Source organism: Heterodontus francisci, chromosome 14 (assembly GCF_036365525.1).
Source record: "Heterodontus francisci isolate sHetFra1 chromosome 14, sHetFra1.hap1, whole genome shotgun sequence".
NCBI classification, from domain to species: Eukaryota; Metazoa; Chordata; class Chondrichthyes; order Heterodontiformes; family Heterodontidae; genus Heterodontus; species Heterodontus francisci.
The window spans coordinates 28,206,847-28,482,046 of NC_090384.1; the positions used below are offsets into that span (position 1 = coordinate 28,206,847).

The window sequence follows — 275,200 nt, forward strand, 5'->3', positions numbered from 1 at the left end:
CAGAGACTTGATAAACACACTGAGAGATCAGAGACTTGATAAACACACTGAGAGATCTGAGACTTGATAAACACACTGAGAGATCAGAGACTGGATAAACACACTGAGAGATCAGAGACTTGATAAACACACTGAGAGATCAGAGACTTGATAAACACACTGAGAGATCAGAGACTTGATAAACACACTGAGGGATCTGAGACTTGATAAACACACTGAGAGATCTGAGACTTGATAAACACACTGAGAGATCAGAGACTGGATAAACACACTGAGAGATCAGAGACTTGATAAACACACTGAGAGATCAGAGACTTGATAAACACACTGAGGGATCTGAGACTTGATAAACACACTGAGAGATCTGATACTTGATAAACACACTGAGAGATCAGAGACTTGATAAACACACTGAGAGATCAGAGATTGGATAAACACACTGAGAGATCAGAGACTTGATAAACACACTGAGAGATCTGAGACTTGATAAACACACTGAGAGATCAGAGATTGGATAAACACACTGAGAGATCAGAGACTTGATAAACACACTGAGAGATCAGAGACTTGATAAACACACTGAGAGATCAGAGATTGGATAAACACACTGAGAGATCAGAGACTTGATAAACACACTGAGAGATCAGAGATTGGATAAACACACTGAGAGATCAGAGACTTGATAAACACACTGAGAGATCTGAGACTTGATAAACACACTGAGAGATCAGAGATTGGATAAACACACTGAGAGATCAGAGACTTGATAAACACACTGAGAGATCAGAGATTGGATAAACACACTGAGAGATCAGAGACTGGATAAACACACTGAGAGATCAGAGACTGGATAAACACACTGAGAGATCAGAGACTTGATAAACAGACTGAGAGATCAGAGACTGGATAAACACACTGAGAGATCTGAGACTTGATAAACACACTGAGGGATCTGAGACTTGATAAACACACTGAGAGATCTGAGACTTGATAAACACACTGAGGGATCAGAGACTTGATAAACACACTGAGAGATCAGAGACTTGATAAACACACTGAGGGATCTGAGACTTGATAAACACACTGAGAGATCTGAGACTTGATAAACACACTGAGAGATCTGAGACTTGATAAACACACTGAGGGATCTGAGACTTGATAAACACACTGAGAGATCTGAGACTTGATAAACACACTGAGGGATCAGAGACTTGATAAACACACTGAGAGATCAGAGATTGGATAAACACACTGAGAGATCAGAGACTGGATAAACACACTGAGGGATCAGAGACTTGATAAACACACTGAGAGATCAGAGATTGGATAAACACACTGAGAGATCAGAGACTGGATAAACACACTGAGGGATCAGAGATTGGATAAACACACTGAGAGATCAGAGACTGGATAAACACACTGAGGGATCAGAGACTTGATAAACACACTGAGAGATCAGAGACTGGATAAACACACTGAGAGATCAGAGATTGGATAAACACACTGAGGGATCAGAGACTGGATAAACACACTGAGAGATCAGAGATTGGATAAACACACTGAGAGATCAGAGACTGGATAAACACACTGAGGGATCAGAGACTTGATAAACACACTGAGAGATCAGAGATTGGATAAACACACTGAGAGATCAGAGACTGGATAAACACACTGAGGGATCAGAGACTTGATAAACACACTGAGAGATCAGAGACTGGATAAACACACTGAGAGATCAGAGATTGGATAAACACACTGAGGGATCAGAGACTGGATAAACACACTGAGAGATCAGAGACTTGATAAACACACTGAGAGATCAGAGACTGGATAAACACACTGAGAGATCAGAGACTTGATAAACACACTGAGAGATCAGAGACTGGATAAACACACTGAGAGATCAGAGATTGGATAAACACACTGAGAGATCAGAGACTTGATAAACACACTGAGAGATCAGAGACTTGATAAACACACTGAGAGATCAGAGATTGGATAAACACACTGAGAGATCTGAGACTTGATAAACACACTGAGAGATCAGCGATAGCAGAGGGATAACTCTTCCCTTCCCAGAAAGGTCGTAGCAACTGAAAAATCGGCTCGGGTCCGGTCTTGTTCGGATCGGATCCGGGTCGGGTCCGGGTCAGGTTCGGTCTTGTTCGTGTCGGGTTCGGGTTTGGTTTGGGTCGGGTCCGTTTGGGTTTGGGTCGGATCGGGTCTGAGTCGGGTCTGCGTCGGGTTCAGGTCGGCTCTGGGTCGGGTCCGGGTCGGGTCCGGTCATGTTTGCGTCGGGTATGGGTCGGGTTCGGGTCAGGTCCGGTCTGGTCAGGTTTGGGTACTGTCGGGTTCGGGTCGGGTCGGGTTTGGGTCAGGTTCGGTCTTGTTCCGGTCGGGTCCGGGTCGGGTTCGGGTCGGGTCCGGGTCAGGTTCAATCTTGTTCGGGTCGGGTTCGGGTCGGGTTCAGATTGGGTCGGGTCGGGTCCGGGTCGGGGTCGGGTCGGTCCGGTCGGGTCCAGGTCGGGTTTGTTCGGGTCCAGTCGGGTTCGGGTCGGGTCCGGGTCGGGTCCGGGTCGGGTCTGGTCTTGTTCGGGTAGTGTTCGGGTCCGGTCCGGTCGGGTCCAGTCGGGCCTGGGTCGGGTCTGGTCTTGTTCGGATCTGGTTCGGGTCGGGTCCGGGTCGAGTTTGGGTCGGATCCGGGTCGGGTTCGGTCGATTTCCGGTCGGGTCCAGGTCTGGTCTGGGTCAGGTTCAGTCTTGTTCGGGTTGGGTCGGGTTCGGCTTTGGGTCGGGTCTGGGTCCGGTTGGGTTCATGTCAGGTCGGTTCTGGGTCGGGGTCAGGTTGGGTCCGGGTCGGGTTTGGGTCGGGTTCAGGTCGGGTTCGGGTCGGGTTCTGGTCGGGTCTGGGTCGGGTTCGGGTCAGGTCTGGGTCGGGTTCTGGGTCGGGTTTGGCTTCGACTTCGGGTCGGGTCTGGGTCAGGTTAGGGTTGGGTTCGGGTTGGGTTCGGGTCGGATTCGGGTCGGGTTCTGAGTCGGGTTCGGGTTCGGCTTCGGGTCGGGTCTGGGTCGGGTTCGGGTCAGGTCTGGGTCGGGTTCTGGGTCGGGTTCTGGTTCGGCTTCGGGTCGGGTCTGGTTCGGGTCGGGTTCGGGTCGGGTCTGGGTCAGGTCGGGTCTGGGTCAGGTCGGGTCTGGGTCGGGTTCGTGTCGGGTTCGGGTCGGGTCTGGGTCAGGTTTGGGTCGGGTCGGGTTCGGGTCAGGTCGGGTCTGGGTCGGGTTCAGGTCTGGGTTGGGTTCAGGTCGGGTTCGGCTTCGGGTCGGGTCTGGGTCGGGTTCGGGTCGGGTCTGGGTCTGGGTCAGGTCGGGTCTGGGTCAGGTCGGGTCTGGGTCAGGTTCGTGTCGGGTTCGGCTTCGGGTCGGGTCTGGGTCGGGTTCGGGTCGGGTTCGGGTCGGGTCTGGGTCAGATCGGGTCTGGGTCAGGTCGGGTCTGGGTCGGGTCTGGGTCAGGTTTGGGTCGGGTCGGGTTCGGGTCAGGTCGGGTCTGGGTCGGGTTCAGGTCTGGGTTGGGTTCAGGTCGGGTTCGGCTTCGGGTCGGGTCTGGGTCGGGTTTGGGTCGGGTTCGGGTCGGGTCTGGGTCTGGGTCAGGTCGGGTCTGGGTCAGGTCGGGTCTGGGTCAGGTTCGTGTCGGGTTCGGGTTCGGGTCGGGTCGGGTCTGGGTCGGGTTCGGGTCGGGTTCGGGTCGGGTCTGGGTCAGGTTTGGGTCAGGTTCGTGTCGGGTTCGGGTTCGGGTCGGGTCGGGTCTGGGTCGGGTTCGGGTCGGGTTCGGGTCGGGTCTGGGTCGGGTACGGGTCGGGTCGGGTTCGGCTTCGGGTCAGGTCTGGGTTGGGTTCAGGTCGGGTGTGGGTCGGGTTCGGGTCCGGTCGGGGTCGGGTTCGGGTCGGGTCTGGGTCGGGTTCAGGTCGGGTGTGGGTCGGGTTCGGGTCCGGTCGGGGTCGGGTTCGGGTCGGGTCTGGGTCGGGTTCGGGTCGTGTCTGGGTCGGGTTCGGGTTGGGTCGGGTTCGGCTTCAGGTCGGGTCTGGGTCGGGTTCAGGTCTGGGTTGGGTTCAGGTCGGGTTCGGCTTCGGGTCGGGTCTGGGTCGGGTTTGGGTCGGGTTCGGGTCGGGTCTGGGTCTGGGTCAGGTCGGGTCTGGGTCAGGTCGGGTCTGGGTCAGGTTCGTGTCGGGTTCGGGTTCGGGTCGGGTCGGGTCTGGGTCGGGTTCGGGTCGGGTTCGGGTCGGGTCTGGGTCAGGTTTGGGTCAGGTTCGTGTCGGGTTCGGGTTCGGGTCGGGTCGGGTCTGGGTCGGGTTCGGGTCGGGTTCGGGTCGGGTCTGGGTCGGGTACGGGTCGGGTCGGGTTCGGCTTCGGGTCAGGTCTGGGTCGGGTTCAGGTCGGGTGTGGTTCGGGTCCGGTCGGGGTCGAGTTCGGGTCGGGTCTGGGTCGGGTTCAGGTCGGGTGTGGGTCGGGTTCGGGTCCGGTCGGGGTCGGGTTCGGGTCGGGTCTGGGTCGGGTTCGGGTCGTGTCTGGGTCGGGTTCGGGTTGGGTCGGGTTCGGCTTCAGGTCGGGTCTGGGTCGGGTTCGGGTCGGGTCAGGTCGGGTCTGGGTCAGGTTCGTGTCGGGTTCGGGTCGGGTCGGGTCTGGGTCGGGTTCGGGTCGGGTTCGGGTCGGGTCTGGGTCAGGTTTGGGTCAGGTTTGTGTCGGGTTCGGGTTCGGGTCGGGTTGTGTCTGGGTCGGGTTCGGGTCAGGTTTGGGTCAGGTTTGTGTCAGGTTCTGGGTCGGGTTCGGGTCGGGTCTGGGTCGGCTTCGGGTCGGGTCGGGTTTGGGTCGGGTCGGGTTCGGGTCAGGTTCGGGTCGGGTCTGGGTCAAGTTCGGGTCGGGTTTGGGTCGGGTCTGGGTCAGGTCGGGTCTGGGTCAGGTCAGGTCTGGGTCGGCTTCGGGTCGGGTTCGGGTCGGGTCTGGTTCGGGTTCTGGGTCGGGTTCGGGTTCGGCTTCGGCTTCGGGTCGGGATCAGGTCGGGTTCGGGTCAGGTTCGGGTCGGGTTCGGGTCGGGTCTGGGTCGGGTTCGGATTCGGGTTCAGGTCGGGTTCGGTTCTGGGTCGGGTTCGGGTCCGGACTGGGTCGGGTTCGGGTCGGGTTCGGGTCGGGTCCGGGCCGGGATCGGGTTGGGTCCAGGTCGGGTCTGGGTCGGGTTAGGGTCGGGTTCGGGTCGGGGTCGGGTTCGGGTTCGGGTCGGGTCTGGGTCGGGTACGGGTCGGGTCGGGTTCGGCTTCGGGTCGGGTCTGGGTCGGGTTCAGGTCGGGTGTGGGTCGGGTTCGGGTCCGGTCGGGGTTGGGTTCGGGTCGGGTCTGGGTCGGGTTCGGGTCGTGTCTGGGTCGGGTTCGGGTTGGGTCGGGTTCGGCTTCAGGTCGGGTCTGGGTCGGGTTCGGGTCGGGTTTGGGTCGGGTCTGGGTCAGGGTCAGGTTCGGGTCCGGTCGGGTTCAGGTCGGGTCGGTTCTGGGTCGGGTTTGGGTCGGGTCTGGGTCGGGTTCGGGTCGGGTGCGGATCGGGTTCGGGTCGGGTTCGGGTCGTGTCTGGGTCGGGTCTGGGTCGGGTTCAGGTCGGGTTCGGGTCGGGTTCAGGTTGGGTCTGGGTCGGTTCAGGTCAGGTCTGGGTCGGGTTCTCGGTCGGGTTCGGCTTCGGCTTCGGGTCGGGTCTGGGTCGTGTTTGGGTCGGGTTCGGGTCGGGTCTGGGTCGGGTTCAGGTCGGGTTCGGGTCGGGTCTGGGTCGGGTTCGGGTCAGGTCTAGGTCGGGTTCTGGGTCGGGTTCGGCTTCGGGTCGGGTCTGGGTTGTATTCGGGTCGGGTATAGGTCAGGTTCGGGTCGGGTTTGGGTTCGGCTTCGGGTCGGGTCTGGGTCGGGTTCGGGTCAGGTCTGGGTCGGGTTCGGGTTCGGCTTCGGGTCGGGTCTGGGTCGGGTTCGGGTCGGGTCTGGGTCGGCTTCGGGTCAGGTCGGGTTCGGGTCGGGTCGGGTTCAGGTCAGGTTCGGGTCGGGTCTGGGTCAAGTTCGGGTCGGGTCGGGGTCGGGTCGGGTCTGGTTCAGGTCGGGTCTGGGTCAGGTCAGGTCTGGGTCGGGTTCGGGTCGGGTTCAGGTCGGGTCTGGGTCGGGTTCTGGGTCGGCTTCGGGTCGGGATCGGGTCGGGTTCGGTTCGGGGTCGGGTTCGGGTCCGGACTGGGTCGGGTTCAGGTCGGGTGTGGGTCGGGTTCGGGTCCGGTCGGGGTCGGGTTCGGGTCGGGTCTGGGTCGGGTTCGGGTCGTGTCTGGGTCGGGTTCGGGTTGGGTCGGGTTCGGCTTCAGGTCAGGTCTGGGTCGGGTTCGGGTCGGGTTTGGGTCGGGTCTGGGTCAGGTTCGGGTCGGGTCGGGTTCGGCTTCGGGTCTGGTCTGGGTCCGGTCGGGTTCAGGTCGGGTCGGTTCTGGGTCGGGTTTGGGTCGGGTCCGGGTCGGGTTCGGGTCGGGTGCGGATCGGGTTCGGGTCGGGTTCGGGTCGGGTCTGGGTCAGGTTCAGGTCGGGTTCGGGTCGGGTTCGGGTCGGGTCTGGGTCGGTTCAGATCAGGTCTGGGTCGGGTTCTGGGTCGGGTTCGGGTTCGGCTTCGGGTCGGGTCTGGGTCGTGTTCGGGTCGGGTTCGGGTAGGGTCTGGGTCTGGTTCAGGTCGGGTTCGGGTCGGGTTCGGGTCGGGTCTGGGTCGGGCTCGGGTCAGGTCTGGGTCGGGTTCTGGGTCGGGTTCGGCTTCGGGTCGGGTCTGGGTCGTGTTCAGGTCGGGTTCGGGTCGGGTTCGGGTCGGGTTCTGGGTCGGGTTCGGGTTCGGCTTCGGGTCGGGTCTGGGTCGTGTTCAGGTCGGGTTCGGGTCGGGTTCAGGTCGGGTTCTGGGTCGGGTTCGGCTTCGGCTTCGGGTCGGGTCTGGATCGTGTTCGGGTTCGGCTTCGGGTGGGTTCTGGTTCGGGTCGGCTTCGGGTCGGGTCTGGGTTGTGTTTGGGTCAGGTTCGGGTCGGTTCGGGTTCGGCTTCGGGTCGGTTCTGGGTCGGGTTTGGGTCGGGTCCGGGTCGGGTCTGGGTCGGGTTCGGGTCGGGTTCGGGTCGGGTTCATGTCGGGTTCGGGTCGGGTCTGGGTCGGGTTCTGGGTCGGGTTCGGGTTCGGCTTCGGGTCGGGTCTGGGTCGTGTTCGGGTCGGGTTCGGGTCGGGTTCTGGGTCGGGTTCGGGTTTGGCTTCGGTTCGGGTCTGGGTCGGGTTCGGGTTCGGCTTCGGCTTCGGGTCGGGCTCTGGGTCGGGTTCTGGGTCGGGTTCGGGATCGGCTTCGGAACGGGTCTGGGTTGGGTTCGGGTCGGGTCTGGGTCGGGTTCGGGTCAGGTCTGGGTCGGGTTCTGGGTCGGGTTCGGGTTCGGCTTCGGGTCGGGTCTGGGTCGGGTTCTGGGTCGGGTTCGGGTTCAGCTTCAGGTCGGGTTTGGGTCGGGTTCTGGGTCGGGTTCGGGTTCGGCTTCGGGTCGGGTCTGGGTCGGGTTCTGGGTCGGGTTCGGGTTCGGCTTCGGGTCGGGCTCTGGGTCGGGTTCTGGGTCGGGTTCGGGATCGGCTTCGGAACGGGTCTGGGTTGGGTTCAGGTCGGGTCTGGGTCGGGTTCGGGTCAGGTCTGGGTCGGGTTCTGGGTCGGGTTCGGGTTCGGCTTCGGGTCGGGTCTGGGTCGGGTTCTGGGTCGGGTTCGGGTTCAGCTTCAGGTCGGGTTTGGGTCGGGTCTGGGTCGGGTTCGGGTCAGGTCTGTGTTGGGTTCTGGGTCGGGTTCGGCTTAGGCTTCGGGTCGGGTCTGGGTCGGGTTCGGGTCGGGTCGGGTCTGGGTCGAGTTCGGGTCGGGTCAGGTTCGGTTCAGGTCGGGTCCGGGTCGGGTCCGGGTCAGGTTCGGGTCGGGTTCGGGTCGGGTCTGGGTCAGGTTCGGGTCAGGTTCAGTCTTGTTCGGGTTGGGTCGGGTTCGGCTTTGGGTCGGGTCTGGGTCCGGTCGGGTTCAGGTCGGGTCGGTTCTGGGTCGGGGTCGGGTCAGGTCCGGGTTGGGATTGGGTCGGGTTCGGGTCGGGTTCGGGTCGGGTTCTGGTCGGGTCTGGATCGGGTTCAGGTCAGGTCTGGGTCGGGTTCTGGGTCGGGTTCGGGTTCGACTTCGGGTCGGGTCTGGGTCAGGTTCGGGTCGGGTCTGGGTCGGGTTCGGGTTTGGCTTCAGGTCGGGTCTGGGTCGGGTTCGGGTTCGGCTTCGGGTCGGGTCTGGGTCGGGTTCGGGTCGGGTCTGGGTCGGGTTCGGGTTTGGCTTTGGGTCGGGTCTGGGTCGGGTTCGGGTTGGGTCTGGGTCGGGTTCGGGTCAGGTCTGGGTCGGGTTCGGGTCGGGTCTGGGTCGGGTTCGGGTTTGGCTTCGGGTCGGGTCTGGGTCGGGTTCGGGTCGGGTTCGGGTCGGATTCGGGTCGGGTTCTGGGTCGGGTTCAGCTTCAGGTCGGGTCTGGGTCGGGTTCGGGTTTGGCTTCGGGTCGGGTCTGGGTCGGGTTCGGGTCGGGTTCGGGTCGGATTCGGGTCAGGTCTGGGTCGGGTTCGGGTCGGGTCTGGGTCGGGTTCGGGTTTGGCTTCGGGTCGGGTTTGGGTCGGGTTCGGGTCGGGTTCGGGTCGGGTTCAGGTTCGGTTTCGGGTCGGGTCGGGTTCGGGTCGGATTCGGGTCGGGTTCTGGGTCGGGTTCGGCTTCGGCTTCGGCTTCGGGTCGGGTCTGGGTCGGTTTCGGCTTCGGGTCGGGTCTGGGTCAGGTTCGGGTCGGGTCTGGGTCAAGTTCGGGTCGGGTCGGGTTCGGTTCAGGTCTGGGTCAGGTCGGGTCTGGGTCAGGTCGGGTTCAAGTCGGGTTCGTGTCGGGTCTGGGTCGGGTTCGTGTCGGGTTCGGGTTGGGTCTGTGTCGGATTCGGGGCGGGTCTGGGTCGATTTGGGGTCGGGTCTGGGTCGTGTTCGTGTTCGGGTTCGGGTCGGGTCCAGGTCAAGTCCGGGTCAGATCCGGGTCAGGTCCGGGTCGGGTCCGGTCGAGTTAGGGTCGGGTCCGGTCGGTTCGGGTCGGGTCCAGTCAAGTTCGGGCTGGGTCCGGGTCGGGTCCGGGTCGGTTCCGGTCGAGTTCGGGTCGGGTCCGGGTCGGGTCCAGGTCGAGTCCGGGTCGTGTCTGGTTGGGTTCAGGTCGGGTCCGGGTCAGGTCCATGTCAGGTTCAAGTCGGGTCAAATTAATTTCCTGTCCAAAATAGTTATTCATTTTTGAGAGATAACATTAATTTTGAAGTATATGCTCATTGTGTAGAGCCACCAAAACATAACAGGATAAAATCACAGACAGTAATTGTGAAATAATAGAAATATCACTTTCTTCAGTATACACCTGAGAGACAGATCAGGTGGACATGATATTGGAAGATGAGATTAGAAGTTATATAAAATGCAAAATAAAAAGAGAAATATTAAGTAAGTTAATCCAACACAAAGAAGGTAAAGCTCCTGGTAAAGCTCACATATTCACATATCCACGCATTCACATATTCGCAGAAGAATCTAGGGAAGAGATGAACTGCAGACCAGTCAGCTTAACATCAGTGTTACCTGACCAATTACCGCCCCATCAGTCTACTCTCGATCATCAGCAAAGTGATGGAAGATGTGGCAACAGTTGCATTAAGCGGCACTTACTCAGCAATAAGGTGCTCACTGACGCTCAGTTTGGGTTCCACCAGGACCACTCAGCTCTTGACCTCATTACAGCCTTGGTCCAAACATGGAACTCAAGAAGTGAGCTGAGAATGACTGCCCTTGACTGAATCTTGCCTGGATGAATTCAGCTCCAACAACACTCCAGAAACTCAATGCCATCCAGGACAAAGCAGCCCACTTGATTGGCACCTCATGCAATACCTTCAACATTCACTCCCTCCACCACTGACGCAAATGGATTTAGGAGTATAAATACACAAATCACTAGTGAATAAGGTCATAGAATAAAACCAAAGAAAGTGCTTGGGTTTATTTCTTGAGGGATAGAATTGAAAGGTAGAGAAATTATGTGAACCTCTTACTGAACCTTAGATAGACCACACTGTAGTGCTGTACAGTTCTGGTCACTATATTATGAAAAGGATATAGAGGCACTGGAGAGGGTGCAAAAAAGATTTACAAGGATGATGCTGGAACTGGATGTCATACCTACCATACCAAGCAGCCAGGACACTCTTGGGGAGGCAGGGGGAGAGCCCCTCTACAGGGCAGCCTTTGGCTACACTGCATCCAGGCAGACAGGAAAAGCCTGTAGGCCTGTCCGGAGCACTGGCACGCCAGCCTGCCTCTGGGTGCCTGCCTCCAGGCAGTTGATCTGCCCCCTGTTGCACCAGAAAACTGGAGGCCGACTGGAAAATCCCAGTCAGCCTCCTTAATCCCTGCCTGCAAGGGTGTTAATCAGCCTAATTGCCTGCCCATCTAGTGGGGGCCTCCCCAGGACCCAAACTCACTTCAGCCAAAATGGCCGACGTCTGGAAGGGACCCAGGAAGCCACCACACCGGCTGGTCTCACAACCTTCAGGCCCCGTCCTCCTCCGGTCCCGATGTTGGAGGGACCCGAAAATTCAGCCCAGAATGTTGCCATGTGTGGGGAAGAGCAAAACTAGAGGCCGTCAATATAAGATAGAATGTAAGTACACAAGAAATAGGAGCAGGCATAGGCCACTTGGGCCTTCGAGACTGCTCCACCATTCAATAAGATCATGGCTGATCTTCTACCTCAATTCCGCCTTCCTGCACTATCCCCATATCCCTTAATTCCTTTAGTAGCCAAAAACCTATCTGTCTTCCACAGCTCTCTGGGGTAGAGAATTCGCAACCCTTCGAATGAAGTCATTTCTCCTCATCGCAGTCCCCTTTTTCTGGGACTGTGACCCCATGTTGTAGATTTCCCAGTCAAGGAAACATTTTCTCAGAATCTATCCTGTCAAGCCCCTTAAGAATCTTGAATGTTTCAATGAGAGACACTCTCATTCTTCGAAACTCGAGGGGATATAGGCCTCATCTACTCAATTTCTCCTCATAGGTCAATCAAGGAATCAAGTAGGAAATTTAGAAGAAACTTATTTTTTCAGAGAGTGCTGAGAACGTAGAACTCACTACCGAAGGGAGGAGTTGAGGCAAATAGTATAGATGCATTTAAGGGGAAGCTAGTTAAGCACATGAGGGAAAAGAGAATGGAGGAATATGCTTATTGAATTAGATGAGGAATGATGGGAGAAAGGTTGAGTGGAGCATCAATGCCAGTATAGACTCATTCAGCCAATTGGTCTGTTTCTGTTCTGTATATTCAATGTAATTTTATGTATAGATTAAATGACTTTTTTGATTGAGGAATGTCTGCTGATGTGGAATGAATTCTGAGTATTAAACAGGAATTGCTAAAGGAACTCAGAATTTCTTTATACTTAGGATCAGCCTTAACCAAAAATAAGTGCCTATTAGCTTGGGATCTGGGTGTCTTTGAGGCAATAAAGAGGGTAAGTCTGGAATTTTCTCAGAATGCTCCTGCTCTATCAGAAATGCAGTGGAAGCCCCACGGACATGCGTAAACACCATTTTTGCCACACTTCTAGCGGAAGATTCGGACAAACGCACTTTGATCCATGCTTCAAATAAGAGATCAGCATGCAATGAATAGTTCTCAGATCCTGAAGGTGAAGGGGAAGGACATCGACGAAATGCTGTGAACTACAGGAAAAAATAGTCTGACAAAGTCAGGAGAAAAGAGAATAAACAGATGGGAAAGAGGAAGAAAAGACCAAAGGTTGTGTTCCAAAGAAATTAGGACGGAAGAGAATTAAGGTGGAAGAGACAAAACTAAGCAGTGAGTAAATCAAGACGAGAATGTAGTGGTGCCAATTTCTTTGCAGTATGGTTACTGTAGGGTAGCATCATATGATAATTCTAGAAATGCTTATTTTTTACAACGTGCAATAGACCATGTAAATTATTTGTAAACATAGTTTTGACCTTGGAAGATGATAAATCTGTGATCCAAAGAAGTTAAATTGTTAATCAAAGTTTAATATGATGGTGTGGCATAGCAGGAGCAACTCTGAGGAAATTGGCAGCCTAAAGTTTTGTCTGTCAGTGCCAGTAGTCTATTTATGGGTTCCTTACTATAACCGACAGTCACTGTGATCTTGTGTGCTGATTTTGTATTATGCACTCTGAGCATGTGGACTGTATCTAAATTCCCAGGATTATCAGTACTGTTCAGTCAGCTTTGCTGATGGAATACATTTCTTTACATTCAAGCCATTTCTGATCAGTTGCTCTTCAAAATTATTTGAAAGAAGCTAGAGGAGCATTACAAAATCTTTACTGAAGTCAACTTTCTTGAGTGTTTTCTTTGTGGAAAGAGTGGAAACAAAGTCGATGAGAAGAGTAACAACAAGGAGCAAGGCTTTGTAGACAAGAAGTGTACAGAGATCTAAGAAGATATAGATACATAATCTGTGTATTTATCGACATATGTTCATGTGGGCTTATATATGTGTTTGCGTAGACTGTTGACTCTGATATCTCAACTAGGCAATTAGAACAAAGTTATTCTTCACAAATATGAAGTATATTAATCGCAAGTTGGAAATGCTATATTGTAGGTAATAAAATATCCATCATTGCTTGTGAAATATTTAAATTCAAACAGTAGAGGGCAGCAGACCTCACCTTAAGAGCAGGTTTGCATTGCTCTGCCAGGATTGCCGCTGGAATGGGAGTCCTGAAAGCATGGCAGTCATAAAGAGGGCAGTGCTCTGTCAAAATCCTTCCATTCAAGTTAGCAGTTCCTGTAGATGGGGAAAGGTCACTGACCTGAAACATTAACTCTGTTTCTCTTTCCACAGATGCTGCCTGACTTGCTCAGTGTTTGCCAGCATTTTCTCTTTTTATTTTTGATAGGCTGACAGTTATGTTGGTTTTGATATCACATTGTTGAATGAAATGAATGATTACCACAGTTACCAAGCGTCACTCGTCAGGGCTGTGTAGAGGGAGAGTGACGCCCACCCCACACGCACTTCTTATCGCACATTATTGAGCTTCTGATACATCTTTCCCCTATAATAAATAAAAGCAAAATACTGGAAATCTGAAATAAAAACAGAAAGTACTGGAAATACTCAACGGGTCTGGCGGCATCTGTGGAGAGAGAAACAGAGTTCACGTTTCAGGCATTTCATCAGAACAACTCTCCCCTGTGCGTGCTCGCTGACCCTCCAAGCACAGCTTCCCTTTTTCCTGCTGTCCCCAGCCACTGGTACTTTACTCATTGGGTTTGGATACTTAGCTCACTCGCTTCCTTAACTCACCCTGCAGCAGAGCCTTGTGCCCCTCTGATCTGCAGGTAAACATCATTTTAAATGAGATGTCTAACAATTAAAAAAAGTAGTGCATTGAAATGTAAAAGCAAGGGGAGGGGGTTTGCTTCGCACCACATTTAAAGAGCAAATCACTAGGGCTGAAAAAAGAAAGAGCTGGAAGTTCAAAAGCTGGGTTGAGTGAAGGGGCCAGGACTGAGGAGATGGCAACAGTAAGCTCAAATCTAGGGACTCCTTACATGTGACATTAAAATGGGAGTCAGAGTTTCTCAGGATGGGGAATGGCCATGGTGGTGAAACCGACTCTATTGAAGGCGAAAGATGGGGAACGGAAGAAAATATCACGTTGGAATCAGATAGCGACTGTTGATACCTGGTGACAGGTTATTGTCAGGAACACTGATTGGATGTAGCCAGTGTAACATCTGGATCCTCCTGGTCTTTACTAAAATTCCCAAATCTAATGTTCATTATGTCTTTTTCTGTTAGAAATGTAGCGATGTGAAAGAAAGGAGGAAATTGGGCTCAGACCACAAAGAAGGTTCCTTGGAGGCTGAAAGATGAGGCTATTTGTGACACACCTATGTAAGATAAGAAAATTATGAAATGAAAAAGAACATGTCTAGTGACAATGGCATTGTCAATAGTGCTTTCTAATGCTAAATACTAAGCTTAATCCTAACCCAAAGCCCTTGACATCAAGGCAGCATTTGCCCAAGTATGGCATCAAGGAGCCCTAGCAAAATTGAAGCCCACAGAAATCAGGGGGGAAACTGTCCACTGGTTGAGTCATACCTAGCACAAAGGAAGATAGTTGTGGTTGTTGGAGGTCAATCATCTCAGTCCCAGGATATCACTGCAGGAGTTCTTCAGGGTAGTGTCCTAGGCCCAACCATCTTCAGCTGCTTCACCTTCCCGCCAGCATAAAGTCAGAATCGGGGATGTTCGCTGATGATTGGACAATGTTCAGCACCATTCATGACTCCTCAGATACTGAAGCTGTCTGTGTCCATATGCAGCAAGAGCTGGATAACACCCAGGCTTGAGCTGATAAGTGGCAAGTAACATTTGCGCCACACAAGTACCAGGCAATGACCATCTCAAACAAGAGAGAATCTAATCATCTCCCCTTGACATTTAATGGCATTACCATCGCTGAATCCCCCAATATCAACATCCTGGAGGTCACTGTAGACCAGAAATGTAGCTGGACCAGCCATATAAATACTGTGGCTACAAAAGCAGGTCAGAAACTGGGAATTCTGAGGTGAGTAACTCACTTCCTGACTCCCCAAAGCCTGTCCATCATCTACAAGGCACAAGTCAAAAATGTGATGGAACATTCTCCACTTGCCTGGATGGGTGCAGCTCCAACCATACCAAAGAAACTCAACACCATCCAGGACAAAGCAGCCTGCTTGATTGGTACCTCATCCACCACCTGAAACATTCACTCCCTCCACCATCAATGCACAATGACAGCAGCGAGATTCACTAGTGTGGTTGGGAGGGTTTAAACTAAATTGACAGGGGGATATAGAAGTAGAAAAGAGAAATATGGTGCATAACATGAGAGTGTTAGACAGGACCAGAGAAGGGAGTAGTTCCGTATTAGATGGGAGCGGACTGAGATGGACTACGAGGAAAGCGAAGACAGGATTACAATGCATGTGAGTAAATGCACAAAGTGTGGTTAATAAGGTGGGTGAGCTACAAGCACAAATAGCAGTATGGGAATATGATGTGGTAGCAATAACAGAAACGTGGCTTAAAAAATGGCAAGGACTGGGTGCTTAATATACTAGGATATTGTGATGGCAATCACACTTGCCAAATGGAAACATATTTATTTTGCCATATGGGACACTGCTTGAAACTTTTTACAGGACATTGCAAATAACTTGGTTAAAAAAAGCAGAGCCGAGCGACTGAAAACATGGTTGCATATTTGCATTCTGAAAAGACCAGGACTAGCTGAGAGACATGAACGGCGAAACAATGAGAGTGCTCCTTGATTCAACAAACAAAGATTGGTCTACACAATAGTGGTGATCAACATCCTTTGACTGTGTAAGAGCCAGAACTCCATCCCCCTCCAAGTGTGTCTGGAAGGCTTTGAAATCCAACAACCCTCCCAGAAGTTGCTGTTTCAAACAAAGAGATTGTCACATGATACCTGCTGGCCAGACTGGGGCTTTTTTGAATTGTGCCACACAGAAAAAAAAAGACTGGAACTGGATTGGCAGAAGAAAAGTCCCTCTCTCTCTCCCTCTCCAGCAAAGTCCCAGGGGACTCACAGTGGCAGCTTAGACTTCCAGACTACAGACAAAGTCCCTCTTCAGCCTTCTGGCACCAGAGAAACAAGTCTGGAATTGTGCACTGGGTCCCAGCGAGAACTCCAAAACCTTAATGTCAATCAGGGACATTACATCAAGGACACAAAAGACAGTACCTGTTTTCCATTATTGCCAACTCTACTTCAACCCCCTCTCCACCAATTCATTCTTCCCCTCTGTATCTATTTGTGTGTGTGTGCCTCTCGAATGCATGTGAGTGGGGTTGTGTCGCATATTTCAGTAATTTTAACCAGGTTAGAGTGATAAGGCTAATAAACCTACATCGTTTGTGTTCAGTTCTGGTCGCCTCATCATAGGAAGGATGTGGAAGCTTTAGAGAGGGTGCAGAGGAGATTTACCAGGATGCTGCCTGGACTGGAGGGCATGTCCTACGAAGAAAGATTGAGGGAGCTAGGGCTTTTCTCATTGGAGTGAAGAAGGATGAGAGGTGACTTGATAGAGTGGTACAAGATGATGAGAGGCATAGATAGAGTGGATAGCCAGAGACTTTTTCCCAGGGTGGAAAGGGCTATCACCAGAGGGCATAATTTTAAGGTGATTGGAGGAAGGTTTCGGGGAGATGTCAGAGGTAGGTTCTTTACACAGAGAGTGGTGGGTGCGTAGAATGCGCTGCCAGCGGTGGTAGTCGAAGCAGATACATTAGGGACATTTAAGCGACTCTTGGATAGTTACATGGATGATAGTAGAATGAAGGGTAGGTAGTTAGTTTGATCTTAGAGTAGGTTAAAGGTTCGGCACAACATCGTGGGCCGAAAGGCCTGTACTGTGCTGTACTGTTCTATGTTCTATGTTCTTGTTTAAACCTAAGAAAACCTGTCTGATTGGTTCATTTGAAATTACAATTACAGTGCAGTGAGCAAGGCTTCACTGTGTTTTAAAAGATAAATCCTGTTATGGCCAAAACAGGAAAGGGGAAAGAGAGGAGCCTGAAACCCCTTCCTCACCTGGCAGTAACAATATAAAGTGATCAGAAAAGATAGAGAAGGAAAAAAAGGAGGAGGGGTGGCAATACTGATTAGGGAAGACATTGCAATGTTAGAAAGGGAGGATGTCCTTGAGGGGGCAAAGACAGAATCTTTTTTTTTATTCATTCATGGGATGTGGGCATCACTGGCTAGGCCAGTATTTATTGCCTATCCCTAATTGCCCTGGAGAAGATGGTGGTGAGCTGCCTTCTTGAACCGTTGCAGTCCATGTCGGGTAGGTACACCCACTGTGCTGTTAGGAAGGGAGGTCCAGGGGTTAGAGTTGAGAAGAAAAAAAGGTATGATCACACTACTAGGAGTATTCTATCAGCCTCAAAGAGTGAGGGAGAGATAGAGGAGCAAATCTGCAGGGAAATCAGTGAGATGTGAAAGAACTATAGAGTGGCGATACTGGGGGATTTTAATTACCCAAATGTCAAATGTGATAATGTTAGAGTAAAGGGAAAGGAGGGAGAGGAATTTCTGAAATGTGTTCAGGAGAACTTCCTTGATCTGTATGTTCTCGGCCCAACTAGAAAGGAGGCATTGCTGGATCTGGTGCTGGGAAATGAGGTGGGCCGAGTGGATCAAGTCAGGGAAAATTTAGTTAAGAGTGATCATCGTATTATAAGGTGTAGACCAGTAATGCAGAAAACCAAGGAATGAAATAAGATGCATCTAGATTGGAAGAGGGCTGATTTCAACGCAATGAGAGGGGATCTAGCCAGGGTAAAATGGAACCAAAGCCTCACAGGAAGAGCTGTATCGAAACAATGGGTTATCTTTAAGGAAGTGATGCTTCAGGTACAGGCAAGGTACATTCCAACAAGGCGAATGGTAAGGGAACCAAAAACAGGGCTCCTTGGATGACGAGGGAGATAGAGATAATGATGAAACAAAAAAAGAGGGCATATGATGAATGTCAGGTGGATTCTTCAAGTGAGAAGCAGGCCAAATACAATAAGTTGAGAGGGGAAGTGAAGAGGAAAATAAGACTGGAAAAGAGAGAATATGAGAATAGAATGGCAGTCAACGTAAAAGGAAACCCAAAAATCTTCTACCGGCATGTAAATAGTAAGGTGATAGTAAGAAGAGGAGTGCAACCTATTAGGGACAAAGAGGGTAATATATGCTTAGACGCTCAGGGAAAGGCTAATATACTTAATGAGCACTTTGTATCAGTGTTCACTAAGGAAGTGGAATCTGACAAAATATCAATAGAAGCAGAGAGAGTAGAGGCAATGGCGAGGGTAAAAATTGAGAGGGCGGAGGTACAGAAAGGCTGGCTATGCTTAGGGTAGATAAATCACCTGGTCCAGATGTCTTGCATCCCAGGTTGCTAAAGGAAGTGGGGATGGAGATAGCGGAAGGTCTTGCCATAATCTTCCAACCTTCCCTGGAAATGGGGGAGGTGCCAGAGGATTGGAGAGTGGCAAATGTGACACCCTTATTCAAGGATAGGTGTAAGGACAGTCCAAGCAAGTACAGGCCTGTTAGTTTAATATCAGTGGTGGGTAAGGTTTTAGGAACAATAATCAGGGAAAATATCAACAGGTACTTGGAGAAGCTTGAGTTAATTGAGGAAAGTCAGCAGGATTTGTAAAAGGCAGATCCTGTTTGATTCATCTAATTGAATGTTTTGATGGAGTAACAGAGAAGGTTGATGAAGGGAATGTGGTGGATGTTGTCTGTATGGATTTTAAGAAATCATTTAATAAGGTACCACATAAAAGGCTGGTTAACAAAATTGAGGCTCATGGAATAGGAGGGTCAGTGTCCAATTGGATAAAAACTTAGCTCAAGGACAGAAAACAGTGAGTTGCAGTAATTGCTTGTTTTTCAGACTGGAGGATGGTAGACTGTGGTTTTCCCCAAGGGTCAGTGCTCGGACCACTGCCTTTTTTGCTGTATATAAATGACTTGGATCTTGAAATACAGAGTAGAATCTCAAAATTTGCTGATGACACCAAACTTGGAGGTGAGGTAAACAGTAAGGATAATATGAACTGCCTGCAACAGGACACTGATAGGCTAACAGAATGGGCAGAGAGGTGGCAGATGGAATTCAATACTGACAAGTGTGAGGTGATGCATTTTGGCAGAAGGAATAGGGAGAGGCAATATATACTTAATGACACAGTTCTAAAGAGTGTGCAGGAACAGAAGGACCTAGGGGTGAATGTGCATCGATCTTTGAAGGTGGCAGGACATATTGAGAGAGTGGTTAGTAAAGCATTTGGGATCTTAGGCTTCATAAATAGAGGCATTGAGTACAAAAGCAGGGAAGTTATGCTGAACCTTTATATAGCTCTGGTTAGGCCCCAACTGGAGTATTGTGTCCAGTTCTGGTCTCCACACTTTAGGAAGGATGTGAGGGTCCTTGAGAGGGTGCAGAGGAGATTTACCAGAATGGTTCTAGGGATGAGGGATTTTAGCGACAAGGTTAGGTTGCAAAAGTTGGGTTTGTTCTCCTTAGAACAAAGGAGATTGAAGGGAAATTTAATGGAAGTGTGCAAGATTATGACAGGCTTAGATAGGTTAGACAAGAAAGAAGTGTTCCCATTAACTAATGGTACAAGGACTTGGGGACACAGAGTGAAGGTTTTGGCCAAGAGGTACAGGGGGAATATGAGGAAAAGCTTTGTTACACAGCGGGTGGTAATGATCTGGAACTCACTGCCCAGAAGGGTGGTGGAAGTGGAGACAATTAATGACTTCAAAAGGAAATTGTATGGCCACTTGAACAAAATACACTCGAAGGGGCTATGGGGATCGAGTGGGGGAGTGGGACTGACTGGATAGCTCCCTGAAGAGCTGGCATGGACTCGATGGGGTGAATAGCCTCCTTCTGTGCTGTAAATTACTCTATGGCTGGAATTTTAGGTTGGGTGGGAGACCTGCCCACCGGCCAAAAAGTAGGGGGCGAGCCGGCCTCCACTGGTCATAGGGAGCCACGCTGGAATTTTACGCTCCCTAGGCCCTTAACTGGCCTTGGGCGGGGCCTCCACCTATCTGAGGCAGAAAGTCCCACCTAATGGAGCTGCCACCCACCAGCAGGCTGGCAGCTCTCAGTTCCAGCAGCGCCACCGGGAGCAGTGGCCACTGCTGGGACTGCACCCAGCCAACGGCAGCAAGAGGGACGTTGACCCTGGAAGAAAGTTAAGTTTTTGGGGCCTCGCCGGGGACAGTCGGCTGGGCGCCAGCAAGGCAAGGGGTCGGTTGTGGGGGGATCTTTCTTTCAGTGGGGGCAGTTGGGGCTTCAGGGAGGCCCTCCGTGGGCACAGGGTGCCAGATCAGGAACATTTCCCCCTCCCCCAGCCCTCAAAAGGGCCGCCAGGTTTTACCTGGCAGTGTTCTGGGGGCCTGAGCTGACTGCCCGCCACTGGTAATATACCAGTGTACCAGTGATGGTGGGAGGAGGCCCTTATGTGGCAGTTAATTGGCCACTTAAGGGCCTTGATTGCTTTGGGGCAAGCGGGCCATTTCTCGCCACCGCCACCCCTCGTAAAGTTGCAGCGAGGGCAGGAAGGTGTTGGGAACGGCACCCCCCACCATCACCACTACCACCACCTCCTGCTCAATTTTACAGCCTACCACCAGCCTGCTCCTGTCCCATTCTCTACTGCCCAACCAAGCACTAGAACAATTTTCTCACCTCCACCTTTGATGCTCTGGTCCCATTAAAACAATTACCCTCTCTTACCCTGGCCAATCCCCCGGTATGGACTTCATCTCTGCTCCCTTCAGTCCAAGGGATGCAGAGTTGAACGGATATGGTGGACAACTGGTTTAACCATTCACCGCCAGACAATGGCTGGGACACATAAAACACTATCGGGTCCTGCTCTCATCTGCCAAAACTGCTCACTGTTCCAGGATCATCCTGGAATGCAAAAATAACCCCTGGCTTTTTTTCACTGCTAGTCGTCTTCTTAAACCCCTCACCCCTGTCTCCTCCACTCTCGCCTACAACATCAAATACAAGGAGCTCATGAACTCATTGCCACGAAAGTTGAGACCATCCAATCAGCTGCCTCTACCACTCCCTTCTACTAGCCCACCTGGCAAAACTTCCTCTAAGGTTCCCTTCTGCTCTAGCCCTGAACTCACTTCTTACTCTACTTTCTCTCTTATCTCCCCTCATGCCCTCTCTGTGCTTATCTTGTACATGAAACTTACTCCTGCTCTCTCTATTCCCATTAAACTGCTGACTACCCAGCTTCCCCTCCTGGTCCCCAGGTTAGCTGATATTGTTAATGGTTGTCTCTCCTCAGGTACTGTCCCCCTCCGCTCAAATCTGCCGCCATCACCCCTCAACTCAAAGAAAATGCTGGCCCCTCTGTCCTTGCAAATAACAGCTCCATCTCCAACCTCCCTAACCTCTCCAAAGTTCTTGAACCTGTTGTTGTTGTTACCCAAATTCATGCCCATCTTTCTGCCCCTGCTCTTATTGAAGTCACAAATTACATCCTACGTGATTGTGACCAAGGCAAACTATCTCTCCTCATCCTTCTCGACCAGTTTGCAGCCTTTGACACAGTTAACCACACCATCATTCTCCAAAGCCTCTCCTCCCTCTCCCAGCTGGGTGGGAATGCTCTCACTTGGTTCCATTCTTATCTATCCAGTTGTAGCCAGAGAATCATTTGCATTGGCTTCTCTTCCCACACCCACACTGTTACCCCTGGAATCTCCCAAGGATCTATCCTTGGCCCTGTCCTATTTCTCATCTACATGCTGCACCTTGGCCATATTTTCCAAAAACACATCAGGTTCCTTGTGTAATCCGGCAATACCATTTTTTAAATTCATTTTCTGGGATGTGGGTGTCGCTGGCTAGGCCTGTATTTATTGCCCATCCCTAATTGCCCTTGAACTGAGTGGCTTGCTAGGCCATTTCGAGGGCATGTAAGAGTCAATCACATTGCTGTGGGTCTGGAGTCACATGTAGGCCAGACCAGGTAAAGACAGCAGATTACCTTCCTTAAAGGACATTAGTGAACGCCTCCCTATCGACCTTGTCAAAAAAACTCAGTCAGGTTATTCCTGATCAGATTGTGTCCTTTCTATTGGGGACACCTTTCACATGTTTAATACATGTTCGAAGATGATGTAAAGATATTTCAAATTATGAAAGATAGGATGGGGTAGATAGAATCAGGCTGTTTCCAGTCAAGAGATACAAGATAGAAGAGAGTTAGAACAGTGAGGAAGAGAAGCTTTTTATACAGAGAGTAGTGAGGCAGTGGAATTCACTTCCAGCACTAGTGGTTAGGACACAAAGTTCTGTTGTGACAAGTGGTCCTCGTGTTTTCTCTAAGTTTCAGCTTGGTCGTTTTCTTCAAATGGAATTGCAGTTGTTCAAGCTAAGAGGTGCCAGGTATCAATGAGCGGCAGTAACAGTAAATAAAATCTAAATGTAAGCAAGTACCAAAACAATTTATCTTCATCTATTTCTACTTTAATTACTTTTGCTATACGTGCCCCGTGCCAAGTACCAGGTATCAGAACAGGCTCATTAGAGAAAGTAAGTTTGATACTCTGGTGTAGATAAATTTCCTCCCTCTAGGGGGCACTATATATCCATTTAACAGGGCAACCCAGTTTATATGAGATTAGCCTGAGGGTGAGAAGAGTCTGTACTTTGGGATTCTGTGGCATCATTGACACTGTTCTGAGGTTGGAGGTGGTGGAGGCGGAGTGATGGTGAAAGAATCAAGAGAGCTATCAATGGAGTAGATCGCCTTATGAAATCCTATTTAAAAATAACCTGTGTTTGCAAGAGCCCCAACTCTCGGCCTGTGGGAATTAATATACTGCTATGGTAACAGACCGGGAGTATCACATTACAGGAAGACAGAAAGAGGCTGTTGTCCAAATCTATTATACTGTTGTACGTTATAGGGTGAAATTGGTGTTGGGTGATAGCCCATCGGTCGCCTGTTTTATACACTGCCCAATTTTCTTTTCCATTGACTTCAATGGTGTAAAACAGAATGTCAAATTGCTGTTACCCGTTTTGCCCTGTTACCAAAACGAATTTCGCCTCTATAACTTGAGGATTTGGCCTCAGCACGGAGAGGTGCAAGAATTACTGTGCTTCGGTAGAGTCGAACGATTAAAGCAATAGGTGAAAAACTGCGGGCAAAAGCATGTGATTTTACACTGATCACTGGTGCTGGGAAGCATTTCGTAAATCTACTCTCAAGTGTCTTTGTTACATTCTGCTGCTCGCTTTGCTAGTCTGCTGCAACCTCATTGAAGTAAATGGTGGAAGTGTGAATGCACTGCCTTGACAATGCACAATCAGCTTAATGTCATGACATGTTAAGTACCATTTATTAATGCACCTCTGCAGCTTCCCAGTTATTATCTGAAGCCCACACTCAATATATAGCACCATTTAGAACCGGGAACTCATTGCATATGCCACTGTAATTGTTCTACAGGAGACCCCGCGATTCCACGTGAAAGATAGATGCTGTCAACATCTTGAAGGCAAGTTTGGACATATGACGGACGACTGGGGAAAATCTTCCCCTTCGGCTATATTAAACACAGCAAGCTCAGCTGAGCAAAGTAACATGGAGTTGCTGGAAATTTTGTATAGTCTGTAGTCATTATCTGTCTATACAAACAGGAATTTAGTAATGTATTGGAACCCCGGACATAAGGCCAGTTTTCCCTCTGTGAATCTCTTGAACTAAATAGATATGGGACAAAACTCGCAGTGAGTGAGCTCGATACTAAAGCCAGCTCTCATTAACACGTTGACAGAATGGCTGCTTAGCAACATACATTGCAATGCTTACTATTAGCATACAGTAATAAATACTGGAATGGAAGTGGAAATAGAAAACAGAGCCATGATTTATATGATAATAAAAGCAGAGAGTCCAGATGCTTTACAGAAGCCTAACTGAATCACTATGAATAGAGAGAATGAAAGGCAGACAAGGTGATTCAGGCAATATATTTTATTACAGAGTGAACCAATGAGATTGAAGTTGCAAGCATCTTATTAAATCAGTGATAGATCTGAAGAGGGACACCATTAATTAATGGGTAAGATGGCATAAGCAAATGTGTTCATGGGATCATCTATGGGAAAGGAACAATGGGCTCAGCATTGTCCTTTCACCTCTAGCACCAGGAGTCTGAATACAGACTGAACTAACAAGAACATTTGAAACTGATGGACAGGAGAAGACCCACAGTCTGTCTCCCACAGTTGGGATGCCTTGTGTATGACAAAGCATAAATTCCCCACCCACTCAGAGCCATGTAATTTCCTCAGAGAGGCAAAATAAGATTAAAAACACAGTGCAATTCAGATGAAAAGAACCTGGAAAACCTCTCTCTGACCCCCTCAGGCAATTGAAATTAGTCCAGGAGATCACGTTGGCCCTGAATTACATTTCAGGACATCTACCCCTCCTATGAGGGATGACTATCTCCCTGTGATGTCCAGAAAGGTCATACACAAAATGGGTTTAAGGTTATTTTTTTTTATTCATTCATGGGGTGTGGGCGTCGTTGGCCAGGCCAGCATTTATTGTCCATTCCTAATTGCCCTTGAGAAGATGGTGGTGAGCTGCCTTCTTGAACTGCTGCAGTCCATTTGGGGTAGGTACACCCACAGTGCTGTTAGGAAGGGAGTTCCAGGATTTTGACCCAGCAACAGTGAAGGAATGGTGATATAGTTCCAAGTCAGGATGGTGTGTGACTTGGAGAGGAACTTGCAGGTAGTGGTGTTCCCATGCATTTGCTGCACCTTGTAGATGGTACACACTGGTGCCACTGCATGTCAGTGGTTGAAGGAGTGAATGTTTGTGGATGGGATTAAATCAAGTGGACTGCTTTGTCCTGGATGGTGTTGAGCTTCTTGAGTGTTGTTGGAGCTGCACCCATCCAGGCAAGTGGAGAGTATTCCATCACACTCCGGACTTGTGCCTTGTAGATGGTGGACAGGCTTTGGGGAATCAGGAGGTGAGTTACTTGCCTCAGGATTCCTAGCCTCTGACCTGCTCTTGTAGCCATGGTATTTATATGGCTACTCCAGTTCAGTTTCTGGTCAATGGTAACCCCGAGGATGTTGATAGCAGGGGATTCAGTGATTGTAATGCCATTGAATGTCATGGGGAGATGGTTAGATTCTCTCTTGTTGGAGATGGTCATTGCCTGGTACTTGTGTGGCGCGAATGTTACTTGCCACTTATCAGCCCAAGCCTGGATATTGTCCAGGTCTTGCTGCATTTCTACACGGACTGCTTCAGCATCTGAGGAGTCGCGAATGGTGCTGAACATTCTGCAATCATCAGTGAACATCCCCACTTCTGACCTTATGACTGAAGGAAGGTCATTGATGAAGCAGCTGAAGATGGTTGTGCCTAGGACACTACCCTGAGGAACTCCTGCAGTAATGGCTGGAGCTCAGATGATTGACCTTCAACAACCACAACCATCTTCCTTTGCGCTCGGTATGACTCCAACCAGCGGAGAGTTTTCCCCCTGATTCCCACTGACCTCAGTTTTGCTCGGGCTCCTTGTTGCCATACTCGGTCAAATGCTGCCTTGATGTGAAGGGCAGTCAGTCTCACCTCACCTCTTGAGTTCAGCTCTTTTGTCCATATTTGAACTAAGGCTGTAATGAGGTCAGGAGCTGAGAGGCCCTGGCAGAGCCCAAACTGAGCGTCACTGAGCAGGTTATTGCTAAGCAAGTGCCGCTTGATAGCACTGTTGATGACACCTTCCATCACTTTTCTGATGATTGAGAGTAGACTGATGGGGTGGTAATTGTCTGGGTTGGACTTTTCCTGCTTTTCATGTACAGGACAGACCTGGGCAATTTTCCACATTGCTGGGTCGATGCCAGTGTTGTAGTTGTACTGGAACAGCTTGGCTAGGGACACGGCAAGTTCTGGAGCACAGGTCTTCATTACTATTGCCGGAATATTGTCAGGGACACAATATAGCCTTTGCAATATCCAGTGCCTTCAGTCGTTTCTTGATATCACGTGGAGTGAATCGACTTGGCTGAAGTCTGGCATCTGTGATGCTGGGGACTTCAGGAGGAGGCCGAGATGGATCATCAACTCGGCACTTCTGGCTGAAAATTGTTGCAAATACTTCAACCTTGTCTTTCGCACTGATGTGCTGGGCTTCCCCATCATTGAGGAAGGGGTTATTTGTGGAGCCACCTCCTCCAGTTAGTTGTTTAATTATCCATCACCATTCATGGCTTGATGTGGCAGGACTGCAGAGTTTAGATTTGATCTAATATAAAAGCAAAATACTGCGGATGCTGGAAATCTGAAATAAAAACAAGAAATGCTGGAAATACGCATCAGGTCTGGCAGCATCTATGGAGAGAGAAGCAGAGTTAACATTTCAGGTCAGTGGCCCTTCTTAGATCTGATCTGTTGGTTATGGGATCACTTAGCTCTATCGCATGCTGCTTATGCAGTTTGGCACACAAGTAGTCCTGTGTTGTAGCTTCACCAGGTTGACACCTCATTTTGAGGTATGCGTGATACTGCTCCTGGTATTCCCTCCTGCACTCTTCGTTGAACCAGGGTTGGTCTCCTGGCATGATGGTAATGGTAGAGTGGGGAATATGCCGGGCCATGAGGTTACAGATTGTGGTTGAGTACAGTTCTGCTGCTGCTGATGCCCCACAGTGCCTCATGGATGCCCAGTTTTGCATTGCTAGATCTGTTCGAAATCTATCCCATTTAGTACGGGGGTAGTGCCACACAACACGATGGAGGGTATCCTCAATGTGAAGGTGGGACTTTGTCTCAGCAAGGACTGTGCGGTGGTCACTCCTGCCAATACTTTCATGAACAGCTGCATCTGCGACAGGCAGATTGGTGAGGACGAGGTCAAGTATGTTTTTCCCTCGTGTTGGTTCCCCCACGACCTGCCGCAGACCCAGTCTAGCAGCCATGTCCTTTAGGACTCAGCCAGCTCGGTCAGTAGTGGTGCTACCGCTTGGTCTCCTGGTGATGGACATTGAAGTCCCCCACCCAGAGTGCATTCTGGTCCTTGCCACCCTCAGTGCTTCCTCCAAGTGGTGATCAACATGGAGGAGTACTGATTCATCAGCTGAGGGAGAGCAGTAGGTGGTAATCAGCAAGAGGTTTCCTTTTCCATGTTTGACCTGATGCCATGAGACTTCTTGGGGTCCAGAGTCGATGTTGAGGACTCCCAGGACAACTTCTTCCCAACTGTATACCACTGTGTCGCCACCTCTGCTGGGTTGGCCTGCTGGTGGGACAGGACATACCCTGGGATGGTGATGACAGTGCCTGGGACATTTTCTGTAAGGTATGACTCTGTGAGTATGACTGTGTCAGGCTGTTGCTTGACTAGTCTGTGGGACATCTCTCCCAACTTTGGCACAAGCCCCCAGATGTTCGTATGGAGGACTTTGCAGGATTGACAGGGCTGGGTTTGCCATTGTCGTTTCCGGTGCCTAGATCGATGCCGGGTGGTCTGTCCAGTTTCATTCTGTTCTATTGACGTCATAGCAGTTAGATACAACTGCCCATGTCCCCAGAGAAATACCCTGGGTTTCTGGGTTACTAGTCCAGTGACAATACCACTACGCCACTGCCTCTCCCAGAACTCAACCCAGTTCACAAAACAAAATAGCCAGTTTGGTAGCACCAATTAATTGCTCAGAGAAGCTGCAAGGATACCTGGTATGGGAAATGGAAAGGTTACACTGGAGAGAGGTATTAGGAATAGGCATTGTGCTGGAACAGTGTAGAGGGAGCTATAATCCACATTTAAAATATGCAATACTAGTTCTGAGAAAGGTAGAAGTTTTACACTGCAGTACCTGTTCTGGGAGAGCTTGTTCTGGGTTCCTTAAAGTTTCTCCTTAAAACTTAACTCTTTGACCAAGCTTTTGGTCATAATATCTTTTTTATGTGGCTCGATTTCAAATTTTTGTCCGAGAACACTCCTATGATATGCTTTGGAATGTTATACTAAGTTAAAGGCACTACATAAACGCACGTTGTGTTGTTGTTGGGAAAGTGTGGAGGGAGTGTTTTACACTGCAGTTCCTGTTCTGGGTAAGCTTGTTATGACAGTGTAGAAGGGGTTTTACACTGCAGTTCCTGTTCTGGGAGAGTTTGTTGGAGTAGTGTAGTGGGAGTTTTCCATGGTAGTACGAGTTCCTGAAGTGCTTGACAGTGGCATTAGGAAGAAAAAGCGAGAAAATTTTCCAACATCAAGAGTCACATCTTAATGAGCACAAAGTGCAAATTCCTCCCACACCCCAACAATTAATTGAAGAAATGAAGGACCTTAAAGGTTTGTAGAAAATGTGTGGTAAAAAGTAACTAAATTGCTTTGTCATTTCTTCCTCACTTTGACCCAGGACAGTGATACTGAATCTGCATATTCAAACTGTGAATAAAAATTCAATGATGTTAAATAAGACACTCCCAGCCACATGGTTCAACTCATCACTGTTGGCCTAAAGTAGTATTGTGTATGGAGGGGACAGTTTGGACAATCAGTGACATTTCCTGAGGGGCACAGAACTGAGGGAGGATATCTAACAGTACAAATACTAAGGGACTTAGACCACATCCAATCAGAAGGAAGACCCAGATGGGAGATTTGGACCAGCCATATAAATACTTTGGCAACAAGACCAGGAGAGGCTGGGAATTCTGCGGTGAGTAACTCACCTCCTGATTCCCCAAGCCTGCCCACAATCTACAAGGGACAAGTCAGGAGTGTGATGGAATATTCTCCACTTGCCTGGATGGGTGCAGCTCCAACAACACTCTAAAGCTCGACACCATCCAGAACAAAGTATCCCGCTTGATGGCGCTCCATCCACCACCTTAAACATTCACTCCCTCCACCACCAGCAGTGTGTACCATCAGAAGATGCACTGCAACAATTCGCCAAGCCTCCTTTGACAGCACCTTCCAAACCCACAGCCTCTACCACCTAGAAGGTCAAGGGAACTCCACCACCTTCAAGTTCCCCTCCAAATCACACACCATCCTTACTTGGAACTATATCATTATTGCTGAGTCAAAATTCTGGAACTCCCTTCCTAACAGCACTGTGGATATACCTACATCGCACAGGTAGAAGATCCGCCACGATCTAGTTAAGTGATGGAGCAGGCTCAAGGGGCTAAACGGCCTACTACTGCTCCTATTCCCTACGTTCCTATGCCCTGCATGTGTGGAGAGCATAATATATGCTGAAAGGAACCTAGCAAGTATTTTTATTATAACCACGGACAAATATGGAATTATAGCTCTTGTTCTAGCTTAACATATTTCTCAAATTCAAGGTCCCAACTATATACCATTTATTGAAATTCAGGGTGTCTGCCAGTTCAAAGCCAACTTTTGGGGGCAGAGGGGTTGGCATTCTGGTATTAGCACTGGTGATTTTTGCATGATAATGATAGGGTGCTAATAGATCTGAAGACATTTGATGGTTGATGTCCACAGTGGAAGATGGTTACCTCTTACGTGGGAATCTCTCAAGTAGAAGATGGTTTTTGACAGATCAGTCACACATTATGTTGTGTCCCTCAGGGGGCATTAGCATAGGCACCTGTTTGCATTAAATTTGGTTGGTCAGCGCTGAGACCAAAGAAAAGTTTGATTTATAAATACAGCAATTCCAGCATTTCTGCTTCTAGAGGCCACTGAATCCTGGGAGAGACCATTCATCTGGAAGAAAGACTGTGAAAGATTCACAGAGAAAAGGAGATTACAAGAGCAATACCTCGGCAAAGAACTTGGTGCTTCATTAAAAGATTCTCCAATCTCTGTGAACATCTACTGCAGATGTCTTGCAACTTATTGGACTTTGTAGGTTCTGCTGTTTTTGTTGGCCTTCCCATATCACACAGCATTAGTCACTCAGAGCAGCAAATGTCACTGGGATCAACCAGATTATTTTGGAAAGTTTCTGTATCTTCAGCCCATGTTTGGTATGAACATCTCTCCAGCCAACCATCTTCATCAGCTAGTGGACAATTTACAGCAAATGCCCAGACTGCACGGGAAACTTTAACATGCACCGAATGGATCTTTCCCTCCCCTTCTTTATTCCCTCTCTCTTCATCCTCTCTCTCATTTCCTCTAATGTTTCTCCTCCTATCTACTGCCCCCTTCTTCTCTACCATTATAATTTCTCCCTCCCTACAGAAAAAAACCACTCTCCTCATTGCATCATCATCTATCTAATTACAGATCAATTTTCCATATGACACAATAATCCCATAGGTAGGAAACTGTATTCTATTGTCACAAATCTCCTAGGCATTTTTCCTGAGGTGCATAAATGGAATTTTTGCCAATCTCCTGCTGAAGCATTGGCAGGTGGTTGGAAGAACTCTCAAGGAAATTCCCAGCTTATCTATCTATAATTAAGTAGTCTTGGTGAGTACACTGGAACTTTAAGGCTGTAAGAAAGATGTTTGCGCAGGAACCTATGATTTTTCCTCAGGATGGAAAAACTGGCAAGCTTTCTTTTGGTTCTTGTTGCGGTTTCAGCAATCCTCTGTGGGAACTGTTTCAAAAACACAAAGAACTCAACTCCCAGCAAGAAGCTAAGCATGTAGCCCATGAGTGGCTTCATGACACACCATGTCTGTGAAATAGAGGTCCATTGCATTCCACGAAGGAGGCCTTAAAAGGAGTGAATTATCAATGGTGATTTCCCCTCAGACTCACTTCCTGGAACAGTTGAGCACAGGCCAGTCCAACAGTGTCATACCACATAGGGTTTGAGTTGCACCACATGCTAAACCATCCATTCAGCACATCACTTTTGCTCAATCACACCCTCACCTCCACTTTTGATGCCCTGGTCCCCATTAAAACCATTATTCACTCACCCTGGGCATTTCCCCACTACGGTCCTACAAACCAAATGGTGAGATTTGAACTCATATCCTCTGGATTATTAATCTGGGATTCTGGAATTACTAGTTGAGTAACAGCCACGACACTACTGTACTAGCCATGGTTCAGTGATTGCACTCTTGCCTCTCACTTAAATGGTTATCGGTTTGAGCCCCACCAGCCACTTGAGGGCAAAATCTAGGCTGACACACCAGCGCAATACTGAGGGCTGCACTGAGGAATGTGCTGTCTTTCAGATGAGACATTAAACAAAGGCCCTGTCTGACCTTTCAGGTGGATGTAAAAGATTCTGTGGCACTATCTGAAGTTTGAAGAAGAGCAGTGGACTGCTCCTTGGTATCCTGACTAAAGCATATCCCTCAATCAACATTACTAAAACTGATTATCTGGTCACATTGCTGCTTGTGGTGCCTTGTTGTTTCCAATCTGCAACACTGGCTAACTACACTGCAGAAAGTACTTTGTTGCTTATGAAGTGTTTTGAGACATTCTGAGGTTGTGAAACAACAACTTATATTATATAGTGCCTTTAACATAAAAAAATGTCCCAAGGTGCTTCACAGGAGCATTATAAAACAAACTATGACACCGAGCCACAAAAGGAGATATTAGGTCAGATGACCAAAAGCTTGGTCAAAGAGGTAGGTTTTAAGGAGTGTCTTAAAGAAGGAAAGTGAGGTGGAGAGGTGCAGGGAGGGTATTCCAGAGCTTGGGGCCTAGACAACTGAAGGCATGGCCACCAATGATGGAGCAATTAAAATTGGAGATGCTCAGGAACTCAGAATTAGAGGCACGCAGATTATCTTGGAGGGCTGTGGGGCTGGAGAAGATTACAGAGATAGGGAGGGGTGAGGACATGGAGGGACTTGAAAACAAGGATGAGAATTCTAAAATCAAGACGATGCTTGACCGGGAGCCAATATAGGTCAGCGAGCACAGGGGTGATAGGGGAACGTCAAGACATGGGCAGCACAGTTTAGGATGATCTCAAATTTATAAAGAGTAGAATGTGGGAGACCAGCCAGGAGTGCCTTGGAATAGTCAAGTCTGGAGATAATGAAGGCATGAATAAGGGTTGCAGCAGATAAGCTGAGACCAGGCAAAGTCAGGTGATGTTACGGAGCTGGAAATAGGCGGTCTTAGTGATGGCACGAATATGAGGTCGGAAACTCATCTTGGGTCAAATGTGACACCAAGGTTGCAAACAGGCTGGCTTAATCTCAGACTGTTGCCAAGGAGAGGGATGGAGTCGGTAGCTAGGGAATGCAATTTTGGGCAGGAACTGAAGACAATTGCTTCAGTCTTCCCAATATTTAATTGGAGAGAAATTCTGCTCATCCAATACTGGATGTCGGATAAGCAGTCTGATAATTTAGCAACAGTGGAGGAGTCAAGAGAAGTGGTGGTGAGGTAGAGCTTAGGCACAATGTAAATTTCTTTCTGCATTCCAAAATGAACTTGGAGCAGTGTCATCCCCGCATCTAGTAGCAACAAATTGGTGTGAGTCCACTGCATGAAATTTATCCATAATTTGACATTGGCAATCTCACTGGCAACAGATAATTATGTGAGAGCTGGAAGTATCAGACTGGTACAATAGAAGGCCCTAGTCTGAGTGTGGGGTTAATGCACTTTGCTGGAATAGGAAATCAGGATCCTTACTCTGATCCAAACTGACCTGAGACTGCCTGACGCTGACAGTGGCTGTGGAAAAGGGTTTGCTGCTTCAGGGGAGGCGGTGGCGTAGTGGTATTGTCACTGGACTAGTAACCCAGAGACCCAGGGTATTGCTCTGGGGACATGGGTTCAAATCCCACCACAGCAGAAGGTGGAATTTGAATTCAATTAATAAAAATCTGGGATTAAAAGCTAGTCTAATGATGGCCATGAAACCATTGTTGATTGTTGTAAAAACCCATCTGGTTCACTAATGTCCTTTAGGGAAGGAAATCTGCTGTCCTTACCTGGTCTGGCTTACATGTGACTCCAGACCCACAGCAATGTGGTTGACTCTTACATGCCCTCTGAAATGTCCGAGCAAGCCACTCAGTTGTACCTAACCGCTATGAAGTCAATAAAAAGGAATGAAACCAGACGGACCACCCAGCATCGACCTAGGCACCGGAAACGACAACGGCAAACCAAGCCCTGTTGACCCTGCAAAGTCCTCCTTACTAACATCTGGGAGCTTGTGCCAAAGTTGGAGAGCTGTCCCACAGACTAGCCAAGCAACAGCCTGACATAGTCATACTCACAGAATCGTACCTTACAGACAATGTCCCAGACACTGCCATCACCATCCCTGGGTATGTCCTGTCCCACTGGCAGGACAGACCCACCAGAGGTGGTGACACAGTGGTATACAGTAGGGAGGGAGTTGCCCTGGGAGTCCTCAACATCGACTCTGGACTCCATGAAGTCTCATGGAATCAGATCAAACATGGACAAAGAAACCTCCTGCTGATTGCCAAGTACCGCCCTCCCTCAGCTGATGACTCAATACTCCTCCATGTTGAACAGCACTTGGAGGAAGCACTGAGGGTGGCAAGGGCACAAAATGTACTCTGGGTGAGGGACTTCAATGTCCATCGCCAAGAGTGGCTCGGTAGCACCACTACTGACCGAGCTGGCCGAGTCCTAAAGGACATAGCTGCTAGACTGGGTATGCGGCAGGTGGTGAGGGAACCAACAAGAGGGGAAAACATACTTGACCTCGTCCTCACCAATCTGCCTGCCGCAGATGCACTTGTCCATGACAGTATTGGTAGGAGTGACTACCGCACAGTCCTTGCGGCGAAGTCCCGCCATGGGAACACCACCACCTGCAGGTTCCCCTCCGAGTCACACACCATCCTGACTTGGAACTATATCGCTGTTCCTTCACTGTCGCTTGGTCAAAATCCTGGAACTCCCTGCCTAACAGCACTGTGAGTGTACCTACCCCAAATGGACTGCGGCGGTTCAAGAAGGCAGCTCACCACCACCTTCTCAAGGGCAATTAGGGATGGGCAATAAATGCTGGCCTAGCCAGTGACGCCCACATCCCATGAATGTATTAAAAAAAAGCTCTCCCATCTTTCCTGGCACCAAAAACAATGCGAATGGGCCCGGCAGAAAGTCAGTATGGAATGGGTTAACGGTGGAACCGGAGGACATCTGCTTTCTACTGGCACCTCCCACTCCCCCGCAGGTCAAACTGCAGTCTGCAGCTTGGAATTATCAACTTTTCATCAGAAGCAAAACAAGCCTGGGCACCCCAAAGCCGCCAGAACTCTTCCTGCTGTCTTTAACAGGGTGCGCCTTTAAACAATGTGTTGCTGGAATGAAGTTTATTCCTGGGTCTCCTCCAATATTACAAGGTGACCTGAGATGGCTCCTGTCTCTGGATGAGATTTATAGCTCCAATAATCTGTATATGTACAGCAAGAATTTGTACAAGTCAGTGAGCCCTCCCCATTTAAGAAACCACCCCTGAACTCTGTCTACGTGTAAGCATGTGAGCATACGAGTTTGTGCATCTGTTTGAGAGTGGGTGTGCATAAGTGTGTACGTATGTGTGAGTTTGTGTTGTGTGTATGACTGTGTGTATGTGGCTGTATGACTGTGTGTGACTTTGTATATGTGTGACTGTGCGTGTATGTGTATGTGGGACTGTATGAGTATGACTGTGTGCCTGTATGAGTGTGTGTACGTGTGAGTGTGCATGAGTATGACTGTGGGCATGTATGAGTGTGGATATGTGTGAATGTGTGTGTGTATGAGTGAGTGTGTGTGGTCCCGAGTCAGTTGCACTGTGGAATCTGCCCAAAGGCTTGTTTTTAAAATAAAGGGTGGGGGAAATGACATCTGAAATCAATAAAGTGTAAATAAAGCGAAGAAGCCGCCCGTCTCCAGCTTCTCCACTAACTATGAAGTGAATTGGCCTTTCGTCCCTTCCCATCTTGACTGGTTACAGGACTGATCACTGCTCCTTTTACAGTCTGCCGTCTGTTTAATGCAAAAAACCACCCAAAGAAGCCGTTCAAGAGGAACAGAGTTAGACCGCTTACAGGCGGCAATGAGAGGGAGCTCAGAGAGAGGGAGAGGGGTCAAGCCGCTCGGTGGGAGGAGGGAGAGGGAGTTAAGCTGTTCGGAGGGAGAGGGGGTTAAGCCACTTGGAGGGAGAGGGAGTTAAGCTGCTCGGGGGGGAGGAGGCAGAGGAATTACACTGCTTGGAGGGAGGGGCAGAGGGGGGTAAGCTGGTTGGAGGGAGGAGGCAGAAGGGGTTAAGCCACGGAGGGAGCACGGCTGCGGTGCGCCTGTTTAAAGCGAGCGCTTCATTGTGTCTGTGTCTGCCTCTGCTGAGTGCTGTAATCCCGGACCAGGGGAATGAGGCTTCTCTCCCCGCCGGCTCGCTGCTCTTTTAAAGGGAGCGGTCCCACCCTCTCTGATCACATGGTGACAGCTTAAAGCGGATAGAGAGCCCGGACAGAGAGTGAGAACAGGAGGGGATCGAGCCCGGACAGAGGGAGGGAGCAGGAGGGGATCGAGCCCGGACAGAGGGAGGGAGCAGGAGGGGATCGAGCCCGGACAGAGGGAGGGAGCAGGAGGGGATCGAGCCCGGACAGAGAGTGAGAGCAGGAGGGGATCGAGCCCGGACAGAGGGAGGGAGCAGGAGGGGATCGAGCCCGGACAGAGAGTGAGAGCAGGAGGGGATCGAGCCCGGACAGAGGGACGGAGCAGGAGGGGATCGAGCCCGGACAGAGAGTGAGAGCAGGAGGGGATCGAGCCCGGACAGAGAGTGAGAACAGGAGGGGATCGAGCCCGGACAGAGGGAGGGAGCAGGAGGGGATCGAGCCCGGACAGAGGGACGGAGCAGGAGGGGATCGAGCCCGGACAGAGGGAGGGAGCAGGAGGGGATCGAGCCCGGACAGAGGGAGGGAGCAGGAGGGGATCGAGCCCGGACAGAGAGTGAGAGCAGGAGGGGATCGAGCCCGGACAGAGGGAGGGAGCAGGAGGGGATCGAGCCCGGACAGAGAGTGAGAGCAGGAGGGGATCGAGCCCGGACAGAGGGAGGGAGCAGGAGGGGATCGAGCCCGGACAGAGAGTGAGAGCAGGAGGGGATCGAGCCCGGACAGAGGGAGGGAGCAGGAGGGGATCGAGCCCGGACAGAGGGACGGAGCAGGAGGGGATCGAGCCCGGACAGAGGGAGGGAGCAGGAGGGGATCGAGCCCGGACAGAGGGACGGAGCAGGAGGGGATCGAGCCCGGACAGAGAGTGAGAGCAGGAGGGGATCGAGCCCGGACAGAGGGAGGGAGCAGGAGGGGATCGAGCCCGGACAGAGGGACGGAGCAGGAGGGGATCGAGCCCGGACAGAGAGTGAGAGCAGGAGGGGATCGAGCCCGGACAGAGAGTGAGAGCAGGAGGGGATCGAGCCCGGACAGAGAGTGAGAGCAGGAGGGGATCGAGCCCGGACAGAGAGTGAGAGCAGGAGGGGATCGAGCCCGGACAGAGAGTGAGAGCAGGAGGGGATCGAGCCCGGACAGAGAGTGAGAGCAGGAGGGGATCGAGCCCGGACAGAGGGAGGGAGCAGGAGGGGATCGAGCCCGGACAGAGGGAGGGAGCAGGAGGGGATCGAGCCCGGACAGAGGGAGGGAGCAGGAGGGGATCGAGCCCGGACAGAGGGAGGGAGCAGGAGGGGATCGAGCCCGGACAGAGGGAGGGAGCAGGAGGGGATCGAGCCCGGACAGAGGGACAGAGCTGCTGTAAATCCTGCGGGAGGAGACCGAGGACCAGGCGCTGGGAGCGGGGACGAGCCGCTCTCTCTCTCTCTCTCTGTCTGTAGGTCGGACAGGACGATGCAGGAGGCTGGTGGCTGCCGGTCGGCCGGGAGCCCGAGGCTGGAAGATGTGCTGAGCTCCTGAGGGTTAACGACCCACCGAGGGACACACACACTGTCCAGGGAAGCCCCTTGGCCGGGATGAGGTTCCTGCTGGCCGCCCTGGCTCTGCTCTCTCTCCTGGGCTGCTCCTCGGAGAAGTCCCCGGGCGCCTCCTCCCCCTTTCCCTCACCCTCCCCATCCTCACCCTCATCCTCCTCCTCCTCTCGCTCACCCTCATCCTCCTCCTCCTCTCGCTCACCCTCATCCTCCTCCTCCTCTCGCTCACCCTCCTCTCCCCCGAGCAAAGTGAAAAGTTTCCGAACTCTGCTGGGTGTTTCGCTGGCCCCGGAGTTGGGGAGGAGAAGCGGTCTCCGGGCCAGCTCTCCTCCCCGGGCCAGCTCTCTAGCCCAGGCCGCCACCCTGCAACTGGCCGAGCTGCTGGACCACGCTGTGTTCTGGACTGATCGGCTGGATCGCTCTCCCTCCGCCCCATTTTCCGACCTGCACGTCAAGCGCTGGCAGCTGAAAGCGCGCTCCTCCCGCCTGGTGTCCTTGGAGAGAGGCTGCGGGAGGCTCTCCAACAGGCTGGCCAGCTTCTCGGATGGTAGCAGAGCCTGCCTCAGGTATGGCATCAACCCGGACCAGGTGCTGGGCGAGACCCTCTCTTTCTACCTGTCCAGGCTCCTGGGCATTCGCAACGTACCCGCCCTAGCGCTGTCCAGGGTCAACATCAACGCCGAGCAGTGGCTGAGGGTCAGACAGGATGTCCAAGGGTCGCAATGGGCGGACAAAGCCATCGTCAGCCTCACCGAGTGGATCAGTAACCTCACCGATGTGGTGACCCCTCCATCTCTCCGGACAGAACGAAGGAGGCTGCACCCCTTGCTGGAAGATCTGGGCAATGTGACAAGCCAGGAGGTCCTGGAGCTGGTGCAGTGGTCAGACCTTCTCCTTTTTGACTATCTGACTGCTAACTTTGACCGACTGGCCAGTAACCTCCTGAGCCTGCAGTGGGACCCCAGGGTAATGGAGAGGTCAACCAATAACCTCCACCGGACCGCCAAGGGGGCTCTGGTTTTCATTGACAATGAGGCGGGACTGGTCCATGGATACCAGGTGTTGCCCATGTGGGACCGGTACCACGAGTCGCTGCTGAAGACGCTGTGCATCTTCCGGAAGGAAACCGCCAGGAAAATCGCCGAGCTGCACAAGTCCCAAAATGCTGCCAGCCAGTTACTGGACCTATACAAGGCCAGTGAGCCCCTGGCTTCTCAAATGGGATTCTTGTCTGAGGAACACGCTGAGATGTTGCAGAGCAGGACTGACCGTTTGTATAAACATATACTGCAGTGTAAAGCTAAATATAGTAAATAAGTTTTAAAAGATTTTTTTTTTCTGTTTGGATTTCTTTCCACAGTTCCCCTGTTGAATTAACCCTCCATGTCCTTGGCTGCAGGGGAAGGGTGTTCTGACTCCTCTGTATGTTATTAACAAACAAACCACCAGGAGATGCCCTTGAGCAAAATGAGGATACTTCCTTGGGTAATTCTCTGCACCATTGATAACCTGTTGGCCTGGAGGTGTGGAACATGAATTTGAATATTGGTGAAAGCTGTGGTTGGAAGCTGTATGTTCAGCAGAGGCACCTGTGCTCTGGGTGTGGACTAGTTGGAATGGGCATGATGGACCAGAGACAAAATCAAGCTAAGAAGTGTAAAGAGATTCCTATTCAAACTCTGTGTATTTAGAAACAGCAATTCTTCTTGTAACGTATCTTTTCTGTTTTATATGCCTAATTGTAATATATTAGGAGTGAAATTCATTTTGGCAATAAAACTGGTGATACGTAAAACTGGCAAAAGCCAATCGGCCGCCAATTTTACACATTCACACCCAACTTGGGGTTGCCAATTTGCTATCGTCATCCAAGACACATTTAATTCTGATTTGTATATTTTAAACATGAACATATCCATGCTGCTCTGAGGCGTATCTAATCAAAACATGACTCCTTTTTCCTTTAGTTACTGCAATGCAGCTGCTTACCCGGCAGGTTCTACCTGGGCAGCTGGCATGGCAGCTGATCACCCGGGTGGGGTCAGTCCTGCAGGTCCCTTCATCCTTGTTCCAGCCTGTTTCAAACTGGCAGCTCAGACAGTGTTTATTCAATTTAAAACAAAATATTGTAGATTGTTGCAGATAGATTCATATAAGTAAGAACATGAGTAGGTCATTCATCTCCTCGAGCCTGTTTAGCTATTCAGTTAGATTAAGGCTGATCTATATCTTCATTCCATTTACCAGCCTTGGCTCCATGTCTTTTGATACCCTTACCTAATAAAAAATGTCAATCTTGGTATTGAAATTTTCCATTAATCCAGCCTTTTGGGGGAGGGTTTACTACCATCCTAAATTAAGTCAAATTTCATAAGGATGAAGCCATCCATCTATTAGAAAATGTGACTCCATATTTCAAGCCTGAGCAGATTGATTTTTCATCCCAATGCCTCAGTGTCCTCGAGTCTCCATTGGGATATTGGGTCATTGTACAGAAGTAGCACCACTAGTTCTAATCCCATTCATCGCCAATTATAGCCCCGTTTCTCTTTCTCAGTACTGACAGACAGGAAGTGATTCCTCTTGGCTTGGCTGTGGGAAGGAATTGCTATCATCTGGGTTATATTACAAAAGAAGGATGGTGTACCTGGCATGGTATATTAAAGTGTCACATATAAGGGAGCAATCTCACCAGCTCAGAGAAGTTTTCCCCGTCTCAGTTGTTCTGGTGGAATGGGACTGACAGTCTGGGACAGGTCTGTGTTCATCACCTGTTTTGATTCTTGATTATCAAATTACATTTTTTTGAAAAAACTAGCTGGCCAAGAAGGGATGGAAAAAAAAACAAAAATAAAATGGGAATTTAAAATGACAAAATGCATCTGCCTTCAAAGTCTTGCAACAGCTAGTGTATAAACAGATATTCTGAGCATTTCTTTGGGTTACTGAAAATCAAATACAACCAGAATGCAGACAATTCCTAGTTTGCAGAGTATAAGGATAGTGAGAATATCCTACCTTTCTGAATATTAACCAGGGTCTGTTTCAAACAGCATAGGTTCTGCCTATAACTGTGAGCAGGGTCTCTCTCAAACTGACTAGGTTCTATTTAAAAATGTGACCAAGAACTATCTAACACAGCCTAGTCCAAGTTTATCCAGAGAACCAACAACTGCCTGTTAAAAGGTTAGGTCCAGTTTATAAATGTCACCAGTTTGGGAGGCTTTTCCTAAATTAAAGGCAGTATATAAAAACAAGTGCGTTGGTAACCAGAGGTCAAGATTTAAAATAACTGGCAAAAGAAATATTGGGGAAATGAGAATTTTATTTCACAGATGGTTAAGATCTGGAAAGCACTACCTGAAAGGGTGGTGGAAGCAGATCCAAAGGAGCTTTCAAAAGGCAATTAGCCATGTACTGCAAGAGAACTAATTTGCATGGTTCTGGGGAAAAAGCTGGGGTGTAGAACTAAATTGGACAGATTTTTCTAAAAGGCTGAAAGGGTCCTTCTATGCTGCGTGATTCTATAATACAGGCTTAGTTTTGTTTCTCAACACGATTAGGGTCTGTCTGAAATTGTCTAGAGTGAAGTTATGCAGATGGTAAACATTCAAGCCTCTGTTATTACTGAAGATGCAATCCTAAACTCGTGACAGGTTCTTGTGATCTGTGAGTTTTGCTTAAATATCTTTGATATGCTCAGAGAAACGAACTGACTATGGAAAGTGGGGAAATATTTTTGTGTTTAGGATTTACTCAACCCTTGGAAACAATGATATTTTATATGATTGCATCAGAATCATCCGAGAAGGCAACTTGTAAATTTTTAAGTGGTTAACCCTTTGAGTTCAGATGTTGCAGTGCTTATTGCTCCAGACTTAAATAGCCTAAACTTAAAGCAAGATTTAGGATGTTACAACTGAAGCTTTTGGTTTCGAATGAACCACTGCAGCAGATAACTGCTACTTTGGAGCTTCAGAAGTGCAGTCTACTGATCTTCAGTGTAAAAATGGAGTTGTAACAATTTGGATAAAGTTACAGATAAACAGCACAGAAACAGGCCATTCGGCCCAACCAGTCAATTTTGAGCACATTTTTTTTTCAAAAAAAGTAAAGCATCTTGCTAGTCACTTTAGTCACAGCCTTTTTTTGTTGTACAGGGAGGGGTGATTGGTAGTGACCTGCCCAACCACACTCAATAACAGCATCACACTGCTGGATTATAGCCTTAGTATAAAAAGCCTTCCAATTGCAAGGGAGATTCCACCAGCTACGTGTAGCACCTGACTGTCGTGGCGCATGTTTTCTGTGGTGACATTCAAGACGGAGGGAGCTCCAAGGAAAGGGTTTTATTGTTGCCTGAAGCCATCTCTATTGTACAGTGATGCTGCTTCTTTAAGAAGACTGTACAAAGCATATCATTCAGAGGGAAAATAAGAGACATTTTAATAAGTTGATGGTTTATATATTTAAATAATTCAGCTATTTTAATTAAATCTGCCATTTCTACTAGTTAGACACCTGCAGTTGAGGATTAATGAGGCAGGAAAGCGACATATCTAAATGAAGAATGAGCTTTTGAAGAGAACAGGGGACCTTAATTTGCTATTTACTATTATGTATTGACTGTCAACCTTGAGGAGATATTTTCTGCTTCTCTTCATGTGCCATCCAATCCAGACTGTTAAACAGAAGGCACTATATGTATATTTGCTGGAGTTTCTCAATCAGCACTTGATTCAATGTTTTTTTGTTTTAAAATTGCTGTCAGAATCTACCTGAGAGGAGATGATTTGTGTAGCGTGTCCCTCCACTTAAGTGACGCCCATGAACAGCTCCACTCACAACCCTATGAAGTACAGTATCATCACCACACAAGATGAAGAATGACTGAGAGATATGTTTGCAGACAGCAATGACAAGTTTGTGGCAATGCAATGGACCAAAGTTCTCCATTAAATTTTACGCTCGCAAATTAGTTTCCATCAAAATCCATGCATATGTTTGGTTTGGGGGAAGGGGGTGCAGGTGGAAATGTGCATTTAAAATCTTCATTGTGGCACGAATCAATTGAAAGTGCAGTAAACTGTGTAACCTCATGGGCAATTAGGTTGCTAATTCACATGACAGCTGGTTAACTGCTTCACTCATAACAGTAATTTCTCACCTCTTTTTTTTAAAAGAAAGGTCAGGAAGCTTCTCAGCTAGAGAAATAGATAAATGAATTGCCCGTTGTGGTTCTAACCATACAGACAAGGAGTCTGTGGTTCAGTTCTTGATCTGTGCCGAGGGAACTGGACTCTGCCGAGCAGGACCAGTACAATTGGAAGTAGGAATGTCAACGAGGATTCCTAATTCTGATCACTCCCGCTGAGCTCAGGTTGAATTGGGGGCTTGGGCTGAGGAAAGGATGGAGCATTGCTGTGATGTTCCTGTGGAGGAAAAATCTACAAACATTCACTGCTGAGACTCATGTGAAGAATGTTCACGTCAGCATGTGACCGCTGCTGCTTCTCAACTTTGTGCGGGGGGGGGGGGGGAGTGCGCAAGAGTGGTGGGGTGGGGAGGTCTGAGGTTGCATTTAGGACCTCGATGCACAGCAATAGCTGATCTGTGATCATTTTGTCAGCTATTTTTATATTACCTATTGCAAGTCTACCTTTCCACAGCCGTACATGAGCAGATTAGACAGCAGACTAAGTGGTAAGATTAACTATCCTTGTCAAGTAAAATGTCGGGACCCTGACCTAAATCTTTGATGGCACTCGCACAAGTCTAATGCTGCTTCTGGTTAAACTATACCCCAGAATGTATCTGTCCCTTCTAGAGAGGCGGAATGGATAAGGGCAGAAAATATGGGAGGAGAAATGAATTGTGGAGGATGCTGTCATGTGTGCTTCACCTTTTAAAAACATCTCCTCCCCACCCCTCCAGACATACTGTCACATAAAAACAGGCCAAGATATAACTAGCTCTCTCCACAAATATGCATAGTGATCAGGAGAACAAAAATGTTTGCATTTTCCCTCTTGAAAAGGGTAAGGCCACACTGGGAGAAGAGAGGAAGTGAGGTTGGCTAGAAAGAATGCACTGGAATGATTATCTCGGCTATGTGTGAGCATCTGGATGGGACCTGGGGTTTCATGATGTTAGCGGAGTGTTGTCCACCATCCCCACCCCCACTCCAATTCAGAGCAGAGATGGGTGGTTAAGATCTAATGTAATAGTTTGAGTGTATCCATGCATCCTCCCTGTAATTACACACTGAGAGCAATGGTGGGAGGACAAAATTATAGAGCAGGTGAAAGAATATTGGCAGAGCACATATTGAGAATGACATACAATATAGAATTTACAGCACAAGAAACAGGACATTTGACCCAATTGGGCTATGACTGTGTTTATGCTTCACATATAATGTATATAAATGTATCATAATACATGTCTCCTTTATTCAGTTTACAGAGACACAACTGTCAGCTATTTGTAATATCCACGTATTTAAGAATGTGCACTGATGTGATATCATTTTGTAATGGATGCTTTTCTGTTGTAATTGATATGACTTGTACTTGAATCATGTTGAGCTTTTTTTTATTGAAAACCTCTCTGTTGTTAGTATTGTTTTACTGGCATGTCTTAAAGTGTGGATGGTCACTTTTTTTTAAAAAACTTTCATCTGATTGTGGGCCGAAGGGCCTGTACTGTGCTGTACTGTTCTATGTTCTGGAATGTCAGAGGCTGGTTTGTGTGCATGAAACCTCTGGAATCTCAGCTCATAAAAATAGTCAGATCCCAATCTGATCTGACTCCAGTATGACAAGGCATGAGTCAACAGCCTAGGGGTTTGTGTCTAGTGTATTTAACCATCTCCTGTAGAGTGGAGATCCATTTTTAATTTATTGGCCTCATCTACTAAGCTATTTAAAATTTGTATTATTTCTGTGATATATTTGCTCCTTGTCCCTCTGACCACCCCCAATCTGTCCCACCATCCTTCAGTTAATAGTGCAGTGCATGTTTGACCAACTCTGCCCCCAGTTGATTCATTGCTGAATAGGTGCCACTACAGTGCAAGACAGATCATGTGATGTGAAAGGCCTCATCAATCCAGTTCCTTGTCACAGCATCCACCACCTCTTGAATGATTCCCAGGTTTCTGCCTCTACACCCCTAACCAGAAGTCCAGTCCAAGTGTTCTTCACTACTTGGATGAGGAAGAACTTACTGACATCACCAGCATGAAACTGTGCTCTCTTGTCCTAGTGTCACAGTTTACCTAGGATTGGTGTTTTAGAATTACTTTTATCTATATCATTTTCTATCTTGCACGCTTCTGTAATGTGTCCTGAAGGTTTTTCTCAGGCTTCATGATCCAAACCTCCAGCACTAGGAATCAGACTTGGGGCTCTTCTCTGTGGGGCAGTCTTTGCTGACCTGGAGCTTTCTTAAGGTCTGGCCACAGGAGACCTGGATAAAACTGGCTCAACTGTCCCACCCCAGGGTTACTCCAGACTGCAACTGAAATTGTTATCCCACCTCGGGAGGATTTCCTGTTGTCACTGTGTGCCAGTTACATCATGAACATAATGGGAAGTTTTCTTCTGTTTGCTATTTCTGAACAAAAGCACTTTAAAGTAGCATGCTTATAATTTTACTGGAAGTAATGCTCAGATGTCACTATTACATGATGACTATTAAAAGTCCTCCTCCCATGGTTGAACAGCTGCCATTTCCATTTTGGAGTTTCCAGATCCTTTTGCATGTGCCTCATGTTTGATGATTTCCCCCTGTGTGTGGCTGAGATATTACATTGTTATCAGTCTATCCACATACCCAACAGCACTGAGTCTTTAATAGGGAGCATTTTTTACTTGACGTCTGTGGCAGAGTATAGCATTTATTTAAATATCAGCAGTGGACGTTTGATATCCAGTCCAAAAGTGACATTTCTTGTATTCTTCACAATTGTACAGCATCTCTCTCTAATGCACCTTAAGTTTTGTTAATATGTTTTCAAGGAGATCTGAATTATTGTTTGAAGATATTGGAGGCTTTTATCAGACTAAAGTAAGTCATGTATGAGAATAAAATAACAGGCCCATTTCTTTTGTCTTTCTTAACTCGTTGCCGTGATCTGACTTAAGGATACAGCAGTGGAGTTGACAGCTCTGCTGGAGGAAGGTTTGGAATGCATGAATGAACTGTTATATATTAGGCATGGGAAATAAATCCTGGCCTTGCCAGTGAAGCCCACATCCCATGAATGAATCAATAAAAAAGTTTAAAAACCCACACAGCAGGAAACAAGACACCTTCCCCATACTCCACACCCCCACTCCCAATCCCCACAAATCCTCTTATTAATGTCTAGTCACAGAGTAGCAGTAGAAAGAGGCTCAGGAGAATACTGCTTAGTGGTTTTTTTTAGATATTCATTCTCAGGATATCAACATCATTCACCAGACTGACCATTTGTTGCCTATGAGAAGCCTTCTTGAACCGCTATGGGTCATGTTTGGGATGGTGCATCACATAAGGGGAAGGAGGAATGGAAATGGGGAGCAAATCATGTAGGATAAGAAAAATGGAAGTGCTGACATCTGCCAGGACAGTGGTCAGGGGACTACTATTGGCCTCAGTGCCCTGGGTTAGGCGAGGGAATATTAGCCAGCAACCTCTTTATTGCTACTCAGTGACCTTGCTGGAAGTATAAGTGCTTCTATGTCAAGTCACTGCATCAGGTGTGACTGTAATGTCCTGTGGTTGAGTAGCCTGTTACTGCCCATTCCCAAGGCTCACAAATGAAGAAAGACTACTTGGATGAGATACTGAAGAAACCTTATGTCTCTGGAAATGTACCCAGATCAATGGCTTCAGAAGATGTGCAAACAATTGATGGGGGGTGGGGGGGGGGGGGAGGTGGGGAGGTGGTGGTGGTGGCGGCATGGTGGAGTGCAGAATGAAAGGGTGAGTGTATTATTGCAGGAGGTTTGTTAATGGGTTTGCTTAAAACAGGAAAAGGGTCACTTTTATCAATGTGAAGATGGGAATTTTATTCAGGAATCCCTGTTTACGGTACACCTGCATTATTGGGTGAATTAGTGTAATGTGCTTGTGGTGCTGTGTGTTCAATGGCTGCAAGAGTGTTGCTAAATGCTGGCCAAGGCACATGGAGCAGAAGGCAGTGCAAAAGGGACAGGAGCAGACTAGAAATGTGGTAGTTATAAGGAATTCAATATTTAGGGGGATAAATAGCTTCTTCTGCAGTCACAAATGAGAGTTCTGAAGGATTTGTTTCCTGGTGTTAGGAAAAGGGATATCTCAATGTGACTGGAAAGGAACCTCGAAAGGGAAGGGGAAGATTCAATTGTCATGGTCTATGTCGGGACAAACAACACAGGAAAAGATAGGCAGCAGGTTCTACTGGGGGTGTATCAGGAGCTAGGAGCTAAATTTAAAGGCAGGACCTATTTGGGTGAGGCATGTTGCTGATGACTTGTCTTACTAATACTTGGGAGGAAGTAATCATATAAAGAAAAGAAAGATTTGCATTTATGTAGCACCTTTCATGACCTCAGGATTTCTCAAAGCGTTTATAGCTAATGAAGTACTTTTGAAGTGTAATCACTGTTGTAATCTAGGAAAAGATAGAGAGAAGGTAAAGGGTAAGAGGCATTAAGAGTTCGAGGTGTAAAAGTCTGCTGTTTTCAGGAAAAACCTGTGGGATCCTCTTTGAAGGTAAGTTTTAAAGTTGCAGGCCTGTTAGCTTGTTGTCTTGCTCTTGCTAGGTTGCTGAAGTCTCCTGGCAGTCAACACTTCAGTTCAAAGATAGTGCTGGTATTTCTTAGTTCAATTTTCACAGGCGGAAGAGTTGTTCAAAAGGCACTCTCTTATTTCTCTACTGCAGTTGGTTTCCAACTCATCTCAGCAGGGTTCAACTGTCTTAGCTGGAATTGATCTCTCTCTCTCGCTCACAGACTTGTGCTGGAACTAAGGATGACTTTTGATGTTCTCTCTGTAGCTGGAAATCTTAGACTGATGGCTTAATGACTGATGACTCAAAGACTGATGATTCTCTTTGTTCTCCCAAAAGGTTACCTTTAAAGGCAAATTCACAAAGTGTTAGTTTCGCCCACGTGACTTTAGGCTTTAGGTTCCTGAGGGATTATATAATAGCTTTTGATCTCATCCCATTTTGATAAGATGAGGGATGTTCACACCTTATTGTAGGGATTGTAGATGGAAACGGAATGTCTGCTAATGCCTTTATTTTTGCTCACTCTGTGGATAGCTCTCTCCATGTGCAAATAGCTGTTTAATTTAAATGCAGACAGGTTAATGCATTTTAGTACTAGCAGACATGGGTGTGTATTTCAGTGCAGGAGAAGGTATGTGTCATGTGACCTTGCCCTCCATCTTGTTGAAGGCGAGTGTACCAGTCTTTTTAAATTGTTCCTTTTTTATATAAAAAAGTTCCAAAGAAAAAAATTTCTCCTCATTTCTGTCTTATATGGGCGAACCCTTATTTTTAAATAGTGACCCTTAGTTCTAGATTCTCCCACAAGAGGAAACATCCTTTCCACATCCACCCTGCCAAGACCCTTCAGAATCTTATATGTTTCAATCTAGTCACCTCTTACTCTTCTAAACTGCAGCGGATACAAAACTAGTCCAACCTTTCCTCATAGACAACCTGCTCATTCCAGTGTATTAGTCTAGTAAACCTTCTCTGAACTGCTTCCAATGCATTTACATCCTTCCTTAAATAAGGAGACTAGTAGTGTACACAGTACTCCAGATGTGGTCTCACCAATGCCCTGTATAACTGAAGCATAACCACCCTACCTTTGTATTCAATTCCCCTCACAATAAACAATAACATTCTATTAACTTTCCTAATTACTTGCTGAGCCTGCACACTAACCTTTTACGGCTCATGCACTAGGACACCCAGTTCCCTCTGCATCTCAGAGCTCTGTGGTCTCTCACCATTTATCCCTACTCACCGCTTCCTGTCCATTAACCAATCCTCCATCCATACTAGTATATTACCCCCAACTCCATAATCCCTTATTTTACGTATTAACCTTTTGTGTGGTACCTTATTGAATGTCTTTTGGAAATCCAAGTGTACTAAATCGAATGGCTCCTCATTATCTACCCTACTAGATACTTTCTCAAAAAACTCTAAGAAATTTGTCTACCACCATTTCCCTTTCGTAAAACCATGTTGATTCTGTCTGATCATACTCTGATTTTCTAAGTGCATTGCTAAGACTTCCTTAATAATAGATTCCAGCAATTTCCCAATAACTGGATAGGCTGGGGTTGTTCTCCTTGGAAAAGAGAAAGCTGAGGGGAGATTTGATTGAAATGTACAAAATAGTGAGGTGCCTGGATAGAGTGGATGTGAAGGGCCTATTTACTTTAGCAGAGAGGTAAGTGACTAGGGATCATAGATGTAGACTGGTTGGTAAAAGATTAGAGGGGAGATGAGGAAAATTATTTTTACCCAGAGGGTGGTGGGGTTCTGGAACTCATTACCTGAAACGGTAGTAGAGGCAGAAACCCTCAACTCATTTGAAAGGTGTCTGGATATGCACCTCAAGTGCCGTAACCTGCAGGGCAACGGACCAAATGCTGGAAGGTGGGATTAGGCTGGGTGGCTCGTTTTTCAGCCGGCGCATACACGATGGGCCAAGTGGCTTCTTTCTGTGCCATAAGCTTTCTATGATTCCATGATTCTATGACTGATGTCAGGTTAACTGGCCTCTAGTTCCCTGTTTTCTCTCTTGCTCCTTTTTTTGAATAACAGTATTACATTTGCTAACTTCCAATCTGCTGGGATCATTCTAGAATCAAGATAATTTTGGAAAATCATAACCAGTGCATGCACTATATCTGCATCTACCTCCTTTAGAACCCTAGGTTGTAGGCCATCTGGTCCTGGGGATTTGTCAGCTTTTGGTCCCTTAAGTTTCTTTAATACATTGGGGCGGCACAGTGGCGCAGTGGTTAGCACCGCAGCCTCACAGCTCCAGGAACCTGGGTTCGATTCTGGGTGCTGCCTGTGTGGAGTTTGCAAGTTCTCCCTGTGTCTGCGTGGGTTTCCTCCGGGTGCTCTGGTTTCCTCCCACATGCCAAAGACTTGCAGGTTGATAGGTTAATTGGCCATTATAAATTGCCCCTAGTATAGGTAGGTGGTAGGGAAATATATAGGGACAGGTGGGGATGTGATAGGAATATGGGATTAGTGTAGGATTAGTATGAATGGGTGGTTGATGGTCGGCACAGACTCGGTGGGCCGAAGGGCCTGTTTCAGTGCTGTATCTCTAAACTAAAAACTAAACTAAACTAAACATTTTCTCTGCTGATATTAATTACTTTAATTTCCTCACTGTTATTAGCCTTTGGTTACCCTCTATTTCTGGTATGTAATTTATGTCTTCTACCGTGAAGACAGACACAAAATATGTTAACACCATCTCTGACATCTCTTTGTTCCCCATTATAATTTCTCCTGTCTCTGCCTCTAAGGATCAATGTTTACTTATAGCTACTCTCCTTTTTATATACTTGTAAAAGTTCTTACAAACTGTTTACTCTCACATTTTGTTTTCCTTTTTATCAACCTTTTGGTCACCCATTGCTGATTTCTAAAACTCTTCCAATCCCTTGGCTTACTACTCTTCTTTGCAACATTATGAGCCTTTTCTTTTAATCTAATGCTATCTTTAACTTCCTTAGTAAGACACGGATGTATCCTTCTCGCTGAGTTTTTGTAAATGTGTTGGAAGCAGTTCAGAGAAGGTTTACTAGACTAACACCTGGAATGGGTGCACTGTCTTATGAGGAAAGATTGGACAGGCTAGGCTTGTATCTTCTGGAATTTAGAAGAGTAAGAGGTGAATTGATAGAAACATATAATGCATGGGAACCCCACTACCTGCAAGTTCCCCTCCAAGTCACACACCATCCTGACTTGGAACTATATCGCCGTTCCTTCATAATCGCTGGGTCAAAATCCTGGAACTCCCTTCCTAACAGCACTGTGGGTGTGTCTACCCCACATGGACTGCAGCGGTTCAAGAAGGCAGCTCACCACCACCTTTTCAAGGGCAATTAGGGATGGGCAATAAATGCTGGCCTAGCCAGCGACGCCTACATCCCATGAATGAATATGAAAAAAAGATCCTGAGGGGTCTTGACAGGGTGGATGTGGAAAGAATGTTTCCCCTTGTGGGAGCATCTAGAACTAGGGGTTACTGTTTAAAAATAAGGGGTCACCCATTTAAGTCAGAGATGAGGAGAAATTTTTTCTCTCAGAGGGTCGTGAGTCTTTGGAATTCTCTTCCTCAAAAGGTGGTGGAAGCAGAATCTTTGAATATTTTTAATGCAGAGGTAGATAGATTCTTGATAAGCAAGGGGGTGGAAGGTTATCGGGGGTAGGTGGAAATGTGGAGTAATCAGTTCAGCCATGTACTTATTGAATGGCGGAGCAGGCTCGAAGGGCCCAGTGGCCTACTCCTGCTCCTAATTCATATGTTCATATGTTTTTTTAACGGAATGGAATTTAGTTGAACATTTCAAATAATTTCTTTTAATGTTTTCCCCTTATTATTTAACACCATACATTTTAGTCTATTTACCCAATCTACCTGAGCCAGCTCTCCCCTCATACCTATGTAATTGGCTTTACTTAAGTTTATCCCTATTTGGTTCTACAATGTACTATTCTAAGACGTTATCATGAAACCATTCTACAAACCTTACTTCCAAACTACCTTTGCCAATTTGATTTGTCCAGTCTATATGAATATACATTGCCTTTGTTACAAGCTCCAATTATTTCTTGCTCAATTCTTAGTCCAATGTATAACTATTGTTTTAGACTTAAGCCTATCGTTCTCAAACTTAATATGGAATTCAATTATATTATGATTACTTTTTCCCAGAAGATCTTTTCCTATGAGATTACTAACTAACCACACCTCATTACAGAGTACTAGATCTAAAATAGCTTTATCCATACTTGGTTCCACAATGGATCATTCTAGGAAGTTGTCATGAAAGCATTCTATAAACTCATTTTCCAAGCTACTTTTGCCAATTTGATTGGTCCAGTCTATATGAAGATTAAAATCCCCCATGATATTGCATTGCCTTTGTTACAAGCTCCAATTATTTCTTGCTTAATCCGCTGTCCAATGATAACATTCTTTCTTACTACTGTGCTTATGCTATCCTTTAGTTTGAGGGCCACCCCTCCTCCCTTTCCATTCTGCCTGTGTTTTCGAAATGTTGTGCATCCTTGAATATTTATTTCCCAACCTTGATCACCTTGTAACATGTCTCTGTAATGACAATTATATCAAGCCCATTCATTTCTATTATTGCTGTTAGTTCACCAAGCTTTTTACGAATGTTTCATGCATTTTTCTTTTTTTAACCACTGTTCTTTGCATGGGCCTTTTTCGTTACTGCACTATTACTATTAAATTCTCTGTTCCTTCCTGTCCCAGTCTGCTTGTTTTTTTTAATCTAAATTGCTATCCTACTCTATTGCCTTGACTTTTCATTTTAAATTTCTAATTGTCACTTCATCTGACCCCTTCCCCACCACCACTTTTTAGTTTAAAGCTCTATCCTCAGCCCCAGCGATATGATTCGTGAGGACACTGATCCCAGCCAGCTTAAGTGCAGCCCATCCCAACAGAACAGTTCCCTCTTCCCCAGTACTGGTACCAGTGCCCCATGAATTGAAACTCCTTCTCACGCCACTCTTTGAGCCACATGTTGAATTCTAAAATCTGCTTGACTCTATGCCAATTGGTGCATGGCTCAAGTAACAATCCTGAGATTATTACCTTTGAGTTTCTGTGTTTTAATTTTGATTCTAACTCCTCAAACTCTTTCAACAGAACATCATTCCTTGTTCTATCCATGTGGTTGATTCCTACATGGAACACAGCAACTGGATCCTCCCCCTCCAATTCCAAGTTCTTCACCCACTGCAAGGAGATGCCTTTAACCCTGATTCTGGGAGGCAACAAAACCTTCAGAACTCTGGGTCCCAGTTGTGTAGAACAGTATCTCTCTTCCTGACTATACTGTCCCCTATCACTACCACATTCCATTTCACTCACCCCACTTGAATGGCTTCCTGCACCATGGTGCTATGGTCAGTTTTCCCATCCACCCTCCAGTCCTTGTTCCCTGTTGGTCAAAGTCAAGGGCTAAGGCTCCTCCATCACTACATCCTGGATCCCCATACTGCCTGATGCACAGCCATACCTTCCTGTCCCTGACCAACTCTAAAGTTCTACTTACCCTAAAGGGTATGACTGCCTCCCAAAACAAAGTGTCCAGGTAACTCACCCTGTCCCTGAGGCCCTGCAATGTCTGCAGTTCAGACCCTTGCTCAACAACTCTGAGCCAAAGCTGCTTGAGCAGCAAACACTTACTGCAGATACAATTGTCTAGGATTGGAGTGCTCTGCACAAACTCCCACATGTTGCAGTTATGGCACACCATCTGCTCTGCTCTGTCTAATGTTATTTATTTATTTGATTTGCTTATTTGACCAGGTGAGAAATGTGTCTAGGGGTCTTTTGCTCTCTTTACCTGGTCTTAGTGTAACAGAGTTTAATTTTAAACACATCGTGTTTTGAGCTCCCCTTTCTTGTGAATTCTTGTTCACAGTTTTCCAATTATAAGACAAAGGAACCAATTCACACAGGCTTTCTCAGGTTTAAAGAAGAAAGATGAAATTTTATTCAAACTTAAAATTTAAACTATTATGGTCCACACCTACGGATATGCAACACCCCCAAGCTAGCATGCACATGCGATACACGCATGCAGATAGGAACAGAAAAGAAAAGAAAATATAGTAGAGAGGGGTTTGAGACAGTTTCCGAAGAGTTTCTTGTTTATAGTGCTTCGAGTTCACTTGCTTGTAGGTAGTCTTGCTGTTCGTTGGGACCCAGTATTTTTAAACCTTGTTGATGTAGGGCTTTTCTCTCTTTAAGGTTCACGTGTCTTCACAAGATTCAATTCCCTGAGAGATGAGCAGGCAGACAGGAGAGGCTGTAATTCTTGCTTCAATTCTAGGAGAGATCTTTATTCCATGATTACATGGCTTTGTCTGTTCAAAATCCTTTGTTGGAAGTTCAAATTCTCTGCAACAGCAGAGTCATGTGACTAAAACTGGTCTGACCACTTCTTCTGTGTATTGGGGAAGCAACGACCAGGTCCCCATTGTTCCAACATTGATAGTACTAAGCAAATGTCCTTCCAGTCAGGGCTTGCAATTTTAAGTTTTAATGTTCATGTGGTGAAATAATGTGTGCCTCAGTCTTGGTAGATGGGGGGGGGGGGGGGTGGGCGGGAGCGGGGGTTTGCCTGACAGATTTTTAATTAGTTGCTAATTTCATAAAGTAATAGCAAGTTACAGTTTCCTAGCTTAAAGACAAAGGAAAAACACTCAACAGTTACTGGAGATTTAAAAAAAGAATAAAAAATAGCACCTCCTTGACTGCACTGAATTCCGAATTGCACCAAATTCCTGACATTAGTACTCTGTTTACAAAGCATTCTGTCCCCGGTCACTTTGTGCTCCACACTCTCCCTTGCCTCCTCCACCCACACCTCCAACATCAAGTGTGAGGATCTCATGGATTTCTTTGTCATGAAGAGTGGAACAATCCAGTCAGCTGCCTCTGCCACTTCCTTCCCTTCTCCTAGCCCACCGGGCTGAACCTCCTCTAAGGTTCCCTCTGCCCTAGCCCTGAACTTGCATTTTTCTTTCATTTCTTTCTGTCTTTCCTCATGCCCTCACTGAGCTCATCTTGTTCAAGCAACCCAGCTCCTGCTCTCTCGACCTTATTCCCACTAAACAGCTGATGTCCCAACTTTCTTTCCTAGTCCCCATGTTAGCTGATATTGTTAACAGTTTTCCCTCCTCAGGTATTGTCCCCTCTCCTTCAAATCTGCTGTCATTACCCACTCCTCAAAAAAAAACCCTTGACCACACCATCCGTGCAAACTATTGTCCCACCTCCAACCTCCCTTTCCCCTCCAAAGTCCTTAAATATGATGCCACCTCCCAAATCCATGCCGATCTTTCCCAAACTTCATGTTTGAATCCCTCCAGGCAGGTTTCCACCCCTGTTACAATACCAAAATGGCTTTTAGCAGACACACAAATGACATTCCAGGTGGCTGTAGCCAAGGTAAATTAGCCTTCCTCGTCATTCTTGACCTGTCTGCAGCATTTGATTTGGTTTACCACACCAACCTCTTCCAATGCCTCCCCTCCATCATCCAGCAGATTTCATTCTTATCTATCATAGTCAGAGTATCACCTGCAATGGTTTCTGTTACCTGTGGCGTTCCCCCCAGGATGTATCCTATTTCTAATTTACATGCTGCCCCTCAGCGACATCATCTGAAAATACTTTGAGCTAGTGATGAAGGAGATGGAGAACATATAAACTCCCATAGCTGGACTAGGCGACAGAAGGAATCCTGAATATAAAGGCTCCCAAAGCAGAGGCCTGAGGCAATGCTGAACATCGTGTCTCTTGCATTGCAACAGAGAGCAGAGGCAATGCTGAACATATATGCTCTAACAGTAGGAGCAGGTGACAGGAGCAGATAACAGAGGCAATAACAAACATATAGGCTCCTATAGCAGGGGAGAAAGGCAATGATGAACTACAGTCTTCCACAGCAGGAACAGGGAACAGGGGCATTGCTGAACATACTGGGGCTAAATTAGATAGCCCCAACTTTGTGCTGCTGCTCTTTCAAATGACATCTGTGTGTAGTCAGCACCAACCATACTGTTCCTTGGCTGTATGCATCAGCAGGAGGCCCAAAATCGTAACTTGCCAGCACAACTTAAAGCGAGCCTCCACTAATTAGTGCTAATTGCTTAAAGGGGAAGAGCAATGTAATTGGAGCAGGTGCTAGCAGTCGTGCAGGAAGTGAATCTGATCTGGGAAACAGTGAAGCATGGCACAACATGAGATTATGCAGGTTCCAAGGTTTTTGAGCACTGCACTGGAGGCCTAGGTTGAGGAGGTGGAAAGGAGCAGAGATATCCTGTATCCTCAGAGGGCCAGGAGGCCTTCCAGATACAGGCTTAAAAGGCAATAGGAGCAGATAGCTGTGGAGGTCAATGCCTGGAGTCCAACCTTGAGGATCTGGATGTAGTGCCACAAGAGTTCAATGACCTCACTTGAGTAGTCAAGGTCAGTGAATGCATCTTCACATGCCACTTCCTACCAACTGTACCATTCGCCTCAGAAACTGCTCAATTCACCACACTCCCATAACTCATCTACTAACAATCTCTATCAATCAGGGCTCATACATAAAATTCATGTTTCACCCTCACACACTTAGCTGCTGCAAGCCTCTCACCCACATCTCACACCTTGTACACACTTCCAGCTATTAAACCATGACAGTCACAACACCCAAACTGATTGCACTCAATGACACACTTCCCTCTCTCTTACAGAACAAAGTGACACACAACTGAAGGTAGCAGGAGCTAACCAGAGGCCGACAGGCACTCCTGCATGTCCTAATCCCATCGAGGAGACAGTGCTGGCCATTATTTGGATGCCCATTGTTGAGGCCATGGCCAGCAGTGGAGCTGAAGCCAGTGAAAATGACAGTATCCTCATACCTAATTCTCTTTTTCACATCCCACCACCCCTCATCCCACACTCTCTTCTGATTTATAAGTTGCAGATGGTCCAAGCACGCAGCCCTGACTTCCCCCTCTCCTCTCATCACAACCCTACCCTTGCACATTATACCTTTCAGATACTCAGGAACTGCAACCTGGTCAGGCAATGGAGGAACACCAAGAAGGGAGTGATGATAAGGGCATAGCGCTGACACGTGATTTCACTCTCACAGCCACCAACTCAGATATTGATACCGTGCATATCTTAGAGGATAGTTTAAAGATAGGACCAGCATGTGATGAGACACTGGGCACAAGTGGGCTGCAGCCAGGGCAGGGAGCAAGGAAAGCATTGGGGCCAGCTTGCCAGAGGACAAGGTTATATGTGGGTTCAGCTGCCGCCAACTCAGATAGGCATTTCAGTGGGGCAGCCTAAAGAAGGCTGCTGATGGAATGCACAACAAAATGCTTGATGCATTGGGATGCTTGCAGTCAATGTCAAGGAGCATGGAGGAGTCCAGCACCAACATGGCACAGTGCTTCAGAGAGAACTTGCAGCCCATCCTTTCCAACGTGGAAGTGGTGGCCAACTCTGTTCTCAGACTTATGGACCCAACCACGATGTTTCATGGAAGGAGCCAGGCACATAAAAGCTCATTGCCATGGTCACCTTCACAGCCATTGGTAATGCAGTCCTTGCCCTACTCTGAGGTTGCAGTTCCAATTAAGTATTGGGAAGATTGAAGCCATTGTTTTCAGTCCCCGCCATGAACTCTGCTCCCTCATCAACGACTCCATCCCTCTCCCTGGCAACTCTCTGAGGCTGAACCAGACTATTTGCAACCTCAGTGTATTTGACCCAGAGATGAGACTTCAACCACATATCCGCATCGTCACGAAGACTGCCTATTTCCACATCCATAAAATCACCCAACTCCACCCCTGCCTCAGCTCTTCGGCTGCTGAAACCCCCATTCATGCCTTTGTTACCTCTAGACTTGACTATTCTAATGCACACCTGGCTGGCCTCTCCTATTCTACCCTCTGTAAATTTGAGATCATCCAAAACATTGATGCCTATGTCCTAACTCACACCAAATCCTGTTCACTCATTACCCCTGTGCTCGCTCACCTACACTGGCTCCCAGTTTTGCAACGCCTCGATTTAAAAATTCTCATCCTTGTTTTCAAATCCCTTCATGGCTTTGCCCCTCCCTATCTCTGTAATCTTCTTCAGCCCCACAACCTGCCACGATATCTGTGCTCCTCCAATTCTGGCCTCTTGAGCATCCCCGATTTTATTCACCCTGCCATTGGTGGCTGTGGCTTTAGCTGCCTAGCCCTAAGCTCTGGAATTTCCTCCCTAAATCTTTCTGCCTCTCCACCTTTCAGACACTCCTTAAAACCTACCTGTTTGGTCAAGCTTTTGGTCATTTGCCCTAATATCTGCTTTTGGGACTCAGAGTCATATTTTGTTTTATAATGCCTAAGTGAAGTGCCTTAATATTTTATTATGTTAAAGGGGGCTATATAAATACAAAAGCAGATGCTGGAAATCTGAAACAAAAACAGAAATTGCTGGAAATACTCAGCAGGTCATACAGCATCGGTGGAGAGAGAAACAGAGTTAACATTTCAGATCTGTGTGACAAGTTGTTTTTGTTGTTGAGGTTGCAGCTGGTAGCAGATTTCAGTGAGGATGTCCTTACTGAAGAAGCACAGACATTTCATTCATTGTTCCTCACTGAGGTTCAAGTAGGAGGATTGCTCCCTGAACACCCTGGGCAGATAAGGCCTCCTGCTGAAAGCCCTTCTCTGCCTCCTCCTCCCTCTGTCAGCAGCTTGTCCTGCTCTGCGTGGCCTCTGTTCATTTTCCCAGTCATGCTGTATTCCAAAGGGAATGCCTACAAGTGCAACGATGTCTGGGAGCAACTGGCTTGTGCAGAAGCCTTGAAATCAGGAAAAATCCTTCAGCACCTTCCACCGCACTCCCTTTGACTTTTGCAATTTGGAGCAACTAGAAAAAGCATCAAACACTTGCAGAATTGTAGCAACAGCCAGAAGAAATCAACCAGCATGTAACTTGTAAGCACTTGATGGCCCTTTAAATAGCACTGGTGGAGTTCCGTCCACTGCAGTGTTCAGCTGTGTGAGGTTAAGAGAGGGCATTGTCTGGAGCATTGAGTGCCAAAATGGCACTGCTGACATCAAATCAGTGCTGAACACTGAGTGGCATCATGATCTTCCTGCTCTGTATAATTCTGGAGGCCATTCACTAGGCGTGTGTGCTAACATGCTCACCAATATGGTGCAATTCACTGCAAAAGTATGTATGTGCAGCACAGTGGTCATTTTGGAGTTCTAAGCATGAATCAGCCCAATATCTCACCCACTGTCTCTCACATAAGAATAGAGGGTATAGGCAATGCTGATCATACAGGCTCCCACAGCAGAGAAAGAGGACAGAGGAAATGCTAGAGTGTAGTCACTGTTGTAATGTGGGGAAAAACAACAGCCAAATTTTTCACAGCAAAGTCCCACAAATAGCAGTGAGATAAATGACCAAATAGTCATTTTTTTATTGGTGATGTTAATTGAGTGATAAATATTGGCCAGAACACTGGGAAAAGCTCCCAGTTCTTCTTCGAATCATACTATGGGATCTTTTTTATGTCCACCTGAGAGGACGGATGGGGTCTTGGTTTACCATCTCATCCTGGAAATGGGACCTCCAACAGTGTTGCAATCTCTCAGTAGTGCACTGGAGTGTCATCCTGGATTATGTGCGAAAGTCTCTAGAATGGGGCGTGAACCCACAACCCTCTGACTCAGAGGCAAGAGTGCTACCCATTGAGTTTTGGCTGGTACAGCTATTATGGCCTGGTAAATAGATAACAGAAAGATCTGGGGCTGCTGTCAGAACACAGCCTCTAATTGCAATATAAATGCAACTCCACAGGTTCTGGAGCTGGCTCTCAAATCACCTCTAGTTCCTTGGGTGCACTTGAAAACTGAGCAAGTAATGAAGGAGATGCTGAACATATAGGCTCCGACAGCAGGAGCAAGGAACAGAGGCAATTCTGAACATATGGCGGGGGTGGGGGGTTATCTTGTCCAATAAATGAAAACAGGAGATAATTGAGTGCAGCGGTAATTAGGCACACTTGTTTTAAAGTCTGGATTTAGCACACAATTTAGTTCCTAATTGTTGATAACCATAATTTGAACTTGCCTGGATGTGCTAAAGCAGAAACTTGAAGGTTTTGCATTCAGGCACTGATTAGATGCCATTTTTGTGGAGCAGTATATGTGGGCTCCACACAGCCACTTCCATTGATGATGTGGAGTGCTCTGACCTACACACAGCAGCAGGTTTCAGGAATGGCTCAGGAGCTGAGTGAGAGGATGTACAGGCTCTCCAACATGGCACTGGAGGTCTAGGAGGTCCTCTAGAGGAGGAGGGATGTCCTGGACTCGCAGGAGGGAAGAAGTCCACCTCTCCCTCCTGCCCCTCACTGCTGCAGCAGCTGGTGCTGCTCTGCTGGGCTTCATCCCCTCCTCCCATTCATCCTGCAGACCGAGTGTGACACCTAGAAAGAAGACAATGACAAAGCACTCCCTTTCTCCTGGTGACTGCTATAAGGTGTCCAATAAGATAGAGTAGCCCAGCACTCACTCTTCTTGATAGTGTTAGTGAAGTCCCAGCAAGTCTTTCAATGTGTTTCAAAAGTCCTGTTCAAATCTCCAACAACAAGTGAACAGTAAAAGGCAATATACCTTTCAGTAGCACTCAAAATCCTCAGCAATGACTTATTTACTCCCAATCAGCTGGTTATTGTTAAGGTACAGTCATGCACCTTCATTATTGTGCACAAAGCAGGTATTTTAAGTGGCTATCAGGTCAGCCGTTCCTAGCGCAAGTTTCACCTCCATTACCAAGATGATGTCCAGCAGTAAAAGTGGGTTAAACCTGGTATTTCAGCTTAAAATACCATCTTGGCCATCTCAGAGGCTCTTTATCACCTACAGTATAGGGAAAAATTGTCTCCATACCTTCCCATAGCAAGGGACAAAGGCAAAGCTGAACCTATAGATCCCCAGAGAAAGAACAGGGGACAGAGGCATTGCTCAACATATAACCTCCCACAGCAAGGGACGAAGGCAATGCTGAATATACAGGCTCCCACAGCAGGAGCAGGGGATAGGGGCAATGCTGAACATCGAGGCTCCCACAGCAGGAGCAGGGGATAGGGGCAATGCTGAACATCGAGGCTCCCACAGCAGGAGCAGGGGATAGGGGCAATGCTGAACATCGAGGCTCCCACAGCAGGAGCAGGGGATAGGGGCAATGCTGAACATCGAGGCTTCCACAGCAAGAGCAGGGAACAGGCATAGATCTGTTAGTATCTGCTACTATTCAAGGTAACCACTGGAATTATAAACAGTTTCACACAAGAGCTCCAGCAAAGACAATAACCTCTGAGGAAACATCACTTCAATGGATGCTGAGGAACACAGTTACACACGAAGCACAAGAAAGAATCCATACAACACGTCACTCCAACTGTAACAGATACAGATACGGTTTTCTTTTATTTTGATGTCAATATGGCACTGTCTATTTATCAAATTAAATGCAGAATAGTAAGAAAATAGAGAGCAATATCATTTTTATTTTCAAGGCAAAGAAAAAAAAGACTTGGGTCTATGCAAGAATTGATGAGAAGACATTGGGAAGCTGCTGACATATTGGCATTGAAATCAGTCTTATTGGAGAAGATGCTGAGGGCAAGCACCAGAAGAATTAACCCTCCACTGAGTGCTCTCTGCACTTGTACAGCTCCAGATTGGTGTGTCGCAGTGCATCATCTTTCTCTTCATCCCCAACTGGGCATTTGTTTCTTGCAGCTCAGCCTCATCGAGCATGTGCCTCCTTTTAATGCTGTGCAGCAAGGAGCATACCTCCATTATTGTACGAAATCACTCCATGTTCATACTACAAGTCACCCCACTTGAGTAGTCAAGAGATTGGAAATATTGCTTCAATGCAACATGTTCCAGCAGGCAACCATTTCTGCCATACAAATGTTCATTACTGTAAGTCTTTTCTATAGTAGTATATAGGTTTGGCACAGCTGGTATCAGCTATATCTGCCAGGAGTAAATCCTGTGAGCATGTTTCCCCTTCAAACAGTATGGAATGCTGAGGTTATGTGCATAATGAGTATTGCCCAGCTATCTGTGTGGAGCTATATAAATGCAAGTTGTTGTTGTAAACACACCTTAGGTTGCACATCAAAATACAGGATGCATTGGAGAGCCAGTCTTTCACAAACACACATGTGTATACACACACACACCGTCCAGAGACATGGTTCACTAGATCAAAACAGAATGAGATCCCTTGAAGGAGATAATTTTGCTCCACTTTGTTATGAAATCAGTTTACAGGACCACTTCACACCGATGCTAAACTTGTAATGTAAATGGACCCTATAGGTAAGCTGATGAATGGTGAAAGAGAACTTAAGTTACCTGCTTGGTGCAATGATGTGTTGCATACTGTGCGATCCATATAAAGCTTCTTCTACTCTGGTGATGTCTGAAGTTCAGCTCAATCCGGACTGGGCAGGTTCAGAAAGATAAGTTAGAATTAATGATAGTAAGGTTTCCTGCTGTATCTCCTGTAACAGCTTCCAGAACAAACAAACATTTACCAGCATGACAGCTCTATGTAAACCTATATAAATCAGCCAGGGAAGTGACAGAGAAGGGAAAGGACAGAGAGACTTTTGCAAATCAGGGCTGTCAACAACCATGCAATACCCATTCCATTTTGCCCTATAGTGATTGACTGCTCCAGGCTTTATTGAGCCTGAGACTGTGGCTCGCATCATTCCATTTCCTCTTTGAAAGTAGCCCACTCTTGCCAAGTCTCCCTGTAGATCAGGCCTGACTCCTTGCCTGCCGATTCCAGATCCTGGAAATCCTAAAGCAAGATCTAATGATGCTTTGGACCAACATGGAACCTCAAATAGGAACAAAGGAAAGTGGTTGGGAAAGATGAAGCAGTTGCCTTTTACAATATAAATAAATAAACACTGGAAAAACACAGCAGGTTGGTCAGCATCTGAAATGGGGTTTGGGGTGTGGCTCTTAGATCTGCATCCAAAACATTAAAGTTATGAGCCTGACTGCTTATATCCTGAAGAGAGCCCTTGTCTGACTGCTCAGAGCCTTGAGAGCCCCTGTATTCAGGAGTGCCAGGCATCGGCTTGGACGCCTGCATGCAGAATGACAGAAGGAAGGCCCGGGTTCAGCGATGCCTCCCTCCAGACTCTGCTCCAGTCTGCAAGGGAAAAGCGGGAGCTCCTTTTCCCCAGGGATGGGAGGAGGAGACCAACCCACTTGACCAAGCAAGCCTGGACGGAGATAGAGGAGGAGGTCAGCAGCCGTGGGGTTGCCCCAAGAACCTGGATCCAGTGCCAGAAAAGGGTCAGTGACCTGATCCGGTCTGCCAAGGTGAGCGTTCCATTCAATTCCATCCATTTGGGGCTAGCTTGTTGCAGAGCGAGAGGCTGCATTTGGTGGATAGGGAATGAACACCCAGCCGTGGCAAAGGGGTTCTGGAGTTGGTAATGGGGCCTGAGGAATGGTCACACCTCAGTTAGAGGTGCCCGCCTGTCAAGGCGTTCCCTTGCATAGTCCCTCGAGCCGAGCGTGGCAGTGTGCAGGAGGCATATATGTTCCCCCATCATGACTCACTCAGACGTCTGGGGCCTTTACCTGCTCAGAGACTAATTCTGTTAGTTATTGTGTCTGCAGGAGAAGACTGCCAACAACAGGAAGGAGCATGCCAAGACCAGCGGTGGAGTGCCTTATCTCCATGTCCTCACCCGGACGGAGGAGGAGGCCATGGAACTGGCAGGGCAACAAGGTGGCTGCACATAACTGATGACAAGACAGGGGCACCCACCCAAGAGAGTGAGTGAACATATCCTGCGGTACAAGGGTGTCTCTGGTCAGCAGGGAAGTACAAGAGTGCTTTGTAAAGGGGAAGGAAGGACTGCCTGCCACATCTGATGGGTCCTCTCAGGGTGTTCCCAGTGAGGACAATGGCTCCAAAGCTCCTCTGCAAGTGACACCAGTGCCTCCATCATCCCCTACGGCTGAAGTTGTCCCTACACCTTTGTAAAAGGCCCTCGGTGTTCCGGAGCCCTCCAGGCCTCAGGCAGCCAGAGGATGGCCACCAAGGTCATTCCAAGCCAGGGGGGCAACAAGGTTAGCAGCCTGTCTCAGCCTCAGCTGGCAGGGCAGGGGGAGAACCACATAGGAGCACCTAGAAAAGATTTGAGAAAAACGCCTAGATGCACTTAGTGGATCATGTGTAACAATGCTGCAGAAAAGGGACTTGGTGTGATGGTTGTCACATGTAATAAAACTATGTTCTTCACTCACCACATCTCTTTTCTGATGTTGATTACCTTTGGGACTTCCTTCAAAACCTTTCTCACAAGGGGCTGGAAGCGAGGAAGCAAGGCCCCAGCTCTCAAAACCTCAGCTTTGTCACTTTGCTAACGCACCTGGGTGCTGAGGTACAGAAGGAAGGAGGTGACAACAGGGCTGCTTGAAGGTAAGCCTTTATTGCTGCGGTTCCACAAGGTGTTAAGGCTGATTGAAGGTATAAAGGCGTCTCGTGCCCCTTGCGAGTATCTCATGGCTCCTTTCCTGCTGTGCCTGGGACCGTTCATCTGGCACTGCCTGGGCAACATCCTCCTCTGCATCCTCATCATTGGAGGAGGCATTTCGCTTCACGATATCCTCACTGGTCAATGCCTTGCCCCTCTGTACTGCCAGGTTCTGCAGTGCACAGCAGACCACCACGACATGCGAGACCCTCACCAGGGCATACCGAAGGGCTCCACCGGATCAATCTAGGCACCTAAAATCTCATCTTCATGAGACCAATGGCCGACTCAATGGTCGCTCGGGTTGACCCTTGGCAGGTGTTGTACCTCTCCTCTACATGTGTGTGTGGGTTCCTCACAGACGTCAGTAGCTGAGTTCTCAGTGGATAGCCCTTATCTTCAAGGGTCCATCCCTGAAGGTGCATGGGGGGCATGGAAAAGGTCTGGTACCTGGGTCTGCCCTGGATTGTATATAGTGGGCTGCTTCCTGGGAATCATGCACACACCTGTAAGATCCATTTGCATTGGTCACAGACCAGTTGTACATTGAGGGAGTGGAAGCCCTTCCAGTTGATGAAAGCAGAAGGCCGGTCCATGGGAGTTTGATGCCCATATGCATGCAGTCAATGACCCTCAGCACCTGGGGAAATCCAGCGATGGCCCTGAATCCTATAACCCTCTCAGCTTGACTGTTTGGATCAGTGCAGAAGTGAAAATAGTCTCGGCCCACCTGAACCTGGTATTGGTCACCTCCTTGATGCAATGATGTGCTGCAGACTGGGAGATTCCACACATAACTCTAGTGGACCCCTGGAATAATCCGGTGGCATAGACGTTCAGTGCCGTGGTGAACTTCAGCGCCACTGGGATCGGGTGCCCACCAAGTCCCATGGGCCTCTGCTCATCCTGCATCATGGCACATAGATCATTGACGGCCTCCCTGGAGAGATGCAGTCTTCGGAGACACTGCCACTTGGATATCTGCAGGTAGTTGAGCCACAGCCGGTGACCCTTTCTGGAGGGTAGCTTCTTTTGCACACCGGAGTTTGTTGGCATGTCTCTCTGCCACCTTCTGCAACGTCCTGTGCCCAAAGCTGGCTCTCCTATGGGTCTCCAAGTTGCTAGTGTTTCCCTACTCCTGCCTGAAACTCCTGCCCTTTCTGCTCCTCCTCCTCCATAGGGGCCTCAAAGCCAGGGTTAATGAGGCCCATGAGAGGTTCCTCTCCCTGACCGCAAGGCCTCTGGGCTAAACAGACCTTCCACCCCTCCCCAACTTTTGCCCTTCAATGAGATGGCACTGCCCCAATGTCACCCTGGTGCCCCACAGTGCTGGCACCTTGGCCCCCACTCCTGACAGTCTTTCACGATGCCCTCCTTCCTCCACCCTCACTGCCAATCGACACTCCTCATCCGTGGCTTCCCAGCAAAGCCAACACTGAACTCCCACATCCTTGTCACTTCCTTTCACCTGGCAAGGCCCTGAAGCCCCGTGGTTCCCGTGCGCCATCTGGAAAATTCAAAACTTCCATTAAGATTGGTGTCAATTGGGTTCTTAAATACCATAATTAGCTTCCCTCCTTGTGAATGTGTGAAGCCCACCCTCCATGTCAGCCGCCAACTAGAAAATCCAGAAGGGAAGTCACAATGTTGGACTTCCTGTCCAATATCTTCCATCCCAATTATATGCCCCCCACCTCCGTTGCCATCTCAAACGGCCCCATAAAATTCACCCCACAATATACCAGTTAGTGACTCAGTATACCAGTGAGTGATTCAGTAGACTGGTAAGTGATGTGATATATCAGTGAGTGACCCAGTGTACCAGTGAGTGATTTAGTATATCAGTGAGTGATTCGTATACCAGTGAGTGATTCAGTATACCAGTGAGTGACTTAGTATACCGATGAGTAACCCAGTATGCAGGCAAGATATTCAGTATAGTAGTGAGTGACTTGCTATTCCAGTGAGCGGCCCAATATCGGTGAGTGACCCAGTAGACCAGTGAGTGACTAGGTTTTTTTTTCATTTGTTCATGGGATGTGGGCATTCCTGGTAAGGCCTGCATTTATTGCCCATCCCTAATTACCCTTGAGAAGGTGGTAATGAGCTGACTTTTTTAACCACTGCAGTCCATATGGTAGGGAGGGAGTTCCAGGATTGTGACCCAGTGGCAGTGAAGAAACAGCGATATAGTTCTGAGTCAGTATGGTGCATGGCTTAGAAGGGAAATTGCAGGTGCTGGTGTTCCCATACTTCTGCTGCCCTTGTCCTTCCAGGTGGTAGAGGTCACAGGTTTGGAAGGTGCTGTCAACTGAGACTTGGTGAGTTGCTACAGTGCATCTCGTAGATGGCACACACTGCTGCCACAGTGTGTCGGGGGTGGAGGGAGTGAATGGTTAAGCTGGTGTATGGGGTGCCGATATTTAATGACTCAACATCCCATCCATCACTGTAAACATTCACACCCTCCACCACCCATAAACAATGGCAGCAGTGTGCACCATCTACAAGATGTACTGCAGCAACGCACCAAGCCTCCTTTGACAGCACCTTCCAAACCCATGACCTCTACCACCTAGAAGGGCAGGGGCAGCATGCATGGGAACACCAGCACCTGCAATTTCCCCTCCAGACCATACACCATCCTGACTTGGAACTATATCGCCGTTCCTTCACTGTCACTGGCCCATAATCCTGGAACTCCCTTCCTAACAGCACTGCGGGTGTACCCACATCAGATGGACTGTAGTGGTACAAGAAAGCGGCTCATCACTATCTTCTCAAGGGAATTAGGGAGAGGTAATAAATGCTGGCCTAGCCAGTGACACTCACATCCCAGGAACGAATAAAAAAAAGCTCACTTGGCTGCCTTCTAAATTGTGGTTGCCATGTAGTGCAGGAAGACTGAGGGAGTGAAAGAGAAAAGGAGATAGAGTTCAGTGTGGAAATAATTGATAAACAAATTCATGTTCAAAATATCACAAGCTTTGAAGCATATGTTTCAATATTAGTGCCATAGTAACTTCACATGTCTGCCTGGAGACCAGTGCAATGTGACTCACTCTCTCAGACTGGATCAGAGATCTGCTATAATAAAAACAAGAAATGCTGGAAATACTCAGCAGGTCTGGCATTTGTGAAGAGAGAAGCAGAGTTACCATTTCAGGTCAGTGATCCTTCATCAGAACTGGCAAATGGTAGAAATGTAATAGGTTTTAAGCAAATAAAGCAGGGTTGGGGCAAGAGATAACAAAAGGCAAGGTGTTGATAGGACAGAGGGTCACAGAGATTAACTGACCAGAAGATCGTGGAGCAAAGGCAAATGGTATATGAATGGTGTGCTGAAAGACAAAGCGTTAGTGTAGAGAGGGTGTTAATTGACAGAAAAATGAACAGCCCAGGCCCAAAGCACAAACATGAAAAAAAACATTGGATAGGCACATGGTAAAAAATGAATGATGAAACAGACTAAAATAAAATAAACAAATAAAAAATAATAAATAATAAAAAAGAAAAAAATAACTAAAAGTAAAAAGGGGGGCCCGTCATTCTCTGAAATGATTGAACTCATTGTTCAGTCCAGCAGGCTGTAGCTTGCCTAATCGGTAAATGAGATGTTGTTCCTCAAGCTTGCGTTGATGTTCACTGGAACAATGCAGAAAGCCCAGGACAGATATATGGGCATGACAGCAGGGGTGTGTGTTGAAGTGGCAAGCAACCGGAAGCTTGGAGTCATGCTTTCGGACTGAGTGGAGGTGTTCCACAATGCGGTCACCCAGTCTGCATTTGGTCTCCCCAATGTAGAGGAGACCACATTGTGAGCAGCGAATACAGTATGCTAAATTGAAAGAAGTACAAGTAAATCACTGATTCACCTGAAAAGAGTATTTGGGGCCTTGGATAGTGAGGAGTAAAGGCCTGCTTGGGTCTGCAAAAAAAAACCTGACCTGAGCCCAACCCAGCCCAAGTCCTTTCATTTTTTCCCGCACCAACCCGACCCGACCTGACCATCAGTTATATTACTTTTCGCTTTTCACTTTGTTGCTGATCTGCACGAGCTGTTAAAAAAACCACCTTTCTAGTCAAAAAATTACATTAACAGTGGAGCCACTTACCTGTGATACAGCATGTCCGACCCGGCCTGACCCGAGCCCGAATGCCAGACCTGGAAGTGCAACCCAACCCAACCCGAACCCGACATATGTCATCGGGTCCTGTCGGGTAGCAGGCCTTTAGTGAGGAGAGAGGAGGTAAATGGGCAGGTATTACACCTCCTGCGATTGCAGAGGAAGGTGCCATGGGAAGAGAACGAGGTGTTGGAGGTAATGGAGGAGTGGACCAGGGTGTCATGGAGGGAACGATCCCTTTGGAATGCTGACAGGGGACGGGAGGGGAAGATGCGTTTGGTAGTGGCATCACGCTGGACGTGGCGGAAATGGCAGAGGATGATCCTTTGGATGTGGAGGCTGATAGGGTGGAAAGTGAGGACAAGGGGAACCCTTTCGCGGTTCTGGGGGGGAAGGGAAGGGGTGAGGGTAGAGGTGCGGGAAATGGGCCGGACATGGTTGAGGGCCCTGTCAACCACAGTAGGGGGGAATCCTCGGTTGAGGAAACAGGAAGACATCAGAAGCGCTGTCGTGGAAGGTGGCATCATCAGAGCAGATGCGTCGGAGACGGAGAAACTGGGAGAATGGAATGGAATCCTTACAGGAGGTCGGGTGTGAAGAAGTGTAGTCAAGGTAGCTGTGGGAGTCGGTGGGCTTATAATGAATATTAGTAGACAGCCTATCCTCAGAGATGGAGGCAGAGAAGTCGAGGAAGGGAAGGGAAGTGTCAGAGATGGACCATGTAAAGGTGACAGAAGGGAGGAAATTGGAAGCAAAGTTGATAAAGTTTTCCAGTTCGGGGCAGGAGCAGGAAACGGCACCGATACAGTCATCAAGGACTGGAAAAAGAGTTGGGGGAGGGGGCCTGAGAAGGACTGGAACAAGGAATGTTCGACATATTCCACAAAAAGACAGGCATAACTAGGACCCATGCGGGTACCCATAGCAACACCTTTTACTTGAAGGAAGTGAGTGGAGTTGAAAGAGAAGTTGTTCAATGTGAGAACAAGTTCAGCCAGGTGGAGGAGGGTGGTGGTGGATGGGGACTGGTTGGGCCTCTGTTCCAGGAAGAAGCGGAGAGCCTTCAAACCATCCTGGTGGGGGATGGAGGTGTAGAGCGATTGGACGTCCATAGTGAAGAGGAGGCGGTTGGGACCAGGAAACTGGAAATTGTCAAAATGACGTAGGGCGTCAGAAGAGTCACGGATGTAGGTGGGACGAGACTGGACCAGGGGAGAAAAGATAGAGTCAAGATAGGAAGAAATAAGTTCAGTGGGGCAGGAACAGGCCGAAACAATGAGTCCGCCAGGACAGTCCTGTTTGTGGATTTTAGGAAGGAGGTAGAAGTGGGCTGTCCAGGGTTGCGGGACTATGAGTTTGGAATCTGTAGAAAGAAGATCTCTGGAGGAGATGAGGTCAGTAACAGTCCTGTGGACAGTAGATTGATGTTCGGTGGTGGGGTCATGGTCCAGAGGGAGGTAGGAAGAAGTGTCTGAGAGTTGGCGCTGAGTCTCTGCAAGGTAGACGTCGGTACGCCAGACAACAACAGCACCACCCTTGTCTGAAGGTTTGATGACAATGTTGGGAGAGAATGGAGTGCAGCAAGTTCAGAGGGAGACAGGTTAGAGTGAGGGGGGCAGAGAAATTGAGATGGCCGATGTCTTGCCAACAGTTTTTAATGAAAAGATCAAGAGCAGGTAAGAGGTCAGGGGGAGGGGTCCAGGTAGAGGGAGAATGCTGGAGGCAGGTGAATGGGTCTGCTGATTGGGGGGAGGACTCCTGGTCAAAGAGGTGAGCCCGGAGGTGGAAGCGACAGAAGAGGAGCTCAATGTTATGCTGAGCGCAAAATTTATTGAGGTGGGGGCATAGGGGGATAAAACTGAGTCCTTTGCTGAGTACAGAACGTTCAGCGTCAGAGAGGGGAAGGTCAGAGGGTATAGTGAATACACGGCAAGGGGTCAGATCAGAAGGGGTGGGGTCAGAGGGAAGTGAAGGGGAAGAAGGATCTGGAGGGGCATTAGTCCCCATCAGCTGCTGGAGCTTGCATTCTTTAACACCTGAAAGGAAGAAAAAATGTTTTTTGTTAATGCATCGGATAAGATGAAGGATGAAATGAAATTGCGGAGTAGAACAGCTTTGAGATAAGGTGAGGCAGTGCTTCTGGAGAGAGAGGTCCAATGTGTACACGTGGTGTCGCATGGCACTGATCTGCAGAGATGTGCTAGTTGACTGAAAAATGAAGCAAATAATTTAATTAAAATGTTAAAAAAAAATTAAAAGCACACAGGCGCAGCCAAATTTGAGAAGATCCTGGCAGCTCATAGAGCATTTCATCTTTGGACGATAATTGAGATTTGCAAGGGAAAGTAATGAAATGCAATAAATGTCAGCTTATTTGAATTCAGAAAGAAAAGGGGAAAATCATCTATCGCAGGGATCCTGACTGGTTTGAACTCACCTTATTTATTGACTTGTATTTCTGGCACAAAACCATCTTTTTTTTTAAAAGTAGAAGAACTAATCATTTCTGCAAGGAGCAGGATGATAAGGCTCACTCGTTATACCTGATCCACAGAACTCTGTCACAAATACAAGAACCAGTGGTGTCAATTCATAACAACACTTTGTCAAATGCAGTACATTTGGAGGCCCAGTGTATTGCATGAGGGGCCGATAGAAGATGAGCTGATACCTGCACTTCTCTATGCATTGTCAACCTTGTATGGGTATGAAGGAAAGAAAAGAAAGACTCACATTTATATATGCCTTTCACAACCTCAGGATGTCTCAAAGCATGCAGTCACTGTTGTAATGTAGGAAACACAGCAGCCAATTTGTACACAGGAAGCTCCCATAAATAGCAATGTGATAATGACTAGGTAAGCTGTTTTTCTGATGTTGATTGAGGGATAAATAGTGGCCAGGACACTGGGGATATATCCCCTGCTCTTCTTTGAAATAATGCCATGGGATCTTTTACATCCACCTGAGAGTGCAGATGGGATAAAAACAGAATGTGCTGGAAATACTCAGCAGGTCTGGCAGCATCTGCGGAGAGAGAAACAGAGTTAACGTTTCAGGTCTGTGACCTTTCATCAGTACATCAGAGCAGATGGAACCTCGGTTTAATGACTCGTTTAAAATTCAGCACTTCCAACCACACAGCACTCCCCTACTACTGCACTGGAGCAGCAGCCTCAATTGTACAACCAACTCTCTGGAGCAACATATGAACCCACAACCTTCAGGCTCAGAGATAAGGGTGCGACCACTGAACCACTGCCAGCACTCTATTAGTTCACTTTATTAAGAGGAAAGTCAATTCTACTACACAGGAGTCTAGCTTTTAATGAGATATCAAGGTAAAAGGCTAAGACCCAAAGTGCAGGAGATTACTGACTTTACAGAGAACAAAAGACAATGCGACGCAAATCTGGAAGATGTACACAGGTACACCAAGTTTAGGTTTTAGAGATTAATAGAAAGAAAAGACTGAGGGAGATGAGTAGGTTTTGTTTTGATAGAACAAAATGAGTTTGAGCAGAAGATGATGCAATGAGTCTTGATTTATACATAATGCAGATGTACGGATGAGGAAGTGTGTGTCGGTTTGTGTGTCTGTAGCTCAGGAGTAACAAGACAGAACAGTTTAGATAAGCATTCATAATGGTAGAACTGAGGGAAACAAGAATAGTTGTGTTAGTAGAGAAGTTGGACATTGAAGGAGAAAGATCTGCTACAAATGACAAGCCTTTTCTTGTATCCTTTCCAGCAGAGTGAGAGAGGTGCAAAACAGGCCTCCCGGATATGAAGCAATACTGGACACATGGAGAGTTCAAGGGTTTAAAGGGGAAAATAAGTGTATGGCATTAGAAAGGTAACCAAGCTTTTTGGAGGCAGGTTTAGTGATGGAGAAGATAAGGGATTAATGATGTTTAGAGATCATTGATATGAAATAGGAACGGAGTGGCAGAAACAGCAGCACCTTGGGGAAATGCTAGATTTAATGGAATCATCAATGAATCAGAGAGTGAAGTCCAGGATGTAGATGATCAATATCCTCTCCATCACCAGGGCCATAAGGTAGCACATTTGTTCATGGGATGTGGGCATTCCTGGTAAGTCCCTGTTTCAGCTCATCTACTGAAACCTTCCTTCATGCTTTTGTCTCTAGACCCGACTATTCCAAAGCTCTCCTGGCCAGTATCCTATCTTGCACCTTCCATAAACTTGAGCTTATTCAAAACTTGGCAGCTCATATTCTAACTGGCACTAAGTCCCATACATACATCATCCCTGTGCTTGCTGACCTACATAGGCTCCTCGTCAAGCAATGACTCGAGTTTAAAATTTTCATCCTTGTTTTCAAATCATTCCATGGCCTTGCCCCTCCCTATCTCTGTAACCTTCTCCAGCCCTCCAATGCTCCTAGATCTGTACAATCCTTCAATTCTAGCCTCTTGCGCATCTCTGATTTTCATCACTTCACCATTGGCAGCTGTGTCTGCCTAGGCCCTGAGCTCTGGAATTCCTCCCTAAATCTCTCTGCCTCTCTACCTCTCTCTCCTCCTTTCAAGATGCTCCTTAAAACTTGCCTCTTTACCAAGCTTTTAGTCATCTGTCCTAATATCTCCTTATGTGGCTTGGTGTTAAATTGTGTCTGATAATGCTCGTGTGAAGTATTAAGGGACTATATCAATGCAAGTCATTGTTGACAAGGCAAGAAAGGTTAAAATCATTAAGAATGAGAAATGATTTATGTCCATACACTCTTGGCATGAGCTCAAAAGCAGTAAGAATTTTTCATTTCACTTTTTTTTATTCATTCATGGAGTCAGGCAAGCCCCCCACCTGCCAAGAATGAGGAAAATTAATTTTGCCACATGAACATTGATTTTAAACAGTTGTTGGTGAAGAAAGAGCTTGCTTTAAATAAACAGTTGGAGACTTTGGCTGCAGAGAGACATTAGCATATCAACAGACAGTATTTCAAAGGACAATCCACAATGGACTTTTGATTACCAGACATTCAAGCATTCCAGGTAAACTACTAAGATGGCTGAATACACAAACAGATGTGGTCAGGCCAGTTTGGGTCACATGACTGTTGGAATTTTTTTAAATTTGAACTTCCAACAAAGAATTTAAAATCAGAACGCTGTTTTCTCCTGGACTGAGAACACCTCTCTCCTGTCTGCTCTCATCTCGCTCTCACCAGCTTCGGAAACTATTGAAGACATATGAACCCCATGAGAGAAAAGTCTCCTACAGTGAACAAGGTTTAAGAAGAATACTGAGCCTCAACAAAAAGCAAGACTATTTACAAAAGGACTACAGTGAGCTTGAAGCACAGTAAACAAGAAACTCTTCTGACATTGCCTCAAACCTCTCCATTTATTTTTTCTCCTGCTCTTTTCTGTCGCTATTTGCATATGTGTATCGTGTGTGCATGCTAGCGTGGGAACATTGTATATCCGTAGGCATTAATTGTATTAGGGTTTATGTTTAAGGTTTAATAAATTTCACTTTTCTTCTTGAAACCTAAGAAAATGTGGTGTGCTCATTTTTTTGCTTTATTATTGGAAAGCTGTGAACAAGGATTCACAAAAGGGGGGCTCAAAATACACTTTGTTTAAAATAAAACCCTGTAAGAATAAGCCCAGGCGAAGACAGCAAAAGACCCCTAGACAACTTTCTCACCTGGTCATAACAGCAATTTGGGTGCTAGCATCCAGAATTTTACCCACAGATGAACGAGAGAAATTGGAAGTGGGAAGCCAAATTGCTCCCACTCAAAATAAGAGCAAGATTAATACAAGTTCTCTTGTGGTTGTGTGTGATTGAATACTAATATGTCTGCAACTGAATCTAGCAGCTCTCCAAGCCAGGGTGAAGTAACTTGGGATAAGTTAAAAGCACTGTCTATGGAGGAGTGGAGGAAAATGGCTGAGCAGTGTGGGATCACTGTATGTGGCAAGGCTAGGAAGTTTGAACTCCTAAGGCTAGTGACCAACCATTTCTCCCTTGAATCTGAAGAAGCAGAAACAGGGTTAGAAACAGACTCCGACTGCATATTGTCAGTAAAGATACAACTTGACCAAAGGAAACTTGAATTTGAGGAAAGAGAGGGAAAAGAGCCTTCCAGATGGAACACGAAGTAAAACAAAGACAGGAGAAGGAACGAGAGAGAGAGAGAGAGAGAAAGAATAATCCAGAAAGAATGCGAAGAAAGAGAGTTGAAGTGGCTTGAGTTAACTAGGGGGTGACAGAGCAGCCCTAGTGAAAACTTGGCCAACATGAAGGAGCAGAATTCAGGGCTGGGTACAAAATTGCTAAAACTCGCTCAATTAATTCCAAAATTCAATGAGGAAGATGTGGAAGCATTTTTCGTGTCTTTCCAGGTTAACTACTAAGATGGCCGAATACACAAACAGTCAAGCCAGTTTGGGTCACATGACTAACTAACTGTTGGATATTTTTTTAAATTTGAACTTCCAACAAAGAATTTAAAATCAGAACGCTGTTTTCTCCTGGACTGAGAACACCTCTCTCCTGTCTGCTCTCATCTCGCTCTCACCAGCTTCGGAAACCATTGAAGACATATGAACCCCAAGAGAGAAAAAAGTCTCCTACAGTGAACAAGGTTTAAGAAGAATACTGGGCCTCAACGAAAAGCAAGACTACTTACAAAAGGACTACAGTGAGCTTGAAGCACAGTAAACAAGAAACTCTTCTGACATTGCCTCAAACCTCTCCATTTATTTTTTCTCCTGCTCTTTTCTGTCACTATTTGCATGCATGTATCGCATGTGCATGCTAGCATGGGCGAGTCATCTATCCTTAGGCATTAACTGTATTAGAGTTTAAGTTTAAGGTTTAATAAATTTCACTTTTCTTCTTTAAACCTAAGAAAATCGGGTGTGCTCATTTTTTTGCCTAATGATTGGAAATCAGTGAACAAGGATTCACAAAGGGGGAGCTCAAAACACAATGTGTTTAAAAATAAAACCCTGTTTCAATAAGACCAGTTCAATAAGACATCTTTCTTACCTGGGCATAACAGTGGGATGTGAGCGTCACTTACAAAGCTAGTATTTGTTGCCCATTCCGAATATAACTGAGTGACTTGCTAACCCATTTCAGATGGCAGCTGAGCGTCAACTACATTGCTATGGGTCTGAAGTTACATGTAGGCCAGACCAGGTAAGGACAGCAAAAAAAAAACTAAAAGCAAAATACTGTGGATGCTGAAAATCTGAAATAAAAACAGACATTGCTGGAAATACTTAGCAGGTCTCGCAGCATCTGTAGAAAGAGAAACAGAGCTAACGTTTCAGGTCTGTGACCTTTCATCAGAAATGGTCACAGACCTGAAATATTAACCCTGTTTCTCTCTCCACAGATGCTGCCAGACCTGTTGAATGTTTCCAGCACTTGCTGTTTTTATTTATTAAATATAAAAAAAAAATTCCCTGAAGGACATTAGTGAACAAGATGGGTTTTTAGAACAATCCAGTAGTTTCACAGTCACCATTACGGAGACCAGCATTTCATTTCAGATTTATTAATTAATGGAATTTAAATTCCACCATCTGCTAATGTGGTATTTGAACTTGCATTTCTGGAGCAGTAATCTGGGCCTCTGGATTACTAATCCATCAACATTACCCCCATCTCACTGGCCTTGCTGCTGCTCTGATTCCCCTCGTGTTCATTGATCCCTCTCATGCTCACTGATTCCCCTCACAAGAATACAAGATCACAAGAACACAAGAAATAGGAGCAGGAGTAGACCATATGGCCCATCGAGCCTGCTCCGCCATTCAATACGATCATGGCTGATCTTCTGCCTCAACTCCACTTTCCAGCCCACTCGCTATATCCCTTGATTCCCTGAGAGACCAAAAATCTATCTATCCCAGCCTTAAATATATTCAACGATGGAGCATCCACGATCCTCTGGAGTAGAGAATTCCAAAGATTCACAACCCTTTGAGTGAAGTAATTTCTCCTCATCTCAGTCCTAAATGATCGGCCCCTTATCCTGAGACTGTGTCCCCAGGTTTTAGATAAACCGACCAGCAAAAACAATCTATCAGCATCTGCCCTATTTAGTCGCTTCTGAATCTTGTCTGTTTCAATGATTTTGACTCTCATTCTTCTCAACTCCAGAGAATATAGGCCCAATTTACTCAGCCTCTCATCACAGGACAACTCACTCATCCCAGGGACCAATTTAGTGGACATTCACTGTGCTGCCTCCAAAGCAAGTATATCCTTTCTTAAGTGTGGAGACCAAAACTGCACACAGTATTCCAGATGTGGTCTCGCCAAAACCCTGTACAATTGGAGTAAGATTTCTTTATTCCTGTACTCCAATCCCCATGCAATAAAGGCCAACATGCCATTTGACTTCCTAATTGCTTGCTAACATTTTACATTCCTTGTACGAGCACACCCATGTCTCTTTGAACAGCAACACCTATAAGTTTCACGCTTTTTAAAAAATATTTTGCTTTTCTATTCTTATGACCAAAGTGAATAACTTCACTTCCCTACATTATACTCCATCTTGTTGACCACTCACTTAACATGTCGATATCTCTTCGCAGCATCTCTGTGTCCTCCCCACAGCTTACCTTTCCACCGAGCTTTGTATTATTAGCAAACTTAGATACATTACTCTCTCTCCTTATCTAAGTCATTAATAAAGATTGTAAATAGCTGAGGCCACAGCACTGATCACTGCCTGCCGACTTGAAAATCTCCCATTTTTGGCCACTCTTTGCTTCCTGTCCATTAACCAATCCTCCATCTATGCTAATAGATTACCCCCAACTCCATGAGCCCTTATCTTGCCTATTAATCTTTTGTATGGTACCTTATCGAATGCCTTTTGGAAATCCACGTATACAAATCTACTGGTTCCCCTTTATCTACCCTAATTGTCACATCCTCAAAAATCTCTAATAAATTCGTCAAACAGGATTTCCCTTTAGTAGAACCATGTTGACTTGTTCAAATCATACTATGCTAAGACTTCCTTAATAATAGTTTCCAGCCTTTTCCCGATGACTGATGTTAAGCTAACTGGCCTGTTGTTCACTGTTTTCTCTCTCCCTCCTTTCTCGTGCTCATTGATCCTCCTCATGCTCATTGATCCCCCTCATGCTGACTGATCACGCTTGTGCTCACTGACCCCCCCCCCCCCTCGTGCTCACTCACCCCCCCCTCGTGCTCACTGATCTCCCTTGTGCTCACTGATCCATCTTGTGCTCACTGATCTACCTCATCTGTCTGTATCTGTTTATGGTTCCTGGGCACTCCACTCCCTAGGGAGCTCCTCTCTGTGTGCATCTAGCATGGCCTTCTGTTGCCATCCATTGGCTTCCTACAGGTGCCCCTTAAATCCTCCCTTCTGCTGTTTACGTTCCCCTGATTCTAATGCTTGGTGCACTTTAGTCCAGCTTCACTTTAACTATTAGTTTAAACAGCTTCTGTCTGTTCGTTCAACCCCTATCCCTCGGCCTTACCTTGTGAGCTCTGGTAAAGATCTGGAAAGCCCTGGACATGGAATTTCTCTCCAACTTGGCTTCAAATTCCTGGACTTCTCTGGACATCAAGACCATGCTCTGGACTACACTGGCTATACCACAAGACCCAAATTCTGTCTATAGTTTGCCGCTCTTTTGCAATATTTAAAGTAACTTTGATCAGTTCACAGCCCTTCCCCCACCTCTGGTGTAACTGAGAGACTTCGATGTCCTACTGAGTCTGTTCCTGGCCAGTAACACACTCGCCTGTGCTGAAGAGCAAACCTCTGCTGCTTCTGGATTTCATGGTGCCCTCCAACTTCACCATCATCTTTCTGATCCTGCAACTGACTCTGACTCCTACATCCTCATTCCTGCATAAATACCTCCATCAGTGTGTCCTCCAACATGCTACACTCAAATAGCTTCTGCACTTCACTCACTACACCTTTCCGTCGATGCTCATGCTGACTCCACTCTATCTATATCATCATTATCTCACCACAGGACCTCTGACTTTGACTCTGGACTCCTTCCTATTATCGCCTATCAATTTCCTATTTCCCATTTACTATCAGGTTTTTAGGTATCCTAATTTCTATGTAACCAGGCCTCTGTAACCTGAGCTTTCCCTGAGTCCACTTTGGCTGCCGTTTAGGACCCGAGCCCATCATTCAATTTCAACACTTTTCTCTCAAATTTTCTTTTCTCTTTACCCCTATTGACCCCTCTCTCCTGTTGTCATGTCTCCTGTCACTTCTCCACTCTTAGGTACTCTGCCCTCCCAATTTCCTACCCCAACACTTCAGTATTTCTTGATCTCCCTGCTCTCCTGAAGCCATGCCAGACTTTGCTCTCTCTTAGATAAGCCTCACTCACCCCTCCCACTGCTGACCCCGTGGACTCTGCCAACAGATCAGCTCTGGCCACCCACTCTGCATCTCCCTTCAGAATGTCCATCCACTTCTGAACAAAGCCCTTGCTACCCAGGAGCTTATTGTGAAAGATTGCATCAACATCATGGCCTTAGCGGAAACCTGGCTGAGGGGTGATGACATCTTCCCCCTAAATGAAGCCTTCCTGCCTGGCTATACCTTCCACCACCTGCCCCGCCCTGACCGTCATGGTGGTGCTGTGGCACTCATCTCCAGATCACACTTTGGCCTGACCCCATACTCCTCAGGCACCTGCTCCTCTTTTGAGCATCTCACCTTTTTCCAAGCCTCTCACCTCTCTTCCAGAATCATCATTCTCTACCGCCCTCCCAAATAAAATTAAAAATTTGCTACCGAGATATCTTCACTGCTTTCCTCCCTCAGCCTCTACACCGAATGACTTCTCATCCTCTGTAATTTCAAACTGCTTCTCAACTCGTCAAGTTCTCTCTCCTCTGAGTTCACTACTCTCTTATCTCTCGAAATCTCTCCCTCCATGTAAACTCCCCAACCCATATTCATAGCCACCCTAGACATTACCCTGGTACAGACTTCATCTCCACTCTCTTCAGTTCAGGGGATGCAGACTTGAAAGGACATGGTGGACACCTGGTTTAGCCATACATTGCCAGATCTGGCTGGACCACATAAAGCACTATTGGGTCCTGCTGTCGTCTGTTAAAACTGATCACTATTCCTGGATAATCCTGGAATGCAAAGATAACCCCTGACATTTCTCGACTGCAAACCATCTTCTTAAGCTCCTGTCTCCACCACCCAGACCTCCAACTTTAAGTGGGAGGAGCTCATGGACTTCTTTGTCACTAAGATCGAGACCATCCAATCAGCTGCCTCTGCCACGTCCCTCCCCTCCACTAGCCCACTGGACCAAACTTCTTCTAACGTTACCCTTTGTCCTAGTCCTGGACTTGCATCTTTCTCTAGTTTCTCTCCTAGCTCCCCTCATGCCCTCTCCAAGCTCAACTTGCCCTTGAGACCCACCTCCTGCTCCCTTGGCCATATTACTATGAAACTGCTGACCACCCAACTTTTCCTCCTGGTCCCCATGTTAGCTGATATTATCAACAGTTCTTTGTCTCTTTAGGTGTTGTCCCTCTCTCCTTTAAGTGTGCCATCATACCCTTCTCAAAAAAACAACTCTTGACCCCACCGTCCTTGCAAACTGCTGCCCAACTCTAACCTCCCTATCCTCTCCAAAGTCCTTGAATGTGTTGTCGCCTCCCAAATCCATGACCATTTTTCCCAGTACCCCATGTTTGAATCCCGCTATTCAGGTTTCTGCTCCTGCCACAGTACCAAAATGGCTCTTATCAATGTCACAAATGGCATTCTATCTGACTGCGACAAAGGTAAACTCTCTCTCCTCGTCCTTCTTTACCTGTTTGCAGCCTTTGACACATTCGACCACATCATCCTCCTCCAACACCTCTCCATCATCGTCCAGCTGGGTGGGACTGCTCTCACCTGGTTCCATTCATATCTATCTAATCATGGGCAGAGAATCATTTGCAATGGCTTCTCTTCATGCTCACACACCGTTACCTCTGCTGATCCCCAAGGATCTTTCCTTGGCACCCCTTCTATCTCTCATCTACATGCTGCCGCTCAGCAACAACATCCAAAAGCACAGCATTAGTTTTCACATGTATGCTGACGACACTGAGCTATACCTCACTACTACTTCCTTCGACTCCTCCACTGTTGCTAAATTATCAGACTGCTTATCTGACATCCAATACTGGATGAGCAGAAATTTCCTCTGCTCCCTAGCTACCAACTCCATTCCTCTCCCTGGAAACTGTTTGAGGCTGAACCAGACCGCTCACAACTTTGGTGTCATAGTTGACTCTGAGATGAGTTCCAACCACATGTCTGCGGAATCAATAAGACTCTCTATTTCCACCTCTGTAACTTCACTCGACTTCGCCCCTGCCTAGATCACCTGCTGCTGAAACCCTCATCCATGCCTTTGTTACCTCCAGACTTGACTATTTCAACACATCCTGGCTGCTCTTCCACATTCTACCCTCCGTAAACTTGAGATCATCCAAAATTCTACTACCTGTCGCCTTACTCGCACCAAGTCCCATTCACATATCATCCCTGTGTTCACTGACGAACATTGGTTCCCAGTCAAACAAAGCCATAATTTTAAAATTCTCATCCTTGTTTTTGGGTATAGTCGAGGTACATCCCCATGAGGGGGAAAGATAGGAAAAACAAAACCAGAGAGATCCCTGGATGACGAAAAGAGATAGAGTAAGATGAAGCAGAAAAAGGGTGCGTATGACAGATGTCAGGTTGATAATCAAGTGAGAACCAGGCTGAATATAGAAAGTTTAGAGTGAAGTGAAAAAAGAAATAAGAGAGAGTATAAGAAGAGACTGGCAGGTAACATAAAAAGGAATCTAAAAATCTTCTAGAGACATATAAAGAATAAAAGGGCGGTAAAAGGAGGAGTGGGGCTGATTAGAGACCATAAAGGGGATTGCTGCTTGGACAGGTACTGAATGAATACTTTGCATCTGTCTTTACAAAGGAAGAAGATGCTGTCCAAGTCATAGTGAAAGAAGAGGTAGTTGAGACACTGGATGGGCTAAAACCTGACAAAGAGGACGTATTATACTTCAAGTTGATAAGTACCAGGACCAGATCAGGTGCATCCGAGAATACTGAGGGAAATAAGGGTGGAAATTGCGGAGGCACTGGCCATTATCTTCCAATCCTCCTTAGATACAGGGGTGGTAGGAAAGCTTTTAGAAACGATAATACGGGACAAAATTAACAGTCACTTGGGCAAGGGTGATTAATTAAGGAAAGCCAGCATGGATTTAATAAGACCAAATCGTGTTTTACTAATTTGATTGAGTTTTTCAGTGAAGTAACAGAGAGGGTTGATGAAGGTAATATGGTTGATGAGGTGTACGTGAACTTCCAAAAGATGTTTGGTAAAGTGCCTCATAATAGGGTTGTCGGCAAAGTTGAAGCCCATGGAATAAAAGGGGCAGTGGCAGTATGAATACAAAGTTGGCTGAGTGATAGGAAACAGAGAGTAATGGTGAGCAGTTGTTTTTCGGATTGGAAGAAGATATACAGTGAGGTCCAATGGGTCGGTATTAGGATCACTGTTTTTCTTGATCTATATTAATGACATAGATTTGGGTGTGCAGGGCACAATTTCAAAATTTGTGGACATAAAACTTGGAAATATTGTGAACTGTGAGGAGGATAGTGATAGACTTCAAGAGGACATAGACAGGCTGGTGGAATGGGTGGACATACGGCTGATGAAATTTAATGCAGAGAGGAGTGAAGTGATATATTTTGGTATGCTTTTGATAAGATCCCACACAGGAAATTAATAAACAAAATTAGAGCACATGGAATTGGGGGTAATATACTGCTATGGATTGAGAATTGGTAAACAGACAGAAAGCAAGGACTAGGAATAGTCATAGAGAGATGCAGCACTGAAACAGGCCTGTTGGCCCACTGAGTGTGTGCTGACCATCTTCCACCCATTTATACTAACCCTGCATTAATCCCATATTCCCCACCACATCCCCACAATTCTCCTACCTACCACTAAGGGCAATTTACAATGGCCAATTTACCTCTCAACCTGCAAGTCTTTGGCTGTGGGAGGAAACTGGAGCACCTGGCGAAAACCCACGCAATCACAGGGACAACTTGCAAGCTCCACACAGGCAGTACCCAGAACTGAACCCAGGTCACTGGAGCCATGAGGCTGTGGTGCTAACCACTGTGCCACCCTATATAGTGGTCATTCTCAGGATTGCAGGTTGTTACTAGTGGGGTACTACAAAATCAGTGCTTGGGCTACAGCTGTTCACAATCTATATCATGATTTGGATGTGGGGACCAAATGTAACATTTCCAAATTTGCTGATGACATAATACTAGGTGGGAATGTAAGTTGTGAGGAAGATGCAAGGAGGCTTCAAGGGGATTTGGGCAGACTGAGTGAATGGGCAAGAACATCGCAGATGGAATATGATGTGAATAAGTGTGAAGTGAAGGCAGAGTATTTCTTAAATGGTGAGAGGCTGAGAAGTGTTGATGTCCAGAGGGACCTATTATGCAGCAAGCAATTAGTAAGGCAAATGGTATGTTGGCCTTCATTGTAAGGGGTTTTGAACACAGGAGTAAAGATGTTGTGTTGCAATTGTATAGAGCCTTGGTGAGACCGCACCTGGAGTATTGTGTACAGTTTTGACCTCCTTATCTAAGGAAGGATGTACTTGCCATAGAGGGAGTGCAATGGAGGTTCACCAGACTGATCCCTGGGATGGCAGGATTGTCTTATGAAGAGAGATTGCAGAAACTAGGCCTGTATTCTCTAGAGTTTCAAAGAATGAGAGGTGATCTCATTGAAACTTATAATTTAATGCAGAGAAGAGTTAAGTGATATATTTTGATACACTTTTGATAAGGTCCCACATAGGTTAGTAAACAAAATTAGAGCACATGGGATTGGGGGTAATATACTGCTATGGATTGAGAATTGGTTAACAGACTGAAAGCAGAGAGTAGGAATGGATGGTGTGACAGGTGGATGTAGATGGGATGTTTCCCCTGGCTTGTGAGTCTAGAACCAGAGGACACAGGCTCAGAATAAGGGGTAGGCATGTAAAACTGAGAAGAGGAGGAATTTCTTTACTTTGGAATCTTTGGAATTCTCGACCCCAGAGGTCTGTGGAAGCTCAATTTTTCAGCATGTTCAAGACAGAAGTTGATAGATTTCTGGACAGTAATGATATCAAGAGAAAAGTGGGGAAAAATAGCGTGGAGGTAAATGATCAGCCATGATCTGTTTGAATGGCGGAGCAGGCTTGATGGGCCGAATGGCCTACTCCTGCTCCCATTTCGTTTGATCCTATGTTCCTAGATTGAGGAGAGGCAATAATAAAATAAAGGATACAATTCTGAAGCAGGTGCAGGAGCAGAGGTACTTGGGGGTATAATATATGCACAAAATGTTGAAGGTGGCAGGGCACATTGAGAAAAAAATTAATAAGGCATATGAAATCCTGGGCTTTATAAATACAGGCATAGAGTACAAAAGCAAGGAAGTTACAATGAACATTTATAAAACACTGGTTTGGCCTCAACTGGAGTATTGTGTCCAATTCTGGGCACCACACTTTAGGAGGATGTGAAGGCATTACAGGGGGGTGCAGAAAAGATTTACAAGAATAGTTTCAGGGAGGGACTTCAGTTATGAGGATAGATTGGAGAAGCTGCGGTTGTTCTCCTTAGAGAAGATGGAGAGGAGATTTGATAGAGGTGTTCAAAATCATGAGAGGTCAGGACAGAGTAGATAAGGAGAAACTGTCCCCATTGGTGGAAGGGTGGAGAACCAGAGGACACCAATTTAAGATGATTGGCAAAAGAACCAAGTGTGACATGAGGAAAATCTTTTTTACACAGCGAGTCATTAGGATCTGGAATGCACTGCCTGAGAGTATGATAGAGGCAGATTTGATTGTGGCTTTCAAAAGAGAATTGGATAATTATATGAATAGAAAAAAATTGCAGGGCTACGGTGAAAAGGTAGGACTAGGTGAATTGCACTTGCAGAGAGCTGGCACGGACATGACGGGCCTAATGGCCTGTAACCATTCTATGATTCTATGAAATCCCCATGGCCTGGCCTCTCCCTACCTCTGTAATCTCCTCCAGCCCCACAACTCTGAGTAATTTGCACTCAAATAATTCTGGTCTCTTGGGCATCCCTGATGTTAATCACTCCACCATTGGTGACCGTGCCTTTAGCTGCCTGAGCCCTAAACTCTGGAATTCTCTCCCCGACCCTCTCTGACTCTATACTTCACCTTCTTCCTTTTAGATGCTTTTTAAAGCCTACCGCCTTGACCAAGCTTTTGACCATCTGCCCTAATATCTCCTGATGTGGCTTAGTGTCTAATTTTGCTTTATAATGCTCCTGTGAAGTGCCTTGGGCTGTTTTATTGTTAAAGTTACGGTGTAAATAGAAGGTAGTGTTGTGGTTACTGATGCAGCTCAAGTTCACTGATCCCCCTCATGCTCACAGATCACCGAGGTCTGACCATCAATCCGTCAAGATCATGTGGATAATGACGGCGCCCCAAGGTCCCCACTTTAAACAGAGTCACGCGCAGGCTTCTACCAGGGTTCATTTACCAAGTTCTGTGGTGATGGAGAATTGGCGACAGGGATAGGGCTGTGAACCTGGGAGTCCCTAGTCAAGAATCTGCACACAAGCAACAGATGCATGAAGGTCATTGGACACCTGTGTTGGGACAGAGGTGTCTTTGGGCAGTAGCATCTGTGACTGAGCAGTCCTCTTCAGGACACGCATTGCCCACCCCAAATGGGGAGGGGGCTAGAAAAGGAGCCCTAGGCTATCCCACTTTATCCTGGCTGGGGAACCACACCCTGCAGGATCACAATCTTCATTGTCAAAGAAAGAAAATCTTAAAATTTGCAACATGGAATGTCAGAACACTCATGGATAAACTCACGAGTGACCGTCTGGAAAGAAGAACTGCAATCGTCTCACGTGAGCTATCAAGACTCTAAATTAACATCGCCGCCCTCAGTGAGACCCACCTTCTTGGGGAGGGGCAGCTGAAGGAACAAGCCAGGGAATACACCTTCTACTGGAAAGGAAAGGCTATCAGTGACCCTCCTGTTCACGAAGTTGGAAGATCCAGAATAGGATCTTGGATGCACTGCCAGAACTCCCCAATTGCATAAATGAAAGACTCATGACACGTCACCTACAGCTTAGCCAAAATAAATATGCCACCGTCATTAGTGCTTATGCCCCGACCCTTGACTCCAATAAAGATGTGAAGGAAAAAGTCCTCACTGCCATCCCAAAAGAAGAGATCATCATCCTTCTGGGGGAATTTAATGCCAGGGTTGGCTGTCACTCTGATGTCTGGAGAGGAACCATTGGGAAAAACAGAGTGGGAAAATCCAATGCAAATGGTGTCCTCCTGCTGACAAAGTGTACTCAGCATGGCCTCATTATAACAAACATCCTCTTCTGCCAGAAGGACATGGAGGCATCCTAGGTCAATGCATTGGCACCTCCTGGATTATGGCATTGTTCAAGTCAAAGATCTAAGTGATGTCTGTGATGTCTGTATCACTTGATCCATGCGGGGGATTGATGCCTGCTAGACAGATCATCGACTTGTTTGACCAGTGATAAACATCCACCCGGCACCAAGGCATCGCAAGATCCAGAAGTCCAAGAGGAAGAAGATCAATGTCTCAGCCCTATAGCAGCCCGAACAAAGAAAGGAATTCCAAGTGCAGCATGCAATCAATCTGGAAAATCTTCACGTATCCAGCTCAATTTCAGAACAGTGGGAACAAGTAAAGTCAGCTATACCAGACTCCCGTGTCCAGACCATCGGGTTTGAGCATCGTTGTCTCCAGGACTGGTTCGACAAAAATGATGCTGAAATGTGAGACCTCCTGGAACAAAAATAAGCAGCCTTCATTGCCTGGCAGAGCAACCCAAGATCACAAGTCAAGAAGGCAGCATTCCAACTGCTCAAGGCTGACAGCAAAAGATAAATCCGGAAGATAAAGGTCAAGTGGTGGGAAGAGAAAGCCCGAGAGATCCAACAGTATGCTGACTATCATAACGTGCGAAGCTTCTTTGAAGCCACCAGGGCCATCTATAGACCAAGATTAAATGGACAAAATCCCCTTCGCTCACAGGATGATATCTCCCTTCTTAAGGATGACAATGCCATCTGTCAATGCTGGAAAGAACATTTTCAACAGCTCCTCAAACATGAATCCACAGTGGTAGCTGCAACTCTTCAGGCTATCCCCCAGTATCCTATGGTAGAATCCATGGGTGAACCACCATCTATGGGAGAGCTGTAACAAGCAATCAAACAGATAAAAAACAGCAAAGTCTGCGGCCCCAATGGTATTCCAGCTGAGGTCTTCAGAGGTGGTGGGCTTTTGCTCACTTCAAGACTCCATGCACTTATCCTATAGATTTGGGAGGAAAAAGAACTCCGTCCCTACTTCAGGAATGCAACAGTTGTAATTATCTTCAAGAAGGAAGATAACTCATGCTGTCAGAACGCTCGAGATATTTCCATCTTGTATACAGCAGGGAAAATCCTGACACGAATTCTCCTGAATCGACTACTTCCTGTGGCTGAGGAAATCCTGCCAGAGACAAAGCGTGGCTTTAGATTTTCCAGGGGAACCTCTGACATGGTCATTGCTGCCTGACAAATCCAGGAAAAGTGTCGAGAACAATATCAGGAACTCTCCATTGCATCCATCGACCTGACCAAAGCATTTGACTCAGTAAATCGCGAGGCTCTGTGGTTTGTGCTCCAAAGATTTGGATGTCCAAGAAACTTCAACACAATCCTGCAATTGCTCCATGATGATATGATTGTAACTGTCTTGAGTGGAAGATCTGAATCAGATGCCTTCAAAATCCAAAACCAGGCTGTGTGATAGCCCCCATACTATTTACAATCTACCTGACAGTAGCTATTCACCTCATGAAAGATCAGCTGCCCTCTGGTGTGAGTATTAATTACCGCCTAGATGGAAAACTCTTTAACCTCTGTGCCAAAACTAAACTGACCACCATAGAGATACATGATCCACAGTTTGCAAATGACTGCAGTGTCATTGCCCACTCTGCACCAGTTTTGCAAGCCACTCTCGATCTCTTCAATTCTGCATACAAGAGACTCATATATCAGCCCACTCCTGGTCAGCCAAATACTCCACCTCTCATATATGTTGAAGGAGAGACTTTGGAATATGTTGAGCACTTCCCATACCTTGGCAGCCCCTCTCTCAAAAGGCCACCATTGACGAGGAGATCCAACACTGGATCAGCTGCGCCAGCTTAGCCTTCTACAAACGATGACAGCAAATGTTAGACAACAAAGACCTCCACAACAAAAGTCCTAGTGCACAGAGCAGTTGTTGCCATCACATTCCTGTACTGCAGTGAGACCTGGACTGTGTATTAGCAACACATAGACCGCTGAAGAAATTCTAACAGCAACGTCTCTGCCGCATTCTCTAGTTTCAATGGGAGGACCATCGAACAAATGCTAGTGTCCTTCTTGAAGCCAGCTCCACAAGCGTTCAGGCAAAACTCCTGCAAAACCAACTTTGATGGACTGGACACTGTGTCCGGATGGCCGAAAACTGTCTCCCCACCAGGTTCTGTTTTCTCAACTCTCAAATGGCCAGTGTTCTGGGGAGGACAAAGAAAACGTTTCAAAGACACTCTGACGCTCTCTTAGAAGTGCGGCAGCATTGACATTGATGACTGGGAGGAGCTCGCTTCCAATCGTTCAAAATGGCAACAACTTATCCATTATGCTGCATCACGCTTTGAGTCCAAAAGCCTTAATGATGAGGCAGAGTGGCAGCAGAGAACGAAAGAAAAGGAAGCAAATCCTGCACTCAGGATCCCACTACTCAGGATCCCATGTGCCCAAAGATCTGTGGGTCAAGAATCGGCCTGAAGACCCATAGCAGAGATTAGAAACCTTGAGTAGACATCATCCTCGAATCAAGGGACAGCCGACAATACTCACTGATCCCCCTCACACTGTTTTCCCCTCATGCTCACTGATTCCCCCTCATACCCATTGATCACCCTCATGCTCACTGATCCCCCCATACTCACTGATCCCCCCATACTCACTGATCCCCCTCATACTCACTGATCCCCCCATACTCACTGATGCCCCCATACTCACTGATCCCCTTTAAGCTGTTTTCCCTTCAAACTCACTGATGCCCCTCAAACTCACTGATCCCCCCATACTCACTGATGCCCCTCAAACTCACTGATCCCCCCATACTCACTGATGCCCCTCAAACTTACTGATCCCCCTCATACTCACTGATTTGCCCTTATGCTCTTGATCCCGCTGATGCTCACTGATCCCCCTCTTTCTTACTGAGCCCCCATTGCGCTCACTGGTTTCCTCTTGTGCTTACTGAATCACTTTTATTTTATTTCCAAAATACACTTTATTCATAAAAAATCTGTAAGAAGTACATTACAAAACAGTGCAAAACAGCACCAAGTCAACATTACAAAGAGTGCAAAGGAGATTAGTTTCCTTCAATACAGGAGTGAGTTTCCTCACAACCTTTCCACTTCATTTTACCTGCCATGTACATTTTGCAGCAAACGCATATTTTCTGGATACAACCCCTCAGTTCAGCTTGGTGGGGGGACCTTACACTGTGGTCTTTCCCCATTGAGCCTTTGCCGCAGCTGCCCCAAGCTTTAGTGCGTCCCTCAGCACGTAGTCCTGGACCTTGGAATGTGCCAGTCTGCAACATTCAGTCATGGACAACTCTTTGCCCTGGAAGACCAGCAAGTTTCGGGCAGACCAAAGAGCATCTTTCACCGAATTGATAGTCCTCCAGCAGCAGTTGATGTTTGTCTCGGTGTGCGTCCCTGGGAACAGCCCGTAGAGCACAGACTCCTGTGTTACAGAGCTGTTTGGGATGAACCTCGACAAAAAACACTGCATCTCTTTCCACACCTGCTTTGCAAAGACACATTCCAGAAGGAGGTGGGAACTGTCTCTTCCCCACCACAGCCACCTCGAGGGCAGCGTGCAGAGGGGGTGAGACTCCGGGTGTGCAGGAAGGATCTGACGGGGAGCGCTTTTCTCACCACCAGCCAAGCTACGTCTTGGTGCTTGTTTGAAAGTTCTGGTGATGAGGCATTCCGCCAAATGACTTTGACGGTCTGCTCGGGGAACCATCCGATAGGATCCCCCGTCTCCTTTTCCCATAGGGCCTTGAGGACATTCCGTGCAGACCACTGCCCGATGGATTGGTGGTCAAAGGTGTTTTTCCGCGGAAACTTTCCCAGGAAGGATAGCTGGTATGGCATGGTCCAACTGGATGGAGTGTTCCACGGCAATGTGACCAGGCCCATCCTTCACAACACCAGGGACAGATAGAACCTCAGCACGTAGTGACCGACACGTGGTGTTTGCGCACTGGGGCTGTACGCACAGCTTGATGCAGCCACACACGAAGGTGGTCATCAGGATGAGGGCCACGTTGGGTACATTTTTCCCGCCCTTATCCAGAGGTTTGAACATTGTGTCCCTCCGGACCATTTTGGATCCCCAGATGAAGCGGAAAATGGCTCTGGTGACCGCCACGGGGCAGGAGTGGGGTATGGGCCAGACCTGCACCATGTACAGCAACAACGTGAGCACCTCGCACCTGATGACCAGGTTCTTACCCACAATGGAGAGAGATCATTGCTCCCACATGCTCAGCCTATGGTGTACCCTGGCTACTCGGTCCCTCCAGGTTTTGGTGCACGCCCCGGCCCTTCCGAACCATATTCCCAGCACCCTCAGGTAGTCTGACCTGACAGTGAAGGGGACAAAGGATTGGTCAGCCCAGTTCCCAAAGAACATGGCCTCACTCTTGCCGTGGTTAACTTTGGTGCCCGAGGCCAGTTCAAACTGGTCGCAGATGCTCATCAGTCTGCGAACGGACAGTGGATCCGAGCAGAAGACGGCGACATCATCCATGTAAAGGGAGGTTTTAACCTGAGTGCCTCCGCTGCCTGGGATTGTCACCCCTCTTATGCCCACATCCTTCCTAATAGACGCAGCAAAGGGTTCAATACAGCAAACAAACAAGACAGGACGACAGAGGACACACTGTCTGACTCCAGATTGGATTGGGATACTTTCTGATTCCCACCCATTGATTGAGACTGTGCTACTGATGTTTGTGTAGAGCAGTTTGATCCAATTGCAGATTCACTCTCCAAACCCCATTTTGGCAAGCACGTCCATCATGTAGGTGTGCGATATCCTGTCAAAGGCCTTCTCCTGGTCCAGGCTGATGAGGCAGGTGTCCACCTTCTTGTCCAGTACATAGGCGATCGGATCCCTGAGTAGCATAAGACTATCAGAGATCTTCCTGCCGGGTATAGTACAGGTCTGATCAGGGTGAATCACCAACTCCAGAGCAGACTTGACTCGACTGGCTATGACTTTGGACAGAATCTTGTAGTCAACATTAAGCAGTGAGATGGGCTGCCAATTTCTGATTTCTGCCCTCTCCCTCTTGTAGATGAGGGTGATGATGCCTTTCCTCATGGATTCTGACATGCTGCCAGCCAGAATCTCGTATACTTCCAGCAGGTCTGGGCCGATCCAGTCCCACAGGGCCGAATACAACTCAACAGGTAAGCCATCGCTTCCGGGAGTTGTGCTCACTGATCCCCCTCATAGTCATTGATCCACCTCATACTGACTGATCCACCTTGTGCTGACAGTCATTAGTCCTAAAGATTAGGTCATTAAAAGAGAAAGTTAATTTCCAGAGGCAGACCAAAATTATTGACCTGGAGCTCATGAATATGTGATAGTTTAGCATGGGGGATGTTTTTATTGCCTGGATGTATCCTTGTCTAAAATGTTTTTAACTGCCTGTTGAGAATGGACCTGCAGTTGTTTATACAAACTTGCCTAATAAGGGAAAAGGTCTTTTTTCTGATGCATGTCAAGTTGGGCTGCCTACTGTGGATGCATGTATTTCTGGAGATTTCGTTATGTTACCCCTCTCCTCCAACAGGTCCGGCTTCACAATCCCACCACTGGCTGCCAAACATGTCCTTCCTTATGACACTTTCCACAGCAATTGCAAAATGAACAACTCTTCATTATCCAATTGGATCATTCTTGATTGTCAGTCAAACAGCCTTTCTTCCCCATCTCTAATATTTCTATAACTAATAAACAAAAGTGTTGGAAAATAATGACAAATGCATACAAATTTTTAAATTCGCCTAACATCCTTTTCCCAATTGCTGGCAGACATTAGTCTTTAATTTGTGGACACTCCAAGATAAGCCTTAAAGGAAGCTGCATAAGCCAGTTATATCCCTGTGTCTGCGTGGGTTTCCTCCGGGTGCTCCGGTTTCCTCCCACATGCCAAAGACTTGCAGGTTGATAGGTAAATTGGCCATTATAAATTGCCCCTAGTATAGGTAGGTGGTAGGGAAAATATAGGGACAGGTGGGGATGTGGTAGGAATATGGGATTAGTGTAGGATTAGTATAAGTGGGTGGTTGATGGTCGGCACAGACTCGGTGGGCCGAAGGGCCTGTTTCAGTGCTGTATCTCTAAAAAAAAAATGAGTGGTAGCCTTAGGTTTTATCCATTCACGTAGAGAAACCATACTTTCAGATCACTGTAGCAAATGTGTAGGTGAACAATTACATAAAATAGACTGGAAAAGAGCTATCATTGTTTCAAAGTATTTTGACCAATTCTCCTGAACTTTGACCCTGAAAAATGGCCTTTTCCTTAAGGCAGTAAAGTCCAGAGAAAAGGGCAGAGGCACAGTTGGCCAGGTCTCTAACCCTTTTACATTTGCGCGGGATTTCTGGGGTTTCCCTTGCAGCAGGCAGGGTGAGGTGGAGATGCGGTAGGTACAGGCCAATCATACCAATGCGTTGAGACAGGAAGACATATCCTCTGATCTCCTGCCTCATTTTCCAAGTGGAACGCTTGATGGGCCACCCAGTGCAGTGGTGCCCAGTGAAACATGGCGTTATGGTCTGCCCCAGATCCCCAACAGTGGAAGAGCTGTAAAGATCCCAGAGCCAAGCCAAACTTCAAAAGGTCCTATTTCAGGTGCTGAAAATATGGATGTTCCTCTGCCACTGAGGAAGAGGAAGCTGGACTTCATGAAGAAGCAGTGTCACAACATCTCACCCTTGCAAGTTGAAAGTCAGAGATTGGCACCTGGTGGACTTTAGAATCCAAGCTAGAGGAAGGATCTTCATATGGCGAATCATTGGCCACAAGAGTGGAAGGGCTTGATGGCCAGGGGCTGCAAGAAACACAGAATCAGTTACAAACTACTGGGATTGTTTGACCTGTAGTAACCTGGAGCTCGGACACTGGCCTGTGCTGGTAAAAACCAGTTTGAACTAATTACTTTATGGGACAAGACAAAGAACAGGACACAGGAAAAGGGCCTTATTTGGACACAGTGTGATACCGGGGTCTTTGGGCCTGGGCCAATTAAGAGAAGCTGTGAACGAGGTGATCAAGCTTAAGCCAATCGAAAAGACACAGCTCAGATTTGGAGAGATAAGCAACAGGATAAGATTAGAGCTTTTTGGGCATAGAGCCAGCGAAAACTCTGGAGATCAACCATCGTGGAAGCGGAAGACACTGCGTGAGCGACGCGGCGACGACGTAGAAGAGAAAGAGAGAGAACGGAACGCCTGGCCAGTGTTAACTCTCCCTTTTTCGGGTAATATCCTTTGTATTCTGTGACTAGGACAGGGAAAGGTCAGAGAAACCTAGTGGGTGTGCTTATGAATTCTAGCTAGTTTTGTTATTAACTGTATAACTCGGGAGTTGTAGGTTTTTGTCTAACTAAGTGTATAAGCCTTATTCTTACATTGTACAACGTGAATAAAGTAAATTGATAGTTAAAGAAAGGACTGAGTTCCCCCTCTTTGTACTAAGCCAAGTAACTGTAGCTGTGGACAAGGGGGAGTTGACTCCGCGCCACGGTTAACAGGCTAAAGCAGAGGCATAGGACGACAAAGATGCCAGCTCGCCGGAGGGCAAGGTCATATACTACCTCTGCTGCAGAGGACAAGCATGCTGACTTTGAAGGCCCAGTTTACCAAAGAAGCCTGATGGGCATACACTGGGAAATGCTAGATGCACTGGCTAACCTATGAAATGGGTATGGTAGCATAGTGGTCCTGTCTAGTGATTCACAGTCCTTGAGTAATGGTCAAGAGACATAACTTCAAATCCCACCATGGTAGCTGAGGAATTTAAATTCAATTAAATAAATAAATCTGGAATTTAAAAAAATCTATAATTACCAGATTATTATTAAAACCCATCTAATTCACTAATGCCCTTTAGGTAAGGAAATCAGCAGCCATCCTTACCTGGTCTAGCCTTTATGTGTTTGCAGACCTAAAGCGATGTGGGTGACCCCTTGCTGTCCTCTGAAATGGCCTAGTAAGCTGCTCAGTTATATTCAAGGTGGGTCATCGTCAACTTCTCAAGAGCAGTTAGAGATGGCCAATAAATGCTGGTCTTGCCACGATTGCTCATACCTCATGTATGATTTTTTTTAAAAAGCCTTCCAGTGAGCATATGCACAAAGGCTCAGAGCACGGAGGAGTACAACTCTAGTATGATGGGGCTTCACACAGAGCATGGAAATCATGCTGTCCAAAATGGAAGGAATAGTGCCCACCCTGATAAAGCCTCTGCTGACAGCTCTGACAGTTTCCCTGGTAGAACACATTGCTGCCATGGAATTTCGGGTGTCTGCCATCTTGGCTGTGGGGCGAGCATTGACGGGGGTGTCCACAACATTGCATCACTCCTTCATTCTGTTCCGGAACAGAAGCATTGGAGTGCTGAGGCAGTGTTGCAGGACAGTGGCTTTCTGTTCCATGGGAGACCCACCTACAGCCTTCTCTCAGGATGACAGCATACCCACCTCTTGCCACCCACTCAGCCAGTGTTCTTAGTAGTGCCAGACAGCTTGGCCCATGCCAAGATGCTGCAGTCTGCAGTCATGTCCTCAAGGCCCAATGCTTCTAAAGGTTGCCCACTAAGGCTCAGAAGACTTCCATCTCGCTGGCTGGAGCCATTGGCAAAACACTTTGTTGGGTCACCACGGTAGGTAAACAAGCACAGAAGACAGACACGAGAGGTTTATACAGTGCAACTCATAATTATTACTGTTACATATTAGATACAGATGGAATTGAATTGGATTAAAAAGAATGTCAGATTTGGTGTTGGTGTTATTGTTTATAGTGAAGTGAGGGCAAGCCCCACAATGTTAGACTGAAAGAAAGCAATTGGATGATGGTGATAAAGTTTGAGAGACTGTGGGGATGGGAGGGATCATTCATGTAAAGTGTTCTTGGATGAGCTTTTCTCTAAGTCTCTGACAGCTAGAAGCACTGAAGACCAATGGCTCTTCTTCCTCATTATGTTGCTCCTGCTTCTCCTCCTGCTCTTACTCCTCCAAAGGCCATTCAGCCCTTAAATAAAAGCAAAATACTGCGGATGCTGGAAATCTGAAATAAAAACAAGAAATGCTGGAACCACTCAGCAGGTCTGGCAGCATCTGTGGAAAGAGAAGCAGAGTTAACGTTTCGGGTCAGTGACCCTTCATCGGGCCATTCAGCCCTTTGGGCCTGTTCACTGATAGCCCTTGTGATCATTGCTGATCTGTATCTGAACTCCATTTACTCACCTTTAAGTCACATCCCTTGATTCGCTTACCTAACAAATATTTATCAATCTCAGTCTTAAAATTTCCAATGGACCCAGATTCCACAGCCTTCTGGGGGAGAGAGTTTCAGGTTTCCACCAGCCTTTGAGTGAAAATTGCTTCCTGACATCAGCCCTGAATGGCCAAACTCCAATGTATTAAGATTATAGCCCTTGTTCTGGAACTCCCCGCCAGAGGAAATACTTTCGCTGTACTTACCCTATCAAATCCTCTAATCACTCTAAAAATCCTCAGTTAGATCACCCTTTAACCTGCTAAACCCAAGGGAATAAAAGCCAAGTTTATGCAACATGCTTTGTGGCATCATTCTAGTGAATCTGTGCAATACCCTTTTCAAGGCTAGTATGTACTTTCTGAGGTTTGGTAACCAAAACTGAACACAGTACTCCAGATAGGATCTGATGGGCTCTATACAATGGAAGCATAACCTCGTCCCCTTTATGTTCCAACCTTATTGAGATAAAGGCCAATGTTCTAATAGTCTTTTTGATTAACATTTGTACCTATGCACTAACCTTTAGTGATGTGTGTACTTAGACACCCAAATCTGTTTGCTCTTCAACAGCTCCTAGTCTCTCACTATTAAGAAAATGTCTCTGGAAGTCCCTATAGATAACATCCATTGACACTCCTTTATCCTCTATGTTAGCGACCTGCTCAGAAAAATTCAGCTAGCTTAGTCAGCCATGAGGTACCTGTCACAAATGCTTTTTGACTCTTTGATCAATTGAAACTTGTCCAAGTGCTCAGTCACTGAATCTGATGGTAGATTGCAGTAATTTGCCCACAACTGATGCTAAAATATGTCATCTGAACAATTGCCACTTGTGCGAGGTAAGGGAAAACTAGAGAGCTGTCAGAATCCCTGGAACTGTATCCTGCCAGTCAGTCGCTGCTTCAGCAGAGGGAAGGGGATAGAGGTGGAAGAGGGGATCTGGAATAGAAAGGGGTATCTCTCCTGTTCAGATCAAATAGAGATGTTTGTAATATAGTTGCTCCATAAATAATAATCTGTTTTATAACTTTGATCCATTAAAATACATTTACTTTACTGTATATTAAAATTCAAAAGTCCCCCCCCCCCCCCCCCCCCCCCCCCGGAGTGCGTGGCATTTATCTTTGTTTTGAGATTAGCGCTTTTTGCCCTCAGTTTCACAGGTCACCGAGATGCCGTCAAACCAGGAAGTTGTGACAATAGTTGTTTTAAAAAACGAGCTGAGAACGCGATCTTCTGCTCTTCGGTATATTCAACCTTTCCGCTTCCTGTTATAGCTGCTCCATGATTAAAAAAAAGAGCAAGTGGAGATTATTCATAACAAATCTTCTGGCGGGCCCGCAGAAAGCAGCCTGGTTTGACATAGAAGATACCGGGTACATTGTTGCCGCCGAGTCCTTGCACCTGATACATTGTTGCGGCGTTTATTGTGGAGCCGAGACATTGTTGCAGCCCGAATGGCGAGTGACAGCAGCCTGAACTGCACGGACGAGCCTGCTCCAGACGGCTCCTGCGATGTGTGTGAGCCGGACGAGGCACAGCCTGCCCTCAAGGTCTGCGATCTCTGCTCGCTCTCCTTCTGTGAGTTCCACGCCAGAGAGCACGACGCGAAACCCAGCCGACAGCAGCACCGGCTCCGGGACTTCCAGGCGCCGAGCCAAACCCCAGCACCAGAGCAGCAGCAGGAGGAGACAGCCGGTCACCAGGAACCAGCCGAAGGAGATGGCAAGCAAGGCGAGAGGAAGAAATGTGTGGATCACAACCAGGAGATCACACTTTACTGCAAAGACGATGAGAAGATCATCTGCGTGCTGTGCGCCGTGGGCCCCCATAGTCAGCACCAGCTCATTACATTAGACGAAGCCTATCTCGCCTTGAGAGTAAGTTTCATGCAAGTCCACAGGGGCGCGACTAAAGTGAAAGAGAAATGTTACCCGTTGCCTTTCCGGAGGCCTATAGGTAGGATGTTAGAAAACATTCGAGCTACTGCACAGTGCACTGAGATGCATACCCAGTTCAAATCATACACCCTCTTCTTCAAACCAGTATGGGGATCCTCACTGCATCTCTGTTAACCCCCACCCCGACTGAATCCTTTAAAAACCGAAATCAAAGCAGCTCTACAGCATTCCCTCATTCACATCCAACCCCACCCCAAGTTATCCAGCAACAACCTCTATTTCTATAGCGCCTATGATGCAATAAAACGTCCCCAAGTCACTTCACACAGCGTATTATACGAGACGAGCCACAGAAGGAGATCTTCGGGCGGATGACTGACGGCTTGGTCAAAGAGAGTGTATTAAAGGAAGAAAGTGAGGCAGAGAGGTTTCAGCAGGGAATTGCAGAGCTTAGGGCCGAGCCAGTTGAAGGCACAGCCACCAATGGTGGGGCAAATCGGGGATGTTCAAGAAGCCAGAATTAGAGGAGTGCAGATATCTCAGAGGGCTGGAGGAGATTACAGAGATAGGGAGGAGTGAGGCCATGAAATTGAGGCATTGGTTAACTGGGAGGCAATGTAGGTCAGCGAGCACAGGGGTGATTGGTGAATGGAACTTGGAGTGAGTAAGAACATCAGGAGCAGAGTTTTGGGTGATGTCAAATTTGATGAAGATGGAGTCTCCCATCATTTTGACAGATGAGTGTTCAGCAAGGAGATTGGTTGTTCACTGTCAAGGTTGGTGTTGTCTCATATGTGATGTTAAACCAAATCTTGATTTGCAGATCCAATTGCAATATTACATGTGAAGTCACTGCTGGAGGGATAGGTAAAGGCACTGGCTTTGCAGCATGCTCACATGTCCTATAAGGACCTGACTCTGTTCTCCTCAAATGTTGAGATTGCTTGATGACAGAGACTTCTCCATTTGGATCTGACCATGTTTTTTCCCCCATGTAGTGGGGTCCAACTTACAAGCTTTGAGATAAAAGCAAAATACTGCGGATGCTGGAAATCTGAAACAAAAACAAGAAATGCTGGAATCACTCAGCAGGTCTGGCAGCATCTGTGGAAAGAGAAGCAGAGTTAACGTTTCGGGTCAGTGACCCTTCTTCGGAACTGACAAATATTAGAAAAGTCACAGATTATAAACAAGTGAGGTGGGGGTGGGGCAAGAGATAACAAAGGAGAAGGTGCAGATTGGACCAGGCCACATAGCTGACCAAAAGGTCACGGAGCAAAGGCAAACAATATGTTAATGGTGTGTTGAAAGACAAAGCATTAGTACAGATTAGGTGTAAATACACTGAATATTGAACAGCAGCAAGTGCAAACCTGAAGAAAAACAACCTGAAAAAAACAGTGGGTAAGCAAACTGAACAAACTAAGATGAAATGAAATAAATGCAGAAAAATTCCTTTTTACATTTTTTACAATCTTTTTTTGCATTTATTTCATTTCATCTTAGTTTGTTCAGTTTGCTTACCCACTGTTTTTTTCAGGTTGTTTTTCTTCAGGTTTGCACTTGCTGCTGTTCAATATTCAGTGTATTCAACCTAATCTGTACTAATGCTTTGTCTTTCAACACACCATTAACATATTGTTTGCCTTTGCTCCGTGACCTTTTGGTCAGCTATGTGGCCTGGTCCAATCTGCACCTTCTCCTTTGTTATCTCTTGCCCCACCCCCACCTCACTTGTTTATAATCTGTGACTTTTCTAATATTTGTCAGTTCCGAAGAAGGGTCACTGACCCGAAACGTTAACTCTGCTTCTCTTTCCACAGATGCTGCCAGACCTGCTGAGTGACTCCAGCATTTCTTGTTTTTGTTACAAGCTTTGAGATTGGCTTTCAGAATGTTTTTGTATCTAAGATTGGGACATCCTATGGTGTGCGTTCCTGTGCTCAGCTGGCTGTAGAATATCGCCTTTAGTATGCAGGAATTCTCTATGCAAACCATATGGCCAACCCAGCAAAGCCGAGCTCTGATGAGCATGCTTTTGATACCAGACACCTGGCAAGAACTTTGGTGTTAGGGATTTTGTTCTGCCATTTGATGTTGCAAATATACCTTAAGCAGCGAAGGTGGAATGCATCTTGTTGCTTTATGTGACACCAGTAGGTTGTCCCTGCCTCACAATCACAGAGACATGATGTGAGAACCACTGCCTGGTAGACGTTTATCTTTCTTTTGAGATAGCCTCCATGCTCCAAAGCCTGTGGATAAGCTTGCCAAATGCTGAACTTGCTTTTGCCAGGCATTGGGTAATTTCATCATCTAACATGATGTTGTTGGAGAGAGCACTCCCAAGATAGCAGAACTTCTGAATTGAGTTGAAGGATATATTGCTGATTAGGACTGTGGGGTCTTGGAGTTTGTGGCCACGGACAGGTTGGTATAACCAACTTCAGACTTATTATAAGGCCAAAGCATTCTGAGGCTTGGGTAAAGCAGTCAACAAGCAGCTGGATGTCCTCCAGAGTGTGTGTCATGAGAGCACAGTCATCAGAAAACAAGAGTTCACTTAGTAGCTGCTCTTTGATCTTTGTGTGAGCCTTGAGCCTATGCAGATTGAAGAGGTTGCCATCTGTCCAGAACTAAATGTATACTCCTATGTCAACATCCTTGACTGCATACAAGAGAATGGCCGAAAAGTAGAAGGCAAACAGAACTGGAGCCGTTACACAGCCTTGTTTGGTGCCATTAGTGATAAGAAAGGTATCTGATAAGGCACCATTCTGCACCACACTGGCCATCATGCCGTCTTGAAATGAGCAGGTGACCTTGTCATCTTTTCAGGGCAGCCATATTTGTACAGCACCTTCCCCAGTTTACTGTGTCAAAGGTCTTGGTCAGGTCAACAAACACCACGTAAAGGTCCTTATTCCGTTTACAAGACTTTTCCTGAATTTGAAGCGCCACAAAGATCATGTCGACCGTTTCTCATCCTGCACGAAAGCCACACTGTGATTCTGGGTATACCCAGTCTGTAAGATGAGTGACAATCCTGTTGAGAATAACCTTTGCGAGAATTTTTCCCACTATGGAGAGAAATGAAGTACCGTGTTGATTGTTACAGGTGGACTTGCTTCCCTTCCGTATGTACAGGTGAGTTATGGAAGCATCCTTGTAATCTTGGGGCACAATGCCTTGGTTCCTGAATAAACAGATGAGGCTAGTGAGTTTCCTAACCATGTGAGCTCCTCCATACTTGAATATTTCAAGTGGAATGTCATCAGCTCCTGGAGACTTACCCACAGTCAGTTACTTTATGGCCTTCGTCACTTCGCCTTGCGGTCAATCAAGAGCAAGCTGTGGAAGTGATTCAGTGGTGTCATCACGCACCATGGCTACTTGGTTCAGGAAATTGTTAAAATGCTCTAACCAACGAAGGAGAATCTCACGCCTGTTCGTTAGGAGTTGATCGCTATCTGCTGAGAACGTGGGTATTGTACCATTGGTTGTGGGGCCATAGACAGATTGGAGACTTTCATGGAGGGCCTTCAGGTCATGTTTTATTGGTGGCTTGCTGAAGTTTTACAGCCTTGTTTTCCCTCCACCAGTTCTTCATCTCTCTAAGTTTGACCTGCCGTGAGTCTTTTACTTGATGGTATCCGGCTTTTCTTGCGGGTGATTTTTTTGTTAGACATGTAGGATCGTGAGCGTTGTGCACATCATCTAGCTTGGCTATATCTTGGTCGTTCTTGTTGAACCAATCTTGGTGCTTCTGTTTGACGGATCCAAGGACCTCAGATGCCAGGCTATGAGTGACATTCCTTAACTTCTTCCAGGCAACTTCAATGACTGTGTTATCTTCTGGGATACTAGCATGCTCAATGGCTAATTTTTGTTCCAGTTCCTGTCACTTGGCCAAGTCTTTTATGATACTTACATCCAGCTTCCTTTGTGGTTTGACTTTCTGTCATAGCGCTTTAGGTGTCATCTTTAAGGACATGATGCTCATGACAGGTCGCTGGACTGACCAGCATTTGGCACCTCTAAGGCAGTGAGTGGAGCGCATGTCCTTGAGGTTTGTCATACAATTATGTAGTCCAACAGGTGCCAATCTTTATAACTGGGCTGCATCCATGTTTTTAATTTATCAGCTTGTTGAAAGATTGTGTTTGTGATGGTGAGAACAAACTCCCTGCATTTAGAGAGAAGAAGCTGACTATTGGAGTTTACTCCACCAGTGCCATGGTCTCCCAGTACTCGCCACCATGTATTACAGTCTGCACCAACACGGGCTTTGAAATCACCAAGGATAATGAGTTTGGCCTGGTGTGGTCCTCCTCTGATGACCCTGCTGAGATAGTCATAGAATGCTTCTTTGACCTTGTCTGTGTGTGTCATTGTTGGTGCATTGGTGCATACTGGTTTCTAGCAAGACTTATTCAAAGTACCATGAATCGGTTGTTGATAACCTTGGGAAGTGAGTGCAGCTTGCATTCCAGTTCACATCAAATGGCAAAGCCCACACCTGATTGTCGAGGCTGGTCCTTGGACTTGCTAATCCAGTGGAATGTGTAGCTTGCACCAACTTCCTCAAGATGAAATTCCTCTGCAAACCTTGTTTCACTTGGAATGGCTACATCAATATTGTACCAGCCCAGCATTCTAGCTATGAGGGCTGTTCTACACTCTCGTCTTGTATTATTGTTTAAAAGTGTTCTGAAATTCCACGAGCCGAGGGTCATCCAATAGTTAGTTGTCCTTTGAATTTGAGTTTTTTGATTGGTGTCCATTTGGGCCATAGCTGGAGGTTTAAAATCAGTGCTTTCCTTCTAGATAGGCGCCCCACCTGCCAGGAGCTGTCTGGTTTTCAGGTACCAGACACTTGCCTTCACATCTCTGCCCACAGTACTAAACAGGAATCTGCACTTGAAGCTGGCCAGTAGGAGTTTGATTAGGAGAGGCTATTTCAGACGCTGACCGTCTGTGTTTGTGGGACTTTTTTGTGGATGAAGAGCATCTCAACTCTCTTCATCGCAATCCTTCCTAACCTTTCGACCCCAGGTTTACATACATTAGAATATGGGAGGCCAGCCAGGAGTGTATTGGAATAATCAAGTCTAGAGGTTAACAAAGGCATGGGAGATCATCCAGCATGATATAGAATTAGGTGTTTTGGCGAATGTTGAATTGGACCCTGAAATATAACAACAACTTGCATTTATATAGTGCCTTTAAGGTTATCGAGTGCCCAACACATTTCACAGAAGTATTATAAGGAACATTGAGATATTAGGACAGATGACCAAAACAGGCAGTTTTTAAGGAGCGTCATAAAGGAGGAGAGAGAGGAAGAGAGATGGAGGGGTTTAAATTCCAAAACTTGGGGCCCAGCCAGCTGAAGGCTGCCAGTGGTGGAGTGGTTTGGAGATGTACAAGTGACCTTAATTGGAGGAGTGCAGATATCTTGGAGGGTTGTGGAGCTGCAGGAGGTTATAGAGATGGCGAGTGGTGAATCCATCGAACGATTTGAAAAAAGGGGTGAGAATTTTAAAATTGAGGCATTGCTGGACCGGGAGCCATATTAGGTCAGTGAACACAGCGGTGATTGGTGAACAGGACTTGCTGTGATTTAGGATACGCACAGCAGAGTTTTGGATGTACTCAGGTTTACTGAGGGTGCAAGATGTGAAGCCAGTCAGGAGAACACTGGAATAGTTGAGCCCAGAGGTAGCAAAGGCATGGCTGGAGCTTTCAGCAGACAGGGGTGGAGAAGGGTGATGTCACTGAGCATCTTAACAGATCATGTGAACAAATGACAGCATTCTACAGCCTGTGTCTGAGCTACTGCAGCCTGTATATTTGTATCTTTGTATATCTTTGTATATAGCCCACTGCAGCCTGTGGTTCCTGTGTATGACCCACTACTGACTTTCTGTAACCCACTTTAAAACTCATGCAGCCTATGTGTTAAATACACCTTACACATTAGGGCTGGACTTTACAGGCTCCCCCAAGGTGGTATCAGAGGCTGGGGGACATGGAGTATCACGACAGGTGGCAGGGGCGGGGGGAGGCGGTTGGTGGGCGGCGTGATGGAGGGCCCGTTGCCTCCCTGTCGCCCACCAATTTTCTCAGGGGCGGGATAGGCCGATGACGGCCTTCCCAGCCAGAATCCCCTAAGTGGCCTGTTAAGGGCCAATTTGGGGCCTCTTCCCGCTGCTGCTGGGATCTTGCTAGCAGCAGGCGAGGCCTCCGCCGTGTGGGGAGGATGCCTTGTAAAATGAGGTGCCCTCCCTCTAGGCTTTGGGGAGGTCCCTCTGTGGGCAATTTGTGGCCTATGGAGGACCCCCACCAGGAACCAATTCACTCCCCAGGACACCGCCCCCCCCCCCCTCCCCCCCAGACTGCAAGACCACCCCCCCCCCCAAGCCCCTCTCTCTCCAGGGCCTTCTGGACTGGCCCCGACGACCCCACCTCACCTACCTCTTGTCCGGGGTTCCACCGCTGGGTCTGAGTCTGAAGCCTCTGCAGTGCCGGTAGTGGCAATCGCTCCTGGTGGCACTGCCAATAAAGGCCTGCTACGGGACCCAACTACATGTGTCAGGTTCGGGTCAGGCCGTGTTGCACTTCCGGGTCTGGCATTCAGGCTCTGGTCAGGACGGGTCGGACACACTCTATCACAGGTAAGGGGCTCCAATGTTAATTTAATTTTTGGACGAGAAAGGTGGTTTTGTTACAGTTATTTTAAGCTTGTGCAGATCAGTAACAAAGTGAAAAATGGAAGGTAAGTTAACTGTTGGTCGGGTTGGGTCGGGCGTGGAAAAAAGTGGAAGTACTTGGGCCGGGTCGGGCTTGAGTCGGATGTGGTTCTGTCGGGCTCGGGTCGGGGTTTTATTTGCAGACCAAGCAGGCCTTTAGCTGCCGATACTGCTGAGCCGCTAGTCCTCTGATTGGCTGGCAGTGCATGGAGGCGGGATCCCCGTCTTTAAAATTACATTTAAAAACACCGGAGGATCACTCTGGAGGACTGCGAAACCCCGCATCGGGAGCCCCACCTCTGACACAAAATCCAGCCCCCAGTATGTAATTTTGTACTTAAATTCCCTGCGCCTACATGTTATCCTGTGCATACTGCATTTCAGCCTATTTGTAATTTTGTATAAAGCAAACTAAAGGCAAAGTAGTGCCACATATGGAACAGATTTACAGCTTGTAATTCAACCTGTACACAATACATTCAGCCTGACTCAATTACCACTCTGTGACAGTGTTGGAGATCCAAAGTATTGGGCCACCCGGGCCTCAATTTAATTAAGATGAACAGAACAGCTGATTTTGTGGTATTAGTGACTCTTCTGGCAATGCTGACTAACAAAAACATAGCACTGCTTAAAAAGAAAGCGGTTTTGAGCTATGCTGGAATGGCAAAACAATGTTTGAAATAAAAGAACGTGGAATTTCAAACCCTTACTATCGATTCAGGCTCCATCTGATCCATCTCCTGGCCTGTTTCACAGAATGCCAGTGGAAAGTTCAAAACAGAACTTTTTTTTGCACCTCGAGGAGGCCTCGTCCCTGTTACTAAAATAAACCCCTTTCTGGGGCTGATCTAAGAGTCCTATTTTCCCACATAGTACTTTGAAAGAGTGCTATAGTAAACACTAGGGCCTGGATTTTGTGGAGGAGGCGGGGCTCCTGGCACCGGGCCAACACGGCGGGGGGATCCCCGCCTCGGTCTTCTGGCCCTTTAAGACGGGGATCCCACCTCCAAGAGCTGCTGGCCAATCACAGGGTTGGCAACTCAGCAGTATCGGCAGTGTCACTGGGAACAGTGGCCACTGCTGGTACTGCAGAGGACTTGGACGCAGGCCCAGTGCTGGAACCCTGGACCTCAGGTAAGTGAGGCGGGGTCATCGGGGCCAGGTCAGAAAGCCCAGCAAGGGGATTGGGGGGTGGTCCTGCACTCCAGGGGAAGGGGGACCCCAGTGGGGTAAAGTGGTTCCCAGCGGGGATCCTCCATAGGCCACAGATTGCCCATGAAGGAGGAACTGCCCCTCCCGCCCTCCAAGCCCGCAGGGAGGGCATCTCGTTTTATAAGGCGTCCTCCCAGCATGGCGGAGGCCCCTATCGCCACTGATAAGATCCCAGCGGCAGGGAAAACAGGGCCTTAATTGGCTGTTAGAAGGCCATTTAAGGTCTTCAATTGGCCCTTGGGTGGGAAGACCATTGTCGGCTTATCCTGTCTCCGGGAAAATCACTTGGCAACGGGTCCTCCGCCCCCCCCCGGCCACCTGTCGCGATTCTATGGGTGCCCCCACCTCTGACCCTGCCTCAGGGGTCACATAAAATCTAGTCGTAGGAAGTGAGGTACTGAAAGAAATAGGGAATAAGGCAAATAAAGAATCATTTAGGAATAGGTCCTCTGCCAAATTCCTCTCCAAACACAGTGGGTGATCGGATATTACGGAATTGTATGTGTTGTGTGGCGTGGGGTGTAGCTGTGAAGGGAGGGTTAGGGATATCCCTGTATTCCTCTTGAAGGTACCTCTAGGTCTCGCACCATATCTGATGCACACAGCTGTGTAATTTCTGCCTTTGCCATTTCCTTGTTACACTTTGCCAATAAGCTCCGCCAAGGGCTCAGTAAGTTTATCTAGTCAGTAGCTCAGCCATTCAGAGATGACAGGTCCCAGATTTGATCCTAGGCCTGTGCTGAGTATCTTATTTCAGCTGGAGTAGTGACAGGCATCAGTGTTTTGTATAGGCACCTTTGGATCAGGAAGGGAAAATTGTCCTGGAGTCCTGTTCAGTGCCCTCTGTTGGAAGTGCATATATGTGGATATTGAATGAGGACAGGATCAGGCTCAGGTGTGAGATCCACTGTGTTCACCGTAAAGAATCACGTATCAAATAATATTTAATAATACCTTTTAAGAAGTACAGTGAGGCCAATGTGAGCTGCTCAGATTGATGTCAATCCCAGTTCTGTCGAAATACTTCCAGTATCCTGATACCTTTGGATTTGATGCCAGTGCCAGTTTCACTTGTGTTTGGGGATTTTCTCCTCAATTACATCAACAATTTGTATTAATATAGCGCCTTTAACAAAGTAAAATATCCCAAGGCACTTCACAGGAGCGTTATCAGAAAAAATTTGGCCCTGAGCTACCTAAGGAGATTAGTTTAGAGATACAGCACTGAAACAGGCCCTTCGGCCCACCGAGTCTGTGCCAACCATCAACCACCCATTTATACTAATCCTACATTCCTACCACATCCCCACCTGTCCCTATATTTCCCTACCACCTACCTATACTAGGGGCAATTTATAATGGCCAATTTACCTAGCAACCTGCAAGTCTTTTGGCTGTGGGAGGAAACCGGAGCACCCGGAGAAAACCCACACAGACACAGGGAGAGCTTGCAAACTCCACACAGGCAGTACCCAGAATTGAACCCAGGTCGCTGGAGCTGTGAGGCTGCGGTGCTAACCACTGCGCCACTGTGATATTGGAACATATTAGGAAAACTTGACAACAGAGGTAGATTTTAAGGAATGTCTTAAGGGGGAGGAAGAGGTAGGGAGATGGAGAGGTTTAGGGAGGGATTTTCAGAGCTTAGGGCCAAGGCAGCTGAAGGCATGGCTGCAAATGCTAGAGCGAAGAAAATTGAGGGTGTGCAAGAGGCCAGATTTGGAGGAGCACAGAGCTCTCGGAGGGTTGTAGGACTGCCGGAGGTTACAGAGATAGGGAGGGTGAAGCTGTGGAGGGATTTGGAAACAGTGATGAGAATTTTCAGATCGCGGTGTTGCCAGACCAGGAGCCAATGTTGGTCAGTGAGCACAGGAGTGATGTCCTCAACCCCTTCCCCACTCGAGAGGGAGGCAACGGTATAGAATCCAGTGCTGGTTTCACTCCTCTGCTGTTAATCGCCTGGGAGATACCAGACTGTCTGATTGAACAGCTCCCACGAGCTTCTACGGGAGGCACCAGCTGAAAGGTTATCATCTCTGTTCTCTGTGATTTTATTTATATTCCTTTACAGTTTTGGCAGGGTTTTGTACTCGGGGTGGGGCAGGGTGAAAGGAGATATGTGTCCATGCTGAGGAAGTAATGCTTTCCTGCTTTTACCACCCAAATGTAAATGATAAAATGTAAATTAGATGCAGGGTGAAGCCCTCATGGTTGAGTGGCCCACTACACTATGTGCTGTGTACTTTACCCGAATAAAAGGCACTTGGATGAGGTATACATGGTGACCAGAGCCTTAGTAACTCCAGTAAGGGGTCAACATTATGAGAGGAGAAAATTGGAGGTGGGGGAGGGAAGTTTAAAACACATGATATAGGGACTTGGAGAAAACACTGGACAATATTCCCTGCAGCAGCAGATGGGGGAGGAGCTCTGACTAACTGGAGAGTGACAACTGCTGCATGGGCCTCGGGCACATCAATATAACTCTGTATCCTTGGTTAGGCACTCATGGGAGGGTGATGTCAGCTAATTACTGATGAAAAGCATAATGAAAGGAGACAATTAAATTGGACCAGTTTTGAGTGCCTGAGGGGTTTGGAAAAGAGTCCCCCCCCCCCTTATAGGCCTGAGTTTTTCTGTGTTTTTTGCCTCTTTCAGGCAGTTACATGGCTGCGAGGATGAGGGGCGGAGGCAGGGAGAGTAGGAAATGTTGAGTTATGGTGCTCCATAAGTGTGGGGCAGGCTTGATGGACGAGCTGGCCATTTTCATATGTTTGAATGTCAGGTGGGATGTTCTCCATGACTGTCCACCAACCTTTTAAACTTCTCTAACACAGTCGGGGACAAGCACCTTGTGGAGAGCTGAGGTTTAGGATGTTAGAGTGGCCACATAGTATTCAGGGTCACCACCACCAGCAGTGGCTGCACCAACTCCTTTTCAATCCCTGCTGGTGATCAGCTACTAAATAAATGAAAGCTTAGAATCACCAGCAGAGACTGAAGAAACACACGGACCACGGACCACGGACAGAAAGCTGCAGATGCCGGAGATCTGAAGCAAAAACTGTAAATGCTGGAAACACTCAGCAGGTCAGGCAGCGTCAGCGGAGAGGAAGGTGGGCTGAACTTTCAGGCCGACCTGTCATCAGTTCTGATGAAAAGTCATCAACCAGAAACACACCTTTTTTTTCCCAAAAATATACTTTATTCATAGAAATCTGGAAAAAATACATTACAAAACACTTCCAAAGTGCAAAAGAAATCAGTTTTCTTCAACACAGAATGTAAGTTTCCTGACTACCCTTCCATTCCATTTTACATGCAGTGTACATTTGCCTTATACAGCAGAACCATATTTGGTGTATACAGCCCAAGGTGTTTCCCATGGGTCCAGTCCCTCAGTTCACTATGGTGGGAGGACCTTACACAGTGGTCTTTCCCCATTGAGCCTTTGCCGCAGCTACCCGAAGCTTTACTGTGTCCCTCAGTACGTAGTCCTGGACCTTGGAATGTGCCAGTCTGCAACACTCGGTCATGGACAACTCTTTGCACTGGAAGACCAGCAACTTTCAGGCAAACCAAAGAGCGTCTTTCACTGAGTTGATGTTCCTTCAGCAGAAGTTGATATTTATCTCAGTATACGTCCCTGGGAGCAGACCATAGAGCACAGAGTCCTGTGTTACAGAGCTGCTTGGGATGAACATCGACAAAAACCACTGCATCTCTTTCCACACCTGCTTTGCAAAGACACATTCCAGAAGGAGGTGGGAACAGTCCCTTCCTCACCACAGCCACCTCGAGGGCAGCGTGCGGAGGCAGTCAGATTCCGGGTGTGCAGTAAGGGTCTGACAGGGAGGACCCTTCTCACCACCAGCCAAGCTATGTCTTGGTGCTTGTTTGAAAGTTCTGGTAATGAGGCTTTCTACCAAATGACTTTGGCGGTCTGCTCAGGGAACCATCCAACAAAATCCACCATCTCCTTTTCCCGTAGGGCCTTGAGGACATTCCGTGCAGACCACTGCCTGATGGATTGGTGGTCAAAGGTGTTTTTCTGCTCAAACTTTCCCAGGAAGGATAGGTGGTATCGCACAGTCCAACTGGTTGGAGCGTTCCGCGGCAATATGGCCAGACCCATCCTTCGCAACGCCGGGGACAGATAGAACCTCAGCACGTAGTGACACTTGGTGTTTGTTTGGGGTTCTACGCACAGCTTGACGCAGCCACACACAAAGGTGGCCATCAGGATGAGGGCGACATTGGGTATGTTTTTCTTTCCCCTTTATCCAGAGGTTTGAACATTGTGTCCCTCTGGACATGGTCCATTTAGGATCTCCAGATAAAACGGAAAATGGCTCGGGTGACCGCCACGGGGTAGGAGTGGAGTATGGGCCAGACCTGCGCCACATACAGTAATGACATGATTGCCTTGTACACGATGACCAGATTCTTAACCTCAATGGAGAGAGATCGCTGCTCCCACATGCTCAATTTATGGTGTACCCTGGGTACTCACTCCTTCCAGGTTTTGGCGCATGCCCCGGCCCTTCCAAACCATATCCCCAGCACCTTCAGGTAGTCTGACCTGACTATGAAGGGGACAAAGGATTGGTCAGCCCAGTTCCCAAAGAACATGGCCTCGCTCTTGCCACGATTTACTTTGGCTCCCGAGGTCAGTTCAGATGGTTGCAGATGCTCATCAGCCTGCGAACGGATGGCCGATCCGAGCAGAAGATGGTGACGTCGTCCATTCACAGGAAGGCTTTGATCTGAGTGCCTCCGCTGCCTGGGATTTTCACCCCTCTTCTGCCCGCATCCTTCCTAATGGAATCAGCTAAAGGTTTGATACAGCAAACAAACAAGACAGGGGGACAGAGGACAGCCCTGTCTGACTCCAGATTGGATCAGGAAACTTTCTGATTCCCACTCATTGATTGAGACTGCGCTACTGATGTTTGTGTAGAGCAGTTGGGTCCAATTGCAGATTCCCTCCTCAAACTCCCATTTTAGAGAGCATCATGTAGGTGTGCGATATCCTGTCAAAGGCCTTCTCCTGGTCCAAGCTGATGAGGCAGGTGTCCACCTTCCTTTCCCATACATAGGCGATCGTATCCCTGAGTAGCGCGAGACAATCAGAGATCTTCCTGCCGGGTACAGTGCAGGTCTGGTCAGGGTGAATCACCAATTCCTGAGCAGATTTGACCCGACTGGCGATAACTTTGGACAGAATCTTGTAGTCTACATTATGCAGTGAGATGCGCCACCAATTTCTGATTTCCGCTTTCTCCCCCTTCCACTTGTAGATGAGGGTGATGATGCCTTTCCTCATGGATTCTGAAATGGTACGGGCCAGAAGCATACTCCTGCACACTTCCAGCAGGTCTGGGCCGATCCAGTCTCACAGAGTCGAATACAACTCAGCTGGTAAGTCATCGCTTCCGGGAGTTTTACTCGTCTCGAAGGACCTGACGGCGTTTGTCAGCTCGTCCAGAGTTAGCAGTTTTTTCAGACTCTCCTGCGTTTGGCATCTAAGACCTCCGTGATAGATGACAGAAAAGACTGGGATGCCTTGCTGTCCATGGGCTTCACGTCATACAGCCCAGCATAAAAGGATTTGCTGATCCTTAATAAGTCATACTGCGAATGATGTCACCGAGCTGTCCTCTTCCTTCAGGCTGCTGATCACAGAGCTGTCTCTGAAACGAAACGAGAGCACGTCTCATCTTGCTCAACGGAGCGGACTCTGGACTGGAAGATGATCTTGGAGACCTCCGTGGCAAAGAACGAAGTCTGCTGGCTCTTCACCTCTTGGAGATCCTCCTTGACCTCGACCCCGTTCGATTGTAGCCAGAGCAGATTCTGCATTCTTTTCTGGAGTCGGGACATTTCCCTCTGTCTCTCTCTCACCTTCTGAACACCTTTGAGGATAAAGAACCTCCACTTCCCACCAGTGCACCAGAGACTCAAAGAGGGATTTCATGGTTATCCAAGCTTTCTGATCCCCTTTGAGTTCCTTAATGTTTTCTGGGGTCAGCAGTGTTACATTCAGCTTGCATGTCCCCCTGCCAACCCGCTGGTCATCCTGTAGGTGACAGTCGGCCAGTAAGAGGGAGTAGTCAGAGAAAAACACCAGCTTGGCGTCGGTGGCTCTGACCGTGAACGCATGGGACACAAACAGGAAGTCAATCCTGGCACAGGCAGACCTGTCCGGTCTTGACCAGGTGTATCTACGCTGCGCTTCGTCTGCAGGGTTGCTGAAGACATCGTGCAGCTTGGCATCTTTTACTGTTTCTATGAGGAATCGAGATGTAGTGTCCAGTTTGCTGTTGTCACTGTCGGATCGTCCAGCAGCATCAATGATGCAGTTGAAGTCACCGCCTAGAATGACTGACCTGGAGGTCGCCAGCAGCACTGGGAGCTGCTGGAGGGTGGTCAGCCACTCGCTGTATTGGACCGGGGTGTACACGTCGATTAACCAGAGAGGAGCATTGTTGTACATTACGTCTGCTATGAGGAGGTGACCGTCCACCACCTCTTTAACTTCGAAGATGGTGAAGTTGCCTCCCCGCAGCAAAATACCCAGGCCAGAGAAATGGGAATCATTTCCCCTTGACCAGTTCGATGGCCTGTGGGCCCACCATTGCGTGCAGGTGCTGAGGTGCGGTATCCCACACTCCTGCAGAAACAGTAGGTTGGCTTTGACCTTGGCGAGGTAACTCAAGGTTGAAACACATCGCATAGTGGATTTAATGCTACGTGTGTTAATAGAAGCAATCTTTATACCCATTTAAAACTGGATGTTGCTTACCACACCAGCTGACCTTACTAGTCCCAGTACTTGGGTATTTTCCTGCATGCCCTTAGTGTGCACAAGCTGTTGTACCTGCGTTGGGCTCAGAAAACCCTTCTGATCCCTCACAGGGGATTTGTTCCACTGGGATGGCATCGGGGGTGTGTGGGGGCGGTGTGGGGAGGGTTCTTGTAGGTAGCAAGCAGCAAGGTTTGGACTATCCTCTGGTGGTGGTGTCTTTTCCCTCTGTTCCTCCTCGAGGACGTTTCTGCTTCCAGCTCCCCGGAGCTGGTGTGCACTGGACACTTTGCTGCTCTCGGTCTCCTGGAGCTGGGGTGCGCTGGGTATCTCGCTGGGTTCGGCGCTTTGGGGTTGGGGCATGCTGGGCCCATCACTGCTTCCAGTGCCATGGAGCTGGGGGGCTTTGTCTTCCAGCTCCTTTGCGTTCTGCTGCTTCTTTTGCATGTGCCATCTTTCTGTCCCTTCCTCGTCCGATGGGGAGCTGCGACCATAGTCTGTCTCAGACAGTAGCCTCCTTTTGCCACTGGTTTGGGTGGTGACCTGTTCCTTTTATTAGGGCTTCTTCTTTGTGCTTTTCCTTTTGACCACTTGCCACTCATCCGATTGTCCCACTGCTGCCTCCTCCTCCATGGATTCTGTATGTTGAGTTGTTTCCGGGCACGGGGTAGGTGTTGGGTCGCTGCTGCCTCCACCTTCCTCTCCTCAGAAGGATTTTCCTCGCTGCGGGGAGGGTTGCTAGTCTCTTTTGCAGCACAAAGCACATTCACCGTTCCTTCCTCCAGCCTTTCCTTGGACCTTGCCGCCTGTGCGTAACTGAGGCAGTGCTTGGGGCAGGTCTTGTAGAGGTGGTCTGCCCCACCACACGGGTTGCAGCACTTACTGTGCTTATAGTCCTTTGTGCGATGGCCTTCCTGCTTGCAGTTCTTGCAGACGACTGTGTTGCAGCCATCTGCCACATGACCAGATTTGCCACAGGTCCGACAAAGTCTGGGCTGCCCCGCGAAAAACCAAGAAGTCTCGACTTCCCCCGATAGCAAAGCTGGAGGGAGGGTGACTGATGGCTCCATTAACGTCGACCTTCAAAGTCACCTTGACCTTCCGCTTGCTGGTCCAAATCCCAAAGGATTTCTTGGCCTCGGTGCTGCTGCCGGCCACTTCGATGTACCTGCTGAGGAAGGTGAGCACATCGACGACAGGAACATGGGGGTTGTAGCAGTGGATTGTCACCACTCGGTTGTGTTGCGATGGCAGCTTGAAGAATGGCTCCAATGGATTGACAGTGGCAACTGGTTTCCCTTCTCCTTGAACACCTTCAGAAACTTGATGCATCCCGCCATATTCTTGAACGTCACGTCAAAATATCCACTGCTGAGCAAGTCCTGCAGGCAGAAGATGACCGCAGCTTGGAATCCACGGCCTTCGATCAGGATTTTCTTAATGAAGAAGGCGGGATCAATGGGTGTACCTCCTTTGCTATCTTTCACCGCTACCCGAACACCATTACGCACCCCCTGGCCTGGAGCTCTGGTGCTGGTTGCAGCCATTTTTTGCTTGAAGCTTTGTGGGGTCGGTACTAAAACCCCAACCAACAGGTAAACAACAACCACAGTAGATCTCTAATCCCAAAGGGCAAAATGCCGTAAAAACGGCACTGAAACATCCCCCAAAAAACCCCCAAAAACAGCACCTGCAGGATCAAAGCCCACTGATCATATGTCCACTGATCCTGTACACCAAGTGTACCTCCGTGGCTGTAATATTGTCCTTTATTGGAGGGGGGGAACGATGGCAACATCACAGTAGCCAATTTTCTTTTTATTCGTTCATGGACGTGGACATCGCTGGCTAGGCCAGCATTTATTGCCCATCCCTAATTGCCTTTGAGAAGGTGGTGGTGAGCTGCCTTCTTGAACTGTTGCAGTCCATGTGAGGTAGACACACCCACGGTGCTGTCAGGAAGGGAGTTCCAACATTTCGACCAGGCGAAAGTGAAGGAATGGCGATATAGTTCCAAGTCAGGATGGTGTGAGACTTGGAGGGAAACTTGCAGGTGGTGGTGTTCCCCTGCATTTGCTGCCCTTGTCCTTCTTGTTGGTAGAGGTCACGGGTTTGAAAGGTGCTGTCTAAAGAGCCTTGGTGCATTGCTGCAGTGAATCTTGTAGATGGTACACACTGCTGCCACTGTGCATCGGTGGTGGAGGGAATGACTGTTTGTGGATGGGGTGCCAATTCAGTGGGCTGCTTTGTCCTGGATGGTGTTGAGCTTCTTGAGTGTTGTTGGAGCTGCACCCATCCAGGCAAGTGGAGAGTATTCCATCACACTCCTGACTTGTGCCTTGTAGATGGTGGACAGGCTTTAGGGAGTCAAGAGGTGAGTTAAATGCCACAGGATTCCTAGCCTCTGACCTGCTCTTGTAGCCACTGTATTTATATGGCTACTCCAGTTCAGTTTCTTGTCAATGGTAGCCCCTAGGATGTTGATAGTGTGGGATTCAGCGATGGTAATACCATTGAATGTCAAGGGGAGATGGTTTGGTTCTCTCTTGTTGGAGATGGTCTTTGCCTGGCACTTGTGTGGCCCCAATGTTACTTGCCACTTATCAGCCCAAGCCTGGATGTTGTCTTAGATTTGCTGCATATGGACATTGGCTTCTTCAGTATCTGAGGATTTGTAAATGCTGAACATGGTGCAATCATCAGCTAACATCCCCTCTTCTGACCTTATGATGGAGGGAAGGTCATTGATTAAACAGCTGAAGATGGTTGGGCCTCAGATACTACTCTGAGGAACTGCTGCAGTGATGTCCTGGGACCGAAATGATTGACCTCCAACAACAACAACCATCTTCCTTTGTGCTAGGTATGACTCCAACCAGCGAAGATTTCCCCCCCCGATTCCCGTTTTGCTAGGGCTCCTTGATGCCATACTCGGTCAAATGCTACCTTGATGTCAAGGGCAGTCACTCTCACTTCACCTCTTAAGTTCAGCTCTTTTGTCCATGTTTGAATCAAGGCTGTAAGTGGTCTGGAGCTGAGTGGCCCTGGCGGAACCCAAACTGAGCGTCAGTGATATTGTCAAGCAAGTGCCGCTTGATAGCACTGTTGACGACACTTCCCATCACTTTACTGATGATTGAGAGTAGACTGATGGGGCGGTAATTGGCTGGGTTGGACTTGTCCAGCTTTTTGTGTACAGGACATAGCTGGGCAATTTTCCACATTGCCAGATAGATGCCAGTGTTGTAGCTGTACTGGAACAGCTTGGCTAGGGGCGCGGCAAGTTCTAGAGCACAGGTCTTCAGTACTATTGCCAGAATATTGTCCAGCCCCATAGCCTTTGCAGTATCCTGTGCCTTCAGTTGTTTCTTGATATCATGCTGAGTGAATCAAATTGGCTGAAGACTGGCACCTTGTGATGCTGGGGACTTCAGGAGGAGGCCGAGATGGATCATCCATTCGGCACTTCTGGCTGAAGATTGTTGCAAATGCTTCAGCCTCATCTATTGCACTGATGTGCTGGGCTCCCCCATCGTTGAGGTTGGGGATATTTGTGGAGCCTCCTCCTCCAGTTAGTTGTTAAATTGTCCACCACCATTCACGGCTGGATGTGGCAGGACTGCAGAGCTTAGATCTGATCCGTTGGTTATGGGATCGCTTAGCTCTGTCTATCGCTTGCTGCCTATGCAGTGTGGCATGCAAGTAGTCCTGGGTTGCAGCTTCACCAGGTTGACACCTCATTTTGCAGTATGCCTTGTGCTGCTCCTGGCATGCCCTCCTGCAGTCTTCATTGAACCAGGGTTGGTCTCCCAGCTTGATGGTAATGGTAGAGTGGGGGATATGCCGGGCCATGAGGTTACAGATTGTGGTTGAGTACAGTTCTGCTGCTGCTGATGGCCCACAGTGCCCCATGGATGCCATTGCATTGCTAAATCTGTTCAAAATCTATCCCATTTAGCACGATGGCAGTGCCACACAACACGATGGAGGGTATCCTCAATGTGAAGGCGGGACTTCATCCCCACAAGGACTGTGCGGTGGTCACTCCTACCAATACTGTCATGGACAGATGCATCTGCGACAGGCAGATTGGTGAGGACGAGGTCAAGTATGTTTTTCCCTCTTGTTGGTTTCCTCGCCACCTGCCACTTACCCGGTCTAGCAGCTATATCATTTAGGACCCGACCAGCTCTGTCAATAATGGTGCTACCGAGCCACTCTTGGTGATGGATATTGAAGTCCCCCACCCAGAGTACATTCTGCGCCCTTGCCACCCTCAGTGCTTTCTCCAAGTGGTGTTCAACATAGAGGAGTTCTGATTCGTCAGCTGAGGGAGGGCGATAAGTGATAATCAGCAGGAGGTGTCCTTGCCCATGTTTGATCTGATGCCACGAGACTTCATGGGGTCTGAAGTCGATGTTAAGGACTCCCAGGGCAACTCCCTCCTGACTGTTTACCGCTGTGCTACCACCTCTGCTGGATCTGTCCTGCCGGTGGGACAGGACATGCCCGCGGATGGTGATAGTGGTATGATAAAAGCAAAATATTGCAGGTGCTGGAAACCTGAAATAAAAACAAATACTGGAAATTATCAGCAGGTCTGGCAGCATCTGTGGAGAGAGAAGCAGAGTTAACGTTTCAGGTCAGTGACCTTTCATGGTGATGGCGGTGTCTGGGACATTGTCTGTAAGGTATGTAAGCCAATGCTACTACACATTGCCTTTTAAGATATAGCATGTTTTTATTTATGTTTTTTCTCACAACTTTCTGTGGTGGGGGGGGGGAAAGAGTCTTTGGTGCTGTTCTCAGTTGTACATGGAGATTGTAACAATGCATCTCTCAGTAAGTGCTTGTTAATTTATGCAGGATATTAAAAGCTAAATAATAGCTCCTTTTATACAAGGCAAGTTAAGTCTTGCATATGAGACTGCTTTTCTTGGGTCTGAGCCCATTAGCTGTGGGAGTTACTCTGGACTGCAAAGTACACTCTGCGCTAGACAAGTGACTGAGGACAGTGGAGTTGGCAGCCATACTCAGTGAGGTCTAGAAGTCAGAGGTCTCGTATCTGAGGGAAAGATGTAGAATGAGGCCATTTTACTAAAAGTCAAAATTCATAAAGGACAGTCAGCGTGGGCTAACATTTCAGTGTTACCCTTGAGATCTGCTTTAATTGCCGTTACGCAATCCAGTCATGTGTGGTTGAGTCCAGAAACGCACGCTTTTAAGTGCTGATGTGCCACCCATTTGTTAACTGTCCCCCTGCACAAAACAGTAGCTGCGACCTGTGTTTTAACACCAACCTGCTGAATAAAGAAGGACTCTGCACCAAGTGGTTAACCTTCACCTTAATCACCATGGTGTTAAATTGACAGAGCAGATCGCCCACATGTTATTTAACCCATCCAATGTTCATTTCTGCAATAGAATTAAAATTCTATAGTGGGCAACCTTTCTGTAATGTCACTATTATAACCCGGTGGCAAATCGACAACCTATCCTTTACTGCCCCTAATAAAGAGAAAATAGTACACAATGTGTCAATCAGCATCTGTAAAAACACAGATCAATAATTTCATAGAAGTGTTCAAAATTATAAGGAGGGAACTGTTTCCACTGGCAGGAGTGTTGGTAACCAGAGGACACAGATTTCAGATAATTGTCAGAAGAACCAGAGGCAAGATGAGTTAGGGGCGGTGGTGTAGTGGTAATGTCACTGCACTAGTAATTGAGAGGCCCAGGATAGTACCCTGAGGGACATGGGTTCAAATACCAACACAGCAGCTGGTAGAATTTAAAATCAATTAATTAATAAAAAGAAGTCTGGAATTGAAAGCTAGTCTCAGTAATGGTGCCATGAAACAATCAGCAATTGTCATAAAAACTCATCTGGTTCACTAATGCCCTTTGGGGAAGGAAATCTGCTGTCCTTACCTAGTCTGGCCTACATGAGACTCCAGACACACAGCAATGCAGTTAACTCTTAACTGCCCACTGAAATGGCCTAGCACACCACTTAGTCGTCAAGGGCAATGAGGGATGGGCAACAAATGCTGGCCATGCCAGTGATGCCCACAACCCATGAAAGAATAAAAAGAATTAACCACTATCCAGCCTCATTAAAGTCATCACACTCTTCCTCAGGCACTTCAACACAAAACACATGAGCACTTGAGGTACAAAGTGACTTGTTTACTCTATCAGCTGCTCACAGTCTGAGATTTTGTAATTAATTCTGATTAACCATGAGATATGAACAATAACAGTTTGAATGCCATGTTTGATGAAATACTGTCTTACCATCATGACCTATTACCTTACCAAGACCTTTCCATTCCCTATGACCCTCCCTTTTATACTAAATCTCCTGCATCAGATTCTGTCTTGGATGGCCTTATACGATGCCTCATTGCTCTCTGAATCTTCTTCAAGACGGCAGCTTTAATGAAAGCCCATCTCCCTGCATGCAAAGCTTTCAAATGTGCAGGAAAAGAAGGAACTAATAGTGTAGTACCTTCTAGATCAGGAGGCCTATTGCACAAAAAAAGGGATTTTGTCCATAGACTAGTTGATAGGGACTATGTCCTCCAACCATTTGCAGTGAATTCTTTGCATGAACCGTCCGTGCTAGGACAGTTGTCAGCTGCAAGTCAGGTGCCAATGGAAGGCTTACAATAGGATGTGGCAGCATCCTCCAATACTTTTTTTTTACAGATTCCACACTTCTCACTAATCTCTTCTATTAGCCTTGTATACTCTTCATCAACCATACCTGCATCTTTTAGCAGGATTTTTAACCTTTGACAAGTAGGGTGAGAAAACTGTCTCTGTAGCTAAGACAGTTTACTATTTGTCTCTCTGATTCTTATCACTTAATGCCATAAATATTTGTCTTAACACTTTGATAAGAAACATCAGGTTTTGTTAAGGAGATACAATAATGTCCTGACTGAGTAAACTGTAGATCCACTGACATTCCAGAAATAATTGCCTTATCATGCTTCATATCAAGTTCATCTGTGCATTTTTCATAGAAGGTTTACTCAACAGCATAGATATCTTACAAGAGACCACATCTGTCCTTATAAAATGGTTTACTCCAGCTATTTTACATGGAATCTTTAGTGACCTTAATGTGTTGTCTTCCGCAAACCTAAAGCAAATAATACTTTTTCGTTCCTTAACCTTGTGTTGATCCTCACTACTTAGTGAATCAAGATAGCATTTCAACCAATCTGTTCCACATACCATCGAAGTGCATGTCTTATCCAGCACTACACAGTTAAATGAGTCCATGGCTAACACATTCATCACAGGACGACAAGTCTTGTGACCAATACAATTCATTCAGATTCATCATTATTTTGATCCTCTTCCTCAGAATTCTTTTTGTCATGTGTTCATTTTGAGGACCCTGCCTCCCAGCTTTGGGCAGTTCATCGCATGATGATACTTTGAGTCATACCTGAAGCACCAATTATCTGTCCCTTCGGCATTCCTTGGCATTCATTTGCCTATTAATGCTGTTCCAATTCTGTCTTCTGCTGTAATAACTAAATCTGCTATAGGTGTGATCATCCTCATTCTGCCTGTCTTTATTCCTTCCATTGTATTGACACCAGTGCCCAATATCTGGACCATTTCAAAATATGGCAATCATTGGGTCCTCTGTTCTTTATGTCAGTGCGGAATGTCCCATTTGATCCACAAAGGCTGAGGGAAATGACTGTGTCCCCAGAAATATTTTCAAGGCAGCAGATATCTGATCCAACAGGGTCTCCCTCTCAGAGAACCGAGCACCAGTTAGAACCAGTCGCCTGTCCATATGACACACCTTAGCAAAATCCAGCAATTTAAACTGTAGTACTGATCCAAGGATCCCAAACTGAATTTCGTCAATCTTCAATGCAAGTTGTTAACGTCCATGATATATTCTTACATTGAATGACCATCTGTCTTGCAACATCTATCAAAGTCTGACTATGCTTCATAGACATTTAACAGATCATCTTTCTTGCAATTTTCATCCAAGAATTCGAAAATAAGGTCCAAATCTTCATCACAATCCAACTGACGGGCATCCAGCTCAGAAAATAATTCCGATTTTACTTCTTGTGGGAAGTGACACGATCAAGGCAATGCCTGTTTCCTCTTTGGTTGGGATATAACCTGTGTTCATATATCCACTTCTTCCTTTCACTGGTCATATGGGCCACACTCCAAGGACATTGGCGATAATCATACCCCAACAATTTACATTTGCTTTCTGCCATTTTCCACAATGGCGACTGGGATTGTGGTTTTCTGTTTTTACTTTCCAACTTTCATTTTTAGTCATTCATTTTCTGCCACCATATTATGATAGAACTGGAGCCAATGTTTACAAACAGTTTTATATTTATTTACGGAGTTAGACATGACAAACATACACCTTCTAACCCAACAAACACAATTTCAACTATGTCTATTTATAGGGATTTAAGTGATTCATCAGTATGGACCTGATGCGCCAACTGGCCTCCTTCTGTGCCATAATGACCCTATTAATGCCCACCACCTTCTTACAACTAAACACAATTAATATACAATTAACAGCTAATTCTCAAAACAGCCAAATAATATGAAGTTTACTTTTTAGTAACTTAGTCCCAACATCTTATTGAATTATGTGCTGTTCCCATTTTTTCAACGACACAGGGTTAAAGGTGCCTTCATGAAAAGTGTTTGGAGAGGATTTTTCAATTAGAATATTGCTGAAAATTTATCTCCTCCTTGCAATATCAAAGACCCTTTCTCTGGGATGAAAGAGTTTTCTTTCCAGACCCATGTCAGTAACCAACATCTTACTCTCCACTCTTTCGCCCCATTCTGCCAGTCCATGGACCTCCCTTCTTGGCCACCATCTTGATTCAATATTTAAACTTGCCAGTGGCTTTTACTGCAGGTCCCATAATTGTCACATCCCTCCATTCACTAGAACCCTCTGGAATATGTGTTATATAACTATTGGAAAACATTCTGAGGGACAGGATTAATCTTCATTTCGAAGGACATGGATTAATCAAAGGCGGTCAGCACGGATTTGTTAAGGGAAGGTCGTGTCTAACGAACATGATCAAATTTTTTGAGGAGAAAATATGGAAGGTTGATGAGGTCAGTGCATCTCATGTAGCCTATATGGATTTTATCAAGGCTTTTACTTAGGTCCCACATGGCAGACTAGTCAAGAAAGTAAAGACACATGGGATCCAAGGCAAAGTGGCAATTTGGATTCAAAATTGGCTCAGAGGCAGGTAGCAAAGGGTAGTGGTCGATGGGTGTTTTTATGACCAGAAGGCTGTTTCCAGTTGGGTTCCGCAGGGCTCATTACTAGGTCCTTTGCTTATTGTGGTATATACCAATGATTTTGGACTTGAATGTAGGGGGTATGATTAAGAAATTTGCAGACGATACAAAAATTGGCCGTATGGTTAATAATGAAGAAGAAAGCTGTAGACTGCTGGAAGATATCAATGGACTAGTCAGATGGGCCGAACAGTGGCAAGTGGAAATCAGTCAGGAGAAGTGTGAGGTAATGCATTTGGGGAAGGCTAACAAGGCAAGGAAATACAATGTAATAAATGGTAGGATACGCTCGAGTCGCTTTAAACAGGCTCCAGAAGCTGGCTGAGCGTGTCTACCCTGAGACACCGCGTGGCTCTCGAGCAGAGAGATCCACCATTGACATGCTGTTCTCCATTCGCCAGCTACAGGAGAAATGCACGAATAACAGATGCCCCTCTACGTTGCTTTCATTGATCTCACCAAAGCCTTTGACCTTGTCAGCAGACGTGGTCTCTTCAGACTACTAGAAAAGATCAGATGTCCACCAAAACTACTAAGTATCATCACCTCATTCCATGACAATATGAAAGGCACAATTCAGCATAGCGGCGCCTCATCAGACCCCTTTCCAATCCTGAGTGGCGTGAAACAGGGCTGTGTTCTCGCACCCACACTTTTTGGGATCTTCTCCCTGCTGCTCTCACATGCGTTCAAGTCTTCAGAAGAAGGAATGTTCCTCCACACAAGATCAGGTGGCAGGTTGTTCAATCTTGCCCATCTAAGAGCGAAGACCAAAGTACGGAAAGTCCTCATCAGGGAACTCCTCTTTGCTGACAAAGCTGCATTAACATCTCACACTGAAGAGTGTCTGCAGAGGCTCTTCGACAGGATTGCGGCTGCCTGCAACGAATTTGGCCTAACCATCAGCCTCAAGAAAACGAACATCATAGGACAGGACATCAGAAATGCTCTATCCATAAATATCGGCGACCACGCTCTGGAAGTGGTTCAAGAGTTCACCTGAATAAAAGCAAAATACTGCGGATGCTGGAAATCTGAAATAAAAACAAGAAATGCTGGAACCACTCAGCAGGTCTGGCAGCATCTGTGGAAAGGGAAGCAGAGTTAACGTTTCGGGTCAGTGACCCTTCTTCAGAACTGTTCCGAAGAAGGGTCACTGACCCGAAACGTTAACTCTGCTTCTCTTTCCACAGATGCTGCCAGACTTGCTGAGTGGTTCCAGCATTTCTTGTTTTTATTTCAAGAGTTCACCTACTGAGGCTCAACTATCACCAGTAACCTGTCTCTTGATGCAGAAATCAACAAACACATGGGAAAGGCTTCCACTGCTATGTCCAGACTGGCCAAGAGAGTGTGGGAAAATGGCGCACTGACACGGAACACAAAAGTCCTAGTGTATCAAGCCTGTGTCCTCAGTACCTTGCTCTATGGCAGCGAGGCCTGGACAACGTATGTCAGCCAAGAACGACATCTTAATTCATTCTATCTTCGCTGCCTACGGAGAATCCTTGGCATCAGGTGGCAGGACCGTATCTCCAACACGGAAGTCCTCGAGGCGGCCAACATCCCCAGCATATACACCCTACTGAGCCAGCGGCGCTTGAGATGGCTTGGCCATCTGAGCCACATGGAAGATGACAGGATCCCCAAGGACACATTGTACAGCGAGCTCGCCACTGGTATCAGACCCACCGGCCGTCCATGTCTCCGCTTTAAAGACGTCTGCAAACGTGACATGAAGTCCTGTGACATTGATCACAAGTCATGGGAGTCAGTTGCCAGTGATCGCCAGAGCTGGCGGGCAGCCATAAAGGCAGGGCTAAAGTGTGGCGAGTCAAAGAGACTTAGCAGTTGACAGGGAAAAAGACAGAAGCGCAAGGAGAGAGCCAACTGTGTAACAGCCCCGAGAACCAATTTTATCTGCAGTACCTGTGGAAGAGCCTGTCACTCTAGAATTGGCCTTTATAGCCACTCCAGGTTCTGCTTCACAAACCACTGACCACCTCCAGGTGCTTACCCATTGTCTCTCGAATCAAGGAGGCCAAAGAAGAAGAACTGAGAAGTGTAGAGGAACAGAGGGATCTTGGAGTGGATGTCCAAAGAATTTTTAAAATATTATTTAGAGTGCACTGCCTGAAAGGGTGGTGGAAGCAGATTCAGTGGTGATTTTTAGAAGGAAATCTGATGGAAATTGAAAAGGAAAAATTTGCTGGGCTTTGAGAAAAGAGTGAATGGGACCATTTGAATAGCTCTTCAGAAGAGCTGGCACAGACATAATGGGCTGAATGGCCAACTTCTGTGCTGTAAGATTCTATGATTCTAATATTCTGAATATGACCATTTATCTGAATGCTGTCACTGATAACTTTAAGCAGGACTGGTTCAAAATGAAAAGTACACGGCAACTATTTTATGTTCGGGTAGGAAGCAGCGTCATGTTTTATAATTGTCACAAACATGTCACTGGGAAAGAATGCATAACGGATTTCAGAAAGATTTATTACGTCATTGAGAATTTGAAAAATAGTCACTTGGTATTACATAATTTGAGTATTGCTGAAAAAAGAGACATGTTTTCAAAGCTTTTCATCTTGCACTCATCAGGACAGATGCAAGAATGCTAAATTTCAAAGGGAGCAACAATTTATATTGAATGAGAAAAGGGTGCTGATTGGTTGGCAAGTTGACTCTTGATTGGTCAAGGCGTTGCCATGGAATTACACTGACAATGAATTTAAGATTATCAATCAGGCTCGGAATGTGGCTCACCTACCCTTGCTAGAAGCTACGCCTATTCGTACGCAGGGACCTGTCCTCTGCAGGCAAAAGGAACATGTCCAGCTGTTGCACCTTTTTGGAATTAAACAAAAGTGTGGGGACTGTAGTTCCCTGGTGCATAAAATAAACGCCACAGAACAGGCTCGTAATTGAACTTGAAGCAGAAGCTCTCATGCTCGTGATGTTTTGGTGGCTGCCAATACTCTTGAGGATAAACTAATAAGAGAAATAAAACAAAGGGAATTAGCTAGTTGGAGAGAGTTTGGTATTTATTCTGAGGTACCAGATAAGAGGCAATCAGCTTTGTCACAGGTGGATTTGTGCTGATAAAGTGCTTGCCGATGGGACGTGTAGGACTGCAGCAAGGCACCAAGGCTCCTTAGACAGCACCTTCCAAACCTTTGACCTCTACTACATAGAAGGACAAGGGCAGCAAATGCGTGGGAACATCACCACCTGCAAGTTCCCCTCCAAGCCACACACCATCTTGACTTGGAACTATATTGCCATTTCTTCACTGTCGTTGGGTCAAAATCCTGGAACTCCCTTCCTAACAGCACTGTTGGCGTACCTACCCCACATGGACTGCAGCGGTTCAAGAAGGCAGCTCACCACCACCTTCTCAAGGGCAATTAGGGATGGGCAATAAATGCTGGCCTACATCCCATGAACGCATAATAATAAAAAAAGCTAAAGTGAAACTAGTTGCTAGGGGCTTTGAAGAGCAACTGTGTGATAAAGTTGTTAGAGTGGACTTTCCCACAGCTGGAAAAGTAATCGTGAAAATCCTTTTTGTTCTTTTGGCCACATATTCATGGGAGTATAGATCAATCGACGTAAAAGCCACATTTGTGCAGGGCGAAACGTTTCAGAGAGAAGTGTTTCTGAAACCATCAAAACAGGCAGTAGGTAAAGAAGGAAAATTATGGAAATTAAACAAATGTGTCTCTGGCCTGAATGATGCTTCCGGGGCTTGACATTTTTTGGTGAGATCTGGTTCACTGAAAATCAGATGTGTTTAACTAGAAACAAATCCCATAATGTTTTATTGCTATCGTAAAGGAAATCTTGCAGACATCATCATGATGTATGTTGATGATTTCTTATGGGAATTTGCGAAATGTGTTTTTAATAAGATTGGAGTAGAATTTAAAATTAGGAGTCAAGATTGTGGGCTTTTAAATATATTAGTTTAGATATTAAGCAGAGTAGGTTCTGGAATAACTTTAAATCAACAATCCTGTTTAAAGAGTGTTATTCCCATCCTGGTTAGTCATACTAAGTCATCACAGAAAGATGAAGAGGTAGAACAATTGCGAAATTTGATTGGTCAGTTGAACTGGTTGTGCACTCAGAATAGATCAGATGCTCGATTTGATACGTTGGAGTTAAGTACTACAATGAAACAGCCTAAAGTTGAGAATATTTTAAGGGTGAATTAGGCATTAAAAATAATTAAATCTGGAGAAATGTATACTTAAGTTCCCATCCTTACTGGACCCAGATAGCTTGAAACTAGTCATTTTTAGTGATGCTTATTTTGCTGATGGGGATTCTCAGGCAGTTGGTTTCATGATATTTCTTATGGGTGAGAATGTTGTCCTTTCGTCTGGGAAGCTGGCAGTTCCTGGCAATATTAACTAAAAAAGATGGCCCGCTCATTCATCTCATACAAAAACAAGAAATGCTGGAATCACTCAGCAGGTCTGGCAGCATCGGTGGAAAGAGAAGCAGAGTTAACGTTTCGGGTCAGTGACCCTTTCATCTCATTGTTGCTTTGGGATATTTTTAGCTACTACTACCCACTTAATAGTAGTGACTGCATTGCAAAGTTTCAAACTGTATGTAGATCACTCCCGAAATGTTTCTGCACAAGTGATAAAGTGCTGTGTAAATGAAGGCCCCTTTATCTGAGCTGTTCCCTTTCTGCTAATAGTAGAGATTATGGATACTTCTAACCCTGCCAACTGGATTCAACTCTTTGTCAATCTCATGAAATTTCAGAAATGATAGTTTGTCAGAGTCTGTGTGAAAGGGCGCTAATCAATGCTAGTACTTTGAATTATTTTACAGGACTGCCAACACTATCTCTTCTGTTAACTATTTATCAATTTTGCACTTAATGTACATGGCTCACAGGGATAGAAGGGAGAGAGAAAAATTATCATAAGTGCTGGCAAGAATGACTTTTCTGATTGATGTTGGAGAGTTTTATTATCGCTGTGACAGCCTACACCGAAAGATGGTGTGTTATCACCAAAAGGGGGAAGATCTCCATTTATAAAGGACAGGGTTTGTGATTTACTTGCACCAGGTACAGAGTCTCTTGTGATGTCCCACAATGAATAAGGTGTTAACTTCAACTAGTCTCCACTCTTGCCCAAATAATATTCCTTTGGTCCCAAAATGAAATGATCCAGACATGAAATTGTCTCTTTCATTTCTGCAAAGAAGCACAAAAAAAAATCATCCAGCTTTCCAAAAAAAAAAGCTGCAACTTACCATGTACTCTTTGTAACAGTAGTTAGACTATCAGACAAGACGTTTCTCTGTTGTCCTCCCCTCTTCACTTTAATCCGCTCCGTTTAGGGAATTATTTATTTTAGTTCCGATTTCAAAGGCATAAACATTATATCCACTATTTTAAATCCATCACAATATCCTTCTTGTAGAACACAAAGGGTTTGTACACATGAAAATGAAATGGCATTGGGATATCCCTAGTGCCTTGTAACCATGGCATTAAAAGCTAGATGAAAAGCTGGGGTGTCTTTAGAGCTCTTTGTAACCTCACTCCTTTCCTCTTCCTTAGAGTCGACCTCCCATTGACCTGAAGGCTGCCATGCTGGAAATGGTGGACCGGTTGAAGATGAAAAGCTCTGACCCTGATGTAAGTGCCTTGCTCTCAGCTCCATTCTTCCTTCATAGATATTTTCTCACACTCAAGCCAACAACAGATGCCGTTCTTCAGATAACATGTTAGATGTTCAGGTGGATACCCCATAGCCCAATACAAGGGAAATCAAGAGTTCTCCTCATGTCCTGGCAATATTCCTCCCTCAGTCAACACCATTGCTGTTTGTAAGACATTGCTATTTGCAACATTTGCCTATTTATCAACACTCACAGCATTTCAATGTAATTAATTGTATATGAAGCAATTTGAGGTGTTCTTAAAAGGTATGTGTATGTATATATTTTTCAAGTTTGTTCTTTATTCAGTGGTTACAAAGTCACTTTACAAATAAATACAGTGAGGGAGGTTTTTTTAGTCTGCCTTAACTTTTTCAACTAGAATACAGTTCATCCACCATCCGTCACAAGATCCTGTCAACCCTGGCTCAGTGGTAGCACTGTCGTTTCTAATCAGAAGGCTGTGGGTTCCTGCCCAACTCCAGTGAATTGAACAGATAATCCAGGCCAAAACTTCAATGCAGCATTGAGGGAGTGCTGCACTGTCTGAAATGCTGTCTTTCAGATGAGATGTTAAACCAATGCTCCATCTGCCCTCTCTGGTCGACGTAAAAGATCCCATACCACTATTCAGAGCAGAGCAGCAGGTACTCCCCGGTGTCCTTGTCAATATTTATCTCTCAACCAGCATCGCATAAACAGATTATCTGGTCATCATCACATTGCTAATTGTGTGATCTTGCTTTGCTCAAATTGACTGCCGTGTTTCCTACATTACAATAGTGACTACACTTCAAAAGTACTTAACTGGCTGTAAAACATTTTGAGATGCCCTGAGGTTGTGAAAAATGCTATATAATGTATATATTTTCTATGGATGATGTACCTTTACTGATGCACACAGGGTGATGTTGGAGCAGCAGTTAACAACAGTGGATATACTGTGCCATGAATAAGCTGCTGAACCAAGGTCTCATCAAGGTGGGAAAGGTTTACCAAGATTAATCACAAAGTATGGCGAGTAGCCTTGATGACTTGAGCAATGCTTTCTCTCCAACAAAATTTTCCTAATCACTAGATTCTGACTGTGCCTTCAGTGTAACTGAGACTAGTGGTGTCATTGGCCTAGAATTCAGTTTGCCACAAGGGATAGCTCAATGTGTAACTGAACCACACAGACTGAAAAGACCCAGGTTGGACTCTGGCTGTTTGCCAAATGAGCTGACCTAAGCTAGGTTGAGGTACTTCAGTCCTCCTGGGAAGATATCCCCTGCTGGTCACTTTGCAGTGACACTTGTTAGAGAATACAACACTGTGGGTTAGACCTGCATACAATGCCTCTTGCAGTTGAGTAGAATGCTGCAGTCAGTGATAGGTTCCAACATTAAGAGTTGCTGATTGGGAGGGGTGTTGGTGGGTATAGAATCATATCCCAGCAGAAGCTATTGCCTTCATTACAATGGTGACTACATCTCAAAGGTATTTCATTGGCTGTAAAGCGGTTTGGGACATCCTGTCCTGAGGTTGTGAAAGGGGCTATATAAATGCAAGTCGGGGTGGGGTGGGGAGGGGGGTGCATTGCGAAATGCCGGAGCCCTAACGCATCAGCAAATTATGCAATGAATAGCTCAATCTTACAGACCAGTAAAGTCCCTGGTTTGATTCTTAGCCTGTGCTGAGCTTCCTGACGGTTGATGCTGGGCCTGTGTTAGTGATATTGTTACCAGGCTCCATGGCCTGTGCTGAGCTTCCTGACGGTTGATGCTGGGCCTGTGTTAGTGATATTGTTACCAGGCTCCATGGCCTGTGCTGAGCTTCCTGACGGTTGACGTTGGGCCTCTTATGTTGGGAAGGAAACATTTGCTGAGATTTCTATTCCTGTGGGAATGTCAGGTTAGGATAGTTTCAAGCTTGCTTGTTGAATAATCCTGCAGCGCTCATGATTAATGCTCAAACATGAATATAACAACATAAGAAATATGAGCAGGAGTAGACCATTTGGCCCTTCAAGCCTGCTGTGACATTCAATAAGATCATGGCTGATCTTCTAACTCAACTCCATGTTCCACACTCTCCCTGTATCCCTTAATTCCCTTAATACCCAAAAATCTATCGACCTTTGTCTTGAATATACTCAATGACGGAGCATCCACTGCTCTCCAAAGATTCACAACCGTTTGAGTTGAGAAATTTCTTCTCATCTCAGTCCTAAATGGCCGATCTCTTATTCTGAGATGGTGAAGCTGTGTTCTAGATCCTCTACCCTGGTGAAACATTTTCTCAGCATCAACCTTGTCAAGACCATTAAGAATTTTAGTTGTTTCAATCAGATCACCTCACATACTTGTAAACTCCAGGGAATATAGGCCTTGTACTCAATTTCCTCTCATAGGACAATCCACTCATCCCAGGAACCAGACTAGTGAACCTTCGTTGCACTCCCTCTACAGCAAGCATTGTCTATCTTGGGTAAGGAGATCAAAACTGCACACAGTAGTCCGGTTGTGGCCTCACCAATGCCCTGTTGAATTTTACTCTTGTATTCTAATTCCTTTGGAACAAAATGCCCATGGAATTAAAAGGACTGTAGCAGCATGGACACAAAATTGGCTGAGTGACAAGAAATAGAAAGTAGTTGTGAACAGTTGTTTTTCAGGCTGGAGGAAGTTACACAGTGGGGTTCCCCAGGGGTCAGTGTTGGGACCCCTGCTTTTCTTGATATATATTAATGACCTAGACTTGGGTGTACAGACACAATTTCAAATTTTGTGTATGACATGAAGCTTGGAATTATTGTGAACTGTGAGGAGGATGGTGATAAACTTCAAGAGGGCATAGACAGGCTGGTGGAATGGGCAGACAAGTGACAGATGAAATTTAATGCAGAAAAGTGATTCATTTTGGTAGGAAGAATGAGGGGAGGCAATATAAATTAAAGGGTATAATTTTAAAACCGGTGCAGGAACAGAAGGTCCTGGAGGTATGTGTGCACAAATCATTGAAGGTTGCAGGGCAGGTTGAGAAAACGGTTAATGAAATATATGGGATCCTGGGCTTTATAAATAGTGGCATGGAGTACAAAAACAAGGAAATTATGATAAACCCCCTGTATAAAACACTGATTTGGCCTCAACTGGAGTATTGTGTCCAGTTCTGGGCACTTCACTGTCAGAAGGATGTTAAGGTATTGGAGAGAGTGCAGAAAAGATTCATGAGAATGGTTCCAGGGAAGAGGAACTTCAGTTATGTGGATAGGTTGGAGAAGTTGGGTCTGTTCTCCTTGGAGAAGAGAAGATTAAGAGGAGATTTGATAGAGGTGTACAAAATCATGTGGGGTCTAGACAGAGTAGATAGACAGAAACTGTTCCCATTGGCGTAAGGATCCAGAACCAGAGGGCACCGATCTAAGACGATTGACAAAACAAGCAACAGTGACATGAGGAAAAACATTTTTATATAGTGAGTGGTTAGGATCTGGAATGCACTGCGTAAAGTGTGGTGGAGGCAGATTCAATCGAGGCCTTCAAAAGAGAACTGGATAATTATCCGAAGAGAAAAAAATTGCAAGACGACGGGGGAAAAAGGTGGGGGAATGGGACTAGGTGAGTTGCTCTTGCAGAGAGCCAGCACGGACATGACAGGCAGAATTACCACCTCCTGTGCTGTAGCTGTTCTATGATTCCATGAAAAGCTAACATACCATTTGCCTTCCAAATTGGTTGCTATACCTGAATGTTAATTTTCTGTGATTCATGTACAAGGACGTCCAGGTTCCTTTGAATCAAATGTTTCCCAGTTTCACACCATTCAAAAAATATTCTGTATTTTATTTTTCCCATCAAAGTGGATTGCTTCACTCTTTGCCACATTGTATTCCATCTGCCATGTTCTTGCCCACGCACCCAACCTGTCTAAATCCCTCTGCAGCCTCTTTGCGTCCTCCTCACCGCTTACTTTCCCACCTAACTTTGTACTGTCAGCAAACTTGGATGCGTTACATTCAGTCATCCAATCTAAGTCATTAATATAGATTATAAATAGCTGAGGCCCAAGTACTGATGGATGTGGTATCCCGCTATTTACAGCCTGCCAACTCGAAAATATCTCAATTATTCCTCATCTCTGTTTTCAGTCCCTTAACTAATCCTCAATCCATGCTAGTATATTATCCCCAATCCCAATAGTCCTAATTTTGTGCAATAACCTCTTGTGTGGCACCTTATTGAATACTTTTTGAAAATCCAAATACACCACATTCACTGGTTCCCCCTTATCCATCTTTCTAGTTACATCCTCAAAAATCTCAACAGAATTACCCAACACGATTTCCCTTTCATAAATTTGTGTCGACTCAGCTTAATCATATTATGATTTTCGTAGTGCCCTGTTGCCACATCCCTAATTATAGAATCTATTTGCCTATTACTGATGGTAGCCTAACTGGCCTAGAGTTCCCCATTTTCTGTCTTCCTTCTTTTTTACTGGCAGGGTTATGTTTGCTACCTTCCAATTCTTGGGAACTGTTTTAAAATCTGAGGAATTCTGGAAGATCAAAACCACTATCTCTGCAGCTACCTCTTTTAAAGCCCTAGGATGCAGGTCGTCCAATCCAGGGGATCTGTCATCACTTAGTCCCACTAATTTTTCCAGTCCTATTTCTTTACTTATTGTGACAGAAATCACACCTGCCAAAATGAGACATATTAATTTCATCATATGGAACATTATTTTTGAACTGTTACTGGACTTGAAATAACTTGTTTAAAAAGACCGCAGCAGTGGCTGAAAACATGGCTGCACATTTGCATTCTAAAAGACAGTTGCATGAAGAAGCCAATGGGAGTATTCCCTGATTCAATTAGCCAGATGGGTTTTGTCAATAGTGATGATACATACGAACATACGAATTAAGAGCAGGAGTAGGCCACTCGCCCCTTCAAGCCTACTCTGCCATTCAATAAGTTCATGGCTGAACTGATTACTCCACATTTCCACCTACCCCCGATAACCTTCCGCCCCCTTGCTTATCAAGAATCTATCTACTTCTGCCTTAAAAATATTCAAAGACTCTGCTTCCACCGCCTTTTGAGGGAGAGAATTCCAAAGACTCACAACCCTCGGAGAGAAAATTTTCCTCATCTCTGTCTTAAATGGGTGACCCCTTATTTTTAAACAGTGAGCCCAAGTTCTAGATTCTCTCACAAGGGGAAACATCCTTTGCACATCCACCCTGTCAAGATCCCTCAGGAGCTTATATGTTTCAATCAAGTTGCCTCTTACTCTTCTAAATTCCAGCCTAGTCTATCCAATCTTTCCTCATAAGACAGCCCACCCATTCCAGGTATTAGTCTAGTCAACCTTCTCTGAACAGTCTCCAATACATTTACATCCTTCCTTAAATAAGGAGACCAGTACTGTTCACAGTACTCCAGATGTGGTCTCTCCAATGCCCTGTATAGCTGAAGCATAACCTCCCTACTTTTGTATTCAATTCCCCTTGCGATAAACGATAACATTCTATTAGCTTTCCTAATTACTTGCTGTACCTGCATACTATTCTTTTGTGATTCATGCACAAGTACACCCAGATCCCTCTGCTTCTCCGAGCTCTGCAATCTTTCACCATTTAGATAATATGCTTTTTTATTCTTCCTGCCAAAGTGGACAATTTCACATTTTCCCACATTATACTCCATTTGCCAGGTCTTTGCCCACTCACTTGACCTATCTATATCCCTTTGTAGCCTCCTTATGTCCTCTTCACAAGTTACTTTCCTACCTATCTTTGTGTCATCAGCAAATTTAGCAACCATACCTTCGGTACCTTCATCTAAGTTATTTATATAAATTGTAAAAAGTTGAGGCCCCAGCACAGATCCCTGTGGCACACCACTCGTTACATCTTGCCGACCAGAAAATGACCCATTTATGCCTACTGTTTCCTGTTAGGTAACCAATCTTCTATCCATGTCAGTATGTTACCCCCTACACCATGAGCTTTTATTTTTTGCAATAACCTTTGATGTGGCACCTTATCAAATGCCTTCTGGAAATCGAAGTACAATACATCCACCGGTTCCCCTTTATCCACAGCACATGTAACTCCCTCAAAGAACCCCAATAAATTTGTTCAACATGATTTCCCTTTCACAAAACCCTGTTGACTATGCCTGATTACCTTGAATTTTTCTATATGCCCTGCTGTAACAATAGCTTCTAACATTTTCCCTAAGGCAGATGTTAGGCTAACTGGCCTTTAGTTTCCTGCTTTCTGTCTCCCTCCCTTTTTGGGAGTTACATTCGCTATGATCAAGAGACATTGAGAGCCATTGAGCCAGCATTCTACCACCACCCCCACTGACAGCAACTGGTAAGCGTGAAGGAATCTACAAATCTCGCAGGTGAGGCTGCTCTGAACAAGGAACTAACCTGCTGGCCAACCTGGAGTTAATTGAATTGTCCTCACAGAACAGTTTGGGAAGAGACTGCAACTGACCTTCAAGCAGAGAGCCTCTCTCTCTCTCTCCCTCTCTCTCGCAAAGTTCCAGGGACCCATGGAAGTAACTCAAGCCTCAATACAGAAGACCAGCAAAACAAGTTTGAAAATGTGCACTGGGCCCCAACGAGAACTGCAAGACAATCAAAGACTTTAGATCAAATCCAAAGCCAGTAACTGAACTCCAGCTATTGCTTCAAACCCTTCCCCTTTGATTCTTTCTCCTTTTCTGTCTCTGTTTGCATGCGTGTTTATCGCATGTGCATCGCATATTTTTATTAGTTTTAACTGAGTTAGAGTTTTAAGGTTCATAAACTTACACCTTTCCTGTTTAAATCTGAGAAAACCTGTCTGGTTGATTTCTTTGCAATCACAATTAGACAGCAGTGAGCAAGGACTCACTGAGGGGAAGCTACTAAAAACACTGTGTTTTAAAAGTTAAACCCTTTTACGGCCAAACCAGGAAGAGGCTGAGAGGAGAGCCCTGGACCCCTTTCTCACCTGATCGCAATATTAGACTGATTTCTTTAAGTTCCTCAATCTCGCTAGACCTTGGTTCACCATTATTTCCGAAATGATTTTTGTGTTTTCTACTGTGAAAAGAGATACAAACTATTTGTTTAATGTCTCTGCCATTTCTTTATTTCCCATTATAATTTCAGCTGTCTATGCCTCTAATGGGCTCACATTGACTTTCACTAATCTCTTCCTATTTACAGACCTACAGAAACATTTATAACCTATTTTTATGTCTCTTGCTAATCTACTCTCATTTTCTCTTCCTTATCAATTTCTTGGTCCTCCTTTGCTGAATTCTAAAATCCTTCCAATCCTCAGGCTTACAACTCTTTTGGCAACATTATAAGCCTCTTCCTTTGATCTGATATTACTTCTAACTCCTCGTGTTAACCACAGTTGGACCACTTTGTCTGTGGGGGTGAATAAAAGTTACTTGGATGAGCCAGTAGAATAAAAGAAAGGTGTAGCAGAAATATGGTAATAAAGTTGAACTCAGGACATTGGGCTTTGATCAGAATCCAATTGATAGTTATTGTTTTTAAGATTTTAGGATAGGGATTTATTTTAATGAGGTGTGCCCCAAATTTGCATTTTAATTTTTTTCTAAATAATCTATTTGCTTTTCAAGTTCCCTTATTGTCAATATTCCACAACACACCCTGACGTCAGTAACATTGCATTACCCACTGCCCCAGCACCATCCTGCATGCTGCCTTTGTCGTGCCATTTGCTGCAGCCTGTGCCCACAGTAGCTTCAGGACCTATAATCTCTCACTGGCATTAAAGCAGTGTAGAAAATACCTCCTTTTATTCCAACAATCTAATTTGTCAGGTAATGAGCTACCCCAGGTAGGAATCTGTCACTTTTTATTGTTTGATTATTATTACGCCTGTCAAATTCTGACCTCAGCACTGAGGAAAGGAGCGCCTTCCATGTTTTGTACCCAGTGTTGGTAAATCAGGCATAGCACAGGTTAGATGTGGAGCAAAGCACCCTTGACATTGCCTCATCAAATGCTCCCAGAGCAGGTGTAGCACATGATAGAAGAAAGGCAAAGCTTCCTTGACACTGTCCTATCAAATACTGCCAAGTTAGTTATTGCTTAATGAAATTCAAGGCAAAGCTGTCCGGTCAATGTGCTTTAACCTCAGTCTCAGAGCTAATTACCCTTCCCATCCCATTTCCCATGTCCGTCATCTTATGATATTGGTGCAGGTGAGGTTGTTGTGTTCACAGAATCACAGAATTGTTACAGTGCCGAAGGAGGCCATTCGGCCCATCGTGTCTGCGCCGGCTCTCCGAATGAGCAAGTCACTTAATTCCCATGCCTTGCAGGAATTGGTTGAGACCACCCAAACTCATGACCTCCGTCCATCGACCTGTGCCATTATTGGAACTCTGTGTTAATTCTATATTAATTGTGCTTAATTGTATGAAGGTGGAAGGCATTAACTGGGGATTCACTTGTGCCCCTATAATTAGACATAGATTTAAATTGTGGTTGTGAGGTTAGCAGGTGCTTGCTTATTATCTGTAGCTGTGCAAATAAATGCATGTGAAAGTGTGTAAAGTTTGGCTCAAGTTCTATTCTTCACCAACTGGCTTTCTGGAATATAACAGTAGCAGAGAATGGTTGCCTAAAGGTTAAGATCGGAAGGTAAGAAAAAATAAATCAGACAGAAAACTAACATGCCATTGCACAAATTGGCAGAAACTAACTGTAAATTGCTGGGGTTTGATTACCCTCCAATATTCTCAGAATCTGAACCATATGACCAATGGGAGAATGAAGTGGATATGTGGACATGGGTTACATCCCTATCAAAGAGGAAACAAAGGATGGCCTTGGTGTTCCTGCTTCCTACAAAAGGTAAAGTCAGAAGTCTTTTGTGAGATGGATGTCTATCAGCTGAATAGTGATAAAGGTTTGAACCTTCTATTAGTTGAATGAAATTTACAAGAAAGATGATCTGTTAAACGCCTATGAGGTGTGGTCAGATGTTAATATATTTCAGAAAACAGATGGTCATTCCCTGAAGGAACATGTCATAGACTTTAAAAAATTGAAGAAATTCAATTTGGGCAACCCTGGATCAGTACAAGCATTTAAATTGCTGGATTGTACTAAGGTGTCTCATATGGACAGGCTACTGGTTCTAACTGGTGTTAGATTCTTAGAGAGAGGGTCCCTATTGGATCAGATGTCTGCTGTCTTGAAAATATCCTCGGGAAACGGTCATTTCTTTCAGCCTTCTTGGAACAAATAGGACATTCTGTGCTGACACAAGAATAGAGGACTCAATGATTGCCATATTTCCAAATGGGCCAGATACTGAACATAAGTGTCAATATAATGGAAGGGTTAAAGGCAGGCAGAATGAACACACCTTTAGCAGATCTGGCTATTACAGCAGAAGACAGAATCGGAACAGCAGTAATAGGCAAATTAATCCCAGAAATGCCCGAGGTTAGTAGGTGTTTCGAAGTATCATTCAGCAGTGAACTGCTGTAAGTGGAAAGGCAGTGCTCTTGAAATGACACATGACAGAGGATTCTGAGGAAGAGGATGAAGATAATGATGAATCCAAATGAAATGTGTGAAAATTTGAACATCATGGTCATGAATACCGCAGCTGAAAGTCCTTTCAGCAATGAGCTCTGGGAAAGGAATCATGCAGCGATCGATGAAATACTGCATAAAATTTTAGCTGAGCAACCAAAATGTAAGTTGACAACAGCCCTGGCATGGGTGGTTCATGCAAAGAATTCCCTCGAGATGACTGGAGGATATAGTGCCTATCAATATGGGTGAAATCCCAAATTGCCTTCTTTTTTGAATGATAGTCCTCCTGCTCTAGAAAGTACTACAGTTAGTTCCATTTTTTCTGCACATTTCAATGTTTTACATGCAGGGAGATAGACTTTCATCAAGGCTGAGGTCTCGGAGAAAATTCAGAGAGCACTAAGGCATCGTATCAGAGCACCTGAGGCAGAATTTTAATCAGGAGATTTAGTGCATTATAAAAGAGGTCATAGGGAATGGAATGGTTTTGGTAAGGTAATAGGTCGTGATGGTAAGACAGTACTTATCAAATATGGTAATCAAACTGTGAAGGTTCATTCTACACGATTAATTGGAATTAATCTGAGCCTCTGATAGAAGTAAACACAACACCTTGTACCTCAAATGCTCATTTGTTTTGTGATGAAGTTCATAAGGAACAGAGTACGTTGATCAAGGGCTGGATAGTGGTAATGAGTGACCATGGTACACAGGACAGAGCTATCACATCCAAAGGCCAATTGCCCAGAGTGGGTACTCGGGTGACATATATTCCAGAGGGGTCCAGTGAATGGAGGGATGCAACAGTTGTGTGACATGCAGGAAAAGCTACTGGCAAGTTTTAAATATTGTTTGAATGTTCAGGATGATGGCCAAGAAGCAAGGTCCATGGACTGGCAAAATGGGGTTAAAGAGTGGAGAGTAAGAAAGCGCAGTGGAAGTACTGATAGTGGGGTCTTGTCAGAAAACAGTCACATAGCAGGGAAAGACCCTCCGATAGTGCAAGAGGGCGATTTCACAGTCGTCGTTCCAACAGGCATAAAAGTCCAGTAGAAGCCATAGCTTGAATAGATTAGACAATATTACACCTTGGAACGAGACCCCAAAAAACTGTATTATTATTGCAGGGGGTACCATCTAGTCCTTTGGAAGCAATTATTTAAGCTATAAAAGAAGAAAATTTGGGTGTTGTTCTGTGGTCAATGCGCCAGTTGTTGCCCTGAGTGTTGGCAATGTGTTGTCTCATGCTGGTAGAGAGCATTTGAAATTTCAACCCATCTTCATTCATTCTTGCCTCATAGGCAGTTTGTGCTAGTATGGCTGACTGCACCTGTATCAGTTTATTTCATGCAAATCCTTACACCAACTCCGTCAGGCTTTACTGGGACGCCTCTTGCCCTTGACACAGTTGTGTTCAACAGCAGTAAGGAACTTGGAGGCAAGCAAGGCCTTTGTATAATTGGGCCGTCTGCAGGCTACTGTCTGATTAACAGAAAGCTTTCAATTAAAGCTTTTCTTTCAGAAGCTGTCAGCCCTGTCGGTTTCGCTTGGTTCACTGCTTTTTTGCTGCTCTGCTCACAGTCATTCTTCCTATTCACAAAATCTGCAGTCTATGCAATAACTAAAATTTTCTATTGAAGCCTTTTTTTAAATGAAAGTATTTAAAAATATTCAGACACACTCTCAAAATTCAGCAACTGGAAGAAACCTGTTCCCCTTGAAAAATCCTTGATTATAATGAAATCTCTGAGGATAATGAATGGGGTTTGTCAGATGATGTAAGAATGTTTATTGTACAGACAACAGTGTCCCTGTAGTCAGTCAACCTCAGTAGAGAATGAGGTCAGAGATGGGGGTGAGCTGCTCAGTATATTTCTCATTGTGCACCCCTGCAGTTCTGCATTTGTGTTTGGAATGCGTGCCCAGTGACGACATCGATCCCACAAGTACCACTTTATAATAACCAGATGCCAAGCGAAGAAGCCTTTAGACTACTGCAAAACTGCCTCATCCTATCACACTCCTCATTCACTGCAACACTGTCTGCTACTCCTGCTATTGTCTGATATAGCACACCCCTCATTCAGTGTGACATTGTCTGATATATTGCACCCCTCATGCAATGCAATATTGTTTGATATAGTACGCCCCTCATTCATCATAACATTGTCTGATTATGGCACACCCTTCTTTCAGTGTAACATTGTGCGATCTAGCATGGGCTCTCAACCTTTTTGTTTTCAAGGCCCCCATTATGTTATAAATATTCCACAGATTCCTGTAACACAACACAGGAACTTTTTTCTGTATAGAATTTAGCTGCACAATTCAATGTATATATTTATTATTATTTTTGTTTTATTTAATATGACTAGAAGATAGATCACATTATCTCCAGTGCAGTGCTGCAGGAATGCTGCATTGAGAGAGGTTGGAAACTGGAGCTAACGAGTGAATGACAGGCTTTTATGTCCTGTCAACAGGGTAAAAGAAAAGCCTGCATTAATATGTGCTTTTGGACACACTTGTGTTACAGATTTAAGAGATATATACATATACTCTTTATGTATACTCTATATATACATATACTTTACATATACACAGTTTGATAGATTTCAATTTACTGCTGTTAGTGTCTGTTTAACTTAAGGTAGTAGGCAATTGAGGAAACAATCTTGAGCTAATGCATCAATGCTGGAGCATTCAACAAGTTCTTTCATGAATGTGAGACAATCTCTCAATGCTTGTGATGTTTACATTTATATTTTTGAATGAGCAAAACTAACTACCTTAATACAGAACAGTCATTAAGTTGATTTATTACACAGATGATTTAAAACCCAATCATATTATCGCACCCTCTTTAATCGATAACTGGAAATTGGATGCAATTTTATTTTTCCAGTACCATCAAGTCAGAGATAAACTAACACAGGACATGACCTGAACCATTCCCGAAACCCCAGCATTACTGGCACCCATTGGAGTGAGTGGGTGTACAGAGGAGGCTGTGCTTTAGTGATTCTGTTGTTACTGCTGTATATTTATTATTCACTGGCTGCTGCTCCTTATGATATGCCACAGCAATATGGATTGAAGAAATTTGTTATCTTTTTGATGCAGCTGGTGGCAACCTCCGTGTAATGCATGTTGGCCCAGTCCTGGTGTACCTCCCTCTGCACCAGATGCCCTGCTCCGCCAACTGTGACACCCAACAATGTCCCCCGACCCAAACCCAGCTGTAATCACTGCACTGATTGGCCATCCAAAGTGCCAAGCAGATTAAACGACCAGATTGGCCATCTAACCCAGAAGTGCAAGTTAGGCAAAGATTCTTAGTCAGGAGGACAGCAGATTGACATGATGGATGAAACGAGTGTTCCTATTGGCTATTTATGGCAGCCTCCTTGAAACCTTACAGCAGCGGACACTTGGTTGAGAGCTCCTGTGATATATCACATCCTGCAGTGAGTGCAATATTGTCTGATATATCACACCCTACATTCAGTGTAATATTGTCTGATATATCGTACCCTGAATTCAGTGCAATATTGTCTGAAATATCGCACCCTGCATTCAGTGCAATATTGTCTGATATATCGCACCCTGCATTGAGTGCAATATTGTCTGAAATATCGCACCCTGCATTCAGTGCAATATTGTCTGATATATCGCACCTTGCATTCAGTGCAATATTGTCTGATATATCGCACCCTGCATTGAGTGCAATATTGTCTGAAATATCGCACCCTGCATTCAGTGCAATATTGTCTGATCTGTCGTACCCTGCATTGAGTGCAATATTGTCTGAAATATCGCACCCTGCATTCAGTGCAATATTGTCTGATATGTCGTACCCTGCATTCAGTGCAATATTGTCTGATATATCGCACCCTGCATTGAGTGCAATATTGTCTGAAATATCGCACCCTGCATTCAGTGCAATATTGTCTGATATGTCGTACCCTGCATTCAGTGTAATATTGTCTGATATAACGCACCCTGCATTGAGTGCAATATTGTCTGATATATCACACCCTGCATTAGTGCAATATTGTCTGATATATCACACCCTGCATTCAGTGCAATATTATCTGATATATCACACCCTGCATTGAGTGTAATATTGTCTGATATATCACACCCTGCATTCAGTGTAATATTGTCTGATATATCACGCCCTGCATTAGTGCAATATTGTCTGATATATCACACCCTGCATTCAGTGCAATATTATCTGATATATCACACCCTGCATTGAGTGTAATATTGTCTGATATATCACACCCTGCATTCAGTGTAATATTGTCTGATATATCACACCCTGCATTCAGTGTAATATTGTCTGATATATCACACCCTGCATTCAGTGCAATATTGTCTGATATGTCGTACCCTGCATTCAGTGTAATATTATCTGATATATCACACCCTGCATTGAGTGTAATATTGTCTGATATATCACACCCTGCATTCAGTGCAATATTATCTGATATTTCGTACCCTGCATTGAGTGTAATATTGTCTGATATATCGTTCCCTGCATTCATTACAATATTGTCTGATATATCGTACCCTACATTGAGTGCAATATTGTCTGATATATCGTACCCTACATTGAGTGCAATATTGTCTGATATATCGTACCCTACATTGAGTGCAATATTGTCTGATCTATCGTTACCTGCATTGAGTGCAATATTGTCTGATATATCACACCCTGCATTCAGTGTAATATTGTTTGATATATCGCACCTGCATTCAGTGTAATGTTATCTGATATATCGCACCCTGCATTGAGTGTAATATTGTCTGATATATCGCACCCTGCATTCAGTGCAATATTATCTGATATATCGCACCCTGCATTCAGTGTAATATTGTTTGATATATCGCACCTGCATTCAGTGTAATATTATCTGATATATCGCACCCTGCATTCAGTGTAATATTGTTTGATATATCGCACCTGCATTCAGTGTAATATTATCTGATATATCGCACCCTGCATTCAGTGTAATATTGTCTGATATATCACACCCTGCATTCAGTGTAATATTGTCTGATATATCACACCCTGCATTCAGTGCAATATTGTCTGATATGTCGTACCCTGCATTCAGTGCAATATTATCTGATATATCACACCCTGCATTCAGTGTAATATTGTCTGAAATATCGCACCCTGCAGTGAGTGCAATATTGTCTGATATATCGTACCCTGCATTCAGTGCGACATTATTTCATATATCACACCCTGCATTCAGTGTAATATTGTCTGAAATATCGCACCCTGCAGTGAGTGCAATATTGTCTGATATATCGTACCCTGCATTCAGTGCAATATTGTCTGATATATCGTAACCTGCATTCAGTGCAATATTGTCTGATATATCGCACCCTGCATTGAGTGCAATATTGTCTGATATATCACACCCTGCATTAGTGCAATATTGTCTGATATATCACACCCTGCATTAGTGCAATATTGTCTGATATATCACACCCTGCATTCAGTGCAATATTATCTGATATATCACACCCTGCATTGAGTGTAATATTGTCTGATATATCACACCCTGCATTCAGTGTAATATTGTCTGATATATCACGCCCTGCATTAGTGCAATATTGTCTGATATATCACACCCTGCATTCAGTGCAATATTATCTGATATATCACACCCTGCATTGAGTGTAATATTGTCTGATATATCGTACCCTGCATTCAGTGTAATACTGTCTGCTATATCGTACCCTGCATTCAGTGCAATATTGTCTGATATATCGTACCCTGCATTCAGTGCAATATTGTCTGATATATCGTACCCTGCATTCATTACAATATTGTCTGATATCTCGTTCCCTGCATTGAGTGTAATATTGTCTGATATATCGTACCCTACATTCATTACAATATTGTCTGATATATCGTACCCTGCATTCAGTGTAATACTGTCTGATATATCGCACCCTGCAGTGAGTGTAATATTGTCTGATATATCGCACCCTGCATTCAGTGTAATATTGTCTGAGATATCGCACCCTGCATTGAGTGCAATATTGTCTGATATATCGTACCCTGCATTGAGTGTAATATTGTCTGATATATCGTACCCTGCATTCATTACAATATTGTCTGATATATCGTACCCTGCATTGAGTGTAATATTGTCTGATATATCGTACCCTGCATTCATTACAATATTGTCTGATATATCGTACCCTGCATTCAGTGTAATATTATCTGATATATCGTACCCTGCATTGAGTGCAATATTGTCTGATATATCGTTCCCTGCATTCATTACAATATTGTCTGATATATCGTACCCTGCATTGAGTGCAATATTGTCTGATATATCGTACCCTGCATTCAGTGCAATATTGTCTGATATATCGTACCCTGCATTCAGTGCAATATTGTCTGGTATATCGTACCCTGCATTGAGTGTAATATTGTCTGATATATCGTACCCTACATTGAGTGCAATATTGTCTGATATATCGTTCCCTGCATTCATTACAATATTGTCTGATATATCGTACCCTGCATTGAGTATAATATTGTCTGATATATCGTACCCTACATTGAGTGCAATATTGTCTGATATATCGTACCCTACATTGAGTGCAATATTGTCTGATATATCGTACCCTGCATTCAGTGTAATATTGTCTGATATATCGTACCCTGCATTCAGTACAATATTGTCTGATCTATCGTTACCTGCATTGAGTGCAATATTGTCTGATATATCGTTCCCCGCATTCATTTCAATATTGTCTGATATATCGTACCCTGCATTCAGTACAATATTGTCTGATCTATCGTTACCTGCATTGAGTGCAATATTGTCTGATATATCATACCCTGCATTCAGTGTAATATTGTCTGGTATATCGTACCCTGCATTCAGTGTAATATTGTCTGGTATATCACACCCTGCATTCAGTGTAATATTGTCTGGTATATCACACCCTGCATTCAGTGCAATATTGTCTGGTATATCGTACCCTGCATTCAGTGCAATATTATCTGATATATCGTACCCTGCATTCAGTGTAATATTGTCTGATATATCGCACCCTGCATTGAGTGTAATATTATCTGATATATCGTACCCTGCATTCAGTGTAATATTGTCTGATATATCGCACCCTGCATTCAGTGCAATATTATCTGATATATCGTACCCTGCATTCAGTGCAATATTGTCTGACATATCGCACCCTGCATTCAGTGCAATATTATCTGATATATCACACCCTGCATTCAGTGTAATATTGTCTGATATATCACACCCTGCATTCAGTGTAATATTGTCTGATATATCACACCCTGCATTCAGTGCAATATTGTCTGATATGTCGTACCCTGCATTCAGTGCAATATTATCTGATGTATCACACCCTGCATTCAGTGTAATATTGTCTGAAATATCGCACCCTGCAGTGAGTGCAATATTGTCTGATATATCGTACCCTGTATTCAGTGTAATATTGTCTGATATATCGTACCCTGCATTCAGTGCAATATTGTCTGATATATCGTACCCTGCATTCAGTGTAATATTGTCTGATATATCGTACCCTGCATTCAGTGCAATATTGTCTGATATATCGTACCCTGCATTCAGTGTAATATTGTCTGATATATCACACCCTGCATTCAGTGTAATATTGTCTGATATATCACACCCTGCATTCAGTGTAATATTGTCTGATATAGCGTACCCTGCATTCAGTGTAATATTGTCTGATATATCGTACCCTGCATTCAGTGTAATATTGTCTGATATATCGTACCCTGCATTCAGTGTAATATTGTCTGGTATATCGTACCCTGCATTCAGTGTAATATTGTCTGATATATCACACCCTGCATTCAGTGTAATATTGTCTGATATATCACACCCTGCATTCAGTGTAATATTGTCTGATATAGCGTACCCTGCATTCAGTGTAATATTGTCTGATATATCGTACCCTGCATTCAGTGTAATATTGTCTGATATATCGTACCCTGCATTCAGTGGAATATTGTCTGAGATATCGCACCCTGCATTGAGTGCAATATTGTCTGATATATCGTACCCTGCATTGAGTGTAATATTGTCTGATATATCGTACCCTGCATTCATTACAATATTGTCTGATATATCGTACCCTGCATTGAGTGTAATATTGTCTGATATATCGTACCCTGCATTCATTACAATATTGTCTGATATATCGTACCCTGCATTCAGTGTAATATTATCTGATATATCGTACCCTGCATTGAGTGCAATATTGTCTGATATATCGTTCCCTGCATTCATTACAATATTGTCTGATATATCGTACCCTGCATTGAGTGCAATATTGTCTGATATATCGTACCCTGCATTCAGTGCAATATTGTCTGATATATCGTACCCTGCATTCAGTGCAATATTGTCTGGTATATCGTACCCTGCATTGAGTGTAATATTGTCTGATATATCGTACCCTACATTGAGTGCAATATTGTCTGATATATCGTTCCCTGCATTCATTACAATATTGTCTGATATATCGTACCCTGCATTGAGTATAATATTGTCTGATATATCGTACCCTACATTGAGTGCAATATTGTCTGATATATCGTACCCTACATTGAGTGCAATATTGTCTGATATATCGTACCCTGCATTCAGTGTAATATTGTCTGATATATCGTACCCTGCATTCAGTACAATATTGTCTGATCTATCGTTACCTGCATTGAGTGCAATATTGTCTGATATATCGTTCCCCGCATTCATTTCAATATTGTCTGATATATCGTACCCTGCATTCAGTACAATATTGTCTGATCTATCGTTACCTGCATTGAGTGCAATATTGTCTGATATATCATACCCTGCATTCAGTGTAATATTGTCTGGTATATCGTACCCTGCATTCAGTGTAATATTGTCTGGTATATCACACCCTGCATTCAGTGTAATATTGTCTGGTATATCACACCCTGCATTCAGTGCAATATTGTCTGGTATATCGTACCCTGCATTCAGTGCAATATTATCTGATATATCGTACCCTGCATTCAGTGTAATATTGTCTGATATATCGCACCCTGCATTGAGTGTAATATTATCTGATATATCGTACCCTGCATTCAGTGTAATATTGTCTGATATATCGCACCCTGCATTCAGTGCAATATTATCTGATATATCGTACCCTGCATTCAGTGCAATATTGTCTGACATATCGCACCCTGCATTCAGTGCAATATTATCTGATATATCACACCCTGCATTCAGTGTAATATTGTCTGATATATCACACCCTGCATTCAGTGTAATATTGTCTGATATATCACACCCTGCATTCAGTGCAATATTGTCTGATATGTCGTACCCTGCATTCAGTGCAATATTATCTGATGTATCACACCCTGCATTCAGTGTAATATTGTCTGAAATATCGCACCCTGCAGTGAGTGCAATATTGTCTGATATATCGTACCCTGTATTCAGTGTAATATTGTCTGATATATCGTACCCTGCATTCAGTGCAATATTGTCTGATATATCGTACCCTGCATTCAGTGTAATATTGTCTGATATATCGTACCCTGCATTCAGTGCAATATTGTCTGATATATCGTACCCTGCATTCAGTGTAATATTGTCTGATATATCACACCCTGCATTCAGTGTAATATTGTCTGATATATCACACCCTGCATTCAGTGTAATATTGTCTGATATAGCGTACCCTGCATTCAGTGTAATATTGTCTGATATATCGTACCCTGCATTCAGTGTAATATTGTCTGATATATCGTACCCTGCATTCAGTGTAATATTGTCTGGTATATCGTACCCTGCATTGAGTGTAATATTGTCTGATATATCGCACCCTGCATGCAGTGCAATATTATCTGATATATCGCACCCTGCATTCAGTGTAATATTGTCTGATATATCACACCCTGCATTCAGTGTAATATTGTCTGATATATCACACCCTGCATTCAGTGCAATATTGTCTGATATGTCGTACCCTGCATTCAGTGTAATATTGTCTGATATATCACACCCTGCATTCAGTGTAATATTGTCTGATATATCACACCCTGCATTCAGTGTAATATTATCTGATATATCACACCCTGCATTCAGTGTAATATTGTCTGAAATATCGCAACCTGCAGTGAGTGCAATATTGTCTGATATATCGTACCCTGCATTCAGTGCAATATTATTTGATATATCGTACCCTGCATTCAGTGTAATACTGTCTGATATATCGTACCCTGCATTCAGTGCAATATTGTCTGATATATCGTACCCTGCATTCAGTGCAATATTGTCTGATATATCATACCCTGCATTCAGTGTAATATTGTCTGAGATATCGCACCCTGCATTGAGTGTAATATTGTCTGATATATCGTACCCTACATTGAGTGCAATATTGTCTGATATATCGTTCCCTGCATTCATTACAATATTGTCTGATATATCGTACCCTGCATTGAGTATAATATTGTCTGATATATCGTACCCTACATTGAGTGCAATATTGTCTGATATATTGTACCCTACATTGAGTGCAATATTGTCTGATATATCGTACCCTGCATTCAGTGTAATATTGTCTGATATATCGTACCCTACATTGAGTGCAATATTGTCTGATATATCGTTCCCTGCATTCATTTCAATATTGTCTGATATATCATACCCTGCATTCAGTGTAATATTGTCTGACATATCGTACCCTGCATTCAGTGTAATATTGTCTGATATATCGCACCCTGCATTCAGTGTAATATTGTCTGATATATCACACCCTGCATTCAGTGTAATATTGTCTGATATATCGTACCCTGCATTCAGTGTAATAATGTCTGGTATATCACACCCTGCATTCAGTGCAATATTATCTGATATATCGTACCCTGCATTCAGTGTAATATTGTCTGATATATCGCACCCTGCATTCAGTGTAATATTATCTGATATATCGCACCCTGCATTGAGTGTAATATTGTCTGATATATCGCACCCTGCATTCAGTGCAATATTATCTGATATATCACACCCTGCATTCAGTGTAATATTGTCTGATATATCACACCCTGCATTCAGTGTAATATTGTCTGATATATCACACCCTGCATTCAGTGCAATATTGTCTGATATGTCGTACCCTGCATTCAGTGCAATATTATCTGATATATCACACCCTGCATTCAGTGTAATATTGTCTGAAATATCGCACCCTGCAGTGAGTGCAATATTGTCTTATATATCGTACCCTGCATTCAGTGTAATATTGTCTGATATATCGTACCCTGCATTCAGTGCAATATTGTCTGATATATCGCACCCTGCATTCAGTGTAATATTGTCTGGTATATCGCACCCTGCATTCAGTGCAATATTGTCTGATAGATCGCACCCTGCATTCAGTGCAATATTGTCTGATATATCGCACCCTGCATTCAGTGTAATATTGTCTGATATATCGTACCCTGCATTCAGTGCAATATTGTCTGATGTATCGCACCCTGCATTCAGTGTAATATTGTCTGATATATCGCACCCTGCAGTGAGTGCAATATTGTCTGATATATCGTACCCTGCATTCAGTGTAATATTGTCTGATATATCGTACCCTGCATTCAGTGCAATATTGTCTGATATATCGTACCCTGCATTCAGTGCAATATTGTCTGATATATCGTACCCTGCATTCAGTGTAATATTGTCTGATATATCGTACCCTGCATTCAGTGGAATATTGTCTGAGATATCGCACCCTGCATTGAGTGCAATATTGTCTGATATATCGTACCCTGCATTCATTACAATATTGTCTGATATATCGTACCCTGCATTCAGTGTAATATTGTCTGATATATCGTACCCTGCATTCAGTGCAATATTGTCTGATATATCGTACCCTGCATTGAGTATAATATTGTCTGATATATCGTACCCTGCATTCATTACAATATTGTCTGATATATCGTACCCTGCATTCAGTGTAATACTGTCTGATATATCGTACCCTGCATTCAGTGCAATATTGTCTGATATATCGTACCCTGCATTCAGTGTAATATTGTCTGAGATATCGCACCCTGCATTGAGTGCAATATTGTCTGATATATCGTACCCTGCATTCAGTGTAATATTGTCTGATATATCGTACCCTGCATTCAGTGCAATATTGTCTGGTATATCGTACCCTGCATTTAGTGTAATATTGTCTGATATATCACACCCTGCATTCAGTGCAATATTGTCTGATATATCGCACCCTGCATTCAGTGTAATATTGTCTGATATATCGCACCCTGCATTCAGTGTAATATTGTCTGATATATCGCACCCTGCATTCAGTGCAATATTGTCTGATATATCGCACCCTGCATTCAGTGCAATATTGTCTGATATATCGTACCCTGCATTCAGTGCAATATTGTCTGATATATCGCACCCTGCATTGAGTGCAATATTGTCTGCAATATTGCACCCTGCATTCAGTGCAATAATGTCTGCTGTAGCACTCCCTTATTCAATGCAATATTTTCTGACATACCATGCTCCTTGTTCAGTGTAATAATGTCTGATATAGCACATTGCTTATTCCGTGTAATTATGCCTGATATGCCACAGCCCCTATTCATATATACTTCATCCTTCACTTGCTACAATACTCTGATATATTGTTTCCTTATTCAATGTTGCACTGTCTTTCCCATGTGCTTTCTGACTGACCCTTTATTGGTGCAGGTGACTCAGGGACAGATGAAGGACTGCATTAAGCAGGAATTTGCTAAGATGAGGCAACTGGTGACTGAGGAAGAGCGCAAGGCCCTGCACCTGGTGGACCTGCAGGAGGCAGTGGCTACAGCGCATGTAGCCGAGCTGATCGCTGAGATAAACGTCACCATGGAAAAGCTCACAGAGGAGATGCAGGAGATCACAAGGCAGCTGAATGCCTTCAACCAGCTGGCACTGCTGAAACCTAAGGTAAGGGATGCTTGCTCACTGAATTGTAGATATGTGTGCAAGGACTGAATGAGCAAAACCCATAAGGATGGTGCTGACTACTCTTATTGGAATTAAAGCTCCCACTCAAATTCCCAATTGCACCCCACCAACACTGGTGGTAGTACCAACTGCTAGTTAGGTGAGAGGCCGGGTAGAAAACTTGGTTTGGCATAACAGAAAGCCTCTGTGAACACGAGAGAGAAGTTATAATTAATATTTTAAAATTACAGACTTGCTCAAGTAAGTTTTCCTGTATTTTGAAAATCCTAGCTGCCTGTTTAATTTTTTTCCACATCGCTTGACTTATCTTGCATCTGCTGGGATGGTGTGAGTCAAATGCTTGCTAACCACCTGCATTTGCTGTTCTTGATCTTGGATGCCAGGTATTGAGCTTAATGTGTGCCCAGTCCTGCAGACAGCTGGATACCCCGATGTACTTGAGCCTCCATGGCTGAAGTGCTTTTCTTGAAGGACATGACCCTTCAAGAAATCGGGTGCAGATCATAAGGGGGTGAAATAGGTCAATGGCAGCCGCGCAAAATAGCCCCGTAGCGACCCAGCAGCCCATTTTACACCAAGCCCAATTATAATGCTGCCTAAATGCAAGTAATTTTTCCTGATAGATGGGTAACGCAGAGAAAAAGTCCCATGTGCAAATGTACAGAACAGCACTCAGTGCGATTGTCATCAGTCAGGTGGCTCAAACTGATTATTTGTATTGTTTCTTTGCAGGTTATTGAAGATAAACCCAGGTACAGTGATTCATATGGTCCTCATTTTTAATACCATAATATTTTACTGTATGCAACAAGAAGCACAGTCACCAAGGTCTCTGATTCCTATAGATGGCTACTGCATTTTATACAGGACTGACACGGTCGCTGTGTTTTATACAGGGACTGACATGGTCACTGCATGCCATACATACTGACAGGGTAACCGTGTGTTATACAGTGACTGACACCGTCACTGTGAGTGCCACAGAGTCATTACAGCACAGAAGGAGGCCATTCAGCCCATCGGGTTCATGCTGGCTCTCCGGAGAGCAGTCCAGTCAGTCCCATTTCCTAACTCTAGCCCCATAGCCCTGCAAGTTTATTTCCCGCACGTGCCTATCCAATTTCCTTTTGAAATCATTGATCGTCCCTGCTTCCACCACTCACATGGGTAGAGAATTCCAAGTTATTACCACTCGCTGCGTAAAAATGTTCTTCCTCACATCCCACCCCCCATACCTCTTACCCAAACCCTTAAATCTGTGTTCCCCAGTGCTTGTACCATCAGCTAATGGAAGAGCTTTTCTTTGCCTACCTTATCTAAACCAGTCATAATCTTGTACACCTCTGTCAAATCTCCCCTTAATCTCCTTTGCTCTAAGGAGAACAACCCCAGCTTTTCCAACCTAGCCTTGTAACTAAAATCCCCCATGACTGGAATCATTCTGGTAAATCTCCTCTGCACCCTCTCAAGGACCTTCACATCTTTCCTAAAGTGTGGTGACCATAACTAGATGCAGTATTCCAGTTATGGCCTAACCAAAGCTTTATAAAGGTTCAGCATAACATTTTTTAAATTCATTCATGGGATGTGGGCGATGCTGGCCAGGCCAGCATTTATTGCCCATCCCTAATTGCCCTTGAGAAGATGATGGTGAGCTGCCTTCTTGAACCGCTGCAGTCCATTTGGGGTAGGTATACCCACAGTGCTGTTAGGAAGGGAGTTCCAGGATTTTGACCCAGCAACAGTGAAGGAATGGCGATATAGTTCCAAGTCAGGATGGTGTGTGACTTGGAGGGGAACTTGCAGGTGGTGGTGTTCCCATGTATTTGCTGCCCTTGTCCTTCTAGTTGGTAGAGGTCGCGGGTTGGAAGGTGCTGTCTAAGGAGCCTTGGTGCATTGCTGCAGTGCCTCTTGTAGATGGTACACATTGCTGCCACTGTGCGTCGGTGGTGAAGGGAGTAAATGTTTGTAGATGGGGTGCCAGTCAAGCGGGCTGCTTTGTCCTGGATGGTGTCGAGCTTCTTGAGTGTTGTTGGAGCTGCACCCATCCAGGCAAGTGGAGAGTATTCCATCACACTCCTGACTTGTGCCTTGTAGATGGTGGACAGGCTTTGGGGAGTCAGGAGGTGACTTACTCGCCTGCTTTTGTGCTCAATATCTCTACTTAGAAAGCCCAAGATCCCATTTGCTTTGCTAGCTACTCTCTCAATGTTTCTTGCCACCTTCAAAGATCTGCACACATGAACCTCACCAATCCCCACCCCAGGTCCCTCTGTTCTTTAGAATACTCTTTAGAACTGTTGTTATGACAGAGTTGGGAGGAGTGCACTGTCTTTTCTAGTTCCACTTCTCCACAGGTCACAACATATATTTAAATGTTTACCTGGTTACCGATGTGCTCAATCGCATACTCTATTCTTCATCCCAGAATAAAATGTACCAACCAGGTTTCTTTAATAAACAACAAAATTATCAGTTTATTTTAAAATAAGCATTAACCAATAGCAAACATTAACACACAGATTGAACTATGAAAGTTCCCTTTTGCCTTAGCCCCTTAACCAAAAAATAGAGATTTTCTGTTTAGAGCTCTGTTACAAAAAAAGAATTATTTGGCCAAACACTTGCTCATTCTGAAGAAAAAAGAAAAGATATGGAGAGATGTCAGTTGCCTCTTTTTGGTTTGGCGTCCCAAATATGCGTAGACGGATGTCACTGGGAGCTTTCTAGAACAGTTCTTTTCAAGCAACGTTGAAGATCAGTTTGGCAGGCTTTTGAGGAGAAATGCAGCATCAGTTTCTCTGTTTCTTACACTTGATTCTCAGGAAGTTCTTAAAAGAAATGGAAGAGGGTGAGCTGATGGTGGCTGCTGTCTTGGCTGGTTTTCTCCAGCTGCCTTCAAATCAGTTCACACCCCAACACACAGTCCAAATCAAAACCAAAAACAATCTCAAGAGTCAAGCCTCCTGATCCCTATAAATCTTGTCCTGTTACTTCTCCGTAAACATCACCCCTCAAATTTAAAAGCCCCCTGCTGGGTATTTATCTTAAGATGGGTGACTGCCAGTAAATGTTTTTTCAAACAAGACCTTTCAGTTTCCTCTCAATGATCCCAGTTTAAAAAACATCAATGGAATCCTTTTCATTTTTCCTGAATAAAACAATGTCCATAATTCTAAAATACATGAGTCCTCAAAAAAAACTTAACAAAAAATGTAGAACCACCGTGTAACACTGTGAAATTAAGTATATATTGCCTCTCATTTTCCCTTCTGCCAAAATGTATCACCTCTTACGTCTTTGTATTAAATTTCACCGGCAACTTGTCTGCCCATTCTGCTAGCCTATCTATGTCCTGTTGCAGTTGATTTGTATCACCCTCACTCTTTTCCACACCTCCAAGTTGCATCGACAAATTTTGAAATTTTACTCTGTATTCCAGATCTAACTGTCACTCCACCTGCTAAAAATGAGGCATATTAATTTTGTTAAATGAACATTGATTTTAAACTGTTGCTGGAGTGAAGAAAGGACTTGTTAAAAAAAATCACCAGATACTTGGCTGGAAAAACATTTGCATACTAACAGACAGTGCTTGGAGAGATAAAGGACTATTCCCTGGTCTACATAACCCAAAATGGACTGTGATCACCAGACATTGAAGGTGAGGAAGCTCACATTCCAGGATGACTGCTAAGATGGCAGAATCCATAAACGGAAGTGGTCAAACCAGCCAGTCACATGACTAAACTGTTGGGCAACCTGGGGCTTTTTGAATTGTGCCACAGAAAAAGGCAGAAGGCTATTGAAACTGAAGCTGGAGCAAGGAAGCCTCTCCCTCTCTCGCTCTTTTGCTTTCTCCCCAAGCCATTGAACCCATGGAAGACACGTAAACCTCGAGAGAAAAGACACCGACCTTGAAACAAATTGAAGCGTGAACTGGGCCCCAACGCACAGCAGGACTGACTGGCAACTAAAGACTCCACATTGAACTGAAAGAACTGTAACTACCAGATATTGCCTCAAATCTTTTCCCCTTTATTCCCTCTACTTTTTCTGTCTCCATCTGCATGTGTGTTTCTCGCAGATGCAAACGAGCGTGGTTGCATCGCATATTCGTAGTCGTTAACCGGATTAAAGTTTAAGATTAATAAACTTCCACCTTTCTTGTTTAAATCTAAGGAAACCTGTCTGATTTAGTTGCCTTACAATTGGGGCAGTGAACAAGGATTTACTGAAGGGGAGCTAAAACACAGTCTTTTAAAAAATTAAACTCTCTTACGGTTAAACCAGGAAAAGGCTGAGAGGGAACCCCTAGACCCCTCTCACCTGGTCGTAACAGAAATTTGGGGGCTCATCTGGTAATTGACCCACAGACAAATGAGAAGTTGGAAGTGAAAAGCCAAATTGTTCCCAATCAAAAAAAGAGAAAAGATTTTCTTGTGGTTATGTGTGCTGGAATACTAACATGTATGTGATTGAAACTGGTAGCTCCCCAAGCCAGGGTGAAGTAACTTGGGATAAGTTAAAAGCACTGTCTGTGGAGGAGTTGAGGAAAATGGCTGAGCAGTGTGAGATCACTGTAATTGGCAAGGCTAGGAAGTCTGAACTCCTAAGGCTAGTGGCCAATCATTTTTCCCTCGAATCTGAAGAAACAGAAACTGGGTTCGAAGTAGACTTTGAGAGGGTATTGCTAGCAAAGATACAATTGGAACAGAGGAAACTTGAATTTGAGGAAAGAGAAAAAGAGAGACAGTATCGAGGGAAAGAAAGAGCCTTCCAGAAGGAACATGAAGAAGAGAGAGGGAGGAGAGAAAGAAAGCAAGAGACGAGAGAGAAAGAGAAAGAAACATAGAAACATAGAAAATAGGAGCAGGAGTAGGCCATTTGGCCCTTCGAGCCTGCTCCGCCATTCATTAAGATCATGGCTGATCATCCAACTCAGTAGCCTGTTCCGGCTTTCGCCCCATACCCTTTGATCCCTTTAGACCCAAGAGTAATATCTAACTCCTTTTTGCAAACATTCAATGGCCTCAACTGCTTTCTGTGGTAGCGAGTTCCACAGGCTCACCACTCTCTGGGTGAAGATATTTCTCCTCATCTCAGTCCTGAAAGGTTTACCCCGTATCCTTCGACTATGACCCCTGGTTCTGGACTCCCTCACCATCAGGAAAATCCTTCCTGCATCTACCCTGTCAAGTCCTGTTAGAATTTTATAGGTTTCTATGAGATCCCTCCTCATTCTTCTGAACTCCAGCGAATATAATCCTAACCGACCTCATATGTCAGTCCCGCCATCCCAGGAATCTGTCTGATAAACCTTCGCTGCACTCCCTATATAGCAAGAACATCCTTCCTCAGATAAGGAGACCAAAACTGCACACAATATTCCAGGTGTAGCCTCACCAAGGCCCTGTATAATTGCTGCAAGACATCCCTGCTCCTGTACTCGAATCCTCTTGCTATGAAGACCAACATACCATTTGTCTTTTTTACCACCTGTTGCACCTGCTTGCTTATCTTCAGCGACTGGTGTACGAGAACACCCAGGTCTTGCTGCATATTCCCCTCTCTCAGTTTATAGCCATTCAGATAATAATCTGCCTTCCTGTTTTTGCCACCAAAGTAGACAACCTCACATTTATCCACATTATACTGCATCTGCCATGCATTAGCCCACTCACTCAACTTGTCCAAATCACCCTGAAGCCTCTCTGCATCCTTCTCACAACTCACCCTCCCATCCAGTTTTGCGTCATCTGCAAATTTGGAGATATTACATTTAGTTACCTCATTTAAATCATTCATGTATATTGTGAATAGCTGGGGTCCTACCACCGATCCCTGCGGTACCCCACTAATCACTGCCTGCCATTCGGAAAAAGACCCATTTTTCCCTACTCTTTGTTTCCTGTCCGCCAACCAATTTTCTATCCATCGCAATACACTACCCCAATCCCATGCACTTTAATTTTATATGCTAATCTCTTATGTGGGACTTTGTCGAAAGCCTTCTGAAAGTCCAAATAAACCACATCCACTGGCTCCCCCTCATCAACTCTACTAGTTACATCCTCGAAGAATTCTAGTAGATTTGTCAAGCATGATTTCCCTTTCGTAAATCCATGCTGACTCTGTATGATTCTACCACTGTTGTCCAAGTGCTCTGCTATAAAACTTTTGATAATGGACTCTAGAATTTTCCCCACTACCGACGTCAGGCTGACTGATCTATAATTCCCTGCTTTCTCTCTACCTCCTTTTTAAATAGTGGGGTTACATTTGCTCCCCTCCAATCTGTAGGAAGCGTTTCAGAGTCTATTGAATCTTGGAAGATGACCACTAATGCATCCACTATTTCTGGGGCCACTTCCTTAAGTACTCTGGGATGCATACCATCAGGCCCTGGGGATTTATCGGCCTTCAATCCCATCAATTTCCCCAACACCATTTCTCTACTAATACTGATTTCTTTCAGTTCCTCTCTCTCACTAAGCCTTGTGTTCCCCAACATTTCTGGTATGATATTTGTGTCCTCCTTTGTGAAGACAGAACTAAAGTATGCATTTAGTTGGTCAGCCATTTCTTTATTCCCCATAATAAATTCCCGTTTCTGACTGTAAGGTACCTACATTTGTCTTCACCAATCTTTTTCTCTTCACATATCTATAGATACTTTTACAGTCAGTTTTTATGTTCCCCGCAAGCTTGCTCTTGTACTTTATTTGCCCCAGAACCTTCCAGAAAGAATGCAAAGAGAGAGAGCTGAGGCGGCTTGAGTTAACTATGGGATGACAGAGTGATCCCAATGAAAGCACAGCCAATATGGAGGAGCATAATTCAGTACTGGGTACAGCAATGTTAAAACTCTCCCAGCTGATTCCAAAATTCAATGAGGGAGACGTGGAAATGTTTTTCGTATCTTTTGAAAAACTGGCAAGGTAGTTAAAGTGGCCAACTGAGGCTTGCACTCCGCTGTTACAGAGTAAATTAGTAGGAAAAGCCCATGAGGTTTATTCCCTGTTGCCAGATGAGAGTTCATCAAATTATGAACTGACAAAAAATGCTATCCTCGGGGCATATGAGTTAGTACCGGAAGCCTATCGCCAAAAGTTTAGAACCCTCAAGAAGCAAGCTGATTTTGACCAGTGGCTGAGGGCTCTTAAAGTACAGCTCAGAGAAGTAATTCTGCTAGAGGAATTTAAAATCTCTCTCCCACTCTCCATAAAGACACATGCAGAGGAACAGAAGGCTCATAGAGCCCGGCAAACCGCAGTTCTGGCCGATGAGTTTGCTGTCATTCACAAGTCAGTTTCCCAGGGGAAAACCTTTCCTAATCACCCCCACAAATCCGAAAAGGGTGGGAAGGGACTATCCGCCCAGGCAGTCCTGGGAGGGAAAGAAAAGCAGGAGACACAGGGGGCTCTCCTCAAGCCAAAATGGAAGGTTCTGTAAGCAAGAGCGAGACCTGGAGACCTGTGTGCTTCTGTTGTAATAAAGCAGGGCATTTAAAAGTTGACTGCTGGAAACTAAAGGGAAAACCTCTAGGGTTAATCAGGGCACCCCCACTCAGTGAAGAAGGGACCCTGATGGAAAGCACAGCAGAACAAGCTGTGGTTTTAATTGCAGTAAGAGTGAGACCCAGGAAGTCTACCGCTGCAAGTGCAGGAAAATGTAATAGGATTCCTGAGGGTTATCAGAGTTTTGTGTCTGAAAGGTGGCGCAGTGGTTAGCACCGCAGCCTCACAGCTCCAGCGACCCGGGTTCAATTCTGGGTGCTGCCTGTGTGGAGTTTGCAAGTTCTCCCTGTGTCTGCGTGGGTTTTCTCCGGGTGCTTCGGTTTCCTCCCACATGCCAAAGACTTGCAGGTTGATAGGTAAATTGGCCTTTATAAATTGCCCCTAGTATAGATAGGTGGTAGGGAAATATAGGGACAGGTGTGAATGTGGTAGGAATATGGAATTAGTGTAGGATTAGTATAAATGGGTGGTTGATGGTCGGCACAGACTCGGTGGGCCGAAGGGCCTGTTTCAGTGCTGTATCTCTAAATAAAATAAACAAACTCCATACCCCTCGAGTGGGACAAGCAAGCCCATAGTAATCCTCTCGGACACAGGGGCCACTAGATCCCTTTTGCTGTGAAAAGGCCTGACCTTTCCCCTCAGAGAGTGCAATAAACTCCAGAATGCTGGTGAATGATGTTGGAGGGCAGTGTATGCCTGTACCTTTATACCAAGTGCACTTGGAGTGCGACCTAGTTTTGGGACCGGTGACCGTAGGGATTGTCCCTAGTTTGCCTGTGGACGGGGTTGACCTGCTCCTAGCTAATAATTTGGCGGGGATGAAGGTGGTAGCTTCCCCAGTAGTGAAAGAGAGACCGAAGGAGATCAGAGAAACAGGGCAGTGGCAGGAGACGATCCCCTGAAGTTTCCCTGAATGTGTAATGAGTGAGGCCATGATCAAACCAGTTCCCCCAGAGGAGACTGCATCGGCACTGCAGGCAGATGACCATGAGGTCTATCTGTCTGAAACTTCCTTTGGAAAGTTTGAATACCTAGGGAATGAATTAAATGGATCTTCCCTAGCTGAGGCTCAGCGAGCTGACCCAGTATTGCGAGAGTTAGAACAGGCTGCCCAGTCTGAAATTGAAGCAGAGGGAGTTCCTGATTGTTACTACTTAAAAAATAAGGTACTGTTGAGGAAATGGAGTTCTCCTCACAGACCTGAGGGCAAGTGGTTCACCAGTTAGTGGTGCCGCAGAGGTACCGGAGAGAAATAGTAAGAATGGCCCATGAGATTGCAATGACTGTACATGTCGGTATAGGAAAAACCAAAGCCCGCATAAGACAGCAGTTTGACTGGCCAAAACTCCACAAAGATGTGGTGGAGTACTGCAGGAGTTGCGACATGTGCCAGGTTGAGGGGGAACCCCAACCTACGGTGAAATCTGCACCCCTAAGTCCTGTATCAATGTTTGGAGGACCCTCCAGCAGAGGGCGGGTAAGCTGTAAGTGACCCCTGCCGAGAACAAAAGGGGACAGGCAGGCACAAGGCTGGCAACAGGTTAGAAAGGAATAAGGGAAAAGGGACCAAGAGGGCAGGTTAAAGGAAGTCCGGGAAGAATCCCAGAAAAAAACCCCTACTGTCCGGTCAGCCAACCCTGAAATATTTGAAAACGTAGACCCCACATCCTCCTATGTAAATGCAGACAGTAAAAGCACCCCACCAGAGTTGCTAACAGCATTTACAGGAACCTGCAGAGACAAAGAAAGTCCTCAAAACGGCAGGGAAACCGTGAGGGTGATGCCTAGTCAAAGTGACACAAGGGAGTGCAGTAGAATTTGGACAAATACCCGCAAGCAGGAGTGTCCCAGAGGACAAAGGGAAGATTAGCAAAGAATCCAACCCCACAGTCAGGAAAAAAGGGAACCAGTCATCACCTGAAGTGAAAAGCCCTTGCATGACTCATCAAGGCACTGAAAGAGAGTTCAGAGTAGAACCGCCCACTACCACTGCCCCTGAACAGAACTCCAACCTAGGACTAATTAAACCTAACCCTCCCCACCCACCCCCACCCCCCACCGCCCGCAGACCTCAACAAGAACAAAGACTCCTTTAGGCAGCCATGGACATGTGCAAACTGAAAGAAATGCCCCAAAAACCATATGTTTATTGGGATGCCAGAAAGGGCCATTTAAAGCAGCACTGATACCAAGAAAAGACAGAATGTAACAATTGTTAGGGTTCTGAATGAATGCGAGAGATGCATGTGTGTGTTTCTGTCCTTATCTTCTCTCTAGTCCCTTTTAACGAAATGCACTTTTTGAAAAAATTGCATTTCATTCCATTGGGTGTGGAGGTGTTATACAGACCCCCACCTGCCGAGAATGAGGCATATTAATTTTGTTATATGAACATTGATTTTAAACTTGCTGGAGTGAAGAAAGGACTTGTTTCAAAAAATCAGCAGACACTTGGCTGGAAAAACATTTGCATACTAAGAGACAGTGCTTGGAGAGAAAAAGGACAATTCCCTGTTCCACCTAACCCAAAATTGACTGTGATCATCAGACATTGAAGGTGAGAACGCTCACATTACAGGATGACTGCTAAGATGGTAGAATCCACAAACAGAAGTGGTCAAACCAGCCAGTCACATGACTAACCTGTTGGGCAACCTGGGGTTTTTTGAATTGTGCCATAGAAAAAGGCAGAAGGCTGTTGAAACTGAAGCTGGAGCAAGGAAGCCTCTCTCTCTCTCTCTCTCTCGCTTTCTCCCCAAACCATTGGACCCACGAATGACACGTAAACCTCAAGAGAGGGAAGACTCTGACCTCAAAACAAGTTGAAGTGTGAACTGGGCCTCAACGAACAGCAGGACTGACTGGCAACCAAAGACTCCACATTGAACCTAAAGGACTGTAACTACCAGATATTGCCTCATATCTTTTCCCCTTTATTCCCTCTACTTTATCTGTCTCTATCTGCGTGTGTGTTTATCGCGTATGCATGTGAGCGTGGTCGCGTTGCATATTCGTAGTCGTTAACCGGATTAGAGTTTAAGATTAATAAACTTCCACCTTTCTTGTTTAAATCTTAGGAAACTGGTCTGATTTTCTTTGCCTTATAATTGAGGCAGTGAACAAGGATTCACTGAAGGGAAGCTAAAAACACGGTGTTTTAAAATTAAACCCTCTTACAGTTAGACCAGACAAAGACTGAGAGAATCCCTAGACCACTTCTCAACTGGTCGTAACACTAAGTCATTTATTTTATCAAGAAAGCAGTAGTCCTAGCACTGAACCATGGAGAACACCACTGTCTGCCATCGTCCAGTTTGAAAAACAACCATTTACCACAACTTACTGTTTTCTGTCCTTAAACCAATGTTTTATTCTAGTTGACACTGACCCTCCTATTCCATGATCCTCAATTTTGGGTAACAGCATCATATGTGATACTTTGTCAAACACTTTCTTAAAATCCATGTAGACAACATCCATTGCATTCCCTTCTTCAACCTCCTCTGTTACTTCATTAAAAAAAATCTAATTAGTTTAGTCAAGCAAATCCATCCTTAATTAGCTCAAACCTCTCCAAGTGCCTGTTGAATTTTAACCTGATTATTGTTTCTAAAACCTTACCCACAACTGATGTTCAGCTGACCGGCCTTCAGTTACTAGCAACGTCCTTACACCCTTTCTAGAGAAACTTGGAAGATTATGGCAAGCCCTTCCATTATCTCCATCCCCACTTCTCTTAGCAACCTGGGTGCAAGCAGGTAGAAGATTTTTGGGTTCCCTTTTATGTTGACTGCTGTTCTATTCTCTCATTCTCTCTTTGCCAGTCTTATTTTCCTCTTCACTTCCCCTCTCAACTTATTGTATTTGGCGTGGCTCTCATTTGAAGAATTCACCTGATATGCATCAAAGGTGTATATGCATATGTACCTTTTTTTTGTTTCCTCAATTTCCCTCTAATCCTTCTATCAATTACTTTAAGTCTTTTATTCCTTTTTTGACTTTTGATTTTATTCTTTCCCAAAAGGAGTCTGAGCTCTTTTTGCTAAAAATACATAATTTTCAGGGTTAATGGCAAATATTCCACTTCACTGTTTCCTTGGCTCTCAGTTAACCAAAAAATAGTCATGAACATCAGAGCATTTGTGTATTCCAGAATACTGCAGGAAAGGCTCTCTCAGATTGTGCTGGTATCTAGTGAGTTTTAATTTCTCCTGTTTGTGTAAAATCTCCATCTGTGGTTCCATCTTTCGACGACTGGGGTCTGCCCCAAATTTCAGAGATTTCTGCAATGATGTTGGGTTACATGGGACACTGGGATTTCAAGGCTTCATCAACTATACTCTTTAAGGGCAGGATCTTTTTAAAGTAAGACTTTAACTTTATTAGTCAGCTTCATACAGAGGAATCATTTTTATATGCCAAATAGAAGCACAGACAATGCTGGGTGAGCCAGCATCTGCTGTAAGACGAGCTGCAAAGACAAACACAACTCGTATTAATGCTAATTTTAAGTTTATACATATCAGCTGTGAACCCCTCACACTTTCAGTAAGCTGCTCAACGTAGGTGTATATTGGATAGGCACTTGAGGAAACTAAACTTGCGGGGCTACGAGGATAGACCTGGCAGAATGGATCTGACTGGATTGCTCTAGAGCGAACCGGCATGGATTCAATGGGCCAAATGACCGCCTTCTGTGTCATAATGACTCTATGGCTGGATTTTACCAAGCCCTTGATGTGGTGCGCCGTGGTGGGGGCGGGAGGGGTGGGGGCGCCAAAAGATGGGGCCGGCATGATCCGCCACAGAGGCCGACGCCCGGAGTGCGCAGCCTGATCCTCCCAATGGCAGCGAACAAAGAACAGTACAGCACAGGAACAGGCCATTCGGCCCTCCAAGCCTGCTCCGATCTTGATGCCTGCCTAAACGAAGCTCTGTGGCAGCCCCCCAGCTGCTGGGTGACGGGACCTGGATTTCACTATTTAAATTAATGACATGCAGAAATGTAAATGAACTTACCTTCAATTTTCCAGGCACGCTGCGATCTTTGGCACAGCGGCCAACACTCCCGCACCTTCAATTCCCCGTCCAGGGAAAGCCGGGCCGGCGTGACACTGGTGGGGAGGGGGCAGGAGTTAAGATTTTCAGTGTGGGAGGGTGGGGATGAGGTCAAATAAATGTAATGGGTGTAGGGGATGGTGGGAAGGGGTGAACTTTAAACTTTGTGCAGTTTGGGGAGGGAAGGTCAGATTTAAAAGGTATGTGTTTTTTTGGGGGGGGAAGGGCAAATAGTTCATGTAATTGTTATTGGGGGATGGGAAGCGGCGTTAGAAATTCATTTAATAAATTTTGAGGGGCATATCTTTAAAAATTCAAATTGACCGGTAGGGCTGGACGACATATAAAAATGACGCCCGTGCACAGGCAGTTGACGTCATTGCCGGGGACGGACAGCCTGCCCCCTCCACGTGATTGCTGCGGGGGTGGGGGGGGGGGGTTTGGTGGTGGGTACGGGCTGCCCCGGCTATTTAAATGAGCCGCCGCATGTGAGATCGGCAGCTCTTTGGTGGGCGGGCTGCCATTTTTTGGCGGTGGGCTCGTAAAATCCAGCCCTAAAAGTGTACACACACACTGCAATTCTCATACCTCTCTCACACATACAGTATGTGTGTACATTTTAAATACATGTGCTGCAATTCCTCATACCTCTCAAGTATGGAGAATACATGTACATTTTATTTATATGTACTTGGTCTTAATGCCTCTCTTGGATATGCAGTACATGCTGGTCTTGTATTAGCTGATAGTGCACAAGAGCAGTTACCCATATTGATGCTGAGTTTGAAAGGAATGCATCACAAATCAATATCTCATGTCTGAAAAATGCCAGGGTAAATGGAAGACTATTATACAGTGATCTGAAGCATGTAGGAAGACAATTCAGTGCAGCATGAGCATCGTGAGCAGGAGCGGCACCGAGTGGGAGTTCAACAAATCCATTAAAAAGTGCAAACAAAGCATTGAGGTTAGTTTCTTGAGGAATAGAATTTCAGAAGAAGGGAAGTTACGTTAAACTAGTATAGAACCGTGGGCAAGCCTCACAGAGTACAGAATTCTGGTCTCCATATTATAAAAAGATTATAGAAGCACTGGAGAAAGTGCAAAGAAAATTTTGCAAGGATGATGCCAGAATACATCTATCAGGATGGACTGAACAGGCTGGGTCTCTTTTCTGTAGAAAAGTGAAAACTGAAAGGTGACCTTATAGAGGTCTTTAAAATTATGCAGAGGCTCAATAGGGTAGACAGAGAAAAGATGGTTCCACTTATGGGAGAATCCAAAACTAGGGCCAATAAATACAAGATAATCACTAATAAGTTCAATAAGGAATTCAGGAGAAACTTTTTTTTTTACCTAGAGAGTGGAGTAGTTGAGGTGAATAGCATAGATTTAAAAGAAAGCTACCTAAGTGCTTAAGGGGGAAAGGAATAGAAGGATATGTTGGTAGGGTGAGCTGCATAGAGGTGGGAGGAGGCTTAAATGGAGCATAAACACCAGCATGAACTAGCTGGGCTGAATGGCTTTTGTCTGTGCTATAAAATTAGATGTAATCCTATGTCGCGCCGCTTGCTACATCCCCACAGCATCACTGTGCAATATGCAGCAGCTTTTGGCCTTGCATATCCATGAACGTATGTGCCATTCAGTGCAAGCTGTAATACTGGCTGCTTGGCACACAGCCCTGCTCAAATTCTGGCTGTGGCGCATTGCTCTCTGTCGCATGTGAGCAGAACAGAAAGGTACATTTAAAAATACATTCTAACACTTTGCCTGATCATCATCACCTTTCAAAGCAATGATGTGGAAAACCCATGCTTTCCATGCAAGCACATGGAACTAACTCACTGTTGGCTGATCTGACAAATCGGGAGATGACTGGGCATGTGCCATGTACTACCTCCCAGCGTAGCAAGACTGCCTCACTAGGCATCCGTAGTTCCGATATTGGTTGAACCCCAGTGTCTTCAGTTGAAAGGTTTCTTGGGAGAGGGCTTTGTTGCGTAGCTGCTAAGCTCTAGTGCCAATCTGAAAATGACATGAGCGGAATTATCACCAGGGTCAAAGTTCATAAAATGGTGCTTCGGTTTTCCTGTACTGCTGTCAGCAGTGGCTCTGAGAAGGTTATAGTTTCAAGCTGTACTCCAGAGACATGAACACAAAATCTAGGCTGACACCCCACTGCAATACTGAGGGAATGCTGCACTGTCAGAGCTGCTGTCTGTTCAATGAGATGTTAAACTGCGCCCTGTCTGCCCCCTCAGGTGGACGTAAAAGATCCCAGGGCATTATTTCATAAAAGAACAGGGGCGTTCTCCTCGGTGCCCAGGCCAATATTTATTCCTCAACCAGCATCACTTAAACTAATGATCTGGTCTTGATCTCATTATTATAAAAGCAAAATACTGCAGATGCTGGAAATCTGAAATAAAAGCAGAAAGTGCTGGAAATACTCAGCAGGTCTGGCAGCATCTGTGGAGAGAGAAGCAGAGTCAATGTTTCAGGTCAGTGACCTTTCATCAGAACTGGTAAAGGTTAGCAATGCAATAGATTTTAAGCAAGTAAAGCAGGGGTGGGGGGAGGGGGGGGGGGAGAGAAAAAAAGGAAGGTGTCGATAGGACAGGAGAGATTAACTGCCAAGGTCATGGGGCAAAGGCAATGTGCTAATGGTGTGGTGAAAGACAAAGCATTAGTGCAGAGAGAGTGTTAATGACAGAATAATGAACAGCTTTGTCCAAAAGCACAAACATGAAGAAACAAGTTTAAGGCAGGCACATGGTTTAAAAAAATGATAAAACAAAATACAATAAAATAATAAAAAAGGGTCAGTCATGCTCTGAAATTATTGAACTCAATGTTCAGTCCAGAAGGCTGAGAAGGACTTGGTGGATGATGAGTCGAGGGAAGGGAGTGCAGATAGTCTGAGTCATGTCGATATCAAAAAGGAGGAGGTGTTGGGCGTCTTGCAAAGCATTAAGATAGATAAGTCCCCTGGCCTGATGGGATCTACCCCAGAATACTGAGGGAGGCAAGGGAAGAAAATGCTGGGGCCTTGACAGAAATCTTTGCATCCTCATTGGCTACAGGTGAGGTCCCAGAGGACTGGAGAATAGCCAATGTTGTTCCTTTGTTTAAGAAGGGTGGCAAGAATAATCCAGGAAATTATAGGCTGGTGAGCCTTACGTCAGTGGTAGGGAAATTATCAGAGAGGATTGTTCGGGACAGGATTTACTCCCATTTGGAAACAAATAAACTTATTAGCGAGAGGCAGCATGGTTTTGTGAAGGGGAGGTCGTGTCTCACTAACTTGATCAAGTTTTTTGAGGAAGTGACGAAGATGATTGATGAAGGAAGGGCAGTGGATGTTGTCTATATGGACTTCAGTAAAGCCTTTGACAAGGTCCCTCATGGCAGACTGGTACAAAAGGTGAAGTCACATGGGATCAAAGGTGAGCTGGCAAGATGGATACAGAACTGGCTCGGTCATAGAAGACAGAGGGTAGCAGTGGAAGGGTGCTTTTCTGAATGGAGGGCTGTGACTAGTGGTGTTCCGCAGGGATCAGTGCTGGGACCTTTGCTGTTTGTAGCATATATAAATGATTTGGAGGAAAATGTAGCTGGTCTGATTAGTAAGTTTGCGGATGACACAAAGGTTGGTGGAGTTGCGGACAGTGATGAGGATTGTCAGAGGATACAGCAGGATATAGATCGGTTGGAGACTTGGGCGGAGAAATGGCAGATGGAGTTTAATCCGGACAAATGTGAGGTAATGCATTTTGTAAGATCTAATACAGGTGGGAAGTATACAGTAAATGGCAGAACCCTTAGGAGTACTGACAGGCAGAGAGATCTGGGCGTACAGGTCCACAGGTCACTGAAAGTGGCAACACATGTGGATAAGGTAGTTAAGAAGGCGTACGGCATGCTTGCCTTCATCGGTCGGGGCATAGAGTATAAAAATTGGCAAGTCATGCTGCAGCTGTACAGAACCTTAGTTAGGCCACACCTGGAATATTGCGTGCAATTCTGGTCGCCACACTACCAGAAGGACTTTGGAGGCTTTGGAGAGGGTACAGAAGAGGTTTACCAGGATGTTGCCTGGTCTGGAGGGCATTGGCTATGAGGAGAGGTTGGATAAACTCAGATTGTTTTCACTGGAACGACGGAGGTGGAGTGGCGACATGATAGAGGTTTACAAAGTTATGAGCGGCATGGACAGAGTGGATAGTCAGAAGCTTTTTCCCAGGGTGGAAGAGTCAGGGGACATAGGTTTAAGGTGCGAGGGGCAAAGTTTAGAGGGGATGTGCGAGGCAAGTTCTTTACACAGAGGGTGGTGAGTGCCTGGAATTTGCTGCCGGGGGAGGTGGTGGAAGCAGATACGATAGCGACGTTTAAGAGGCATCTTGACAAATACATGAATAGGATGGGAATAGAGGGATACGGTTCCCGGAAGCGCAGAAGGTTTTAGTTGAAACAGGCATCAAGATCGGCGCAGGCTTGGAGGGCCGAATGGCCTGTTCCTGTGCTGTACTGTTCTTTGTTCTTTGTGTGCCTAATCAGAAAATGAGGTACTGCTGCTCGAGCTTGCGTTGATGTTCACTGGAGCACTGCAGCAGGCCAAGACCTATTGCATTTCCAACACTTTCTGTTTTCGTCAGCTCATTGTTGTTTGTTTGTGGTACAGAGGGATCTGTACATGAAACACAACAAGTTAGCATGCGGGTAGAGCAAGTTATTAGGAAGGTAAATGGACTGTTGGCCTTTATTGCAAGGAAGACGGAGTCTAAAAGTAGGAAAGTCTTGCGACAACTGAACAGGGTGTTGGTGAAACCCCAACTCGAGTACTGTGTACAGTTTTGATACAATTGCATTGCTTCCACTGCTATGTCCAGACTGGCCAAGAGAGTGTGGGAAAATGGCGCACTGACACGGAACACAAAAGTCCGAGTGTATCAAGCCTGTGTCCTCAGTACCTTGCTCTATGGCAGCGAGGCCTGGACAACGTATGTCAGCCAAGATCGACGTCTCAATTCATTCCATCTTCGCTGCCTCCGGAGAATCCTTGGCATCAGGTGGCAGGACCGCATCTCCAACACAGAAGTCCTCGAGGCGGCCAACATCCCCAGCTTATACACCCTACTGAGTCAGCAGCGCTTGAGATGGCTTGGCCATGTGAGCCGCATGGAAGATGGCAGGATCCCCAAGGACACATTGTACTGCGAGCTCGTCATTGGTATCAGACCCACCGGCCGTCCATGTCTCCACTTTAAAGACGTCTGCAAACACGACATGAAGTCCTGTGACATTGATGACAAGTCGTGGGAGTCAGTTGCCAGCGATCGCCAGAGCTGGCGGGCAACCATAAAAGCGGGGCTAAAGCGTGGCGAGTCGAAGAGACTTAGCAGTTGGCAGGAAAAAAGACAGAGGCGCAAGGAGAGAGCCAACTGTGTAACAGCCCCAAGAACCAATTTTATCTGCAGCACCTGTGGAAGAGTCTGTCACTTTAGTATTGGCCTTTTTTGCCACTCCAGGCGCTGCTCCACAAACCACTGACCACCTCCAGGCGCTTACCCATTGTTTCTCGAGACAAGGAGGCCAAAGAAGAAGAAGACTTAAGGAGGGATACACTTGCATTGGAAGCAGTTCAGAGAAGGTTCACTCGGTTGATTCCTGGGATGAAGGAGTTGTCTTATGAGGAAAAGTTGAGCAGGTTGGGCCTTTACTCATTGGAGTTTAGAAGAATGAGAGGTGATCTTTTTGAAACATATAGGTTTGTGAGGGGGCATGACAGGGTAGATGCTGAGAGGATGTTTCCCCTTGTGGAGGAATCTAGAACCCGGGAGCACAGTCGCCCATTTAAGATAGAGATGAGGAGGAATTTCTTCTCTAAGGGTCATGGATTTTTGGAGTTCTCTACCCCAGAAAGCTCTGAACATATTCAAGGCTGAGATAGATTTTTGAACTATAGGGGAGTGAAAGTTTATGGGAAACAGGCAGGAAAATGGAGTTGAGGCCAAGATCAGATCAACTATGATTTTATTAAATGGCGGAGTAGGCTCAAGGGGCTGTAAGACCTACTCCTATTACTTGTGTTCTTATAGACTTGCGGGGTGCTAATTGGCTGTAAAACTTTGGAACATGAGGCTCACCATCACTGTTGGTGACAACACTGGGCAGGCACTTGTCTCACTGATCGGACATTCTTTGTTCATTGTTCAATGGAGGTGGTAACGCGTTCAATGTAATGGGCAGGGGAACATCTGTAAAATGCATTCAGCACTCATCGCTTTTATCGTCGAAAGTAACCTCCGGCCTATTTGTTCTCTCGGCCCTGGCAAAAAAAAAATTATTTTCTTGTGGCAATTGAAAACTAGCACATACTTCAGCCATTAAAAGAGACTGGAGTGTATGAAAAGATAACTTGCAAGAATAGGTTGAATTTTAGACTGACCGGGGGAATCTGACTGACTGCCTGCAGTATGGGGTTTGCAATCTATTATATTCTTATTTGGTATTAACACACTCCTCACACTTCCAGTAGATGCCTGTGCTATAAGGAATAAAGCAAGTGAATTAGAAGTACGAATTCAGCTTAAGGGTATGAGGTAGCAGCTATTACTGAGACCTGGCTACAAACTGGGCCTGAGTAGGGGACAAATATTCCAGGTTGGAAGGTCTTTAGAAATGACAGAGAAATTGGAAAAGGAGGAGTAGCAATATTGACAAGGGATGCAATTGCAGCATTAGAAAGAAGGGATATCAGTAAGAGTTAGCAGACAGTAGAAACTCTCTGGATAGATTTGAGGAAAAGAACCAGATGCAAGACTTTGGTAGGAGAGGTCTAACAGACCTCCTGATAGCAGTGATCAAGTAGCAGGATACATAAATACCGAGATCGGAGAAGCTTGTTGCAAAAACAACGGCTAATTTTAATTTTCACATAAACTGCAGAAAGCAGAATAGCTCAAGTCCCAAAGGCAGCAAATTTCTTGAGTGTTTTCGGGAACAATATGTTCCTTAACCAACAAGCTTACTGTTGATTAATGAGCCAGAATTAGTCATCAATCTAATGGTAAGGGAACATCTAGGTAATAGTGGCCATAAAATGATTGAATTCAATATTAAGTTCAAGAGGAAGAATGGTGAGTCATAAACCTAAGTCTTGAAGTTAGGTCAGGATAACTTTGGAGGGATGAGACAAGAATTGACAATGGTAAACTTGTCAGAACTATTAACAAATAAAACTACTGATGTACAGTGGGAGGTGTTCTGAAAAATATTTGGTAGAATACAAGACCTGTACGTACTTGCAAAGAGCAAGAGTCCTACTTGTGTTATTAACCAACCATGGTCAACAAGGGAAGTGATAGATAATGTAAAACTGAAAGTGGATATACGGATGTAAAGTAGGGATCTCATGGGTAGGGAGAAATATAGAGGGAGTGCAGCGAAGGTTTACCTGACTGATTCCTGGGATGGCGGGACTAACGTATGAGGAGAGATTGAGTCGGTTAGGATTATATTCTCTGGAGTTCAGAAGAGTGAGGGGGGATCTCATAGAAACCTATAAAATTCTAACAGGACTTGACAGGGTAAATGCAGGAAGGATGTTCCCGATGGTGGGGGAATCCAGAACCAGGGGTCATAGTCTAAGGATACGGGGTAAACCTTTCAGGACTGAGATGAGGAGAAATTTCTTCACCCAGAGAGTGGTGAGCCTGTGCAATTCGCTACCACAGAAAGCAGTTGAGACTAAAACATTGAATGTTTTCAAAAAGGAGTTAAATATAGCTCTTGGGTCTAAAGGGATCATAGGATATGGGGCGCAAACGGGAACAGGTTACTGAGTTGGATGATTGGCCATGATCATCATGAATGGTGGAGCAGGCTCGAAGGGCCAAATGGCCTACTCCTGCTCCTATTTTCTATGTTTCTATGTAAAGAACAGCAAAAAACACAAAGAAAGTAGAGCTGCAGAAAAGGGAATGCAAGAAAAACAAGGATAAAACTAAAAGTTTTTACAAGTATATTGAGAGAAAGTGGGTGACTAAAAGTAATATGGGCCCATTTAGGACAAGTGCAGGTGATATTGTCATTCGAAATAAAGAAATGGCATAATTTCTAAACAATTACTTTTGTATAGGTTTTCACAATAAAAGTTCCAGAGATATGAGGAAAAGTAAAATTAAATCAAAGGGAGAAACATATTAGATTTAATATCAGTAAAATAAAAGGTAAAGGAGAAAATAATGGGACTGAAACTTGACAAATCTCCAGAATCTGATGGTTTCCACTCAAGATATTGAAAGAAGTAGGTGAGGAAATTGCAGATGGTTTCGTCATGATTGCCTAAAATTCTCTTTATTCAGGAATTGCCCTCTGGCAATTTTCCAATCCAAATGTCACTCCATTATTTGAGTAAGGAAGAAATAGGAGAGAGAAAAACTAGGAAATTAGTGTCAGTTGTGTGAAGTTACTAGAATCTGTTATTAGGAACAGAGTGATTATACACTCGGACAAATATGAGCTGATCAGAGAGAAACAGCATGGATTTGTAAAGTGTAAGTCATATCTAACCTAACCAGTTGATTTGTTTGAGGAAGTAATTAATGTGGTAGATAAGGGAATGTCTATGCATGTTATTTATATGGACTTCCAAAAGGCATTCAGTAAGGTACCACACAAGTGATTGTTGACAAAGATGAAGGCACATGGAATTGGAGGCAACCTATTTGAGGTTAATAGGGAATGGATTATAAGGTAAGAAACAGAGAGTAGGGATAATGGGTAGGGTCTGCTATCAGCAGAATGTGACTAGTGGTATCATCCAGGGATCTACACAGGGACCTCAACTTTTCCCTATATTTCTGGGTTCGTACGCCACCTGTGGCTCAGTTGGTAGCACTCTCACTGCTGAGTCACAAGGTTCTGGGTTCAAGTCCCACTCCAGGACTTAAGCACAAAAATTAAGGCTGACACTCCAGTGCAGTACTGAGGGAGTACTGCACTGTTGGAAGTGCTGTCTTTTGGGACTGAGGCCCGATCTGCTGGCTCATGTGGATGTAAAAGATCTCATGGCACTATTTCAAAGAAGAGCAGGGGAGTTATCCCTGGTGTCCAGGCCCAATATTTATCTCTCAATTAACATTAGTCATTATCACACTACTGTTTGTGGGAGCTTGCTGTGCACAAAACTGGCTGCTGCATTTTCTGCATTACAGTGACTACACTTCACTGGCTATAAAGTGCTTAGAGGCATCCAGTGGTCATGAATAGTACTATATAAATGCAAGTCACTTCATTGCTTCAGCTAAGTCACGAATAAATAGAGCGATATATCCAAGTTTGCTGATGGCACTAAGTTAGGTGGCACAGTAAATAGTATAGTTGGGAGCAGAAAGTTGCAAAGGTATATATTGATAGATTGAAGTGAGTGAGAAAAGCTATGGCAGATTGAGTTCAATGTGGGCATGTGTGAGTCATCCATTTTGTACCTAAAAGATAGATCTGAGTATTTACTAAATAGCAAGAAGCTAGGAAGTGTGGAGGAGTAGAGAGTTTTAGTGGTCCATGTACAGAAATCAGTAAAAGCTAGTGGATAGGTACAGAAAATAATTTAAAAGGCGAATGGAATGTTGGCCTTTATCTCAAGGGGGCTGGGTTACAATGGGGTGGATGTTATTCTATAGTGTATAAAGCCCTGGTTCGACAGCTTCTTGAGTACCGTGCACGGGACCTCAGCAAACATCTTGTTAGGCGGACATTGCACAGTCACAGAATTATACCAAGTTTTGAAGACTTAGATTATGAGGACGGATTAGGAAAACTTTGCTGTATTGCCTCGAATTTAGTGGGTTGAGGGGTAATCTCATATAGGTGTTTAAAGTGATTAAGGAATTTGATTGTGTGGACCCAGCAAAAATATTTCCTCTGGTCGGGGAATCCAGAGCAATGAGGGCATAATCTTACAATTAGAGCTCAGCCATTTAGGAGTGAAATCAGGAAGCACTTTTTCATGCAATTTCCTCCAAAAGGCTGTGGATACAGGGCAATTTAAATTTTCAAGACAGATCAATTAATTTTTGTTTGGTAAGGGCATCAAGATATATGGAGAAATGGTAGGTAAATGGTGTTGAGATACAGATCAACCATGATCTGATTGAATAGCAGAACAGGTCAAGGGGTTGAATGGCCACCTACTGAGTCTATGTTAGCCATTTCAACGCAGACAGGGTGTGGACACTTTCTGAATGGTAGCAAAGGAACCTTAACATTTGAGTATATAAACTGAAAACAGCTGACAACACAGCGAGGCACTGCAACTTGTGCACAAATAGGCCATCTGTCCACATTGCACATTCCTCACGGACATCACAGCAGTACTTAGAGAGGATATCCCGGGGGGAATGTCCAGTGAGGCCATATGGGTAGAACTTAGAAATAAGAAAGGGGTGATCACTTTGATGGGATTATACCATAGGCCCCCCCAATAGTCAGAGGGGAGTGGAGGAGCATATATGTAGGGACATCACAGATAGGTGTAGGAATTATAGGGTTGTAATAGTAGGTGATTTTAACTTCCCTAATATTGACTGGGACTGCCTTAGTGCTAAGGGATCAGATGGGGAAGAAAGTGTGTCCAGGATAGTTTTCTGAAGAAGTATGTGGATGGCCCTACTAGAGAAGGGGCTACACTCGACCTCCTCTTAGGAAATGAGGATGGGCAGGTGGTTGATGTGTCAGTGAGGGAGGACTTTGGGACCAGTGACCATAACTCTATTAGCTTCAAGATAGTTATGGAAAAGGATAGGACTGGTCCTCAGGTTGAAGTCCTAAATTGGGGGAAAGCTAATTTCGATGGCATCAGACGGGAACTCTCAAAAGTTGAATGGGAGAGGCTGTTTACAGGTAAAGGGGCGTGTGGCAAGTGGGAGGCTTTTAAAAGTGAGATAGGAAGAGTTCAGGGCCGACATGTTCCTGCTCGATGGAAGGGCAAGGCTGGCAAGTTTAGGGAACCTTGGTTGACGAGGGATATTGAGGGTCTGGTCAGGACAAAGAATGAGGCATATGTCAGGTATAGGCAGCTGGGATCAAGCGAGTCCCTCGAGGAGTATAGGGGATGTAGGACTACACTTAAGAAGGAAATTAGGAGGGCGGAAAGGGGCCATGAGATTTCCCTGGCAGATAAGATAAAGGAGAATCCTAAAAGATTCCATAAGTATATTAAGAGTAAAAAGGTAGCTAGGAAGAGAGTAGGTCCCCTTAAGGATCAGTGTGGTAATTTATGTGTGGAGCCACGGGAAATGGGCGAAGTCTTAAATGAATATTTCTCGTCTGTATTTACCGTGGAGAAGGTCATGGAAGCTAGTGAGTTCAAGCGATATCCTGGAGCATATCAACATTACAAAGGAGGAGGTGTTGGAGGTTTTGAAATGCATTAAGGTAGATAAATCCCCAGGGCCTGACCAGGTGTATCATAGGATGCTATGGGAAGCAAGGGAGGAGATTACTGGGGCCCTAGCAGAGATTTTTGTATCATCGTTAGCCACAAGTGAGGTACCAGAAGACTGGAGGATAGCTAATGTTGTGCCTTTATTTAAGAAGGGCAGCAGGGATAAGCCAGGGAACTACAGGCCGGTGAGCCTTACATCAGTGGTGGGAAAGTTATTGGAAGGGATTCTGAGAGACAGGATTTATATGCATTTGGAAAGGCAAGGTCTGATTAGGGATAGTGTGCATGGCTTTGTGCATGGGAAATCATGTCTCACAAATTTGATTGAGTTTTTTGAGGAGGTGACCAAGAGGATTGACGAGGGCAGGGCGATGGACGTTGTCTACATGGACTTTAGCAAGGCCTTTGACAAGGTCCTGCACGGTAGGCTGGTCCAGAAGGTTCGAACACATGGGATCCAGGGTGAGCTAGCAAATTGGGTACAAAATTGGTTTGGTGATAGGAGGCAGAGGGTGGTAGTGGAGGGTTGTTTCTCAGATTGGGGGCCGATGACCAGTGGTGTGCTGCAGGGATCGGTGCTGGGCCCTCTGTTTGTCATATATATTAATGACTTGGATGTGAATGTAGGGGACATGGTTAGTAAGTTTGCAGATGACACCAAAATTGGTGGTATAGTGGACACTGAAGAAGGTTGTCTAAGGTTACAATAGGATATAGCTAAACTGGGAAAGTGGGCAAGGGATTGGCAAATGGAATTTAACGCAGACAAGTGTGAAGTGATGCATTTTGGGAAGTTAAACCAGGGCATGACATATACAGTGACTGGCAGGGCCCTGGGGAGTGTTTTTGAGCAGAGAGACCTTGGGGTGCAAGTACATAGTTCCCTGAAAGTGGCAACACAGGTAGACAGGGTGGTGAAGAAGGCGTATGGCATGCTTGCCTTCATCAGCCGAGGCATTGAGAACAAGAGTTGGGACGTCATGTTACAGTTGGACATAACATTGGTTAGGCCGCATTTGGAGTACTGTGTGCAGTTCTGGTCGCCGCACTGCAGGAAAGATGTGATTAAGCTAGAGAGGGTGCAGAAAAGATTCACAAGGATGTTGCCTGGTTTGGAGGGCTTGAGTTATAAAGAGAGATTGGATAGGCTGGGTCTGTTTTCCCTGGAGCGAAGGAGACTGAGAGGGGACATGATGGAGGTATATAAAATTATGAGAGGCATAGATAGGGTAGATAGCCAGAGTCTGTTTCCCTTGGAAGGGGTGACTAAAACTAGAGGGCATAGATTTAAGGTGAGAGGAAGGAGGTTTAAAGCGGATCAAAGGGGTAAATTTTTCACACAAAGAATAGTGGGTATCTGGAATGAGCTGCCTGAGGAGGTGGTGGGGGCAGGAACAGTAGTAACATTTAAGAGGCATCTGGACAGGTACTTGAATGAGCAAGGCATAGAGGGATATGGAATTAATACAGGCATGTGGGATTAGTATAGATAGGCATTATGGTCGGCATGGACGCGGTGGGCCGAAGGGCCTGTTTCTATGCTGTACGACTCTATGACTCTAATACTCTCATAAAGTGCTAAATATGGCAGCTCAGTGTAATTTTTTTATATTGTGGAAAATTCATCGCCAATACATTTTATAATCCTCAGCAGTTCTACAGGTGCAATAACCGGGATGCCACAGTATGATGGATCTGTTGGAGGTATTTGCCTCATTATGTTTCTGCTCAGCTGCTGTGCAAAGGTAATGAAAAGAGGTTACACACTATGACAACAAGATAATTCTCGCCAATAATGGTGTCGTGTTGGGCTCGCATGAAGTAAAGGCATCATGAGGGCAGCCTGGTAATCTGACATTGAGCATCAGTATCCAGTGAAGATAGACACACACGAAGCTGAATGTTTACAGAACAGCAGCAGTGGTTCATGTATGAAGCATTCCTGTTGACAGGAACGCCAAGGACTACATGGGTGCTATCTATTATTTCTTGGAATTTTGGAAATCCGGTCATTTGAAAGAACCCGAGGATTGACGCCGTTACTCCTTGGTGACCATGGTGAGCGTAATGTTGTATGGCATCAGTTAGTTTTTTAAATGCAGTAATGCACTGCACATTGACTGACTTATGTTGCTGCTGGCTCAAAAAGGTTCAAGACGACAATCAGCTTGACTGTAACTGGCAGTGGTGTGCTTACCCAGACATTGGGCTTCAGGTCCTGCAATATGTATCACTGTTCAATCTTAGCCTGAGAAGTCACTTCTTCTCAGTGAAGATCAGATAATATCTTGGGTTCTGATAGATTCCAGTGATAGGTTAACAGTGGATAAGTGCTGCTTCCTATCTGTCATCTGAATATCTTGCTCCTTGGAGTGGCTTGGTATCCAGCTATAGCAAATGGAACCCCTTTCAGCTAAGGGGGATGGTAGGTTTTCTCTTTAAAGGCTTCTACCCACACCACACTCCATCACAGCAGGAACCTTTTCAATTGTTATCACCACAGTGGCCGATAATTGACTTTTTATTCATTTTTGGGGTGTAGGTGACATTAAAAAGACTGCATTTATTGCCCATGCTTAGTTTCTTTCAGAAGGTGAGGATGGGCCTTCTTGTGGAACCACTGCAGTCCTTGTAGTAATTGTGCTGCTACAATGGTACTGGGGGGAATTCCAGGACTTTCTCCTGGTGATGTATGTACAAGTCAGGATAGTGTGTGACTTGGACAGGAACTGGCCACAGCTCACAGAGTCAGCACTTCCAGCTCCCTTTAAATAAAATGTCAATAGAAATGCTGGCGCAATGGAGCATGACCTCTCCCCAACACGCAACCGGCAGTGCAGGTAAAACCCAAACAAAGCCGGGACATGCACCTTTGCATTCTGGAAATAAGCAATCGATTCTCCAGGTCAAAACCTTGAAGGATGACCAGCACAGCACAGAAAACATTTGGGCAGACGAAATTCAGTTCATCATCGTCATTCGTCTTTGGCTCTGCTTCATTATCTCTCTCTGTCTCATTTGCTCTCTACGTCATTCTCTTCGCCTCATCCACTTTTTCTTTGTTTTAGCTTCTTGCAGTCTCTCTCTGCTTCATTCATTTTCTGCACCATTCAATGTGCATCTCTACCCCTCTGTCCCTTTGTCTGGCTCTCTCACTTTGTGCCCCCTCCTTCCCTCTCTCGCTTTGCCTTTCAATATCTGCTAGACTCAGTTTCATTATATTCCTCTCATTCTGCTTTTCTTGCTTAAAACAAACCACATCCACACAGCACATTTTATTTGATATTCAATTTCTTTTTTTCTTGTGTATGCACTAATGATATCATCCCTTGAAATACTCATGGATATGTATTGTACATTCTTTATATTTGATTATAGTTGACTTCTGTTGTCTGACACTAATATTTGCAACCCTTGAAAGGATGCAATTTTGTCAGAGTCTTTATAAAATGGTGATCATAAAGTGAACCTAATAAAAGCGAATTCAGGCCAGGTAATGAAAGTGATCCATTTATTTTACTTTACAGTGTTTTCTCTTAGTGTGTAGGCATTTGAAATGCACAGGGATGGATTTGACAGGCTGAACTTGGCAGCGATGTTGAGGCATTAATTTTCCCAGAAGGATGAAAGAATTGAACCAGAGACATTCCTACAGACGGGAAGCTGAAGGAAAGAGGGAAAGAAAAAAAAATCTGCTGATGGATTTTCTTCATAGACAGGCAGAGCCTGTGTGAATATTGCTCATTTCCACCTTGCTTTAAGGACCTTGGGGGTCCAATTAGTTCTTTGTACAGATATCACTCAGCAGTCAGCACAAGTCAAGCGTAAAGCTGCGAGGTGGAGCGAGAGACAAAAACCCACAGCAGTTGTTTACTGGCCCTGTCTCCAAATCCTTTGTTTCTTTCTCCGCTTTTCTGCTGCTCCTTTGTGTTCTCTCACACCTCGGCCAATCAGCTCCTCACGCCTCCAGAAAAAGCAAAAATGGATGATTTTGTTCCCTGTTCGGTTTTGTCCCCTCCCCCTCTGAAAGTGAAGCTTGCACACTTGTGAACAACGAATTCGGGCACATTGTGAAGAATAGATTCACTTTTCAGTTTGCACTAAGCTCCTGCTTATGTGCCACCACATCTCGTGATGCTTGGTAAACTGCACTGCCTGGTTGAGTGACTTGCATTATCCCTGGCCACATTTCACTTGGGGGGAGTGGGGTGGCGGGTGTGAGTGGTAATCTGTGGCTGGTTTACAACCCAACAGCATGTCAGCAGTTGTGTCTGAGTTTCAAGGGTGGATCTGACATCGCAGATCCCCGCAAGAGTCTAACTGGCTCCTTTGCACTTTATATAGGTTGAAGATTGCAGACTTCCTCCATTATCATTTCAATAGCCAGACAGATTAGCTGCATGGTTTAGCTGATTAACTTGTGCCTGTTTACTTGTGCAGCAGGTGCAGGGTAGGCCCATAGTTTCCATGACAACAAGCCAAATTGACTTGATTTGCCTTAATTTCTGGAATTATCATTAATTATTTTGATTCGTTAAGTGTGACACCAGGGGGTATTAGCACAGTAAGGCAGACATAGATTGACACATGGCTTTGTGAAAATCATATTTATTTTCACAAACATTTCAGTTGAGCTGTGGACTATGAAGTACTTTTGCTCCTCTACCCCCTTTCCCCAGTGAGCTACTCTTATCAATTGATCTGCTGTGTCTCCTCATTAATGTGAATGGAGCAGCATGTCGAAAAGTTCAGTAACAATCTCATCTTCCAGTGCTGTCTTAGAACTGAGCTGTCAAGAGTTTAGTGAGGTAGTACAAAGGAAATCTTGCACCAAGACCCAAAAGACCTTCTCTTCACTTTCTATCCTTTGAATCCTTGAAAAATGAGAGCTTGAAGAAATGTAAAAGACAAATCATCTGAAGATGTTTAGATTGAATTCTATGGCTCAGCCTTCAATAGGCAGGACAAGGGTTTTCTACAGAGCCGCTTGTCCCATATGGCCAACAGTAAGTGTGCTTTACTGATTTTTGCCGGAGGATCTGACTGTTTATTGGAGGGAATGCAGTTGGAACTCAAACACAAAACAGAGAGGAGCAGACCCAGCACCTGCACATCCTGAATTCCCCACATCTCAGAGAACAGTCCATCTTTGCCAATAATTAACAGAGGCCTGAGAATGATCTCTTTCCTGCTTCCTCAGGTGGTTCATGGCACGGAGGTAAAGGGTGAAATTATTTCCTTTGCTTCCACAAGTGAATGATTCACCTCGTGACTCCAGAGAGATCTGGTGGAAGCAGCCAACACATTGTAGCCAAACTTGAATATCAACCACAAGATAGATACAAATAAAGAGGACAGCTCGACCCACTGTCGTTCATCCATCCAGAAAGGCACCATCGCCTCCCCATCACAGCATCCAGTTATTTCTTAAATGGTTACAAGATTTGTTTTCCGTCACTTACCCTTCTTGGAAGTATTGAGCGCTCTTTGTGCAAGAACTTCCGGAGATTTACTGGTTTGAACTTCTCGTGGTTCAGTTTGAAGCTGTGCTCTCAATTTACCTTTTCTACCTTGGGTAACACTACCAGGTTAGCTCTCAGGTTTCTTTTCCAAGCCTAGGTTTCTGCAGCCTTTCCTCATAGCTCAGTCCTATGACACTCTGGAGCAGTCTCATGGCTCTTCTCTGAACTGTGTCTAGGGTTTGAATGTCTCCCCTTGTTTCACATTGACCTGAATCAGTTACTACCAGTGGTGTTGTTCAGGAATCATTGTTGAAAGAAGCAGCTGATTTAGGACCCACAGTTCCCAAAGCTGTCTACTGCTGGGATTTTCCTCATGTCAGTCGGAATCTTTGCGGCCACGCAGGGGCGGCTTCAAGCAGAACTGGGAGGAAATTCAGAGAATTCACGTTGGGTCAGCGGCCTGACGTGTTCCTGCCTCTGGGCAATCCTCCAGAGACAGATGAGCACCAGCAGAGGCTACCTGCCCAGCAGCAGTGGGTAGCTAATCTGCATAATTAAATGCCCATTTGAGGGCCGACTGGGCAAGCCTTTGGGATCTTCCCAGCGGAGGACAGGCACCCCCTACGCCCCAGGCCCACCCCCTCACTGATGGCCAAGCCCAGCAGGTGCCTGGCAGCTGGCCTGGGGAACCCATGAGGTCTCCTGTTTAAAACCACCCACCAGAGCTGCAGCCATCACTGGGCCACAGCTGCGGCTGCCGACCATCCTGTGGAGGGGTTTCCACAAAGGTGGCCTTGAACTGTGGCCACCATTTATTTTATTAACGTTCTAACTTCCTCAGAGGGTGCCTCAAGGTGAAGGCGCCCTCGTGTTCCCCCTCCAACAGTGGCAGCATCCACCTCTAGTACTAAGGTCGGCGTCGTTCCAGGGCTGCAGGCCCTCTGATTGGTCCTGCCGCCTGAGGGACCCGCCCACTGTTCTTAATTGGGCAGTGACCTGGAGGCGGCCTCTTAATTGGCCACCTCAGGGAAGATCTCGCAGGCGGGCGCCCTGATAGTTTGAGCAGGGTCGAGACCCAGAAATGGTTCTGACTCACGCTCATGATTCTAAGGGCAGAAGATTTCGTCCATCATGTCTGGGTCTGTTCACTAATCGATAGAGACTTATTGCTATGATTCGTCAACAATACCATTATCATTGTATCATGTGCCTTTTCTCATCTAGCAAATCCTATGTTCCTGTGAAAATGAAGTTGTTTGGTGTGCTGGTAAGACAAGGACCAGAATGTCCACATAGTGAATTCCTCAACCACTCATAGCCATGCAGAATTCTGTCCTGGCCCCGCTGAGATGGATGAGTGAAATCCCTGTGCCTCTTTCATAAAGCAACAACTCAGCAGTAACTGAGGGAAGGGGGAGGGGAGGGATCTGTGTGATGAAGTAACTGAGGGGGGAGGGACCTAAGTGAAGCAATAACAGTGGAGGATGGGAGGGGAAGAACCTGAGTGAAGTGATCTTAGGGAGAGAGGAGGGGAGGGGAGGGGCCTGCATGAATCAGTAACTGAAAGGGAGAGGAGGGAGCTGAATGAAGTAACTGAGGCATTAGTGAACTTGTGAAGTATTTGTATTAACATTAACGTATAGAATAATTTAAAAACAGAAGTAGTCACAACTGTTCATTTAGTTACTTGTAACTAATTGGTATAGAGTACTAGGCCAGGGTTGCTAAGACATCCCCTCTAAACAAACCGCCATCAAGCGATGACCCACCAATTCACTTTCTCACAATCCTTCCTGGATCACCCTTACTTCTCAGTCGCTGTTCCCTATTGAGCTCCACAGCTCTTGAGAAGGAACAATGTACTACAGATAGTGAAAGGAGAGTGAGTGCAGACACTCACACTCCCTGACAGAGGAAGGGCTGGGTCCCTTTCTGACTGGTAAGGCATCCTCACCACGACAGGTGGCTGTGCCCCTGAAGAGCCCAGCTGAGGCGGCCTGTGAAGCCGGCAGTTATTCCAGACAAAGACTGCCAGGAGCCAGCAAAGCATGTGATGACTAGGTCGTTAAGCTGTGCAGGACTGGGTATTTACAGTCAGATGACAACAAATAGAACTTCAGCAGCTGGGACGTTTTCGTTAAAAAAGAAAATAAACTCTCTGTTCTATACTGTAAGCCCATGTCTGTTAATGTGTAAGCAGTTTAGGCTGGGCAGACGTGGGCTGCTCCTGAATTTGAAGCTCTAGTGAATGTTTTCTCCTTTTCGGGAGTCACAGGTGGCTTTTTTAAAAATGCGAACTACCCAATTCCCCAAAGCATAGCTCGGGGTAAATTGGAGATGCGAGGCTTGCAATCTCAATGGAAGTCAGGTGTGAGCACAGCAGCAAACTGTGCACCACCAGGCAACCAAGCCTACCTTTATCTCCCCATTCCCAGCTCCATTTCCCTCTTCTCACACACCACCCAACCTCCACCCCCTCACACCCTCTCCACCAGTGAACACCAAATCCCCCCTCTCCATACCACATGCAAATCATAGACAGGGATGTGTTCTCCACCAGTTTTGCTTTGTTAGCACCTCATGCCACTGGTAGCTGGGATCACCTAATGAAAGTTACAGAGTGGAAACGTTAAAGAAAGGCTTGCACTGGTACTGCACTTCAGGACATTCAAAAACACTCTACAGCCATTGAAGTACATTTGGCGTGTAATCACTGTTGTAAAGGGCAAGTGACAGCCAATTTGTACACAGCAAGCTCCCACAAACAGGAATATAATAATGACCAGGTAATCTATACTACTGATGTTGGTTGGGCAGAAAGATTTCGTGAGCTTCTGTGCACTTTGCCCGTTCGAAATCCCTCAAACTTTTCCGCTTCATTTTCTCTTCAGGTTCCCAGTGAGACTTGTGTAAGGAGTGTTCAGGCTTTCTGCTGGAGTTGTGTAAGGGGTGTTCAGGCTTTCTGCTGGATTTGTGTAAGTAGTGCTCAGGGTTTCTGCTGGAGTTGTGTAAGGAGCATTCAGGGTTTCTGCTGGAGTTGTGTAAGAAGTGCTCAGGGTTTCTCCTGAAGCTGTGTAAAGAGTGTTCAGGGTTTCTGCTGGAGTTGTGTAAGGAGCATTCTGGGTTTCTGCTGGAGTTGTGTAAGGAGTGTTCAGGGTTTCTGCTGGAGTTGTGCAAGGAGAATTCCAAGTTTCTGCTGGAGTTGTGTAAGAAGTGCTCAGGGTTTCTTCTGGAGTTGTAAAGAGTGTTCAGTGTTTCTGCTGGAGTTGTGTAAAAGTGCTCAGGGTTTCTGCTGGAGTTGTGTAAGGAGTATTCAGGGTTTCTGCTGGAGTTGTGTAAGGAGCATTCAGGGTTTCTGCTGGAGTTATGTAAGACGCGTTCCATGTTTCTGCTGGAGTTGTGTAAGGAGTGTTCAGGGTTTCTGCTGGAGTTTTGCAAGGAGCATTCCGGGTTTCTGCTGGAGTTCTGTAAGGAGCATTCCGGGTTTCTGCTGGAGTTGTGTGAGGAGCGTTCTGGGTTTCTGCTGGAGTTGTGTAAAGAGTGTTCTGGTTGTAGTTGTAGTTAATTTATTTTTCTGTCATTTCATCTTTGCCTTTCTCGAGCCAAGAAACATGTAAGGGAAGCTGCAGTGAGAAGCCAAGTCTGGTGCCAAATCATGAAAAATTAAAATGAAAATGTCTAATCTTTTATAATTGTGGGGAGTGTCATTATTATCCTATTATGCTGTTAGCAACAACATAACCATTAAATATGTAAATTAGTCACCATTTCCAAATGCAAATTGCATTGATAATGAACTGGACTCAAAATATGTCCTTGCTAAATGGTTCTTGAACAGCGTCATTGATGCCTTGTTTGGAATAGCATATTAATAAATTCTACAGATTATTCCTTATATTCATATGTGGATTAGTTTATTTGGACACATATTACTCAGTAACTACAGCTTGCCATGAGAATTGAGAGGGAGCTAGAGACTTACATTTCTATAACACCTTTCATGACCTCAGGGCCTCTGAAAACACTTAACGTCCAATTCAGTGCTTTAGGTGTGAAGTCACTGTTGTAATGTAGGAACAGTAGAATTGTAGAAAGTTTAAGGCACAGAAGGAGGTCTGTGCCGGCTGAAAAGCGATCCACCTATTCTAATCTCACCTTCCAGCATTTGGTTCGTTGCCCTGCAGATTACAGCACTTGAGGTGCATATCCCGACTCCTTTTGAATGAGTTGAGGTTTTCTGCCTCAACTACCCTTTCAGGCAGTGAGTTCCAGACCCCCACCACCCTCTGGGTGAAAAAGATTTTCTTCATCTCCCCTCTAATTTTTCGACCAATCCCTTTAAATCTGTGCCCGCTGATCACTGACCTCTCTGCTAAGGTGAATAGACCCTTCACCTCCGCTCTATCCAGGCCCCTCAAAATTTTGTACATTTCAATCAGATCTCCCCTCAGCCTCCTCTGTTCCAAGGAGAACAACCCCAGCCTATCAAATCTTTCCTCATAGCTGCATTTTTCCAGTCTTGGCAACATCCTTGTAAATCTCCTCTGTACCCTGTCTAGTGCAATAACATCCTTTCTGTAATGAGGTGACCAGAACTGCACACAGTACTCAAGTTGTGACCTAACCAATGAGTTATACAGTTCCAGCATAATCTCCCTGCTCTTATATTCTATACCTCGGCTAATAAAGGAAAGGATTCCATATGCCTTCTTAACCACCTTATCGACCTGTCCTGCTACCTTTTGGGATCTGTGTACATTCACTCCAAGGTCCCTCACTTCCGCTACACTTTTCAGTATTTTCCCATTAATCGTGTATTCCTTTGCCTTGTTTGACCTCCCCAAATGCATCACCTCACACTTCTCCAGGTTGAATTCCATTTGCCACTTTTCTGCCCATCTGACCAGACCATCAATATCTTCCTGCATCCTCCTCGTTATCTACCACACAGCCAATCTTTGTGTCGTCTGCAAACTTCTTGATCATGCCTCCTACATTTACGTCCAAATCGTTAATATATACCACAAAAAGCAGGGGACCCAGTACTGGGCCCTGCAGAACGCCACTGGAAACAGCCCTCCAGTTGCAAAAACACCCATCAACAATTACCGTTTGTTTCCTGACACAGAGCCAATTTGTATTCACCTTGCTGCATTTTCCTGGATCCCATGGGATTTTATTTTTTTAACCAGTCTGCCATGTGGGAACTTGTCAAAAGCCTTGCTAAAATCCATGTAGACCACATCAACTGCACTACACTCATCTATCTTCCTTGTTACTTCTTCAAAAAATTTGATCAAGTTGGTTAAACAAGATCTTCCCTTAACAAATCCATGCTGACTATCCTTGATTAACCTGTGCCTTTCTAAGTGACAGTTTATCCTGTCTCTCAGAATAGATTCCAATAATTTGCCCATGACTGAGATTATACTGACTGGACTGTAATTATTCGGTCTATCCTTCGCTCCCTTTTTAAACAGAGGTACAACGTTAGCAGTTCGCCAAACCTCCAACACCACACCTGTATCCAGTGAGGACTGGAAAATGTATCCCTTTTTGTAAGAGAATAGCTGTGTACATTCAGGCACACAGGTTATACTGGAAAATAGTAACAAAGGGAGAAAGAGACACAGCAAAATCCGTTGAGAAAGAGAAAGGGAGTTTGGAGACTGAGATTTTGAGAATCTAACAGAGAAATGCACAGTATCTGGTGAGCCTCACTGGAGGGAAAAGAGAAACAAGGGGCCTAGAACAGTTCCAGCGAGCGTGGGAGATACATAACAGAATCTGTGAGGGAAGGAGATAGAGAACGTAGACAGAGAGTAAATATAGCAAGAAAGAGAGAGCGAGAACATAGCCAGAGAAAGAGTGAACATAGCCAGAGAGAAGAGGGAGGAAGAACATAGCCAGAGAGAGGAGAGAGAGAAAACATAGCCAGAGAGAGGGACAGTAAACTTAGCAAGAGAGAGGAGAGAGAGAGAACTTTGCCAGAGGCAAGAGAAATAATATAGTCAGAGAGAGGAGAGAGAACATAGAGAGAGGAGATAGTGAACAAAGCCAGAGAGGAGAGAGAGAAAGAACATAGCCAAAGAGAGGGGAGAGAGAGAGAGAGAGAGGAGATAGAGAACAAAGCCAGAGAGAGAGAGAAAACATAGCCGGAGAGAGAACAGAGTAAATAAGGGAAGGAAAAATGAGAATAACATAGGAAGAGAGATGGAGAATGGAGCCAGAAAGGAAGGGAAATGAGAAAAGAGTAGAGCGAAGAGATGAAGAACAGTCATGGAGTGAAATAAAAACAAGAAATGCTGGAACCACTCAGCAGGTCTGGCAGCATCTGTGGAAAGAGAAGCAGAGTTAACGTTTCGGGTCAGTGACCTTCTTCTCCATAGTCATGGAGTGAACACAGGGTAGGGAGAAAGGAAGAACAAGAATTGGGTTAGGGAAGCAGTAAGAGTGGTAGAAGCATGATGGGGGACGAGACAGTAAGATCATGGATAGGGTGGAAGGGAGAGTGAGGAACGAGATGGTAGAGTGAGGAATGAGCTGGTAGAGTGAGTCAGGGATAGGAAAGAGGGAGAGTGAGGAAGGAGGTGGTAGAGTGAGTCAGGGATAGGAAAGAGGGAGAGTGAGGAAGGAGGTGGTAGAGTGAGTCAGGGATAGGAAAGAGGGAGAGTGAGGAAGGAGGTGGTAGAGTGAGTCAGGGATAGGGAAGAGAGAGAGTGAGGAACGAGGTGGTAGAGTGAGTCAGGGATAGGGAAGAGGGAGAGTGAGGAAGGAGGTGGTAGAGTGAGTCAGGGATAGGAAAGAGGGAGAGTGAGGAAGGAGCTGGTAGAGTGAGTCAGGGATAGGAAAGAGGGAGAGTGAGGAAGGAGCTGGTAGAGTGAGTCAGGGATAGGGAAGAGAGAGAGTGAGGAACGAGGTGGTAGAGTGAGTCAGGGATAGGGAAGAGGGAGAGTGAGGAACGAGATGTTAGAGTGAGTCAGGGATAGGGAAGAGGGAGAGTGAGGAACGAGGTGGTAGAGTGAGTCAGGGATAGGGAAGAGGGAGAGTGAGGAAGGAGGTGGTAGAGTGAGTCAGGGATAGGGAAGAGGGAGAATGAGGGGAGGATCACGGTGTTAGGACAAGCGCCACTCTTACTGTAACAATTAAAGGGATGACCAAGCTGCTGCTGGCAGGAACGTCATGTGTCAGTAATTGTATTCAGTAACAACAACAACATGTATTTATATAGCACCTTTAATGTGGTAAAACATCCCAAGGTGCTTTACAGGAGCATTAACATGCCCTGAAGGGGCAATTGCATGAAATCACCCCTCCAGTAGGAACCCTTGCCTGCAGTGAGTGCTGTTGGGAAATAAGGACTGTGTTTTCCATGATTTTCCATCCAGTCAACAGAATACTGTGAGCAACACAGCCTGAATTTTATCCAGGATATGCTTTTGATCGGTGAATCTACCACTGGCAATGTGTATTCATAGGGTCAACCCTTCACTGTAGTCTTGGTTAGGAATGCTAGTCAATGGTAGTTAAGGAATTTCCCCCAGAGGCTTTTCAAGTTTATACATTGATTGGCTGAGCCAAACAGACGAGGAAGGTCAATTTCCTAGTGTGCTGAGTTAGTTGAGCTCTGTGAGGGGAGCAGTACTCGGGTTAGAATTGATGTGTGACTGGGTTGGGTTGAGTTGGGTGATGGAGGATAGGGCTTGTGATGCTGCTTTACATCACTTGCCTATGTTCCCTGCTCGAACTGGATGCAAGCTGAGGACAGAATTAGACTCAACTATGGCTGACACCCCCACCCTTACCTCACTGTACCCCCCACAATAGACTAGTTTAGTTTAGTTTAGTTTAGAGATACAGCACTGAAACAGGCCCTTCGGCCCACCGAGTCTGTGCCGACCATCAACCACCCACTTATACTAATCCTACACTAATCCCATATCCCTACCACATCCCCACCTGTCCCTATATTTCCCTACCACCTACCTATACTAGGGGCAATTTATAATGGCCAATTAACCTATCAACCTGCAAGTCTTTGGCATGTGGGAGGAAACCGGAGCACCCGGAGGAAACCCACGCAGACACAGGGAGAACTTGCAAACTCCACACAGGCAGTACCCAGAATTGAACCCGGGTCGCTGGAGCTGTGAGGCTGCGGTGCTAACCACTGAGCCACTGTGCTGCCCCACTAACTTGCCTTCCCTCACTCAAGGCTTGCATGCAAAGTATGAGAGGACGCCTAACAGGTGCAGATCCCAGGGAGGAAATAGAGGTTTTAAAAAGAAAGAAATTAACCTTCAAATGAAAAGGTTTCAAACTGTGATTCTAATACAAGATCCAATGGCAGAACTAGAAACGGTGCCAGTTAGTTTTCAGTGGGGAGTTTTGGCTTTAACAGTGAAGAGCATTTAGAAATGAGAAAGAAAGTTGTAAAGGAAGATTGAAGGAGGAAAAGAAAGAGGTATGTCTTGAAAATGGCAGAAATGATTCCAAGTGGTCAAGCAATGAATTCAGCAGTGTGCAGGATGGAGTGATAACTGTGGAGAATGCAGGATGGAGAGAGGCTGCTGCATCATGCTGATTAGTATTCTGCTCAGTTCAGGTACCTTGGCTACAATAGCACATCATTTTCTCACTCTCCAGTTATGCATTACACTTGTAAATACATTAGCGAGAGCTCATTTTTACTGCCTGTGTAATGGTCTGGTTGTGGTATTAATCCCTCTCTAATTAGACTGCAAAAGGTCAGAGTAGATTACTGTGTTAAAGGGGATTGTTTTTTCATTCCATCACTGATCAATCAGATAGGTTTTAAGAGCCAGGATATTGTGAGCTGCATTCACAAAGTGCAGACCAACTGAATGAAGAATTAACCCTTTCAGAACAGGCTTTCCACAGTAGAAAGCTGACCTCCCACCCGGCTTGGGCCAGTGACAGAGAATTAAGCCCCTTGGTATATCAGTAACTGTGTCAGTGTCTCTGGCAGTGTAGGACTGGCCCTTTAACTGACCATGTGTCCATCCATAGTCACAGCTGCAGATGAGGTCAGCTGGCATTGCCCCAGGACCAAGGGCTATGTTGGCAATGAGCCAAGCAGCCTCGTCAGTAGCTTTAGTTCCTCTGAAGAGAGCTTGTGTACTTGATTTAACTGTAAAATATGTGTTTTTTATTTATCTCATGCATCTCACTTCGCTGAGTAATTTTATTCACATGTCGGGTACAAAGGAAGCAGGTTATGTGACCCATCTCCATTGCTCTGGTCAGACAAAAAGTCTACATTGTCCCCATCTAATGACTCTTGAATAAGTGCAGCAATCTTTCCTCCACCAGCTTTTCTATTCCTGTACCACAATTCCATTGGTTCTTGTGTCGCCCTTTATTTGATCTGAATTGGGAGGATGGGAAGAGAAAACCTGGGGAAAATTCCTTTTCTTTCATTTGGATATAAGTGGCCTGCCTTTATGCATTCTTTAAGAAGAAGCAGCCCATTTGTCATGAGGGGCATTATCAAATTTACAGAGAGAAACAGAGAAAAAGTAGAGAGAGTTAAGAGAAATTTCCACCAAACAAAGGCAGGCTGATAACAGGAAGAGGAATTTCTGGACAGGAAAAGAGCATGGTCCATCTAGTTCATCTGCTAACATCTTGCTAATTGCATGATGCAATGATAATGGAGTTATTGATTATTCATAACAATCTCTATCACTTTGCCTCATGTCTGGGTTTGTTATAGGCAATGAAAACCCCCATAATGTATGCTATATTTTCTTCCTGTGGGTGAGAATGAAAGAAAGACTTGCATTTATATAGCACTTTTCATGACCTCAGGGCATCCCAATGTGCTTTACAGCTAATGAAGTACTTTTGAAGTGAAGTCACTGTTGTAAGGTAGGAAATCCAGCAGCCAATTTGTGTAAAACAGGGTCCCACAAACAGCCATGAGGTAGCGGCCAGATAATCTGTTTTAGTGATGTTGGTTGGGGAATATTAGCCAGGACACTGGAGAGAACTCCCCTGCTGTTCTTTGAATAATGCCATGGGATCTTCTAAGTCCATCTGAGATGGCAGACAGGGGCTCGGCTTTACCTCATTTGAAAGATGACACCTCTGACAGTACAGCACTCCCTCAGTACTGCACAGATTTATAGAGTGGGGCTCAAACCCAGGTGAGAGTGCTACCATTGAGCCACAGCTGACATGGTCGGTTTTGCTTGTCCAGGCTAACCAGGGTATCCATTAGCTGAAATATAGGAGAACTTTTGGAGTGGTGGCCATCTTCATTTCTATAATATCAGGTGAGCCAACCTTGATTCAAGAGAAGAGCAGAATGTGGCACTGAGAGGAAACAACTGGGCACCAGGGCCTAGATTTTCCTTTTGCCACCCCAGGTTAGTCAGGCTGGGACTTCTGCCTGCTGTCCTGACCCTAGCGTGGCCTTTACACTGGGTTAAAGATGGTTGCATATGCAGGGTGAACATCCGATGGAATCCAAGAGAAAGCTTTTAGAGAGACCGGAGTCTGTTCTGCCGACAAGGAAAGTTCCAGTAGGGCTACGGCATCTGAAGAAGTGGAGGTCCAAATAAAGAGACACAATATCAGAGAGACACTTGGATGTTAACTTTGGGACTGAGCCTCGGTTAGAAAAGGTACAGGGGAGTGGTGTCCACACAATGGGGCCCTGTCCCTCTAAAAAGGTCATCAGGTGACCTCCTGCAACTGCCCCAGGGGCTATAGCCACCCCTCTTATGTCAGTCCCTGGGAATGGCATAAACAGCCGAAAAAATAATTTATATCCTGGGAGGCGAAAGAACCAAGGCTCCATCTGGGACACATGTGGTAGCTCTCATTACCCCATTTTCCCACAGTTTTTGCTACTCTTCTACCCAAATTTTGGCAGAATTGTATTGGAAATTCTAGATCTGTGAAAGATAAAGCAAAGACCAAGGGAAAAACAGGGATATTAGAGAATGTGGGTGAGGTGAGTGACTAAGGGAGACATCAGAAATTGGGAGAGGTAGGAGAGAGAGAGAGAGAAAAAACATAGTGGTTTGAGAGAAACAAAAGAGTCGGAGAGGGAAAGACACAGAGAAAGAGGAAGAAAAGCTAGATACCATGAGCGTGGGAGAGAGAGATAATGATAAGGGAGGGAAAGTTTTAGAGATACCACAGACCAAGAGAGGAAACAGCAATGGAGAGACTAACTAATTAAATGGCTTGTCTTGCTCATCCTAAAAATAAAACTAAAATGTCTTCTCTCATTAATTTGAATGTAAAACGATCAGTCAGGCATTTAAATTGCTTCACTTTTTTTTATTTCCAAAATATACTTTATTCATAAAAATCTGTAAAAAAAATACATTACAAAACAGTTCCAAACAGCACCAAGTCAAAAAATACAAACAGTGCAAAGGAGATCAGTTTCCTTCAATACAGGAGTGAGATGCCTCACAACCCTTCCATTTCATTTTTCATGCCATATACATTTTACAGCAAAAGAAAATTTTCCCGATACAGTTCGAGGGGTTTCCCGTGGATCCAGCCCCTCAGTTCAGCTTGATGGGGGGACCTTACACAGTGGTCTTTCCCCATTGAGCCTTTGCTGCAGCTGCCCCAAGCTTTAGTGCGTCCCTCAGCACGTAGTCATGGACCTTGGAATGTGCCAGTCTGCAACATTCGGTCATGGACAACTATTTGCGCTGGAAGACGAGCAAGTTTCAAGCAGACCTTTGATCATCCTCCAGCAGCAGTTGATGTTTATCTCGGTGTGCATCCCTTTAAATTGCTTCACAATTGAACGGTGCAGTGAGAAAATGTAAGAAGTCTCCAGTCTGTTAGCTGTGAAATAGAAGCTGTTATTGGGCTCCGCACATTTAACTAACTCCGTTATACTTACTGTTGCTGCAATCAGTGGAAGGATTTTATTGACTACGTGAGTTGAGAAGCTTTGCAGGGTATTCAGTCCTTTCTCAGACCAGAAGATTATTGATGGAAAGAAGATTCCAATATGCCGCCAGGATACAGAATCACATTTGCATTTGTCCAAAGCATGTTTACTTGAGGCAGCACAGGTCTGAGATCAAACACTTGCCAAGAGAGAGGGAAAATAAGTTAACTGGTGCTGCTTTTCACACATCTCCAGACAGTTACATACAACAGCCATTGACTAGATGTTTACAGCACTGAACGAGGCCTTTCAGGCCTATACCACCTCTTTGCTGGAGCAATTGAAAACTAATCCCACAGCTCTACTCTCTGATTCTGTATAGTATTGTAATTCCCTCTGTTTCAAAAATATATCCAGTTTTTCCTTAAATGCAATGGTCTCTGCCTCAAACAGACCCTGTGGCAAAACATTCCATGCTCTGCATAAACAAATTTCTCCTCACCTCTCTCTTCACTCGCAGTGATCATTTTAAGTTGCTGATCCCCTTGTCATTGACTTCCCAATTGGAGGAAATAGTTTTTTTCCTTTTTGTTCTTTAAAATTATGAAGAATTTTGTGAAACAACTCTATTAAGTCTCCTCCTACCTTCTCTGCTTATAAGGAAATAGTCCCAGTGTTTCACGTCTCTCCTCATGATGATCATTCACAAACAGATCGATGGGAATGCACAAGGCTCTCCCATTGCAGGGATCGTGCATGGATTTGAGAGCTAGAAGAAGGGCAGGGATCGGGGAAATGGGCAGGATGTGAAGAAATGGTGACACCACAAGCTCTTTAATTTACTTTATTGTATCACTGTGTACAAGTGGGAGACAGACAAAAAGGGAGACAGAGATACTTAAGATAGACAGGAAGAGCGATGGGTAGGTAGAAGGTAGCTGGTCAGACAGATTGCTAATCAATCAGAGAAAATACATAAATATACAGATAGTAGAAGAGGCAGATAAACAAACAGAAAACTGGGCAGACAAGATAGATGATTATATCAATAAACAGACATAAAAACAAGAAATGCCAGAAATACTTAGCAGGTCTGGCAGCATCTGTGGAGAGAGAAGCAGAGTTAACGTTTCAGGTCAGTGACCCTTCTTCAGAACGAGCAAATATTAGCAAATATCAAATAAATAGACAGAATGGAGGATATAGTAATCATATACAGATATAGCTCGATTGATAAACTTTGGCAAATGTAATGTTTGATTCCATTGTCTGTACTTTGTTACTGAAATTAAGTTGAGGCAATGAGAAGTGCTAAAGTATGTTTGTGAATGTCTGTCATGGTTATCCATGAGAAGAGCCTTCAGGATGGGTGAGGATGAAGATGATACACTACAGCGGCTGAAGTACACTGACAGGATCGAACAGAAACAGAGCCAAATATTTCTACGGGCTGCAATCCCTTTGCGTGTAAGCAGCACTGACACCACTGACAACTATCATCCAGTGATTAAAATGATATGGTCAGAATGAGCATTCCAGTGTGTTTGATGTCAGGATTGGGGACATCAGGCTGATTGCTTTTGTCAGTTATAGGTCCCATATTTCCACAAAAACCATTGGGATATTTATTGTGAGTACAACAGTGTAAAACACAGCATGAGACTGCTTTCCATCACAAAGCTTATGGGTTGTTATTGAATGCGAATATTTCTCTCAACCAATCAAACCACTTGTTTGTGTTCACCTGTAACTGCTTGGGACTCAGGTCCGAAAGGAATATTGAACCAATGACATTTCCTCTTTGATGCCTCTATCATACCCAGACAGCTCACAAAACCCTGCCTATAACTGGGAATTGAGTGGGTAAGACAAGGTTAGAACATCATCACTGAGACCCAGTTATCCTGACATCAAACACACTGAAATGCTCATTCTGAGCACATCATTTTAATCACTGGATGATAGTGTCAGTGCTGCTTACAGGCAACAAAAAAAAAAATTGCCCTGTGTCTGTTTGATTGTGTCACTATGGTTCAGGCTGCTGCATTATATCTGATGAGCAATTGGCCGTGGTAGACTATTCATCTCAAGGACTTGGGTCATTTTCAGAGAAAAGCAGAACTCCTTGGCTATGGCTCTGGAAGATGGCATGTTGCACTCTTAAAGCCAGAAGGTGAATAATGCTCCCTCTGATGGTGATCATTGTCATCTTCTGGGGGCTGGATAGTTTCCCAGTACAAGAGAAAACTCACAAGTGCCTGATGGAGATCTCGGGATGATGGTCAGTTAGACCAGTGGTCTGTTGTCTCACAGATGCTGCCTGACCTGCTGAGTGTTTCCAGCATTTTTCTGTATTTGTTTCAGATTTCCAGCATCTCCTGTTTCTATGGATGTTTGGTTATTCTGTGCAAATGTAGGGCTGGGTTTCACCCATTCATAGGCAATAGTCAATAAATCAATTAGCAGAAAATGTACTGTGTGGACTGACCACCAGCCTGTTTGGAGATGGATACTGGCTTTCTAGAGCACTGAGACTCCCTATTTGATGTTGTCTAATTAGAGGTATCACAGTGTTTAACATGCAAATTGCTCGGCACAGCACCAGTTGCCTCAGGGAGACAGGGCAGATGTTTCATAATGGCCCTTACATAACATAGATGCCTTAACAGTGCTCTTAGCTGGGATTCAAACCTGTCTAAGCACACAACAATGAAGGAGCACAGTTTCCCCTCAGCTTTCAGAATTGCTGGACATACCAGATGGAGAACACTTGCAAATTACTGCAGAGCCTCCGGACCAACATAAATCTGTTCATGAAGACAATTAGGGAAGTTTAGTAGATGGGGAGCAAAATTTCTTTCTCAACACATTAACCTGTTGCCATTTGTTTTAAGCTTCTAAAGGTACTGAGGGAGTGCTGCACAGTCGGAGGTGCTGTCTTTCAGAGGAGACATTCATAGTGAGCATAAAAGATCACTTGCTACTAGTTTGAAGAAGAGCAGGGTGTTCTCCCTGGTGTCCTTGCCAATATTTATCCCTCAACCAACACCTAATATCAACACCTCAGAATAAGGGGCAGGCCATTTAAGACTGTGATGAGGAGGAATTTCTTTACTCAGGGAGTGGTGAATCTGTGGAATTCTCTAGCCCAGAGGCGTGTGGAAACTCAATCATTGAGCATGTTCATGACTGAAATCAATAGATATCAGGATAGTAATGACATAAAGGGATGTGGGGATAGCATTGGGAAAATTGGCGTGGAGGTAAATGATCAGCCATGCGGCACAGTGGCGCAGTGGTTAGCACCGCAGCCTCACAGCTCCAGGGACCCGGGTTCAATTCCTGGTACTGCCTGTGTGGAGTTTGCAAGTTCTCCCTGTGTCTGCATGGGTTTCCTCCGGGTGCTCCGGTTTCCTCCCACATGCCAAAGACTTGCAGGTTGATAGGTAAATTGGCCATTAGAAATTGCCCCTAGTATAGGTAGGTGGTAGGGAAATTTAGGCACAGGTGGGGATGTAGTAGGAATATGGGATTAGTGTAGGATTAGTATAAATGGGTGGTTGATGGTCGGCATAGACCCGGTGGGCCGAAGGGCCTGTTTCAGTGCTGTATCTCTAAACTAAACTAAACATGATCTGTTTGAATGGCAGAGCAGGTTCAACAGGCCGAATGGTGGCCAATTCCTATTTCTTATGTTCCTAATAATGAATTAAATGGTCATTATTGCATGACTGTTTGTGGGAGCTTGCTGTGCACAACTTGGCTGCTGTGTTTCCTAAATTACAACAGTGACTATATTTTCAAAGTACTTCATTTGGCTTAAAGCTCCTTGGGATGTTCTGAGTCATGAAAGGTGCTATAGAAATTCAAGGGTTTCTTTCTTTCTGTGTCTCTATGATGTTGGCTGTCTATCCTGGACAGAGTAACATCTGCCCAGTCTCCCGAGGGAGATTGGTAGTGGGCGAATACTGCTGGACAGGCCAGCACTATCCTGTCTCCCTAGGGTGATTGGTGCTGAGCAGAGTAACATGTGGTTTCCCAGTGTAACAGATATGACTGAGGCAGAGCTAAGAACTCTAAGCAGCAGGAGCGCACCACACTGAACAGAATGGATAGGGTAATGTTAAATCACTGGGGCACACAGCAGAAGAGGTCAGTGTTTCCTGCAAGAACTGTTACAAGGACATTTTACTTTCCCCACACTCAGTTACAGCCATTGTGTGAAGCTCTTGTGAATTTTTAATAAGTGTCTCTAATGGTGACCTGACACCAGCTATCTTGTCGTTACTATCATTGTGAAATGCAAACACAGTGTCTGACCTTGTGAGTGATTTATTGGCACTCTAAATTCAGCCAGTGCATCTTTGTTCTTGCTCTGCATGCGGTATGAGAGAGCTCATAATACGGTATCAGTGAGTACGTAAAACTCTCTGCCTCTCCATCTTTAACTCCTCCTTTAATGCGCTCCTTAAAACTCACCTCACTTGCCCTAATGGCTCCTTCCTTGGCTTGGTGTCAATTTTTGTCTGATTTATGCTCCAGTGAAGCGTCATGGGCTGTTTTGCTATATTAAAGGTGCTCTATAAATGCCAGTTGTTGTTGTTGGGGGCTGCACTCCCCTGTAGCAGCCGTAGTGAAGCATTTACTCTGTGTGAGTGTGTAAGAAAGGATCCCTTTGTTGGTGATAAATGGCATTTACCTCACCAACTTTAGATTCTGTTCTCCGTAAGGATCCATTCACAGGCAGTCTGGTGTGAGATGCTGACCAACACAAGGCCCTCAACAGAGCCAAGAGTCATTGAATCATAGTTATACAGCACAGAAACAGGCCCTTCGGCCCATCGTATCCGTGCCAGCCATCAAGGACCTATCTATTTTAATCTCATTTTCCAGCACTTGGCCCGTAGCCTTGTATGCGATGGCATTTCAAGTGCTCATCTAAACACTTCTCAAATGTTGTGAGGGTTCCTGCTTCTACCACGCCTTCAGGCAGTGTGTTCCAGATTCCAACCACCCTCTGGGTGAAAAAAAATTCCTCAAATCCCCTCTAAACCTCCTGCCCCTTGCCTTAAATCTCTGCCCCCTGGTTATTGACACCTCTGCTAAGGGAAAAAGTTTCTTCCTATCTACCCTATCTATGTCCCTCATAATTCTGTACACCTCAATCAGGTCCCCCCTCAGCCTTCTCTGCTCTAAGGAAAACAACCCTAGACTATCCAGTCTCTCTTCAAAGCTTAAATGCTCCAGTCCAGGCAACATCCTGATGAATCTCCTCTGCACCCTCTCCAGTGCAATCACATCCTTCCTAGAGTTACTCGCCAGGCTGGTCCCACATGGCCTGCTATCTTATGGGCATCGGCAAGGGCAATGAATGTCACCGTGGTAAGAGGGCAAAGGATGGATGTTCCAATTCACTTTGCAGTCGTCACACTGTTCACTGGTGGCCCTGTGGACCTTCTGTTGACTCCTGTGTAAAATAGCAGCCAAAGCGGGATCTGATCCAGCCCAGCATGGGAATCCTGTGCTGTGTCAGGCATTGTACTCGGATGCTGCTGGTGTGAAAAACTATTACGGGGAGATATAAGAGAAGTGTTTTAAGTTCTGAAAAGGATGGGGCAGGGTAGATAGAAGCAGAATGTTTCCAGCAGTCAAATCTTTAAGAACGAAGAACCATAGACACAAGATGATACAAGAGATTTTGAACAGAGGGCAGGGAAGTTGTGAGGCTGTGGAATTCACTTCCAGGGTTACCAGTTGAGGCAGAAATGATGTCAACACTGAAGATGAGGTTGGATAGGCGGGTGCAGGAACAGTAGTTGAAGGAATATGGGAATAGGCTGGGTAAATGTGGTTCAAATTATTTGCTCACATGGACTGTTAATGCCAACACAGACCAGTTGGTTTGTGCTATAATATCTGTATCTTTCTACATGTGTCTCAGAGACATTGCAGCCCTGAAAGGAAGGACAACCTCCACCCCATCCCACCCCACCCTACAGTAATATGACCCTTTAATAGTGAAATATAGTATTGTCAAGGTCCCTCAGCAGCTGCAGAGTTTGAGTCCACGTCAGTAATAAGCACGCTGTAGCAGTTAGACTTCCAAGGCCTTAACCTGTTAGTGAACGTTATATTATTTGTAGAAAATTCCAGAGTCTGAAATAAAAACAGCCACACCAACCTTGACTGTTTGTTTGGCCACCACTCCTCTGAGGGGTCTGACAATCCCATTTGGAAAGCAATCAATGCAGCACTTTCGGTGGGGCAACTCCTCATCTTCTTTTCCTTCCAGCACCTCCCCCGACAAGGCAGAGCTTGCATTAGGAACTCCGCAATGTGTGGAGGGGATCTGCATGTTTCAACAGGCAGTGCACGGCCAACCTTAGCCAGAACCATCTATTAACTCCAGGGCTGGTCAAAGCAAAGAGTGTCATGGCTGCCCTCTGATGTAAGGAGTCGGGAATTCAAACAACAGAGGGGATTAATGTTTTGACAGTTTCGGAATTAAATTTATAATCACATACTGAGGTTGTCGATTGCTTTTACAGGGTAATGGAAATGTCAAGAAGGTCATTACCAAGGCAGCAATACTGCCTTAACTTTTCAACCTCTGAGGATTTGCGGTGCCAAGGCTTTATTTATCCCATGTATCCATTCACACCTGCCTGTTCTCAAGCTCGTGTCTGGTGCTGGGTCCCGTTCACACTCGGGGTCTGGTGCTGGGTCCCGTTCACACTCTGGGTCTGGTGCCGGGTCCTGTTCACACTCAGGCTCTGGTGCCGGATCCTGTTCACACTCTGGCTCTGGTGCTGGGTCCTGTTCACACTCAGGCTCTGGTGCTGGGTCCCGTTCACACTCTGGGTCTGGTGCTGGGTCCTGTTCACACTCGGAGTCTGGTGCTGGGTCCCGTTTACACTCGGGGTCTGGTGCTGGGTCCTGTTCACACTCGGGGTCTGGTGCTGGGTCCCGTTTACACTCGGAGTCTGGTGCTGGGTCCCGTTTACACTCGGGGTCTGGTGCTGGGTCCTGTTCACACTCGGGGTCTGGTGCTGGGTCCTGTTCACACTCGGAGTCTGGTGCTGGGTCCCGTTTACACTCGGGGTCTGGTGCTGGGTCCTGTTCACACTCGGGGTCTGGTGCTGGGTCCCGTTCACAATCAGGCTCTGGTGCTGGGTCCCGTTCACACTCTGGGTCTGGTGCTGGGTCCTGTTCACACTCGGAGTCTGGTGCTGGGTCCCGTTTACACTCGGGGTCTGGTGCTGGGTCCTGTTCACACTCGGGGTCTGGTGCTGGGTCCCGTTTACACTCGGAGTCTGGTGCTGGGTCCCGTTCACAATCAGGCTCTGGTGCTGGGTCCTGTTGACAGTCGGAGTCTGCTGCTGGGTCCTGTTCACACTCAGGCTCTGGTGCTTGGTCCCGTTCACACTCTGGGTCCGGTGCTGGGTCCCGGTCACACTCGGGGTCTGGTGCTGGGTCCTGTTCACACACTGGGTCTGGTGCCGGCTCCTGTTCACAATCAGGCTCTGGTGCCGGGTCCTGTTCACACTCTGGCTCTGGTGCTGAGTCCTGTTCACACTCAGGCTCTGGTGCTGGGTCCCTTTCACACTCTGGGTCTGGTGCTGGGTCCTGTTCACACTCGGAGTCTGCTGCTGGGTCCCGTTTACACTCGGGGTCTGGTGCTGGGTCCCGTTCACACTCAGGCTCTGGTGCTGGGTCCTGTTCACACTCGGGGTCTGGTGCTGGGTCCCGTTCACACTCGGGGTCTGGTGCTGTGTTCCGTTCATACTCGGGGTCTGGTGCTGGGTCCCGTTCACACTCTGGGTCTGGTGCTGGGTCCTGTTCACACTCGGAGTCTGGTGCTGGGTCCCGTTCACAATCAGGCTCTGGTGCTGGGTCCTGTTGACAGTCGGAGTCTGGTGCTGGGTCCCGTTTACACTCGGGGTCTGGTGCTGGGTCCAGTTCACACTCCGGGTCTGGTACTGGGTCCCGTTCACACTCCGGGTCTGGTGCTGGGTTCCGTTCACTCTCGGGGTCTGGTGCTGGGTCCTGTTCACACTCTGGGTCTGGTGCTGGGTCTTGTTCACACTCAGGCTCTGGTGCTGGGTCCCGTTCACACTCGGAGTCTGGTGCTGGGTTCCGTGCACACTCGGGGTCTGGTGCTGTGTCCCGTTCACACTCTGGGTCTGGTTATGGGTCCTGTTCACACTCAGGCTCTGGTGCTGGGTCCAGTTCACACTCCGGGTCTGGTACTGGGTCCCGTTCACACTCCGGGTCTGGTGCTGGGTTCCGTTCACTCTCGGGGTCTGGTGCTGGGTCCTGTTCACACTCTGGGTCTGGTGCTGGGTCTTGTTCACACTCAGGCTCTGGTGCTGGGTCCCGTTCACACTCGGAGTCTGGTGCTGGGTTCCGTGCACACTCGGGGTCTGGTGCTGTGTCCCGTTCACACTCTGGGTCTGGTTATGGGTCCTGTTCACACTCAGGCTCTGGTGCTGGGTCCAGTTCACACTCCGGGTCTGGTACTGGGTCCCGTTCACACTCCGGGTCTGGTGCTGGGTTCCGTTCACTCTCGGGGTCTGGTGCTGGGTCCTGTTCACACTCTGGGTCTGGTGCTGGGTCTTGTTCACACTCAGGCTCTGGTGCTGGGTCCCGTTCACACTCGGAGTCTGGTGCTGGGTTCCGTGCACACTCGGGGTCTGGTGCTGTGTCCCGTTCACACTCTGGGTCTGGTTATGGGTCCTGTTCACACTCAGGCTCTGGTGCTGGGTCCTGTTTACACTCGGAGTCTGGTGCTGGGTCCCGTTTACACTCGGTGTCTGGTGCTGGGTCCCGTTTACACTCGGGGTCTGTTGCTGGGTCCCGTTCACACTCGGGGTCTGGTTATGGGTCCTGTTCACACTCGGAGTCTGGTGCTGGGTCCTGTTCACACTCGGGGTCTGTTGCTGGGTCCCGTTCACACTCGGGGTCTGGTTATGGGTCCTGTTCACACTCGGGGTCTGTTGCTGGGTCCCGTTCACACTCAGGCTCTGGTGCTGGGTCCTGTTCACACTCGGAGTCTGGTGCTGGGTCCCGTTTACACTCGGGGTCTGTTGCTGGGTCCCGTTCACACTCGGGGTCTGGTGCTTGGTCATGTTCTCACTCAGGCTCTGGTGCTGGGTCCCGTTTACACTCGGGGTCTGGTGCTGTGTCCCGTTCACACTCTGGGTCTGGTGCTGGGTGCAGTTCACACTCGGAGTCTGGTGCTGGGTCCCGTTCACACTCTGGGTCTGGTGCTGGGTCCCGTTCACACTCGGGGTCTGGTGCTGGGTCCTGTTCACACTCAGGCTCTGGTGCTGGGTCCTGTTCACACTCTGGCTCTGGTGCTGGGTCCCGTTCACACTCAGAGTCTGGTGCTGGTTTCCGTGCATACTCGGGGTCTGGTGCTGGGTCCTGTTCACACTTTGGGTCTGGTGCTGGGTCCTGTTCACACTTGCGGTCTGGTGCCAGGTCCCATTCACACTCAGGCTCTGGTGCCGGTTCCTGTTCACACTCGGAGTCTGGTGCTGGGTCCCGTTCACACTCGGGGTCTTGTGATGGGTCCCGTTCACACTCGGGCTCTGGTGCTGGGTCCTGTTCACACTCGGGGTCTGGTGCTGGGTCCAGTTCACACTCGGGGTCTGGTGTTGGGTCCCGTTCACACTCGGGCTCTGGTTCTGGGTCCCGTTCACGCTTGGGGTCTGGTGCTGGGTCCCGTTCACGCTTGGGGTCTGGTGCTGGGTCCCGTTCACGCTTGGGGTCTGGTTCTGGGTCCCGTTCACAGACAATGACAAGGGAAGATTTGATGGAGGTCTTAATTATTATGATGATCTTTGGTAAAGTAGGTAGAGGAAGTCAATTTCCACTGATTGGTGAATCAGTAACTCAGGCATAAATGTAAGATCACCACCAAAAGAATGAATGGAGAGTTGATTTTTTTCTTTTTGCACAGCATTGTTGGGATATGTTAGGACAATAAACAATTGATGGAAGTGGAATCCATGGTTGCTTTAAAAAGGGGAATAACAAATAGCTGGAAAAGAATTCAAAGGATTTGGAAAATGGCAGGATAATGGGATTAAATGGGGATTATCTTTCAGAGAGGCCACAGCTGCAATGGACAGGATGGGCTCCTGTGCTGCAAAGCTTTATAGCCCTCAGACTTGCTGCTGCAGCAGTGTTTCCACTCACACTTCTGACAAAGTTACAGCTGCACAACGGCAGAGAGAGCGAGGAAATTCAGAGGCTTACGATTCAATGAATTTATCTTGCATCCCAGTTTACAAAGCAGTAGTGCTCCCACGCACTGGTGTTGTGAGCGACACAATGCTGCTAACGCACCACTAGCCACAGTGCCCAGGTCTCAGTGAGTTGAGCCAGTGAGTAGCTGAACTGTACAGACCAGGAATCTGCCAGTTTCAATCCATGTTCTGTGATGAGTTAGCATGGGTTTTGGCTGGAGTGGCAGGGGTGTTGGTGGTGATAAGGGCACTGCACCTGGGGAGATTCACGTAGGAATCCTGTTCCTAGTTAGCAGTACTGGGAAGCACAATTTTTTTAATATCATTGTTCTTTAGCATGTGGGCATCTCTGGCAAGGCTGCCATTGAGTGCCCGTCCCTAGTCATAGTCATTTACGGCATAGAAGGAGGCTATTCGGCCCATCAAGTCCATGCTGGCTCTCCACAGAACTATGCAGTCATTCCCACTCCCCTGCTCGATCCCCATAGCCCTTCAGGTCTATTTCTCTGGGGCCATCCAGCTTGCTCTTGACGTCATTGATCATCTCCGCTTCCAAGACCCTTCTTGGCAGTGAGTTCCAGATCATTACCACCTACTGTGTAAAAGAGTGCTTCCTCATATTCTGCCAGCATCTTTTACCCAAAACTTTCAATCTGTGTCCCCAAGTCCTTGTACCATTAGTTAATGGGAACAGATTTTCCTTGTCTAATTTATTTAAGCCTGTCATAATCTTGCACACTTCTATTAAATCTCCCTTCAATCTCCTTTGTTCTAAGGAGTACAAACCCAACTTTTCTAACCTGCCTGGTAACTAAAACCCTCCATCCCTGGAACCATTCCAGCAAATCTCTTCTGTATCCTCTCAAGGACCCTCACATCCTTTCTAAAGTGTGGTGACAGAACTGGATGCAATACTCCAGTTGGGGCCAAACCAGAGCTTTATAAAGGTTCAGCATAACTTCCCTGCCTTTGTACTCGATGCCTCTATTTATGAAGCCCAAGATCCTATATGTTTTACTAGCCACTCGCTCAATATGTCCTGCCACCTTCAAAGATCGATGCACATGCACCCCCAGGTTCCTCTGTTCCTGCACATTCTTTAGAACTATGCCACTAAGTATATATTGCCCCTTCCTATTGCTTCTGCCAGAATGCATTACCTCACACTTGTCAGTATTGAATTCCATCTGCCACCTGTCTGCCCATTCTGCTAGCCTATCTATGTCCTGTTGCAGGCAATTCATCTGATCCTCACTGTTTACCTCACCTCCAAGTTTGGTGTTATCAGCAAATTTTGAGATTCTACTCTGTAATCCAAGATTCAAGTCATTTATATATAGCAAAAAAAGCAGTGGTCCCAGCACTGACCCTTGGGCAACACCACTGTCTACCGTCCTCCAGTCTGAAAAACAACCATTTACTGCAACTCACTGTTTTCTGTCCTTGAGCCAATTTTTTATCCAATTGGACACTGACCCTCCTATTCCATGAGCCTCAATTTTGTTAACCAGCCTTTTATGTGGTACCTTATTAAATGCCTTCTGAAAATCCATATAAACAACATTCACTGCATTTCCTTCATCAACCTTCTCTGCTACTCCATCAAAAAATTCAATTTGATTAGTCAAACAGGATCTGCCTTTTACAAATCCATGCTGGCTATCCTTAATTAACTCAAACCTCTCTAAAATGTCCATTGATATTTTTCCCTGATTATTGTTTCTAAAACCTTACCCACCACTGATGTTAAACTAACTGGCCTGTAGTTACTAGGACTGTCTTTACACCCTTCCTTGAATAAGGGTGTCATATTTGCCACTCTCAAATCCAAGTTGCCCTTGAGAAGTCAGTGATGGGTTGCATTCTTGAACCACTGCTGACCGTGTGGTGAAAGTGCCTCCACGTTGCTGTTGGGTAGGGAGTTCCAGGATTTTGACCCAGCAACGATGAAGGTGGGTGGAGATCGGAATGAGGAAACTCTCCCTGTCTCACTGAGTAGATATAGAATGGTCACTTGGTCTAGATGTCCTAAGGGCAGCCTGTACCCATGGTACAATTAGAGCCAGAGCCTTCAAAAAAATTTGTTTTTGAAATTACAGCAAATATAAATCTCATTAAAATGCTTTTTTCGGAGTCTTTAACTTGGAGAGCAGGCAGGGATTAACTACCTTCTGCTGTGCTGTGGTAACTACACTGGAGATTCAGCAGGTAATTGCTTGGTGGAAATTATACCCGTTGCCATGGAAATGGTGTCATAGGCACTGAAGCGTGTAATGCTTTAGTGCTGAAAATGGGAAAGATTCATGGTCTGTCATGTTTTATTTTTTCATATGTGGCATCTCTGAAAGGCTGATAAAGTGCTATAATTTCCTGAATAACTGCAGGTCCGAAACCATCTACATTGGCCCTTATTATTGTAATGTAAACGCTTCAGTCCAGATGGTAAGAGATTTCCCTGCTGTGTTGTGACATTTAAGTTTCTCTTACTTTCTGACTCTTTAATTAACGGGCCAACTAATAGTCGATTGAGGTCGCGGTAGAATGGCTCCAAAGCTTGCTGCGGTAGAATTCCACGGAAGACAGATGATCTCAGATACCTGACCCACATGGCCATTCTTCAGGTGTGCGCCTTGCCCACTTCATGATGAAGGTGCAGCTGCATTCACTGTCTATAGGTTTCAGCGATGGTTGTGTCCTGCCCCTGCTGACTGTCAGTGACCTACCTGAAATAACAATGGGCCAGTCTCCAGCCAAGTCTGTTCTAATTAATCGGGGCTCTGCATCACGAGACTGTCCATAGGTTTACTAAGGGTGGCAATAAATGATCACTCTCACTAAGTGAGAGGTGTCATGAGGATGATAAATTTCCTTCTGGTACAGCAAGGTGCTGTCCTGCAGTTGAGTAAAGTCCCACCTTTGGACAACATGGAGAGAGCTTTAACCTGAATTAGTATTGTATGCCTGGTAGTCATATTTCTGGGCAAAATATTGATGAAAATATTCCAGTGGATGGGAACTGCCATTTTGACTTGCAGACTTTCATCCTATTATTCTGGACTGAACTTGAAATGGTGCTATAACCTACTGCACCATCCAGATTGCAATATTGTCTTTTTCACAATGTATAACACAATGCATGTAAGTTGTAGCTGTATGGTACCAGTGTGGTCGTTTAGGTAACCTCACTGATGACACTAAAAGGGACTCCAGGCTAAATTGACATGTATATTGCAAACCAACCATGCGTCGCAAGTTACAGCACGAGAGCTTCCATTTTCACAGCATTGTAGAGATTTTTGCAGCCAAGAAAGTGACACTCCTCTAAATGGAAACCAGATCACATGTTAGTAAATGAAGATGAATTGTCTTACGTGGACTCATTTAAACCCCAGCCTGTCTGTGCCCAGAAAATAAATAAGCTACAGCTGCAACTTTTTTCACTTACCCCGATTAGACTGCTACTCATCATCCCTCGTCATGTTCCCCACCGATATTGTTGATTGCTAACACATGTACGTGTCTGGGAAAACAATCATCGAACATGCACAAATGCCAGAAACAATTAACGTGCATCACCAGGCTATTAAGCAATGTCATAATCTAATCAGGATAGCACTGACATCGGCAGTCCTTGTCAGAAACCACAGAATACTATTGGCGTGCCTTTGTGTGTATGTGTTGGAAGCACAAATTCAGCTTATAGCAAACCAGAAACAGACTTGAGCTTAAAGGCTATGATGTAATGGCTGGGGTACAGAAAATTGGCAATAAACTGTGTATGAATGGGAGCTAAATATTCCTATCTATAGGATCTAGAAAGGAGAGGGAAAGAGGGGAGAGTAACAATATTGATAAAATGCTCAATTACAGTAAAAGGAAAGGATTTCAGTAAGAGTGATTGGGCAGTGGAAACACTATGGGTAGAATTAAGGAACAGCAAAGAATGCAGAATTACTTGGATTCTAGAACAGTTCCCAAGAATTGGAAGGTAGCAAACATAATGCCACTATTTAAGAAAGGAGGAAAAGAGAAAATGGGGAACTATAGGCCAGTTAGCCTAACATCAGTAGTAGGCAAAATGCTGGAGTCTATTATTAGGGATATGGTAACAAGACACTTAGAAAATCATGACATGATTAAGCAGAGTCAACACAGATTTATGAAAAGGAAATTGTGTTTGACAAATCTCTTAATGTTTTTTGAGGATGTAAACTAGTAAGATGAATAAGTGGGAACCAGTGGATGTAGTGTATTTGGATTTTCTAAAAACCTTTGATAAGGTGCCACATAAGAGGCTATTTATACAAAACTCAGACTTATGGGATTGGGAGTAATATTTTCACATGGATTGAGGATTGGTTAATGTACAGAAAACAGAGAGTAGGAATAAATGGGACATTTTTGGGTTGACATGCTGTAGCTAGTGGGGTACCACAAGATCAGTACTTGAGCCTCAGTGATTTACAATCTATTTTAATGAGTTAGATTAGAGGACTGAGTGGAACAAATCCAATTTTGCTGACAATACAAAGTTAGGTGAGGACACAAAGAGGCTGCAGAGGGATAGAGACAGGTTGGGTGCGTGGGCAAGAACATGGCAGACGGAATACAATGTGGTGAAGTGTGAAGTTATCCACGTCAGTAGGAAGATTAAAAAAAAGAATAATTTTTAAATGGTTAAAGACTGGGGAATGTTTGCATTCATGGGGACCTGGGTATACTTGTACATGAATCACAGAAAGTTAACACACAGTTACAGCAAACAATGAGGAAGGCAAATGGTTTGTTAGCATTTGTTACAAAGGGATCGGAGTATAAGAGTAAAGAAGTATTACTACAATAATACAGGCATTGGTGAGGCTACACCTAAAGTAATGTGTGCAGTTTTGGTCTCCTTACCTAAGGAAGGACATACTTCCTGTAGAAGAAGTGCAACAAAGATTCATGAGACTGGTTCTTGAGATGAGCGCTTTTTCCTATGAGGAGAGATTGAGTTGACCAGGACTATATTCCCTGGAGTTTAGAAAAATGAGAGGTGAACTAATTGAAACATATAACATTTTTCAGGGGCTTGGCAGAATAGATATTGAGAAAATGTTTCTCCTGGCTGAAGAATCTAGAACAAGAGGTCACAGTCTCAGAATAAAGTGTCAGCCATTTAGGACTGAGATGAGGAGAAATTTCTTCACTCAAAGGGTAGTGAATCTTTGGAATTCTGTACATCAGAGAGCTGTGAATGCTCAGTCATTGAATATATTCAATACAGAGGGTGATAGATTTTTCGGTACTAGGGGAATTAAGGGATATGAGGATAATGCAGAAAGGTGGAGTTGAGGTGGAAGATCATCCATGATCTTAAATTGCAGAGCAGGCTCGAAGGGCCAAATGGCCTGCTCCAGCTCCTGTTTCTTATGTTCTTATGTAGTAATGGTTTGGGGGAAGCAGCAGGGAAGGTGGTGTTTGAAGGTGTATAAATCAGCAAATCAGGGAAGCACGTCGCAAAAACAATGTTGTTATAATGGAAGATTTTAATTTTACACATCATCTGCAAGAAGCCGAACAGCTCATGTAGGAAAAACAGTGAATGTCCAGAATATATTTGGGACAGTTTTCTGAAACAATGGGCTAGAAATTGGGCTGCCCTGGCTTTTGGGTTGGATTTGAGACCTGCCTGTGCTCGTTCAAATCGAGGTGGGCGGAATGCAATTCTCATCTACCCACCTCATTGGGCTGAGAGGCTCTAGGCGTGGCTCCGCTGTTCTCCATGCTGCTTGCAACCTCAGCGCACAGCAGGGGGGCCCAGCAGCATTGTTTGGTGATCATGTGGTCCAGGCAACCTGCTCTTTTTAAAGGCTGTCTACCTATTAAAAGGAGACTGTGCACCTGAAATCATGGCTGATGCAAAATGATTTTCTAAGATTGGAAGGATGTCTCGGCATGCAACGGAGAAGGCTCCCCACTTTAATGACACTGCACTGAATGCTCTGGTCAGCAAGGTGAACTCCAGGAAGGAGGCTCAATGCATTAAATCTCCATCACCTACCCAGCAGCACCTCCCTGGCACTCAGGACTCACTTCTAAAATTCACATACACCACCTCACCTGCCCATATCTCCCAATGCTGCCAGCATCACACCCACCTCTTTTGGTTTCCACACACCTCCTGCTATTCAGTTATGGTAGGCACATCAGCCATGTACAGTGCCACACAATCACTGGCACTCTGCCCTCTCTCTTGTCGGAGAAGGTTGTCCATATCAGCAGGGAGAGACAGAAGACCAGAGTAGGGGATCCACTCCATCCCCTTAGCCCCCCTGCAGGAGATGGTGCTCCACACCATGGGGCCGGAGGCAGTGCAACTCTGGGCATCTGGTGCTGCAGAGGCTGTTCAGGACCATGGTAAGTGCCAGCCTTATGCCCCTATTCAACACCATCCTCCCCTTCATCCTAATATGCAGCATCAAGTGGCAGCTTGAAGCTGGTGTGAATATGGAAATCCTGATTTGCTCCCCACCACTGCTTCCCTCACCCTAACCCTTCACCTCTGCTTGTAGGCTTTAAATACAGAAGAGCTGCCACCTGGATAGTCTCAGCAGAGGCAAGAGGAGCAGGAAGAGCAGCAGCAAACCCAGCAAAGTCATGAGGATGCACAGCAGCATGAGGAAGGAGACACCAGCTTAGATATTGGCACTGCGAGGACCTTAGAGAGTAGTATAGATTCACAGTCAGCACATGGTGAGGCACCAGTGGGCTGCAGCAAAACCAGGGGGAATGGGTGGCCCATGTTCCAGCTCAATGGAGGGCAAGGTCGCAGGCGAGTTCTGCTGCAAGAGACTCAGAGGAGGACTTTGATGAGACAGGATACAAGGGAATGCTGATGACGATGCACACCAAGATACTTTGGGCATTGGCAGGCCTGTCAGACAACCTTCTGTCACTTTCAAGAAGCATAGAGGAGTCCGCCTCCAACATGATAAAGGGCATCGAGCAGAGCCTGGAGCCCATCCTTTCCAGTGTGTAAGTGGTGGCCACCTCCATGGCAACACTGCTGTACCGAGCCATGATGGAGTGTCTGCTGACCGTTGTCTGAGCTTCCATTGCAGCACAGGTGGAGGAATCCCAATGTCTCAGTTCTGCAGTGGAAGCTCAAGCAGAGATCATGAGATGCATGTTTGCTGCCATGCAAGGTCAGACTGCTGCCACCATAGGCTTGGACTGCAGCGCACAAGGGGGTACACAGGCTCTCACAACAGTCCAACAATCTGTGCTGCAGCAGATTACGAGGATTGATGAGGTACCGCTCCATGGGAGTGGCAGTGCTAGTGGCAACCATGGAGCACAAACCTACTGCCCTCTCTCAGGGTGACAGCATTCGTGCTCCCACCACTGCCACTCTGCCAGTGCCCTTACTGGTGCCTCTCAGCCAGCCAGCCCAGGCTGCGGCCGACCATGCCAAAGTGATGCAGTCTGAAGCTGGGTCCTCCAGGAAGCTGCACTGATCCCCAATGTCTGTGGGAACCTGGAGGTCATTAACAAGGTGAATTGGCTACCCACCACTTGCAGCTGCCACCCCCCCAACCCCCCCCCCCCCAACCATCCCATCTCCAGTAAAATGGCCCAGGGCGGGGATGAAGTCGGGGAACTGGCATACCAGCTGATGGCACGATATTCTGTGCTCACCCGTCCGCCTGCCTGCATGTCTACCCCCACTGGGGCCTAAAAATCCAGCCCTTTAAATCTGTTCCTTCTGGTTATTGACCCTTCAGCCATTGGAAATAGTTTCTCTTTATTGATTCTATTGAAACCCTTCATGATTTTAAATACCTCTATCAAAGCTCCTCTTAACCTTCTCTGCTTTGAGGGGAACAACCCCAGATTCTCCAGCCTGTCCATGCATCTGTAATCCCTAATCCCTGGAACTGTTCTCGTAAACCTCTTCAGTACCCTCGCCAAATCCTTCATGTTCTTCCTAAAGTGTGGTGCCCAGAATTGGACACAGAACTCCAGCTATTCTGAAAGTAATCCAAACCTGACCTCACTAAACTCAGCTATTTCCCCCCTGTATCCCCTCTCATTCTACATGCAAAGCATTCAACATGAGAAACTTGTTGCAACCAATCAGTTGACAAATGAAATTACAGACAGAATGGGTTTCTCTGATGTCAACATTTTCAAAAGGTTTTGTTTCAAAATAATTGCATTTTTACATCCAGAGCCAAAGTATTTCCTTGAATGTTCTCAAGGTGCATTAGAAATATGGGTTTGCTGTAGTACTTTCCTGGGTTCAGTGATGTCAATAGCTCCTGTAATTGGTCTGAATATCTTTTATGACAGTTGACTGTACACAACTTCATTGAATTCAATCGATATAAGCTATCTATACTTCCCAAATAGTGAACACGCTACCTAAAATATTAATTATTGTCTATGGTGACACAAGTTGTCAGTCTAAAAGTGACAAGAAGCGATAAAAACTGAACAAGAAAAACCCTGAAAACTGACCATCAGTGGCAGAAAAATAGTTATTGTAGTGAACCTCATTCAGTTTTAGGGTGGTATTCCCTGTTAATGCATAAGTTAACACATGGAGGAAGAGAATACAATACCAGTGGTACAAGAGAACCTAAAAATAAGTCATGGGGAGGGACTTAGTGGATTTAGTGCAAGTAAACAATGCTCCTCGAGAAATGTAAGTTCTATTAGTTTCTCCATTATTTAAGAAGGAAGGGGAGGGGAAACCACAGACTCATCAGTTTAATATCTGTTTGGAAATTACAGGAATTTATCATTAAAGACAGGGTGAGTAAGCATTTGGACAAGTATAACTGCTGAAAGAGAGTCAACGTGGATAGATCATGTGTGATTAATCTAGTGAAATTTTTGAGGCAGTCATTGGCATGGTGAGCAGGGGACTATCCATGGATGTTGTCTATGTGGACTTGCAGAAAGCATCTGATAAGGTTCCAGATTGTTCGCAATAGTTAAAGCACACAGAATTGGAGGTAACTTTGCAACATGGGTTGGCAATTGGTTGGGAGGTAGGAGATAGAGAGTAGGGAAAAGGGGAATATTCTCTGATTGGTGGAATCTGACAAGTGATGTTTCTCAGGGATTTGTACTGGGGCTTCAGTTTTTTAACCATTTATATTCAATAGATTCACAGTAATATTAAGCTGTGTAGATGGGAGCAGAGAGTTCCAAAGACAGACTATGATAGATGGAGTTCAATATGGGGAAGGGTGAGGTCATCTACTTTGAAACCAAGAAGGAGAACTCAGAATATTTTCTTAATGGTAAGAGGCCAGGGACAGTGGAGCAAAGGGAATGAAAGCTAGTGCACAGACACAAAAAATAATCAAAGTGGCTAATGGAATGTTGGCTTTTATCTCACGGGGACTGAAATACAAAACTGAATTCATGATGTTTCAGTTGTGCAGAGCCTTAGTTAGATCCTATCTGGAATACTGGGTTCAATTTTGAGCACCAGACCTCAGGAAAGATGTACTGGCCTTGGAGGGGGTACAGTGCAGATGAACCAGCATGATACAAGTACCGAAAGGGAAGAGATTTAGGGATAGAGATCAGACACTTTTGATCTACCAGTTAGTTACAAAGAAAGAAAGACGAGCATTGGTACAGAGCCTTCCACAACATCCAAAAGTGCTTTACAGCCAATAAAATACTATTGAAATGCAGTCATTGTTGTAATGTAGTCACAGTATTGATCCAATCGCAACAAAGGAGGAGGGTGAACAGCCAGCAGTCGTGGTCCACATTGGTACGAAGGACATAGGCAGAAAGAGGGATGTGGTCCTGCAGTCAGAATTCAAGCAGCTAGGTAGGAAATTAGCAAGCAAGATTACTCCCAGTACCATGTACAAGTGAGTATAGAAACAGGAGGATAAAGCAGATGAATGTGTGGCTGGAAAGATGGTACAGGAGGGTGGGCTTTAGATTCTTGGGATATTGGGACTGTCTCTGGGGGAGATGGGACCTGTACAGGCGGGACGGGTTGCAGCTAAATAGAGTCAGAACTGAGTTCCTTGCGGGGCACCAAGAGATAATATCAGAGAGGAATGCCAAGGTGACGAGAATACTGGGAGAGATAGATAGAAATAGAATAAGGAATAGTAATTTAATAGGTGGGATCAGAGTAAGGCAGAAAGAAATAAAGCCTAAATCAGGGTTTATTTGCAGATTGCCATGTGGAAATATGATGTGGCTATAACAGAGACCTGCCTCAAAGAAGGGCAGGACTGGCTGTTAAATATTCCTGGATACAAGGTGTTCAGGAAAGATAGGAAAGGGAAAAAAGGGGAGGGGTGGCAGTATTGATTAAGGACAGCATTGCAGTGCTGGAGAAAGAAGATGTCCCAGAGGAGTCGAGGACAGAATCTATTTGGCTAGAACTAAGGAACAAAAAAGGTGCAGTTACATTGCTTGGTGTTGTCTATAGGCCACCAACTAGTGGGAAGGATGTAGAAGAACAAATTTGCAAGGAAATTACAGAGAGGTGCAAAAATTATAGGGTAGTTATAATGGGGGACTTTAATTATCCAAACATAGACTGGAATAATAGCAGTGTAAAGGGCAGTGAGGGGCAAGAGTTCCTATAGTGTGCTCAGGAAAATTTTCTACAGCAGTATGTTTCCAGTCCAACGAGAAAGGAGGCACTGCTAGACCCGGTTCTTGGGATCAAGTGGATCAAGCGTCAGTAGGAGAACATTTTAGGGACACTGATCATTGTATCATAAGGTTTAGACTGATTATGGAAAAGGACAAAGAACAATCCAGAGTTAGAATAATTAACTAGGGGAAAGACGACTTCAATGGGGAAAGGACGGATCTGGGACAAATAAATTGGAGGCAAAGGTTGACAGGAAAAACAGTAGCTACCTTCAAAGAAGAGGTATTTCAGGCACAGTCAAGGTATATTCCCTCAAAAGGGAAAGGAAGGGTAACCAAAGTCAGAGCCCCCTGGATGACAAAAGATAGAAATTAAGATAAAGAAGAAAAAGTGTGCTAATGACAGATGTCAAGTAGAAAATACTATTGAGAACCAGGCTGAATATAGAAGGTTCAGAGTGAAAGTGAAAAAGTAAATAAGAGAAGTAAAGAGAGAGCATGAAAAGAGACTAGCAGCTAACAAAAGGGAATCCCAAAGTCTTCTATTGACATATTGTTATGACCGAGGCAGAGGAGTGCACTGTTTATTCTTGTCCCACTTCTCCACATATTTTAAATTTTCCCACTTACTGATACAATCAATCATATACTCTATTTTTCCCTGACACACTAACCAGGTTTCTTTAATGAACAAAAATATCAGTTTATTATATAACAAGTCTTAACTAGTAATGAAGTAAAGCATAAACACACGTAGAAAATGTTAAAGTCCCTCTTTTACCTTAGCCCCTCACACTCGCACCCATATGCACACACACATATACTGGTTAACCGGAAAAATAAAAGGAATTTGTTTTTAAATTCAGAGCTCTGTTACAGACAACAACAAAAAAACACTTGGGCTGATTACTTGCTCATTTTTGAAGAAAACAGTAGATGAGAGATGTTCCAAAACTGGCATACAGCCTAGCCTGTGAGTACATGTAGACAGGTCACTGGGATCTTGTAGAACTGTTCTTTTCAGGAGGTGTTGAGAAGCAATTTAGCAGGTTTTCTTCAAAGACAGGAGACAAAATGAATTGACACAGTGGACTTCTCAGGGCTTTTTAGAGAATTGCTGGAAAGCGAACTGGGTTGTGGTCTTCTCTCCTTCCATCAGTTCTTCAGCAGCAGGCCAACTTTTTCAGCCGCTCACTCCAGAAGGTAAAACACACTGACTCGACAACCAAAAGCTTGTGAGTCTGTTGCCCTCTCAGGTGCGCTGTGCTGCTCCCTGGCTTGTCTTACCAGGGCGCGTGACTGACTTCTCTGCCCACATCTTCTAGTGCTACCAGAGTTTCTGTTCTATTTTTATCTTGAATCATGTGACAACCAGTACATTGTTGCCAAACCAGTTCTTTCGGTGCCCCCTTGAAAAAAAACTGGTCCAACATTTATTCAATTTGACTATGAATTCCTCAAAAAATATTTTAACAAAAAAAAACAAAATCACTTCCATAACAATATAAATAGTAAGGTGGAAAAAGGAGGAGTGGAGTCAATTAGACACCAAAAAGAGGATTTATGCATGGAGGCAGATGGCATAGCTGAGGTATTAAATAATACTTTGCAACTGTCTTTACCAAAGAAGAAGATGCAACCCAGGCAATAGTGAAAGAGGAGGTGATTCAGACACTAGAAGGGTTTAAAATAGATAAGGAGAAAGCATTAGATAGGCTGTCTGTACTTGAAATGGATAAGGCATCAGGACCAGATGAGATGAATCCAAGGATACTGAGGGAAGTGAGAGTGGAAATTGCGGAGGCACTGGCCGTAATTTTTCATTCTTCCTTAAACTCGGGGATGGTGTCAGAGGACTGGAGAACTATAAACGTTACACCCTTGTTCAAAAAAGAGTGCAAAGATAAGCCCAGCAGGCCAGTCAGTTTAACTTCAATGGTGGGGAATCTTCTAGAAAGAATAATTTGGGACAAAATTAACAGTCACATGGACAGATGCGGGTTAACTAAAGAAAGCAAGCATGGATTTCTTAAGGGAAAATCATACTTAACTAACTTGCTGGAGTTTTTTGAAGAAGTAACAGAGAGGGTTGATGAGGGCAATGCAGTTGATGTGATGTACATGGGCTTCCAAAAGACATTTGATACATGACGACACACAGACTTTTGAGCAAAGTTATAGCTCATGGAATAAAGGGGACGGTAGCAACATGGATATGAAATTGGCTGAGTGACAGGAAACAAAGAGCAGTGGTTAATGGATGTTTTTCGGGCTGGAGGAAGGTTTAGTTTTAGTTTCGTTTAGAGATACAGCACTGAAACAGGCCCTTTGGCCCACCGGGTCTATGCCGACCATCAACCACCCATTTTATATTAATCATATACTAATTCCATATTCCTACCACATCCCCACCTGTCCCTATATTTCCCCACCACCTACCTATACTAGGGGCAATGTATAATGGCCAATTTACCTATCAACCTGCAAGTCTTTGGCATGTGGGAGGAAACCGGAGCACCCGGAGAAAACCCACGCAGACACAGGGAGAACTTGCAAACTCCACACAGGCAATACTCAGAATTGAACCCGGGTCAATGGAGCTGTGAGGCTGCGGTGCTAACCACTGCGCCACTGTGGAGTTCCCCAAGGGTCAGTTTTGAGACCTTTGCTTTTCCTGATTTATATTAATGACCTAAACCTTGGTGTAGAGGGCACAATTTCAAAGTTTGCGGATGATACAAAACTTGGAAGCATTGTGAACTGTGAGGAGGATAGTGTAGAACTTCAAAAGGACATAGACAAGTTGGTGGAATAGGCAGACAGGTGGCAGAAGAAGCTCCATGTAGAGAAATGTGAGGTGATTCATTTTGGTAGGAAGAAATTAGGGCGGCACAATGGTTAGCACCGCAGCCTCACAGCTCCAGCGACCCGGGTTCAATTCTGGGTACTGCCTGTGTGGAGTTTGCAAGTTCTCCCTGTGACCGCGTGGGTTTCAGCCGGGTGCTCCAGTTTCCTCCCACAGCCAAAGATTTGCAGGTTGATAGGTAAATTGGCTATTGTAAATTGCCCCTAGTGTAGGTAGGTGGTAGGAGAATGGTGGGGATGTGGTAGGGAATATGGGATTAAATTAGGATATAGTATAAATGGGTGGTTGTTGGTTGGCACAGACTCGGTGGGCCGAAGGGCCTGTTTCAGTGCTGTATCACTCTATGACTCTAACATGGGGAGACAATATAGAATAAAGGGCACAATTCTAAAGGGTATGCAGGAGCAGAGGGACCTGGGTGCATATGTCATTGAAGGTGGCAGGACAGGTTGCGAACGCAGTTAATAAAGTATACAGTATCCTGGGCTTTATTAATAGGGTCATAGAGTACAAGAGCAAGGAGGTTATGTTGAACTTGTATAAGACACTAGTTTGGCCTCAGCTGGAGCATTGCATCCAGTTCTGGGGGCTGCACTTTAGGAAGGATGTGAAGGCATTGGTGCAGGAAAGATACATGAGAATGGTTCCAAGGATGAAGAACTTCAGTTATGAAGATAGATTATAGAAGTTGGGTCACTTTTCCTTTGAGAAAACAAGGCTGAGAGGTGATTTGATAGAGATATTCAAAGTTATGAGGGATCTAGACAGAGTAGATAGGGAGAAACTTGTTCCCACTTGTGAAAGGATCGAAAACGAGAGGGCACAGATTTAAAGTAATTGGTAAAAGAAGCAAAAATGAAATGAGGGAAAACTTTTTCATACAGCGAGTGGTTAAGGTCTGGAATGCATTGCCTGAGATTGGGTGGAGGCAGGTTCAATCGAGGCATTCAAAAGGGAATTAGACAGTTATTTGAAAAGGAAGAATGTGCAGGGTTATGGGAGGAAGGTGGGGGAATGGCACTGAGTGAACTGTTCATTCGGAGAGCTGGTGCAGACACAATGGGCTGAAGGGCCTCCTTCTGCACGGTAACAATTCTATGATTCTGTGAAATATGATGCCGTGCGTAGCATCTTGTTGTGATTCTAAGAAGGATTGTAACCCTCAGGAATTGAGCAGGTACTCCTCCTCCCAAGTTTATTTGAAAAGTCTACAAAGAAAACCATACCATAGGAACTCAGCTGACTGATATATCTGTTGAACTTTTCCTTGAACTGATTCAGAGCTGTTGTGTTATTTGAATTGACTTCAACAACTTGCTGTTGCTGCTTTCTGTAAGTGACACTGCCAATGAATAAACCTGTTTATCATGTTAGTCTTTTATATGGTGACTGATATTGTTCCTGGATTCTTTGTGGAAATTTGGGGATAACTCATTTCAGTGTGAAGCTGCCTGTGGCTTTTTTTTAATGTTGCACTCAGCTTCCGACCTCTTCCTACAAAACAGCATTCATCACTTTTAGCAAGGTAAGTATCCCACTAATGTTAAAGGCACAGCACATACTGATCAGATAAATAATTGGAACATTACAATTGCTGAATTGTTTATGAATTGTATGAACACATGTTGCATTCACATTAAAATAAAAGCATATATAACTTAACAGATTTTATAGCATAGATCAATTTATAGTCAACTTTTTCTGATGAAGTGAATTTAATTTGACTCTACTTCTATAATTTGAACTGGTAAAATACTGAATATGATTTTCTTACCAAAATATTCATCTAAACACAAGGGAAATAATTATTTTCGTGCCCGGATGATTAAGTGCTGAAGCATGATCATGTCAATGTTATTTCTATCTGATTATATGGATTCCTATTGTTAGAATGGTTTATATTGATGGCAATGGAGCACCATTGATGACATTTTTGTATGTGACCTATCATCTGGAGACCCAGTAGCACTGGCGACCAAGTTTGTCCTGAGTCTTGATGAGTCATCACGTCTCCATTTACAACTAAACGTGTTTTTATATTTGGTGCTTTTGCTGTTCTCGTGATTGTAGAGTGCCATCTGTACCTTGTCTTCCTGTGTTTACATGGTAAAATCTGCTACTGTATCCCCGCAATCAAATCTGAGTTTACAACTCAGCTGACAGGATAAGGGAGACAGTTTTAGCAATGTTAACTTGGAGAGCCAATGCACAGCATTCACTCTCTGATGATCAAAACTGCAAAACTGATAAATACAAAAGCATGGACCTCACTTTCCTTCCTTATGGGAATGTTAATCAAACTTACTTTGGAATGGAAGCAGGAAGAAATTTAAATGGGGAGAGGGGTGTGTGAAGATCAAGGATCTTTAACACCACCAACTCTGGGTCTGCTTTTCTAGCCATAGGTAAACTGCAGGACAAAGTGTAGCTTCATATCACCTGTTAGAGATTAAATAAGCTACTAATGAGGTTTATAAACTAGCTGTCAATTTATATTCGTTCTTGTTTGGAAAAAAAGCAACTCACGATTTTTATGCCAAATCTCTTGCTTTTTAAGAGTTTTGTCTGCTGATTTATGGTACAGTGAGATTGGCATTAATGAAGAACTGACATTTGTGCAGGGCACAAGAAAGCTTGAATCATAACCATGTTCTTCCCGTGTAAGATATTTAACCCTCTGAATGAAAATGAGATTTTTAGTATTTTTCTTGGAATGTGTGCAATGCTGAGAAGGTCACGTTTATTGCCTATCCATAATTGTTTTGTGAGTGCGACGATAGTCCTTCTCCATTAAAAACTGTAGTCTTAAGGTGATGTTGCACCGATGTGGTGTTAGGTAAGGACCCAATGATGATGAAGAAAGAGTGGCATTTGCCCAAGTAAACATGGTGTGTGACTTGGAGGTAGTGGTGTTCCCAGAACATTGCTACTTTTGATCTTCCGGTTTACATCACCCAGAAACAGTCACGGAAAACACTTTTAAACTTGTTGCAATACTGGTCAAGAATAAATTTCTAACTTAAAATAAAAACTAAATAATGCAGACATTTTTATGATCTGAAATGGGATACATGTGGATTTCTTACTTGCATCTTAAGTGAGTATTACAATTTCACTGCTGGAGGTAAAAAGTAAGACTTGCATTTATATAGCACCTTTCATGAGCATAGGACATCCCAAAGCAGTTTACAGTCAATGAAGTACTTTTTGAAGTGTAATCACTGTTGTCACAGAGTCATTTACGGCACAGAAGGAGGCCATTTGGCCCATCGAGTCCATGCTATCTCTCCACAGAGCTATCCAACCAGCCCCACTCCCCCGCCCGATCCCTATAGCCCTGCAAGTCTATTTCCTCCAAGTGGCCATCCAATTTTCTTTTGAAATCATCGATCGTCTCTGCTCCCACCACCCTTGTGGGCAGAGAGTCCCAGGTCATTACCACCTGCTGCGTAAAAAGGTTCTTCCTCATATTCCCCCTGCATCTCTTACCCAAAACTTTCAATATGTGTCTCTTAGTCCTTGTACCATTTGTTAATGGGAACAGGTTTTTCTTGTCTAACTTATCTAAGCCTGTCATAATCTTGTACATTTATATTAAATCTCCCCTCAATCTCCTTTGTTTTAAGGAGAACAGACCCAGGTTTTCCAACCTAACCTTGTAATTAAAATCCTCCATCCTGGAACCATTCTGGTAAATTTCCTCTGCACCCTCTCAAGGACCCTCACATCCTTCCTAAAGTATGATGACCAGAACTGAACACAATACTCCAACTGGGGCCTAACCAGAGCTTTATAAAGGTTCAGCATAACTTCCCTGCTTTTGCACTCAGTACCTCTATTTATGAAGCCCAAGATCCCATCTGCTCAATGTATCCTGCCACCTTCAGAGATCGATGCACATTCACCCCAGGTCCCTCTGTTCCTGCACACTCTTTAGATGTAATGTAGGAAACACGGTAGCCAATTTGCACACAGCAAGCTCCCACAAACAGTAATGTGATAATGACCAGAAAATCTGTGCTATTGATGTTGATTGCGGGATAAAGATTGGATCTTTTACATCAACCTGAGAGGACAGGCGAAGCCTTGGTTTAACGTCTCATCCGAAAGGCAGACTTGGGTAAAACAAAATCATAATATAAATGACTAGAACCTACTCCCATCTTAAACAAATATTATAAGGTAGTAAATAAATAGGACCCCACATAACATCAGAAAACTGTCATATTTTGACTTTGTATCAGACAAGTGATGTATTGCTTCAGCAATTAGCTGCATTACAGTGATGTCCGAACTATTTAGACTGCAACAGAACTGTTAAACATCAGAAGCCAAACTCCAAGTGACAGTAACACCTGAGAGCAGTGCCATGGGGGGGGGGGGGGGGGGGGGGGGCTACAGTTATTGTTGTTGTAATACTCTGTGTATCACTGGGTATGACACATCTGTGTATATATGATGTAATTATGCACTGTGTTACTTGCATTTTTGTTGATACACTAAAGTACAACATTGCTCTGTATGTTTTTATACAATATGTTGTCCTGGAATTTCCTGTTCTTCTGCTAGAATTTCACCGGAAGTATGATATAAATGGGGTTTCCTCTGTATACCCACCAATGTTGCAGCAGTGGAGCGGGAGCAGCTCTCAGGAAATTTTCAGCCATTGTGTATTTGCTTAAAATTACATTTATGTCCTTTTTCCAAAGGGAAAACTCCCACAGAGATGGTTCCCCTCCTCCCGGGAGAAGTGGAGGTTTTATCGAGCCTCCCAGTGCTAATGGGCCTTGGTGAAGTAAGCAAGATGTAGGTAAGATGGCACCAGAATTCAATCATGATTGTTGAGTATCACCATCCGGGCTGTGGTTAAGATCGCTGGTTGGGGATTGGATGGTGTAGTGGGGTTTGCACTCTTTCATTTCACCTCTGTAACATGAGGTTAAATCCATCCTGGGCTGATTGAACAAAAACCCCTTATCTCACAGTGACAGTAAAATTGACACATTTTCAACCCAGACAAGATGTTGAAGGGATGTGACAAAAGAATTGGAAACTGACCATTTCCAGTGATCAAGGGATCTGAAAATAAAGAGACATAGAACTTTCTTATACTATCCAGCTTGGATCAGAATTAGTTTACGAATTGTTGGTTAGGCTGCTATTAAGCTGCTGAGTGAGTCAATTAATTCTTTTCTGTTAAAGTATCAAGGAACAGGTCAAACCATAAACCTTCACAATAAACTCTTTATTGGTTACAAATCACGATTTAAAATTAAAGTCGGGTACACAAAAATGTAATATAGAGGCATAAGTATAATCAGAGTTATCCGGTAGTTGAGTAGTAGATGATTAATAATTTGAGGTAGTTAACAAAACAAGTAACAAAGATTCCATAGGCATTTCAGTGTATCACTATAAATCAGTGCTAATGCATGTTGAGCATTAATTATATCAATGACCAGAGTCTGAGGCTATAAACTGGTGAGATTATTTAAGAATAATTCCTTAGATAGCTGACAAAATAGCAGCTTTGAATAGCTATGCTATCAAACAGCTCAAGTGATCAAGTGTGATGAACAACATTCGGAGCTTACACAACCTTGTCCTCACAGGCGGTATGGTTGAATCAGTCACCTTTCTTCCTGGAATGCAGGTGTTGTTTCCAAAATGTTAAATTAATGAAACCCTTTGTGGCAGGATTATCTGTTCCGCTTGGATTCTCAGTCCCGACTGAATCCACCTCATGCGCAAGTGATAATTTATGAGCCAACTTCCCTCTCACCTTTTTCAATCTCAGACTACTCTTATCTCTACCTTTTATTGGAATAGGCACAACACAGCTTTCAACCTCTTAACAGTCTGTCTTTAAAGGTAACTTATACTCTGGTCAGGATATCTTTTACACCTGATTGGTAAACATTCCTACAGCAGATGACAGGAGGGTATAAAGTCTTCTGATCAACGCAGAGGTTAAGACAGATTCTTATTTGGAACGAAGACAAAGAAAAACTCTACCTCTGAGGGCCCATGTATCACAATGGCTCACCATTCTGTAAAATTCAGAATGGAAGCATTGAGTCACACAGATTGGTTCCACTTCTAAAACTCACACCCTGACCTCACAGCCTTAATTTTCACAATTATGAGGGGGAGTGACTTGTTTCTGTCTCACTAAGTGCTCCTTCTATGGACCTGATCTAGGGATAATGATTTTACGATTTAATTGCTTAAAACTGTATATTAACTGTTCAATTCACAATTCTCAGTTTGACACCTGAACAGCCCATTAGTGTATGAGTGAGACAGTCTTTCTCCCCCATTGATGTAGGGGTGTGACAGTCTCTCTCCTTCCCCCATTGAAGGTGTGACAGTCTCTCTGCTCCTCCATTGATGGTGTGACAGTCTCTCTGCTCCCCCATTGATGGTGTGACAGTCTCTCTCCTTCCCCCATTGAAGGTGTGACAGTCTCTCTCCTCCCCCATTGAAGGTGTGACAGTCTCTCTGCTCCCCCATTGATGATGTGACAGTCTCTCTCCTCTCCCATTGATGGTGTGACAGTCTCTCTCCTTCCCCCATTGATTGTGTGACAGTCTCTCTCCTTCCCCCATTGAAGGTGTGACAGTCTCTCTGCTCCCCCATTGATGGTGTGACAGTCTCTCTCCTTCCCCCATTGAAGGTGTGACAGTCTCTCTGCTCCCCCATTGATGGTGTGACAGTCTCTCTCCTCTCCCATTGATGGTGTGACAGTCTCTCTCCTTCCCCCATTGAAGGTGTGACAGTCTCTCTGCTCCCCCATTGATGGTGTGACAGTCTCTCTCCTTCCCCCATTGAAGTTGTGACAGTCTCTCTGCTCCCCCATTGATGGTGTGACTGTCTCTCTACTCCCCCATTGATGGTGTGACAGTCTCTCTCCTCCCCCATTGATGGTGTGACTGTCTCTCTGCTCTCCCATTGATGGTGTGACAGTCTCTCTCCTTCCCCCATTGAAGGTGTGACAGTCTCTCTGCTCCCCCATTGATGGTGTGACAGTCTCTCTCCTCCACCATTGATGGTGTGACAGTCTCTCTCCTCCCTCATTGATGCAGGGGCTTGACAGTCTCTCTCCTTCCCCCATTGAAGGTGTGACAGTCTCTCTGCTCCCCCATTGATGGTGTGACAGTCTCTCTCCTCCCCCATTGATGGTGTGACAGTCTCTCTCCTTCCCCCATTGAAGGTGTGACAGTCTCTCTGCTCCCCCATTGATGGTGTGACAGTGTCCCTCCTTCCCCCATTGATGGTGTGACAGTCTCTCTGCTTCCCCCATTGAAGGTGTGACAGTCTCTTTGCTCCCCCACTGATGGTGTGACAGTCTCTCTCCTTCCCCCATTGAAGGTATGACAGTCTCTCTGCTCCCCCATTAATGGTGTGACAGTCTCTCTCCTTCCCCCATTGATGGTGTGACAGTCTCTCTCCTTCCCCCATTGAAGGTGTGACAGTCTCTCTCCTTCCGCCATTGATGGTGCGACAGTCTCTCTCCTTCCCCCATTGAAGGTGTGACAGTCTCTCTGCTCCCCCATTGATGGTGACAGTCTCTCTCCTCTCCCATTGATGGTGTGACAGTCTCTCTCCTTCCCCCATTGAAGGTGTAACAGTCTCTCTGCTCCCCCATTGATGGTGTGACAGTCTCCCTCCTTCCCCCATTGATGGTGTGACAGTCTCTCTGCTCCCCTATTGATGGTGTGACAGTCTCTCTCCTCCCCCATTGATGGTGTGACAGTCTCTCTCCTCCCTCATTGATGTAGGGCGTGACAGTCTCTCTCCTTCCCCCATTGAAGGTGTGACAGTCTCTCTCCTTCCCCCATTGATGGTGTGGCAGTCTCTCTCCTTCCCCCATTGAAGGTGTGACAGTCTCTCTCCTTCCGCCATTGATGGTGCGACAGTCTCTCTCCTTCCCCCATTGAAGGTGTGACAGTCTCTCTGCTCCCCCATTGATGGTGACAGTCTCTCTCCTCTCCCATTGATGGTGTGACAGTCTCTCTCCTTCCCCCATTGAAGGTGTAACAGTCTCTCTGCTCCCCCATTGATGGTGTGACAGTCTCCCTCCTTCCCCCATTGATGGTGTGACAGTCTCTCTGCTCCCCCATTGATGGTGTGACAGTCTCTCTGCTCCCCCATTGATGGTGTGACAGTCTCTCTCCTCCCTCATTGATGTAGGGGCGTGACAGTCTCTCTCCTTCCCCCGTTGAAGGTGTGACAGTCTCTCTCCTCCCCCATTGATGGTGTGACAGTCTCTCTCCTCCCCCATTGATGGTGTGACAGTCTCTCTCCTTCCCCCATTGATGGTGTGACAGTCTCTCTCCTTCTCCCATTGATGGTGTGACAGTCTCTCTCCTTCCCCCATTGATGGTGTGACTGTCTCTCTCCTCCCCCATTGATGGTGTGTCAGTCTCTCTCCTCCCCCATTGATGGTGTGTCAGTCTCTCTCCTCCCCCATTGAAGGTGTGACAGTCTCTCTCCTCCCCCATTGATGGTGTGACAGTCTCTCTCCTTCCCCCATTGAATGTGTGACAGTCTCTCTGCTCCCCCATTGATGGAGTGACAGTCTCTCTGCTCCCCCATTGATGGAGTGACAGTCTCTCTCCTCCCCCATTGATAGTGTGACTGTCTCTCTCCTCCCCCATTGATGGTGTGTCAGTCTCTCTCCTCCCCCATTGATGGTGTGACAGTCTCTCTACTCCCCCATTGATGGTGTGACAGTCTCTCTCCTTCCCCCATTGATGGTGTGACAATCTCTCTCCTTCCCCCATTGAAGGTGTGACAGTCTCTCTGCTCCCCCATTGATGGTGACAGTCTCTCTCCTCTCCCATTGATGGTGTGACAGTCTCTCTCCTCCCTCATTGATGTAGGGGCGAGACAGTCTCTCTCCTTCCCCCATTGAAGGTGTGACAGTCTCTCTCCTCCCCCATTGATGGTGTGACAGTCTCTCTCCTCCCCCATTGATGGTGTGACAGTCTCTCTCCTTCCCCCATTGATGGTGTGACAGTCTCTCTCCTTCCCCCATTGATGGTGTGACAGTCTCTCTCCTTCCCCCATTGATGGTGTGACTGTCTCTCTCCTCCCCCATTGATGGTGTGTCAGTCTCTCTCCTCCCCCATTGATGGTGTGTCAGTCTCTCTCCTCCCCCATTGAAGGTGTGACAGTCTCTCTCCTCCCCCATTGATGGTGTGACAGTCTCTCTCCTTCCCCCATTGAATGTGTGACAGTCTCTCTGCTCCCCCATTGATGGAGTGACAGTCTCTCTGCTCCCCCATTGATGGAGTGACAGTCTCTCTCCTCCCCCATTGATGGTGTGACTGTCTCTCTCCTCCCCCATTGATGGTGTGTCAGTCTCTCTCCTCCCCCATTGATGGTGTGACAGTCTCTCTACTCCCCCATTGATGGTGTGACAGTCTCTCTCCTCCCTCACTGATGTACAGGTGTGTCAGTCTCTCTCCTCCCCCATTGATGGTGTGACAGTCTCTCTCCTCCCCCATTGATGGTTTGACAGTCCCTCTCCTCCCCCATTGATTGTGTGACAGTCTCTCCTCCCTCATTGATGGTGTGAAAGTCTCTCTCTCCTCCCCCATTGATGGTGTGACAGTCTCTCTCCTCCCCCATTGATGGTGTGTCAGTCTCTCTCCTCCCCCATTGATGGTGTGACAGTCTCTCTACTCCCCCATTGATGGTGTGACAGTCTCATTCTCCTCCCCCATTGATGGTGTGACAGTCTCTCTCTCCTCCCCCAATAATGGTGTGACAGTCTCTCGCCTCCCCCATTGATTGTGTGACAATCTCTCCTCCCTCATTGATAGTGTGACAGTCTCTCTCTCCTCCCCCATTGATGGTGTGACAGTCTCTCTCCTCCCTCATTGATGGTGTGACAGTCTCTCTCCTCCCTCATTGATGTGCGGGTGTGACACTCTCTCTCCTCCCCGTTGATGGTGTGAAAGTCTCTCTCCTCCCTCATTGATGTGCGGTTGTGACAGTCTCTCTCCTCCCCATTGATCGTGTGTCAGTCTCTCTCCTCCCCCAATGGATGTACAGGTGTGACAGTCTCTCTCCTCCCTCATTGATGGTGTGACAGTCTCTTTCCTCCCCCATTGGTATACAGGTCTGACAGTCTCTCTCCTCCCCCGTTGGTATACAGGTGTGACAGTCTCCCTTCACCCTATAGTGGAGCGATATGTTTTCTTGCATCATTCCTACACACCTCATAACAGTGCAACTACAGGGTGTGGATGGCGCCAGCTGAGAGAAAACTATGACTTTCAGGGAGGAATGGTAGAAAACAAATCACACAGACACGACAGAGAACACGCTACCTGCTTCATTGCACAATAACTGTGGTCTTTCTTCTCATATTGATTGTCTTCCAGATATTCCTGAATGTTTCCAACTGTTTTTCGCCACTTTAATGTACAGCAGTGCTTGGATTCTCACAATGGATTTAATCAATGTTTTTTAATGTGTGGACATAATGAATATTAAACTCTGAAACTGCTGAATGAATGAGCAAAGTTTTTCACGATTGGACAGCACAAGCTCTGTGCTGGAAATAGAGGACAACGTAATCACCAGCATCAAGAGATGATAATTGTTCGCAGAGGTGAGGCCTGAATGGAGGACCGGACCGTGACATGCATCCCAGGCGGCCTCACTGATACCGTTATTTATTGTATCTTGCTACTGGCCAGGATGTGTTCAATTTATAAACAGGGCTAAAAGATATATATTTTTTTTAAATCCCTGTTTTCCACAACCTTGTTGTTCTAAATTACTTGCCAATGAGTGTTCGCCCAGAAAAATCCGAGGTGGTATAAATGTACAATCACCGAGAATTGCCAACCTTCCAGGATTGCCCTGGAGTCCCCTGGAATTGAAGATTAATCTTTGGGACAAGCCAGGAGAAAAATCAAACAGCCAGCAAAGAAACTAATCATTTTCTTTCAACTCTTTTCTTTATCATTTAAAAAATGTTGGAGTTGGGAAAGAAAAGGTTGGGTAACAAAGAGTCTGTTCACTTTCCAATTTGCATGGGAAGGCTTGGCAGCATGAGAATGGACATATTAAACAACCATTGAGGAGAGCGTGGGGAGGGGCCAGATGGAGGAAAGAGGTCATGTAATGAAACCTTCAGAAATACATGCAACCAAAGTTGGTAGCCTCACCATCACTCAAACAAGAGATTGCACAGCTCCAAAGCCTCCCCCGGGGTCTGCACCCTCCTGACATATAAGCCCCCCCCCTCACTCCCCTCCCACCAACCCAATCTGTAATCTTCAGCCAACACCCCCACAATTAGATTTACTGCTGTTGAAGAGACCTTGATGGCTGCCTTATTTGGCAAAGAAAAATGCACTCCACTTGAAATTAACTCATTGGGGGTGAGTTTGACTTTGGCCAATAGTATAAAAGGGCCTACATTTCTCTTGAAATCAATGAAAATGTAAATTGGGAGAGGTGTCTTATTGGCAGCTGATCCAATTTCAGCCAAAATCCATTGTGTGGAAAGCACATTAAGATATTTCTGGGAGATTTGTTCCTGTTTTGATGTAATGGGAATCATTTCTAGATCTGTGAGAAATAATAAAACCACTGAAAATGGTCTCTTAGTCATTTTTCTTTCCAGCACTGCTGGGAATGGGGCGATTTGCTTTTGGTTGGCCCCATATAAGCAGCATAGTCTGCTCAATTGGACTGACAATATTAAGACCAAGGTGGGGAGTGCGGTGGGGTGTTTGGTTTGTGCCAGTCTTGATTTAACTGCCCACCTTTCTCATTGAGAGGTGGCACCATCCTGTCAGTCCGGATGCCCCACCTCATCGTTTTTCAGTTCAAACAATGTAGAGCAGAGCAGTCCGCAGTACAACAGAAACTGACTCCCCGTCCCACATGCACTACGTATAAGCTGCTTAGATGTTTAATCCAATGACACATAACAGCAATCCATTATAATCTTATTCTAACCTGATGACCGCAGGCACTCCCTACAGGGGACACCTTGTTCAGTGTATGGCCACTGATCGCAATCCCTTCAATTTGTTTTTGATTTGAATGTGTCACTCTGCTCCCCTGCCCCCACAGAATCATAAGCAGCCAGTGTACAAGGCAGTCTTTTCTGTAACAAAGCCCTTGTTTAACATGATCTGTCTATTACTCCTGAATACTATATATTAATGCAAACTGCGGAGAGAAACATGCTCAATAGGGCACTCGGAATGAGCAAAGGGATTATTATGTGTAACAGGATGCTTGACAGAGGTCTGTACCACTGGAAAACCTCATGGATGTAAATAAATATGCTATAGAGTAGCTCGCTGTGCAGTATCCTATTCAGAACATGTATGGTTCTTGTTCATATCTGTAATAAAAAGGTTTTATGATTTAAAGTTGAATTGTTATTTTATTCTAACTGGGAATTGGAGAGCCAACACAAGGTGATGTGATGGCTTCATTCTGTATTCTCAGTACCACCCCAACTAGCCAGGGTCACCTTCATTGAAATTTCAGTATCAGTAGAAGGTGGGATATTGAAATTTATGAAAATGAATTAAAATTACAGTTCTTCTGAAAAAATAACAGCGTGTGAACAACACATGCCATTATTAATGTGCAAATCAGCCAGCAACTTGTGGCGAGGAAGACACCCCATGGAATTGCAAATTGCCACAAGTTGCTGAACCCTTTGAGTTGTTCCTCTGTTAGCTTCGTGAAAACAGCATCTCGTGCTTAACCTTCCTGCAATTGTCATGAAGTTGCTGCATTTGCAACTTAATTGTCCATTAAACTCAGCACTGAAAGTTAAGTCTTTAATTAATAGTGTAAGTACCTTTTCACAAAATGATAATTGCTACTAACTAGTTAATTTCTCCAGTTCGGAAAGTGAGCAATTAAAAGTATGAAGTTTTATTCCTTCTGATAGTGAAATGTTGTTGGCGATTTTAAGAATATCAAATTTTAAAATCTAAGTTTTTCTTTTCATTTCTGTCTAGTTCTCTCTCACTCTCTCTCTTAATCCAATCTTTCTTACCCTCTCTCTACCTGATTCGACACTGCATTCACCCCCCCCCCCCACCCCTTTAATTCACCCTCCTTCTCAGTCATCAATCTGAAACATTAACTCTGTTTTTCTCTCCATGGATATTGCCGGACCAACTGAGTGTTTCTGGTACTTTCTGGTTTTGTTTCAGATTTCCAGCGGCCGCGGTATTTTGCTTTTATCATCTAAATGGTATTATTTTGAGAGTGGTATAAGAGCAGAGGGATCTGGGGGTGCATATTCACAAATCTTTGAAGGTAGCATGGCAAGTTGATAAGGTGGTTAAGAAAGTATATGGGCTACTTGGCTTTGTTAATAGTTATGGTTATTCTGTACGAAGAAGGGAAGTATTCTAAACCTTTAAAAATCATTGGTCCAGTCTCAGCTGCAGTTCTTGTCACCGCACTTTAGGAAAGATGTCAAGCATTGGAGAGGGTAAAGTGGAGGTTTACTAGGATGATATCAGGCTTGAGAGATTTCAGTTATATTGAGGGACTGGAGAAGCTGGGATTGTTCTTCTTAGAGCAGAGACAGTTAAGGAGAGAGCTAATGGAGATATTCAAAACTATATGGGGGGCTGAATTTTACCAGCCCCTCCTTGTCGGGGGTCGTGGTGGGTGGGGCCCATAAAATTCTGCCGGGTGAGGCCCGCCTTGACCACCGATGCTGAGACGGCATTTTACTGGCGGCAGCGTGACCTCGGTGTGGCCCGGTGCTCAGCGGCAGCACCCCAATTACCATATTTAAAGTGCTACTTACCTTTCCTGATTATGCATCCCGACACCTGTCGCTCCACACTTCTGCATTTTTCGCTGAACCAGCGGCTGTCACATGCCATCCCATTCAGGAATATGAAAAGCTGACAGGGAATCACAGTGCAGGTAAGTCTGGAGATACTAGGGTCTCAACTCTGCATATTGGAAGGGAGTTGGGAGGGGTGATGGGATTATCGGGGTCTCAACTCTGCATACAGAAAGAGAGGTGGGAGGGGGGGATGGAATTACAGGGGCCATGTCTGTAGACATATAAGGAGGCACTGTATTTCCGCCCTCCGTAAAGGTTGTTCGCACTGTGCCATTAATTGCCTTCTGTAAGTGAAGGAGCAATGGCACTCGAGTCATTCTGTATGTGGGGAGAGTGCCAGAGATGGTAGGCGTGTGAAGCTTATATGTGTGGTGGGCCAATCGATGCAGCTTGTGCAATCTTTATGTGGTCATGCGGTACCACTCTTAGTGGGAGCTAAGATGGGCAATGCCATGCCACATCGTTGATGCATGAAAGCACCTGATGTACCTGTCAACATCAATCTCTGCCCTGTTAGGTACCAGCAAAGAAGTGAATGAACTGAGTTTCATTGCAACTTTGTGATGGAGATGTTTCACCCTATATGCATTTTCCTGCTTCTCATGAGGATCCATATGTACCGCAGGCAAAATCAACAGGCAGTTGCAGCCCACGTAGAGGCCCCTGGTCGTGAGCAGCAGCACCCAAGGAGAGCTCGCCACTACAGATCGCCGCGCATCTACAGATCCCACATGACATACCTGCAGACGTCAGAGCGCCAGTGTCAGAGGAAACTGAGGGGGTGACACATCTCTGTGCACTGCTCAACGATGACCTGCAGCCCAGGGGCTTCGGGGGGCATCCTATGCCTGTAGCCCTCAAAGTGACAGCGGCTGTTAATTTTTATGCCTCTGCATCATTTCAGAGGCCCACCAGAGATCTTTGTAGGGTCACACATTCAGCAGTGCACCACTGCATCAGGGAGGTTACCGATGCACTGGAAGGCCAGTGACTATGTCCGCTTCACTACGGACCCTGACAGCCAGGCCCAGATGGCCACTGGTTTCGGCTCCATCGTGGGATTCCCACAGGTGCAAGGGGTCATAGACTGCACCCATGTGGCCATCAAGACTCCCGCCAGGCGACCAGCTGAATACGTAAACCATAAGGGCTTCCATTCAATCAATGTGCAGCTCATATGTGATCACCTGAAGCGCTTCACACAAATCTGTGCTCACTTTCCAGGCAGCTGTCATGATGCCTTCATCCTGCACCAGTCGTAGCTGCTGTTGCTGTTCACTGAACTGGCTCAGATGGAGGGGTTGCTTCTTGGAGCCATGGCTCCTGACACCAGTGACACACCCCATCACTGCTGCAGATGAGAGATACAACGCCAGCCATGGAGCTGCTAGAGCCATCATTGCGCAGGTGATCGGCATGCTGAACGTGCACTTCCGCTGCCTGGTTAGATCGGGTGGTGCCCTGCAGTACGAGCCGGAAAGGGTGGATCGTATCGTTGCTGTTTGCTGTGCTCTGCACAACTACACACTCAATAGTGGGGAGGCCTGGCAGGATGAGGACAGACGTGAGCAGGACTCATCCTCGGACGATGAGAACTTACAGCAGGAAATGTGCATGGGAGGACAGAGATCATCCAAGCGCTGCATGCAGGGCGAGCAGCGAGCTAAGGATGCACGGCAGCGCCTCATTGATGCAAGGTTCTCCACGTCATAGGAACAACCATGGACTCTGCACACCACACAGCACCCTGGTTCACCTGTTGTGCAGCAGTCCGCATCTGCAACATCTTAACGTCCACCATTACTGGCAGCAGCAAACTGAGCCATTGTCCATGTTACTGCATCCGTGGAGACGCACACGAGTAACACTGACATGGCAATGATGTTGTTCCATACATTGGCACTTCTGAAAGGCCAATAATGTAATGGGAGGAGGCACAATCGGTACATGCTGGCACACTTCATTTACACAGTAAAAGCAACACACATGTCAGTGAAGAAGATTTTTATTTCGACCTTTCTGCATTGTTGTGTCACCCATGCAGACACATTGCTGTCAGGGTGTTTTTTGGGAAACGTTTGCGGATGCTCCTTCGCGGTGCCACTTCCGCAGTAGCAGCCTTCTTGGAGGAAGGTTGCTGAACAGATTGCCCTTCGGCTGTGAATGACGTTGGCAGTTGTTCTCTGTGCGCACGAGGCCTGGAGGGCCCCGGCTGGCTGGGGGAATCCTGCATCACTGCACAACTTTCCGCAGACTTCGTGGCTGCTGGAGCTTGACTCACCAGCGGAGGGGCTGGTGACCACAATGGATGCACCTTGAAGGTGGACCCCAGATACGGCACGCAGGCTCGCCTCCTCCAGCTCAAGGTTCCTTTGAACCTCTCTGCTCTCCCAGGAAGGACCAGGGGCAGGGGCAGTCTCCATGCCCCTGGTCCCTCTCGCACCTTGCTACTGATTTGTGGATCTGGTGGCCTCGGCGAGGGATTGCAGGGATTAATGGAATGTGGCTCACCAGGAGGGCCACTGCCATCTCCATGTATGAAGCCACATGCTCAAATGCCTGGGACACGGCAGCGGTCATGGCCTGGACGGACTCCTCCATCGTCCGCTCAAGGCTGCGCATGGCCTGTGGCATCTCCAGATGTTGCCACAACTGCTGCTACAGCTCCAGCATACCCTGTGCTGTCCACAAGAGAGGGTTATCATCAGCCTGGGGCTCAGCATGGGCCTGTCCACCCACAGCCCTCTGACTGTCAGGGGCCTCGACTGTCCCAGCCTCAGTCAGCTGCTCGGGCATGTGTGCAGTGATCTCACCAGCTTGTGAACACGACTGTAAGCCCGACCGATTCCCACCAAGGTGACTGTAGCTGCGCTGGTGGAAGGTGTGGGAGTGTCATTGGACGCTGCATCTTCTGAGGATGTCTCTTCCTCTGAGGTGCGGGAGGTGTCCTGGGCCGCCATTGCCGACTCAAAGCATTGACCTGCAAGATACAATGAGAAGAGCACACTGTCAGTCTTTATGGTGAGCATGTAATGATTGTTACAGCATTGTGTCAAACAGCACCATTTTCACACTGATCATTGTGAATATCAAATGGATGCATGTTTGCCCAGGAGCCCGAGCTCAATGGCACCGAATGCATGGTCCACATGTATTGCAGCCAGTTCGAGGGCCTCCTTCTCAGCCTGTGTCATCGTCCACATATCTGGCACTCTTCCACCAGTCCGACCCACCTCACGAGCATTGTGGGCTCTCTTTACCTGGAGGAGCAAGGAGGCAGAGATTAAGGATGGCAAGGCAACAACCCAAAACATGAAACAAGAAGGGTGCTGGGCCCGAAGGTGGGAAAGGCTCGGTGTGCACAACTGAGTGAGCCACTCATGTAGGTGCCATGTTCTGAGCTGCAAAAAAGGGTGAGTTCTGTCATACTTTCATCCATTTGTGTCACGTCATTCATCCCTGCCCAACCTCCCTGTCTTTGGCATGGCAGTGGCACACATGTGGGGACTCCCAGGTTCAGTGGGGCCATGATACAGAACCGCCACATACTTTTGTGGTGCAAAGCAGATTGTTCATCCTCTTCCAGCATTGGATTGTTCCATGCCGGATGACCCCACGGCTACTTACCTCCTCTGCCACCTGCACAAGGCTGCCATGGTCAGGCAGGAGGGCCTCTTCTTACCATCGCTGTGGAAACAAACCTCCCACCATGCACACACAACCTGGAGGAGAGTGAGCAGGGAGGCATTGCGGAACTGTGGGGCCACCCTAGTGCACCCCTCTGCCATCTTCAGTTTGGTCCTTTAAATACAAGGGTGATTCCACAGTGTAATTGCTCTAACTTCTGGCTGCAAGATTTTTTTGTACATGTTTGAAAACTAGTGAAGGACTAGTGAGGAAATCTATCCTGTTGTCCTGGTTTCTCATCTATGACAGATCGACACATGTTCACGTACACTTTGCTTCAGCAGCAGTTGATCATAATTATTGATGTAATATTTCTGGTTTGCAATGCAGCTAGAATATAAACATATTTTCCTGGTTCTTTAAGAAGTTCATTTAATTCCAGTTACACGTCTTTTCACATAACAGCAGTGAGATGAATACAGATTCCAAATGCATATTATTTATTTTTTTATTTAGAGATACAGCACTGAAACAGGCCCTTCGGCCCACCGAGTCTGTGCCGACCATCAACCACCCATATATACTAATCCTACATTAACCCCATTACCCTCTCACATCCCCACCTTCTCTCAATTCCCCTACCACCTACCTACACTAGGGGCAATTTATAATGGCCAATTTACCTATCAACCTGCAAGTCTTTGGCTGTGGGAGGAAACCGGAGCACCCGGCGAAAACCCATGCGGTCACAGGGAGAATTTGCAAACTCCGCACAGGCAGTACCTAGAATTGAACCCGGGTCCCTGGAGCTGTGAGGCTAACCACTGCACCGCCCATGTTAGCCTGTGGCTTTTCACATTCAGGAAATTAAAAGCCCATATTATGTAGATATTCTTAAATTATGCTTTTATTTCTGATAGTGTATTTAACTTTTATGATACAATTCAGTCTCATGTTCTGGTATGTGCAAAATTAAGATTGTTCAGCCAGGTGCAGCAAGCCTACAAGAAGGAATGTTACACTTGAGTGGAAGAAGATGATCTCAACTGCATAGGACTCTGGGACAAAACAGATTAAGTATGTGGCAGCGAAGCAGAAAGTGCTGGGGAAACTCAGCAGGTCAGGCAGCATCTGTGGAGAGAGAAGCAGTCACAGACCTGAAAGTTAACTCTGATGCTCAGATGCTGCCAGACCTGCTGAGTTTCTGTAGCACTTTTTGCTTTGCTGCCAGATTGACAGCAGCCCCACTCTTCAGTAGTGAGGTAAGTATTTCTTTGGCAGTGGTCAGGAAGCGGGTGCTGGGGTGTTTTAAATAGGGCCCCAGCTAATATTACACAGCTGAGCCAATGAGTAGCAAGGTGCTGGATGTCCCACCTCCTATCACTTAATATGGGGAGGGGGGACGTCGCTGTGATGCTAATGAGCCCCCACACAAAATATCATGGGGGCTCAGTGGCGGCCGATGCCCGCGGGCACGCTGCCAACTTCAGAGTGTGCCACCGCGATGTGCAGCATGCTAATAAACGTCAGCCCGTGGTTTTGATAGAACAAGCAAGGGGAATGTGTTTCCGCTGGCAAATGTGTTGGTAACCATAGATATAAGATAATTGGCAAAACAATAAGAGGGGAAATCGAGAGTCACTTTTTCACACAGAGAGTTGTTAAGACCTGGAAGGCACTATCTGAAATGGTGGTAGAATCAGATTTCATAGGAACATTCAAAAGCCAATCGGATATGTAATTGAAGAGGACTAATTTGCAGGCTTTTGGGGAAAAAGCTAGGGTTTGGGACTAAAAATTACAGCCCTTTCAAAGAGCTAGCACAGGGCCGGCAGCCAGAATAGCCTCCTTCTGTGCTGTAAGATTCTATGATTCTAAGTGCCTGACTATAACATTTGGCACAGAGATTTTTTATGTGAGGGTTGTTTTTGATGTAATATTGACTGAAGTTCTCCACCTAGTATTGAATTTCAGATTGACTCTCAAGTACAGACTTCTGAGAGTTCACTCCCTAATGAGTTCTGCACACTTGGTGATTCAGAAGCTTCTCATTATAAATACATGTTTGATCCAGACAGACAAACAAGGTGGATCAAGCTCCTTCCATTCACTCCAATTACATAGTATTCCATCATACCAGACCCAATCCTAACATATCAGACCAACTCCCAACATACTAGACCCAATCCCAACATATCAGACCCACTCCCAACATACTAGACCCAGTCCCAACATTCTAAACACAATCCCAACATATCAGACCCACTCCCAACATACTGGACCCAATCCCAACATTCTAAACACAATCCCAACATATCAGACCCAATCCCAACATATCAGACCCACTCCCAACATACTAGACCCAATCCCAACATTCTAAACACAATCCCAACATACTAGACCCAATCCGAACATTCTAAACATAATCCCAAAATACTAGACCCAATCCCAACATATCAGACCCACTCCCAACATACTAGACCCAATCCCAACATTCTAAACACAATCCCAACATATCAGACCCACTCCCAACATTCTAAACACAATCCCAACATACTAGACCCAATCCCAACATTCTAAACACAATCCCAACATACTAGACCCAATCCGAACATTCTAAACATAATCCCAAAATACTAGACCCAATCCCAACATATCAGACCCACTCCCAACATACTAGACCCAATCCCAACATTCTAAACACAATCCCAACATATCAGACCCACTCCCAACATTCTAAACACAATCCCAACATACTAGACCCAATCCCAACATTCTAAACACAATCCCAACATACTAGACCCAATCCCAACATATCAGACCCACTCCCAACATACTAGACCCACTCCCAACATTCTAAACACAATCCCAACATACTAGACCCAATCCCAACATTCTAAACACAATCCCAACATACTAGACCCAATCCCAACATTCTAAATACAATCCCAAAATACCAGACCCACTCCCAACTTACTAGACCCACTCCCAACATTCTAAACACAATCCCAACATACTAGACCCAATCCCAACATTCTAAACACAATCCCAACATACTAGACCCAATCCCAACATTCTAAATACAATCCCAAAATACCAGACCCACTCCCAACTTACTAGACCCAATCCCAACATTCTAAACACAATCATAAAATACTAGATCCAATCCCAACATTCTATACGCAATCTAAAATACCAGACAAAATCCCAACCTTCTAGACCCAATCCTAACATTCTTGATCCAATTCCAAAATACCAGACCCAATTCCAACATTCTAGACCCAATTCCAAAATACCAGACCCAATCCCAACATTCTAGGCCCAATCCCAAAATACCGGACCCAATCCCTATATTCTGGACCCAATCCCAAAATACCAGACCCAATCCCAAAATACCAGACCCAATCCCTATATTCTAGACACAATCCCAAAATACCAGACCCAATCCCAACATTCTAGATCCAATCCAACATTCTGGACCCAATCCCAAAATACCAGAACCAATTCCAACATTCTAGTGCCAATCCCAAAATACCAGACCCAATCCCAACATCCTAGACCCAATCCCAAAATACCAGACACAATCCCAACATCCTAGACAAAATCCCAACATTCTCGACCCAATCCTAACATTCTAGATCCAATCCCAAAATACCAGACCCAATCCCAACATTCTGGACCCCAATTCCATAATACTAGTCTCAATCCCAACATACCAGAGCAAATTCCATCATACCAAATCCACCATTCTGAATTCCACCATAGTAGATCCAGTTCTAACATAGCAGACTCTCTTGCATTTACAATTATTGAATTCAGAGCTACCATATCACTTTGCAATGACTGCCATTGTGTAGAATTCCATTAATCAACCCACTTCCCATTCCTTTACAAAAGAATTGAATAATAAACAGTAAATCAAGAACTCTTCTGCTAAGATTGAAATGCCTACAGTAGATTCACGACAAGAGGGTTCTCACATATAAATATATATGAAATTTCAGCTATAATTTTCTGATCTTGTATATTTAAGGGCGAACGTGAAGGATTTTTTTTGTTTGACGTTCCAGTCCCTTGCTCAGTAAGTGATTCAATTTGCTCCGTATTGTACTGTCAATCAAGTGTTTGATTCCAGAGGAACCTTGGGCTTCTCCCCTCCAAGTGCTGTCCTGTTGTTTCAATAAGCACCACCTAATTGAGATCGGCACCTCTATTGTACCACAATAGGCACTGTCTGCCCACCTCGAGTATGTAAATTACTAAAAATACTAGTAGTTTGGGCCAAGGTCAACAGCTGCGCCAAGTTGAAGGCAGAAGTCATTTTCCAGCGCTTTACAAACTTCTACAGCCTATTGCTATGGGAGCAACCTATCCCTTATTACCAAATCACACCATGGTCCTTCCTGCTACTCCTCTGGCACTTTCTCCGCTTGCTACAACCCTGAGTTTTTCACCAAGATATCATCCCTCCTTTCCTCCCTCAGCCTCTACACTAAACATCTCCTTATCCTCAGTGATTTCAATATCCATCCCTTCTGCTCCCTCTGATGAATTCACTGCCCCCCCTGTCTTCCCTAACTCTCTCCCTCCATATAAACTCTCCGACCCATATTCACGGCCAACTGCTTGATCTTGCCGTCTTGTGGTCTCTCCGCTCACCTAGTTTCAATCACAGATAAAGCTATCTCAAGTCACCTCTTTGTATCTCTCACCACCTACATTCCCTGATCCCTCTCCAACCCACTCCCTCATCTCCATCTTTAATGTCCTTGTCCCAGCAAAACCTTTACTCTCTCTCTCCCTGGTATGGTCATTATAGGATGCCTCTAGTCCAACAGGTGCAGAGTTGAGTATATCTGTTGCACAACTAGTTTAATGATACATCAGCAGATCCGGCTGGGTCAAATCAAACACCACTAGATCTCGCTCCCCTGTGTCAAAATCAATTACTATGCCACGATAATCCTGGAGAATAAAAATAAACCCCATCCTCACTCGTTCCACAGCCTCCACTGCTTTCTCCTTCCCTTTGCCCATCTCCTCCCCTAGTCCTGAACCGTATGTATCTTTAGCTTCTTTTCTATTTCCACTCATGCTGTCTCCAAACTTATCTAATCCATAGGACCTACATCTTGATCCCTTGACTCCATTCTTACTGAACATCAGACCATGCAATTTCCCTTCTTGGTTCCATGCTAGCTGACATTGCTAATAGTTATGTCTCCTTTTAAAACTGCTAATCATCTCCCTCCTCCTCATAAACCCCACTTTTGACCCACTCATCCTTCCAATCTACGGCCCTAACTCCAGTCTCCTGTTCCTCCTCAACATCATTTCAAATCTGTGCCCATCTTTCGTGGAACTCCCTGTTTGTACACTTCTCATCAGGGAGCAGATTTTCAAAGCCCACTGAGTGCGGGAACCGAGTAAGTGCGTTTTGAAGATCACGTTCTTGGAGGTCGGCACTAGGACCCGCTGCCTCCAGAATAAGACACCATTTTTAAGGGGACACCAGCAGCGAGGGATGAGTTGGGTGCACACTTTTATTGAATTGCCGGTTGAGCTAATTAAGGAGCTCACTAACAGGCTTGTAATTATCAGTGAGCAATTTTTGAAGGCTGGGAATGTGGAAGACGCCAAGCGGAGGTAGATGACAGGGTTGTGAAGATGTGAACAGTGTGGAGGGCCATGATGGCTATGGGAAGGGCTGATTGAAATAAAGCAGAGGCAGCAAATAAAACTCCGCTGTTTCAGATGTGCCTCAGTGTAGCTATTGCTGCAGTTGGAACAATTTAATTTCCCATTGGTACGTGGCAGGAAACTGGAGAGGGATGTGAGCCCACTGGCATCACAGGGGCAGCTGGAGTTGGCAGGGAAGGCCTGGCGAACGTACAAAGCCCAGCTGAGGGAGGTCAGATGGGAACAGGCTAATCTGACATTGGACAGAGCAGCCAGGATGAACTGTGGCAGATGCAACCTCCTGGATAGCAGGAGGCCAGGGGAGGACAGCAAGGGACTGCAAGGGGAGGAAGACGCTACCCAAGGCATCTGGTGCACAACCCAAGTGTCACCTACCTCCAAATGACTGAGTGCCAGTGCCATAGGAGCCTGCGCCATTCCAGGCAGATTGTCTTGGCCCTGTGTGCTCTGATCTACAATGATCTGAGGCCTCACGTCTCCCATTGCAGTCCCCTACCAGGTTTCTCTTCCTGTCACAGCACCAAAATGGCTTTAAGTCACAAATCACATCCTCTTTTGGCATCTCTGCAGCCTTTGACATAGTCAACATCCTCCTCTAATGCCTCTCCTCCATTGATCAGCTGAGTGGGACTACCTTACTTTGATTTCACTATTATCATCTATAATCATAGCCAAAGCATCTCCAGCAATGGTTTCTCTTCCCTCCTGCCCCCACTATTACCCTGGAGTCCCCTAAGTATCTGTCCTTGGTGCCCTCCATCATCTCTTCTTGTCCAACATGGTCTTGAACCAGCTTCAATTTCTTCCAGTTAAACATTAGAAAAACTGAAACCATCATCTTCAGCCCCAAATGCAAACTCTGTTCCTTTGCCAATAATTCCATCCCTGTCCTTGGCCGCTGTCTCAGGTTGAAATAGATTGTTTGCAATCTCAGCACTCTGTCCGACCCTGAGCTGAACTTCAGACCTTATAAACTCTCTATAACAAGACTGCTTTCTTCCACTTCTGTGACATTACTTGCCTCCTTCCTACCTAATCCAATATGCTCCCGGCTGACCTTCCATCCTCCATAAACTTCAGGTCATCCAAGACACCGCTGGCCACGTCTTATCCCCCATCAAGACTTTCTCACCAATCAACTGTGTGCTCCTTCCAGTCTCTACAATTAAAAATTCTCATCTCATGTTTAAATCCCTTTACAGCATTTCCTTTCTGATCTCTGTAATCTCCTCCAGCTCTGCAAACACCCACTCCCTGCACTCTGCACTCTTCTGACTCTGACCTCTTGTGTATCTCCACCCACTTCACTATACTGTTGGCAGCCATGCTTTCGGCTGCCTTGACCTCTTGTTCCGGAACTCCTTCCCTAACCTCTCTGTCTGCTCCTTTAAAATCCTCCTTCAAACTCTTTGACTAAGATTTTGGTCACCCCTCCTAATATCTCTTTTGATGACTTGGCATCTATTTTTTTGACTGCCCCTCTGTGTAGCACCTTGGCATGCTTTTCTATGTTCTTCTTAGGCAGTCCCTTGGGAACGAGGATGACTTTCTTCCACTCCAAGGTCTGGGTCCTTAGGTGACGGAATAGTCCAATTCTGGATCCACACACTCTGCCAAAGGTGGGGCAGGTGGTGTTTGGTGAGGCGAGTGAATGGGATGCTCGAATTTCAGAACGCTCCTTCTGCTGTTTGTGCTTGGTCACTGCCTGGGCATGTCGACGTTGTTTGAACTGGCTGACACCTTCGCAGATGCTTCTTCTCCATTTTGGGCAGATTCCCACAAATCAGTGGAGATGTCATATTTTTTCAGGAAGGCTTTAAGGACGTCCTTGAAGTTTTTCCTTTGCCCTCCTGGTAACCTCTTGCCATGATGAGCTTGGAGTGGAAAGTTTGTTTTGGGAGTCTTGAGTCGGGCATGCAGATGATGTGGCCTGCCCAGCGTAACTGACTAGCTATGATCAGTGTCTCAATACTAGGGATGTTGGCCTGAGAGAGGACACTGATATTGGAGTGCCTGTCCTGCCACTGAATTTGCAGGATCTTGCGGAGGCACAACTGGTGATATCTCTCCAGGGTTTTGAGATGTCTGCTGTACATTATCCATGCTTCTGATGCATACAGGAGGACAGGTAACATTGCGGCCCTCTAGACCATGAGCTTGGTGCCAGGTTTGAAGTCTTTGTCATCAAACACTCTTTTCCTCAGACGACTGAAGGCTGCGCTGGCACACTGGAGGCGATGCTGAGTTTCATTGTCGATGTCTGCCCTTACTGAGGAGGCTCCCAAGGTATGGGAAGTGATCCACATTGTCCAGTGGTCCGCCGTGGGATTTGATAGTCAGTGGTAGTGTTGCGCTGCGGGAGCAGGCTGGTAGAGGACCTTTTTCTTCCAGATGTTTAGTTTAAGGCCCATTCTTTCATACGCCTCTGTGAATGCATCAACGAGGGTTTGAAGCTCGGCCTCTGAGTATGCACTGATGCAAGCCTCATCAGCGTATTGCAGCTCGATGACAGAGGTTGGGGTGACTTTGGTTCTGGACTAATAGTTTCCAGCTCGTCCTGTAGAGTAGATCTACTCCAGCAGGGAGCTTCAAGGAGATGAGATGGAGTGTTGCAGCGAGGAAGATGGAAAAGAGCATTGGTGCGATGACACAGCCTTGCTTGTCCCCAGTTTGCACTCGGATTGGGTCAGTGGCAGATCCATTGGCAAGGATTACAGCTTGCATGTCATCGTGCAGCAGGCGGAGGATGGTGACGAATTCTCCAGGCAGCCAAATTTGAGCAGGATGTTCCATAATCCCTCCCGGTTGATAGAGTCGAAGGCCTTTGTGAGGTCAAAGAAGGCCATATATAAAGGTTGCTGCTGCTCCCTACATTTTTCTTGTAGTTGTCTTGCAGTGAAGATCATGTCCACTGTGTCTCTTGATGGACGGAATCCACATTGTGATTCCAGTCGGAGCTCTACAGCCACAGGGAGGAGGTGGTTTAGAAGGACTCTTGTGATGACCTTCCCTGTGGTGGACAACAGAGATACCCCTCTGTAGTTACTGCAGTCAGTCTCCTTGCCTTCTTTGAAGATGGTCACAATTACAGGGTGTCGGAGATCCCCTGGCATGCTCTGCTCCTTCCAGATGAGGGAGATGAGTCCATTTATTTGTGTCAAGAGTGCCTCTCCGCTATATTTTAGAATTTCAGCAGGAATTCCATCTACTCCAGCAGCCTTATTTTTTAGCTATCAGATGGCCTTTTCGATCTCAAGCCAGGCTGTGATTGTGCTGAGGTTGTGGCGGAATTCTATGTTAAAGATGGTACATAAGTTGCCATAGTCTTGACTGTCACTGTTGCTGTTTTTTCCATCCTTGCCCCGAAGTCCAGTGATATATTTAAGAGTGTACCACCCTAAGAACATAAGAAATAGGAACAGGAGTAGGTCATTTGGCCCCTTGAGTTTGCTCCATCATTCAATACGATCATGGCTGATCTTTGACCTCAACTCCACCTTCCCACACTATCCCCATATCTTAATCCCTTACTATCTTCACTGATATTTCACTTAAAACTAGGTATTAAAGTGCCATCCAGATCTGTAGTGAGATTCATATTTGTTTTTATTTGGGTTATTTTAACATTATAGTTCATGTTCATGTTGGCCTAAATTTCCTACAGTTTCCATTTCTACAGATGCACCAATTTGGGAAAACTGAAAAGCTTCATGGCGCTGAGGTAACCTAGAACTAACACACAACTTAGTCGGTATAACTGGAAGTGTTAGCTAATCTCACCTTGTGTTACTTACAGGCGTATTAAAGGACTAGGGATAGGTAAATTAGCCAAGATCAGTGAGCTGCTAATGATCAATCCACAGCTTGATGCCTTGAGACAACACGACAAGCAGGTTTCAGAACTCATCACTCAGTGGTCGAATCTATCTTCTTGCTGAGTGCTTTCCACTGTTTTTGTTGAGACTGAATTGCTCATTTAAGGACCAATGGGCTGTTGAACAAAGAGTATGACAATTGGCTGTTTTCTGCAGTTAGTGTAATTTCTGACATGAACAAAGTATTTCTTCACAAATCAGTTGTGGGCTTTACAGGGTTCGTCTTTGCTGAAAGTAAAATTTAAATACATTTTTTGGATTTAAAACTGCACTTTTCTAATCAATGTAAAAGGCAGCCTCCCTCCCCCAAAAACCAACACCTCCCACCGCGCCCCCGCCCCTCGCCAACCACCACCACCTCCCCCGCACCCCCCCCCCCCTCCCCCACCACACAGCTGCCCCGCCCCTACTGGTCTTTCAATTGGTAAAATCATAGTGAACTGGGCCGTCCAAAAGGTTCGACTACAGATACCAAAACTTATCACAGGATGAACAGGAAAGGACCATCCCCTCCATCAAGCCCATCTCACCCAGACATGGTATAGCCACTTACACCTTTAACCCACTCCCCATGTCATGCAATCTCCTGGGAAAGGCAAAACAACCTAGAAAAAAACCACGAGACCAATTTAGAAAAACCCTGGGAAATTTACCTAAGGCAATCATAAATGGTCCATGGCACTGAGGTAGCCTAGAATTAGCATACAAATTATTCTGTGTTACTGGCAATATTAGGTGATCTCAGCTAGTGTTTCTTGTAGGGCATTGGGCCAGGGATGGGGAAATCAGCCCAGGTTCCTGCTCTTGATTGCTAAGTAATGGCTGGTGAAATCTGTGAGTTTGAGGATGAAACTGGGCCCATGGTCCAACAACCTGCTGCCACTCAGTGTCTCAGTCACACTTCCAGCAAAGTATTGAAGCGCACCTAGTACCTGAGGAGCTCTACAATAACAGTCAGGACTTCAGGAGAGGAAAAGGGGTCAAAAACAATTCGAGAAAAACACAAAGAACAGTAGCTTGGCAGAATGGTTCCAAAATGATTAATAATAATCAATGACTGCAACCACAAAAAGAACTTGCATTCCTGTGGTGCCTGTAACATGGAAATGGACCCCAAGGTTTTTCATAGAGGCGGAATTAGATATCAAATGGACACTGAGCCAAAGAAGGAGATATTGGGGGTAAATTTTCACCTTGACCGTTAATCCAGTGGAGCGAATCTCCTTTTGTTTTACACTCTGTCCTGTTCATTGATTCTACAACAAGCAAGAAATCCACTCCATCCAATTACCAGTCCAAATGGTGAAGGCAAATGTTAGCCACATTTGTGGAGGGGTAGCCTAAAGTCTGCTTATAGAGTTACGTTTTAAGGAGCATGATAAAGAAGGAGAAGGAGGTGGAGAGGCTGAGGAGAAGAATTCCAGAGCCTGGATATCTGACGGTATGTCCACCAATGGTGGGCAAAGGGAAGAAGATATACACAAGATACCAGAGTCATAGGAAGAGAGGTTTCGGGAGGGAGAATCTTCCAGCGATAAGGAGGAGCAGGGCCTTAAAGGGACTCGATGCTTCTCCTTGCAGTGGGTCTGTTAATCAGGTGGCCTTCCTACAGGAGGTGTCAGCAGCTTCATTTTGGGCTGAGATTGGGTCTACTACCAACTATGGGGAGACGAGTACAATATCTTCTTTGGAAGGGAGAATTCGCTGGGCACAATACCTTCATGGTGGTGGGATGGAAATACAGACTATACTATTTCCATTTGGAGGACATGGCTTCAGTTACTTAGAATCATAGAAACCATAGAAAAGTTACAGCACAGAAAGTGACCATTCAGCCCATCGTGTCTGCACCAACTGAAAAAACTAGTCGCCCAATCTAATCCCACCTTCCAGCACCTGGTCCATAGTCTTTCAGGTTACAGCACTTCAGGTGGAGGTGCAGGTACCTTTTAAATGAGTTGAGGGTTTCTGCCTCCACCACCAATCTGGGCAGCAAATCCCAGACACCCAAAAAGTCCTCATGTCCCCTCTAATCCTTCCACCTATCACCTTAAATCTGTACCCCTTGGTAATTGACTTCTCCGCCAAGGGAAATAGATCCTTCCTGAGTCGAAAAGGCTGTGTTGCCTACCCGGTGCCAGGGTTCGAGCCATCTGATCAGGGCTGACAGGAACTTGGAGTGAGAGGGGGGCTGGCAGAGGGCACATAGGATTTATGAAATGAATATATGGCTCAGAAGAATGGTGTGGGACAAGTGGGTTTCGGTTCATGGGGCACTGGCACCAGTACTGGGGAAAGTGGGGACTGCACCATTGGGATGCTGTGCACCTGAACCACCCTGGGACCAGTGTTTCAGCAAACTGTTTAACGAGGAAGTAGAGAGGGCTTTAAAGTAAACAAGGGGGATGAGGGATCAAGCTTGGGTAGATGTAGCAAATTAAGGGGTAGAGTCAAGGCAGGAGAACAGAACAGTAACATGGGAAATGAAGGTCAGAGAATGGCAGGAAAGGACAGAGAGAAAAAAATCTAAAAACACACCAACAGTCAAGACTAGACGTTACAAAGATAACAAAAAGACAAAACTAAAGGCTCTGTATCTGAATGCACATGGCATCCATAACAAATTAGACAAACTGATAGCACACATTGAAGTAAAAAAATATGATCTGATAGCCATGATGGAGGTGTGGCTGAAGGATGACCAGGATTGGGTCCTGAATATTGAGGGGTAATATGACATTCAAGAAGAATAGGAAGCTAAGTAAAGGTGGAGGGGTAGTACTGTAAATCAAGGATGGCATTGGTGCAATAGTTAGAGATTACTTTAGTTCACGAGATCAAGATGTAGAATCAGTTTGGGTGGAGATGAGGAATAGTAGGGGCAAGAAGTAACTAGTGAGAGTGGTCTAACAGTGATCATAATGTAGGATGATGTATACAAGAAGAAATATTGGATGCTTGTAATAAAGGGTTGGCAATAATCATGGGTGATTTTAATCTACGTATAAACTGGAAAATTCAGATTGGCAGCAGTAGCCTGGATGAATGCTTTTGAGGTAGTTTCTTAGCGCAGCATATTCTGGAACCAACCAGAGAGCAGGTTATATTAGACTTGGTATTGGATAATGTGGCAGGATTAACTAATGACCTCAGAGTAAAGACACCTTCTAGGTAGAAGCAACCACAATTCTTTGGCCTCCTTATCTCGAGAGACAATGGATACGCACCTGGAGGTAGTCAGTGGATTGTGAAGCAGTGCCTGGAGTGGCTATAAAGGCCAATTCTAGAGTGACAGGCTCTTCCACAGGTGCTGCAGAGAAATTTGTTTGTCGGGGCTGTTACACAGTTGGCTCTCCCCTTGCGCCTCTGTCTTTTTTCCTGCCAACTACTAAGTCTCTTCGACTCGCCACATTTTAGCCCCGTCTTTATGGCTGCCCGCCAGCTCTGGCGAGCGCTGGCAACTGACTCCCATGACTTGTGATCAATGTCACAGGATTTCATGTCGCGTTTGCAGACGTCTTTAAAGCGGAGACATGGACGGCCGGTGGGTCTGATACCAGTGGCGAGCTCGCTGTACAATGTGTCTTTGGGGATCCTGCCATCTTCCATACGGCTCACATGGCCAAGCCATCTCAAGCGCCGCTGACTCAGTAGTGTGTACAATTTGGGGATGTTGGCCACCTCGAGGACTTCTGTGTTGGAGATACGGTCCTGCCACCTGATGCCAAGTATTCTCCGGAGGCAGCGAAGATGGAATGAATTGAGACGTCGCTCTTGGCTGACATACGTTGTCCAGGCCTCGCTGCCGTAGAGCAAGGTACTGAGGACACAGGCCTGATACACTCGGACTTCTGTGTTCCGTGTCAGTGCGCCATTTTCCCACACTCTCTTGGCCAGTCTGGACATAGCAGTGGAAGCCTTTCCCATGCGCTTGTTGATTTCTGCATCGAGAGACAGGTTACTGGTGATAGTTGAGCCTCGGTAGGTGAACTCTTGAACCACTTCCAGAGCGTGGTCGCCAATATTGATGGATGGAGCATTTCTGACGTCCTGCCCCATGATGTTCATTTTCTTGAGGCTGATGGTTAGGCCAAATTCATTGCAGGCAGCCGCAAACCTGTCGATGAGACTCTGCAGACACTCTTCAGTGTGAGATGTTAAATTAGCATCGTCAGCAAAGAGGAGTTCCCTGATGAGGACTTTCCGTACTTTGGACTTCGCTCTTAGACGGGCAAGGTTGAACAACTTGCCCCCTGATCTTGTGTGGAGGAAAATTCCTTCTTCAGAGGATTTGAACGCATGTGAAAGCAGCAGGGAGAAGAAAATCCCAAAAAGTGTGGGTGCGAGAACACAGCCCTGTTTCACGCCACTCAGGATAGGAAAGGGCTCTGATGAGGAGCCACCATGTTGAATTGTGCCTTTCATATTGTCATGGAATGAGGTGATGATACTTAGTAGCTTTGGTGGGCATCCAATCTTTTCTAGTAGTCTGAAGAGACCACGTCTGCTGACGAGGTCAAAGGCTTTGGTGAGATCAATGAAAGCAATGTAGAGGGGCATCTGTTGTTCACGGCATTTCTCCTGTATCTGACGAAGGGAGAACAGCATGTCAACGGTCGATCTCTCTGCACGAAAGCCACACTGTGCCTCAGGGTAGACGCGCTCGGCCAGCTTCTGGAGCCTGTTCAGAGCGACTCGAGCAAAGACTTTCCCCACTATGCTGAGCAGGGAGATTCCACAGTAGTTGTTGCAGTCACCGCGGTCACCTTTGTTTTTATAGAGGGTGATGATATTGGCATCGCGCATGTCCTGGGGTACTGCTCCCTCGTCCCAGCACAGGCCTAGCAGTTCATGTAGTGCTGAGAGTATAGCAGGCTTGGCACTCTTGATTATTTCAGGGGTAATACTGTCCTTCCCAGGGGCTTTTCCGCTGGCTAGAGAATCAATGGCATCATTGAGTTCCGATTTGGTTGGCTGTATGTCCAGCTCAACCATGACTGGTAGAGGCTGGGCTGCATTGAGGGCGGTCTCAGTAACAACATTCTCCCTGGAGTACAGTTCTAGGTAGTGCTCAACCCAGCGGTCCATTTGTTTGTGTTGGTCAGTGATTTTGTCCCCTGATTTAGATTTGAGGGGGGCGATCTTCTTGATGGTTGGCCCAAGAGCTCTCTTCATGCCATCATACATTCCTCTGATGTTTCCGGTGTCTGAGGCCAGCTGAATATGACTGCATAGGTGTTGCCAGTAGTCGTTTGCGCGGCGCCTGGCTGTTCTTTGTGCAGTGCTTCTGGCTGCTTTAAGTGCTGCGGATGTTAAATCGCTGGGGGCTTTCTTGTAGTTCAACAGTGCAATGCGCTTAGCGGTTATGACAGGTTCCAGCTCTTCATTATGAGATTGAAACAAGTCTGCATTTCTCTTCGCACTTTTGCCGTAGGTGGTCAAAGCTGACTCATAGATGGCGTCTCTGATGTGGGCCCACTTGGTCTCAGCATCCCCTGTGGGAGTGTTTTGAAGGGCTGTTACAAGTGAATTTAGAAATTTTTGTAACAGCTGTGGGTGAGAAATTCTGCTCGTGTTGATGCGCGGGTGGCCCTTCTGCTTGGAATGATGCAACTTCTTTGGTCTGAGTCTAACCTTGCTGCACACCAGGGAGTGGTCGGTGTCGCAGTCCGCACTGTGGAAGCTGCATGTGATTTGAACACTGTTTAAGGCGGCTCGCCTTGTGACAATGAGGTCTAGCTGGTGCCAACGACGTGATCTTGGGTGTCTCCATGAAACCTGGTGACAGGGTTTAGTGTGAAAGAACGAGTTGGTGATGCAGAGGTTATGATAGGTACACAACTCAAACAGTCTCTGCCCGTTCTCATTCATCCTTCTAACGCCATAGCGCCCAAGGCAGGAGGGCCATGAGTCATGGTCAGCCCCAACCCTGGCATTAAAGTCCCCCAGCAGGAACAGGTGTTCGGTGTTGGGGATGCTGCTAATGATGTTATGGAGTTCCTTGTAGAACTGATCTTTAGCTTCAGGTGGGGAGCAGAGTGTTGGAGCATAGATGCTGAGTTGGTGTACTGGACCAGAGGTGGTGAGCAGTTGGATGGACAGTATGCGTTCCGAGCCATTTGAGGGAGGCTCTATCATGCTGAGCAAGGAGTTTCTGATGGCGAAGCCCACTCCATGCTGTCTTGGTTCTTCAGGATCCCTGCCCTGCCAGAAGAAGGTGTAGTCTTGCTCTGCAATATGATTGAATTTTACATTCAGTTTGAAAGAGAGAAGAGTGGGTCCAAGACTAGTATTTTAAACTTAAATAAGGGCAACGATGTGGGCATGCAAGCTGAGCTGGCTGAAGTGAACTTGGTTACTAGGCTAGGAGATAGATCAATAGAGAAGCAGTGGCAGACATGTTAGGGGATATTTCAGAATACTCAGAATAAGTATATTTCTACTATAAAGAAAAATCCGTGGTTAACTAAAGAAGTTTAGGAAAGCATCAAACTTGAGGAAAAAGTTGATTGGTCAGTATATCAAGAATGGCTAACAGGTTAATCAAGAGAAAGAAATTAGGGTACGAAAGGAAGCTAGCCAGAAATGTAAAACCAGATAGCAAGAGTTTCTATGGGAATTTAAAAAGGAAAAGAGTAAGTAAAGTGAGTGTTGGTCCTCTAGAGAGTGAGAACGGGGAGTTAATAGTAGATAATAAGGAAATAGTGGATGAAATTTACAAATAAAGGTGGGATCTCATGACCTGGGGCATTTAAAAAAGATGAGGAAGATGCTTGAGCATCATTCCCTCCTCCTTTACTGTGACATTCCCAGTGGCTCAGTGGTTAGCACCGCAGTCTCACAGCTCCAGCGACCCGGGTTCAATTCTGGGTACTGCCTGTGTGGAGTTTGCAAGTTCTCTCTGTGTCTGCGTGGATTTCCTCTGGGTGCTCTGGTTTCCTCCCACATGCCAAAGACTTGCAGGTTGATATGTAAATTGGCCATTATAAATTGCTCCTAGTATAGGTAGGGAAATATAGGGACAGGTGGGGATGTGGTAGGAATATGGAATTAGTGTCGGATTAGTATAAATGGGTGGTTGATGGTCGGCACAGACTTGGTGGGCCGAAGGGCCTGTTTCAGTGCTGTATCTCTAAACTAAACTAGAGAGTGTTTTTTTCTCTTAGTAATTGGTACTAAAGGAAGCAGATTTTTAAAAAAACATTCCAATAATAGCTGTAAATCAGGAGGTGGAAGGAAGAGAGGAACTTGGTGAAATTACCTGGGCTGACAAGTCCCCAGGTCCTGATGGACTTCATCCTAGGGTCTTAAAAGAGGTGGCTAATGAGGTAGTAGATGCGTTAGTGTTAATTTTTCAAAATTTGCTAGATTCTGGAAAGGTTCCATCAAACCAGAAAGTAGCAAATATAACCCCTCTATTCAAGAATGGGGGAGGCAGAAAACAGGTAACTATAGGCCAGTTAGCTTGACATCTGTCGTGGGGAAGGTGTTAGAATCGATCATTAAGGAGGTTGTAGCTGGGCACTTTGAAAAACTCAAGGTAATCGGGAATAGTCAGCATGGTTTTGTGAAAGGGAAATCATGTAACATGCGCTGTGGATAAAGGGGAGCCCGTTGATGTACGGTACTTGGATTTCCAGAAGGCATATGAAAAGGTGCCACATAAAAGGTTATTGCACAAAGTAGAAGCTCTTGGTGTAGGGGGTAATATATTAGCATGGATAGAAGGTTGGCTTGCTGCTTTGTTGTTATTTTTTCAGAATTTGCTAGATTCTGTAAAGATTCCAGAATAAAGAATAAAAAAGCGGAGTATTATTTAAACAGAGAATGACTGAAGAATTCCGGGGTGCAGAGGGATCTAGGTGTTCTAGTGCATGAGTCACAAAAAGTTAGTATGCAGGTACAGCAAGTAATAAAGAAAACTAATGGAATGTGATCCTTTATTCCGAGAGGAATTGAAAATAAAAGTAAGGAAGTTATGCTTCAGTTATACAGGGCATTGGTGAGACCACATCTCGAATACTGTGTGTAGTTTTGGTCTCCTTATTTAAGGAAGGATGTAAATGCACTGCAGGCAGTTCAGAGGAGGTTTACTAGATTGATACCTGGAATGAGCGGGTTGTCTTATGAGGAAAGATTGGACAGACTGGGCTTGTTTTCACTAGAGTTTGGAAGAGTGAGAGAAGACTTGATTGAAGTATATAAGACCCTGAATGGTCTTGACAAGGTGGATATGGAAAGGATGTTTCCTCTTGTGGGTGAGTCCAGAACTAGGGGGTACTATTTTAAAATTAGGGGTTGCCCTTTTAGGACAGAGATGAGGAGAAATTTTTTTCTCTCAGAGGGTTGTGCGACTTTGGAACTCTCTGCCTCAGAAGGTGGTGGAGGTGGGGTCATTGAATATTTTTAAGGCGAGGTAGATAGATTCGTGTTAGGCAAGGGAATAAAAGGTTATTGGAGGTAGATGGGAGTGTGGAATTCAAAACACAAACAGATCAGCCATGATCTTATTGAATAGCGGAGCAAGCTAGAGGGGCCGAATGGCCTACTGCTTCTCCTAATTTGTATGCTCGTATGTCTACTCTATCTAGGCCCCTCATAATTTTGTACACCTCAATTAGGTCACCCCTCAGTCTCCACTGTTCTGAGGAAAACAACCGTAGCCTATCAGTTCTTGCCTCATAGCTGCAATTTTCAAGCCCTGGCAACATTGTTGTAAATCTCCCCTGTACTCTCTCCAGAGCAATTATGTCCTTCCTGTAATGCAGTGACCAGAACTGTACATAATACTTCAGCTGTGGCCTAACCAGCATTTTATACAGTTCCAGCATTATATCCCTGCTTTTGTATTCGACACCTCGGCCAATCAAGGAAAGCATTTCATATGCCTTCTTCACCACTTTATCTACCTGTCCTGCCACCTTCGGGGACCTGTGGACATGCACTCCAAGGCCTCTCACTTCCCCTACCTCTTTCAATATCCTCCCATTTATTGTGTATTCCCTTGCTTTGTTTGCCTTCCCCAAATGCATTACCTCACACTTCTCCAGATTGAATTCCATTTGCCGCATTTCCGCCCACTCAACCAAACTATTGATATCATTCTGGAGTCTACTGCTATCCTCTTCACTATCAACTACATGGCCAATTGATGTGTCATCAGCAAATTTCCCAATCATGCCTCCCACATTTAAGTCCAAATCATTAATATACATACCACAAACAACAAGGAGCCCAATACTTAGCCCTGTGGAACACCACTGGAAACAGCTTTCCATTCGCAAAAACATCCGTCGACCACTACCCTTTGTTTCCTGTCACTGAGCTAATTTTGGATCCTACCTGCCATATTCCCCTGTATCCCATGGGCTTTTACATTTCTGGCCAGTCTGCCATGTGGGACCTTGTCAAATGCCTTACTAAAATCCATGTAGACAACATCCACTGCACTACACTCATCAATCTTCATTGTTATTTCCTCAAAACATTCAATTAAGTTAATAAGACACAACCTTCCCATAACAAATGCATGCTGACTATCCCTGATTAATCCGTGCCTTTCTAAGTGACAGTTTATCCTATCTCTCAGAATTGATTCTAATAATTTGCGCACCACCGAGGTCAGACTGATCAGCTTATATTATTTGGTCTATCCCTCAGAACCCTTTTTAAACAATGGTACAACGTTTGCAGACCTCCAATCCTCTGGTACCTCGCCTGTATCTAATGAAGATTTGAAGATGATCCTCAGAGCATTCGCTATTTCCTCCCTGGCTTCCTTTAACAGTCTGGGATACAATCTATCTGGCCCTGGTGATTTCTCCACTTTCAAGGATGGCAGACCCTCTAGTACATCCTCTCTCATTATGCTTATTGTATCTAATATTTCACACTTCTCCTCTTTTACTACAATGTCTTCATTATCCCTCTCCTTTGTGAAGACAGAGACAAAGTACTCATTAAGAATCCTGCCCACATCTTCTGCATCCATGCATAAGTTCCCTTGTACATCTCTGGGCCCTACCTTTTCCTTAGTTAGCCTCTTGCTCTTAATGTACTGATGAAACATCTTCGGGTTTTCCTTGATTTGACCTGCCAATAATTTCTTCATGTCCTCTTTTTGCTTTCCTAGTTTCCTTTTTTATGTCATCCCTGCACTTTCTATGCTCCTCTAGGCTTTCTAAAGTATTAAGTTTTTTGTGACTATCATAAGGTTTCTTTTTCTGCTTTATCTTACCCTGAATGCTCTAGATAGCCAAAGGGCACTAGATTTGGCACTAACACCCTTTTTCTTTGTTGGGACATGTCAACACTGTGCCCGTAGAATCTCACTTTTGAATGCTTCCCACTTGTTTGTCATTGATTTTCCTTCAAGTAGCTGTATCCAGTCCACTTTCACAAAATCACTTCTCAACCTTGTAAAATTTGCCTTCCCCCAATTTAGAACTTTTAATCCTGTTCTATCCTTGTCCTTTTCCAGAATAATGCTAAATTTAACTGTATTATGGTCACTATCTCCAAAATGATCACCCACTGTTACTTCATCCACTTGCTCAGCTTCATTACCAAAGGCTAAATCTAGAATTGCACCCCCTCTCGTTGGGTTTGTTATGTGCTGGCTAAAAAAGTTCTCTTGAATGCAGTTCAAGAGTTTTGTGCTCTCTGCACCCTTCACACTGTTTGTATGCCAGTTGATTTGGGGTAGTTGAAATCCCCAACTATTATTGTCCTATAGTTTTTGCATTCAGAAATTTGCATACATATTTGTTCTTCTATTACTATTCCTCTCACTATTTGGGGGTCTATAGTTGTGTGGCTCCTAGTTGTGTGGCTGCCCCTTATTTATTTCTGAGCTCAACTCATATGGTCTCATTTGATGATTCATTTAGCATACCATCCTTCCTCACAGCTGTACTTGATTCTTTAACCAAAAATGGTATACCACCTCCTTTTTTATCCCCCTCTCTATCCTGCCTGAAAACTCTATATCCAGGGATGTTGAGCTGCCATTCTTGCCCCTCTTTAAGCCAAGTTTCTGTTATAGCAATGATATCGTGTTGCCATGTGTCCATCCGTGCGCTCAGCTCATCAGCTTTATTTGCTGTACTCCTTGCTTTTAAATAATTACCTTTTAACACTGCTAAATTCCTGTGCTGCATACTTTTTAATCTTTGCTTCTTCTGTCTTTCAGAGTCACTATTTAATTTTCTGCCTCCCGTTCCCTGCCTTGAACCTTTGTGCGAGTATATTCATCCCGGTCCTGTTCAGATATAGACTGTCCGGCTTGTACAGGTCCCACCTTCCCCAGAACCAGTCCAAATGCCCCAGAAATCTGAAGCCCTCCCTCCTGAACCATCTCTCCAGCCATGCATTCATCTGGTATATTCTCCCATTTCTATACTCACTCGCACGTGGCCTTGGGAGTAATCCAGAGATTACTACCTTTCAGGTCCTGCTTGCTAGTCTCTTTCCTAACTCTCTAAACTCAGCCTTCATATCAGCAAGGGCCATTGAGTTTATTGACTTTATTCACAGTTGCTGGGTACAATGCCTCCAAATGGAGCAGTGCTGGAATTAATGCATATATATGGTCGAGACTTAGCGTGAGGGAGCTAAGTGGAGAAGTATTTTTTCAAAGATTGCCTGCTGCATGGAAAGAGCAGGAACATAGGCTGCCTTCGTTGAGGGGGTTACTGAATGGGGTGCCAGGCAGAGTTGCTGGCACTGTGTACCCTGGAATGAATGCCTGTAAACGGAGGTTACTGGGTGACATTGCTTCATTGAGTGGATGTTTGGTAGGGTTTCTCCAAAGAATTGGAAATCACTGGGGATAACAGTTTCAGAGAAAGAACAGTGTAGCTTTGTTACTCAGACGGTGCTGAGTGGAACTTCTTCATAGGGAGTATTCGATGTTATTTATTCTTAGAGAGGGTAGGGACGACTCCTTCATGGAGACGATAGGTAGCTGGGTGGAAACCATTGAGAGAAAGGGTAGGTCATAAAGGAGATTATTTTTTATTATCATAATTAATTTTCAGGACATGAGTATCACTGGCAAGATTGGCATTTATTGGCCACCTTGAGAAGGTGGTGGTGGAGCCATTGCAGTCTGTGTGGTGAAGGTACTCCTGCAGTGCTGCTAGGGAGGAAGTTTCAGGATTTTGACTGAGCAATATAAAATGGAATGGCACGAGTTGTGAGGCAACTCATGTTCTGTATCGAAGGAATCTGAACTCTATTGCACTTTCTGGTGTCAAATTTGAACTGTTTTGTAATGTATTTTTTACAAATTTTTATGAATAAAGTATATTTTTGTAAAAAAAAGAACAGTGATAGATGCATAAGTTGGGTTGGTGTGTGACTTGGAAGGGAACTTGGAGGTGTTCCTGTACACCTGCTTCCCTTGGCCTTCTGGGATGATAGAAGGGGCATCATTCACAGAGAATGTACTGGTGGAACTCCTTCAAAGAGCCAATGCAGTGACTGCGATACAGCCACTGAGAGTGAAGCTACCATAGCCATATGGAGCTGAGTATCTTGGAGGTGAGCACTTGTTCGATTCTTACATCGTAATCAGTTAAAAATTGACATATATTGTCTGCTGTTAGAATTTCTACTTTCTAATTAATCCCTCTTTAAATATGAAGAATTGTTAAGACTCTTTCAAACTGCTTTCCTCCACGATTTATTTTCTTGTCACTATCCTCAGCATTTGTTGAGATAAGCAGCTCCTGCAGGAAAAGAATATCTGGATTTAAATCCATTTGGTTTTCAAGAGATTAAAATGGAAATTGAGCTGAATTGAATTTAAAGGGATTATTTATTTCTATGGTGCCCACACTCTCGCCTGTCAATCACAATGTCAGTATATTCCACATTGGAGAGGATCAGAGCAGATGTCCATTTTAGTTTGTGCTTTATTCATCAAACCAAGCACATGCTGGATCGATGATAGGCAGAATAGGTAATTATTGAGGGCAGCAGTTTCAGAGGATGGAGATTCTTATGAGTAGCTGCTCTGCTCCTGTCCTGAAGCTGCTGGACTAACACTTCTCAGGCTGGGTTACCTCATGCAAGGGGCACTACCACCATGCTAATTGGGATAGATTCGGGGCTAGTAGCTCACAATGGACACCCATGAGATGCTGTGGGCCATCAGCAGCGGCGGAACTGTATTCCATCACGACTCTGTAACCTCATGGCCTGGCATATCCTTCACTCTACTATTGTCATCAAGCCAGGAGACTAGCCCTGGTTCAATGAGGACTGTAGGAGAGCATGCCAGGAGCAGCACCAGACATACCTCAAAATGAGGTGCCAACTTGGTTAAGCTGCAACAGAGGACTACATGCATGTTAGATAGCAGAAGCAGCATGCTATGGACAATACAATGTAATCCCACAACCAGTGGATCAGATCAAAGTTCTGCAGTTCTTCCACATCCAATCGTGAATGGTGGTGGACAATTAAACAACTACCGGGTGGAGGTGCCTCCATGAACATCCTCATCCTCAATGTTGGCATAACCTAGCACCTGAGTACAAAAGATAAGGCTGAAACATTTGCAACCATCTTCAGCCAGAAGTGCTGAATAAATGATCCATCTCAGCCTCATCCTGCGATCCCCTGCATCACAGATGCCAGTCTTCAGTTAATTTGATTCACTACATGTGATATAGGGAAACGGCTGAAAAGACTGGATACAACAAAGACTATGGACTCTGACAAAATCCCTACTGTAATGCTGAAGACATGTCCTCCAGAACTAGCCATACTTCTTGCAAAGCTGTTCCAGTGCAGCTGCAGCTTTTGCATCTACCTGGCAATGTGGAAAACAGTCCAGGTATGTCCTGTTAACAAAAAGCAGGACAAATCCAATCTGACCAATTACCACCCCATCTTCATCAACAGTGAAGTGATGGAAGTTGTCATGGACAGTACTAACAAGCAGTACTTACACACCAATAACCCACTTATCGATGCTCAATTTGGCTTTTGCCACTCAGCTCCTGACCTCATTACAGCCATGATCCAAACATGGACAAAAGAGCTGAATTCCAGAGGTGAGGTGAGAGTCAAAGTTCTTGACATCAAGGCAGCATTTGACCGAGTATAGCACCAAGAACCCCCAGCAAAATTGAAGTCAATGAGAATAAGGTGGAACACTTTCCTCTAGTTGGAGTCATACCTAGCACAAAGGAAGATGGTTATGGTTATGAACATACAAATTAGAAGCAGGAAGGAGTAGGCCAATCGGTCCCTCAAGCCTGCTCTGCTATTCAATAAGTTCATGGCTGAACTGATTTCTCCACATTACCACCTGCCACCGATAACCTTTCACCCCTTGCTTATTGTTGTTGGTCAATCATCTCAGCCCCAGGGCATCACTGCAGGTGTTCCTCAGGGGAACTAGGCCCAACCATCTTCAGCTGCTTCATCAATGACCTTCCCTCCATCATAAGGTCAGAAGTGGGGATGTTCACTGATGATTACACAGTGTTCAGCACCATTCAGAACTCCTCAGATACTGAAACAGTCCATGCCCGCATGCAGCAAGACCTGAACAACATTCAGGCTTTGGGCTGATAAGTGGCAAGTAACATTCGCAATGACCATCTCCAACAAGAGATAGTCTAACCACCTGCCTTTGACATTCAACAGCATCACCATCGCTGAATCCCCCACTATCAACATCCTGGGAGTCACCATTGACCAGAAATGTAACTGGACCAGCCATATAAATACGTAGGCTAGAAGAGCAGGTCAGAGGCTAGGAATTCTGCAGCAAGTAACTCACCTCCTGACTCCCCAGAGCCTTTCCGCCACCTGCAAGGCACAAGTTAGGAGCGTGATGGAATATTCTCCACTTGCCTGGATGAGTGCAGCTCCAACAGCATTTAAGAAGCTTGACACCATCCAGGACAAAGCGCTTGATTATTGGCATTGCATCCACCACCTTCAACATTTACTCCCTCCACCACTGGTGCAGCATAGATATAGTTCATACCATTTACAAGATACACTGCAGCAACTCATCAAGGTTTCTACAACAGCACCCTCCAAACCCACAAGCTCTACCACCTAGAAGAACAAGGGCAGAAGATGTATGCGAACACCACCAGCTGCAAGTTCCGCTCCAAGTCACACACCATTCTGACTCGGAACTATATCACCGTGCCTTCATCATTGCTGGGCAAAATCTTGGAACTCCCTTCCGAAAAGCACTGGAGATGTAATTTCACCACTTGGACTGCAGTGATTCAAGAAGGTAGCTCACTAGCACCTGCTCAAAGATAATTGGCGACGGGAAATAAATGTTGGCCTTAACAGCAACACCCACATCTCGTGAATGAATCAATTTTATAAAAACCTTATTCTTACCACCCTACGTAAACTTTAATTCAAAAGATAATGTTTTAACACAAATGTTTTCTTCTACAGGACTAACTGCAGTGTCCCTGCGTGCATTCTCAATCTGGAGATTAATTCTCACAAACATATTAAAACCGCTAGTGCTGTAAAGATCAATCACAGTTCAAATGTTCAGTTGTCACCATCTTAGAATTGCTGTATTGTCGTACAAAAATGGCATAAATTATTTATTTTGAAGCATTACAAATTAAGATTCATGCTCCTCTACTTCACAAATAAAGGTTAAAAGTTAGCAATACTATTAAATCAAATTACTTAAGTCAGCTTATAAAATTCAGCTGTTAGGTTGATTAACCCTTTCCTTGCTGGACTTTTTGTGGGTTATAGGTTTCGAGCCTGCGATAGAAGTTTATTGCCGGTGGGATTTTTTGTTATCGGTTTTTAGGACACCACTTTGCTATGTTTGATTTTGTGAAGGGTCATCGACCTGAAACATTAACTATGTTTCTGATGCTGCCAGACCTACTGAGCATTTCCAGCATTTTCTGTTTTTATTTCAGATTTCCAGCATTCGGAGTGCTTTACCCTAGTACTTTAACTGGCATGCTGCCGTATCGAAATCTCTTCCGAACATGCAGCTAGATGCTCTGGCTGTTGCTTTATGTATTTATATCCAGCGTACCTCCTGCCAAGCACTGTATGCTGAGTTTCCTGGAGTTCCTCGGTTGCACTTGCTCCAACAAAACTTCAGCTGATGCAGCCAGGCATTTTGGCGTACATTGTACTATACTGCCTATGTCCTCTAAGTGTCATCTGTGGCTCAGTGGTAGCACTCTTACCTCTGTCGTAGTCAGAAGTCATAGGTTCAAGCCCCATGCTGATGACATTCCAATGCAGGACTGAAGGAGGCCATCTTTCAGATAAGGCATTAAACTGAGGCCCTGTCTGCTCTCTCAGGTGGGATAAAAGATCATTGATTCTGTGACACTAGTTGAAGAGAAGGGAAAACGTCCTGACCAACATGTTTCCCTCCAAATGTAACACCCACAAAACAGATAATCTGGTCATTATCTCGTTGATGCTTGGGGATCCTTGCCACATTTCCTTCATTACCACAGCGATTATACTTCATTGGGACATCCTGAGGTCGTGAAAGTCGCTATATAAATGCATGTCTTTCTTCTTTCTTTGATTTGATAGAAACATAACAATTTCATATAATTTGTTGATCTTTGCAATAACAAAGCCAAAATTGTACCACTCTTTTAAGGTGCTGCAGCAAGACTTTAATTCCCTTGGCAGCACAGGAAACTCTGTTCCACAGCGACTGAGCTCCAAATGGCATTTACACCAGGAGCTCGCTCTGAATATCCCAATAAAGCCGACCCTGTAGATGCAGCAGGGACTGACAGCAAATCAATGTGGAAAACCTGCCACGCTAACCTCCCACCCTGTACACAGCTGGAGCAGTAAACTCCCCCAGGAGTTTGGAGGACTGCTTGGCTCGGGTGAGAGCTGCGTTTGGAGATGTAGGTGTGCAGGTGCTGACCGGAGGACATAAAAAACAACAACTGAAACCTGACCTATTTTGGCATCTCTGCGTTGGTCTTCTTCTACCAAACACCACAGACAGAAAAATTCCCATTGGTTAAAAAAGAATTGGCACAGAAGTTCAAAGTTCATAGACCAGGGAGGGAATTAGACAAAAAATAACAGAGACCAGAGAGCAAGTTATAGAGAGTAACAGCTGTCAGGACAAGGCCACATAGCTGACCAAAAGGTCATGGAGCAGAGACAAACAATATGTTAATGGTGTGTTGAAAGACAAAGCATTAGTACAGATAGGGTATTAACGGACTGAAGATTGAACAGCAGCAAGTACAAACATGAAAAAAAAACCAATCTTGTCCAATCTACACCTTCTCCTTTGTTATCTCTTGCCCCACCCCCGCCTCTCTTGCTTATAACCTTTGACATTTCTAATATTTGCTAGTTTCGAAGAAGGGTCACTGACCCGAAACGTTAACTCTGCTTCTCTTTCCACAGATGCTGCCAGACCTGCTGACTGGTTCCAGCACTTCTTGTTTTTATTGCCAATAGGAATGTACTGGACTTATCCTGCTGCTTCCTGCTTTCACCATTTCCTCAGGTCCCTGAGTTTGCAAATGTTTATATCCATTAATGTACATCTGTTTCTTCCATCATCTTCAACAACCACTTGGGGACTAAGTGACAGCGGCGTGCCAACGGTTAATTCTTCCCCCGGCACTCAAGGCACTCAAACCCCGGCTTGGGTCTAATTTACATCTATGTGACCAGGACCAATTCTTACTCCACCCTCTAACCTCCTTTTGCCAGTCTGAGTAGCTACCTTTAACCCCGACTCTTGGAAATACAACTTCAGCAGGGACGTAAAATGAGTGTTAGCCTATTGGCTGCCTGTTATTCACCCCACTGATTTCCAGTGGAAACATGGACTTCTGCTACCATCTGTTTTGATAAATGCCTGATTTACACCCCCACCAATGTTGAATTTCAGAGAGGAGGAATTAAAGGTAGCTACTCAGACTAACAAAAGAGATGAAGTAATGTTTCACAAGATTGGTGCTGGGTCCACTGTTGTTCACCATTTACACAAATGAGTGAGACTCTGAAATCAGAAGTACAGTTTCACGACTTGGAGATGATATTAAATTGGGGGGTGTAGATAATAAAGATGAAGACTGCGACAAAATGCAAGACATTATTAAACTTTCAGAATGGCATGTAATTGGCAAATGAGTTTCAATATAGGTAAGTGTGAGGTGGTGCATTTTGGTGAGGGGAGTGGGGAGGCCACATCCTCCTTGGAAAATAAGAACCTAAATGGGGAAGAGAAGTAAAGGGATTGAGGGATACAGGTGAACAAATCTTAAAAAGCGGCTTGGTGGGTCAGCAAAACAATTAAAACTGCTAACGAAGCATTGAGATTTATTTCTAGGGGTATAAAACTCAAAAGTAGAGAAGTTATACTAAACTTAAACTATGGTCAAGCCATACTTAGAGCACTGTGCATAAGAACTTAGAAGCACTGGAGAAGGTGCAAAAAATATTTACAAGGATGGTACCAGAACTGAGAACAGCTATCTGGAAAGATTGAACGAGTTGTGGCTTTTTTTCTATAAAGAAGATAAGACTTGGAGGTAACCTGATAGAGGTCCTTAAAATTATGAATGAGTTGGGTAGGGTAGATGTGGAGAGATTGTTTCCACTTGTGGAAGAATCCAAAACTAGGGACCATAAATATAAGGTAGTTACTGATAAATCCAATAAGGAAATAAGGAGGCATTTCTTTACTCAAGAGATTGGTTAGAATGTAGAGCTCGCTACCAGAGGAAGAGGTTGAGGTAAACAGCTTAGATACTTTCAAAAGGAAACTAGCCAACTGCATGAGAGAATAGGGAATAAAAAGATATGCTAAAAAGCAGAAATAAGGTAGATGGAATGGGAGGAGATCTGTGAGGAGTATAAAGAACAGCACAGACCAGTTAGTCCAAATGAACATAAGAACATAAGAAAGAAGAGCAGGAGTAGACCATACTGCCCATCGAGCCTGCTCCGCCATTCAATACGATTATGGCTGATCTTTTGCCTCAACTTCAGCTTCCCGCCTACTCCTTATATCCCTTGATTCCCTGAGAGACCAAAAATCTGCCTTTCTCAGTCTGAAATATACTCAACGTTGGAACATCCATAACCATCTGAGGTAGAGAATTCCAAAGATCAAAGATTCACAACCCTTTGAGCGAAGAAGTTACTCCTCATCTCAGTCCTAAATGATCGGCTCCTTATCCTGAGACTGTGCCCCCATAGTCTAGATTCCCCAGCTGGCGGAAACAACCTCTGAGCGTCTACCCTATCAAGCCCCTTCAGAATCTTGTATGTTTCAATGAGATCACCTCTCATTCTACTAAACTCCAGGGAGTATAGGCCCAATTTACTCAGCCTCTCACCATAGGACAACCCTCTCATCCCAGGAACCTGTCTAGTGAACCTTCACTGTACCACCTCCAATGCAAGTATATCCTTGGTTTGATATGAAGATCAAAACTGCGCACAGTACTCCAGGTGTGGGCTCACCAAAGCCCTCTAGAACTGTAGCAAGACTTCCTTATTCCTGTACTCCAATTCCCTTGCAATAAATGCCAAATTATCATTTGCTTTCCTGATTGCTTGCTGTACCTGCATGCTAATTTTCTGTGTTCCTTGTACAAGTACACCCAAGTCCCTCTAAACATCAACATTTAAAAGTTTCACACCTTTAAAATATATTTTGCTTTTCTACTCTTACTACTAAAGTGAATAACCTCATGCTTCCCCACATTATATTCCATCTGCCACCTTGTTATCCACTCACTTAACCGGTCTATATCTCTTTGCAGCCACTTTGTGCCCTCCTCACAGCTTATATTCCCACCTAGCTTTGTATCAGCAAACTTAGATACATCACTCTCGGTCTCTTTGGCTAAGCCATTAATATCGATTGTAAACAGTTGAGGTCCCAGCACTGATCCTTGCGGCACTCCATTAGTTACAGCCTGCCAACTTGAAAATGCCCTGTCTGCACTCTTTGCTTTCTGTCCGTTAACTAATCCTCTGTCCATGCTAATATGTTACCCACAACTCCACAGACCCTTAGCTTGTGTATTAAACTTTTGTGTGGCACCTTATCGAATGCCTTTTGAAAATCCAAGTATACTACATCTACTGGCTGCCCTTTATCTACCCTACTTGATACATCCTCAAAAAACTCTAATAAATTTGTCAAACACAATTTTCCTTTGCAAACCCATGTTGACTTTGTCTAATCATACTGTGATCTTCTAAGTGCATTGTTAAGACTTCCTTAATATTAGTTTCCAGCATTTCCTGATGGCTGATGTCAGGCTACTGGGCTGTAGTTGCCTGTTTTCTCTCTCCCCACCCCGCCCCCCCTTGCTTGAATAGCGGTGTTAGATTTGCTAACTTCCAATCTGCTGGGACCATTCTAGAACCGAGGGAAATTTGGCCTGTTTCCATGCTGTATATTCCACATAAGTCTATGCAAAAGGTTTACAAGGATAATTCCAGTACTGTGAGGTTATACCTATCAGGAAAGATTAAACAGGCTGGGGCTCTCTTCTCTAGAAAAAAGACTGAGGGGTGACCTGATAGAGGTCTTTAAGATTATGAAAGGATTTGATAGGGTAGACGTAAAGAAGGTGTTCCCACTTGTAGAGGAGTCAGAGTCATTTTATGGTACAGAAGGAGGCCATTCGTCCCATTGGGTCCATGCCAGCTCGCCACAGAGCTATTCAGTCAGTCCCACTCCCCTGTTCAAGCCCCTTAACCCTGCAAGGCCAAAACTAAGGTACATCAGTCTAAGGTAGTCACTGATACATCCGATAAGGAATTCACCCAAAGAATGGTAAGAATATGGAACTTGCAACCACAAGGAGCAATAGGGGAAAATAGTTTAGATACACTTAGCATGAGAAAGAATGCAATGGAAGGTTATGAAGAGCGATGGGAGGAGGCTTGTGTGAAGCATAAACACAGACATAGATTAGTTGGGCTGATTGGCCGGTTTCTGTGCTGTAATTTCTTTGTAATTTTATGTAAGACCTCCCTCTACAGGTCTCACAGCTCTCTGCATCACGAACTCTGATTCAACCTATGGAGGATACCATAGAGAGACGAGTAGAGCTATCTCTCGCGAAGGGAATTGATAGTCTCAATTACTTTTAATATCAAATAAAGTTTTTTTCACTTTTGCTAGTTTTAAACTGTACCTTTGTGAGAAATTGAGGACATTTACTTTAAATTATACTTCTTCTTCTTTGGCCTCCTTGTCTCGAGAGACAATGGGCAAGCGCCTGGAGGTGGTCAGTGGTTTGTGTATCAGCGCCTGGAGTGGCTATAAAGGCCAATTCTGGAGTGACAGACTCTTCCACAGGTGCTGCAGATAAAATTGGTTGTCGGAGCTGTTACACAGTTGGCTCTCTCCTTGCGCTTTTGTCTTTTTTCCTGCCAACTGCTAAGTCTGTTCAATTCGCCACGCTTTAGCCCCTCCTTTATGGTTGCCCGCCAGCTCTGGCGATCACTGGCAACTGACTCCCACGACTTGTGATCAATGTCACAGGACTTCATGTCACGTTTGCAGACGTCTTTAAAGCGGAGCCATGGACGGCCGGTAGGTCTGGTACCAGTGACGAGCTCGCAGTACAATGTGTCCTTGGGCATCCTGCCATCTTCCATGTGGCTCATGTGGCCAAGCCATCTCAGGCGCCGCTGGCTTAGTAGCGTGTACAAGCTGGGGATGTTGGCCGCCTCGAGGACTTCTGTGTTGGAGATACGGTCCTGCCACCTGATGCCAAGGATTCGCTGCCGTAGAGCAAGGTACTGAGGACACAGGCTTGATACACTCGGAATTTTGTGTTCTGTGTCAGTGCGCCATTTTCCCACACTCTCTTGGCCAGTCTGGACATAGCAGTGGAAGCCTTTCCCATGCGCTTGTTTAATTCTGCATATAGAGACAGGTTACTGGTGATAGTTGAGCCTAGGTAGGTGAACTCTTGAACCACTTCGAGAGTGTGGTCGCCAATATTGATGGATGGGGCATTTCTGACGTCCTGTCCCATGATGTTCGTTTACTTGAGGCTGATGGTTAGGCCAAATTCATTGCAGGCAGCCGCAAACCTGTCGATGAGTCTCTGCAGACACTCTTCAGTGTGAGATGTTAAAGCAGCATCGTCAGCAAAGAGGAGTTCCCTGATCAGGACTTTCCGTACTTTGGTCTTCACTTTTAGACGGGCAAGGTTGAACAACCTGCCACCTGATCTTGTGTGGAGGAAAATTCCTTCTTCTGAGGACTTGAATGCATGTGAAAGCAGCAAGGAGAAGAAGATCCCAAACAGTGTAGGTGTGAGAACGCCGCTCAGGATTGGAAAGGGGTCTGATGAGGCGCCGCTATGCTGAATTGTGCCTTTGATATTGTCATGGAATGAGGTGATGATACTTAGTAGCTTTGGTGGGCATCCGATCTTTTCTAGTAGTCTGAAGAGACCACGTCTGCTGGGTGGAGCACTACCTAGAACTGTACTCCAGGGAAAATGTTGTCACTGAGACCGCCCTCAATGCAACCCTGTCTCTGCCAGTCATGGATGAGCTGGACGTACAGCCAACAAAATCGGAACTCAATGATGCCATTGATTCTCTAGCCAGCGGAAAAGGCCCTAGGAAGGATGGCATTACCCTTGAAATCATCAAGAGTGCCAAGCCTGCTATACTTTCAGCTCTGCATGAACTGCTTTGCCTGTGCTGGGATGAGGGAGCAATACCACAGGACATGCGCGATGCCAATATCATCACCCTCTATAAGAACAAGGGTGACCGCGGTGACTGCAACAGCTACCGTGGAAGCTCCCTGCTCAGCATAGTGGGGAAAGTCTTTACTCGTGTCACTTTAAACAGGCTCCAGAAGCTGGCTGAGCGGGTCTACCCTGAGGCACAGTGTGGCTTTCGAGCAGAGAGATCCACCATTGACATGCTGTTCTCCCTTCACCAGCTACAGGAGAAATGCTGTGAACAACAGATGCCCCTCTATGTTGCTTTCATTGATCTCACCAAAGCCTTTGAATTATAACTGCAGGCTTATCCATTATGTCCAATTCCTCTTATCTGCTGCTGACAACATACAGCGTTCCCAGCTCCCTCGCTCACTCTAGCTTTGTTTGCTGCTGTGTCTGTAATTCTCAAAGGGGAGCAAAGTGGTTACTGGACATATCAATGAAGACAAGTTCATTGTGAAGTGGTGCAAGAGTCCAGTCAGGTGGTGGTTTGAGGAGGACCAGTGGGCAAGCTACATTGGACGTTAAGGCAGTTCTTTCTTTCTCAGAGAGTCTTGAGCCTCTGGAATGTGGTGCCAGCTGGTGTGATGTGTTCTGACTCTCTGCATGCCTTCAAGAGGGAGCTGGACCGTTAAATGGATAACAAATACCAGACATCTGGTCTAAATGATCTCCTGGACTGGCTTTGATCACCTGAGGGGGCCAAAGAGGAATTTTGTAGAGTATCCCTTACTGGCTGTGGGTTTTTCTTTACCTCTCCCAGGACACTATTTTTTTCTTCTTTATTCTTTCATGGGATGTGGGTGTCACTAGCAAGGCCAGAATTTGTTGCCCATTCCAAATTGCCCTTGACAACCAATTGGCTTGCTAGACCACTTCAACAGGCAGTTGAGTCAACCACATTGCTTTGGGGCCTGGAGTCACATGTATGCCAGACCAGGTAAGAATAGCAGATTTCCTTCTGAGAAGGACATGAGTGAACCAGATGGGTTTTTACAACAATCAACAATGGTTTCATAGTCACCATTAGACAAGCTTTTTTTTAAAAGTTCCAGATTTATTAATTGAATTTAAATTTCACAACACATGTCCCCAAACATTAGCTTAGGTATCAAAATTACTAGTCTACTGACATTACCATTACACCACCACCTCGCCAGTGGTTGGCAGTGTAGGAATTGTGTGGTAATCATGCTCCAGCCATTGGGAGTGTGGGCTGGCTTGATGGACCAGCTACTTTGGAGAAATATAGAAAGCCAATGGGAAGAGTCAGACATGCTGATAGGGGTACTTCCCAGCATTTCAAAGTAGCAGAGTAGAAGTTGGAGGCATGCTCACATTGACTGAATGTGCCTTGAGTACTGTGTCCAGTTTCAGTCACTGAGACATAAGGGAGACATTCAAATCATGGAAGCATTGCAGAGAAAGGCCCTGGTACATATTCCTCCAATCGTACAACTGAATTTGAATAAAGACTGGAAAAACTTGGGCTATTCGCCGATGAAGGGAAACCACTGAGAGCTGACCTTGCAGATATATATGCAAGACAGTAAATGGTAAGGAAGAAAAGTAAATCTGGATGATTCCCTGCATAAGGGCCTGGGGGTAGTAGCCTGTCAGCAAGTGAAGATGTCGGCTTTGTATTAAATAATTGAATGTGTCCGAGTGGTTTAATTTATCGCCTTCAGAGAGTCACTCAGTGGAAAAAAGCAGCTCAGTAATTTCTGGAAAGAAAGCAAAGCTGCAGGTGGACTGGTGAATTACTGGATGGATTTCTGCACAAGATCCATCAGATTCCACATAAATTGACAGCAACTGAGGCACAAACAAGCAGTCAGGCAGTAGGAGAGCGACTGATCGTTACCCGGAGTCAGAAACACCTCAGGTGTGAATGACCAGGAATGTCATGTCAGAAGGTTAAACATTTGTTGCTGATTCAGGCAAGTTTGGGGGGTGTGGGGGCCTGGAAATCTTATGTCTCAAAATCTCATGTGTCAGCCTTGACTCAATGGTAGCACTATAGCCTCTGAGTAAAAAGATCATGGAATAAAAACAGAAAATGCTGGAAGCACTCAGGAGGTCAGGCAGCACTTGTGCAGAGAGAAGCAGAGTTCAGGTTGATGACCTCCCATCAGAACAGCTCTCAAACGTCAACTCTGCTTCTTTGTCCATAGATGCTGCCAGACCTGTTGAGTATTTCCTGCATTTTCTGTTTTTAATTTCAGACTTCCAGCATCCAAAGTATTTTGTTTTTGTTAAAATCATGAGTTCCATTTCCACTCCAGAGAATTGAATGTTTAATCTAGGCTGACACTTCATTCAGTGCAGTACTGAGGGAGTGCTGCACTGAGGGTGGTGCCGTCTTTTAGATGAGATATTAAACCGAGGCCCCACCTGCCCTCTCAGGCACTATTTTGAAGAGGAGCAGAGGAGTTCTCCCAGAGTCCTGGCCAATATTTATCCCTCATCCAATATCACCAAAAAACAATATCCAGTCATTAGCTCAATGTTCTTTGTGGGATCTTGCTGTGTGTTAACTGGCTGCCATGTTTCCTTCCTTGCAACAGTGACTACGTTTCAAATGTAGTCTATTGGCTGTAAAGTGGTTTGGGACAGCCTGTGGTCGTAAAACGTGCTATATAAATGCAAATCTTTCATCATAGATTAGCATTCAGAGGAAAACATCACAAATTAATGCAGGAGTGAGTGATTGGGTAAGTGAGTATATTGTTAAGCAGAAGGGGTACTGCCCCTGACTGGCTGCATGATGCATCCTCAGATGGTCCCCAATCTTTGGTCCTTTCTGCTTACCCAACTTTTATCTACATCTCCAAGTAATCACTTATGCACAGCAGCAACCACACCCTGGGAAACTGCATTGGCTCGCTGGCTAAACTAGGTGAGCGTGCCTGTGAGACACCCTTCTCCTAAATGCATGAGGACTACTGTGCAAAAGCAGGTGGACTGAGCAGATGTGCTAATTTCTCTGGCTAAGAAGGCTTGGCAGCAAGGCTTTGTGGAAAGTTCAGGGCTTCAGTATTGGTGCATCAGATGCTCTGGCCATCCACTGCAGCCCTCCCCATCTTCAGATATCTTGGCTTCATCTTGCCTCTGGAGTCAGATGTAGGGGGCAGAGAGAGTGAGGCATAATTTCCCCCACTTAAATCGATCTCACATGTAAGTGCTTTTCATCTCATATCTCTTCTGCTCATCGTTACATTCAATGTCTTCATTCCACAAGCTCTGTGGTGATGAACAAGCAGCGAAGCAGCAGGTGAGTCAACACCACAACTTGATGTGCACACAGGCAGCTCAGGGCATTGGGTCATTCTTCACTGAATGAAGCAGCAGTGGAGTTTGGCAGCCCCCTGGGCTTTCTAGGACAGCACTGCTGCCCTCCATGGCATGGGGAAAGGGCTAAAAAAAACTGCACTAAAAGTTACCTGCTTCCCTGTTCGCTGGTCAGCATGACGAGGCTGACAGGCAACCCATTTGTACGGTCAAAAACATCCAAAATCAAGAATGAAATTTTTTCCCATTCAGCACTGATGTCTGAACACAGAACTCCACTGATTGCTAGAGAACTGAACAGCGATAAAATAGATATTGCAGCATGAAGCAAAATTCACCTTGCTGAAGTTAGCTAATTTAAGGAGACTGGTGCTGCCTTTACGTCCTTTGGGGTGTCCTGGCCAAAGAGAGACATTGTGAGGCTGGCTTTAGGTTTGCTATCAAGTTGAGTATTGCACACAAAGCTGATAACTTTCCCTCAGGTATCAATGACCACCTGGTGACAATAAGATTGCCACTTGCTGAGAAATGTCATGTTACCATCATCAGTGCCAATGATGAAAGATTGAAACCCAGACAAAATTAAAAGCAAATTCCATGATGATCTAGATCACACTATCTCTCAGGTATTTAAGAATGATGAAGCCACCATCCTGAAGAGACTTCAGCTCTCATGTCAGCTCATATGATGAAACCTGGCACAGCTTCACTGGCAGACATGGTATTCGAAATTACAACAGCAGCAGCCTTCCTTCTCCTCCAAAGAAATTGTGTCGAACACAGCCTTATCAGCACCAACACCATCTTCCAGTTACCAAATGAGAGCAAGACACTCTCATTCCAAACAATGACATCCAACTGATTATAGGAAAAAAGGACATCAATGATGTCAAGATCACCAAAGCAATAAGAGTGTGTTAGACAGACCATCATCTCATTCATGCAAAACTCAATATTCACATTAAAGCTCCTTTGAGACCTCAAGACAAAAAAGAAAGACTTGCATTTATATAACATCTTTCATGACTTCCTGATGTCTCAAAGCACTTTACAGCCAATGAAGTATTTTTGAAGCAGATTCACTATTGTAATGTAGGAAACACAGGCAGTCAATTTGCATCCAGCAAACTCCCACAGACAGCAATGTGACAATGACCAGATAATCTGTTTTAGCAATATTGATTGAGGGGTAAATATTGGTCAGGACATCAGGGATAACTTTCCTGCTCTTCTTTGAAACAGTGCCATGGGATCATTTACCTCCACATGAGAGAGCAGATAGGGCCTCACTTTAACGTCTCATCCAAAAGAAGCTCATACTCCTTCAGTATAGCCCCAGAGCATCACCTGAGATTGCTGTGCTTATGCATTGAAGTAGAACTTAAACCTATGACCTTCTGACCTAGAGGGGAGAGTTCTACCATCTGAGCCATGCTGACACTAACAGCCAAAAGCAGAAGCACCCAACAAGTTAAATGTGAACAAACTCAAGTCTGTTTGCTCAAGACAAGAATCTGAAGTTATTGAAAACCATTTGATCACCGTAAATACAGCTCCTGGTAATGTTGAAGTTGACTGGAACTGCTTTGATGGAAGGGTTGAGAACCAGAGGACACCAATTTTATGGCGATTAGCAAACCAAAATGGCAACATGAGGGAAAACGTTTTTTGCGCAGCGACTGGAATGCACTGGATCAGCAACTGAAAAGAAAGAAATTGCAGGGCTACGGGGAAAGGATGGGGAAGTGGGACGAGGTGAGTTGTTCTTGCAGAGAGCTGGCACAGGCTTGATGGGCCGAATGGCCTCCTTCTGTGCTGTAACCATTTTCTGTGATGTTTCTTTTGGAGATGCAGTCAATAATGCAGCTTTGGAAGTATTGGGCCAAACTGTTCGTAAACATCATGACTAGGTTGGTGCAGATGATGATAGCACAAAGAAAAACATAACCTGCAATCATCATGGATAAAGAACAAGACATCAACCAGAAGAAGCTGGTTTTTAGCAACAATTAGAAACAAGTCTAGACCAAACTAAGGATTAGATGTGACACCTGGTGGAGCAAAAAGGTAGATGAATTGAAGTTCTATGCTGATCAGAATAACACAAACAACTTCTATCAGACACTGATGACAATATGTGGCTCACCTTCTAGTGCCTGCACCTCAGGTATGAGCTTTGACGAAGTCACTCTTCTCACAGACAAAAATCAGGCCTGAAAAGAAAGACTGACTATGTACAAAACCTTCTAAATAAGATATAAACTATAAGTGATGAAGCTATTGATCACTTTGTCACTGGGCCTTGCAACACCATGCAATGTGCAGAATTCCTGGAGTAGCCCGATAATAATCCCCCAAAACCCACCCCACCCTCCAAACCCTGCAACTCAACCCTACCTCCCACCATCACCAAACTGCAATTTGAGTCAGGTTTTACATGGGACAGAAACCTGATGGATCTGGGTGATCCACCCACTCTACATCACCTTCAGCCCCCAAAGTTTCCAATCCTCAGTGTTTAGGCTCGGAGGCCTAAAGCACGGGGCTTGGCAACCTCTCAGTTGTTTCTTCTACTCACTCATAAAGAACTGTTGTTCTGAGGCAGCTCGAGCCTGACTAACAATTGGTCTGTTGTACATCACTGCATTACTTGTCACCTTTTTTTTTATTCATTCATGGGATGTAGGCGTCACTGGCCAGGCCAGCATTTATTGTCCATCCCTAATTGCCCTTGAGAAGGTGGTGGTGAGCTGCCTTCTTGAACTGCTGCAGTCCATTTGGGGTAGGTATACCCACAGTGCTGTTAGGAAGGGAGTTCCAGGATTTTGACCCAGCAACAGTGAAGGAACGGCGATATAGTTCCAAGTCAGGATGGTGTGTGACTTGGAAGGGAACTTGCAGGTGGTGGTGTTCCCATGTATTTGCTGCCCTTGTCCTTCTAGTTGGTAGAGGTCGCGGGTTTGGAAGGTGCTGTCTAAGGAGCCTTGGTGCATTACTGCAGTGCATCTTGTAGATGGTACACACTGCTGCCACTGTGCGTCGGTGGTGAAGGGAGTGAATGTTTGTAGATGGGGTTCCAATCAAGCGGGCTGCTTTGTTCTGGATGGTGTCGAGCTTCTTGAGTGTTGTTGGAGCTGCACCCATCCAGGCAAGTGGAGAGTATTCCATCACACTCCTGACTTGTGCCTTGTACATGGTGGACAGGCTTTGGGGAGTCAGGAGGCGAGTTACTCGCCTCAGGATTCCTAGCCTCTGACCTGCTCTTGTAGCCACAGTATTTATACGGCTACTCCAGTTCAGTTTCTGGTCAATGGTAGCCCCTAAGATGTTGATAGTGGGGGATTCAGCGATGGTAATGCCGTTGAATGTCTAGGGGAGATGGTTAGATTCTCCCTTGTTGGAGATGGTCATTGCCATTTGTGTGGCATGAATGTTACTTGCCACTTATCAGCCCAAGCCTGGATATTGTCCAGGTCTTGCTGCATTTCTACACGGACTGCTTCAGTATCTGAGGAGTCATGAATGGTGCTGAACATTGTGCAATCATCAGCAAACATCCCCACTTCTGACCTTATGATTGAAGGAAGGTCATTGATGAAGCAGCTGAAGATGGTTGGGCCTAGGACACGACCCTGAGGAACTCCTGCAGTGATGTCCTGGAACTCAGATGATTGACCTCCAACAACCACAACCATCTTCCTTTGCGCTAGGTATGACTCCAGCCAGCGGAGGGTTTACCCCCTGATTCCCATTGACCTCAGTTTTGCTAGGGCTCCTTGATGCCATACTTGGTCAAATGCTGCCTTGATGTCAAGGGCAGTCACTCTCACCTCACCTCTTGAGTTCAGCCCTTTTGTCCATGTTTGAACCAAGGCTGTAATGAGGTCAGGAGCTGAGTGGCCCTGGCGGAACCCAAACTGAGCGTCACTGAGCAGGTTATTGCTAAGCAAGTGCTGCTTGATGGCACTGTTGATGACACCTTCCATCACTTTACTGTGCAAGTGTGTGATCCAGCCCCATATCAACATTTTAATCCCATGCCTGGACCAATCCAGGGGGCCCAAAGTAGGCAGGCTGTCAGCAGAATATATAATGGCGCAGTGTGGACCTCTTGCCGGTAATCTTACTGTTGATTTCCATAAGTGCAATATCATCGTATATGTCGACACAGCTTGTTACAGATGTCTGGTGGAACAGGACCCCTACTTTTTCTGATATATATTAATGACCTGGACTTGGGTATTCAGGGCATAAATTCAAAGTTTGCCAATGATATGAAAGTCAAAAAGCTGGTAAACAACGAGGAGGATATTAACAGACTTCAAGCGGGTATAGACAGACTGGTAAAATGGGCAGATACATGGCAGATTAAATTTAAAGCAGAGAAGTGTGAAGTGATACATTTTGGGAGGAAGAACAAGAAGGGCAACAGAAACTAAAGAATACAATTCTGAAGGGGGTGCAGGAGCTGAGAGACCTGGGGGTATATGTGTACAAATCATTGAAGGTAACAGGACAGGTTGGGAAAAGGGTTAATAAGGCATACGAGATCTTGAGCTTTATAAATAGGGGGATAAAGTACAAAAGTAAGGAATCTGTGGTGAATTTGTAAAATACTGATCAGGCCACACCTGGAGTATTGTGTCCAATTCGGGGTATCACACTTTAGGAAGAATGTCAAGGACTTTGAGAGAGTGCAGAAGTGATTTACTGGATTTGTACCAGGGTTGAGGGACTTCAGTCATGTGGAGAGACTGGAGAAGCTGGAGTTGTTCTCTTTAGAGCAGAGAAAGTTAAGAGGAGATTTGATAGAAGTGTTCAAAATCATGAAGGGTTTTGATAGAGTTAATAAGGAAAAATTGTTCCCAGTGGCAGAAGGGTTGGCAACCAGTGGACGCAGATTTAAGGTGATTAGCAAAAGAACTAGAGTCATACATAAGAACATAAGAAATAGGAGCAGGAGTAGGCCATTCGGCCTCACAAACCTGCCCCACCATTCAAGAAGATCATGGCTAATCTGCCCCAGACCTCAACTCCTCTTTCATGCCAGCTCCTCATAGCCCTCAACTCCCCGATATTTCAAAAATCTATCTACCTCCTCTTTAAATACTTTCAGTGATCTAGCCTCCACAACTCTCCCTTTTTGATCTGGAATGCACTCCTGAAATGGTGGTGGAAACGATTCAGTAGTAACTTGCAAAAGGGAATTGGATAAATACATGAAGGGAAATAATTTAGAGGGCTATGGGGAAAGAGCAGGGGAGTGGAATTAATTGGATAGCTCTGCTCAAAAGCCAGAACAGGCATGATGGACCAAATGGCCTCCTTGTATGCCATATCATTCTATAATTCTCTTATAACTGCACTCAATTTCCCTACACGTCCTGTGAATTTCATATTGGACCCTTGAAAACTCTGTTAAGAGGAACTGATTCTTCAATTTCTGAGCTCCTGCATCTAAATGGCGAATGCTGTTTGCCCACTAGTTCATACCTAAGTTTCCCAAACTTCTCCCATCCTGTTCCAGCTGTTGGAGCATGGGGCAGTTATAGTGTATATGTGCATGTGTCTGCAAGTATATGTGAATGTCTTTGTGTATATATGGGTGTGAGTGTATATGAATGTGCATCTGTGAATGCACGTATGTGTTTGTTTATGAGGGGTGGGTGTATGTGAGTGATTGTGTGTGTGTGTGAATGTTTCACACACACACTCCCACTCACAGACATACACTCACACACACTCTCACTCACATCTTCCTCTTAGGCAGTCTCCCGGGAATGAGGATGACCTTCTTCCACTGTAGGGTTGTGGGTCCTTAGGTGACTGAATAATCCAATTCTGGATCCACACACTCTGCCACAGGTGGGGCAGGTGATGTTTGGTGAGGCGAGTGAATGGGATGCTCGAATTTCTGAAGCTCCTTCCTCTGTTTGTACTTGATCGCTGCCTGGGCATGTCAACATTGTTCGAACTGGCTGCCACCTTCTCGATTTTGAATCAGTGGAGATGTCACATTTTTTCAGGGAGGCTTTAAGGACATCCTCATAGCGTTTCCTCTGCCCTCCTCGTAGCCTCTTGCCGTGATGGAGCTCGGAGTAGAAAGCCTGTTTTGGAAGTCATGGAGACGATGTGGCCCGCCCAATGTAACTGACTAGCCATGACCAGTGTCTCAATACTAGGGATGTTGGCCTAAGAGAGGACACTGATATTGGAGTGCCTGTCCTGCCACTGAATTTACAGGATCTTGTGGTGGCACCACTGGTGATATCTCTCCAGGGCTTTGAGATGTCTGCTGTACAGGGTCCATGTTTCCGATGCATACAGGAGGGCAGGTAACACTGCGGCCCTGTAGACCATGAGTTTGGTGCCAGGTTTGAGGTCTTTGTCGTCAAACACTCTTTTCCTCAGACGACCAAAGGCTGCGCTCGCACACTGGAGGCGATGCTGAGTTTCATCGTCAATGTCTGCCCTTGCTGAGAGGAGGCTCCCAAGGTATGGGAAGTGATCCACTCACATACACCAACAATCACATCATGCCTACACACATATAGCCTCACTCACATATATGCACAGACCCACACACACACATACATGTACACTAACTCACACCCACATTCACTCATATACCCACACTCACACATACCCACATTCACTTATACTCACATACATGCACTCACATATGTGCACGCATATGCACACACACTCTTACTCATACGTCCACACTCACACACTGTCATATACACATGCTCACATACACGCACACCCCCCCCTACACTCATAGACACACACGCACATGCACACACACTCACATATACGCACACTCGCACACATTCCACACTCGCACACACATGATCACATACTTGAATAACTTTGGCAAGCAGTGACAAGCAGAGAACTGTTTATCCGCCACCAACTCTGAGAGTGGGACACCACTGGGTGTGAACCAGCTGGCAATGGGACGGCAGAGGGAAAATATAGGCTAGTGCACAGTACGTGATACAATCACACCATATAATGTATAATCTGCGACAATTCGATAAATAGTCAGTCTGGCTTATCTCACATGCAAACCTAGCATATGAAGTAGTGGAAAGATATAAGTACATTTATCTAAAAGTTTTCGAGTAGATAATGAATACATAGGGCTCTTACTAATATTTTATAACGCAGCCGAATGATTCATTGTCTTGCAGAAATCCAACTAGCACAGGCTCACAATGGCCTGTGGAGCCTTACAAATTGTTCATGCCCAGATCTGTCAATGATTGGAGGGCCCTTGAGAGAGTAAATGGAGCAGGGGTGGGGGGAGTGCCTTGTGCCATTAGCAGCACTTACCAAGTCTCCTCAGCCCACCGGCAGCTTCCTTCCATTACTGAGCTTGACAAGCTGAGAGTGGGGCTTTCACAAAGAGGCCCCAGAGGAAGACTGCACCAACTTTGAGTCGAAAATGCTCATGCTTCTCTGCCAATTGAAGCATATTCTTCCTTTCAATCAAACTCCAAGCTGTACCTGAGGAAGCAGAGCGTCTCCTGAACACTTGCTGAAATCTATAGTGTGGCAGCATCTTCAATCGACTGTTTGTTGGATTATGGTGGCGCATTTAACAGCAGAATCAGTCCATATGTTCAAAGTTAATTCTTGACATGACGTGGGGCGGAGGGTTTGATCTTGAACCTGTCGCCCGCAACTTTCCTTTTCAGTGAAATCGGTGCAGTTTCTATCAGTAGCAGCCGATCCAGGTGATAGGTTATAATTCCATCCCATTGTGATTTACAGGAGCTCAAATGCAGAGTGCCATCGGGTGGCTACTGAGGAGCCCACGTTGCCAAGGTCCTGGTCTGAGCTACTCTGTTACGAGGATATGCCAGTGGTTGCGCCAGGAGGGTGGCCATAGGAGACCATGGACATCCCTGGAATGGGGAATAGAAACTGGGAGGGAGTGTTATATTCCAGAAAGCCAGTTGGTAAAGAATAGAACTTGAGGCAATCTTTACACAAAAGCAAACTACCACGGATACTGGAAATCTGAAATAAAAACATAAAGTGCTGGAAATACTCAGCAGGTCAGGCAGCATCTGTGCAGAGAGAAACAGTTAACATTTCAGCTCTGTGACCTTTCATCGGAGTTCTAGTGGCTAGGTCATTTCAGAGAGCAGTTAAGGGTCAACCACACTGCTGTGGGCCTGGACTCATATGGAGGTCAGACCAGGTAAGGACAATATGTTTTCTTTTCTGGAGGACAGTTGCAAACCAGATGGGTTTTAAACAACAAACATTGTTTCATGATCATTATTAATACTAACATTTTATTCAAGATGCATTAATTAATTGAATTTAAATTAAATTCCCCCAGCTGCTATGGTGTGATTTGGACTCATGTCTCCCAACATTAGCCCAGCTTTCTAGGCTTACTAGCTCACTAACAGTGCTCCCATCCCCAGCCCCAAGCCTTTTCTCTGGCTGTGCTCCTAGATTGACAGTTACCTCACTTGCAGTAGTCCATTTACTCGATTTAGCATAAACTCACACTGCATTACAAACCCTCTTCAACATGACTAAACCGAGGTTTATGAACAAATGCACTAATAGAAACTGCACTGATTTCACTCAAAAGGAAAGTTGTGGATGACAGGTTCAAGGTCTAACCCTCCACCCATGTCATGTCAAGAATTAACTTTGAACATATGGACTGATTCTGCTGCTAACA

General features: G+C 45.6%; 2 protein-coding genes across 7 annotated transcripts; both read left to right on the plus strand.

Annotated features, from left to right (window-relative positions):
* Positions 1-36,330: 36,330 nt before the first annotated feature.
* fjx1 (four-jointed box kinase 1) lies at positions 36,331-37,918 on the plus strand. The gene has a single exon (XM_068046816.1). The coding sequence runs from the start codon at positions 36,633-36,635 to the stop codon at positions 37,905-37,907; it is 1,275 nt and encodes a 424-aa protein (XP_067902917.1). The 5' UTR covers positions 36,331-36,632; the 3' UTR covers positions 37,908-37,918.
* A 57,202-nt stretch (positions 37,919-95,120) lies between these two features.
* Positions 95,121-225,804, plus strand: trim44 (tripartite motif containing 44). 6 transcript variants are annotated; one of them, XM_068045930.1, is made up of 6 exons: positions 95,121-95,819; positions 125,545-125,622; positions 148,010-148,249; positions 149,003-149,022; positions 218,107-218,207; positions 223,792-225,804. In XM_068045930.1, exons 1-5 carry the CDS (start codon positions 95,397-95,399, stop codon positions 218,189-218,191), a joined length of 846 nt encoding a protein of 281 aa, XP_067902031.1. In that variant the 5' UTR covers positions 95,121-95,396; the 3' UTR covers positions 218,192-218,207; positions 223,792-225,804. The 6 variants fall into 6 exon arrangements, with proteins under 6 accessions (XP_067902031.1, XP_067902032.1, XP_067902033.1 ...); XM_068045931.1 differs by having other exon boundaries at positions 218,107-218,203; XM_068045932.1 differs by lacking the exon at positions 223,792-225,804 and adding an exon at positions 223,563-223,769.
* Positions 225,805-275,200: the final 49,396 nt, after the last annotated feature.

What these genes read in the sequence shown, in the direction of transcription:
- fjx1 (XM_068046816.1), top strand. Translation starts at nt 36,633, where the DNA reads ATGAGGTTCCTGCTGGCCGCCCTGGCTCTGCTCTCTCTCCTGGGCTGC.
- trim44 (XM_068045930.1), top strand. Translation starts at nt 95,397, where the DNA reads ATGGCGAGTGACAGCAGCCTGAACTGCACGGACGAGCCTGCTCCAGAC. An exon ending in AAGCCTATCTCGCCTTGAGA is followed by an intron (nt 95,820 to 125,544) that starts GTAAGTTTCATG and finishes CCTCTTCCTTAG; the next exon opens with AGTCGACCTCCCATTGACCT. An exon ending in GTTATTGAAGATAAACCCAG is followed by an intron (nt 149,023 to 218,106) that starts GTACAGTGATTC and finishes CTTTTTCCAAAG; the next exon opens with GGAAAACTCCCACAGAGATG.